The following is a 288,358-nucleotide window of genomic DNA, read 5'->3' as shown; positions in this document are numbered from 1 at the left end:
AGAAGCCTTATAGTGTGTTAGCGTTTATTAACAGGGGGCTTGAGTTTAAGAGCCGTGGGGTTATGCTGCAACTGTACGTGACCCTGGTGAGACACATTTGGAGTATTGTGTGCAGTTCTGGTCACCTCACTATAGGAAGGATGTGGAAGCATTGGAAAGGGTGCAAAGGAGATTTACCAGGATGCTGCCTGGTTTGGAGGATAGGTCTTATGAGGAAAGTTTGAGGGAGCTAGGGCTTTTCTCTTTGGAGCGGAGGAGGATGAGAGGCGACTTAATAGATGTTTATAAGATGCTGAAGGGGATAGATAGAGTGGATGTTCAGAGACTATTTCCTCGGGTGGATGAAGCTGTTACAAAGGGGCATAACTATAAGGTTCGGGGTGGGAGATATAGGAGGGATGTCCGAGGTAGATTCTTTACTCAGAGAATGGTTAGGGTGTGGAATGGACTGCCTGCTGTGATAGTGGAGTCGGACACTTTAGGAACTTACAAGCGGTTATTGGATAGGCACATGGAGCACACCCGAATGACAGGGAGTGGGATAGTTTGATCTTGGTTTCGGACAAGGTTCGGCTCAATATCGAGGACCGAAGGGCCTGTTCTGTGCTGTACGTTCTATGTTCTGTGTTCTTTCTCACAAAGGCATCTCTGCAATCCAGTATCACCAAAAAAAGCTCAATGAGAAGCGCAAGATTAAAATGTCCAAAGTGATACAAAAGGACAACATCTAATCTGTCTTTAGCAGCAAAACTCACACAGGAGAAAACGCACTTTATGCCTGAGTACTACACTGCCCAACAAGGAATAGTCAAAACCAATGTCCTCACAGAACCAGGTTGTGGTTTCCAGTCATAAAAAAAACGAAGGGGGAGGAAGCTACTGAAACATTTCTCAGCTCAGAATGGAGCAGAATGAAATCATTAATACTGGAGGCATGTTCTTTAATTCAATATGATTTAACCAATATGTAACCTGCAGTTTGGTTACTGTACAGGTGTTTGTCTGTATTCCCAGCTGCTTCGCTGCCTCTCTTTTGTCCAGAATAGTGCAATTTCTCTTTTATTTGGCTGCGGAGATATTGAATTCTGCAATTTTTTTGCATCAATGGATTTGTTGCATCATTTCAGTGAAATATTATTTTCCAATCCATTTTGTTTAGTAATGGAAAATGTGAAATGTGACAGTTAACAATTCTTGGGTGTTATTCCTCTCTTCTTTAAATCTGTGGATATCACCCCACTCCTCAAAAAATCTACCCTTAACCCCACTGTTCATAGGAACTACTGCCCATCTCCAACCTTCTTGTTCGTTTCCAAAATTCTTAAAATGTGCTGTCGGCTCCTAAATCAATGCCTAACTATCCCAGAGTGCTATGGCTGAATCACTAACATCAGCTTTCTGCTCATGAAACAGCTCTTATCATTGTCACAAATATCATCCTATGTGACTGAATCAAGTGTAAACTATCCCTCCTCATCCTTCTCAAACTGTATGTAATCGACACCATCCTCTTCCAATGCCTCTCTGTTGTAAACCAGGTGGGCTGAGACTCCTCAAACATGGTTCCATTTCTATCTGACTAATCGTAGCCAGGGAATTACTTGCAATGGTTTCTTTACCTGTTCTTGCGCCATTGCTGCTGGTGTTCCTCAATGATCTACCCTTGATCCCCTCCTATTTCTCACCTATGTGCTACTCCTCAGCAACCTCAACTGAAAGCTCAACATTATATACGAATTAGCAACAGGAGTAGGCCACTCGGCCCCTTGAGCCTCTTTGCCATTCAATAAGGTTGTGGCTGATCTGCTTGTAACTTCAGCCCTACATCCTGCGTACCGTTAGCCTTTCACACCTTGTTAATCAAGAATCTATCGAGCTCTACCTTAAAAACGTTAGTTTATATGTATACTGATATTCAGCTCTACATCACCGCCACCTCTCTCGACTCCTTCATTATTGGTAAATTATCAGACTACTTATCAAGCATTCAGTATGGGATTTATAGCAGTTTTTCCCAATAAAATGTTATGGAAATATGAAGCCATTGTTTTTGGTCCCTGGTCCAAACTCTTTTCTCCAGCTACTGACTCCATCCCTCTCTCTGGAAATATTATGAGGTTAAACCAATCTGTTTGCAATCTTGACATCATAGTTGATCCTGAGCTTTTGACCACATATTCATGCTAATATTAAGGCTGCCTGTTTCAAGCTCTGTAGCATTGTCTAATTCTGTCACTGCCTCAGCTCAGCTCGTGAATCCTTCACTTATGTCTTTATTGTTTCCAGACTTGACTATGACAGTGCAGTCCTGGATGGTCTCCCATATTCTACTTTTCACAAACAAGGGTCATCTAGAGCTCTGCTGCCAGCCTCTTAACTTGTGTCAAGTCCCATTCATCAGTCACCTGTATGTTCACTGACCTTCATTGGCCCTTGGCCAAACAATGTCTTGATTTCAAAATATTCATGCTTGTTTTCAAATCTCCCTATACCCTCACTCATCTCTATCTCTGTAATTTCTTCCAGCCCCACAAACCTCCGTGATATCTGCACCATGGTTTTAATTGCCTCACCATACCTTCAATTGTGCCGGACATAAGCTCTGAAATTCCCTGCTCACATGTCTCTGTCCCTCTGTCTCACTTTTCTCCATTAAGATGCTCCTTAAAACCTGCCTCACTAACCAAGCCTTTAATCTTCAGACCTGATATCTCCTTATGTAGTTCAGCATAATAATTTGTTTTATAACTCTCCCATGAAGCAGCTTGGGGTGTTTTGTTTGGTTAAAAATGCTGTATAAACATAAGTCGTTAAGTTTGTTGTGTTAATTTTGATTTTGATGTTACCAGAAACCTGAGAGTGTTGCAGCCATTATTGTGAGCATGACGACTGTGTAATATCTACTGCAGCATCAATGCATTTCTATCTTCTGACATGACAAAGTTGAAAAGAATGCAAATATAACCCTGTTTACAGGTGCTATTTTAAAACCAGAAAATAAAGTCAAAGATTTACTTAATTTTTAACATGGTGTTACCGTCAGAATTCTAGGAATAATGCAACCGAAAACATTTAAAGCTTGGTGATTTCAAATCACAGTGCCCTTTTAATGATGCAATCCGTCTTAATTACCATCAATCAGCCTTTCTGGCACTTAATATTGGCCTTTATAAGTGTAAAATCACATTCTTTCAGATTTGGGTGGGATTCTCCAACATTTCTTCATTAATTACTTTATCCCTCTCAATCTAATCCTTCATGTCCTCTCTATTTCTCACAAACTAATTTGACATTGAATACACTCAAGACCTAACATTGAAGACCTAACTAATGACTGATGTTGTTAGATGCCCTGCTGCAACAAAACTTGGTCCATTTTAATGTTACATTTGCCAATTTTAGCTCCCAAGATGATCAGCTCATAACAATAATTTGAGACTGTGAATTTTCAAACAAGAATTTATTGTTACAGAAATCTTAGGCCATTTGGATGCCAAGATGAATCCTGTTGTGCTCGGCATAGCCTTGGCCTGGGAGCACCACTACAGTAGCTCCACTGCCTTTATGATGTGCTGTCAGGTTCACAGTCATCTTTCATCTGTCATTGAATGACTTGACTGTCTCAAGAGTATTAACAAAAATAGTCCTTTCACGCCTCACAGAATAGTGCGGCCTGGGCTAGTTCCGATTCATCTACTCAGAGCTTCTAAATTCTGTTGTTTCTGTCCAACCTCAGGGAAACAGAAAAAAACACTTGCAGAATTCATTCCCCTTGAAGGCAAAGTAAAAGGTTTTAATAATTAGAAATGGCCAGTGAAAAAATTGGCATTTTTCTATTTTGTTAACTGCACTGTTACGTTTTATTTATTTGTAGGGATTTTGACCCCTTCCAATAGTCAATGTGACTGAATTTGAATGCTGAAAGGATGTTTCACCTTGCGGGAGAGACTAGAACCAGAGGACACAGTTTAAAAATAAAGGGCGGGATTCTCTGTTTCCAAGACTAAGTGTTGGCGCCAATGCAGAATCCGTGGACATTTACGACAGAAAAACCGGCGTCACACCAGGACCGGTTCCACTACTGTTGAGGGGTGTGGTAGTGACCAATGTTGTATTGTATATATCGTATATAAGGTGTATTACCGTAAGGCCCCTGTATTACAGGTACGGGGGTAGATCGCTGCGTGCTGGCTCCGCCCAGTAGGCGGAGTATAAATGTGTGGGCTCTCCGAGCTGCAGCCATTTCGGCAGCAGCTGCGGGAGGCTACACATCTCTGCGTAATAAAGCTTTGATTACGCTCTACTCTCGTCTCGTTGTAATTGATAGTGCATCAATTTATTATGCAGAGATTTTACAACGATGGATCTCCGCATCAAGTCTGATCGCCTGCAGCTGCACCCTCAAGCAGACAACGCCAAGTCGGCCTTTGCACACTGGCTAACTTGCTTCGAAGCATACATCGGATCTGCGACAGAACCACCCTCAGAGGCACAGAAGCTCCAGATCCTTTATACGCGGCTGAGCTGCGATATCTTTCCCCTCATCCGGGAAGCGCCTACCCACGCTGAGGCCATGGCACTACTGAAGGAAAACTACGCTCAGCAGACCAACAAAATCTACGCACCTCCTGTCCATGGGGCATCAACTCCCCGGTGAGTCTGAGGAAGATTTCTGGTGTGCCCTGCACGCCCTGGCGAGGGACTGCAATTGCCAAGCCGTTTCGGCCATAGAACATTCTGAACTTCTAATTAGCGATGCGTTCGTTACTGTCATGAAATGAAATGAAAATGAAAATCGCTTATTGTCACGAGTAGGCTTCAATGAAGTTACTGTGAAAAGCCCCTAGTCGCCACATTCCGGCGCCTGTCCGGGGAGGCTGGTACGGGAATCGAACCGTGCTGCTGGCCTGCTTGGTCTGCTTTAAAAGCCAGCGATTTAGCCTGGTGAGCTAAACCAGCCCCAGTCATAGGGTCAGCTTACATCCGCCAGCACCTCTTAGAAGGGGCTATCCTCGACTTTGCGGTGACCAAGAAGCAAAGCGATCTCACTCACTCCCGCAATGTACAGGCGTATGCCCATGACTGCACGGCCCACCCCTCCTGGGCATTGTGGACCCCGCCAGCAAACACTCTATCATGGACCCCACCAGCGGCCACCCCCAGCCAACCCCAGGCCTGCGCCGAGCGGCAGCCGACCCCAACCCAGGGAGACCCAAGTACTACTTCTGCGGACAGACAAAACACCCCCCGGCAGCGCTGCCTGGCGCAGAGCGCATTCTGCAAGGCCTGTGCGAAGAAAGGACATTTCGCTGTTGTGTGCCAGGCCTGCTCGATCGCTGCTATTGTCCCTGCACCCCCCATGTGCGACCCGTGGGCACTGCCAACTTCCTCACCTCAGACCACGTGCGGCCCATGGGCACCGCAATCTTGCTTGCCACCTTGCTCGACTCACAACATGTGCGGCCCGTGGGTGCTGTCATCTTGCCTCCCTCAGGACACGTGCGACCCGGTACACTCCTGGGGGGTCAGAGAATTCCGCCACAGGTGTCCATGGAAATCAATATCTGGAGCCTGGCCTTGTGGAAATGATTGATACAGAAAGATTGCACACAAAACATAACTGATGCAGAATGTAATGTCTTTCATATATGCAGGAATTAAAAATTAAATACTTTCATACCAATTATTCTTTCAGTCTAGTTTGGTTCATAAAAAGCCATGAAAGCAAATGGCATTATCTTAAATATTACCATCTGGGTGGTTTAATTTTCTTTCACCGTGTGTGGAGCTACATACAATATTTGCACATTTGTACTTGGAGGTTTGGTCAACATTTACCGTGACAAATATTTATCCTTCAATTGTGACTAATAAAAGACTTTCTGATGGTAATCCACATTGCTGTTTGTCGGATCTTGCTGTGAATGGCTGCTACGTTTCCTAATTGATATCATAGCCTGCTCTTCAAAGGAAAGCCATTCATTTTGAGATGTCCTGAAGTCACAAAAGACTCTGCATAAGTGCAAATCTTTCTTTCATTCTTTAACTGCTTTTTCACAATCCTGAAACTTCCTACTTAACAGCCCTGTGGCTTTGATGGTGCATTAACTGAAACTCTTTGATGAAACTTTTGTTGCTCGTTGTGTCTTTACTTAATTTGCTCTGTTTAATCACCTTGCTCTAGAGTTGCAAGCTATCTTTATGATACCACCACGAGGTTCAAGTTCAAGTGCTGATCAATAACTCAATACACCAGTTAGTAAGGTTCAAATCAAAACACATTTATTATATGCACAGTCAATCACTACTCATGCATAAAATACTACTCACTAGACTATCTCTAACACTAAAAGGCCAATACTTAGCTTTGGAAACTGGCCCACCAGGTCAGGGGAACAAATGTCCTTTTGTTCGATTCTGAGTCTGCAGGCTTCAAGCTTGTATGGACTGGTAGCTAGGAGCGCCTATCTTGTAGCGTGCTTTGACTGGACACTTACTTGGTTGGTGCAGCTGCTAGGTAGGTCACGGTCAAGGGTTGTTTCGAGCTGCTGAGAGACCCTGCCAAGAAGAACGAATTGAACTTGGGGACTTTATTTTATAGTCCCCAGGGGCTTGGCGCCCTTTTGGGCGGACCCCGTACCTGGTTCCAAGTGATTGGACTAAGTTCTGATCACTTGGATCGATTTCTCCAATACTGGAGCTGTTCCCTGATCGCTGGGCGGTTCCTAAGTGTCCGTTGGCCTTCCTTTGTCTTGGCTCCTGCTGGCGCCGAGGAGTCTGGTTTGGTCTTGATTACTCTTAATGTTGCCAATTGTTCCTGGGGATCGCTCATTAATATGCAGATGGTTTTTGGTTTTGGTTCCGTCTGGGTTCTGCAAGTCCTAATATACAGGAAACTTTGCACCTGCTTGTTTCCCTGCACGTGGCCATTTCTCCCTGCATTCTTAGCGGATCTCCATTTTGGGATCGGGAAGTGGCCAACCCAGGTGGCTACACTTTGGGCCCAGACCTTGGGTGCGCAGAGTTGGGAGAATGCCCAGCTCTGTGAAACCGACCGTTAAAACTAGCTGCTTTAACAAAAGATTTTTGGGTTGGGGAGATGGAGACTAGAATAAAAGTCCGGGTTGGTAACCCAGTTAGAGGATGAGGAGGCTGTCAGGTGTGGAGGCAGGCTGGATGGAAGGCCTGTCTTGGGTCTACGGCCAAAAATAAAAATGGAAGGTTTAAACATAATCCATCCCTCACCACCTCAGAATCCCAAACACTCCCCATGCCTCATCAATGCCAACGCCTGTCACCTCATCCCCTATACCCACCCCATGGCTTCCCATGTCCTCCATGTGAACCTATGCCCCTGTACCTACCCCCAGGGATCACCATATCCTCCATGCCAACCTAAGTCCCTCCACACAAACAAACGGCCTTTTATTGCCCCTTGCCAATATAGTGCAACCCATACCAACTTATGCCCCTACTCACCATCTTTTGCCCTTCTATCTACCATGCCAAGTCACCTAGTATCCAACATAAGAACATCTCAAGACCCATGCAGAGATCAATAAAATAAAGTTCTGTCGACTAAAGTTCTAAGAGTCTATTGCAGAGTTCATTATTTATTGAAAAAACACTCATTCATTCTTTCAACTACACAAAACTTTAGAACAACAAAAATGTAATTAAAGTACACAAGTTAATCTAAGAAGCATTGACATTCATATCCCCACATCAAAGAGTCTATAATTAACTCAACTGTGTCAATCAACTGTGAAATGGCAGGCACCGTGTTGTGATAACGGAATGTTGTGAAATCAAGGCAAACAGCATAAACCCAGGAACAGAATGCCTCAGATTTATGTCAACAGACAGACAGAAATAGCAAGCAATCTTTTTTTGTAACACTCCAGACATTTTTTTCAAAGATTTAAATGGCTGGAAGTTTAAACGCCTTGACAGTTCCATTTAACTGTGCTTTGGACAGTTTTGACAAGTCTGTTGGCAGTTCCAGTGACCTTTACAGTAATTAATATATATGCACCTTTTATGTACATTCATGTCTACTTTTAACGTTTCAAAAGGACACCTTACCTACGCTGAAAATGTGTTGAGACCAGATCCAAAAGTGTACCCTATCTCCCTGGCTATTCCTGCAAGTTCAGACTTTCTCTCGCCAGATCTCATATGCACAAGTTGGATTTCACACTCCTGGCCTACCAAAGTACCGCTTCATTGGTGGCAGCTGGCGATTTGAAGAGCCAGCTGCCTCCATAAATTGTGCATGTGGAAAATATGCTCCTCTCTAATTTCTCCTCTGTGATAATGGGAATTGCATGATTGTCATGCTAAAGTCTAGGCCTTGTTTGCTGTGCGAATATCAAGACATGCTTAAAGCAATAACTCTGGTGTGAATATGTTCTTTTAATCTGTTTGTAAATTATTACAGTGCTTTTAATGACTCTGATTAGCAGTATTGTTAGTGCCAAGAACTGAAGTGATAAAGATTTCTAGCTACAGATTTGCATTACGTAATAAAATTATGTTGCAGCGCCTCCAATGAAATCCATAGGATTGGATCTGCTGTGTAACTTTAGCAGGTTAAGCAAATTAAACATAAATATTTATGGTAACTATACCTCATCAATTCGTGAAAGAAATATCCAGCTTGCATCCTAAAGTGTCACGTTACTTGATTAACAGTATATAAACATTACATTTATTCAAAATAATTTAATCCACTTATCTGCACAGTTTTGTGTTGGATAATAATTTTAATCTGAAAATTACAGTGTGTAATATTATCATACAAAATTTAAACTTCCATTTTCTATTTTTTTAAAAATTATGTTTTAAAATGTCCCTTTCACTTCAAGTAAAACAGAGGACGTGATTTTCCCACCTCGTTGTGCCAGGCGCCGATCCCGTTGGAATATTTGGGTGAATGGCGGGAGAGGCCAAAATCAAGCTTCCTGCCAGGCGTGAACATTTTGCAATTCATCCGGCCTGCTCGCGATGGCAAGAACCAGATCTCGTCCAAAAATGGTGAGAAGTCTTTTCAGACTCATTTGCATCCATTTCAATCTCCAAAAAGGAGAACCTGGCACAATGGCTGTCGAGGGGAAGTGAGGAGGTGAGTAGCCCTTTCCATTCACCGCCATGCAGCTCAAAGGCACCGGAGCTGCTCTGAGGGTGTGGGGGCGGGGGGAGGGGAGGGGGAGGAGTTCAGGGAGGATTGGGATTGTTAGAGGGGTTGAAGCATTCAAGAGCAGGGCCTTCCCTGGGAGATGGTGGGAGGGGCTTTGTGTCTGTGAGGCCTTCAACTTTAAAAATTGTGGAGACCCTTAACAGGGGCAACCAAGCTGAAGCCTGTCTGTCCTACCAAACTCCCCTGGACAGAGCCCTGCTGCAGCTTCTCTCATGAAAGCCAATTTCACTCCCTTTGAGAGCAGTCACAGCTGAAGGCTATCCAAAAGGAGAGATTACCCTTGTTAGTTGTGGTAGCACTTCATGAACTCTCAAGTGCCTCCTCGAAGGAACATGTGCCCTGTCTGAGAGGATGATTAGTGGTCTGGGTGTTCTGTAACCTTTGATGCCTGAACAGTATGCCTGAAATCCAGGAGCATCGGCATCGTAGAGGCAGGTGCCAACACTCAGAAACTAAAGAGCAGGGCTTCACCCCTGAGCAGGGGACAGTTGTACATGGCCTCCCTAATGTTGCTGGCAGAGGTTTGGAGTCTCGGGGACCTTGATCTGGCCAGGAGTGAATGTGCAGAGCGAAGTTTGCCAGCACAACTGGTTTGCTGGATGGCACTCTGAGAGAAGGCGGGACAGTCATGGTGAGGGTGGGAGTGGCTTAGGAGATATAGGTCTTGGGATGGAAGACCTTACTGATTGTTGCTCTTTCTTTTTCTTCAGTTCTTTCAAAAAGAATAATGATTGTCGATCCTTTGGTGGCTAGCTTTTTTGTGCCTGATGTGGTCAGACACCGAAGAAGACAGCAAGACCAATGTAGGCTGGAAGCGAGGCCACATGAGCAGGGGACTGCCCGCCGCACACTCTCAAGACCCAGCTGCCCATCAGGTTGAGGAGGGGGCCTGAAGGGAGTTCAGCAACGTGCCAAGGTGTACGGGAGTCATTAATCCTTCAATGAACTGACGGCCAGCATATTTCGCAGAGGATTGCGGCTCAACATTGAGACAGTGCATGACCTTCACGTGGATAAGGAGGACATCCTTGTGGCCATGAAAGTCACTGCAGCCCATCTTTTCTAAGGCACAGGGTTATTTCAGGACTCGAGAAGGAACCTGTGTGGAATTTCACAGCCATCACCCCAGAGGTGCATCTGGGAGGTGGCAGATGCTCTGTATGCCTATGTATAAGACTACATCAACTTCGACCTTCACCAGGTCCACCAGGATGCCCGGCCAGCAGGATTCCCCGCCGTCTCTGGGATACCTCAGGTCCAGGGGGCCATCAATGGCATGCATGGGGCATCCGGGAGTGCTGCGTATTAACAGAGAAAGGGTTCCATTCCCTGAATGTTCAGTTCATGTGCGACTACTGCCTCAGGATCATACAGGTGTGTGGCAGCAATCCTGGGATTGTGCACAACAGATACATCCTGGGGCACTCAGAGATCCCCGGTGTCTTTGAGGACCACTCCGGGATGGTAAATTGGCTTGTGGGGGGACAGGGTACTTGCTGAGGTCATGGGTAATGAAGCCAGTGTGGAGGCCTGAGACCAAGGCAGACACGATACAATAAGGCCCACGCTGCTACCTGTGCTGTCATTGAGCAGTTCATCGGCTGCTCAAAATGCAGTTCCGCTGCCTGGACCGCTCTGCCATGACTCTACAGTATACCCCCCAAAGGGTCTCCCGTATTGTGGTGGTCTCATGTGCCTCCCACAATTTAGCACAGCAGCGGGTGACATCCTGACAAGGAGGAGGCGGAACCCGTGTCAGGCTCAGGAGGAGGAGGACCAGCAGGGCCTGGAGGATGAGCCCGAGGAGGAGCCGTAGGTCGGAGGACAGGCGGCAGATGGCAAAAGTCCGACATGCAGGGAGGACCATGGAGGCTCTCAACTTGAGTAGCTTATGAAACGAGGTTGTGTCCGGCAGCTCCACAACCCAGATCCTCCCCCCTGCACATCGCAGCGCCCTTCCCCAACCACTCTGTTCCCCCCTTCAAAGGTCTGTGTAACATCACTCCTGGGTGATGGGTCTGTGTTGCACAGTCAGCGGGTCATTATACAAGTCTAGGAGAGTGATGACCACTCACTGTGAGGAAAGCTGTGGTGCTCCTCAGGATCTGCTGAAGTCAGACACCTGACTATCTGCTGACAGCACGCTCAGACCGATTCTCATGATGGGGTCAGCATTGCGGGCTTTTGGTCTTGGACCACTGTACCGAGGGATGGAGATGGAACAGGGGGTAGGGGGGCGGGCAGGCCTGCTCTGAAATGACAAATGTTTCACATTTATCAGGTGTGAGATATTTGAATGTTGAACATTTTAATATGACAGATTTCCATTCCGCCTAGCTACTGACAGTGATCTCACCATTGCCCACTCGGTACTCCTCTCTTTTCTTGATCTTCTGGGATCTAATGCTACGTCTAGGTGCACATCCGAGGTGAAGGCAGTCAATGGCGTCAATGCTCTCAGTGATGGTCCTCAGTGACTGGCCCAATCTCTGGAGTGCTTCAGCAAAATCCATCTGTGTCTGGGACATGTCCCTCAGTGACTGGAACATGATGTTGAGGCCCTCAGCCATGGTCATCACAGACTGCACCATGCCTTGGACAACACCACTTAAGGTGTGGACGTCATGTTCCAAATTTTAGCAGTATTGGCCTGGGTGCCATGGATTGCCAGTATCAGCTCCTGTGCTTGAAGACTTTGCGATTCTTCTAATCAAAGAACAAAGAACAAAGAAAGTTACAACACAGGAACAGGCCCTTCAGCCCTCCAATCCTACACCGACCATGCTGCCCGTCTAAACTAAAATCTTCTACACTTCTGGGGTCCGTATCCCTCTATTCCCATCCTATTCATGTATTTGTCAAGATGCCCATTAAACGTCACTGTCGTCCCTGCTTCCACCACCTCCTCTGGCAGTGAGTTCCAGCAACCCATTACCCTCTGTGTAAGAAACTTCCCTCGCACATCTCCTCTAAACCTTGCCCCTCGCACCTTAAAACTTTGCCTCCTAGTAATTGACCCCCATTCCCTGGGAAAATGTCTCTGACGATCCACTCTGTCTATGCCCCTCATAATTTTGTAGACCTCTATCAGGTCGCCGCTCAACCTTCTTTGTTCCAGTGAGAACAAACCAAGTTTATTCAACTTCTCCTCATAGCTAATGCACTCCATACTAGCAACATCCTGGTAAATCTCTTCTGCACCCTTTCTGAAACCTCCACATCCTTCTGGTAGTGTGGCGACCAGAATTGAACACTATACTCCAAGTGTGATATTGCCATTTCAGCCGACGTGAAACACCAAACTAACCCAAAATGACTTTGTCATTTTTGGGTAAATTGCACCCAGAAACCTCTGAAAGGGGGAGCTAGGGAAGGTCAATTCCTGTTAAACACCTCAATTCTAAGAAGTGCTCATATGATGGCACAGTCAGATAAACTCAAACAGAAACCCATGGAAGTGTCGGGTGGCGGTTTTTACACCATTCCCAAAAGCTCACAGAACAGAAGAGAGCCTGTTGCTGAGACGCAGGGACAAAGGTCGCTGCTGTGGAAAAGCAGCAAGAACTGTTAGTGATACAGATCAAGCAAGATGCTCTCAAAAGTTCAGAGTTTCTTTTCCCAAGGGTGTGAACAAAACAAATGGGGCTCTTGAAGATTGAAGGAATGGCGAATTGCTGATGTATGCCTTGCTGGGACAATTAGACCTGAAAAACTCAGATGGAGTGGAACGATTGTCAGAGGGCACTGAAAGTTTGCTCTGCTCTGGTGGGGAGAGGTAAATATATGTTGGAGAACTGGGAATGATTTTGTGACTGTTTCTTGAATGTTACATATCTACCAGAAGCATGAAGCAAAGGCATATTTCAGCTGTTAGTTAATTTGAAACCTGTTTTTCTAAACTTTGATGTATCAGTTTCTTGTTAATTAATGTTTGAACTATGGAGATTTTAGTTTGGTTGTTGCAGTGAAAGTTGTAAACAGTGAAATAATGTCCTTCACTTCTTTTTTCATTGGAAATCTGTAAATATGTTTATTTTAAAATGTAATTCAGTCTCTATGGGGTCGTACTAATTATTTAAAGGTTCAACATCCCTGTTAAAATCGCAGACTGTAGTGAAATCAGTGTTTTACAAATTCCTCACTCATATACTCTGGGCGCAGAGTATCCGTTTGCTGGAATCGGGAAAGGTGTTTGCGTGGAGAATCTGTCGTGAGGCCAGAGTTGTGGCCTGCGCCGGGCGCCCAACAGAATGCCATGCTCCAGTGCCTTGACAGCAGTGACAATGCATTCCAATCCACACGTACAGTAAACGCCGTCTGCATATCATTAACAGCATGACCTGATATTCTCTGGGGCCTTCGCAATTCTCCGCCTCTGCCAGGAGGAATTACCAACGTTGTGTTTGTGGTATTAAAAATCGGGAAACAGACAACATGGCTGATGAGGGAGAGAGAGGAGGTAGGACATGCAGAGGCAGGACCACGGGCTGCCGGACCTGCCACTGGCAGGGATGACTGCAGGGGTGGGAGCCTCTGCCAGACCTGGGGGGGGGGGGGGACAGCGGAGGATGAAGGGACATGACCGGCGGATGGGCCATGGGTTTGGGGTGACCCCCATGAGACTAGGGTGCCGAGGCACTGACTGTCATTGCTGCGGCCTGCAAGGTTGCCATCTTGCTGTGCTCCTCACCGACTGCACACCGTGGCCTGTGGTGATAGAGTGACACCGGTCGTATGGGCGCCAGGGGGAACGGCCGGGGGTGGATAGGAGAGGAGGTTAGGGGGAGGGAGACATGCAGGAGCAGGGGCTGCAGTGTGTACCGGATTACTGTGCAGCCTGTTGGACCTGGTTGGGCAGGGTGGTATGCACCATGCTTTTCCGAGGAGGAGGTGGGAAGGAGGCGCCAAATCAGGCTTTGTATATCCCAGTACTGCATGCCGTTCGAGGATCTGGTGGATCCGGCGTGCCTTTGAAGATTACGGCTGAGCAGGGGACAGTGTGACATATCTGCTAGTTTATGGTGCACTTGGCATCACAGGGGAATGGGGGAGGACACCCACTCTGGGAGGCTGTCAACGTGACGATCGCAGTGGTTACAGAGTCGCGAACACAGCCCAGTCTATCACACGAACCTGCCTCCCGTCCATTGGCTCCATCTACACCTCCCACTGCCTGGGGAAAGTGGGCAGCATAATCAAAGACCCCTCCCACCCGGCTTACTCACTCTTCCAACTTCTTCCATCGGCAGGAGATACAGAAGTCTGAGAACACATACAAACAGACAGGTTCTTCCCCGTGTTACCAGACTCCGAAACAATCCTCTTATGGACTGACCTGATTAACATTACACCCGTGTATGCTTCACCTGATGCCGGTGTTTATGTAGTCACATTGTGTACTTTGTATTATATATTTCATTTCTTTTCATCTACTTAATGATCTGTTGAGCTGCTCGCAGAAAAATACTTTTCACTGTACCTCAGTACAGGTGACAATAAACAAAATCCAATCCCTTGCTGCCTCACGGCGCTGAGGTCCCAGGTTCGATCTCGGCTCTGGGTCACTGTACGTGTGGAGTTTGCACATTCCCCCCGTGTTTGTGTGGGTTTCACCCCCACAACCCAAAGATGTGCAGGGTAGGTGGATTGGCCAAGCTAAATTGCCCCTTAATTGGAAAAAATTAATTGGGTACACTAAATTTAAAAAAAAGTGACGGTCGTTCTGAATTTTTATGCTATGGGTCATTCCAAGTGGCGAGTGGGGACCTGTCTGGGATCTCGCAGAGATCGGTGCACAGGTGCATCCGCTCCGTCACGGAGTTCCTGTATGCCCAGTCAGCTCAACACACCAAATTCAATGTGGACCGAGCCCGCCAGGATACCCGGGCAGCAGGGTCCGGTGTCATCACCGAGCTGCCCCGGGTCCAGGGGATGATCGAAGGTATGCATGTCGCTAACGAAAACCGGCCCATGATGGGCCAGTCTTCACAAAACATGGGCACGATGCCTTCGCCCTGCCACACTCGACAGTTCCTGACCTCTTTGAGGCGAATCCCCGGCTGGCAGGTTGGTTCCTGGGTGACAGGGGTTATCTGCTGCGGTCATGGATGATGACGCATATCTGGAGGCGACAGACTAACGCGAGGTACAACAAAGCCCATGTTGCAACCAGGGGCGTGAATCAAACGGTGCTTCAGCATCCTGAAGATGCAGTTCTGGTGCCTGAACGACTCTGGATGGGTCCTCCAGTATGGCCCAAGGAGAGTCTCCCACATCGTAGTGGCTTACAGCATTCTCCACAACATCGCGCAGCAGTGGGGTGATGCGCTGAAGAGGAGAATGAACTCCAGAACTCATCTGACGAGGAGGACGTGGGGGAGCGCGCGGATGGGAAGGACATGGGGCCGGGCAGGAACAGGAGCCTGTGTCAGCGTGCACAGGATGCTCTACTCGCATCCCGGTTCACCGACTAGGGGGCCTAGCCAGTGGCACGGCCATCTCATCCCATGCCATCCCCCCTCCCATGCCCGGCCAACCACCCACTCGCATGCACACCCTCCCCTTGCAACCCCCTCCGTGATTCCTACCTGTCTCACTACAGGGTGCGGGCCCCGGGTTGGCAGTAACTGTGGGTCTGGTCCATGGGATAGAGGCTGATGATAGCCCGCTGGGTCTGGGCCACATCAGCCAGTGAGTGTGCCACCTCTCTCTGGGTCTGTACCACATCAGCCAGTGACTTTGCCGCCCGCCTCCCTCTCTGCCTGGCTCAGCTCAGCCAGTGCCTGGACATTGTCCTGATGGCCCTGGTACATGGCTGCCTGTGACAGGGCAGCCCTGTCCTGGGTCTCAGCCATCACCCACATGATTGGATCGTGGGTTCGGGTGGTGGGTAGTGGTAATGGAGGGTGGTGGGTGGGAGGGTGTGGTGGAGGTAGAGTATGGGGGGGCGAGAGTGGGGTGGGGTTGGGGTTGTGTTGGAGGTGGTGACACATGTGCCATGGAAAACCGCAACTCAACGGGGTCTCACTTGCTTGGCCAACGCCAACCTCCGTCTCAGTGACTGTCAACTCTCCGGATCCACCAACCAGGTCCAGTGCCAACTACTCCACGCTGTGAGGGGCCGCAAGTCTGGCGGACCCCCTCCAATCTTTTCCCTCCATCGTGGCCAGGTGGCCGATATGGTTGCTGGCATGTGGTGCAGGGTGGGGTGTATGGGCACTGCAGTGGGTCTGGCAGCCCTCCGGGTGGAAGGGGGCGGGGTTACAGCTATGTGGGATGGGGGTTGGTGCCAGGGGCACAATGCTGGATACTCACCCTGGCTGCATTGGAATCGATCGTGTTCCACTTTGTGCCAGTGTGAGCCTATTAACGGTTGTTGAATTGCTCCAGGAGCTGCTCCAATTTTGCTGTCATAGAAGTCCACCAATTCTGTCATGGCATCAACACTCTGAAACGGAGAATCCCGCATTATTTGTTTCAACAGGAAATTTTCTCAGGAGAATTTATTTTTCTGAACAATAGTTCTAACAAAATGCACACTGATTAGTGTACACTGCATTATTGATGTCCTAAATAATATCTATTCACATAAGTATTAATTAACTTGAAATAGACTTCCTCAAATTACAAATTAATATGATTCTATATTATAATAAACGTTCTGTTTGAGCGCACACACGCATCATCATTGGATTTGTTCTGGTCCCATGCTGAACTATAGTAATCAGTCTTTTATTCATTGAAATCAAAATTGTTTCAGATTTCAAGTATTTGCAATACTTTGTTTTCCATTTCATTCATTGGATATAGTTTTTCTGAAAATAACTAGAATTCACAGTAAAGAAGTACTAATAAATCTCTATTAGCTGAAACCTTTCCAAAAAGCTATTTGTTGTTGGAATATGGCCTTCTTCGGCACCGTGGCATCTCAAGTCGATCCCTAGTTTTCCTGAGAGGTTGGTGGTGTGCCTTCTTGTTAAATTTTGTAATTCTATGTAGTGCTTTGTGAGGGCAGTGCAGCGTGAACCAAGCTGGAATCACATAAAGATCAGACCAGGTAAGTTTATTTTCCCTTCAAAGGCTAGAAGCATGTTTTCACGACAATCTAAATGCTTCACAGTGACATTTGTGGATTTCATTTCCTCCAGTTAGCATGCTTTATTATTTAAGAATCGCCAAAAGCACAGCTAAATACCATGGGCGGGATTCTCTATTTCTAAGACACCGGCATGGAAGTGGAGTTCCACCACAGCAAAACTGGCGCCACACCTGGACTGATACAGATAGTGTTAAAAGACTTAAACCGGCGCCACGTGGAACACAATCGATTCCAATGAGAAATGGTGCAAGATTTGCTGGTTTTGTGATTGACACTCAGGAGGCTGACAAGTTGCAGCCACATAAACACTCTATTCCCTACGTGCACCATCCCAGCCAATGAGATGGCAGCAAGACGTGTGGGAATGTGGTGAGATAACCACTGTAGTTATGTGTACTGCAGTAGGGGGATGTATGCCTGTACCTGTAGTACAGGTTCCTCCGGTCAGCCCCTGCCGGCTAGCTCCGCCCACAGGGAGCTTATGTATAAATGTATGAGAGCTGCTCAGACCCTTAGTCTACTGTTGCAGATGGAGGGACAACATCGTACAGCAATAAAGCCTCTATTGTACTAGTCTCTCGGCTTTGAGTATAATTGTTAGCGCCACAGTTTATTGCTGTATGATGTTGTCCCTCCATCTGCAACAGTAGACTAGGGCTCACACTTCACAGATGTGGATGACTCTGCACCCCAGCCCGGGTAGGAGGCTGCCAGCTGCCACCATTTGGCGTGCCTGGGCGCAGGTGACAGAGGCTGTCAGCGCCGAGGGTAACACCGTCTGGACTGGTCAGCCGTGCCGAAAAACACTGCACGACCTCCTCAGGGCGGCCAGAGTGAGTAGGCAGCACTGTGCCCCTGCACCAACTCCTGTCCAACATACCCGTAATCCTACCCCTCCAACACGGAGGGCGGCAGAACTCCCACACTGCACCACATGCCGGTACCCATACCGGACGCCATGGCTGAGTGCCCTGGCCACTGAGGCCAACAGCTACCCAACCCACTGGACCCAACCACCCCACCCCCTGCTCCCCCCACCTGCCCACAACTGCTGGGAACAGGAGTAGACTGGAGGGGACCGCTTGACCATGGCAGAACCGAGGGCACTGGATGTGGTCGGCATCCCGGAGGAAAGGGAGGTCACCGGGGTGGAGTTCGGCTGCAGGCGAGGAAGTGAGACCCTGCTGAGTTGCGGTTACCCATGACATGTGTGTCAACCCCATGAACTCCACCCCCACACCACTCTCACACACACACCTCCCTCACCCCCATACAACCCCCAACACCACCCTCACCATAACCCTCACCCGCTCACCCCCACTCTCACCCCACACCACCTTCACCCTCCCCACACTACCCTCACCCTCAGCCCCACCCTCAGCCCCACACCAATCTCACTCCCACTACCGACACTCCCACCGCCAGCCCGCGCTCTAATCGTGCATCTTGTCTTGTGTCTTACAGGACCTGCTGAAGATGGGGAGGGTCTATCTGGTGTCCCCCGCCCCAACCCAGTGCCACAGCCAGCCGAGCATCTAAGCTGAAAGCAACTGGGACACCAGCCCTCCACCCGAGATGCAGCACCCCGGAGCTCGGGTCTGAGGATGACACTGATTTCCCATCACAGCTGTCTCCAAAACTTCCACCACCCCAGAGACTCTCACCTCGGTTGGGCATGTTAGTGAAGAGGCTCCTGGGACGCTATCTGTTGTGTACCACACAGCTGATCCGATACAGCAGGTGGAGGTAGGAACACCCGAGGATGCGGACGGTCGGAGAGCAGATGGCACAGGAACCAGCTGCCATCCAGATGGGTTTCGGACTTCTGGATGGGTCATTCCCAACGATTGTAGAGATGCAGTCACAGAGCCAGGGCATCCTGGGTGGGTGCCCCCTGTTCCTCTGCTGCACGCTCCGCTGCTACATGTTCCGCTGCAGCACGCTCCGTAGTGGCACGCTCCGCTGCACCTTCCTTCTCCTCGAGCAGCTCCAGCTCGCACAGCCGCAGGGTATTCCCGAGGGCTGCAGCGACTAGCAGGAAGGCCACCATTGCTGGTTGAATTCCAATATCTATTATCTGCAGGAGGTGAAATGCCAACATTTTAGCATGGTGCGTACCATCTTCCCCCGTGCCCAAACAGGCCCAATGGACTACATGGTGGTCCCGGTTGGCACTGTGGGTTCTGCTCACCATGTCCCCCCCCCTCACCTCTGCACCCTTGGTTGGTGACCAGCACCATGGAAACCACTGGCCGTGTCGCCTGTCCTTGCTGCCAGAAGTATTGTCAGCTGGCACTGCCTTCGCCAGTGGTAGGCTCCGCGGCACCCGCCCAGTACGCCCTTAGGAGCAACTATGGACATTGCCCTGGGTGGGCCGGCAGCGGGTGGCGGCCGGGTAGGGGTGGGGGGGGGCTATGGCTGAGAGTTGGGGGTAGGCGGGTGGGGGCATCCATAAGACCAGTGTCACTTTGCAGAACCAGGGGTCAAGGTGGGTGGTCAGTGGGGTGTGCAGTAAGATGGCAGCCTTGCAGGCCGTGGCAATGGCGGTGCGTGCTTGGACATTGCCCCAGTCCCATGGCGGGGGGCTCACCCCAGTGGCTCGGCCTGTTCCCCATCACTCCCCCGGCCCTGGCAGGGTCCCCCCACCCAAGCCAGCCTGGCCAGTGTCTGGTCAGGGAGCCTGCAGTCGCTCTTCTCTGCGTCCTACCTCCTCACTCTCCCTCATCAGCCACGATGCCAGTTTCATGATTTTTAAAAGCACAAGTGAACCACGCCATCGGGAACTTAGCCCATTGGAGGCGGAGAATCGCGGAGACCATGGAGAATACAGGTCGGGCCTGCTAATGACATACAAACGGTGTTTGCTGGAGGTGCATTTTGGATTGCATTGACACCGCTGTCGAGGTGTTGGAGAATTGCGATTTGGCATGAAATCTGCCGCGGTTTTAGCATCGGAACCTATTCAACATCCAATCCCGTTTCGCGATTTCAGCAGCAACCAACGGAGAATCCCACTCCATGATTTTACGACAGGAAATGGCTGGGAAGCCGTAATCAGATCTACACTGCTGGAACGGGGAACGAGCACAATACTGTTGGTGCAATTCTTAACCACGCTCTAACCACCTAGTTAACTGAGTCAGCCTCCATTCCCGGTGTTAGGTTTGTTTTTTACATTTCTAGCTTTCCTTTAAACTGGGTTTAATTTTTCAAATCCTTATGGTAGGATTTGAATTTAGATTTTCTGGATTACTAGTCGAGGCTTCTGGATTAATAGTCTAGGAACATAGCAACTGAAAGAGAGAAAACACTTGTATTTGTATTGTGTCTTTGACAATCTCGTCTGGAAGTACTTTACAGCCAATTAAGAACTTTTGAAAAGTAGCCACTGTTATACGACTGTAAAGAATAATTGAATTATGATGTACATGGATGGTATACATAGATCAGATATTTAGCCACTGCAAATGTCAATGTATTTTAATATGTTCAAGGTTACAAGTAGTACTTGTGGTTTAAATATAGAATAATGGATAGCTGGCAGCAGGTTTCTGGGCAGTAGCACATTCAAGGTACACAAAGGTTTGTAGCATTGGAAGCTCTTGAGAGGTTTATATAGGTCCCCTGAACCCACAAGTGTGTTACAGCCTGTACACGACAGTAAGCTACAAGGTTTTGTAATATAAAAAAGTTATATTTTAATAGCATACATTGAAACTTACCCAAGCAGTACTTTAATTGTCTCAATTATTTATGTTGTGAAACACTAATTGGCATCAGGGAATACATACTACAGCTTTATTGATGCAGCAAATGAATGATAGCATATTTTCCCCGAAAAAAAACACATACAACGCACAACAAAGCACATTTGGTTAAATTTTGGTCTCATGCCAGGCTATAATACATCACAAAATTCTTAAATTGATAGCCAGTCTTTCTTTTCTTGACAAATTGGATTTGACTTTGTTGGAAGTACAACGAAAGTCATGTTAAAGAGTAAGAACTCATTGATTTTGATTAACTGAAACATGTAAGTGGTGAAAAGGCATTCTGATATTATTCTTTTTGAGTGAGACACAAAGACAGTTTGCTGCCTTATTAATGCTAAACAGACTTAAAATAGGATGCCATGAGCAATTCATGATATATCCCACGATCTGAGAGATGGTTCAGCTCCTAATTGGCACAGAACCGGAATGTTCTGATAATCATTGTCGGAGTGAAAGCGACAGGTCTGCACCTCATTAGGGATTTTGGGTTTTCCTAAGTAAATTTGGCTGGAGCTGTCCAGTTATGCACCTACACTTGATGCAGATACCATGTTAAAAGCTGAATCTGGCTCTCCCATCCGGCTTTCATTGTGTTTGACTAGCAAGAGGCCAAAACCACAGGTGCCTTGACAAACCATTGATTGGGCATGCCTCAAGACACCATTTGGACTGGAGAGGTACCCGTGAGCAATCTAAAGGTGCAATGGGCTCAGATAAGTTTATTATTATCTAGCATGACCAATGGACCAATTTCCAGCCAGCAGGAATGCACTGTACTTCTTTGCTAGCTGATGATATAAGCGTACAGTTCTGGTCGCCACAGTACCAAAAGGTGGATGCTTTGGAGAAGGTGCAGAGGAGGTTCACCAGGATGTTGCCTGGTATGGAGGGCGCTAGCTATGAAGAGAGGTTGAGTAGATTCGGATTATTTTCATTAGAAAGACGGAGGTTGAGGGAGGACCTCATTGAGGTCTCCAAAATCATGAGAGGTATAGACAGGGTGGATAGCAAGAAGCTTTTTCCTAGATTGGGGGACTCAATTACTAGGGGTCATGAGTTCAAGGTGAGAGGGGAAAAGTTTAAGGGAGATATGTGTGGAAAATTCTTTACGCAGAGGGTGGTGGGTGCCTGGAACGCTTTGCCAGCGGAGGTGGTAGAGGCGGGAATGATAGCGTCATTTAAGATGTATCTAGACAGATACATGAATGGGCAGGGAGCAGAGGGATACAGAACCTTAGAAAATAGGCAACAGTTTTAGATAGAGGATCTGGATTGGTGCAGGCTTGGAGGGCCAAAGGGCCTGTTCCTGTGCTGTAATTTTTCTTTCTCCTTCTTTCTTCAGAAGGCTATGGGAAAATGTGCTAAAGGCTGGAAGGTCACCTGGGTAAGGAGATTTGCTGGTTTGCTTCCCCACAGAATCCTTAAGTAGGCTGCACACACTTGGGTGTCCAGCAATTGGCCAGAGAGAAAAACCAACCTTATATGTCAAGCTACAGCTGGTTTGAATATTAAATGTTGAACAAGCAATTCATATTTCATACTTTTCTTTCCCTTTATAAATGTGGGCTTTCCGCATCATTTTTATTTCTTCTGATGATAAAATGTCAATGCAAGGGAACAAAAAGCTGGGTAATGAACTGCAGGTGCTTAAGTAATAGAATCATAGAATTCACAGTGTAGAAGGACGCCATTTGGCCCATTGAGTCTACACCGGCCCCTGGAAGAGCACCTTGCCCAAGCCCACACCTCCACCCGATCCCTAAAACCCAGCAACCCCACCTAACTTTTGGACACAAAGGGGCAATTTAGCGTGACCAATCCACCTAACCTGCACATCTTTGGACTGTGGGAGGAAACTGGAACACTGGTTTCCTCCCACAAGCCAAGCCCTTCAAGACAAGCCAAACTCATCTTCTAATAAGGATTCAGATTAGAATTTCAGGCGAAACTAGGCTTCAAACACCAATCGTCCAGTTGCAAGTCCAAGGGGCGAATTTATGAGCAAGTTCCAAAGGCCTGGCGCTGGGCCAAAAGCAGGAATGATTGTTGCTCAGCTGGTGGATTTGCTGGACAATGCAATCCAGTGGTTACAGCTGGGAGGAGGAAGAACCATCCACTCAGGCAGTGCAGTGAGTGTACGTTCACACCACTGGGAGTGCTGACGCCATGTATTTAAAGGGTATTGAGCACTTCGTCAAATCATTCTTCCCAAAAAAGCATCACTTATTGAAGCCCTGACAAAGAAAGCTTTTGGAGGAATGGCAATCCCACCATTCGGTGATGCCTCCCTGCAAGTCTCTTAAAGGTTGCTAGTGTGAGGCAGGCGATTCTCTTCCTGAGGATGGGAGGAGAAGATCAGCCTGGCAGACCAAGGAAACCATAACAGCGATGGCTGAGGACGTCAGCCCTCGCATCTGGTCACAGTGATGTAAGGTGATTAATGACCTCATGAGGTCCTGTAAGGTGACTGAACCACACACTGCTTTCCTGATAACCTTGGATGTGACTGCACGCGAATGTTAATTTAGTCAGATGGCCGCCCATTCACTGGTAATGGCCAGTGTGCTTCTCAGAGACATGTCAGCCTCTTTATTGAAGGGCCCTGTTCTGTAAAAATTGAAGCCTATACTGGCAGTGCGAAGTTACCACTCACAGGAGGCATTGCTATGGTGCCATCGTGGACAGTCAGGCTCCTACGAGTATAAATGGTTTACTTGTCTTTGATGGACAACTAACAATTCGTTTGCTTGTAGCAGAAGCACATAACACAAAGGAAAGGCCAAGACAGAAAATGGCATCGCTTTCTGAGCACTATTGACACAAATGGAGGAAGAGACTCTGAAGCGCAGAAGCCAGTATAGCCAATGGTGAGACAGGAATGGAACCTGTAGCCATCTAAGATGGCCACCTGCAAAGGACCATGCGAATTATGGCCAACCCAGGACTCAGATAGATACAGAGCCCATGTGTATCTGAAACACAGGTAACCAGACCTGATCGAAACCCCCGCTTGTTTGCATTTTAATGGCCCATTTTCCCAGGACAATAGAACTCCAATCAAGCAACTAGTACAGCCACAGACTGACCGCTAAGGACCCGCCAGCTACCAAGGCACCTGCCCCTTTATTGGCCAAAATCGAAGGCAGTGATCAGAGCCCTGTCGAACTACTGGGTCCAAGGTTAAGGCCCGCCCCTAAGAGCGCAAAATTCCAAAGGGATAAATGTGTTCATGTGTTCTGTCTCTTTTGGATCCGATCCGGCCTGTGCCAGCCCAATTGCCAGCTAAGTTCAAGACCAATGATCGCTACCTGACGGATGAGCCCAGCAGAGACTGAGCCACTTTCTTCAAACCAGCCAAATGAAATCCAGATAAAGGCCTTTATCCATTTACACAGTGCCGGTCGCCCTGAAGTTAAGTATAGGTTATTGTAGCTGATAGGTGTAGTTTAACTCATAGCAGGTATTGTGTTTGCATGTTGAGATAACTCTTGTGTATGTAAATAAACCATCTTTTGAACTAATTAACTGGTTGTATGGTCATTTGATCGATATAAGGGAAGGCTTGTGGTTCAGGAAGATAAATAGAAATACCCACAGTATTGCTGACACTGTTGGGTGGGAAAAAACCCAACATTATTGGCGAACTCCGACAGGGCTTGATTAGAAATGACTTTGTCACTCCGAGAGAACCCACAAACTTTGAATCCAATTGTGAGAAAGAGAAAGAACCACAAGTGCAAGTCCCATATCGACCAAATAACCGAATTTTGGAAGTGTGTATGAACCCGCATGTGTACCTAACAGCATGAGTAAGGTAAACGCGTTAGAATTGTGTACAGCTATCGAGGGATTGTGAGCAGAAAATAGCTTAAGCCATACCCACTGTTCAAATCGGCGCCTTATTCCCCTGCCCCAAATTAAAAGTAGAGAAAGAGATGAGAGAAGTAATGGCCGCTAAAGCAATGGAAGGTTGATGAATCCACAGGAACCCGAGGTCGCAGCGACCAACAGAGCAGAGCAATGCCCCATATGGGAGGAAGAGTTAAGGAAATACTTAAAGAGGAAAGGATGGCCCCTTTGGTTGAATTTTGCGCTAATGATGAGTCAGGTCCAGGAACGATAGGACAAACTTGGTGGGAGAACCTAAGCGAGGTCCACAAGAAAAATGTAAAGTCAGAAAGCCAGTGACAATAGTGTCCTGTTTGGCACGGTTGTGAGGCACAGAGGAGGTCGTGAAGACCCTCCATAGGCAGTTAATTGAGAAGGAAGAAAAGAACGAGGAAAACAGTAACGAAAGCGAGAAGATAATTGAGCAACTCCGGGAACAGTTAGCAGCTAAGGATAAGGAAATGGCCAATTTAAAACGTGCACATCAATCTTGTTGAGTTCTACTTAATAGCTTCCAGATCCAGTACGATAAAGCCTACCAAGATACACAGCACGCAGTCCTGGTAAGAGAAGAAACAGAACAGGTTGCCCAGCTAACTAGCAAATGCGCAGATTTAAAAGCAGCTTTGAGAGTGCTCCACAGCTCCACTAAGGAACAGAGGCAGAGTACCGTTGACCATGCTAAATGCCGACAGAAGATAGAAAAGTTACAGTCACTACTCTCGGTACAGAATGGCTTCAGGTACACTTTCGGGCAGGATTTAGATGAGAAAGATGCTCCCGATTGGCAAGAGTTAAACAAAAGCGCCCAAAGATACGTAGAGGACACGGGAAATCAAAATCGAGCCCCCCACGCCCCGAAAAGAAAAGCACCCACAGCACCGACTGCACAGGCAGCACACACTCCCACTCACAATTCGACCCCCATGAATCCGGTCACCACACAACACAAGTCAACGGATCAGGATGAGCCTGATAGCGTTTACACCACCCCGCTATCCATAACCCAAGAGAAGCTTGCACGAAAATTAGTCCATTCCAGCCCACCCCAGACACGCACAGCTTCTTTGAGGAGGTGCACCAACAAAAGGTTATATACGGCCCAGATGAAAGGGAGGAAGTAAAGCGAATAGCTATGAGCCTTAGCCAATCCATAAGGTCAGCTTTGCTCGCACCCCAAAATCTAACAGGAGGAACCCTATAGGACATGAAAACAGCCATATTAGATGCCAACGGGTATAACAAAGGCGATCCAGTCGAGGGTTTAAATCACTGCAGTCAAAAGAAGGGAGAACATCCGACAGCATTTGCTGGTCATCTATGGATTAATTTCATGGCAGTCTATGGACAATTGAACTGCACGCACCTAAATGATGAGGACTAGACCATTCACAGGATGTTTAAGATGTGCGCATACTTGCATGCCATCACCTGGACTCATTGCTGAGTCCTTCGACACCTTGGGTGACGGGGGGGACAAGTGTGCCCTGAAATGGTAGAGGACCAACAGCCCGATAGTGAGTACGGATATTGGCTATTCAGCCCCTACCAGTGACACCGTGCTTCACCTCACCATAATGATATGGGTTGTAATGACATAGGTGGCTTCTGCAGGAAGCTGGGCTCCTTCAGCTGTAGACAAACAGAGGAAGACCCGCAAGGTCAGCCCTGACCAAGGAACAGCATGATCAACAGCCTGTCTCACAGCAGCTGACAGTGCAGGGGAAGCACCATGTGGCATCATACATAACAAGAGCGTCTAACTGGACTTGGAATTCAAGGATCAATACTTTGTTAAAGGACAGTGCAATCATTTTTTTCTAATAAATGTTGAATGCTGCAAAGCAAGAAAAATCCCTCCACTTGTTGTAGGCCACTGGGTCTTCAGCAGTACCCCAAATCCCACAAAGTTTATGATGGGAAGGACCACATTACAAAAGTTGCTATATTTTCCCAATCTATTTAGTCACGTATTGGGTGCAGGCAAGCAGTAAGTGCAGTAAGGAAATGGCTTGTAGAAGTTTGTAACTTTATTAAACTGCATAACGTGGACATTAAGGATCATCTAAAACAAGCTTGTATCAGCGCATCATGAGCTTCACACATGCAAATCTCATTGTGTCGTGCCAGTGGTCCCTAGGGTTATTCATGATGCTTCACCTGATCCACATCCTCCTCCATAGCCTCATTGTCCAGGGAGGCGTCACACTCCACAGCATTCTGATTATTCAAATCCTCTCCCTTCTGCTGTGCCAGGTAGTCCTGCTCACAGCACACTACTACAGTACATGAGAGGTATTGAAGGGTTCCACTGGATCAATTTAGGCACATAAATTTCACCTTCTGAAGGCCTATTGCTTTCTCGATGACCACATGAGTTTTTCTGCAGGTGTGTCTCTGCTCTGAAGCAGTACTTGGGTTTCTCATGGACATCAATGACTACATGTCCCATAGGTAGCATTTGTAACCCAGTATCCATCCTTGACGGCATATGGATACTACGCTGGGGGCAGGGTGGGGGAGAGTGAAGAGATCTCGCACCGCAGACGAGTGTGTAGGCATTGTGGCTGCTTCCCAGTAAATGTGCAAACACCTGCAGGAACCGTTTGTAATGGTCACAGACCAGGGCCGGGATTCTCCCCTAACCGGCGGGGCGGGGGGTCCCGGCGTGTTGGGGTGGCGTGAACCACTCTGGCGTCGGGCTGCCCCAAAGGTGCGGAAGTCTCCGCATCTTTAGGGGCCAAGCCCTAACACTGAGGGGCTAGGCCCGTGCCGGAGTGGCTGGCGCTCCGCCGGCTGGCGTGGATGGCCTTTGGCACCACGCCAGCCGGGGCCGAAGGGACTTAGCCGGCCGGCGGAAGTCCGCGCATGCGCTGGAGTGTTAGCGGCTGCTGACGTCATCCCCACACATGCACAGGGGAGGGGGTCACTTCTGTCTCCGCCATGGTGAAGACCATGGCGAAGGCAGAAGGAAAAGAGTGCCCCTACGGCACAGGCCCGCCCACCGTTTGGTGGGCTCTGATCTCAGGCCAGGCCACGTGGGGACACCCCCCAGGGCCAGATCACCCCACGGCCCCCCAGGACCCCGGAGCCTGCCCGCGCCGACTGATACCGCCAGTCATGTAGGTGGTTTGATCCACGCCGGTGGGAGAGGCCTGTCAACGGTGGGACTTCGGCCCATCGCGGGCCAGAGAATCGCCAGCAGTGGGGGGACCCGCCGACTGGCTCGGCGCGATTCCAGCTCCCTCCGAATCTCTGGTGGCGGAAAATTCAGGACATGGCGGGGGCGGGATTGACGCCGGCCCCCGGCGATTCTCCAACCTGGCGGGGGGTCGGAGAATCCCACCCCAGTTGTATATTGAATTAATAGAAGCCCTTTCTGTTGATGAAGGCTGCATCCTTGTGGACGCATTGATAACCACATGCGTGAAGTTGATACCTCGCACCTGGATGAATCCATTGGTGGCACCTGTGGTGATACGCGTCACTGTATATACACAAAGGGTTCATGTAAATACACTACAACTAAGTAACCACTAGAGGGAGCACCAGAGATGTCATGACATGCAGACATACAGCCAATGGGTCATTACAACAGGACACAACCAATGGGTAATCAGGACACCCAGAGGTGTCATTACCACAAGGGGAACTTCACAACCCATATAAAAGGCCAGGGCACACATGCTCTGCCTCTTTCCACAGACCTTCAACTAGAGAGTACATCAGGGTTGATCAGAAGCATCATACCCAGCAGACTGTCTTAGAGCAGACTGGTTTAGTTAGACTGAGTTACTACAGTTAGATTAACAGGGGAGTCGAACTCATTTAAGAACTGTGTTAATAGTTCAATAAACATATTGAACTCATTACAAAGTCTGGACCTTCCTTTGTCAAAGCATACATCAAGGAAGCAGCTTATGCTACACGAAGAAGCATAACACAACATGGTACCAGTAGTGTCTGTTTAATCTATTTAGTTCAACTCAGCAAGATCCGTGACAACCACCAACAGCACCCAGGCAAGATGATTGAGATTCCGGTTCCTCAGCAACTCAGGTACCACGGCAATCTTAGTGCCAACTGGCGTGCATTAAAGCAGAGATTTTAGCATCACCTGGAAGCATGCTTTAAGGCAGCTGACATATGGCATCAATACTGCAACCACAGACACCAGTCGAGGTCAGACAGGAAAGATGGTATCAAGAATCGCTACCACAAGCATCACAAAAAAGAGTCCAAATCAGACAACGAAGTGATTTGACCACTTGAACACCTCCTGATGACTTCAAGGGGCTGGTTTAGCTCACTCAGCTAAATCGCTATCTTTTAAAGCAGACCAAGCAGGCCAGCAGCACGGTTCGATTCCCGTACCAGCCTCCCCGGACAGGCGCCGGAATGTGGCGGCTAGGGGCTTTTCACAGTAACTTCATTGAAGCCTACTCGTGACAATAAGTGATTTTCATTTCATTTCATTTCATTTCTTGGTTCCTTAAGCACAGGGACACTGCTGGCATTCACAAGGAAATGAGAACATCAACATCGACACTTCAATAACAAAACAAGAAAGCCACTCGACCATATAAATTCATGAACTTTGGACTCATAAATATTATTTGGTATTGTATAATCATCACTGTCATCATGACTTGTACATGTCATCACTTATCTACCTGTATTCTTCAATTTTCATACCAAGTACAGAAAATATGTAACACAAAAAAAGGGGGGATGTGGTGATATGCATCACTGTATACACACATATAAAAGGACAGGGCACACATGCTCTGCCTCTTTCCGCAGACAGACATCTAGAGAGTACATCAGGGTTGATCAACAGCATCACACCCATCACGTGGCTTAGAGCAGACTGTTTTAGTTAGACTGAATTACTACAGTTAGATTAGCAGGAGGGTCGAACTCATTTAAGAACTGTGTTAATAGTTCAATAAACATATTGAACTCATTACTAAGTCTGGACCTTCCTTTGTCAAAACATAGATCAAGGAAGCAGCTTATGCTACACGAAGAAGCATAACACAACTGCACCAAAGCCTCTGACACTCTCAACTTAAATTCCTCATTCAATAAGAAAGTGCATGTATTGGTTGGCCCTCTTGAAGATGACATTGGTGACCGACTTGGTGTAGCCGTGTGCATAGACTGGGAATTTGGCAATCCCAGACAAATCTCCAGATGATTCTTGAAATAATCCTTACGTATAGAAATTAAGCACCACAGTGACTTTCAGCACCATTGGTATTGGTTGGCCACCATTTCCCATAGGGTTCAGCTCATCCTCCATTTGGCACACAACTCTGTAACCCATTCTGGAGAGGTGCAGGTTTCAGTGATACAGCTGCTCTGACATTTGCAGCTGAAGCTCTGATGTTACACCCTCCCTGGAGGGTAGCTGTGGGGGCTCGAGACATACACTGGAGGCTTGCAATAGTAATCAAAGGGGTTATTGATGAAAGGTAAAGACAGATAGATAACAGGCATAGAACACTATGCACAGGGTCTTTACTCTTCAGATCCTTAGTCCACAGTTCCCGAGTCCTGCTCCTAGAACCTCATGCAAACTTCCCATTTGCTAGGGCTAGCGCGCTCCTGTGCAAGCCAGTTACATGGTCCGTGCAACCCGCCTCCTTAAAGCGGCCATGCTGCCACATTGTGTCTTCCTTAACACACTACCCCAAGACTATGCACAAAAATTACAATTGTTAACAGGGACAACCCAAGAAAATAGAGTCTATCAAAACGTCCATCAGTCCAGAGACCTCCTGGACACCCCAGATCTCTGAAGCCCAGCCATAGGCTCAGAATTCTTTTGGCCGATCGAGTGGCCCACAGTTGATGGTACCTCAGGAGAATCGCTTTGATGACATGTAAACTAGATGCAGAAGCTTGAACAGAAACAGGAGTTTCTGGCTCCCTTGCCTGGACTGAGTTACAGGCGTATTCGCGATGCTCACAGGACTTGTCGTCTCCATGTTGAGGGACCCCACCCCTCGATTCCTCAGGTGGCTGAACTGCTTTTTGACGATCTTCCCATTAACATCGACCACATAAGACACTGGTTCCGACTGGGACACAACCCATCCTTCTAACCAAGGCAAACTGGCACTGAAATTTCAGACCAAAACCGGGTCTTCAACCCAGAATGATCTGTCCTCTTTCTGCTCTGACCACTGATTCATCTGGGAGGCCAGACTTGGCTCCACCCTCCTCATCGAATTTGGAAATGCAAGATCCAATTGGGTTCTCAACTGGCGGCCCATGAGTAGCTCAGCTGGTGTGACCCCCATGGTTGACTGAGGGATTGAGTTGTACAAGAACAAGAAATAAACCAACCTCTGAAGTGGTTTATTGCTTTTTCAGGCATTCTTGAAAGGTTCAATGGCCCGCTCAGTCCGACACTGGGTAGTAGGGGGCTGTCCTCGTGTCGTATGCCATTTGCTGACAAAATTCTGCAAACCTTCGCCCGTGAAGGAGATGCCATTGTCCAAAACAATTGAGAAGTCGATGAATGGCAAACACTTTGTGTAAATCATCAAGGTAGTGATCCCTATCTCTTGAACTTATAGTCACTTTGAGTGGGCATCTACCAATACCGAATACACCTTGCCCAGGAACGGGCCTGCAAATTCAATGTAGACACTGGTCCATGGGTGTCCTGGCCATTCCCAGGGGTGACGAGTGGTGGATGGTGGCAAGGATTGCTGCATTTGGTAAGGATGGCACTGTTGTACTAGTATTTTAATTACATTGTCTGACCACCAGATATAGTTGTGCACATACATCGTTATCTTTGTTTGCCCTGGGTGGGTGCTGTGTAACTCTTGAAGGAAGGACCCCCTGGCCTGAGACAGGATGACCACCTGTGGCCCCCAGCAAATCATGCTGTCTTCACACGGAAACTCGTCTTGACAAGTGAAGTAGGGCCTCAGCAGTTCAGACATCTCGTAACACCAGCCAGGCTGTATCACTCATTTGATCTTTGAAAGAATAGGATGTGTTTGGGTCCAGCTACGGATGTGCTCTGCAGACTGTGGAAGACACTGGAAGAGTGTCCCAGGTGTTTAGGGCTAGACTGATGTTCTGGGGTACCGGTGGTGGCAGAATGATCTTAGGGAGGGGCAGACAACTTAATGCATCCACATTAGCAATTTTGTCCCAGGTCGGTGCAGAAAAACATAGTTGTGAGTCACCAATGGCGGGGCCCAATGCCGCACCCTCACTGAGGCATGGGTGACTTGGGCTTATCTTCCCTTAACAAGTTCAGCATTGGTTTGTGCTCACTCACCAGGTTGAACCATCACCCATACACATACTGGTGGAATATCTTCACACTGAAAATTCCCGCTCAGCCCTCCTGCTCAATCTGGGTGTTGTTTCGTTCTGCTTCAGAAAGTTTCCTTGAGGAATAAAATGGCCCCTATACCGTAAGGGGATATGTCACATGTCAGCACGATTTCTGCGATCAAAATGCACTAAGAGGTTTGACGACTGCAATGCATGCTTCAAAATTCATAGGCTTTCTCTTGAGGATCCCTCCATTACCAGTCCACTGGCTGGGGTTTGCACGCTCCCATGTGATTAGCCTGGAGTCAGTCATGTAGTCCCTGTATCTCACCCCCTTAAAGGAGCCATGCTACCACAGTATCCTTTTCTGCATGCAAGAGGCTAGTTGCATGTGTCATAATATACACACAGGTATATGATGGTGCACAGACAGGCAGTGATTGACACACAGGATGACCAGTGAACACACAGAACACAGCAGCCAATCACCAGACAGGACACGACCACTATAAAGCCAGAGGGCACTAGTTTTCCCGCTCTCTTGGGATCCAGCCTCTGAGACAGTAAGAGCTCGTGAGCTGCAACTAGAACAAACACCATGTGGTAGTAAGATAGTCTGGTCAGGCTAGCCTCAGGTCTCCAGTCAAGTCAGCATAGTGTCAACCCACAGTTAAAGTATGTATTATAGTTAAGAGTTCAATAAAATAGAGTTGCATTTATTCAAGTGTTGGAAGCCTGTCTCTCTCACTACTGCAGTAAATGCAGTCCTTGCAGACCCAGCTTATCCAACACATCATGCTACCAGGAGTGGGGTCATGCTCGAGTTTGACGGACCTACCTTGAGATAATCTGCCTTTGACCATCGATCAGCCATCCGGTAACATGGACAGCGTCCGCCCTCCCCCGCCGCTCTGCATCACCGGCAACCTCGGTGCTCACTGGAGGATTTTCAAGCAGAAGTTCCAGCTATATCTTGAAGCCACCGACTTCGAGGCTGCATTGGATGCCAGGAAAATTGCTCCCCTCCTCTCTGCAGCCGGGGACCACGCTATCCACATCTTTAACTCCCTCAGATTTGCTGAGGCGAGGACAAGACAAAGTTTAAAACAGTCCTGCTAAAGTTCGACAGCCACTGTGACATCGAAGTCAATGAGAGCTTTGAACACTATGTGTTCCAGCAGAGGCTTTAGGGTAAGGATGAACCTTTTCAGTCCTTTTTAACCCATTTCCGCATCCTCGCACAGCCCTGCAACTACGGCTCCACTTCCGATTCCATGATCCGGGATCAGATCGATTTCGGGGTCCACTCCGATTCCCTTCGCCAGCAGCTCCTCAAAGTTAAGCAGCTCACCCTTACCATCGCCATCGAAACCTGCATCCTCCACGAGCATGCTAACAACCGGCACTCCCATATCAAGGCGGCAGAGACGGCACGGCAAAGCCTCCACGATGCGGAGCAAGTGCAGGCCGTAAAACACCTCCAGGGCTGGGTCTGGATGAGGGTGGCCATTTCGCACGCTTTTCCCGGGACCTGCGCATATGCGCCACGACCAAGGGGACGGCGAGGTCAAACACCAAACTGCGCAGGTGCGCACATCGTTCGACTGCACTGCGCATGCGCGGTGGCGCATGGAGCGTCCTGACGTCGGCTCCGCCCATTTAAAGCGGTAATGTCCCGTGAAATCTCGACACTGTCTCCAGTGTGGCAAGCTTGGCCACTACGCAGCCCTGTGCAGATCTGCTCAACTGCCCAACACACAGTGATTCCAGCCGCGGCGCAGGAACGTCCGATCAGTACAGCAACCCGTTGCAGACATGGTTCCAGATCCCGACACCGAGGGCCTCACATCCCCATTCTGGGTGGGCATCATCACCAAGCATACGCTGCCTTCAGCAAAGATGGCAAAACAACTCCCAGTGATGAGCATTGATCCGTACGACGAGTGGTGTGCCACCCTTACGGTCAACAAGGCTCGCATACGCTTCAGGCTGGACACCAGTGCTTCAGCGAACCTCATTTCAAAGTCTGACCTTGCCACCATCCGCGTCAAGCCAAGCATTCTTCCACCGGCCTGCCAGCTCTTCGACTACAATGGCAATGCCATTGTTGCCAGTGGTTTATGCCAGCTTGCGGTATTCCATCGTTCTTCAAAAGCGACTGTGCATTTTGAAATTTTAGGAACCAACAGAGCTTCCGTGCTCGGTGCTCGGGCCTGCAAACTCCTGAACCTTGTGCAGCGGGTTCACACCATGTCATCCGCAGTGGCAACGGCCTCGCCAGATGTCCAAGCCCAACTAGATGACATCATAGCACAATAACACAGCGTCTTCGAAGGTATGGGCACACTCCCTTACCGATACAAGATACTGCTGAAGCCGAATGCCACACCTATTGTTCATGCACCGCGTCGGATGCCGGCACCCCTTCAGAACCGCCTCAAATAGCAGCTGCAAGACCTCCAGGACCAGGGCGTCATTTCTGAGGTCATGGAACCTACGGACTGGGTTAGTTCCATGGTTTGTGTCAAAAAACCGTCAGGGGAACTGCGCATTTGCATCGACCCCAAAGATTTGAACCGTAACATCATGAGGGAACACTACCCTAGACCTAAGCGCGAAGAGCTAACCAGCGAAATGGCTCACGTCAAGTTTTTCACGAAGCTGGATGCCTCCGAGTGATTTTGGCAATACAGCTGGACGTGTCCAGTCGCAAGCTGTGCACATTTAACACCCCGTACAGTCGCTACTGTTACAACCGAATGCCCTTTGGCATCATCTCCGCCTCGGAGATGTTCCACCGCATAATGGAGCAAATGATGGAGGGCATTGAGGGGGTGCGAGTGTACGTCGATGATATCATTATCTGGTCCACAACTCCACAGGAGCACATCGATCGTCTCAAGTGAATGTTCGGTCAATCAGAAATCAAGTTCCTTGGCGACCATATTTCGCAGTTTGGTGTGCAGCCAGATGCAGACAAGGTGTCGGCGATCAACGCCATGAAGACCCCGGAGGACAAGAAGGCGGTCCTCCGCTTCCTAGGGATGGTTAACTTCCTTGGGAAGTTTATCCCCAACCTTGCATCTCACACCACAGCTCTCCGCCATCTCGTTAAAAAAACTACTGACTTCCAGTGGCTCCCCGCTCATGAGCAAGAGTGGCGTGAGCTAAGGGTGAAACTCACCAAAGCCCCGGTACTGGCGTTTTCCGACCCCGCCAAGGAGACGAAGATCTCCACCGATGCGAGCCAGGCTGGCATTGGGGCAGTGCTCCTCCAGCGGGACAATTCCTCCTCCTAGGCCCCAGTCGCATTTGCATCTAGAGCCATGACACGTACTGAGCAACGATATGCTCAGATTGAAAAAGAATGCCTGGGTCTCCTCACAGGGATTGAGAAATTCCATGATTATGTGTATGGCCTCCCCAAATTCACGGTCGAGACGGACCACAGGCCATTGGTTCACATCATCCAAAAGGACCTCAATGACATGACGCCACGACTGCAACGTATCCTCCTCAAACTCCGCCGCTACGATTTCGACCTGGTCAACACCCCGGGCAAAGAGCTCATTGTGGCCGACGCACTCTCTAGATCCATCACCACGCCATGTGAGCAGTCGGATTTTGTCTGTCAGATAGACGCTCAGGTGAAGTTTTGTGCCTCCAACTTTCCGGCCACTGATGAAAGGGTCATGCAAATTTGTCAGGAGACAGCCAGGGACCCTTTACTCCAACGGGTTATGCGACATCTCGGATGGTTGGCAAAAGGGGCAGTGCCCCCAGTTTTATAATGTAAAGGGAGACCTAGTGGTAGTGGACGGCATACTAATGAAGCTGGACAGAATTGTGATCCCACAGAGCATGCGAGAGCTGGTCCTTGGCCAAATCCACGATGGTCACCTGGGGATCGAAAAGTGTCACCGTCGAGCCCGAGAGGCAGTATATTGGCCAGGCATCAGCCAGCATATCGCCAACATGGTCCTCAATTGCCCAACGTGTCAAAGGTTCCAGCTGGCTCAGCCCAAAGAGACTCTACAGCCGCATGAACTGGTGTCCTCCACATGGTCCAAAGTTGGTGTTGAACTCTTTCATGCAAAGGGCTGAGACTATGTCCTCCTAGTGGACTATTTGTCCAACTACCCCGAGGTGGTCAGACTGACTGAACTCACATCAGCAACAGTCATCAGGGCATGTAAGGAGTCTTTTGCCCGGCATGGCATTCCACTCACAGTTATGACTGACAACGGCCCCTGCTTCTTCAGCCAGGAGTGGATGGATTTTGCTCGGCTGTACAATTTTTGGCACGTTACTTCAAACCCCCAGTACCCCCAGTCGAATAGGAAGGCTGAAAAGGCGGTCCACATCGTTAAAAAACTGTTGTGCAAAGCTGCTGACTCGGGTTCGGATTTCAACCTGGCGCTGTTAGCCTACAGGGCGGCTCCTTTGTCCGCTGGCCTGTCCCCAGCGCAGCTCCTAATGAACTGCACACTACGGTGCCGACTATTCACATTCTGGACCTTGACAATTTTCCGGTCCTGCAGAGGATGCAACAGTCTCGGGCCCAATGCAAGTCGGGGTACGATGCCCACGCCACAGATCTCCCTGCTCTGGTCCCTGCTGACCGAGTTTGTGTTCAGCTACCTGACGGTGGCTGGTCTGCCACGGCTGTGGTGGTTAAGCAAATGGCCCTGAGATCGTTCCTCGTTCGCATGCCTGATGGCTCCTTTCTTCGGCGTAATAGGCGGGCACTGCGGCTACTTCCACGCCCGCCACCTGAACGTGATGTCCCGCCTCGCATGCTGGTTCCTCAGGACGCCCTTCCATGAGGCCACCGATCTGCCAGTTATTTTATCGACCTCTACGTTGGAGGCAGTTCAGCCCATTCAAGTGCAAGCGGCCCCTGACCCACCCTTGAGGTGGTCAACCAGAATTTGTCGCCCGCCACAGAGACTGAATTTATAGGCTGAATGTTGCATTACCTTGTGATCCGTTTACCCATCTGTACATATTGGGCGCGATTCTCCGCACCCCACGCCGGGGGGGGGGGAGAATCGTGGGAGGGCCGGGCGAATCACGCCACGCCACCCTGGCACCCCCCGCGATTCTGCCACCCCCCCAAAATGGCGTGTCACATTTTGCGACAGGCCGTTCGGAGAATCGGCGCTCGCCGTTTCACACGGCGACTGGCGATTCTCCGGCCCGGATGGGCCGAGCTGCCTGCCGAACCTGACCGGTTCACGCCGGCGCCAACCACACCTGGTCGCTGTCGGCGTGAACAGAGCGCGACCAGTGAGTGTGGGGCCTGTGGGGGGGCGGAGGGAGGATCGAGCACCACGGGCGTGCTCAGTAGATGTCTGGCCCGTGATCAGTGCCCACCGATCGTCGGGCCGGCGTCTCTAAAAGACGCACTCTTTTCCCTCCGCCGCCCCGCAAGATCAAGCCGCCATGTCTTGCGGGGCAGCGGAGGGGAAGATGGCAACCGCGCATGCGCGGGTTGGCGCCGGCCAACCTGCGCATGCGCGGCTGACGTCACTTCGGCGCCGTCGGCCGCGTCATTCCCGGCGCGCCGTTTGACGCAAGCGTCAAGGCCCAGCGCACGGAATTCAAACGCCGCCGCTCCTAGCCCCCCGGGGGGTGGGGGGGGGGGGGGGGAGAGAGAGAGAGAGAGAGGATAGGGGGGCGAGGAGCGGCCTCCGACGCTGGAGTGAAACACTCCGGGTTTCAATCCAGAGTCGGCTGTTTGTCTCCCGATGGGAGAGTTCCGCCCATTGATTTTTTCTTAATTTGTTATCTGCCCTCTATCTGCACTAGACACCTTCCCATGTAAATACATTAAAATGCTTTTACTGCAGTAAACGCAGTCCTCGCAGACCCAGCTTACCAACACATCAGCATGCACTGTTGTACTCTCCATTGGTAACCACCAGACCCTGCACCCCCACTCCCCCATGCCACCCCACCCCCCAACCTTGAGTGAGGCAGAAACCCCTTTCAGCCCTTTGATTGCTGCTGGCCCAGTCTTTGGCTGAATCCTTTGCCTCTCTGAAGGCCTGAGTGAATAAGGCCCATGACAGATAGCTGCTCTCATATTTCAGGACCTAAGATCCTTTATCCTGTTTTATTTATTCAAGTGTCAACCCAAGATGGCATTCTAACAGTATGCCCAACTATGCTAGCAAACTTGTCTCTCATACCATGTTGTTCCAGCTTCCCTGTCAAACCATAACATTCACCAACACTGTCCTCCCTCCAGCTCTTCGCTTCATTATACCTGAAGTTACACCGAAACCCCGTTTTTCCTTTGCACTCTTTGTAACATTTGTAATTTCCAGTAGAATTGTAGTTGAAATGTCTGTTAAACAGGTTTGATTATCTTCCTGCTGTTTTACATTTAACATTTTCTCTTGCGATGTAAAGACTTCGGGCTTTCCACCTGATGATGTCTTTGGCCTGATGGTATGATTCCTCCGGACTTGTTACTACAGGGCTGGAAAAATTCAGCCCTATTATTCTAGTCTTGTAGCTACTGTTCCTTTCTGAATGCAGTTAAGTCCTTGCGCGAGTGCACAATATTTGCTTTGATGAGTTAATAGAAAGTGAAAAGCCCAAACCATTTTCTATTGACTTTCTCAGGAGAAGAGTGTCAAGAACATTAACTTTGCAATCTACAGCTTGCGTATCACAAGATGCCTTGGGGATTGCAAAAACTCAAATCTATCAGTTTCAATTCTGATGAGTTCAATCAGAGCCTTTGTTTTGTCATCTTACATTTTCAGGGGCTGGTTTAGCACAGGGCTAAATCGCTGGTTTAGAAAGCAGACCAAGGCAGGCCAGCAGCACGGTTCAATTCCCGTACCAGCCTCCCCGAACAGGTGCCGGAATGTGGCGACTAGGGGCTTTTCACAGTAACTTAATTTGAAGCCTACTTGTGACAATAAGCGATTTTCATTTCATTTCATTTTTACGTCACAAATGCCCGTGCAGAGCAGGAATTCAATAGACTCATAGATGGAGAATTTAAATCTTTAACTGCCAACAGTAGTAATAATCCAGCACTTTGGACATGCCAGCCATATCTCAGTGATAGCACTCTCACATCTTAGTCAGCAGATCGTGAGTTCAAGTGCTATTCCAGAGACTTGAGGCTGTAATGGCGAATGATTGTTCAGTGGTGTGCTGTATTTCCAGAAGTACTATACTGCAGGAAAGTTAAACAAAATCCTCATCCGCCCTCTCATATTACTATTTGAAGAGTTGCAGAGTTCTCCTGGCTAACCTATCATGGAAAGAATGAATTTCCTTACCATTTCCAGTGCGTGAGCAATGCATGCACCGCATGGGAAATTTTGAAGTCATTATTTATATTGAATAAGGGTGCACTGCTTGGATGAAGTTAAAGCCTGGCGGCGTTGTACCGCTGAAGGAAAAAACTATGAGCACTTTTAACGTGTTAATGATTACACGGTAGCACAGTGGTTAGCACAGTTGCTTCACAGCTCCAGAGTCTCAGGTTCGATTCTCGGCTTGGGTCACTGTCAGTGAGGAGTCTGCATGTTCTCCCCGTGTCTGCGTGGGTTTCCTCCGGGTACTCCAGTTAGGTGGATGGGCCATGATAAATTGCCCTTAGTGTCCAAAAAGGTTGGTCGGGTTACGGTGATAGGGTGGAGGTGTGGGCTTTGGTAGGATGCTCTTTCCAAGAGCCGGTGCAGACTAACGGGCCGAGTGGCCTCCTTCGGCATTGTAAATTCTATGATTTTATGATTCTACAATGAACAGGAAATTCCTGGCTATCATAATACCTCACTTTCTGCAAGCACAGGGATGACTATAGACTTTAAACAACTCTTTTCTTGTCGATTATCTTGACTTGCTTCTGAGTTTCATACATAAGGAGAGCAATTAAGCCTCGGCAACTATGAAGAAAAGTGACACCGGAAATACAGCCAAAAACAATTTAAAAGTAAAATGCGCTGGGGGAAGTCAAAGATCGCTGCATATTTGCCCTGACCAATCCACCTCATGCTTTTTATATTGGTGAAGGTATTGTAAGTGATAAACTGGGAGAAGCACTTTTTCATAGAGATAACTTTATTTTGAATGCAGTCAAATTATTGAAAATAATTTGCACTTAATGGGAATGAAAGAATGTAGCAAACATCTGAAGCCATGACATGAATTTTATTATCACCTTCACTTTTCATCATAATCTTAATGCTTATCATACTGAGATGCTAGACGAAAAAAATGGTTGTGCAAGATAATATTGGCTTAAAATCAATTTAAAGGATATATGGGCGTGGTGGTATGACTAGGAGGTTTACGGTACCTCAGAGTAGTGCTGCCATTGGTGCAGAGAACTCGCTGCCCATTGGCTCAGGCAGGTCATGTGTCTCTCTGCCAATTGGCTGAGGTCAGTCATGTGACAGCTCGCCGATTTGCCGAGAGGCTGGTAGCCCCTCCTACGAGGCGGGGTATAAGAACCCGTAGCGGCCGGCAGTCGGCCTTTCTCTGTAAGTCGACTGCCGGGCACACAACTAGTTCATTAAAGCCTGATATTTGGAACTTCTTCACGACTCGAGTCCAATTGATGGTGCATCAATTTAATGAACTAGAATTTGGAAATGGAGCTTTGGATCAAACCAGACTGCCTCCGCGTTAGCCCGCATGCTACAAACGCGTCAGCAACTTTTAAACATTGGCTGGCGTACTTCAATAGTTACCTCACCACTACAGACAATCAACCAACAAAGGAGCAGAAACTCCACATCCTCCACTCGTGCGTGGGCACCGCCGTTTATTCGATGATAGAGGAAGAACAGGACTATGACGCATCCATGGATCTCCTGAAAGGACATTTTCTCAGGCCTGTAAACCAAGTCTACGCGCGGCACCTCCTGGCAACAATGCAACAGTTCCCCGGTAAGTCCCTTGATGAGTTTTATTGGGCCCTCATTGTCCTGGGGAGAAATTGCGCCTGCCCGCAAGTTACCGCGGCGGAGCACACTGAACTGCTAATCAGGGATGCCTTTGTCGCGGGCATGCAATCCACTCAGATACGCCAGCGGCTCCTAGAGAAGGACACTTTGAGCCTCATTGAGGCACGGACCCTCGCATCCTCCCTGGAGGTTGTCGACTGAAACGCCCGCGCATATGCCCCTGTCCGCTCGGCGACTCCTTGGGCAACTTGGCACGCACCTCCCCTCACCCCCGCCGATTCCGAACCCCCCAGGCCTGCACTGCGGGATGCCCCGATAAGCCCACGGGGCCCCGCTGTTATTTCTGTGGCCAGGCCAAGCACCCCCACCCGCGCTGTCCGGCCCGCTCCACAGTCTGCAAGAGCTGCGGTAAAAAGGGCCACTACTCCGTGGTTTGCCAGTCCAGGTCAGTTGCTGCTGTTCCGCGCAGCGACCACGGATCACCCCCTCCCCCCGCGCCCCCCCCCCCAAGGCCCCGGATGGCCCACAGACCTCTCTGCCCCCGCTCCCAGCCACCATGAGTGACCCATGGGCGCCGCCATTTTGGGGCCCCGACTCCACGTGCGGGCCTCGGGCGCCGCCATTTTTGGACCCCGACTCCACGTGCGGCCGACGGGCGCCGCCATCTTGGGTCGGCACGGAGGACCCCACCAGTGAATACTCCATGGGAGAAGATGACTCAGAGCTGCTGCCACGACTCGCTGCTGTGACACTGGACCAATCGCGGCCCCGCACGCTCTCCACGGTGACTACGCAAATCCTCCTAAACGAACACGAGACGAGCTGCCTACTAGACTCCGGGAGCACAGAGAGTTTTGTCCACCCTGACATGGTAAGACGCTGCGCACTCCCTGTTCACCCGGTTAAGCACAAAATCGCTCTGGCTTCAGGTTCGCACTCCGTCCAAATCACCGGGTGCTGCGTAGCGGACCTCACTGGACCTTCATCAGGTCCGAGGTCCAGAGGCTGCTGAAGGAAGGACTCATTGAGGCCAGCAACAGTCCCTGGTGAGCCCAAGTGCTGGAGGTTAGGACTGGGGAGAAAAACCGGATGGTCATTGACTGTAGTCAGACCATCAACAGATTTACGCAGCTGGACGCGTATCCTCTCCCCCGTATCTCCGACCTGGTTAACAGGATCGCAAAGTACAAAGTCTTCTCAATGGTGGACCTTAAGTCCGCCTATCACCAGCTGTCCATTCGCGTGAGCGACCAAAAGTACACTGCGTTCGAAGCGGATGGGCGCCTCTACCACATTCGAAGAGTTCCATTCGGTGTCACAAATGGGGTCTCGGTCTTCCAACGGGAGATGGACCGAATGGTTGACCAACACGGTTTACAGGCAACATTCCCGTATCTCGACAATGTCACCAATTGCGGCCTCGACCAGCAGGACCATGACACCAACCTCCAAAAATACCTCCGTGCCGCAAAACTCCTTAACCTCACATACAATAAGGATAAGTGCCTGTTTAGCACCGACCGTCTAGCCATTCTCGGCTATGTAATGCGTAACGGAGTGATAGGCCCCGACCCCGAACGCATACGCCCCTAATGGAACTCCCTCTCCCCAATTCCCTCAAAGCCCTCAAACGCTGTCTGGGCTTCTTTTCTTATTATGCCCAGTGGGTCTCGAACTACACCAACAAAGCCCGTCCCCTCATCCAATCCACCACATTTCCACTGTCGATGGAGGTCCGGAGTGCAAGCCGCACTTCAACAGCCCCGAGCAATGCATCTGCTAAAGGCGTCCCGCCCCTTTGAACGTCTCAGCATGGACTTCAAGGGTCCCCACCCCTCCAACAACTGCAACATATACTTTCTAAGTGTGATTGACGAGTAATCCCGCTTTCCTTTTGCCATCCCCACCCCGACATGACCACAACAACCGTCATCAAGGCCCTCCTCTCCATTTTCTCCCTGTTTGGTTACCCCGCATACATCCACAGCAACCTGGGGTCCTCTTTCATGAGTGACGAGCTGCGTCAATTCCTGCTCAGCAGGGGCATCGCCTCTAGCAGGACGACCAGTTATAACCCCCGGGGTAACGGACAGGTCGAGCGGGAGAATGGTACGGTCTGGAAGACCGTCCTACTGGCCCTACGGTCCAGAAATCTTCCTATCTCCCACTGGCAAGAGGTTCTCCCAGACACCCTCCACTCGATTTGGTCTCTCCTCTGTACTGCCACGAACCAAACACCTCATGAACGTCTTCTTGTTTTCCCCAGGAAGTCGTCCTCAGGATCCCCGCACCCGACCTGGCTGGCCACCCCCGGGCCCATCTTGCTCCGGAAGCATGTGCGGGTGCACAAGTCTGACCCGTTGGTTGAACGAGTCCAGTTACTCCACGCTAACCCGCAGTACGCGTACGTGGAGTATCCCGACGGGCGGCAGGACATGGTCTCCCTTCGGGACCTGGCATCCGCCGGCGTGCGGCCACAACCACCCACACAAACACCCCCCCCCTCCAGTCCCAACCCCCCCCCCCCCCACCCCCCCCCCCCCCCCCCCCCGGCTCCCCCAGCGCCCCCGCAACCCCGCGCACAGGAACCCTCTCCCCCGGCCAGAGCTTCGCTAGCACCGACCAGGGGTACGGACACAGGACCACGACCGCCGCTCCCGGAGTCTCGGATGACCACCGCTCCAACGTCAACAGCGCCGCTGCGCAGGTCCAGCAGGACATTGAAGGCACCAGTCAGACTGATCGAGTCGATTTGATGTTCTACTGGACTTTTTGTCGGACTCTTCATGTTGCTCAGCGATCCCTTGTACACTGTTGCATCTTCCGTTTTATTTTTTTTCCTTGTTTGTTCCTCGATTGTTCACAAGTGCATTGTGCGCGGTATTGTTGTTCTTTTGTACAATCGTCGCGGGCCAGTGGGCAGCCACCAGACATCTCGGTACACCTCATTCTCTCTAGTCATACTGCCAGTTCGACGGCCCCCCCCTTTTCTCCTCTCCTCGTCTCCCCCCCCCGGCTTCTTTCTCCACAAGGGGTGAATGTGGTGGTATGACTAGGAGGTTTACGGTACCTCAGAGTAGTGCTGCCATTGGGGCAGAGGACTTGCTGCCCATTGGCTCAGGCATGTCATGTGTCCCTCTGCCAATTGGCTGAGGTCAGTCATGTGACTGCTTGCCGATTGGCCGAGAGGCTGGTAGCCCCTCCTACGAGGCGGGGTATAAGAACCCGTAGCAGCCAGCAGTCGGCCTTTCTCTGTAAGTCGACTGCCGGGCACACAACTAGCTCATTAAAGCCTGATATTTGGAACTTCTTCACGACTCGAGTCCAATTGATGGTGCATCAATGGGCATTAAAATGTGGTTCCATAGTGCTTGTATTTTCAATGCTTACATCCCTTTTAGGGCAACACAGCAGAGTAAGGTTCAGCTGGTCTAGTTGACCAATCTTAGTCATGGCAGTTCTAATAGTGGTGAGTACTGTCTCTAGTGGTTAGATTTTCTGCTTTGGTTCTGTGTCACCCTCCTGCGAGAGAAGGAAGTGTGCCAGTGAGTATGGTGTAATATGTTTGTGTGATGTGGCTGCTATTTCTGAATACCTGACTGTGTACAAGCTGGGAGATGTGGATGTGAGGCTTGCAGCAGTGCTAATATGTGAGAGTGAGATGAGGCTATGAATGTGAAGTATGAGTTTTATTTGATTAAGATTGATAATAGGCGAATGCTGTGATGTGGTATTTTGAGCAATGTCTGAGGCTGGTGGTACAGTTGTACAGGTCAATTCGCTGACATTGACCACTCTTTTGAGGTCACTAAACGTCTTCCTGGCCTGCTTATTGACTACAGCTCTGCCTTCAACACCATAATCCCAGCCAAGCTCATATCAAAACTCCAAAACCTAGGACTTGGCGCTTCACTCTGCAACGGGATCCTCGATTTTCTAACCCACAGGCCACAATCTGGTCTAACATTCTTTGCAAGGTTTGTCTGGAGGATTTCCTTATCCCCTGCGGATAGAAGACCACTCTCAAGCTATCCACCTCATACACCAAACCCTCCAGTGCTGCATCAGAGAATCTCAGAATATATTCTGTGCCACACTCACTCTTTCTGCAGGACAGCCACTCTTTCTCTGTCACATCCAATGTGTGCTGCAGCCAGAAAGCATCTCACCTTTAAGAAGGTGCAGGTTGATTTAAATCATGCTAGCTCGCTTTGAATGGTGCTCGCGTCACATGCAGCTGAGGCACCAGCTGAAGCATACAGCCACTCCTTAGTGCACGTAGTAAGGGTAGCATGTTAGTTTGCAAGATTAAGGGCAATCCAGTTGAAAATGGACAGGGCTTAATCCTGCTGCTCCTGGCTTTTGTCGTGGAACTTGATGTCCAAGTGAGCTATTTGAAACAGCGCATCAGTCACCTGCTTTATTCACGGGTTTTTCAACTTTGGCGTAAACTGAACTGGCTGCCATGTTACAATCCTGTATATTGAGTCAGCTTCTATGTGGGGTTATTCCCTGTGGCTCAGCGCAGTACAGAGAGGAACAAACACAACAACCTGGACAAAGATGGCTTATTCAATCAAGCTTGATACATGTACACGGAGAACAGACTGGGTATCGGCCAAGACTTATGCTGCCCAACAAAGACCCGAACACAGTATTTATACAACGTTCAAAAATCAATAGCTCACCCCAGTTGGACGCAATCCAATCCCTGAAGCTGCTACTTTTAAATTTATCCAATAGAATTGCAAACAGTGTTTAAACTTGTCCCAGTAGAATTGCCCAGCAGCGCATGACTGATCCTCATCCTGACAGCTATGTACAATCCCAGCAGCTTGCTGACTGTGTGTGAGAAGCAGAGCAACAGAACCAGCACCCAGAATTGTTTCACAAAGACAAGATGTCAGAAGTAATGTCCTTTTGGTCAAGTTAGCTATCCTAAATCCCATTTGATTACTTATTACTGCTATGTCCTAAAAATGGCTTACTAAGGCCTGGCCACCCCACCTTCACCATTACTTGTGCAGATTGGAAAAGCCTGCATCTCCTCCCCACATTCTACTTTGTCTTTGCTAGCCCTTCCCCGCTTTGCTAAATCTTGTAGGGGTTTCACAAGGGTTACTCACCCCTCCACTAGATTTTAAATCATGCTGCGCTACTGAAAGTCACTTAGAAATTCTCAAATCCTCGAAGATACTGCAGATCTTGTTCCACTGGCAGTTACCTAGAAAGTAAAACACAAAAGATTCATTCGGACAAGTCAATATTAAAATTCACAATTCATGTTAAAAGAAAACCTCTTCAGCTGTCAATTCAAAGTTAAAATTCTTAATGCCTGTAAAAAACCAGGCAGGGGTTAATTATCTGCTGTAAGAAGAGAGGCGGGGTAAAAGCCTTCAACTGGACGTCATTACATCACCACCCCCTTTTGTTTGATTTAACCAGAAACACGAGGAGCAATTTTTATCAGTCACTAATCTACACCCATATTTGTTCCCTCAAACTTTGTTTCCTTTCTCCCTACTGCATCAATTGTGTCAGGAATAATTATTTTTCAACCCGACCCAAAGATTTTAACACAAAATCAATCCAATACAGGATCAGCCATAATCACTTTAGATATCTCAAACTCCAATCAATCCTATTAAATTACAATGGTCTCATTATTACATGTGCGAATTTATATCCAGATTAAAATTCCCACATGTGGTTCAGAATAATCCTGGAATCATGCCTCTGGCCAGACGTCATGACTTCAGAGGCAAAATTCTCCCCTACCCTCCGGAAAGGTGCAGAATTCTCCACACCTTTAGGGGCTAGGCCTGCGCCAGAGTGGCTCCCGCGCCACGACTGGCGCCAACTGCCTTTGTCGGGGCTGGCCGAAAGGCCTTCGCCGATCCGCGCATACGTCGGAGCGTCAGCGGCCGCTGACGTCACCACTGGTGCATACGCGGTGGAGGGGGTCTCTTCCGCTTCCGCCATGGTGGAGGCCGTGGTGGCTGAAGAAAAAGAGTGCGCCCACGGCACTGGATTGCCCGCCGATCGGTGGGCCCCGATCGCGGGCCAGGCCACCGTGGGGGCACCCCCCGGGTCCGATCACCCCGCGCCCCCCCCCCCAGGACACCGGGGGCCCGCTCGGGCCGCCAATCCCTCGGGCACAGAGGTGGTTTAAACCACGTTGGCGGGATTGGCCTGTCTGGGGCGGGACTTCGACCCATTGCGGGCCGGAGAATCGTTGCGGGGGCACGCCGGTCGGCGGGGCGTGATTCCCGCTCCCGCCGATTCCCGGGTGGCGGAGAATTCCGGCCACGGCGGGGGCGGAATTTACGCCGGCCCCGGGCGATTCCCCGACCCTGGGGGGGGGGTCGGAGAATTCCGCCCCAGGTTTTTGCCAACTGTTTGGACTTGAGCACTTAAATGATTAAACATAAAAAAACACAACTTCAGGCAGCAAGTGTTTTGAAGTGAAAAGAATAATTCCTCAGAAAGATAAATTTTTATAATAACATTACTGTTTAGCACAGGGCTAAATCGCTGGCTTTGAAAGCAAACCAGGGCAGACCAGCAGCACGGTTCGATTCCCGTACCAGCCTCCCCGAACAGGTGCTGGAATGTGGTGACTAGGGGCTTTTCACAGTCACTTCATTTGAAGCCTACTTGTGACAATAAGCGATTTTCATTTCATTTAATTTAATTTCATTTCATACTCCACATATCTCCTCCAAACAAACAAATCACAGTACTGCTGCTCGCAAAGTTCACAGCAGCCTTTGTTCTTGCTGCACCGCAAGCTGACACTCTTTCGGTTAAAGTAATGAAAAAGGCTCACTCCCCTTTTCCATTATAAAACTTAAACTCTTTGTTTGATTTATTTATCTTTCATTTTTCCATTTAATCCAATCCTCAACACCTGATTTCATTGGCATTACCTATCCTTTAGTATATTCAAATCTCAAAGGCATTTATTCAAACACATTATGAGCGACCAAACCTTCGTTCTCTCACATGCTTAGAATTGCATGCTTCGAATTTCTACGTTTAACTGGCGTTATTGAATTTCCATATATCCATAATTTAATTTTGTATCAAGTAATTTACACATATGTTTCGGGGCAATTGAAAAACCAATCAATAGCATGCTAAAACAGTTACCTTTTGTGCTCCAATTCATGTTCCTTTGTCTTTTTTTTAAAACATCCCTTTTCTCCACAGCTGCCCTGAGCCATGGGGTTTCAAATCCTGTTACTCATACAACCTCAGAATAATGACACCAGCTTTGTCTGACTGGTCACTTACTCTGAGCCCCTCTGGGGTCCCTGTTTTGGCCTCCATCGAATCATCGTGGGGCCATACCCTTTCCAACCTTTTAAACGTGCGGCAGTTTATCCTGCTCTGCTCATCAGCATGGCACAGAAGTCCGTCTTTGCCCACCCAACATTAGCGCGTTCTCAGTGTTGCGTGTGTCCACCGCTACCTGTCTCATCTTCCACACAACTTATGGATCCGGCCGCCTGATCCATAACTCCTCTATCTGCTGGGTGGTAAATTAAAATCTACTCACCCGTATTTAGGAGGCAGATCATTCTGCCAGAATCCTGTGTATGCCCGTGCTCGTAGCGCCAAATGATATAGCAGCGGTTTCAAGACCTGTGTATTGAGTCAGCTTCCACATGGCATTATTCTCTGTGGCTCAGCTCAGAGAGGAACAAACACAGCAACCCGGTCAAAGATGGCTTATTTAAACAAGCTTGTTACGTGTACACGGAGAACAGACTGGATATCGGCCAAGACCTCTTCTGCCGAACAAAGACCCGAACATGGTACTTATACAACATTCAAAAATCAATAGCTCACCCCAGTTGGACGCGATCGAATCCCTGAAGCTGCTACTTTTAAACTTATCCAACAGAATTGAAAGCAGTGTTTAAACTTCACCCAATAGAATCACAAGCTGTGTTTACACTTCACCCAGTAGAATTGCCCAGCAGCGCATGATTGATCCTCTTCCTGACAGCTGCGTACAATCCCAGCAGCTTGGTGACTGTTTGTGACCCAGAATTGTTTCACAAAGACAAGATGTCAGAAGTAATGTCCTTTTGGTCAAGTTAGCTATCCTAAATCCCATTTGATTACTTATTACTGCTATGTCCTAAAAGTACATGTTTAGTGGTTAATAATGATTATTCAGTCCTATAATTCATCTCAATCCTTAATAAAATAACTTAAGTAAAACTACTCTAGTGGCATGCTAACGATTCAGTTTTAAGAGGTATCATCACAGGGCCCCCCCCACCCCATCCTCGTACAGCAATCACTGAAGGTAAGCATGCAGGTACAGCAGGCAGTCAAGAAGGCAAATGGTATTCCGGCCTTCACTGCAAGAGGATTTGAATACAGGAGCAGGGATGTCTTGCTGCAAATATACAGGGCTTGGTGAGGTGGCACCTGGAATAAAGTGTGAAGTTTTGGTCTCCTTATCTGAGGAAGAATTGCATCGGCAAGGGTTGTATTCGTTGGAGTTCAGAAGAAGGAGGGGGAATCTCATAGAAAACTATTAAATTCTACAGGATTAGACAGGATAGATGTAGGAAGGATGTTCCCGATGGTGTGTGTGTCCAGAAGCAAGGGTCACAGTCTGAGGATATGGGCTAGACCATTTCGGACCGAGATGAGGAGAAATTTCTTCACCCAGAGAGTGGTAAGCCTGTGGAATTCGTTACTACAGGAAGTAGCTGCGGCCAAAGCATTGTGGCTGGATTCTCCGATTTGAAGACTAAGTGCTGGCGCCGGCGTGGGAACAGTGACGTTTTACGCCTGAAAAAACAGCGCAAAAGCTGCACTGATCCTCTGTCTGGTGGGTGGGGTGGGGTGGGGGGGCTCGCAGGCAGGAAGCGTAAAGCCCCCGGTTTTACCTGCAGGTACAGCCAGAGAATTGCCGGGTCCGTGGCCGTTCTTGCACATGGCGGTGGCTTGCAGCGGCCGCGCCGTGCAACATGACGCCGGCCGCACACGGACCTGGACTGCCACATGCTGTCCCCCATTAACCCCACTCGCAACCCCTGGACCCCCACCCCCCCTACCAGTGTTCCCAGCCCCCGCCAAAGCTCCCCTGCCCACAGAGCGACTCCCTCCCGACTGTGGTGCAGCTGGACACATTCCGCAGCCACCACGCTGGGTTCACAAAACAAAATAGCATGAGTGACCCACTTCCTGAGGCCATCGCGATGCAGTGCGGCGTACTCTTCGAGTCTGCAGTTTTCGAAGGGACGGAGCATCGCAAAAGTGGCGCCGCCTCCAATTTGTCACAAACAGGGATTCTCCGGCCAATCGCCAAATGCAATTTCGGCATCGGTGACCGAAAAATCCTGCCCAGTATGTTTTCAAGAAGCAGTTAGATATAGCACTTGAGGCAAAGGGGACCAAAGGATATGGGGGATCAAAGGGATTAGGCTATTGAGTTGAATGATTCGCCATGATCAGAATGGATGACAGAGCATGATTGAAGGTCTGAATGGCCACCTCCTGCTCCTATTGTGTATGTTTCTATTCCTAAATTCCCTTGAGAAGGTGGTGGTAAGCTGCCTTCTTGAACTGCTGTAGCCATTTAGAATTATCACCTGCAAAGGACCATGGGAATTGTGGTCAACTTGGGGCACAGACAAGCACACAGCCTCTGTCTATTGTGCAAAGAAGCCAGACCTGACAGAAACTTGCACCTATTAAAGGTAAATCACCATTTTCCCCAGGGCAATAGAACTCGAATCGAGGAACTCCAACAGTAGCAGACTAACCGGCGCCACTTCCCCTTATTTGGAAAGGCCGATGTGTCTGGGACAATGATAGCTAGGACCCGCCCAGCCATCGAGGTACCCGCCCTTAATTCACCAGAATCGATTAGGGTGATCAAGATACTGTTGATCCATTGGATCCTGAGATAGCACCGCCCAAAAGGGCGTGAAAGGGGAGCAGGATAAGAAGCCCTGCGCAACTAAGGATCGGCCTCTTTTGAACCAGCCTGTGTGCGACCAATTGCAGCATATCAACCAGCCAAGTTCAAGGACCAGTGATCGCTGCCTGAAACACGAGCCCAGCAGATATGAACCTGATGACTTCCAACCGACTCACGTGGACACAGATAAGGGCCTTATCTCCCGCACAGAGCCAGACACCCCGAAGTTAAGTAAAGGTCATCTTAGTTATTATGTATAATTTAGTGCGTAGCCGCGTGTATCATTGCATATAGAAATAAGTCTTGTGTTTATTAATAAACTGTCTTTTGAACTAATATACTGGTTGTGTGTTCATTTGGTTAATATAAGAAACAGCTTGTGGTTCACATAGAAATAAAGAAGTCAACACTGCTGCATTTCTTGAGGTGTGGTACCCTCACAGTGCTTTTCGGGAGGTTACTCCAGGATTTTGACCCAGCGACAGTGAAGGAACAGCAACATATTTCCATATGGATGGTGACTGACTTGGTGGGAAACTCCAGGTGGTGGTGTCTCCAGACATTTGTTGCCCTTGTCCTTCTAGATGGCGGTGGTCTTTGGTTTGGAAGATGCTGCCTAAGGAACCTTGGTGAGGTAAACAATTTCTATCAATGCCCTGTACCAATGCCCTTTTATTTAGCAAACATTCTGGAGAGAAATAGGTAACTTTTACCACCACAAGGGATTGAATTGAAGCCATATTAACAATCTTTTTTGTCCCATTATCAGGTAACAATTGATATTGCACCCTCAAATATAAAACTCACAGAACTTGTTATGTTCCAATTTATACAGGTTTAGTTTGTTTCTTACAGTAAAAGTCTTAAAACTTGACATCCTGTGCAATTCATTATAGTGGATTGCTGGGAAATCAAATGTCTTTTTAAAAGTTATTAGTCTCTGTGGGGCTTGTAACATAGTAAGAAAATCATTGGAGGCCTTATTAAGGAATTAACATTTGTGAACAGTGGGAAAGATGTGACGAGTCATGAACAATCAATGATTAATTTTAAGTGGCAGTTTAATTATTTGAGGAAATTACAGATTGTAAAATAGAAATCAATTTGATGAATGTACGGCAATGGATTTTCCAATTGGGGGATTATGGGCTGGATTCTCCGATTCTGCGGCTATGTCTGCAGGATCCATCTGGTCTTACGACCAAAAACGGGGCACCGCCCCAGCACCGAAGCTCTGCCCGGTGAGTGGCTAGCAACCGCGCCACGCCCCCGGCATTACCTGCCAATAGGGATGCAGAATGGCCGGGTCTGTGGCCGCGCATGCAACGATAGCGGCCTGCGGCGGTCACGCCGTCCAACATGGCGCCGGCCACCCCTGCGCCAACCCCCAGCAGTGCTCTTAGCCCCCGCTAAAACCTACCCTGCCCACGGAACACCTAGCAGCCACACCACGTAAAGCCCCCAGCTTTACCTGCCAATAGGGACTCAGAACGGCTGGATTTGTGGGATGTGGTGGCCGTGCTGTACAACATGGTGGCAGCTGGGCGCAGACCCGCCCTGCCAAAAACAGCCTCCCTGGAACCCCCTCGCCACCCCCGGACAACCTTCCACCAGTCCCTCAAGCCCCCGACGAAGCGTCCCCTGCCAGTGGAACAGCTCCCCCCCCCCCCCCCCCCCCCAACGGTGGCGGTGCTGCACACAGTGCGCAGCTGCCACACGAGATCCATGAAAAGTGAGAGGACAGACGCCCCATGCTGTCGGGGTTTCGGCCCATTGGGAGTGGAGCGTCGAGGGAGGGCCTCAGGTGACGTTCTGAGGCTGTCCCGATGGTGAGCAGCGTACTAAGTACACTGTTTTTGAGAGGGTGGAGCATCAGAAAAACAGCACCACCCCCCTGCAACAAAATGGATTCTGCAGCCGATCGCTGAACGCGATTTCAGCATCGGTGATCGGAGAATCCCGCCCTATATTCTCCCGCCGGAGCTGAGTGGCACCTGATTTGCACTCACGCTAGAGTGCAAAGCAGGAAGCGAGTCACAATCCTTTGCCATGAAAATTCCGCTATCGGATTCCCATTTTGAGTGGATGGTGCAAGAGGGAGGTCCCCCCATAACGTAATTCAGCCCCCCCAGATATTTTATCGGGCACCCGCCCTCACACTACCAGTGTAACCCAACACCCCATCGACCCCCCCCCATGAGAGACACTCACCAGAGACCCCCTAATTAGAGACCCCTGCCAGGGACCCCCTCATTAGAGAGACTCTGAACAGTGTTATGGGCCAGGGTTTAGAGAACCCCAAAGTGTATCATGTAGTTCACCTGACCCACAACTTTTAATAGATTGTGGTGATGGGGAGCACATGGGCCTACTTTACAGGTGTGATGCAACAGAGATCTACAGTACTTTTAAATTAAAACAATGTTTATTTATGAAAGCAGTTAACACTTTAGAAAGCCACAGTGAACATCTTAACAACTATCAACACCAATAAACCCCCCAAAGAATACAATACTCTATAAGTAACTCTTAATATTTCCTTGCAACATCCATAAGACAAAAAAAAACCCTTTTTACAGAAAGACATCAGGTTTAACATCTCTATTGAAAGCAGTTACCACTTTGAAATCACCAAATTAACATTATTTAGCTTGCAGAGATTCATACACATTTTGCTGTGACTGAAGCTTCTCCAAATCTAAAATGAAACTAAACACACCCTGTAGGAGACACCCTAAAGTGAAATTAAAAGCAGACAGACAGCCCAGCTCCACCCACAGTCTGACATCACTGACCCATTTCTTAAAGGTCCATCCCCTACAGCTATTTTATAAACACCTATTCCTTAAAGGTACTCTCACATGACACCAGAGACCATTTAATTAGAGAGGTTCTCACCAGAGACCTCAGAAGAGATACCCCTGCCTGAAAACCCTCAATAAGAGAGACATTGGCTGGAAGTCTCCCATTAGAGAAACCCCTGCCTTGGATTGGAAGGAGACTGCCAGCTGTCGTCGTTCACTGTGCCTGTACGCAGGTGGCAGAGGCCGTGAGCGTGGTGGGCAACACCACTAGGATCGGCCAGCAGTGCCAAAATAAACTGCTCGACCTCCTCAGGGTGACCAGGGTGAGTAGGCAGCATTGTTCCCCTAGCACCAACAACGTCCCAGACACCGTTAACCCTACCCCGCCAACTAGCTGGAGGGTGACCGAAGCCCCGCCAGTTGCCAAGGCGGAGGTCAGCATCAGGCGAGGAAGTGAGACCTCACTGAGTTGTGGTTCCCCATGACACGTGTCACACCCCTCCACCGACTCCCATGCCCACCACACACCCTCTCCACCACCTCCTCCCCCTACCACCCCACTCAACCCCACCATCCCCACTCCCCCCTGCACCCCCCCCCCCACCCCCCCCACCCCCCATCCAGCAATGCAATTGTACGTCTTATCTTGTGTCTTACGGGAGCTCCTGGTGGTGACGCGGGAACTTCAGGCGTCCCTGCCCCCAACCCCAACCACAAGTGGAGAACAGCGAGGACGAGGACAAGGATAGCATTGGTGGCCTTCAATCCGCATCCTGTGAAACCCCGGAGTTCCGATCCGGGGAAGACCCCGACCTTCCGTCACAGATACACTCACCTGAGTTGGGCATTTTAGTGAAGAGGCTCCTGGGGCACGATCTGGTGAGCTCCACATATGTTCTGTGTTACAACAGGTGGAGGTTCTGGGTGACATGGTAGCACAGTCAGTAGCTCTGTTGCTTCACGGCTCCAGGGTCCCAGTTCAATTCCCACTTGGGTCACTGTCTGTGTGAAGTCTGCACGTTCTCCCTGTGTCTGCGTGCGTTTTCTCCGGGTGCTCTGGTTTCCTCCCACAAGTCCCGAAAGACATGCTGTGAGGTGAATTGGACATTCTGACTTCTCCCTCCGTGAATCCAAACAGGCCCGGAATGTGGTGACTGGGGGATTTTGACAGTAAATTCATTGCAGTATTAATAATCTAAGCCTATATGTGACACAAATGAAGATCATTATTATTATTAGGAACACCCAAGGGGTGGACGGTTGGAGAGCTGCTGTCCAGAGTGGATTTGGGCTTCTGGAACGGGTGGCCCATGAATTGTGGCGATGCAGTTGCAGAGCCAGGGACTGCATGAGGGATTGTCGGTGAGCATCCAGCACCTGCAGGAGGAGTCCAACTGCATGCAGGAACAGGAGGTGGTGCTGACCATACCTGCCACCCACTCCTATGCTGCACAGATGGTATCTGCGGTGCAGGCGTGGGGGGTGAAAGTTTTGGCTGTGGGTCAAGATGTCCAAAGCCTGGGGCAATCTGTGCAGGTGGTAGCCGAAGACCAGGTCAGGACTGCCCTGTCACAGGCAGCCATGTAGCAGAGCCACCTGGACATTGCAGCGGTGCTCCAGAGCCTGGCCCAGTCACAGCGGGCCAGGCCCAGTCACAGCGGGCCAGGCCCAGTCACAGCGGGTCAGGCCCAGTCACAGCAGGTCAGGCTCAGTCACAGCGGGTCAGGCCCAGTCACAGCGGGTCAGGCCCTGTCACAGAGGGCCAGGCCCAGTCACAGAGGGCCAGGCCCAGTCACAGCGGGTCAGGCCCAGTCACAGCGGGTCAGGCCCAGTCACAGCGGGACAGGCCCAGTCACAGCGGGCCAGGCCCAGTCACAGCGGGTCAGGCCCAGTCACAGCGGGCCAGGCCCAGTCACAGCGGGTCAGGCTCAGTCACAGAGGGCCAGGCCCAGTCACAGCGGGTCAGGCCCAGTCACAGCGGGTCAGGCCCAGTCACAGCGGGACAGGCCCAGTCACAGCGGGCCAGGCCCAGTCACAGCGGGTCAGGCCCAGTCACAGCGGGCCAGGCCCAGTCACAGCGGGACAGGCTCAGTCACAGCGGGACAGGCCCAGTCACAGCGGGTCAGGCCCAGTCACAGCGGGACAGGCCCAGTCACAGCGGGACAGGCCCAGTCACAGCGGGCCAGGCCCAGTCACAGCGGGACAGGCTCAGTCACAGCGGGTCAGGCCCAGTCACAGCGGGACAGGCCCAGTCACAGCGGGCCAGGCCCAGTCACAGCGGGACAGGCTCAGTCACAGCGGGTCAGGCCCAGTCACAGCGGGACAGGCCCAGTCACAGCGGGCCAGGCCCAGTCACAGCGGGTCAGGCTCAGTCACAGAGGGCCAGGCCCAGTCACAGCGGGCCAGGCCCAGTCACAGTGGGCCAGGCCCAGTCACAGAGGGCCAGGCTCAGTCACAGAGGGCCAGGCCCAGTCACAGCGGGTCAGGCTCAGTCACAGCGGGTCAGGCTCAGTCACAGCTGGCCAGGCTCAGTCACAGCTGGCCAGGTTCTGGAGTGGTCCCAGCGGATTGGAAATGAGCAAACATGACACCACTGTTTAAAAAAGGAGTTGGGCAAAGAGTGGGTAATTATATGTTGGCCAGTTAGCTTAACTTCGGTAGGAGGGAAGATGCTGGAATCTATCATCAAGGAAGAAATTGCGAGGCATCTTCATGGAAATTTTCCCATTGGACAGACGCAGCATGGGTTCATAAAGGGCAGGTCAGCCTAACTAGTGCAGTAGACAATGCGGAGCCAATGGATGTGGTATATCTGGATTTCCACAAAGCTTTTGACAAGGTGCCACACAAAAGGTTGCTGCATAAGATAAAGATGCATGGCATTAAGGGTAAAGTAGTAGCATGGATAGAGGATTGGTTAATTAATAGAAAGCAAAGAGTGGGGATTAATGGGTGTTTCTCTGGTTGGCAATCAGTAGCTAGTGGCGTCCTTCAGGGATCCGTGTTGGGCCCACAATTGTTCACAATTTACATAAATGATTTGGAGTTGGGGACCAAGTGCAATGTGCCCAAGTTTGCAGACGACACTAAAATGAGTGGTGAAGCAAAAACTGCAGAGGATACTGGAAGTCTGAAGAGGGATTTGGACAGTTTAAGTGAATGGGCTAGGGTCTGGTAGATGGAAGTGACACATGTGAGGTTATCCATTTTGGTAGAAATAACAGCCAAAGGGAATATTATTTAAATAATAAAATATTAAAACATGCTGCTGTGCAGGGGGAGCTGGGTGTCCAAGTGCACCAGTCGCAAAAAGTTGGTTTACAGGTGCAACAGGTGATGAATAAAGCGAACGAAGTTTTATCCCTCATTGCGAGAGGGATGGAGTTTAAGACAAGGGAGGTTATGCTGCAAATGTATAAGGTGTTAGTGAAGCTGCACCTGGAGTATTGTGTTCAGTTTTTGTCTCCTTACCTGAGAAAGGACGTACTGACACTGGAGGGTGTGCAGAGGAGGTTCACTAGGTTAATCCCAGAGCTGAAGGGGTTGGATTACGAGGAGAGGTTGAGTAGACTGTGCCCATTGGAACTTAGAGGGTGCGGGGGGATCTTATAGAAACATATAAAATTATAATGGAAATCAGGGTAGATGCGGGCAGGTTGATTCCACTGGTGGGTGAAAGCAGAATTAGGGGGCAGAGCCTCAAAATAAGGGGAAATAGATTTAGGACTGAGTTTAGGAGGACCTTCTACACCTAAAGGGTTGTGAATCTATGGAATTCCCTGCCCAGCGAAGCAGTTGAGGCTCCTTCATTAAACGTTTTCAAGATAAAGATAGATAGTTTTTTGAAGAATGGAGGAAAGTGTTATGGTGTTTGGGTGGGAAAATTGAGCTGAGTCCACAAAAGGTCAACCATGATCTCATTGAATGGCGGAGCAGGCGCGAAGGGCCAGATGGCCTACTCATGCTCCTAGTTCTTGGCCGGGATTCTCCCCGACCCTGCGGGGCGGGGGGTCCCTGCGGGTCGGAGTGGCGTGAATCACTCCAGCGTTGGGCCTCCCCAAAGGTGCGAAATTCTCCGCACCTTTAGGGGCTAGGCCTGTGCCGGAGTGGCTCCCGCTCCGCCGTCTGGCGTGAACGGCCTATGGCGCCTCGCCAGCCTGGGCCAAAAGGCCTTCGCTGGCCGGTGGAAGTCCGCGCATGCGCCGGTGCGTCAGCGGCTGCTGATGTCATACCGGCACATGCGCAGGGTAGGGGGTCTCTTCCGCCATGGCAGGGTGGAGTAAAAAGAGAGGACCCCGGAGCCCGCCCGCGCTGCCAATCCCGCCGGTACCAGAGGTGGTTTAAACCACGCCGGCATGAAATGCTTGTCAGCGGTGGGACTTCGGCCCATCGCGGGCCGGCGAATTACCTGTGCTCCATGGCCGTGAGCATGCAGATGCTAGTTGAGATGAGAGCAGTGCCAGGTGGTGGGGAAGTTTGAATGGTTAGATCCACTCGCAACCCCGTCCCATGGAATAGCCCAGGGACCATCAATCACCCCGAGGGAGGTAGAGGTGATGGTGCCTGTGTCGGTGACACCCGCAGGGAGGTGCCGAGAACCTCGGACTACTCCCCCCCCCTCCCCCCCTCCTGTCCCTGGTAAGTCACATGGGTTGTGGGCTGATCAGGGCAACACCACGCCACCTGGGACACGGGAGCAGCAGCCGGGCCCATCCAGTCGCTCCAGAGGGAGCCCAGGACACAGGGTGGGAACCACAGCAGGCCGCCTCCACTCCTGATGTACCACCTGGGGATCCACCTAGATAAAGCGTTAGGGCGATAGGGCCAGAAATGTAGACACCAGTTAGGTTGGCACGGGTGCAGCACATAAGATAGGGATAGCGGTTAGGGCACTAACCTGTATACATATGTTCACAAAAAACATATGATCACCACATTGCAATCTGTCTCGCCGTTCTGTCAGACAGGTGTGAGGGAGGGGCTGGGCTGGCAACATAAGTGGCATTGTGGGTGGGTGGGTGCTGGGTGGAGGGTTGGAGCACTACGTGAGCCATGCACCCCAGTTTGATCAGTGCTCATTGCTCCCGTGCTTCCCCCCCCACCACCGCAACCACCCCCCCCCCCCCCCCCCCCCCCCCCCCCTCCTCCCCCCAGCCCTACCTCAGCCACTGCAGGGACTTGGTGGGACTGTGTGAAGGAATGGACAGCTCGCATGCAGGGGTTACCCAGGTATAAAGGTAGAATACGGTGCGGCGCACCATAGCACATTGCAGAGTGCAACGTTATCACCCTCCATCCCATGGACCAGACCTGCTGTTACTATCAAACCAGGGCCCGCACCCCGTAGTGAGGCAGGTAGGAATCATGGAGAGGTTTGCAAGAGCAGTGGGGAAATGGTGCATTGAGTGTTGATGGGAAGGGGTGGTCGGCCATGGTGGTGGGGGGGGGGGGGGGGGGGGGGGGTAGTGGGGGTGTTCTGGCTTGGCAGTGTCACAGGCCAGGAGTCCTAGTCGGGGAACCTTGAGGCATCCTGTGCATATCGGCCCAGGCGCACACATTGTGCGACCTCCCCTGCCTGCCTGGCCCCATGTCCTGCACATCCCAGCCTTCCTCCGCAGCCTCCTCACCCAGCACATCACCTCTCTGCTTTGCAATGTTGTGGAAGATGTAGCAGGCCACCCGGATGAGGGATACCTTCCTGGTGCTATACTGGAGGACCCCTCCAGAGCCGTCCAGGCACCTGAACTGCCTCTTCAGTATTCCAAAGCACTGCTCGATGACGCTCCTGGTCGCAGCATGGGTGCCATTGTAACGGGTCTCTGCGCCAGTCTGTGACTTCCGGAGAGGCATCATCAGCCATGACCATTACGGATAACCCCTGTAGCCCAGGATCCAAGCCTCCAGCAGGTTGCACCTCGAAGAGGCCAAGAACTGTCAAATGTGCCAGGATGAAGGCGTCGTGCACACTGCCCGGGTATCGGGCACAGACCTGCATGATGTGCATTTAATGGACCCACACCAGCTGCACATTCATTGAGTGGAACCCCTTTCGGATTATGAAGAGCTGTCACCTGCAGGTGCTTTTATGAAGACATGCATGCTGTCGACCACCCCCTGGACCTGGGGCATCTCAGTGATGGTGAACACCGCTGTGTCCAGATTGAAATGGACGTATTGTGACCGGGCAGATAGATAATACTCTTTAATTCAATTTCTTAGGTTTCACATTTTGCAAGTGCAAGGTCGGTGATGTCAACTAACTAAAAGGCCCCATTGTATGGTAAAAACTGGGCGGCTGTCCAGCACAAGTAGTCCCGTTTCTATAGTAACTGCCAGTCTAGGGCTGATAATTTCTTAATGAAAACTATGTTTTTCTAATTAAATTGGCAAGCGATGGAATGGGACATTGGCACCAATATATTTAAATACATGTATCTCTTAAATTAATGGATAAACAGTTTGGCCGAATTGAGTGAATTATAAATTAGTTAAAGCCAATCAGAAGTATAAAGAAGGCTAGAACTTAAGATAATAATCTCCTTAAGAATCACTAACCGGGATGGAAAAACTAATTCCGGAATCACCTTATCTATATTTCTGAAACCTATTTCTTTGCTGCCGGCTTTTGCTAATTGCCATCTTTCTTTTGTTTAATTCACTTAGTTATGATATTCTGTGTATTATGATTTGAAGAATTACCATGATCTGTAATTGAATGAAAACTCAACTACTGAACTCGCTAAAGACAATCAATCTGACTAGCTTGCTGCAGGGCTAGTTGGAACTTCCTAAATGTTGTATTGAAAATAAGGTGCGTAATTCTCCCCTACCCGGCGGGGCGGGGAGGGTCCCGGCATAGCGGAGTGGCGCCAACCACTCCGGCGTCGGGCCTCCCCAAAGGTGCGGAATTCTCCGCACCTTTACGGGCCAGGTCCGCGCCGGAGTGGTTTCCGATCCGCCGGCCAGTGCCAAAACTGGCGCAAACGGCCTTTGGCGCTATGCCGTCCGGTGTCGGGGCTGGCCAAAAGGCCTTCGCTGGTCCGCACATGCGCCGGTGCGTCCCTTCCGCCTCTGCCATGGTGGAGGCCGTGGCGACAGCGGAAGAAAAAGAGTGCCACCACGGCACAGGCCCGCCGGCCGATCAGAGGGCCCTGATCGTGGGCCAGGCCACCGTGGGGGCACCCCCCGGGGTCTGATCATCCCGCGCCCCCACCAGGACCCCGGGGACCCGCTCGTGCCGCCAATCCCGCCGGCACAGAGGTGGTTTAAACCATGTCGGCGGGATTGGCCTATCAGCGGCGGGACTTCGGCCCATCACGGGCCGGAGAATCGCCGCGGGGGCAGGCCGATCGGCGGAGCATGATTCCCTCTACCGCTGATTCCCGGGTGGCGGAGAATTCCGGCCACGGCGGGGGCGGGATTTACGCCGGTCCCAGGCAATTCCCCGACCCTGCAGGGGGTCGGAGAATTCCGCCCAATATTACCAGTGGCACAGCTGACAAATAAAGTACAAGTGGACTTTGCCAAAACGGACTTGACCTCTGATATTTGGGAACTGAGAAGGGATAATGGATATCCAGGGTTTCGAATAGACACAGAGATCCATCACCCACGCAGACACATGGAGGACATGCAGACTCCGCACAGACAGTGACCAAGCCGGGACTCGAACCTGGGACCCTGAAGCTGTGAAGCAACTGTGCTAACCACTGTGCTACAGTGCTGGTTACAGGGATAGGGTGGAGGCGTTGACCTAAGTGGGGTGCTCTTTCCAAGGGCTGGTGCAGACTTGATAGGCCAAATGGCCTCCTTCTGCATTGTAAATTCTATGATTCTATGGCTGAGGAGTCTCTGGAAGGATTTTGCAGATTGATTATCAATGTACTGGCCACATTTTGAACATACCTTCCTCGGCCCACCTTTCTGGGGTGGGACTTGAATCTGGAGCTCCACGATCAGAGATAGGGCGCTCTGCCCACTGCTCTACAAGACTTCCTTCAATACATCTGTATGGCAGAGCAAATTATTTGTAGAAAGTCTGGAAGAGATCTGTGCTGATCCAAATTTGTTCTGCTAGTCAGAATGGGTTCTCAAATGTTTTCACTGCAGATACGCAGATGCTGTTTATAAAGTGTAAAAACATTAAAAAACCTGCAAATTTATTTTCCAAAGACCATTAATATTATATTATGCACCTGGTTTTCTCTCTGCCTCTCTGCTCTCTTCTCCTTTAAGGTTGTAAAGCATCGCTCTTTGACCAGGTTTTTGATCACCTTTCCTCATACTTTCTTATGAGGCTGAATGTCAGATATGTTTGCTAACATGCCTGTGAATGCCTTGGGTGATTTAATACAGTCAATGTGCTGTATAAATAAAGTTGTTGTTGTCTGAGTATCATTAATGTCATTATGGGCGCGATACTCCGCTCCCCAGGCCGGGTGGGAGAATCGCAGGAGGGCCGCTCTGGCACCCCCCCGCGATTCTCCCACCCCCCCGACACGCCGCTCGGAGAATCGCCGCTCGCCGTTTTTCACGGCGACCCGTGATTCTCTGATGCGGATGGGCCGAGCGGCCTGACGTTACCGGCCTGTTTACGCTGGCGGCAACCTCACCTGGTCGCTGCCAGCGTGAAGGCACGCAAATTATAAGTTTGGGGCTTGTGGGGGCGGAGAGAGGATCGAGCACCACGGCCGTGCTCGGGAGGGGACTGGCCCGCGATCGTGCCCACTCTAAGAGACGCACTTTTTCCCCTCCGCCACACCACAAGATCAAGCCGCCATGTCTTGCGAGGCAGCGGAGAGTAAGATGGCAACCGCGCACGTGCGGCTGACTTCACTTAGGCGCCGCCGGCCGCGTCATTATCAGCACGTCAAGGCCCGGCAGCCGAGTTTCCCGCAATGCCGCTCCTAGCCCCCTGGGGGGGGGGGGGGGGGGGGGGGGTGAATAGGGGGCGAGGAGCGGCCTCCGACGCCGTTGTGAAACACTCCGGGTTTCACGCTGGCGTCGGCCGTTGTGGAGAATCGCGCCCTATGTTTCTCAGCTTTATTGTTAGTTTTAACAGTTACTGCCACACTAAATGTTCCACATAGCATTGAGTTCAATGATAACAGATTTCCATAAGTTGAGTAGTAAAATTATTACCTGGTGTTTGATATAATTTGAGCGTGATGTGCGATAGAGAGCATCCTATCCGGCTGCATCACAGCCTGCTATGGCAACTGCTCGGTCCAAGATCGCAAGAAACTGAAGTGTGTGGTGAACTCAGCCTAACGCATCACACAAGCTTGCCACCCCCGCATTGATTGTCTACACCTCCTGCTGCCTCAGGAAGGCAGACAGCATGATCAGAGACCCCTTCCACCCAGTCATTGCCTTCTTCCGACCCTTCTATCAGGCAGAAGGTACAGAAGTCTGAAGATCCACACATCCAGACATAAGAACAACTTCTTCCCCACAGCTACAAGACTCGGCAAGATTCCCCCTTGGACTGACCTGTTTCGATAAGAACACTAGTCACGGCTCCCTATGCTGCTCTTGCTCATGTATTTGCTTTGTTTGGCCCCTTGTTCCACACTGTAACCAATCACTGTTTGTCGATGTGCCATTTGTCAATGTTCTCTGTTGATTATTCTTTTGTCTACTATGTATGTACTGTGTACGTTCCCTCAGCTGCAGAAAAATACTTTTCACTGTACTTTGGTACATGTGACAATTAATCAAATCTAATCAAATCAAAGGTATTTCTGTTCTGAAGACATTTGACATTAAACTGTAACTTTCTTTCACAGTTCCAGCATCCACAATATTTTGCCTTTATTAGAGAGATAACGGGCGCGATTCTCCCAAAACGGGAGAAATCGTAAGGCTGGCGTCAAACCCGGGCGGGTTTGACGCCAGCGCGCCCCTTCCCGACCGGGAACCGATTCTGGTCCCCGGTCGGGGCTAGCAGCTCGACGCCGCAAGCTCCGGCATCACGGGCTTAACGAATTTTGTTAAGCCCGCTTGCCGGAGTTAGCGCCGGCTGACGCGTCATATGACGTCAGCCGTGCATGTGCGGATTGGAAGACTCCAACCCGCGCATGCGCGGATAACGCCATCGCGTATTTGCGCGAAACCCGCGCATGCGCGGGCCGGGATGCCCCTCAGCCGCCCCGCGAATGGATACTGCGGGGCGGCGGAAGGACAAATAGTGCGCGGGCATCGGGCCCGCTGCCCGCGATCGGTGCCCACCGATCGCGGGCCCATGGCACCCTTGGCACGGCCGTGGTACAGCCGTGCCAATCGGTGCCATGGTTATAAAAAGCGAGTTGTTCCCGCCGTTTTTACGAACGGCCAGACCAGGTGTGTTTGCCGTTCGTAAAAACAACGTAAAGGGCTGGGACTTCGGCCCATCGAACAGCTGTGAATCGCTGCCGGCCGTAAAAAAACGGCGGCAGCGATTCGTGTCGGGAGTTGGGCGGGGGGGGGGGGGGGGGGGAGAATAGCGGGAGGGCGGGAAAAATGTCGGGAAGGCCCTCCCGCTATTCTCCGACCCGTCGTGGGGGGCGGAGAATCGGGCCCAATATGCTGTGCTCACCCTCCAATCAGCTTGTTAACCTTCCATCTGATTGAACCCACATCCAGGTGGTGCTGTCGGCTGAACTGATCTGTCAGCTTCCTCTATCCAGGCCTGCTTTATGGTAGGTTCATTGCTGCTCATGTACTTGCTTGGAACAGTACCTCCCTTCTTAACCTGACTTTAATAAGTAGGACCTTCAGCAAGACACCAGGAAAGGGGCCTCAGTCATTCAATTCAACTCAGCTACCAAAATTAGTTCTGTTGTGGACACAGGCAAAACTCTACGAGAGACCAGGCTGGGGTACAACTCACTTTATTCCGCAACAGTCACAATAATCTCATCTCTCCCATCCCCTCCCGGGGAACTCTTCCAATTGAGAGGAAGCTCTGCCTCCTAGTCACCTGAGTAGCTCATACTCTTAGGGGCATTTGCAAACAAGAGAGAGAGGCAGGACATTCTGCTGGTAAGGCCTGGCTAAGAAAGAGAGGGAGGGAGGGGCAGGACTTTCTGCTGGTAAGGCCTGGGTGATACACCATCAATAATAATTATTGTATTATTAATACAATAATAGTGTATTAACTGAGACTTTAATATACTAAACAGCAAGCCTCCTGCCTCTGGACCTGAACTGGGCCCGAAGCCGGAGACTTGCCACTTTTATACAGAAGCCCAAGGGGAGGAGCCACAGGTGGAGCCAGCCTGGACCAGCCCAGGCATGTATGATACAGTACAATGCATATAACACAATAACGTGGTTTACCACACTGGGTTCAGCCTGAGGCTGGATTTAACAATTGCCTACCTCCCTTTCTGCTTGTTTGATGGACTCCAGCTGCTGCTGCTATTCAGAGGAAGAGGAGAGAAGGGTGGTGGCTGGTTCATCTGAATGCCTTGTTGCAGGAGAGGGAGGAAATCAGGTGCCCTGCTGTCGGTGTTGCCTGTGCTTCGAGAGGAAGGATGGCTGCCCGAATCAACTGCAACATGCTGGAGGTTTGGAGGACTGATTGACCATCTGATACTGCTTTTGTTTGGACTGCTGACTCTTTACTATTTCAATGTTTGGAAGCCATGTGTTGTCCCTGCCGCTCCTACTTTTGTGGCCTGGACCGGGGGCTGGCAGGAGCAGGTGACTGGATGTTGGGACTGCAGGACAAGGAAGCCGGTGGTGGCTCATCTCAACTGGACACCTTGGAGGCCATAATGACGGGCCCTTGAAGGCTGTTGGTCGCTCCCGTGTGGACTGTTCTTTCTGGACTGAGAGGGGTGGACTGTTCTTTCTTTCTCTCTTACTCTCTCCTCGCCGTGCTTCGTATTGGCGTGGCCTATTCTGGTGGGTTGGGCTGGCGTGCCTTTCCACTGTCAGAGTGTTCTGGGGTGCCATATGTTTGGTGTCCTTGTTGTACTGATTTCTGTATTTTGATAATGTTATTAAACTAAAATAAACACTTCGAAGTGAGAGTGGGAGACTGTGTGATGCATGCTGTGTAGAGTTGGGAGAGTAGTCGATTCATTTTAAAATTAAGTCTGCATTTTAATTATTTCAATGAAAATAAGTACATTCTAATTACCTAAAATCTATACAGAAAGCAAATATTATTAAGGTAATTTACACCAGGGAGTGATTTAAGTATAGCAATTCATTGGTCTTCTAAGGGTATATGATTATTTGATCCCTTTGATTAAACATTTAGGGCGCGATTCTCCCAAAACGGGAGAAATCGTAAAGCTGGCGTAAAACCCGGGCGGGTTTTATGGCAGCGCGCCCCTTCCCGACCGGGGACCGATTCTGGTCCCCGGTCGGGGCTAGCAGCCCGACGTCGTAGGCTCCGGCAAGACGGGCTTAACGAAAATCGTTAAGCCCGCTTGCCGGAGTTAGCGCCGGCTGACGCGTCATATGACGTCAGCCGCGCATGCGCAGTTTGGAAGACTCCAACCCGCGCATGCGCGGGTGACGTCGTCGCGTTTTTGCGCGAAACCCGCGCATGCGCGGGCCGGGTTGCCCCTCAGCCGCCCCGCGAATGGATACTGCGGGGCGGCGGAAGGACAAGTAGTGCGCGGGCATCGGGCCCGCTGCCCGCGATCTGTGCCCACCGATCGCGGGCCCATGGCACCCTTGGTACGGCCGTGGTACGGCCATGCCAATCGGTGCCATGGTTATTAATAGCGAGTTAGTCACGCCGTTTTTACGAACGGCAAGACCAGGTGTGTTTGCCGTTCGTAAAAACGGCGTAAAGGGCTGGGACTTCGGCCCATCTAACAGCTGAGAATCGCTGCCGGCCGTAAAAAAACGGCGGCAGCGATTCGGGTCGGGACTTCGGCGGGGGGGGGGGGGAGAATAGCGGGAGGGCGGCAAAAATGTCGGGAAGGCCCTCCCGCTATTCTCCCACCCGTCGTGGGGGGCGGAGAATTTCGCCCAATGATTCTGGTTTGCTTTTGGTCTGCAATTGAGGTGTTGCAAGTTTCCTGACATTCAACATCAAGTAATTTCTGCTAATATTAAACAGTAATTTATCAATCAAAATATATAACTTCACACTTGCATCATCATCTTCCATTATTCTTTCATCTAATGTTTTGCCTTGATCACACCACTTGTTGCATTGAGCCCTATGCCATTGGTTCAACAAAGATTTATTGGCCAATGTTCCACTCTGCTGTCTCCTATGTTGATCTGCTCAGCACGGCAGGCTCTGAAACATATTCTTCTTCACTACTGATACTTAACCCATTCTTTGGCAAAGGGCACCTTTTGCCATCAAATATGAGAAGCAAGTGCAGGATTTGCTGATGGACTTTACAGAACTTTCTTTGTTCATATGTTCTTTTTGGTGATTTTTGTATGATCAAAATACAGGGCATCTATCAGCTATGTCTTGCTGGAATTTGGATGGGACCTGGTCGGTAGATCTCGGGAGAGGCCTCTCTCGGATTTCTTGACGGCTGTTACACCTTACGAGATCTCACGAGATGTGGAGATCTGGATCAACCCACAATGGGCGGGAACCAGAGTCACATAGTTAAAAGAGCTTATAAGCTCACTTAGTTATGCTGCCGCAGGATCAAACGGTCACCCGAAATCGAGGAGATCCCAGTCGGGCGCCATTTTGGATAGGTCCCCACATTCGAGGGCCAAACGGCATTTGGGGGGGCCTCCCAAGTATTGGGAAACCCCCAAGTGGTTGGCCTCTGACCAGGCTGGAACTCTATCACTGTTGGTACCATACGGGTGCCCTGGCACTGCCAAAATTGCACCCTGACAGTGCCACCTGGGCACCCTGGCAGTGCCAGCCTGGGGCACTGCCCAACTGTTTTAAATCACACCCTGACCTCTTCTTACACTAAGGTACTTCACTCATTGAAGCTCCACAGCACAGGACATGGTGCCGTTAGATAGTGGGGTTGCTCCCGGTATTACAAGTGCCGGCAACGACCTGTCGATTCCCACCCAGAACATTGCGCCCCCACTGAGGCAGGACTGGCTTGAATAGTAAAAAAGGTTTTTGACCAAATAACTGTGTCAGCTCACCAATAACTGAACACAACTATACTTCTTGTGGCACAAATAGAAAACATTTTGAACCGTTAGCTCCTTTCTCTCTCCACAGATGTTGTCAGACTTGCTGAGATTGTCCAGTATTTTCTGTTTTTGTTTCAGATTCCAGTATCCATAGTAATTTGCTTTATATCTCTTGTAGAAAGTGAAACTAGCATCAGTTCACTTAATGTCCTGTTTGACTGATACGCTGGCTGCTGCCATCTTGGGTCAAGTCCTAAGGTAAATAGTCAAAGTGCAAAACTACTCCAGATTGAGAACAACACGTAACATTCTCCATCTATTCGTATCCGGCATTGACTGGTTCAACCAGCAGTCCTTGAGTGGAAGTGACCACTCAGAAATTAGTCCAGAAAATAATATTTTTTTTGGATCAACCAGAAGGAGCAGCATTGTTCCTCCTGAGCCCACATAAAAAAACTTACACGTGCTCAAGCTTTCTGCTAGCTCCAACTGGAGTGCACACACCTGCCCGTGCCCCCTATGCTCAACTTTTGCTACCAAGATTGTATACAATGTTACTCTGTCTTTCAAGGATGTGGATTACCAATTCCGCTTGTGATTATTCTTGCAGGTTGCACCCTATGTCAACAGAATGCCACTACTAATACGAAAATCACACCTTTGACAATGATGGTCACAAACTACCCTCTCCCCTATTGATTACAACATCTCAAATCTTTTTTCTTTTATTCCACATCCTGGGTTTGTTATAGAACAGTTTTGGAATTAGCATTGCCAAGGGATGTGGGTGCCGAGCGAGACATAATGGAAGCACAGCTGTTAGCTTGTAATTGGTGTTTACAGCTTGGCCACAGGAGTTTGACGTTCTGGATAAATACATACCATTGTGTGGTTTGATTGCACCAGTTATCTCTTGGTTATCATATTCAGGAAGTTACATCATTGTGACTGTGACTCTTTTGGAATAATTTTATTTCCATCCCAACTTGTTTTTGTAAAGTTGCTTAAAGTTAGTTCCTTGGATGTGCAACTTCGCCCATTTCTGATAATTGCCCATTTCCGGACTGCTGTAGGGTACCTTTTAATGCGAACTCTTTTAATGTTAAATGTGTTCTTTCTGAAGGATTGGCTACATTGCCCCCTGCTAACAATTTCAAATAATTTTCCCAGTGTTTTCATGATCTCTACAGTTTCCATCTCACTCTGCCAGAATACCAGCTGCTTGAGAAATCATCTCAACCCCCCAGTTGAGCATAGAAGCATTGTGTGCAGCATTCTAATTTCAAACTCCCATGAGTGTTCACAGTCTAAGCAACCCCACAAGAATCAGTTGCACAACATGCTTTATTTGAACTGCCAGTAATTATCCACTAAGATAGTCTGCAACTATTTCTTCTCAGGATTTCAGCACAATAACATTTTAAAAAGTGAACTTAAGGTGACTTGAGATGTACAAGGTGATGAGAGGCTTGGATAGAGAGGATAGCCAGAGACTTTACCCCAAGGCGGAAATGTCTATCACGAGGGGACATAATTTTAAGGTGATTGGAGGAAGGCATGGGGAGATGTCAGGTAGGTTCTTTACACAGAGCATGGAATGCACTGCCAGCAGAGGTGGTGGAGTCAGAGTCATTAGGGACATTTTACTGACTCTTGGACATGCACATGGACAGCAGTAAATTGAAGGGTATAGGTTAGGTTGATCTTAGGTTAGGATAAATGGTTGGTACAGCATCGTGGGCTGAAGAGCCTGTACTATGCTGCACTGTTCTATGTTCTATGAACTCTTTAGATTATGCAGTTGAGCCACAACGTCTCCCAAAAATACAAGAGAATTTTATGATGTTTTGTTCAGAACATCAATGCATTTTTCCAACAGAATAAAAGAGAATTCCGGTCTCCTCTATACCTATTCTGTACAAAAAATTAAAACCAATGAGTTACTCCATCAAATGTTCATACATTTAGCCTCTTAGGTTTTTTTGCTTGCGTGAAATGGGTAGACAAATGATGTTATGTACAATTTGTGATGATCTTGATGATTATATAAACCCAATTAATATTTGAGTCCAAACTTAATTTTTAAAAAAATTGTGAGTCCATACTTTGAGTTTGTTCGGTTGAGTTGATTTCTTCTGTTGTTGAAGCGGTGATGTTGATTTGTTATTTCTTTGTGAGCGTCGTCAGTGTTCCTGTGTTTAAGTAACCAAGAAGTCATCAATGAGGTATTTGAATGGTCGAATCACTTTATTGTCTGATTTATGCTTTTTTCCCTGTGCTTGCGGTAGTGATTCTGTGTTACATCTTTGTTGGCTGACCTGGACTTTTTCCTGTGCTTGTGGTATTGATTCTGTATGTCATCTTTCTTGAAAGCTGGTTTTCTTGTTTGTTGTGGAGCAAATGTGAATTCGAAAGATTTGTTGCCATGCCATGGCATGTTTGTAGTCTTGCCATTGTTTTGCAGTGTGCTGTGGCATTGTCCTTCATGTGCAGAGTTGTACCATGTTGTACAGGTCTTTGTTTCATTGCTGCCATTTCTGTCTTGGTTGTTTTCATTGTCGTTCTTGTTATTGTTGTTCTTTTCGTTGTGCTTGTTGTTTCTGTTTTCATTGTTTTCACTGTTGTCCTTGTTGTTTTCTTGTCATGCTTGTTGTTTCTGTTATGCTTCTTGTTGTTTTTCTTCTTGTTGCGCTGTATGTTGTTTTTGTTGTTGCTGTTGTTATTCTTGTTTCTACTGTGCTTCTTGCGGTTTCTGTTGTTCTTGTTCCGCTCGATGAGTGTTCCGTGTGGATGATTTGAGTCATTGTCACAGTTATTGTCCTTTCTGGTATCTGTTACATTGAGCATTTCTTCTTGAGAATTGTGAGAATGATCTGATGTTGCATTGATTTTGGTGACATCAGTCATTTGTGGTGGATTTGATTCCTCTTCTTTGCCTCCTTGGTACTCCTCTTTTAGAGTAATTTCTGGTTCACTTGAATCATCATTGATTTCTTCATGCTCCTCTTCTGGAGTTATTTATGGTTCATTTGAATCACCTTTGGTTTCTTGGTGCTCCTCTTCTGGAGTCAAAATCTTCATGATTTCATTTTCTTGGTGTTGGTGCTCCTCTTCTGGAGTCAGAACCGTCACTATTTCATTCTCTTGTGGGTCTTGGTGCTCCTTTCTGGAGTCAAAATCTTCAAGATTTCTATCGCCGTGGTCTCTCTAGACTCATGAGTAGCCCTCCTCTGATTGTTAAGTGCTTCTGTGCAGACGAACTGAGATCTGTCGGTCTCGCTGTGATCCTGCACACCCTGTATGGGAATTGTGATTTCTTCGTCACTTGTCTCACATACAGTGAGTAGACATTCAGTGTCTTCGTGTTGGTTAAATGAGCTGGGTAACTTTCATAGTCTTCTTCTGGTGGCTCAAATAAGCTGGGTAGACTGTCTTCTTGTTGGTTAAATGAGCTGGGTTCTGGTGACTCAAATAAGCTGGGTAGACTATCATAGTCTTTTTGTTATGAAAGGGAAAATGCTGGAAAATCTCAGCAAGTCTGCCAGCATTTGTAGGGAGAGAAAAGAGCTAACGTTTCGAGTCCGATGACTCTTTGTCAAAGCTCAAAGCTCAGCTTTGACAAAGAGTCATCAGACTCGAAACGTTAGCTCTTTTCTCTCCCTAAAGATGCTGCCAGACTTGCTGAGATTTTCCAGCATTTTCCCTTTCGTTTCAGATTCCAGCATCTGCAGTAATTTGCTTTTATCCATAGTCTTTTTGTTGTTCAGGTGAGCTTGGTAGACTTTCATAGTCTGCTGCTGGTTGCGCAGATAAGGTGGATAGACCTTCATAGTCTTGTTCATGCATGGCATTCACTATGGAGTGTTTGCTTGCTTCCATTTATGAGTCTGTCAATGAGCTGTCTGTGGAGGCTTGCGTCACTCTCTCTGTGGAGTTCTTCATCGCTCTCTCTGTGGAGTCTTTCATCGCTCTCTGTGTGGAGTCTTTCATCTCTCTCTGTGGAGTCAGTCATTGCTCTCTCTGTGGAGACATGAGGTGTTCTCGCTGTTGAGTCGATCTGTGCTCTCTGAGTGGCGTCGTCTTCTTCTTGGGTATTGCTGTCATCAACGTATCGACGATCTGCCATGGCATCATGGTATTGGATTTGTCTACCATGAGTAGAGTTGTGTTGAGCTTTGCAGCTGTGTTGCCGATGCTGTGATCAGCATATCCAAATAACTCAGCCATGTCTGAGTAGTATTGTGTGTATTGTTCGGTAGACAAATCATCTCTTTTTGTTTCGGAGTTGTTATTGTTCTCTTCATGTTCAATGAACAAATCATCTTCTTGGGTTTCAGATTTGTCATTGTGCTCTTCACTTTGGGTGGTGCAGACTGCTTGTTCCAGGGTGTTGTGAAAGTTATTTTCAACTGCTGGTGTAATTTAGGGCATTGTTCTGTCTTTTGAGGTAAGAAAATTGGGTTTTGCAGCTTTACATTTCTTTTTGTTCATTTCCGTGCATTTCCCTTTTAAGTCGGTGTGGTCCGGATCCAGTTGACATCATGACGCTCGTGGCATCATGCGGAGGAATCGATTGCACATGCGCAATTCGAGTTTCCTTTTACTGTGCACTCTTATCGCAACTGCGCATGCGCGGCTTCTCGAGTGTATTTTGTCATTTTCCTTCTTTTTGAGAAGTGCGCATGTGCGTACTGCCGGAACGCTCTCCCTCAAGATGACTGCCAATAAAAAACTGCTGTTGCATCGAGTGCGATCCTGCCTCTGCCTCGTGGTGAGTGTTCACGCCATTTTTATCGATTTTTGTTTTCTAGATACTGATTCTGTGTTTGTAAAGGCTCACAGTATTGTTTTTGTTCAGAAACAGGCATTTTTGTATCGCCATTTCTCGAGTTAGATACTTATCTTGTGAGTTCTTCCTTCAAATTTTTGTCAGATAGTCCATAAATTAATTGATCCATTATCATAGTGTCTCTGAAGTCAGCATAATCACAGCCTTGTGGCATTAACTTGAGATTTGTAATAAAATCAGTGATGGGCCCTCCATTTCTCTGGCATTTATGATGAGTTAAATCTTTCCAGCATCTCACCAGACTGACTCTTACAGTGTTCATCAAATGTTTTGAGTATTACTTCAAATTTGGTGTTGTCTTCACCTTCTAAGTAATTAAAGCAATTATAGATTTCTCTAGCTTCATGCTCTCTTATTGAGAGTAGTAGTGCTATTTTCGTTGCGTCAGAAACCGTGCTTAAATCATTAACTGCGATAAATATTTGGAATATCTGTTCAAATCTTTTCCAGTCATAACTTAAATTACCGGTTGTTTCCAGCTGCCCTCGAGGTCCAGTGAGTCCCATAGTTATTCGTCAAGGATCCATTTGCTGGAAAGTCTTCCACAGTCGAATGTCCAGTCTGAATTTTCTTCTCTTTTTGTCCCACCTAATCTAACTAGTTCTGTTCAAGCCTGGTACCATGTTTTGTTACCTATGTGGTAGGTAACATGTGCTACTCAAACCTTGGTTAGTGATGAGATCTTCTGAATCTTGATGAAGAAGAGTCAAACTCGTCCAGTAGTAACAAAAGGTTTATTGAGTAACTATAACAATAATTGCATGAGTTCTTTACTTTAACTTTGATACTAGTGATAGGGTTAACAGGATCTAACTATGGTAACTATACGTAACTCCACTAGCCATCTGAACTGGTCTGCTATTGCCCTGGTCACAATGCACCCAAGAAAGCGAGAGAGACCCAATATGGTTGCCTTTTATACCCCTGTTGGTCCGGCTCTCTAGTGATCATGTGGTGCTACTGATTACACATTAACCCCTTGTGTACATGCACATATAGAGATCACTACATGAGGGCTGCCAGGTTGTGTCAAAGTGGATAGTCTGCCTTCCCTAGCAGCTGGCCTGTTTAAGAGTGTGGCCAGGTTTGGCATCTACCAGATCACTCGAGACATTTGGTTGGTTGAATGTACTGCTTTAAACCATTGTCATTCCTAACCCCTTATCTTAATCATCCCACATGGCAGCACTTAGTCCATTTTAATTGTTTACTGAACTGACAATCTTAATCTCTCCCAGACTTTCATCCTCTTTATAATTTGTACTTGTATTGATTTGGGAAGCAAGGTCCAAAGATTTGGATGCAGTTGAATAGATGGCTGGTTTAGCACACCAGGCTAAATCACTGGCTTTTAAAGCTGACCAAGCAGGCCAACAGCATGGTTTGATTCCCATACCAGCCTCCCTGGATAGGTGCTGGAATGTGGCAACTAGGGGCTTTTCACAGTAACTTCATTGAAGCCTACTCGTGACAATAAGCGATTTTCATTTCATTTCATAAATAACTGGATTGTGCTCAAAGGCGGATGTGTGGGAGTGGGAGCACATGAACTAGCCAGTTACTATCAATACATGTGGCACACAATAACCACACTGGCTGGTGACAACAGCAATATGTGCAGATAGCATTGTCTACCTTTTGGCTGCATACCTATTGGGTTGGTGTGGGGTGCACTATGTGGAGTCCAGGGCACTACTTAAAGGGGAGAAACATTCTGGTTACTCAGACTGTTTAACAATTTGATTAAGGAATGGCTGAAGGAAGGAGCAAACAGGCACCAAGGTTTGCTGATGCTGCACTGGATTCCTTGGTGTAAGCAATGGAGAGGAACAATTCCACAGTCTCGAAGGTCAGCATATATCTCTGAGGAGGTGCTGGCTGGCTCCATTTAAGTCATGTCGTGGACACCTACTGTTACCCCGTTCCCTGATTCGGAACACTGTCAATCAAAGCTGTGGGTACTGCTGCCCAGGATTGTCCTGCAGGAATTGATGATTCATCTCCAGGACACTGGGTTGGGGGCAACCCAATAGAAAAATCTTAGAAGATTTAAAAAAATCTGTCAATACTTTTTGTTTATTGGTTATCAAAATATTGGGGATGATGAGAGAGAAAAGGCTGACTGACCATCAAGAGTCATCTATTCATGTCATGAAGATTAAGTTCACTGTTTAATTAGTGCCACAATGATGGCATGAGGAAAGGGAGGTTGGAAGGAGGAGGTCATAATGATGAAATCTTCACCAATACATCCAACCTGTGTTGGTGACGTGAAGCCGAAGTAGTTTTCTCACTTGTCTATCCCTGCATTTGATGTTGTTTCATAAGGCTACCGTCTGGAAGGTGGAGGTAAGCAGTGGGAAGTGCTGGTAATAGTTCAGAGCTAGAGCTTCCCAAGGAGGGAAGAGGACCTTGGTGGAATCCTCTCCCTTAGTCCTGATGGGACATTGGAACAGGAGGAGGCTATTTAACCCATTGTGCCTGTTCCATTTTGATCAGTGCTGTTGGTTTCCAGCTGCTGAATTGAGACTGCTTCAACTCAATGAATAGAATTGGGTCATTATTGAGACTAGTATTGATAATCGGTGCATATGCTCCACGTGCCTAAGGTTAATCTAATTTATGTTTATGAACTCTGTGGAAATCAAAGATTACTTATGGTTCCTTAGATCTATTGAAAACATAAACATTGTGACCAAGATGTAAGGAAACACTCAATCGTATTCAGATTTCATCAGCTGCTCCTTTGACACTATTTTAATCAGCCAAGCCTATTATAAGCTGAACATATATTTATCTTGAGCTGGATGAGACTGATCTAATATTCTGATGAAAAGTCATTGATCTGAAATGTAAATTTTGTTTTTCTCTCTCCACTAATGCTGCCAGACCTTCTGATTCGTTTTTTTCACCTTGCACTGGGTGTGGGCAATATTGGCCAGGCCAGCATTTAGTGGGGAGGCAGTGGTATTGCCACTGGACTGGCAATCCAGAGATCGAGGACACCCAGGTTTGAATCTCACTATGGCAGATGTTGAAATTTGAATTCAATATTAAGACGATGAAATAATTGTTGTATAAGCCCATCTGGTTTACTAATATCCTTTCGGCAAGAAAATCTGCTGTCCTTACCTGGTCTGGCCTACACGTGACTCCAGATCCACAGCAATGTGATTTTCTCTTAACCTGATGTGCATTGGCAACTGTGTGGTGCTCACCAGAATGTGCCCCAGAAGCCTGTCCACTAATGTCGCCCACTGAGGCGTGTGTCTCTGAGCTGGTGGGGTGTGGGGATGACAGCTGTGCCACGAAAATGGTGGCCTCCTCGGAGCTCCCCTCTGATGTGTTCTCTTGTGAGGCGGGGGGTGGGGGTGGGGGGGGGGGGGCTGTGAGGGAGAGCACCCTGGATGCTCTGGCACCGACAGATGAGGATCCTGCAGGAGAATGGACATGTGGCCAGTGGGAGGAATGGGTCATTTTGTATGGCATTAACAACTTATGTGTGACAGGCCATCTGGGTGGGGGCCGGTGGAATCTCCCCTCTGCATCGTGTGCCAACCTCTACGTCAGGTGACAGATCTGCCCTCCGCCACCCCCGCGACCTCCAGGGCCTGTTTCGCGTAGGGGGTGAGGACTCTGATGTCCTGCACCCCGCTGCCCATCTGGGCCGTCTTCCATCTGTTGTGGGCCTGCAGGGGCACAAGAGGGGGCAACGTGAACTGCATGCACCGATCATCATGGGGGTGAAGGGAGTTTTGGTGGGGGAGGGGAAATAGGTCATACGAGAAGATGGGGAATATGGGGCGATGGGGGTTAGTGGGGGGAGGGGAAATAGATCATACGAGAGGATGGGGAAAATGGGGAGATGGGGAGTATGGGAGTTCACCTTCTTATGGCACTGGGTTTCAGTCCTATTGGTGATGCTCCATGAGCTGACAGCCGCTGCCAATTCCTCCCAGGTGGTATTTGCTGCCATGTGACTGGCCCTCCGAGCTGGCTGCCATGTGGCTGACCCACCGACACCCTCCGGGGAACAGGGTATCCCATCTGATTTCGACAGCGTCCAGCAGTCTGGCCATGTCGGCATCCCTGAATCGTGGGGCTGGTCTCCTCGATGGTATTGATGCGAGCTGTGTGGGGTTCGCTGTGCAGGAACGGTTTAAGTGCTGCTCATCTTGTTTGTGGGGGTCTGGCGAACGCAGTCCCTGCAAATCTGATGGCAGGACAGTGATTTACGGCGTGAAGCCCATGGGGGCTGTTCACGTGGTCCAATTAACGCTTTATAATTGTTACGGCCTTGCCGGGCTGAGCGTCGGGAAGGTCATATTTTTCCATTAAATCGCGCCCGAAGTGTCAACCAACACAGGACTACTTGCATGTCAAACGGCATAAACAGCAAGTGATGCACAGACCTGAGTAATTCAACAACCATCGGATCAGAATTAAGCTCTGCGGTCCTGGCACATCCAGTCGTGAATCATGGTGTACAATTAAACAACTCATTGAGGAAAGTGCTCCACAAATATCCCCATCTTCAATGATGGGGAGCCAAGCAAATTTGTACAAAATATATAACTGATGAATTTGCAATGATTTTCAGCCAGAAATGACAAGTGTATGATCCATCTCACCCTCCCCAGCATCACAGATACTGGTCTTCAGCCAACTTACTTCACGCCACATGATAACAAGAAATGACTGAAGGCACTTGGGCACTGTAGAGGCTGTGGTCCCTGTAATAGAACTGAAAACATGTGCTCCAGAATTTGCTGTGCCACTAGCCAGGCTGTTCCAGTACAGCTACACCACTGGCATCTACCCAGCAATGTGGAAAATTGCCCATATATGTTCTGTGCACAGAAAGCAGGACAAATCCAACACGGCTAATAACCACTCCTTCAGTCGACCCTCGATCATCAGGAAAGTGATGGAAGGGGACATCAGGCAGCACCTTCCAAACCCATGATAACTACCATCTAAAAGGAAAGTGGAACAGATAAAATGGAATGCCATCACCTCGTAACCCCCCCCCCCCCCCTCCAAGCCACTCGCCAACCTAAATTGGAAATATATCGCCATTCCTTCACTGTCGCAGGGTCAAAACCCTGAAACTCTGTCCCTCAGAGCACAGTGAGTGTACCTACATCACATGAACTGCAGTGGTTCAAAGAGGCTCCTCACCATCACTTTCCCAAGGGCAATTAAGGATAGGCAACAAATGCTGGCCTAGCCAGCAAAGCCCACATCCCATAAATGAATTAAAACATTTAAAAGAAATTGACTGTTTTTATTTCAGATTTCCATAAGGGATGTATTTTGCTTTAGTAATCTAAAGTTTCACTTGCTTTTATCATCGCCCAATGATCAAAATTTGATTGTGTTGCTTCCATTTTGCCTACTAGTGTTCAGAATCTAACTATCATCAAGAATCTTTTCAATACTCAATTTCCAATCTTCTCAAGTTTATACTTTCTTTATTACTTCAAGTAAATCGGGGATTTGCTTTGAGTAATAGACCGCATCACTGTGTCATTGTGTGGCTGAATGCTTCAGCGAGGGAGCTTGAAGAATTTGGGATATTGCTTTTATTAATTTCATCCATGGTCTGATATTGTGGAAAGATAGTCTGCTGTCATATGTTTTCTGCCTTGTGATGTATCTGTTCTTGCGTTTTGCAGTTATGAGCATTATTATACCTGATTTTATCAATGCTGTTACGCAACTCAAACAGATTACTGCTAACGTGTTCCAAACATCAGGTCATTTTCATTGTACTGAGTCTTAACCCATTGCAACACCTGATCCCTTTTTCCAATATCCACTGTAGTGATAGTTGTAATGCATAGCAAAGCCCATTTTCTATGTCTATTCCAGATGGTGAGAGATCTCTAGTGGTCTTGAGCTGCATGTTTTATTACTTGATTACAGATTTAATGGGATGCAGCACATGATTATGGATACCAGAGTGGTTTACTGACACCTGCAAATGATATAGCAGACAATTCCCTCCCTTCCACAGAAAATGTAATCACAATGGCTAATGGAATGTTGGCCTTTATCTCTGGGAGTAAAATCAAAAGTGAGGAAGTGGCACTTGCATTGTATCCCAGGAAATAAATATTGGGTGCAAAATTCATTTGTGTAGTATCACAGCTGGTACTATGATGAAGAGAACCATCTCCTCAGTAGGGTTCAGAAGATTTAGACATCCTTGTCCCCACTGGGCTGCGCTGATCCCTTCTATTGTGTCCCGAATGAGAGAGGGCAAAACATCAATGGTTGTAAAATGCTTTGGTTAGCTGAATAGTCCGAGGTAATGGGAAACACAGAAATAGCAGAGACACAAAATCAATACATTGGCTCGGTTTTCATGGTGGAGGACACTAGAACCATTTCAATCGTAACAGGTAATGCTGAAGTTGTTGAAAAGGACTAACTGTCACCATCACTCAGGAAAATGTATGAGCCAGCTATTGGGATTAAAGGCAGACAAGTCCCCAGGGCCTGAAAGCCTACATCCTAGAGTCTTAAAGGAAGTGGCAGCAGATAGTTGAGGCATTGATTATAATAATCCAAAATTCCCTAGATTATTGAAAGGTCCCATTGGATTGGAAAAAGGCTGATGCTACACCCCTGTTCAAAAAGGGAGAAAGGCAGAAAGCGGGAAGCAATAAACCACTTGGTTTAACTTGTGTCATTGGGAAACTGTTGGTTCTATGGAAGTAGTAATAGGCCATTTGGAAAGTTGAAACAAAATCCATCAAAGTCAGCATTGTTTTAGGAAAGATAAATCGTGTTTGATTAATTTGCTGGAGTTCTTTGAAGATGTAACAAGCAAAGTGGATAATGGGGATCCTGTGGATGTAGTGTATCTGGACTTCCAGAAGGTACTTGGTAAGGTAGTCCACAAAAACTTAATACACAAGTTAAGAGCCCTCGGGGTTTGGGGTGATATATTAGCTTGCTTAAAGGATTGACTAACCAACAGAAAACAGAGCATGGGGATAAATGGGTCTTTATCTGATTGGCACACTAATGTTGTGCCATAGGGTTCGGTCCTTTGGCCCCGACTATTTACAATCTATATTAATGACTTGGATTGGGGCCGGTTTAGGTCAGTTGGCTGGACAGCTGGCTTGTCATGCAGAGTGAGACCAAAAGGGCGTGTTGAATTCCTGGGCCGGCTGAGGTAATTCATGAAGGTGCCGCCTTCTCAACCTTGCCCCTCACTTGAGGTGTGCTGATCCTCGGGTCAAATCACCACCAGTCAGCTCTCCCTCTCAAAAGGGGAAAACAGCCTATGGTCACCTGGGACAATGACAACTTTTTGACTATTAGATACAGAAGTCAACTATTCATTGATGACTTGGATGCAGGACAGAAGGTACCATAGCCAAATCTGCAGATGACACAAAAATAGCCAGGAGAGAAAGCAAGTTACAATGAGAAAATTAGAAATTTACAAATGGATATAGATAGGTTAGGTGAGTGGGCCATAATTTGGCAGATGGAATTTAACATGGTTAAGTGTGAGGTTATCTGTTTTGGTCATAGAAATAAAAGACAGCTTATTATCTAAATGGAGAGAAACTTCAAAATACTTCATTCAGAGGAATCTGAGTGTCCTGGTGCATGAATCGCAAAAAGTTAGTATGCAGCTGCAGCAGGTAATAAGGAAGGATAATGGAACTTTGGCATTCATTGCTAATGGAATAGAATATAAAAGTAGGAAATGATGTTTGGGCCTTGATGAAACTGCATCTGGACTACTGCACACAGTTTTGGTCTCCTTACTTGAGGAAGGACGTAAATGCTTTAGAGGCGGTTCAGAGGAAGTTCACTCGATTGATTCCAGGGATGAAGGTCTTGTGAAGAGAGCCTGGGCAGTTTGGGCCTATACCCTCTGGAGTTTAGAGATGGAGTTTAGAGAATGAGAAGAAAGGGAAAATGCTGGAAAATCTCAGCAAGTCTGGCTGCATCTGTTGGGAGAGAAAAGAGCTAACGTTTCGAGTCAGATGACTCTTTGTCAAAGCTAACACAGAGCGAGTGGGACATATTTATACTGTGGAGTGAGAGAATGAAATATACATGATGCTGAAGGGGATTAACAGGGTAGACACAACGCAGATATTTCTCTTTGTTGGATATTCTAAAACAAGAAGCCATCGTTTTAGGCTAAGGGATGACAGATTTAAAACAGAAATTAGGAGGAATTCCTTCACTCAAAGGCTCATGAATCTGTGGAATTCTCTACCCCCAGAGTGCAGTGAACACCGCTTCACTAAACAATTAAAGGAGGAGATAGATAAGTTTTTAATTAGTAGCGGGATGAAGGGTTATGGACAACGGGCAAGAAGGTGGATTTGAGGCCGCGATGAGGTCAGCCATGATCATATTGAATGACGGAGCAGTGCTCGAGGTGCTTAATTGGCTACTTTTGCTGCTACAGTTCTTATGCAAGTAGAGGTACTGCGAGGTGGGTGTGAGGCTGGCATCACTGAGGGTGAGGTGGAGTATCCGGGTGTTAGGCATGGGGCCTGAGTGCCAAGGAATGCTTCTGGGTGAGTGATTGGCATGTGGTTCATTAAGTAGTGTGAGATGGGTTGGTGATTAGGAGATGTCTTGAAAAATGCATTTACTGACCTTGACTGTCCATGATAATTCGCAAGAGGTTTCCTTGTCCATTTTTGACCTAATGTCATTGGACTTCATGGGATTCAGTCAATGTTGAGCACTCACAGGGCACCTCTGTCCTGATTTAAAACCACTGTGTCACAACCTCTGATGGATCAGTTCAGACATACCCAGGGGTTATGATGGTGAAACTGATGTAATGTGGAATATTTACAAAAATTTAAGCTTGAAAAACACTTGTGCCACCTTTATGCTCTCAATAAATCTTATAGCAATGGTGTTTGGCGGATAAGTTATTGCCCTGCTGAAGAGCCTCCCTGTTTGTTAGAGCTCACCCAGACCTGCTGCATTGTCAACTGACAGCAGGTTTCACAACTCTAATGCTTCCCCTTGTTGTATAGTCGCACATGTCCCTTGCACACTACTGGCACTTAAAATATTAATTATGATCAGGTGGGAACCTGCAAAAAGCAATTGAGCAGAAGTGGTGTCCACTTACTGTTTTGCCAGCAACAATAATGTGCCAAGGTTAAAATTTCAGAAAATAGCGGTGGGAGGGAGTACAGTTCTGGTGTAACCTTGAAATAGTGTAGCCACTTCAGGGGCACGATTCCCTTTTCAATAAGGTGGCTTGATGGCACAGTAGTTACTACTGCTGCCTCACAGCGCCAGGGACCCGGGTGGGATCCCGGCCTTGGGTGACTGTCTGTGTGGAGTTTGAACGTTCTCCCAGTATCTGCATGGGTTTCCTCTGGGTGCTCCGCTTTCCTTCCACAGTCCAAAGATGTGCAGGTTAGGTGGATTAGCCATGATCAATTCATGGCAGGGTTACGGGGATAGGGCAGCGGAGTAGGCCTAGGTAGAGTGCTCTTTCGGAGGGTTGGTACAGACTCATTGGACCGAATGGCCTCCTTTTGCACTGTAGGGATTCTATGGAATATGGTGACTGCACACAATAAAAACAGAAGTCTCAGGGGAGAGAGGAACTAGAAGGGTCCCAGCTTTATCTAATGCATCAATTGAAGTGCTGTTGGCAGAAGTGAAGGTTCGGATGAATTGTCTCATGAGCATTGAGAGGGCAGAGGCCTCATAAGAATGAGTGGTACAACCTTATCTAGAGGGTGATGACAGAGGCAGAGCAAACTCCATCACCCCAAGGTCTGCCACACAGATGTTCAGTGACCTGTCAAGGTGAATAAACTTTCTGGTACAAATTCAGATGCTTTACCTCTCATACAGCTTCACTCATCCTTTTACCTAACATACCCTGCACTCCCTGAAATTAGTCTTGTGACTCTTCCGAGGGATTTGAAAATTGTATTGATAATACATGTTAGTTTAGGGTCTATTTTTGCTTCTTAGTGCGGTGTGGATGGAACAAAGTATAAAATGACGATTGTGAATCAGTGAAGTGGAATTGCATAGAGCATTACAATACAGAAGCAGACTATTCGGTCCAACAGATCCATGCCAGTTTTTATATTTCAACAAACCATCGAACTTCATCTCACCCTATCAACATATCCTTCTATTCCATTCCAAGTGGTAATAAGTTCCACATTCTCACCACTCTGAATAAATAAATAGACAAGAATCAATTGTTTTCTACTGATGGGCTTCAGCCCAAAAGCTGAATTGTCAAGGACACAAAATTAAGCAAGGTGCGAAAGATATTTTTTTTAAATGCTTTGGTGGTCACGTGTTCAATCCTTCACATTTTAATGATAGTGAAGAGTTGATTACCTCCACTCTTTTCAGCTTTTAAGAACCAGATTGGAAGTGGAAGACCAGTGAGTAGTACTTGACGCAGACAGTTGCCTCCATGTGTGTGTGATGGTCTGCTTGCTCCTGTCACACCAGATGTGAGTAGGCACTGAAAACATTGATTTCAGCTTACATCCCTGTGTAAACAAACTAATTCTACGCATCAGTTTTTTCCATGCCCTTGAAAGGAGAGAAAAAAAAATCCGACTTGCTGATTGAAAGGGGGGATTTTAAAACCGTTGACAAGAAACGTTCCGAAGAAAGACACTCCACCTAAAGGTTTCTCAACTCGGTGGTTATTTCCTGGCCCATTGGTTTCAGCCCCAGTCCATAGACATGCACTGATCGGTATTTAGGGAGTTCCTATCAAATGATTGCATCGGAAACTCGTTCTTTCCCTGCTCACCTACTCCAAGTAGACCTGCATGGTTTCCCAATCTGCGCTCCACTGCAAAATTCAGAATCTTTGCTGCTGGCCACTCAAAAGTGGTGAAATTGCTTCCTGACCACTGTAATTGAGTGCCCCTAAACAATTTGAAATGGATTCAAGAGAGCAAGGGAATTAATGATAAAAATAACACCGTCCACTTCAAAGGATTCCAAATTCTATGTTACAGTATTAAGAATTAAAAAAGTATATATTTTGGAGATGGGGGTTAATACATTTGAAATGTTTCTGATCTACATTTGTGTCATTGAAAGTGTGTATTTGTTGCTTGGTGCTAACTGAATTCTTTAAATTCAGTTGGATGAAACCTTCAGTTAATCTTTAAATGAATGCAAATTGATTTTTAGCTTTTTGTATCTCCGTGTTCTTCGATCAGCATGCTTGGAATGAGCTCTGTATTGTCTGATGCAGATTAAATGGAAATGGGATGTCTGAAACAAGAAAATGGGTGCTAAAATACTACCTTTATGACCCTGAGATTCGTAGTAAGTAACACATTTAGCTTCCATTCCATGCTCTGTAAACAGAATCTCAATGTGCCTTTGAACAAGAGCAGCAGCACGGACATGATCTATAAATCCTTTGTCTTATAATGACTTGCCTTTGATAGCTATCGTCCAAGGACTATAATTAGATGGGAATTTTATTGCACCAGAAGACTGTTTTTCTTTGATTTTTTTTAGCTTCGTCATCAGATGTAATTTATATATTGCTAATGCCTGACTATGAAAATCAGTCACCTATATCATTCAAAGTCTGTGTGGATGAACAACTGGAAAGATATAAAACCTGAACCATTCCAAAAATAGCAACTCAAGTTCTACTGATGGATTAATGTGTCATATCACTGTCCTTCAGTTATCAGCCAATCACATTTCTAAACATGTCTCAAATCAACATGTTTAATGCTGTTAAATATAACAATCCTGCAGCTGTGCATAAAGACGAACATCCCAGAGTTTTGCAGTCTCAGTCGAGCTCCCATTGTCCAAATCGGTATCGAGTCCAGCAGGCTAACCAATGCTTCAAAGCAAAATGACAGCAAATGCTGATGTGAACTGGCTGACATGAGGCAAATAGGTAGATTTTATAACCACTGGGCTGGTACATTAAGCACATCCACAGGCAATAAGGCAGAGGAAAAGGGACATTGCACTTTACTTGGGTTAATGAATTTTAGCAGCTTTCCTGACGGAGTTGTTGAGCATTTGCACATGGCTCATCATTCAGAACACTACTCTATTCCAGTTTCTGCAAGTAGTGCACCACTGGATGAAATCTTTGAATATATGTATTTTGATTGAATGCTTCACAATCCGAATATATTCAAGGTCATATAAATTACAAATCAGGCCTAATACAAATATGTTCCACTTACAAAAATGTTTAATGAGGGAAATATTGTATAACACCCAAAATAGGTATAGGAATCGCATTTCACTATTTACCTGTATGCATTCCTTCTGATGCAGACAGTACGCATACTTTGTGCTGACTGCTAATTTAAATGATAGCAGCCTCCAACTCCCATTGCCACAGGACAAGGAAAATTCTCTTCAGGTGTCTGAAATTGGGGCCCTACTAGCTGTGCACAAAAGGTGCAGTGCACGGGAGTGAAATGTCATCCAAAGCATGCATTTGCACATTTTGGATAAGAATTTGGCTTGTGAGGGTCCTTCCTGTTTTCCATTATTTCCCCTTTCTTTTATCTTTGCCATTTCATTTTTGATCCATGCCTTGTGTAACTCATGGCCGTGTGTCTTTAATTCAACCCAGAAGCAGGAGATATCACAGTGCTAATCTGTGCTGGTTTGAATTGGCATTGTAGACTGACTGGTGCCAGTGAGAAAGATTGGCTGGGACTTGGTTGGATTGATTTGGCTGATACCTAATGAATTGGGTCAAAAGGCTGTGCCCTGCCTGGTAACAGGTGATGATTGGGTCTCATCTCACTGAAATAGTTCTCAGAGATCTGAAAATGTCAGTTTTGATTCCGGCAGCATGGAAGTAAAAGGTCCAGTTAACTCTCTCCAGAAGGCTGCTGTGATGGCTGTCTCTGTGGGTGCTGGATTCCTGAGACTACAGAGGCCTGGAGACAAACCACAAACTGAAAGCAAGGGTTTGGAGAAATGAAGTGCTTCTTCAGGAAAGTTGAGCACTGTATTTCTAAACTTCATAGAAGACCAGCACAGGCTGCAAGAAAGACCTTAATCTGCAAGCTCACTGTGAATAAAGTATGCTTTGAAAAATCATCTGAAAGAAAGTCTCTTTGCCTTTCACTTATGATGTTTATCCCTTTCTATTCTCTGTGTTTGTATGCCTTGTGTGTGTGTGTGTCTGTATGGAAGGTGGGGGACAAGTTAAAGTGGAAGTTATGTATTAGTTAATCATTAACCAATTGTATCAGTTATGTATTTCATTACAGATCTTGTTATAAATAAATAGCAGTTGACTTTATATTTACAAACCTGGTGACTGTAATTAATGGGCAGCCAAGGACCAAAGACTTTGGGACTGTTTATAAGAATTATTGGTTAATTCACTTGCATTGTGACTCCGGGCGAGTGGGGCTAGAATTTCCCAGACATTCGTAACACACTAGACACCATCTTGTTTAGGGTGTTAGTACAACTAACATCTGCTGGAAATATAATCTACTGGAAATATCTGAACAAATAGAACATGTTGTCAGTCTACATTTGATGCTGATTTGATGTCAGTGGTTTCATTGAGGAGCTTAAAGCTCTCACTGACACATATAGCAGTTGATGCATTCAGCAACAGGAAGAACACCCAACTACATCAGTGCAAATTAAATGAATCATCAACTATTTACAGGATAGTTGCTGATTGATTTCTTTGGTTGTTGTTATTAAAATCTGGCAGGCTTTTAGTGCTTTCCAATGTCATTTCAACTTGCAGATGTCGACAGGATGTAGTGCAAGTGCAGGATAACTTTTTCTTGGCTTCAAGGCTTCTAATAGTAATAATAATATTTTATTGTCACAAGTAGGCTTATATTAACACTGCAACGAGGTTACTGTGAAAATCCCCTAGTCGCCACACTCCCGCGCCTGTTTGGGTACACAGAGGGAGATTTTAAAATGTCCACTTCACCTAACAGCACGTCTTTCGGGACTTGTGGGAGGAAACCGGAATGCCCAGCGGAAACCCACGCACACACAGGGAGAACGTGCAGACTCTGCATAGGCAGTGACCCAAGTCAGGAATCGAACCTGGGTCCCTGCCGCTGTGAAGCAACAGTGCTAACCACTGTGCTACCATGCTGACCAGTGCACAAAGCAGTTGCTTCCAGATATGGATGCACTATTAGGAATTTCTATTTGGAGTACAGCATAATTGGGAGAAGGAGCAGATGCCACGAAAAGTGATGAAAGAGGGAGGAGAAGTTCAAAAAAACTCTCACCAGGAAGCCATATCAACCCAGGGTGTTCAGGGGGAAATACACATGATTGGGCCCACAAGTGTGCAAAGAAAGTGTGGAAAATAATAGACTCTTGTTCTGCCACAGATCCCTTTGCCAAGTTGGTGTTGGACTCCACCATGCTTCTTGATATTGAACACAGGCCTTTTGGCAGGTTTTTCATTGCACAAAGCATTGAGTTTTGCATACCTATGAATATTCCTCTGCAGCAGTGTTTGATTTGACCCTCCAGCGAGCTGTATGATGCCCGTTCTACTTTTTCTATTGTCCCAGCTGCAGCCTACTTGCATCACCACAAGCTGATCCCACTTGTAGTTTGTCTTCTGATAGATGGACATTGTCAGAATCTGAGCTGGTGGCTACGAGTGTGACATCAATTGACAGTGCTCTGTCTTCATTATGACTCTCTTTGGTGTTGCTCCACCAGCTGGTGGGGTTGCATCACTTGCGGATCTGAAATAAAAACACAAGGTTAAGCTTGGACGCACAAGTGGTTAGCACAGTTGCCTCATGGCGCCGAGGTCCCAGGTACGATCCAGGCTCTGGGTCACTGTCCGTGTGGAGTTTGCACATTCTCCCCGTTTTTGCGTGGGTTTCGCCCCCGCAACCCAAAAAAGACGTGCAGGATAGGTGGACTGGCCAAGCTAAATTGCCTCTTAATTGGAAAAAATGAATTGGATACTCTAAATTTATAATTAAAATAAAGGTTAAGCTTGGAGTTGTGTTGGAGGGGTCAAGTAAGAGGTGCCTGCTTACACTATCTACAACAAGAGATTGAGAGTGTAAGGGAAAACAGGATTAAGTCATCTTTAATGGTTTCAGCTCTGCTGATAGCCACAGCCTCAGTTGGAGTAGAAGAAAAATACTGCAGATGCTGGAAATGCGAAAAAAAACCCCAGAAAATTCTGGATTAAGTTAAGATATCAGCAGCATCTTTGGAGAGAAACACTGTTAACGTTTCAGATCTAAATGATCCTTCTGCAGATTAATGGTTGTTACGATAATGACCAGCACAGTCTTGTCAATGGGATTAGGCTACATAGATATGTCTGTTTGTCCCTCTTTAGTTAGTTCTGGACACCTCCATTTGTGCACCACTTTGTCCTGCAAAAGAGAGGAATGCATGCCAATAAGTGTGGTGCAATTTGGGTGATATGACTGCAAACTGTGACATGTATATGTGAGGCTTGTAGCTGCCCCAAGCGTATGAGGGAGAGGTGAAGCAATGAATGCTTGGTATAATTAATAGAGATTATTGGTATTAGATCAAGTGATGGGAGTGTGGTGATTTGAGCAGTGCCTGAGACTAGTGCTACATTAGGTAGGTTAAAGATGTATTCACAGATCTTTACCGCTCATGTAAGATAATTAAATTCCATGAGGCATTGTATCCAGGTCCTCAAGACTCTGCTGTTGCCATTGACCTCTATGGCTATCTGCTGCCATTACCTTTAGTCTGTGTGTCTTGAGGGGTCTCCTCTCCTTTTCTCCAGCCCTTCCACCATGACCTTCAGCACCTGAAAGCCTTTGATCCTTTTCTCCCTCATGTGGGGCCATTCCTCACTATTTCCTAGGATTCTTACTGCACAGTTGCCATAGCTACCATGCATCACTCCTTTAAACGGTGCAGGCTAGTTAAGTGTTTCGAGGTGGTCATGATTTTGAACACCCTGTTGATGTGTGCAGCCAATGAACGACATGGATTGCGTTGGTTGTACACAGCAATACATATAATCATCAGGTAGAACAAAGTTGATGTCCTTTCTGTATTTGCATCAACAGGCATGGGTTAATACTTGCACATTGTGCATCACAATCTCTATGCCTGCTTCAGTGGACCTATCCAATTTAGACCCTGCAGAGTCTGAAACAGTAATTATAAGTTAGAAATCTATATGAAGATAGGGAAAGAAAAGGGATATAGAGAGCAAGAGATAAAAAAGGACACAAAGAAAAATGAATTAAAAATAAAATTAATATTTCAAAATCTCCAACAATAATTTAAATCTGAAGGAATGAGGTTTATAGAAGGTAATTTGCAGTTTCAGAGAGGTTGTTCAGCAGTAATTTAAAAAGCTACTATGCTATGAATAATTCAGTTCATTTAAATGGAGTGCCGTAACTATTTTGGCATGTTTAGTTGGTATTTATATAGGTACACCTACCTTATGCCATTGTTTGTTTTTCATTACTAAATCTTAGTGATATATACAGGTGCTGAAGAGCTTCTTGGCGAGCAGCGCAAAGCAGCAACTCCCTGATTTCTGTGTTTCAAACCTTGTGGTTGCTCGCCAATTTACTTCTCATACCCTACCATCATGTTCAGCACAAATGTTCAGTACTTGATCAAATTTTCAAAGCACCCAGTAACATCACAATTTGATGATTTTATGCTATTTAAAGAGACAATGTTGTTTTGAAGTGGGATCTGTTCTAAGTTTTTAATCTTCACAATTAATACTGTCTTTATAATTATTATTTATTTGTCTCAAATGTTTTTCCAGTACTTTGATTGTAGTACAGGAAAGCTGAATCTCTGATTCATTGAGAGATGTAAATTGGTGGAGGAATATCTTTATGCCAACTAAATTTCTCTTTATCTGCTAACTATAATGTTCAATTGTTCAGCATTTGATTGTGTGAGCCTTTTTACTATTGATGTCCACTTTGTTCAATTAGTTAAGCCCGGGTGTGGATTCAGACAAAAGTGAAGAAACTGTAGAAAGAGCTGGAAACTAGAGCAGTAAGCATGGAGTAACTATAAATAAAACCTGTTTTACACATGGAAACTAGTGTCATCTTTGCATAGCTCCAAGATGTAAAATATACAACACGTACTGCTGCATGTTCAACCACTTGTTTTAAATAGACTTGTGCCAGTAAGCAAAGTGTGGTGTTGAGTAAAGAATCTTCATAACTTTCAGAATAGTCTCAAAATCCATTTGCAGTTTAAAGTGTCACTGCACATAAGTAGGCAGTTCCTAATGCATAATAGTGGTTTGTGATAGTGGTTCGTGTATCAATAAACATGCAATGGTGTTTCCAGGAACAAAGACATGCAGTGTGCGTGGGGTGCAAGATCATGTTTATTTTAACGTGCTTTGTTCAATCTGCCTTAAAGACATGCATAAAAGATCATTCCCTGGTGAAAGGGCAACAGAGATTGAACTTTCAACCTTTCATGCAAAAATACACAAACCACATGTTAATTATGGGGATGAGGTGATGAACATAGTCAGAAAAAATGATTGCCCCCGTAAGAATACTTTCAGAGGTGCCTGCCCCATTCTCCCAGTAGTAGTTCAAAGGTCCCAATAACTTCTCTTGTGGACTCTCAGCTGAAGGAAAAGTTAGTAATTTTTATCTTCTGCTCCCAATGTAGCAAAATTCTCTTTTTCCATAATAATTGATTCACTCTGGAACCTGTTAATGTAGTTTCACCACATTCTGGGGACACAGCAAGGGCATGAGCACAACTCACCACAACCATTATGATCCATTTTGCCCTACAGGCATGAGTTCAAATCCCAGAGTAGGCCAAGAACTCCTCCAGAGATGCCTTAAGGCATGGACTGCGGGTTGGGCTGCAAGAAGAGTCTTTGTCATATTTTTCCTCAGGTGGATCAGAATGACAACTGCCCCCAAATGCTGGCCCTTTGTGGTGTGCCTACTGCCTACTGTCTCCAACCTTTGGAATTTTGGGATCATGGTCTTTGATTCATGTGGGACCTGTGTATTTTCACAAATAATAGCGCAATCCGAACCACAGTTACAGGCTTGAATGTAACCAGTGCAAATGTGACCGTCTCTGGCAAGACGCAGCATTTGTTGCACAACCGAATTGCACTGGAATTAAGTGGCTTGCTCGGCTATTTCAGAAACAGTAAGGGTCAACCACCTTTCTGTGGGTTGATACACATCTAAGGCAGACCGGGCAAGGTCAGTCGATTTCCTTGCCTGAGGGACGTTAGTGTACCAGATAGGTTTTACAACAATTGATGATCTTTGAGATTAGTTTTTAATTCCAGATTTATTCATTTCAGAAGGCTTCAAATGGAGACGACCCGCTGTCTACATCGGCAGTGCCCACCTCTCCAAATTTTGCTGACAACCAGCCACAGCCTCCGGAACTCCAATTGGCACCCCTGCCAGTGCAACCTGCCTGCCATCTCTAATTGAATGAAATTTAATTAGCTTCCTCTGCGAGGATCACACACACCATTGGTTTCAACACCCACAGATGATCCCGTTGTCAGGATCTCAACACCAGTTTGGAAATTCTGCCCTATAAAACATTACCAGAGTACATTCACTTGTTTTAATTTGCATGAATTTGGTGCCAATGTTTCATCATACCAAGACTGGTGCGTAGCCAACATTACTGACAGAAAATGCTGGATAAACTCAAGTCTGGCTGCATCTGTGGCGAGGGAAAAAGTTAGCATTTCAAGTCTATATGACTCTTCTGAAGAACTAGCAGGACAGTAGAGATTCAGCAGAACCAGCTCTGATATGGGCAGCCAGAATATATTGAAGGGAGTTGTGTTGTGACTACAGACAGCCAAAGAAAATTCAGAGGGCTTAATGGCTGCAAAATAGGGCTAAATGACTCAGATAGGGTACCTGGATTCTCAGAGGCAGTTTTGGATGCCTTGGTGCAGGCATCCAGCATGAGGAGGGAGATTATGCTCTTCCCTAGAGGACACACCTCCCTCCAGATAGAACCTCAGGAGATTCTGAAAAGTGATGTTTAAGATGATGATTGCTTGGATTATAGCTTCATGGTACAACTGACGAAAAAGTCATTAAACTCATTACAGTTAATCCTGGCTCCCATCATGCGTTCTCATACTTGCTTCATCTGCTGCCAGCACTACGATTCACAAAACTCCTCACTCCAGCTTCCTGTCACTCTTCAACAATCACTGCACCACACTTTATTCACCTCCTTCTCCTCCAAGCCATACACTATGCACCTCCCGTATGAACCACAATTGCAAGCCTCCCATCTGGGCACCTCACACAAGATGCAAAAACTGTTTATTTGGCAGGCACAATTAAATTGCTGCTATTAATTATTGTAGGACTGTACATGCCTGCAAAATAAAAACTGCTTGTGACAAAGGTGAAACATTCCAACTTAAATTTAAGCTCCATTTAAGTCAATGGGGTGTAACAATAGCGAGGGTACAAATTGCACATAGCAGTCCCAATTTGGGTTAACTGTGGCGTTTTACGATGTCAAAATCGGAGCCGAACCCTCACCAATTCCAGGACCGGTGAGGGGCTAGCAGTGGCGCCGGGTAAAGCTCCCGACTCCTGCGCCAAAAAGGGCTGGAGAATGGCCAGGTCCATGGCCGCGCATGCGCACGGTGATGACATCATACAACATGGCACCGGTCGTGCGCGGATCCGACCTTCCAAATACTGCCTCTGGCCACCCCTTGCCCACCCCCTACCAGTCCCCCCAGCCCTCATGGATGCCCCCTGCCCCCGGCCAGCAGCACGGATCCCGGCCGACTGTGGCGGCGCTGGATACAGTCCGCTGCCACCAGGCAGGGCTCTCGGCCACTCAGACGACAAGTCAACCACGCGGTCGGGAACTCAGCCCATCTGGGTGGAGCATCGGGGGAGGGCTTTCCGATGATGCGCCAACGCGTGCGGTGCGTGATGCGATGACGCCATTTCGGAGGGGCGGAGAATCGGAAACGGGTGTCAAATCGGCGGCGCCCCCGATTTGTTCATCAGAAAGGATTCTCCACCCGATCACCAATTACGATATTGCTGTTGGGCAACGGAGAATCCCACCCTGGATCTCCACCACCTAGATGTTCCTGAAAATACCACCACCTGCACATTCACTGCCAAGCCTCATAGCACCCTGAGTTGAAAGAATGCCATTCCTTTAACCTCGCTGGGTCAGAATCCTGGAACTTCCTGCCTCACAACACTGTGGGTGTCCTGATACCACATGGACAGCAGCATTTCAAGGTGGCAACTCACCACCACCTCCTGAAAAGCAATAAATGCCTGCCTATCCAGTAATGCTCACATCCTGTGAATGATTAAAACAGCAGCTTCATGAATTCCACCTTGGTACGTAAGGAGTTAAAAATTATCATCAAAGAACAATGCCACTTCTCATTTCTGACTGTTGTTGAAACAAATAGTTTAGTGGCAAGGTCAAGAAATCAAATTGATATGCAAGCTTTCTACCCGATTCATTCAAATAGTTGCTTATTGACAGCTATTTTTGAATTTCAGTTATATAAATTCTGCATGGTCTATGTGATAGATTTGAAGGTACTTTTAAACATGTCTTTGTGATTCGAAGGTATTTCGGGTATTTGCTCAGGGATGCATTTCATGGACTGGTTATTCGAGCAGAAATTCTATTTACCAGGACACTCAGAACCTCCTCTGAAATCTGGGGCATAAAGTCACCCTTATACCATTTGCTTTTCCCATCGTGGTTTAATAAATTTGCTTTCTATCTAAGATGTTTTTTTTAGAACAGTACAGCACAGAACAGGCCCTTCGGCCCTCGATGTTGTGCCGAGCAATGATCACCCTACTCAAGCCCACGTATCCACCCTATACCAGTAACCCAACAACCCCCATTAACCTTATTTTTTAGGACACTAAGGGCAATTTAGCCTGGCCAATCCACCTAACCTGCACATCTTTGGACTGTGGGAGGAAACCGGAGCACCCGGAGGAAACCCACGCACACACGGGGAGGACGTGCAGACTCCACACAGACAGTGATCCAGCCGTGAATCGAACCTGGGACCCTGGAGCTGTGAAGCATTGATGCTAACCACCATGCTACCGTGCTCCCCACACGTGTATTGTGTAATGTGTATTTTATTACATAGGAAATAGGAGCAGGAATAGGGGGAAGGATTCTCCCTTCTGACGGCAGAGTGCTGACGGCGTCGTAAATACCGACGAAACATGGCGTAGGGCGAGAGGGACCAGCGCGGAGTTAAAGAGGCCCCCACCAGGAGAGGCCGGTCCGCCAATTGGTAGGCCCCGATTGCAGGCCAGGCCACGGTGGAGGCCCCTCCCGGGGTCGGATTTGCACTTGCGATGCCGAGAAACACATGGCTATTCAACGCGACTCACATTGAATAAGGAGCCTGAATGAGGAATGCATGGCTGAAGCCACACATTGCTACGTTTTGCACAGTGGGGAGCTCTGCTCGCCAGAATCCCCCATCATAGCGAAATATCGGGATGCCGTTTTTCGAATATGGCATGCAGCTGGGGCCCCGATCCCCTTGGAGACCCCCACGAGTGCTGACCTGTTTGGTTCACGTTTGTGGGGACCAGTGCTGAATGGCGCTTTCCTGAGGTCTCTGAGGTGAAGGGGTTGAATCCCAAAGCCTCAGGTACCTCGAGAATCTGCAAATTAGAGTGACACTAGCCGTCTTGCTCTAATATGCAGATTTGCAAAAAAAGTGATCCCTCCCATAGTGGTTTAATAAAACGTCTTCAACGCAACGCCTCACGAGATTGCGTTGACGCTTGCGAGGCATTGCGAGTCAGGTAGATCCCGGGAGTGTGGTCTCCTGGCTTTCAAAGCCACTCTGCGCTGAGGCGAGCAGTTTTTCGGGTGCAGCGTGGATCGCACTTTACATGGCCCAATTAGATCACCTCTCAACCTTTCAAACTCCAGGGAATACAGACCAAATCTACTCAATCACTCCTCAGAGATTCGCGTTAGGATCACAAGGAGGGAGTGTAGCCACCGAAGTTGGCCACTTCCCGACTCAAAATGGCGATTTACAAAGCACGCAGGGAAAAGTGGACACTTTAAGAAAGACAAGCAGGTTGCAGAATCTCCCTGTGTATTCTGTCTGCAAAGAAAGCAGACAGCACCGAAACCAGCAGTTTGCATATTAATGAAGCGATCCCCAGGAACAATGGATACAATGATTAGCTACATTTGGGACATTCTATAGCAGGTCAGACTTCCCGGCGCCAATGGGAGTCTGAAACAAAGGAGACAAATCAGTTAGGAAGAACCGCCCCGTGATCGAGGGACAGCCTCAGTATTGGTATGGGATCCAATCGATTGACAGTAAGCTCGGGGTCCGCCCAAAAGGGCGCGAAGCCCCTGGGACATATAAAAGTCAGGTCCCAAGTCCAGTTCGCTCTCTTAGCCGGCCCCCTCAGCATAACATCTCAGCAGCTCTCGACAAACTTGACCGTGAGAAGGAGAGGCCTGGCCAATTGCTGCACCACCAAGTAAGTGTCATACAACGCACGCTACGAGATAGACACTCCTGACCCCTTAGTCCATACCAGCTGGAAGCCTGCAGATCCAGTACAGAGCAAGAGGCCACTGTTCCCTGATTCGGCGGGTTCCCTTATCCAGATAAGTATTGGCCTATTAGTGGTAGGAATAGTTTAGTCTTTTAGTATTATATGCATGAGTATCGAATAACTGTAATAATAAACGTGTCTTATTTTGAACCTTACTAATTGGTGTATTGAGTCATTGATCTGAACTTGAACTTGAACCTCTTGGTGGTATCATAAAGATACCTGGCGACTCTAGAGCTAAGGAATAAAACAGAGCCAATTGAGTGTAAAGCACACTCACCAGAACGAGCAACACTTACAAACTTTCATACATCTATTGACTCTACTTCATCATAAAATGATTTTCAAAGCTCCCTGTGACTAGGCGCTAATAATAGATTCTAGAACTTTACTGAGTTGGATGTTATGCTAACTTGCTCACAGTTTCTCGGTTTCTCTCTTCCTTCTTTCTTAAATAAAATGGTTAGGTTTGTTACTTCTAAACTTTGGGAACTGTTCTGGAATCTGAATTGCTTGAGAATCGAAGGAATCCCAGAAGATCAAAGTTAATGCACTCGGGTGTGATCTACCGGCCACACCAAGGCCGGTGAATGGGGTGCGGCATAGCCAATCGATGCTAGGAGATCCCTCTTCTGGGATTTACCCGCTTGCTGCACGTCACAAGATCTAACGGGATCTTGCAAGATGTCGTGAGCTGAATCCTGTCTATTATGGGTGGGTCAGCGTATGAAAAATCTGCATATTAGAGTGGGACAGCTAGTTTCATTCTAATATGCACTTCCCTGATCTACCAAAGCCCTGGGATCTAATCCCTTCACCTTGGAGACATCGGTCGAGCGCCGTTCAGCACTGGTCACCACAAATGGGAACCAGACTGAATGACACTTTGGGGGGGGGGGGTCTCCCAGGTGTTTGGGGGCAGCCAGGTGGTATCCCTCTGGCTAGGGCGGTACCCTGGCACTGCTGGTGCCACCTGGGCAACTAGGCACTGCCAGATTGGCAGCACCATCTGGGTGACAGTGAGGCACTGCCAAGATGTCCAGGTAACACTGGCAGGGGGCTTGGCAGAGCCAGGCTGGCATTCCTCTCATGCCTGGGCTTGGACATGGGGGTGCCCTGCCCATGTGGGGTAGGGGGGTGGCCTCAGGACCCCCTTATAAAGAGTTGGGCTTTGTGTGGCTGGTTTGGGGGTCGAGGGGGGGGGGGGGGAGAGCGAGAGATTGGGTCACCTGTTTTAAATGGATTTTGTTTTCTAATCTTCACCAGATACAACTTAGTCACTGAGATAAAAAGTAACCTTTGCTACGAGAAAGACGTTCTCCATCGTGGCAAAAACCTGGAAATGTTCTGAATTTCTTAGTCCTATCCTGAATGCAGCATTTCTTCGATTTACAGTGTGGGACTAGTCAAGGAGGGGTAAAACACCCTTGAGATTGTTCAAAGTGAAGAGTATGCATAAAACGTATATAAACTCATTGGCACCATTGAGGGGTACATGTTAACATGGAGGGGGCAAGGGTAGTAGGTGGAGGCATGGGCTGGCACTAAGTTGGCATCGGGCTGTGAAGTGCCATCGGTGATGGGTAAGGCAGCATGGTTTGACATGGGGGTATGAGAAGCCATTGTATGGTTGGAGGCATAAAGTGGTACAGTGAAAGTGTGTGGGAGATAAGAGGTGTGGGCTTGTTTTTGTTTTAATCTTTTCAACAGAAAGTGAGAGCACAGAATGGTCACTGTTTAAAAATAATGGGTCATCTATTTAAGACAGAAATGAGGAGAAATATTTTCCTCAGATGGCAATGAGTCTTTGGAACTCTCTTCCTGAAAAGGCAGGGGAAGAGGATTCTTTGAATTTTTAAAAAATAAATTTAGAGGAGCCAATTATTTTCTTTTCCAATTAAGGGGCAATTTAGCGTGGCCAATCCACTTAACCAGCACATCTTTGGGTTGTGGGGGTGAAACCCACGCAGACATGGGGAGAATGTGCAAACTCCACATGGATAGTGACCCAGGGCCGAGATTCAAACCCAGGTCCTCAGCAGCGCAGTCCCAGTGCTAACCACTGTGCCACATGTTGCCCCTGTCTTTGAATATTTTTAAGACACGTCTAGATAGATTTCAAGAGACAAAGGGGTGAAAGGTTATTAGTAGTGTTGCTAATTGGCACCGGAGTCGCCAATAATGTAGCCAATTAATAGTGATGCTCTTTAGAGTCGCCAGGTATCAAAGGATACCACCACAAAGGTTTACCGGATATCGATCAAAGGACCACACAACCAGTTAGTCAGTTCAAGTTCAAAGATGGTTTATTTACACACAAGGATTACTTTGACATGCAACACAAAACACTACAAGTTAAACCATACCTAACAACTACAATAACCGATACTTAGGGCAGCACGGTAGCATTGTGGACAGCACAATCGCTTCACAGCTCCAGGGTCCCAGGTTCGATTCCGGCTTGGGTCACTGTCTGTGCGGAGTCTGCACATCCTCCCCGTGTGTGTGTGGGTTTCCTCCAGGTGCTCCGGTTTCCTCCCACAATCCAAAGATGTGCAGGTTAGGTGGATTGGCCATGATAAATTGCCCTTAGTGTCCAAAATTGCCCTTAGTGTTGGGTGGGGTTACTGGGTTATGGGGATAGGGGGAGGTGTTGACCTTGGGTAGTGTGCTCTTTCCAAGAGCCGGTGCAGACTCGATGGGCTGAATGGCCTCCTTCTGCACTGTAAATTCTATTAACTTCAGGGCAAACTTCAGAGCAACCAGCTCTATGTAGATGGGCAAGGCCTTTGTCCGGATCTTGTGTGGCTCTGTGGAAGAAGTGGCTCTGTTTCTGCTGGGCTCATCCGTCTGGTAGCGATTGTTGGTCTTGAACTTGTCTGTCTGGTCGCTATGCTGCACTTGGATTGGCATAGGCCGGATCCATGAGAGACCGAGCGCATGGCTGTATCTCTTCTTATCTCTCTGGGATTTTGCGCTCTTTGGGGCGGTCCTTAACTTGGACCCAATAATTCGACAGGCTTCAATCACTGCCTTCGATTTTGGCCAATAAAGGGGTGGGTGCCTTGGTGGTTGGGTGTGTCCTTAGCAGTCATCGGCCTTGGCTGTTTGGGCTCCCTGAGTAAAGTGAGTGGCGCTGATTAGTCTGCATCTGTATCGGTTACCTGAGTACAGTTCTTTTGTTCTGGGGAAATGGGCCATTAGAATGCAAACGAGCGGGGGTTTCGATCGCGTCGAGCTATCTGGGTTGCAAATACACACACAAGCTCTGAATCTGTCTGAGTCCTGGGTTGGCCATAATTCCCATGGTTCTTTGCAGTTGGCCATCTGAGATGGCTAGCATAGTAGGCAGGATCAGCCATGATATTATTGAATTGTGGAGCAGGCTCAAGGTGGCTGAGTGGCCCACTCCTGCTCCTATTTCATATATTCATAGAAACCTCCACCACTGACAGACAGGGGCAGCAGTGTTTAAAAGCTAAAAGATGGACTGCAGGAACTCGCCAAGGATCCTCAAGCAGTACCTTCCAAACCCACAACTGCAGCTATCCAGAAGGACAAGGGCAGCAGACACATGGAAACACCACTATCTGGAAGATAAAAGCAAATTATTGCAGATGCTGGAATCTGAAACAAAAACAGAAAATACTGGATAATCTCAGCAGGTCTGTGGGGAGAGAAAGGAGCTAACATTTAGAGTCTGGATGACTTGAGTCTTTGACAAATTAACCATCACTTTCTCAAGGACAATTAGGAATGGGCAATAAATGCTGGTCTTGTAGTGACACTCACATCCCGTGAATGCTTTTTAAAAACGCTCCTGGAACAAAAACCCTCCGAGACAAAGTGTCGAAGTAATTCTCCACCTCCCAGATGCCTTGCATTACCTACAGCAGACTGAAGCTCAATAGCACAAACAATAACATATTTCAACCTGCAGACAATTACAACAAATATATGCTCCCCACAAGCTGTAGCTACAACACACTACCTACTCCATCATGTCTGTTTAACCTTTATTATTTGCTTAGGTTTTTTCTTGCTGAATTTATTTCAATTATTTGATTTATTTAGGTGAAGTTATTAATCAGGTAATGTAAAATAATAACAATCTCGAGGTTTCTATCTTGCAAAGTAAAAATGCTCACCAGCTACTGGAGGGAAAAATTAACCTCCTTCCCACTCTACTCACCCGAAAATTCTAACTTTAGCACTCTGTTAGCAAAGCGCTCAGTTCTGCAATCACTTGGTGTTCTCAGCAAATATTATCTATTTATATTGAGCTTCTGACTTACATCCAATTTACAACTGCTCATTCAGCTTCCTGCAACAATGATGCGATTGAAAAATATTCAGGCAACCGCTTTCAGTAAATTAATAGTTAACTGCCACTGACAGGTAGCTTTGTCCACTGGGCCCCTTAACCGGCTTGCAGTTTCTTTTATAGTTTTAAAATTCCAAGTGTAGTTCTAAATGTTGTCTCTAATTTTTTCTCCCAATTAAGGAGCAATTTAGCATGGTCAATCCACCTACCCTGCACATGTTTGGGTTGCGGGGGTGAGACCCATGCAGACACGAGGAGAATGTACAAACTCCACACGGATAGTGACTCGGGTCCCGGATCGAGCCTGGATCCTCGGTGCTGTGAAGCAGCAGTGCTAACCATTGCATCACCGTGCCACCCCAGTTCTAAGTGTTCAACTAAATTTCAGCTTGGGTCATACTTACCGGCAAAAATTTAAATCACAGCACATTACAAAAACAAAGAGCACCCTGGAAGACATCAAATATAACTAATATTGAAATAATGGACACCAATAGCAGGTTGACCACCGATTGGATATTATGCATTGAATAGAATGGAAAATAACGACCAATCTGCTGCTGGCCATTTTACAATTCAAAGTTTGCTCATAATCTGAAAATCACTTTGATTTATTTTAGTCGTAGTGTAAACTATTGATTGGTCTCCGGTGGATTATAATCCTCGTCCCATTTTGGGATAAAACCAGATAACACAAATTAATGAAAAGTTAGAGCGTAGGTCATGCTGGACAATTTGCATATATTTCCTAACAGACATTAATAATGCAAAATTGTTTGAGACCCACAGAAGTAAGTTGCCTGCTTTTAAGCTTCCCTAGCTAGAAAAGAAAGGACTTGGAGAGTAGTTGAAGAGAAGGGAGGCAAATATGAGGATGGCAGAGAGATATCAACAAATGAGTTATTCCCAAAAACACAAATTGGAGGAATATAAAGATTTCTTTATTATAACTTCGCTCTTGAAAAAAGTTAAAAGTCCTTCTTGTAGGTGGTGTAATGAACCTTGAACTATAGCGACTAGAAATATCTCCGGTTCAATCCCCAAACTGTGCAGAGTTAGGTAAGCACAGTGAAGAATGCCATGCTGGAATTGCATCAGATACCTTGGTCGGTGAGGAAATAATCCGGCGGGTCTTCGCCATGACCACTATCTAGTCATTATTGCTGGAAATGTTCAAACATTGGACTCGGGCGAGGTTGGCTTTTCCCCCAAGATAGGCAGCCAAGTTGAGTAGCTGATCAGACTCAGACATCATTGGTGCCTGAATGAGCAACGAGAGAAATGGTTGTCTGCAGAACATTAGTCAAATGCAATTCACTTGTCTTACAGAGACGAGATAGAGAAAGAAAGTTGGAACAGAAAAATAAATGAGAAAGTAAATAAATTAAAGCCCATAAAGTGTGTGCGTGTGGAAAAATCCAGAGTATATAAGACTCCATCTTTCATTTGACAGCAAATCTCAAGCACAGCATGAAATGTACTGAGTAGCAGCACTTCATAATATATAAGGTAAGGGCTTTGATGTAGGCCAATTACTAACAAAGAAGTAGATGCATTAAATATTTTACAAAGGGCACAAATTATTCAACACTTCCAACATTCCGAATGATCTGAACTTGTACTATTACAGAAGATTTTGGGAAGAAAATTCCTCATGGCCATATTATGCTATTTATCTCCTCACTCTTAAAATTATGGTAAACCAGAATACCTGTAATTGGGAAATCATTAAAAAAAAATTCCAACAGCGTAAAATCGATTCGAATCTTGATTTGAATTTGTTAGTACAGGTTGAGCATCCCATATCCGAAATTCCGAAAAATGAAAAATTCCAAATCCATTCTGTTTCAAGCGCCGACGTGATGTCACGAATAGTAAATATCACAAGGCTCCTGGGCAATGCACATATTTAACATGCATCACACAGGCGCAGTTCCTAACGTGCAGTTTTGAACATGCAGCGCAGATGCGCAGTTCCCAAAGTTCCGCACATGCGCAGTTTTGAACGTGCAGCGCAGATGCACAGTTCCCAATGTTCCGTACATGCGCAGTTCCCATCACGCACCGCACATGCACAGATTCCAACGTGTACCGCACCTGCGCAGTATATGCCAAAATCCGAAAAGTTCCTAAACTCGATACACACTCGGACCTAGCATTTTGTAAAAGGGATTTTCAACTTCTATTTAATTTTAAGAAATTTGCAAGCATCGGCAATAATTTGTGTTCAAGTCATCAGACCAAAGAGAATTCAAAGTTTTACAGAATGATTCATCTTTAATTCTGTATGATATTATAGAATCATAGAATTTACAGTGCAGATGGAGTCCATTCATTCCATCTAATCTGTACCGGCCCTTGGAATGAGCACCCTAATCCCACGCCTCCACCCTATCCCGTACTCAGTAACCCCACCTAATATTTTGGACACTAAGGGGCCATTTTGTCACCAACAATCCATCTAACCTGCTCATCTTTGGACTGTGGGAGGAAACCGGAGCACCCAAAGGAAACCCATGTAGACATGGGGAGAATGTGCAGACGCCACACAGACATTCACCTGAGGCCGGAATTGAACCCAGGCCCCTGGAGCTGTGAAATAGCTGTGATAACCACTGTGCTACCATACAGCTTCAACCAACAAGATTACAGTTAGTGTTGTATTGCGATGCGATCAACGATGCTGTGTTGAAACACAAAAGAGGTTCTACTGAACAAAGGCGAAGTATATACACTGGACAGCACAACTAATAGGATGGACAGGCAAAAAGGAAAAGGCAGTGGAGTTGCAGCACTGGAGTTGCAACACGAGGGAATTAACGCAATACTTGGGAAAGATATTAGCTCCGACAATATGGAATCTGTGTGGGTAAAGCTGAGAAACACCAAGGGGCAAAACCCATTAGTAGACATTGCATCTAGACCCCCAAACTGCAGTTGTGATATTTGGAATGGCATTAAACAGGAAATTACAGAAACATGAGATGAAGGGAAATTTGTAATTATGGACGATTTTAATCTGCATATAGATTGGGCAAATCAAATTAGCCAAAATATTGTAGAGGAGGAATACCTGGAGTGTAAATGGAATGGTTTTCTGGACCAATATATTGAGGAACCAACTAGAGAGCAGGCCATCCTAAACTGGGTACTGTGGAATGAGAACAAAATCATTTGCAGTCTAGTTGTCCGTGATCCCTTGGGATGAGTGACCATAATATGATAGAATTTTTCATCAAGATGGAGAGTGAAATAGTTGATTCTAAGACTAAGGTACTGTATCTTAATAAAGGAAACTATGATGGAATGAGGCTATGATAGATTGGGAACCATTACTTCAAGGGGTGACAGTGGATAGGCAAAGGCAAACATTCAAGGAGTGTATGGGGAAACTGCAACAAAAGAAATTAGAGATAGTATTCAATCCAAGGAAGATGTATACAAATTGCCGAAAAAAAGCAACAGGTCTGAAGATTGGGAGCAGTTTAGAATTCGGCAAATAAGGACCAAGGGATTGATTAAGAAGGAGAAAATAGAATACAAGAGTAAGCTTGCAGGAAACATAAAAACTGACTGTAAAAGTTTCTATAGGTACATGAATAATAATAATATAATAATGGACTTCGGGTGGCGGCCATGGAGGAGTAGGTCGCACATTCGATAGCTCCCGCCTATAATGGACTTTCAGACCTTTTTCCCTATTTATTTCTTGGATTTTTTGGGATAATTCGGCGAACTGTGCTACAGAAAGGAGGATTCCCTCTCTGGTGTATGGAGAATTGGACCAGAAGTGGCCGTGTGAAATGACTCAGTCTTGTTAGCGAGAAGCAAGCGGAGCTGGTATCGCAGGGCAGCATGGCGGAGGGCAAGGGCCGAGGAGAGACGGCACAGTGGTCGACGGAGCAGCTGGTGAAGTTTTTTGAGGATTGCTTCGCCAAGCTGAAAAAGGATACGCTGGACCTGATCAAGGCTTCGATTGATCAAGTAGTCTTGAATCAGGAGACCCAGGGAGATCGAACAAAAGTTATCCGACCAGGAGGACTATATGCTGGAGAACAAGGTTGAGGTGCTGGATGATCGCCAGAAGAGAACGCAGGAGAAGCTGGAGGACCTGGAGAATAGGTCCAGGAGGCAGAATCTCAGAATCGTTGGCCTCCCTGAAGGCAGTGAAGGATCGGATGCGAGGGCATATGTGACGGACATGCTGGAGAAGTTGATGGGGGCTGGGGCATTCTCTCGGCCCCTGGAGGTGGATAGAGTGCATAGAGGCCTCATGAGGAAGCCCAGGGCGAATGACCCGCTGAGGGCCATGGTGGTACATTTTCATCTGTTTACAGATAAGGAGCACGTCCTGCGGTGGGCCAAGAAAGAACGGAGCAGCAAATGGGAGAACTGGGAGTTGTGTGTTGATCAGGACCTTGGAGCCGAGCTGGCCAAGAGACTGGCTGGGTTCAATCGGACAAAGGCGACCCTCTTCAAGAAGGTGGTGAAGTTCAGGATGTTGTACCCAGTGCGGCTGTGGGTTACGCACGAGGAGCGAGACTTTTATTTTGAGACGACGAACGATGTATGGGCATTCATTAAAGAAGAGAAGCTGGAGACGAGTTAAAGGACAGTTAAGTTCGGAGACGTTTAGTGGCGGTGGCTTGTATTACTATACTAGTTCTTCAAAAGCAAAGAGATTTCATGTTGTTCTGGGGGAAATTGTGGGCTACGGTGATGTGGGGGGAGGGCGTCTTCAAGATAGAGCTTTTCTTTGGGAGATGGGATTTTGCATTAAGGGACTGTCTCTTCACTGGTTTCTATTAATTGCATATTTTTGTTTGTTTGTTTTTGCTGTTGTTTACTTAGTGTGGAATGTGGTGCTGTTAAAAGGTTTATTTATGTGGGGGGAGAGGTTTGAACAATAGGGAGACAGACTGTTTGGCACCAGGGGTGGGCGTTATCGGGGTCAGCATGTTACAGTTGACTTTCAGAAGCACAGTGGGGGGTGAACAAGTGTTAAACTGGTGCTTAGCCTGGGGGATGATGTTTCTGGTGCTGTTGGGGGGAGGAAGGTGGGGGGACACTGCTTTGCTGACAGGGGAGGAACTATTGTCGGGGAATAAATGGGATATCGGGAGCGGCTGCTGTTCATGGGGGTGCTCGGAGAAGTGGGGGGCGTGGGCCCGGGGCTGGCCTAAAAAGCATGAAGGCTAGTCGGCAGGGGTGTGGGGGGGGGGGGGGGGCGGAAGCCCCCCTGTTCAGGCTTATTATGTGGAACATGAGAGGACTGAATGGGGCGGTCAAGAGGGCTCGCGTGTTCGTGCATCTAGGGGAACTGAAGGCAGATGTGGCTATACTGCAGGAGACAAATCTTAAGGTCATAGATCAGACGAGATTGAGGAAGGTTTGGGTTAACCAGGTGTTTCACTCAGGGCTGGACACAAAGACCAGGGTGGGGAGCAATTTTGATTAGTAAGCGAGTGCATTTGAGGCTGGGAGAATCGTGTTAGATAAGGGGGATAGGTACATAATGGTGAGTGGAAGGTTGGAGGGTGTACGATTGGTGCTCATGAACATATATGCTCCAAATTGGGACGATGTGGAGTTTATGAGGCAGGTGTTAGGTAAGATCCCAGACTTAGAGCCGCATAGCCTGATCATGGGGGGGGGGGGGGGGAGAGGAGCATCGGGTCTCGCTCTATGCGGACAATTTGCTTTTGTACATTTCGAACACGCTGGAGGGGATGGGAGAGGTCATACGGATCTTGGGGGAATTTGGCAGTTTTTGGGGTATAAATTGAACATGGGGAAGAGCAAAATGTTTGTGATTCAGGCTGGATGGCAGGAGGAGAGACTGGGGGAGCTGTTGCTTAGAATGGTAGGTAAGAGCTTTTGCTATCTGGGAATCCAGGTGGCTCGGAAATGGGAGGTACTGCATAAGCTTAATCAATCCTTGTTGGTAGAGCAAATGGAAGAGGACTTTAAGAGATTGGACATGCTCCCGCTGTCACTGGCAAGGAGGGTTCAGACCATGAAAATGATGGTCCTCCCCAGATTTCTGTTTGTCTTTTAGTGCCTCCCCATCTTCATCCCTTAAGGCCTTTTTCAAGCAGGTGAACAAGATCATTTCGGGCTTTGTATGGGCGAATAAAACCCCGCGGGTAAAGAGAATGTGGTTAGAGCGTAGTCGGGGGGGGAGGGTGGGTTGGCGCTGCCGAATGTATGCAACTACTACTGGGTGGCTAACATTGCCATGATTCTGAAGTGGGTTATGGGGGAGGAGTCGGCATGGGAGCGATTGGAGGCGGTGTCTTGTAAAGCCACCAGTCTGGGGGCATTGATAACGGCACCTCTACCGTTCTCGCCAGCCCGGTACTCCACAAGTCTGGTGGTAGTGGCGGCTCTGAGGATCTGCGGGGCAATGGAGGAGGCATAAGTAGGTGGAAGGTGCGTCGGTCTGGACCCCGATTCGCAACAACCATAGGTTTGCACCGGGCAGGCTGGATGGCGGGTTCCAGGGCTGGCAGAGGGCAGGAATTAGAAGGATGGGGGAATCGATTTATAGACGGGAGCTTTCCCAGCTTGAAGGCGTTGAAGGATAAATTTAAACTGTCGCCAGGGAATGGTTTTAGATATTTGCAAGTTCGAGACTTCCTGAGAAAACAGGTGCCGGCCTTTCCGTTGCTGCCGCCACGGGGGATACAGGATAGAGTAGTGTCCGGTAGGTACCTGGGTGGGAGAGGGGAAAGTATCGGATATCTACCAGGAGCTGATGGAGGCAGAGGAAACCCTGGTGGAGGAGCTTAAGGGCAAGTGGGAGGACGGGCTAGGTGGAGAGTTAGAGGCAGGTCTATGGGCGGACACCCGAAGCAGGGTCAATTCCTCCTCTTCATGTGCCAGGCTTAGCCTAATACAATTTAAGGTTCTCCACCGGGCACATATGATGGCGGTGAGGATGAGCAAGTTTTTTGGGGTAGAAGATAGATGTGTGAGGTGTGCTGGAACCCCAGCAAACCATGAGAAAATAAAGTTTGCCTTAAGAAATGAAATGAAAATGAAAATCGCTTATTGTCATGAGTAGGCTTCAATGAAGTTACTGTGAAAAGCCCCTAGTCGCCACATTCCGGCGCCTGTCCGGGGAGGCTGGTACGGGAATCGAACCGTGCTGCTGGCCTGCTTGGTCTGCTTTAAAAGCCAGAGGGTCAATGTTGGGGTTTTCTCGGGGAAAATTAAAATGTCAGCAGAAGCAGTATTCCAAAGGGGGGCGGGTGAATAAGTGTTACTTGGTTGTGGTGTGTGAAGATTGGGTCGGGTGGGGAAATGTTTATTCTACCATGTCAATGTCATGGTTATTGTTTTTGTTATTGTTATAAAAATTTGCAAATACTTAAAAATATTAAAGAAAAATAATAGTATAAAAATAATAATAAAAAAATAATACCCTTCTATTGTCACAAGTATGAAGTTACTGTGACAAGCCCCTAGTCGCCACATTCTGGTGCCTGTTCGGGTAAGCTGGTAGGGGAATTGAACCCGCGCTGCTGGCCTTGTTCTGCATCTCAAACCAGCTGTCTAGCCCACTGAGCTAAACCAGCCCATGAAGAGAAAAAGATTGGCGAAGACAAATGTAGGTCCCTGGCAGTCAGAAACAGGGAATGCATAATAGGGACAAATAAATCGCTGAGCAACTAAATGCATAATTTGGTTCTGCCTTCACAAATGAGTTCACAAATCAGAGACCAGAAATGTCAGGGAGCACAGGGTTGAGTGAGAAGAAGGAACTGAAGGAGATCAATATTAGTAGAGAAATGGAAATTGATGGGATTGAAGGCTGATAAATCCCCAGGGCCTGATAATCTACATCCAAGAGTACTTAAGGAAGTGGCTCTGGAAATAATGGATGCATTAGTGGTCATCTTCCATTATATAGACTCTGGAACAGTTCCTGCAGATTGGAGGGTAGCTAATGTAACTCCACTATTTAAAAAGAGAAGTAGTGAGAAAACAGGGAATTATAGACCAGCAAACCAGACAGCAGTAGTGGGAAAAATTCTAGAATCCATTATCAAAGATTTTATAGCAGAGCACTCAGAAAATAATGGCAGCATTGTACAGAGTCAGCATGGATTTCTGAAGGGGAAATCATGCTTGACAAATCTACTGGAATTCTTCAATGACGTAACTGGTAGAGTTGATGAGCCAATGGATGTGGTATATTTGGACTTTCAGAGGCTTTCGACAACGTCCCGCATAAGAGATTTGGGATAGTGTATTGAGATGGATAGAAAACTGATTGGCAGATAGGAAGCAAAGAGTAGGAATCAATGGGTCTGTTGCAAATTGGCAGGCAGTGACTAACGGGGTAACACAGGGATTGGTGCTAGGACCCCAGCTATTCACCTGCTATCTTAGTGATTTAGATGAGGGAACAAAATGATGTATCTCCAAATTTGCAGATGACTCCAAGTTGGGTAAGAGGGTGAGCTGTGAGGAAGATGCGGAGATTCTTCAGTGTGATTTAGACAAATTGAGTGTGTGGGCAAATGAATGGCAGATACAGTAAAATGTGGGGAAATTCTAGGTTATCTAAAACGAGAAGGCAAACTATTATCTGAATAGCCATAAATTAGCAGAGGGGAATGTGCAAAGGGCCGGGATTCTCCAATCTCGTGACCAAATTCTGACGGCGGCGTGAAAAGCGGCGTGAACCACTCCGGCGTCAACGGTCCTCACTTGTCCAGTATGACCCCCTTCCCAGGGGGCTAGGTCGGCGCCAGAGTGGCCCTCGCAGCTCCAGCTGGCGCAGCATGGCCGGCGCGAGTTCGCACATGTGCGCCAAGGCCAGCGCGTGTTTGCGCATGCGCGCTAAGGCCGGCATGATTCTGCGCATGCACGAGTTCCCGTCTCCATGCCGGCCCCCGGGCCATACGGCGGGACCCTACAGGGGCCTGGCGCAGAGGACCATAGGCCGTCCGCCGATCGGTAGGTTCTGATCGTGGGCCAGGCCACTGTGGAGGCCCCACCGGGTCGGATCTCCCCCCCCCCCCCCCCTCCCCAGGATGGCCCCCGCAGACACACCTTCCAGATCCCGCCGTGTGGGACCTGAGTAACCCACGCTGGCGGAACTTGGCTGAACCTGGCCCGTTGAGGCCCAGAGAATCTCTAGGGGGCCGCTTTCAACGGCCCCCGACCAGCACAGCGGTGATCCCACGGGCGCCCGAGAATCGGCGCCCGAGAATCGGCAAGCTGGCACGGGGCAGCGTGACGCGATTCTCACGCCCCCTGGGGAATTTCCGACCCTGTGCGGGGTCGGAGAATCCCAGCCAAGAGACCTGGGTACCCTGGTACACCAGTCACTGAAGGTAAGCATGCAGGTACAGCTGGCAGGTACAGCTGGCGGGAAAGAAGGTAAATGGTATGCTGGCCTTCATAGCGAGAGGATTGGAATAAGGAGCAGGGATGTCTTGCTGCATTTATATAGGGCCTCGATGAGGCCACACCTTGAATATTGTGCAGTTATGGCCTCCTTATCTGAGAAAGGATGTTCTTGCTCTAGAGGGAATGCAGCAAAAGTGGTGGAAATCGGAGTTGGGTGAGGAAGTGAGACCTCGCTGAGTTGCGATGCCTCGCCACATGTGTGTCACACCCCTCAACACAACCCCACACCACCCTCACCCCCACACCCTCACACCACCCTCACATCACTTCCACCCCCACACTGCCGTCACCCCACACCGCACTCACACCACCCCCACACCCAGACCACCACCTCACACACACCACCACCCGCACTCCTCCCCCTTCCCCCCATCCCGCCCGGCCCGCAATCTAATCAGGCATCCTGCCTTGTCTTGCAGGAGCTGCTTGTGATGGTGTGGGTCATTCTGGTGTCTTTCAGCCACAGCTAGAGCCCCAGATCGGGAATATCGACGAGGACACGGATGAGAGCCATCAAACCCTGGAGTTTGAGTCCGATGATGACACTGATTTCCCATCAGAGCTGTCTCCCAACACTTTCCACCATTCCAGAGATACTCACCTCGGTTGGGCATGTTAGTGAAGAGGCTCCATGGTCACTATCTGGGGCACACCACACACATGCTCTGGTACAGCAGGCGGAGGTGGGAACCGCCGAGGTGGTGGATGGTTGGAAAGTGGGCCAACCCCAGGGACCAGCTGCTGTCCAGGTGGGTTTCCAGCTTCTGTAATGGACAGTCCTATCTATTGTGGAGATGCAGTCGCAGAGCCAGGGACTGCATGTGGGATTGTCAGCAAGCACCCAGCACCTGTAGGCGCATGTGGAGGACGCCAACAATGTTCAGGAGTAGGGGGTGGTGCTGTCCATGCATGACACCTAGGCCAACACTGCACGGTGGCATCTGCGGTGGAGGCCTTGGGCGCGAGGTTTCTGCTATGGATCAGCATGTCCAAGGTCTGTGCAATCTGTGCAGGCAATGGCTGAGGCCCAGGACAGTGCTGCCCTCTCACAGGCAGCCGTGTGCCAGAGCCACCTGGTCATTGCAGTGGCATTCTTGAGCATGGCCCAGTCAAAGCAGACCACGGCTGAGAGCGCTGGCAGTCAATGTGGTGCAGACACAGATGGAGATGGCCCAGTCGCAGAGGAAAGTGGCGCAGTCACTGGCTGATGTGCCACAGACCCAGAAGGTGGTGGCATAATAATTGGGTGATGTGGCACAATGCCAGATGGAGTGGTCCACTCCCTTTCTTCCATGGCCGTGAATGTGCAGAGCTTGGCTGAGATAAGAGCGGGCCTCCAGGACTGGCAGCGCCTGGTGGCAGAGGAGCCTCAAGGGATAAATCCACTCACACCTCCATCCCATGGATGAGCCTGAGGGCCAATGGGGGCCCCGAGTGAGGAGGAGGTGCTGGGGCCCACAACGGTGACTCCTGCAGGAAAGGGTCAGGAACACCGCAGCACCTCACCCCCCCCCCCTCCCACAACCCACACTATTGTCCCTGGTGCATTTGGTGGGCAGCGGGTAGAATAGGGCAGCACCACACCACCTGGACATATAGGCAGCCTCCAGGCCCGGTCACCGCAGAAGATGCCCGCCAAAGTGGACCCAGGCCGTAGGACTGAAATCACAACAGGCCACCTCTACTCTTGGATCTGGGGATCCACGTAGATGTAGCGCCAAGCCCGTAAGGCAAGGAAATTAGACACAAGTTAATTTGGCACAGGTTCAGGACACAGTTGAGTGATAGGTGCTAGGGCACATATCTGTACACATGTTTTCACATTAAACACCTGTGCACAATGTTACAACCTGCTGCGGTGCTCTGTCAGAAAGGTGTGATGTATGGGCTGGTCTGGGCTGGCTGCAGAGGGAGAGGGGTGCAAGTGGGGGATGGGAATAGGGGGACATTTAGGGTGGGCTTGACTCAGGGACCACAGTTCAGCCAGCGTTCACAGCTCTGGTGTTCCCCCCCACCACTGTCCACACCACTGCTGCCCCAGGAGATTCTATGGACTGTGTGATGGAATGGCTAGTTTGAATGCAAGGATAACCCAGGTGGATGGAGGAAAGTGCTCCTGTGGGCAGGAGTCAGACATTGTCGAACGATGCGGAGCACCGGAGCTCATCACAGGGCAGGTTGTCATCATCCTCCATCCCATGGACCAGACCCGCTGTTACTGCCAACATAGGGCCCTCCCCTATACCCTCCTCATTGGACAAGGCATGGTGTTCATCCTCCTCCTCCAGCAAGTTGCCCCTCTGCTGCGCGATGTTGGATTGGATTGGATTTGTTTATTGTCACGTGTACCAAGGTACAGTGAAAAGTATTTTTCTGCGAGCAGCTCAACAGATCATTAAGTACATGGGAAGAAAAGGGAATAAAAGAAAATAAATAATAGGGCAACACAAGATATACAATGTAACTACATAAGCACCGGCATCGGATGAAGCATACAGGGTGTAGTGTTAATGAGGTCAGTCCATAAGAGGGTCATTTAGGAGTCTGGTGACAGTAGGGAAGAAACTGTTTTTGAGTCTGTTCGTGCGTGTTCTCAGACTTCTGTATCTCCTGCCCAATGTAAGAAGTTGGAAGAGTGAGTAAGCCGGGTGGGAGGGATCTTTGATTATGCTGCCCACTTTCCCCAGGCAGCGGGAGGTGTAGCTGGAGTCAATGGATGGGAGGCAGGTTCGTGTGCTGGACTGGGCGGTGTTCACGACTCTCTGAAGTTTCTTGCGGTCCTGGGCCGAGCAGTTGCCATACCAGGCTGTGATGCAGCCCGATAGGATGCTTTCTCTGGTGCATCTGTAAAAGTTAGTAAGGGTTAATGTGGACATGCTGAATTTCCTTAGTTTCCTGAGGAAGTATAGGCGCTGTTGTGCTTTCTTGGTGGTAGCGTCGACATGGGTGGACCAGGACAGATTTTTGGAGATGTGTACCCCGAGGAATTTGAAACTGCTAACCATCTCCACTCGGCCCCGTTGATGCTGACAGGGGTGTGTACAGTACTTTGCTTCCTGAAGTCAATAACCAGCTCTTTAGTTTTGCTGGCATTGAGGGAGAGATTGTTTTCACTACACCACTCCACTAGGTTCTCTATCTCCCTCCTGTATTCTGACTCGTTATCGGAAGACACAGCAGGCTGTGACCCTCTCAGTATCATACTGGAGGCCCCTCCAGAGTGGACCAGGCACTTGAACCGCATCTTCAGGATGTCAAAGCACAGCTCGATCACCCTCCTGGTTGCTACATGGGCGCTGTCATAGTGGGTTTCTGCATTGGCCTGTGGCCTCTGGGTAGGCATCATCAGCCACAACCACAGCAGATAACCCGTCACCCAGGAGTCAAATTCCAGCTGGATGTGTGCCTTGAAGAGGCAGTGAATTGTCAGGATGAAGGTGTCGTGCACACTGCCCAGGCATCGAGCTCAGGCGTGCATGATGCACATCTGACGGTCACACACCAGCTGCACATTCAGCGAGTGGAACCGCTTTCGTTTATGTAGAGAATCTGTCATCTGCAGGTGCTCATGGGGCGACATGCATCCCATCAATCACCCCTTGGAACAGAGGCATCTGGGTGCTGGTGGCAAACCCCGCTGCCCGGGCATCCTGGTGTGCTCGGTCCACATTGAAGTGGATGTATTGTGCCGAAAGGGCCTGCAGGGCATCTGTAATTGCACAGGTGCACCTGTGCACCGAGCTCTGTGGGATCCCCGACAGGTCCCCACTCGGCACCTGGAAGGATCCCATGGCGTAGAAGTTTTGGGCGACCGATTCGGAGGAAGGCCCCCATTGCTAGTTGTATTCCAATATCCATTGTCTGCAAGAGGTGAAAGGCCGACATGTTAGCACGGTGCGTACCCCTGTGCCCGACCAGGTCCATGGACTGCATGGTGGTATCGGTTGACACTGCGCACCCTGCTCCCGCATGTCCTCCCTCCTCCACCCCCATACCTAAGGCCCGCAGTGCCCCGCACCGTAGCCCTGGTGCCCATCCCTGCTGCCAGGGATACTAATGATTGGCATTGCCCTTTCCAGTGGTACCCTCTGCAGCCCCCGTCCGGAGCCCACCGTCTTTCCTCTGGTCACCGCCCCCCCTCCCCCAACCCGATCAGTGTCAAGCCCGGTAGCCCAAGTTCGTGCCTCTCCATGTCCTACCTCCTCTCTCTCCCTCACCAGCCACGGGGCCTGTGCCTCGATTTTTAAAAGCACAAGTGAAAATTGCCATCGGGAATTCGCCTTGGTGCAGGCGGAGATTCGCAGAGTCTCCGGGGAATGCCATATGATATGCCAATGGCGTTTACTGTATGTGTGCAGTGGAATGCATTGATGCTGCTGTCGAGGAATCGGAGAATTGCAATTTGGCATGAACCCAGTGCCCGCCACAATTTCAACTTCAAAAACCAATTCTCCACCCAATCCCTTTTTCTGATTCCGGCGTTGGCCGATGAAGAATCCCACACTGTATATTTTCGAGAAGCAGTAAGATATAATCTGGAGATGCTGGCGTTGGACCAGGGTGAGCACAGTTATAAGTTTTACAACACCAGTTTAAAGTCCAACAGGTTTGTTTTGAATCACTAGTTTTCGGAGCACTACTCCTTGCTCAGGTGAATGAAGAGGTGGGTTCCAAAAACATATATATAGACAAAGTCAATGATGCAAGACGATACTTTGAATGCAAATCTGTGCAGGTAATTAAGTCTTTACAGGTCCAGATGGAGCAACCGGAGGGAGGGATAATCACAGGTTAAAGAGGTGTGAATTGTCTCAAGTTTGATATAGCACTTGGGGCAAAGGGGATCAAAGCCTCTTGGGGGAAAGCTGAATTAGGCTTTTTAGTTGGATGATCAGCTATGATCATAATGAATGGTGGAGTAGGACTTCCTGAGGAGGCCAGTGGTCTCACACGTGGCAGCTCCTGCTTGAAGGCGTTGGAAATAACTCTATTTACCTAAAATTGGGTGCAACTGCAATGGGAAGGTGTAATAAAGGTCGGAGGAGAAGTTCCTCCTCGGAGTGGTATGTCTGCTGGTTACCAAACCTGGCAGAAGAAGGTGAAAGACCTGGTCAAGGACTTGGAAGAGACCTGTGGCGCATCAGCCACTGGAAAGATGGCAGAGGGGGAAGGGTCATTGCAAGTAGCAAAGCCCCATATGGAACAGTTGATGGCCTTCATCAAAGAAGAGTCTGCCAGCAGAGAAAGGAGATGCAGGAGGATCGCTCCAAGGCCATCGAAGGAGCTGTGGCACCCCTGAAGGGATCGATGGAGAGGGTGGAGAAATGCTTGGAGGCACAGGGATCGCAGATCTGAGAGACTGAGTGGGTGATGTTGGACCACAGCGATCGGGTGGTGGCATCGGAGGCGGAGGAAGAGATCTTGGGAGATCTTTGCAAGACATTGAGAGCACAGCTGGAGGAGCAGGAAAATCGATTGAGAAGGCAGAATCTACAGATAGTGGGCCTGCCTGATGGAGTGGAAGGCACAAGTGCCATGAGATACGTTTTGAGGATGCTGGCAGGGCCCTTCAGGTGGACAGGGCACACAGGTCTCTGAGGCAGAAACCGAGAGCAGGGGAGACACCACGGGAGGTGATCATGAGGCTCCACAAGTTCGTGGAGAAGGAGAAGATTCTGCAGTGGGCCAGGGAGAAGCACAACTGCAAATGGGAGGGGAACAAGGTCCGACTATACCAGCACATTGGCAATAGGGCGAACTGGATTCAACAGAGCCAAGGCAATGGTATATCGGCGGCAGAGCAGGTTTGGGGTGCTCTACCCGGCGAAGCTTTGGGTGACGTATGAAGGTCGAGAAAACTATTTTGAGACACAAGAAGCGGCCAATGACTTTATCAAGGAGCAGAAACTAGGGGAGAACTGAACTGAACAATTTTGGGAGACTGATGTGCTGGCACTTTGATGTTATTGGGGGGATAGGCAGAGTGGGGTTGGAGGGAGGTTTTTTTAATTTCCTCTGATGTGGAGTTTTTTTTCTTCTTTTTACTGTTGGGTTGACTAACGGTAGCAGGGGTGAAAAATTTGTAAGGGGACAGCTGTCTCCACCCCCTCCAGCTGCCTGGGGCTGTGTTTTTCTTTTTGTTTGTTCTTGCGGAAGGTTACCTGTGGTTCGATTATGAGTCTTTGTTCGGGTGGGGGAAGGGGAGGTCAACTGAAAGACCTCTTCACAGGACAGAGAGGTAAGGGCAGGGGAGGAGTGGGGTCAGTAGGAGGAGCCTTTGGGCAGGAGTTGCCATGCTGACAGGTAATGCTGGTGAACGGAAGTGAGGTGGGGGGAAAGGCCGAGAGAGGCGGCCATGGGGGGGAGGGGGGAGGATGTAGGGTGGAGGATGTAGGGTGGGGGGACGGGAGGGTGATGCATTGAGATGAGGTTGGAGAAGAAACATGGTCAGGGGCGGAGAAAGAGATCATCTTGGATGGGCCAGGTATAGGGTGAAATTAATGGGGGTAGAGTCAAAAGGGGAGGATGGCGGGCGGTAGAAGGGACTGGATACGGAAACCCATGGTAAAGCTATTAACATGGAATGTATGAGGGCTTAATGGACTGGTCAAAAGACCTCAAGTCTTTGCGCATCTTAGGATCTTGAAAGCGGTGGTCTTTCTGCAGGAGATGCACTTCCGCGTGAAGGACCAGGTCAGGCGAAGGAGAGGGTGGGTGGTTCAGGTTTTCCACTCAGGGTTTGATTCAAAGTCGTGGGGAGTTGCAATTTTGATGAGTGAGAAAACGGGGTTTGTGAGCGCGAAGGAAGTGAGGGACCCGGGTGGGAGATATGTGATGGTGATGGGGTATTAGAAGGGATGACAGTGGTGTTGGTGAATGTGTATGCACCAAATTGGGATGATGTAGGTTTTATGAGGGGATTGCTGGCAGTAATCCCGGATATGTACATGCACCAGCTGATTATTGGGAGGAGATTTTAATTGTGTCCTAGAGGTGAGGGTTGATAGATCAAGCCCCAGTTCAATGGGCAGGATACGGATGGCAAAGGAGCTGGGTGGGTTTATGAAAAATATGGATATGGTGGATCTGTGGTGCTTCAGGAACCCAGGGGGAAGGGAATATTCCTTTTTTTTTAATGTGTACAGGGTGTATTCCAGAATTGACATTTTTTGTGGTGAGCCGGGAGGTTTTGGTCAGGGTGGAGGGGACAGAGCATGCGGGGATATAATCTCGGATCATGCACCCCATTGGCTGGAGATTCTGCTTAGATCGGACGGGAGCAGAGGCCGGGGGGGAGGATCGATTTGGGGTTGTTGGCAGATAGAGAGTTTTACGACAATGTGCGGGCTGTGATTAAAGATTATGTAGATTTGTACCAAAACGGGGAGGTGTCGGCGATCACTTTTTGGGAAGAGTTAAACGCGGTGGTCCAAGGGGAGATTAGCTTATTTAAGGCACATGTGGATAGGGAAATGAGGGAGGAATATGTATGGCTAATGAGCGAGATAGTGGAGGTAGGGAGTACTCAAGGGTGCCCACTAAGGAGGAATGTGTAGGGCAAGAGGGGTACAGTACGAATACAGGAGAAGGTGAATCGAATGTTAGCACATCCGCTACGGAGGCTAGTTACATTCAGGGAAATATTGAAGATACATGCTGGGGATGTGGTGTCAGAGCCAGGGAGGAGAAACAAGGTGGTTAGGGATTATTATAAGGAGCTGTACAGGGCGGGCCCCGGGGGATGAAGAAGGGGACATGGACGGTTCTTAAATCAACTGGAGTTTCCACAATTCGAGGAAGAGAAGAGGCAGGCGCTAGAGGAATCCCTGGGGTGAGGGAGATATTGGATAGTATAAGGGGTGTGAAGTCGGGGAAGGCCCCGGGGACTGATGGCTACCCAACGGAATTTTATAAGGTGTTTGCGACGGACCTGGCACCACATCTCTTGGGGGTGTTTAATAAGGCATTGGAGAAGGGGGAGCTGCAGGAGACAATAACGCAGGCAATGATCACATCAATACCAAAAAAGGGGAAGGATCCATTAGAAAGTGAGCCATATAGGCCCGTATTGTTGGAAGGGTGTGCCCCAAGGGTGGTTGTGAAGGACAAAACAGGCCTCGCAAAGGGCAGGCACTTTCTAGCAATATAAGGAGTCTGTTAAATGTGATCATGACTCCGGTGAGAGCTTAGGTACCGGAGGTAGTGGTGTCCATGGATGTGGAGAAGGCATTCGACCGGGTGGAGTGGCGGTACCTGTTTGGGGTACTGGGAAGGTTTGGGTTTGGGCCGAAGTTTGTGGCATGGGTATGCCTGTTATATGTGGGACTGAGGGCATGTTTACGGACAAATGACATGAGTTCACGGAACTTTGAACTACATAGGGGAACAACACAGGGTGCCTGTTATCGCTGTTCCTGTTTGCACTGGCTATAGAGCCTCTCTTAGGCGTTCGGCAGAGTGGCAAGGGACTATGAGGGGACGAGGGGAGCATCGGGTGTCACTATATGCTGACGACCTATTGTATGTTTCATACCCGTTGGAGAGCACGGAGAGGATCATGGGCTTGTTGGGGAAGTTTGGGGCATTCTCGGGATACAAGGTAAATGTAGGGAAAAGCGAAGTTTCCCCAGTGAATGAGTTGAGTCGCCAATTTAGGGGAGATGCTATTTAAGGTAACCAGAGACAGGTTTAGATACCTGGGAATTCAGGTAGCGAGGAAATGGGCGATGCTCTGCAAATGGAATTTAACAATGCTAGTGAAGGATCTCAAGAGGTGGGACACGCTGCACTTGACTTTGGCACGGAGGGTCCAAGTGGTGAAGATGAACATTTTGCTGAAGTTCTTGTTCCTATCAAGACACTCCCAATCGCTATACCAAAGGCCTTCTTTCGAAAACTAGACATGATTATTTCAAACTTTGTATGGGCAGGGAAGGTGCCAAGGGTTAAGAGGATCTAGTTACAGAGGCAGAGGCAGCAGGGAGGGTTGGTGTTGCCAAATCTGTCACATGGGCGGCGAACATGGAGAAGATGAGGTGATGGTGGGAAGGAGAAGGGACAGAATGGGTCAGGATGGAGGAGGAATCCTGTTGGGGGTCCAGCTTAAGAGCTATGGTGACAGCGGTGTTGCCTATGGCTCAAATCAGATACTCAGACAGCCCTATGATGCAGTCCATGGTGAAGATATGGAAGCAGCTGAGGAGGCACTTTAGGATTATGGAGATGTCGGTGTTAATGCCATTGAGTGAAAACCATGGTTTTGAGCCTGAGGAAATAGATGGCATGTATAGGAAATGGAGAGACATGGGGCTGGTTAATGTGAGGGTTTTTTATCTGGAAGAAGGGTTTGCTAGTATAGATGAATTGACGGGGAGGGTAGAGCACCCAAGAGGAAATTTGTTTAGGTATCTGCAGGTAAGCAATTTTTCATGGAAAGTTTGGAAAGATTTCTCTAGGTTGCCGATGTACACCCTGCCGGAGCGACTGTTGCTTCTGGATGTGGAAGGGGAGGGAAGGATCGGATTGGTGAAGATTAAGGAGAAGTGGGAAGGGGAGCTGCGAGGGGAGATAAACTGGGGAGTATGAAGTTAGGCGCTATGAAGAGAAAATGCGACCTCCTCGTGCGCAAGGATGAGCCTGATACAATTCAAGGTGGTACACAAGGTGCATATGACTCGGGCAAGAATGAGTGGGTTTTTTCAGGGTGTGGCAAACGAGTGTGAGAAGTGATGGCGGGGGACAGCGAATCACGCTCACATGTTCTGGGCCTGCGGAAAGTTGGAGAGATTCTGAGCAGGAATGTTCGCGGCGCTAGCAAGGATAGTGTGGGAGAAGGTTGAGCCGGGCCTTTTGGTGGCGATATTTAAGCTTTGGAGAAGCTGGAGATGATGGAGGGGAGGAAGGCCGATGTTGTGGCCTGGCCTTTCTCATTGGCTGGCTATGAATTTTATTGGAGTGGAGGTCGGTAATGCCACCAGTGGTAGTGGCGTGGCTGGATGACTTATATGACTTTCTTCGGATGGAAAAGATCAAATACGGTTTAAGGTGTTCAGTGGAGGGTTTTGAGGCAAGGTGGGGGATGTTGGTGACTGTGTTTGAGGAGTTGTTCATCGTGGGGGGTGGGGGGGGTGAAGGGGGGAGAGCAGGCGAAAAAGGGGGGAAATTTGCACAAAGTGTATAGTTGCGTGTTGGGATGTTTGTTACCCGAATTGCTTATGTGTCGTAAGGTTTTATATGAAATGAAATGAAAATCACTTATTGTCACGAGTATGCTTCAATGAAGTTACTGTGAAAAGCCCCTAGTCGCCACATTCCGGCACCTGTCCAGGGAGGCTGGTACGGGAATCGAACCATGCTGCTAGCCTGCTTGGTCTGCTTTAAAAGCCAGCGATTTAGCCGAGGGAGCTAAACCAGCCCGTTTGGAATGAAATACGTTTGGAATGAAATACATGGTTAGAAAAATGAATGGGGGAGCAGGCTCGAAATGCTTAATGGTCTCCTCCTGCTCCTATTTTTATATGTTTCTATGTCTTGTTCCCACATCTCCCAAGCCAACTCTGACCAAGCCCCAATGGTGAAAACCACGTCTAAACTCCTGATAGCTTACATTTGCGTGCTGTGTCCCCAAAGGCTCTAGGCCCGTTACGTGGCCCGAGAGGTATCGCCCCTTAAAGGGGCCACGCTACTACATTCCTCCCCCTTAAGTTCCCTCTGAGTCTCCAGAAAAGGCAGGCAGATTTAGACGTCTCATGTGGCCCACAAAGTATTGCCCCTTAAAGCGGTCATGCTACCAATGTTAGGAACTAGAATATCATCCAAACATATAGATATAAAGTTTGTAACTGCGGATTGGATTGCACTGATTAGTTCGATATGGAGGAATACAAGTGTAGGGCTGACTCACTTTTGGCAAGATTGATAAACTGGTGATTGTGACCAGTGACCATTCTGCACTCTGCCTAATTTCTACTTCCATTAAATTCAATGGAGAGGAAAATCAATATGGCAAATAGTGGGCAGCTGTTCAAAAACTGTCAGTTTACTGTTTGTGCCACAAGTGAAAATTACACAAGAATGTGTTGCAGCACAAAGGAATTAAATTAAAATGGAATGAAACTAATTGAAAGTATGGCTTGTTGAAAATCAACAACGGTGCTTAATTTATTCTTGACTTTGAAGATTACGGTAGACCTTGATGTAATGTTCAGAGATTTATGAATATGCTTCCAATGCTGTTTTTTGGAATGTTACTAATCCCATATTTTGAGTTTATTAATGCTGCAACATTTCCAAGTGAAAATATCTTGCAAGATATTTGCAGCAAGATTCCTATAGCAATCATTTCCCTTTTTGTGGTAATAGCTAACGCTGGAAAGTTGCCCAATCCTGATTGACCTCTATCATGACAGATTTACACTTCTCAAGTGGCTTAACATCCACTTAGCTCAGGAAAAGCAATGCCGAAGGGTGTTAGGCTAGCTGTTGTCTGAAAGAGCAAATGAGTGTATAGCTGGCTGAAATGAATGTAAAAATCCAGTGAACCAGTATTTTGATGTCCTCAGGGACTCCATTATTTGAAATGAAGATGAACTTGATGGACTGAGTGCATGGCCTACCAGATTTCACAGTAGTGGCCAATTTCAAGGATGTGTGATGTTTCTTTATCACACACTTTGCTCTGCCACTTTACCCTATTACAGCACCGAACATTTCTCTTCTGCAAACTGCTAATATTACCTCCTAATAGTCACTGACATTGTCCTGTCAACCACTGATGTTGTTCCCAGGCAACAATTGACACTGACAACCTGACCCAGCCTGACAACTGAAGATGAAGGCCATTGCCTGAGCTGTAGCAACATTGTTCAATCAGCTCATAGCAGCCACGTTATTTATAAATGCAAGAAGTTTAAATTGTCATCTCAATCTGCTAATTTTTGCTATTCTCTCCACATTTAGTCAGTTGGCATTTTATGAGGTATCTTTTGAAAATCCTTAAAGTTGTGTATCAAGGGCATCCTCCTTTAATTATTTTCACCATGACATTGAAGGTGTCCTTATTAAGCAGGGAATTTTGCCTAATTTAATTTCCTCCTGGCATTTTAAAATTTGAATGTTCCAGCAAGCAGAAATAGTTTTTGTTAAACAAAGAGTTGCCCCAATGCCACATTTACCATCCATAGTTCACCAAGCCTCTGAATTGGCTCCTTTCCCTCTTTTCTCACATACAATGGCCTCTCAGAATCTGTCTGTCTGTAGTGGTGATAGGGTTTTTACAGGGTGAGGGTGTGAGCCCCACGCGTAACCCTCCTTTTTCACCAGGCTTGAGCCTGGCTTTGGGGGCGAACAGCAAAGGTGCCGCCTAAGTTATGATGTACCAGCGCTACCGACATAAGATCCTGGGCATCACATGGAGAGACAGCATTGCTGATGAAGAAGTGCGACAGAGGACTGGTCAGAGCCACCTGCAGGATATTGTTTAAGAGAGATGATTGAGGCTGGCAGGACATGTATTTCGTCTGCTAGACATATGTCCCACCAGAGTGGCAGTTGAATGAATGGCACCAGGTAGAAAAAGAAGTCAGGGTCAGCCAAAGAGAACAGAAATACATTTCACGAGGACCTCCAAGAGCACGCCACCGCATAGGCTGGAGTGCAAGAGATTGCAATGGACTGATGGTGGAGTCTTGCTACATATTGCCCATACGGAACCGAGGAAGTCTCAGTAAGTAATTAAGTCAAAATCTGGTGAGATCAGAAACTGCACAATGTGCACAAGGTCACTCAGATTGCTGCTAACACTACTTCAACTTAATCACAAAATGAGGGTGCATGTTCTCTCACTAATACTTTACAGGATGTCAATGCTATTTATAGTTATATTTAAATAGATTTATTTGAACATTTCAACAGGAGTGTGTAATTGTTGCCCTTTGTTTTCAACGTTTAATCTATTTTACACTTGGTTCTTTTAGTTTAATACCTAATTTGTTGGTTACTTTCCATTCTGAAAATATATTTGGTAGGATTAGTAAAACCATACATGAACTTATGTTTCTCCACTTTAAATTTAATTTCAACATACCTGGCTGGTTGCTCAGACCAAGTTGAATTTTTAACTTTTCCAAGATTTTCCCTTTTGTCACGGAACCCGTGGTTGCCAAGCTTGTGTCTTTTTAAGGCAGACTCGAGCTGAAATGGAAACTAAAAAAACAGAAACAGAGAAGGGAAACCAAAAAAAAAGAAACTATCTTTTTTCTCCATCACTTTTCTTTCACTTGATCTCTTTCATTGAGTTCTCCATCACTGTTCTCGTCGCCATGTTTTCTTTTTTAAAAATAAATTTAGAGTCCCAAATAAATTTTTTCCAATTAAGGGGCAATTTAGCATGGCCAATCCACCAAGCTTGCACATCTTTAGGTTGTGGGGGCGAAACCCATGCAAACACGGGGAGAATGTGCAAACTCCACATGGACAGTGACCCAGAGCCGGGATCGAACCTGGGATCTTGGCACCATGAGGCAACAAGGCTAACCCACTGAGCCACCGTGCTGCAATCGCCATGTTTTCTATCGGTGAAAGAAAACTGATCTGCCAAATTTCTAAGGAGACAAAAACTGATACTGAGGTTTGGAAATCAAAACTGATGGGCAGACTGAAACTGGTTGAGGCTATACAATGGGTCACAGCCATCATGGCTCAGTGGTAAGCTGTTGATTAGTCCTGTTGTGCAGAACAGGCAAGCTGAAGAAGGCACAAGTCCAGATCCGGAAGCTGAAAATAAGTTGCAGCTGTTCCTGTTACTTGAAGAGAATACTGGCGGATCTGTGCCATCCAGACTGAGTTGAGGATGTCCTGAAGATGTGTGCCATTTGTGGTGAAGACCATACCTGTGGAACTCTGGTTAGCTGTTCGCTGCTGTCACCTGTCATCTAGAAGGAGGGACGCTGAAATTCTTCATGACAAAGGCTTTGTTTATAAGGACTATGTGAATGAGTTTGATGATCTCTCTGCTGTGTGGACTGCAGAGCCAATTCATAAGATCTGTTTTAGTCGTATCGTTTAATGAGTAATTTATAATTCATAGTTAAATAGAACTTGCCTGTTAAGTCATGTTTAACTTCTGCTGATTCTGGATGTGAAAATACAGAAGGTTTTTTAAGATAATATTTAGCGTTTGCTTTTCTTGATTCCTATACAGTAATTGTTTTCCTATTTTGCATGGTGGAAGCTTGAGTTTTAATCATTTAGTCAATAACTGGGAATTTGGATTTCTATTTCGTAAAATAAGTTATTGTGGTCTCCACTGAGTTCAAGTTATTGGTCTCTTCTGAGATCGTAAAACTTTCAAACACAAAACTTTCACTAAGCCTACCAAGATGATGTATAAACATTAGCCCTAAAAGTTCTTGGTGTAAGTATTGGGATAAGTTGGTTTGTGACCTCGATTCTTCAAAGAATGCAGGACATGTATTTCGCAGAATAGGCATAGTGGTGGTGATGAGAGTGGGAGTGGGAGTAGCGGGGGGTGAAGTTGGGGGTGTGGGGGGTGGGCGGTGAAAATGGATGGGTAGACAGTTTTGGAAATCACCAAATTAAAATGTTGGCACTAGGTGCCCATGCTTTAACAATGCATCTCAGATGCATGGCTGCCAAAGGAAGCTGTAAATGGGACTGTTGCCAATTCTGGAGAGTGCTATGACAATCCTTACAGAAATACTTTAATGCTGCCAATGGACTCCCTCTATAATAAGGAAAAATAAAATGCAAGGGGCGGGTTCTCCGTTTCTGAGACTAAGTGTTGATGCCAACGCAGAATTCATGGACTTTCACGACAGCAAAACCGGCGCCGCACCTGGGCCGATTCCATTACTGTTAAGGGGCTAGCATCAGCGACGCATGGATCACAATCGATTCCAATGATGGGATTCGCCAGGTCTCTGATCGACACTCGGGATGCTGACAAACTAGCCACACGTCCACATTACAGTCCCTACACACACACTCATCCCAGCCAACAAGATAGCACAGGTCGTGCTGGGGCACGTCCATGAAGCTGATGGGTCGACTGGGGCCAGAGGGCACCTAGGGGAGTGGCCTGGGGGGACAGCCATACGACCCGTGGCCCTAAGTTCACAGTGGACTGTCAGCGGCATGCACAGCTGCATGGCTGCCTTGCCGGCTGCGGCAATGGTGTTCCATGTCCATCCATCCCGACCCCACAGCCCACCTCCTGGCCACCCCTTGCTACTACCCTGCCCTGGCAGAAGCCCCCTGGCAAGCGGCACAACTGTCAGCAAACTATGGTGATATTGGAAATTTTCTGTACCCCCACTCGCTCCTTCAGCAGGCCACCTCGCCGATTTCATGATTTTTAAATGCACAAATGAACTGTGCCATCGGGAACTTGGCCCATCGGAGGGGAAGCGCGGAGGCCCTGGAGAATACCGGGTCAGGCTCGCTAATGATATGCAAACTGTTTATTGTACATGCGTTCTGAAATGCATTGGTGCCGCTGTCGAGGTGACGGCGAATCATGATTTGATGTCAAATCGGCTCCCGCCTCGATTTCGGTGTTGGAACCGATTCTCCGCCAATTGTGTTTCGCGGTTTTGGCGTCTGCTAATGGAGAATCCAGCCCAAAATCTTCCTATCAACAAAAGTCCAGGCCATGACCAAGGCCTGAACACAGTTTGGTCCCAATTACATCAGCAGCAAGCGAGTACACCTTGAGGTACTTGGTGTAAAAATCCACACCCACTTATCTGTGAGGCCCCTTTCCCCACCACATTCCCTCTGACCCATGCCCCAAGCAAGGTACTGCCAAATCTTCCAGGGATGACCTGGAGATGATGTAACTAGGTGTCAGTTTAATCTGTGAACCTTTCACCACATTTCCCCAGGATCCATGGTACATTGGCTTTGAATTTTGCACTTCATTGTGAAGTACTGTAGGCGGGATTCTCTGATCCTGAGGCTAAGTGTTGACACCATCGTAAACGTCGCGTTTCTTGATGGTGTCAACGTGGCCTCAAGATCAACAATTCTGGTCCCTACAGGGGGCCAGCATGGCACTGGAGCAACCCATGCCGCTCCAGCTGCTGATCCCGGCGTCAGATGGGCACCTCGGGGTCCACGCATGCGCAATGGCACCCACGCCAACATGCGCACACGCAGTGGGACCGGTGCGATTTCCACGCATGCGTGGTGTCTCCCTTCTCCGTGACGGCCCCGATGCAACATGGCGTAAGGCTACAAGGGCCAGTGCAGAACAAAGGAGGCCCCTAGACCGAAAGGCCGGCCCGCTGATCAATGGGCCCCGTTCCAGGCCAGGCCACAGCGGTGCCCCCCCCCCCCCCCCAGGTCGGACCTCCCCTCCCCCCAACAGGCCGCCCCTGGACCCTTCCATGTCGATGTCCCGCCGGGTAAGACCAGGTTAGAACAGCACCGGTGGGACTCGGGATTTTGGTATGGCTACTTGGGCGGAGATTCGCCGGGGTGGATCCCGTAGAGCGGGCCTCAGCCGGCGCCGCGCTGGCTGCGTCCCGGCGTCAGGCGGCGTGGCGTGATTCGCGCCGGTCGTGGCGATTCTCCGGGTCCGCCCTGAGGTGAGAGAATCCCGCAAGTGTTCCTAAACAGATCCCAATATATATCCCACTTGCAAAAGCTGCCCAATTAATATCATTACCACAGTCCCGTACATTTGTTTTCTATTATTTAATCTCTTTAGTATAATTTTATATATCTTCTTATCTTTTATTTCTAAAGCGTTTAAGTTCTTCTGCAAGGAGCCTTGTCTTTCAATATCATGATATACATTAACAATAGGACTGGAATCTGCCACACATATTACATTATCAAAGAATTTCAATAATATTGTTAGATGCGCTGCTGTTTCAAAAAATGACAAGATGTTGGAGTTACTGCTCAAATTGCTTATTTTATTGTAGATTCCAAAATTTTCTCACAATAGATGACAAATTAATATCTTTTGATTCAGCTGATTGATTATCTGATTGTTTTGATAATTGGAATAACATTAGCTATTTGCCAATCTTCTGGTACATCCCTTCAATTAAAAGTGAAGCTCCGCCACCTTGTCCACTTCAACCCTCATTTGCTTCTTTGATACATTCTCTTTGGTCTTGGCTTTATGAACCTCCAAGCACTACTGATTTTTTTAATGAGCATTTAATCAGCAATCTCTGCACTCAGATGCATACCACATCCTTTCAACTAATGGAAAGTTCATGAGGTTATTTCATGAGGAGAAAACTTGCAAAATATTTAATTCAAACCTCTTTTCATACTATTTCCCTCTCTTATCCCAACTCCAATTTATCACAGAATCATGGAATGGATACAGCACAGAAGAAGGCCATCAAGCCTGTTATGTCTGTGCTGGTGCCCCTCTGCATGAGCAATTCACCCAGTGCCATTCCCCTGACTTATCCACGTAGCCCTGTACATTCGTCCCTTTCAGATAATGATCCAATTTCTTTTTGAATGCCGCATTGAATCTCCTTCCACCACAACCTCAGGCAATGCATTCCAGATACTAACCAATCAAAGCTTAAAAAGGTTTTTTCTCATGTTGCCATTGCCTCTGTTGTCAATTACCTTAAAAATTACCTTAAATCTGTGCCCTTTGACTCTCAATCCGTTCCCCAATCAGAACATTTTCTTCCTATTGACACTGTCTGGGCCCTTCATATTTTGCGTACCCCTATCAAATCTCCTCTTAACCGTCTCTTTTTCAAGGTGAACGGTCCCAACTTTTCCAATATTTCGATCTAACTGTAGTTCCTCATCCCTGGAATCATTCTCGTCAATCCTTTTTGAATCCTCGCTGACATCCTTAATTAAGTGAGGTGCCCAGAACTGGATGCATTACTCCATTTGAAGCTGAGCAAGTGTTTTATACAGGTTTCATAAACATCCTTGCTTTTGGCACTCTATTCTCCAATTCATAAAGCCAGGCTGTTCTTTGCTTTATTAATGGTGCTCTTAATCCATCCTCAATGGTTTGTATACATATACACCCAGTTGCCTCTGCCTCTGCACCCCTTTAGAACTTTATCCTCAATTTTATATTATCTCTGTGTCCTTCTTAACAAAATGAATTACTTCACACTTCTCTGCATTAAATTTCCCCTGCTGCCTGTCCGCCTATTCCACCAAACTGTCTATGTCCTTTTGACATTTTACACAATTCACAATGTTTCTGACGCTTGTATCATCTGCACATTTTGAAATTGTGCTCTGTACACCAAGGCCCAGGTCATTTGAAGAAACAATGAGGTGGGAGGTTATGCTGCAATTGTACAAGGTGTTAGTGAGGCCACACCTGGAGTATTGTGTTCAGTTTTGGTCTCTTTACTTGAGAAAGGACGTACTGGCACTGGAGGGTGTGCAGAGGAGATTCACTAGGTTAATCCCAGAGCTGAAGGGGTTGGATTACGAGGAGAGGTTGAGTAGACTGGGACTGTATTAGTTGGAATTTAGAAGGATGAGGGGGGATCTTATAGAAACACATAAAATTATGAAGCGAATAGATAGAATAGATGCGGGCAGGTTATTTCCACTGGCGGGTGAAAGCAGAACTAATGTGCATAGCCTCAAAATAAGGGGAAGTAGATTTAGGACTGAGTTTAGGAGGAACTTCTTCACCCAAAGGGTTGTGAATCTATGGAATTCCTTGCCCAGTGAAGCAGTAGAGGCTCCTTCAATAAATGTTTTTAAGATAAAGATAGATAGTTTTTTGAAGAATAAAGGGATTAAGGGTTATGGTGTTCGGGCTGGAAAGTGGAGCTGAGTCCACAAAAGATCAGCCATGATCTCATTGAATGGCAGAGCAAGCTCCAGGGGCCAGATGGTCTACTCCTGCTCCTAGTTCTTATGTTTTGTATCCCATGGTTTGGAGTTCAATTGATAGTCATAACAATCTCTAAAAGTTTTCACTGGATAGCCAATGAAGCCCCATCGAGAAAGTAAATGGCTGGGATTCTCCAAAACCCCGGCCAAGTGTTGATTCCAGCGTCAAAACTGGCACGAGTGATGCCGGCGGCAACGGGCCTCCAGGCCCAGTCATTCTCCCCATCCTTGGCGGCTGGAATGGCGCCGAAGTGCTGTGTGCTGCTCCGGTGCCGATAGCAGGCCTTACACGGCCGGCGCGGTCCGCGCATGCACGTCACAGCCGTCTTCGAGCCGGCCTCCGGGCAACATGGCGGAGCCCTACAGGGGCCCGGCGTGGAGGAACATAGGTCCCAGCCCCCGGAAATAGCGTGCCCGCCGATCATTGGCCACCGTTTACGGGCCTGGCCACCATGGAGGGCGCCCTGAAGTCGGCCCCCCCCCGCCCCTCTGCCCCCCCACCAGGACGGCCCCCACAGTCGGAACGGCGAGGTCCCACCGGGTAGGACCATACGCGAGCGATGCCGCCGGGACTCGGCGGAACTCGACGGACACTAGTCCTGTTGAGCACGGAGAATCACTGCAAGGGCTGATTTGAACGTCCCCTGATCGCGCCGGCGCAATTGCCGCCGATTCACCGGTTGTCGCAGAATCGGCAGCCCGGTGTCGGAGCAGCCTGGCGGGATTTGCATCCCCCCCCCCCCCCCCCCCCCCCCCCGCCGCCGATTCTCTGACTCGGCGCGGGTTCGGAGAATCCCGCCCGATATGTCCCTGTGGAGATCCTTCCATAGATAAAACAAAACTCAAAGATCTGAAACTCACACTCCTCCTGGGAGAACCACCTTCTTGACCATGGTCTGCCCCGTCACGTGTGTTAATATCCTATTGTCATTTTCTTATTACCATTCAACCTGACATTTGTTTTCTTTTTTATTATCAAATATTTGTTCGAATTTTGCAAGACGTTTCATGGCCTCTGGCTTTGATGAGAACAGCAGTGAGCAAATACTGCAGGAAATGGGATAGGAGACATGATCAGACTTCTTCATAATGCCCACAAGCTGATCTAGACTGTGGGCTGAAAACCATGGCAGCAGGTGGCTAATGCTATTAATGGCAGCAATATTGTCCAGGGGAACTGGCTGCGGTGGAGGGAGAAAATCAGCGAAGGTACCAGCAGGGGCAAAGTAGGCCACAGATAACTCACTATTTATGTGCTGACGTAATGTTTGATGCAAAGGTTTGTCACAGCCAAACCACACATTCTTAGCTTTATCTATGACTAGGCATGGTTACCTATCAGAACCACACGAACAAAAGGCTTATTTTCTAATCTTTCCCCATAGGTGGTAGCACATTGCATTCAGGCAATGCCAGTTAATTAATGTCTGTTTCTATCCTGCAGAAGTAGGCAGTGTGCAACAGGAAACAAATACCTGCCAATTTAAATGTATGAGGTGACCCCATTTGAAGAAATTGAGAGATGGGAGATTGGGCGTGATTCAGCGGACTCTAGTTAAAATCCGGTTTTAGTTGAATTTGGAGGGGTGTTGTGGGACGGTCGTGTTGGAGAGATTGCGGCTCAAATTCACTGCCAAAAATGAGCCCCTGCGAGATTCTCGACAGTACTTGCTCCCTCATCTGCTTCGCCTGATTTGTGCCTCAGCAGCTCACTAAAGATACTCCTGACCCATCAAATGTGTTGTTCATAATCCTCTCTTTGTCCCCGCAGGAGAAGATAGCCCATAATAAGCAGAAAAGGGTCAAGATGGGGGAGAATCCTAGAGATTTGTATCCTCAGCCCCTATGAGTACCGGGCCCTTGAAATTGCGGGGTTGCCCGAGGAGAGAGCAGTCACAAGGTTCACCTAGAGCTGATGCAGATGATAGGACACAGCCGTGAGATTCAGGAGGGGGTGTCAGTGGCATTCCAGTGACTACAAGGCTGATTAAAGGATTTTCAAAGGTGTTGCCCGCAATGTGTGGCACCGAGGTCAATACTATCAGGGTGGTGACCAGAGTGGAAAACCTGTATTACAACATCCACATCTTGAGTGGTGCCTGTGACAAGCATGGTTGAGGGACTTGACATCATGTCCCAGTTGATGAGGGACATGTCCCAGACGTTAATGGACATTGCCGAGGCACTGCAGAGCATGGCCTAGTCACTTAGGACCATCGCAGAGATGTTGATACCATAGCGCAGCCAATGGGGATCCTCCAGGACTGGCAGAGCCAGATGTCTCAGTGGCCTCGAGCTCATTCCAGCTGCCCCTCCATCCCATGGAGTTTCCGGGCTGTAAGGGCACTGTCAGGGAGGAGGAAGCATTGGAGGCTAACCTGGGGCCTGCCACCAAGGAGACTATGGTGGACTCCATTTCCTCCGAATTCCTCCCCCTCCTCACTGACCCTGATACTAGTGCATCTCAAGGGCAGCGGGAAGAAAAAATGGCACAACAATGCCAGTGACATTGGGTAAGTTGGCCCCCCAACTCCAGGCCCTCAAGAGATTCCCCACCAAGGACAACAAGACCACAGGGCATAAAAAGCAGCAGGCTACTTCCACCTCTTATGTGTATCCGAGGGACACACCTAGACGTAGCAGTGGACCACGTAAGATCAAGAAGAGTGGGAACCATTTAGGTGGAAGGGGTCACTATCTGTAGCTAGGAAAATGGAAATCTGGCACTGCCTGGGAGTGCTCCTGCTGGCTTTGAGGTACTGCCTGCGCACCTTGGCACCCTGCCCTATCCCTGACCACCCACAGGTCTCCGATGGCCCGGTAGACGCCCAGGTGCCATTCCTCCTGGTCCATGTTTCTGTGGACAAGAACTGAACGGCGCCCTGTTGAAACCTCCCTGGGGCTGCCAGTAGATCCCGGGAGGCTGGTAGATCGTGGGTAACAATGCTTAAGGAGGCTTAAGTGTCCCATTGTGGGCGTGATTCTGGTTGCACGGCCTCATGGGACTTGGGTAGATTCTGTGAGGCTTTGTGGCTGCTGGGAAGCCTGCGGAGGCCTCACTCACCATCTGTCTACCACATCACGCTCACGGTTGTATGCGATGTGGCCAGTATATCATGCCCACGGGTATGCTCCAGGCCAGGGAAAGCAATACCGAAATCGGCCAGTAGAGCGATCACAATAATAATACTCTTTGTTAGTGTCACAAGTAGGCTTACATTAACACTACATTGAGGTTACTGTGAAAATTCCCTCGTTACCACACTCAGGCGCCTGTTTGGGTACACGGAGGGAGAATTCAGAATGTCCAATTCACCTGACAAGCACGTCGTTCGGGACTTGTGGTAGGAGACTGGAGCACCTGGAGGAAACCCACGCAGACATGGAGAGAACGTGCAGATTCCGCACAGACAGTGACCCAAGCCGAGAATCGAACCTGGGTCCCTGGCGCTGTAAAGCAACAGTGCTAACCACTGTGCTACCATGCCACCCATCATGCCGATGCTGCGGAGCAATGCACCCCAATAGCGTGATGAATGCCCTGTAATTTCATCCAGTGTTTTCAGTGCAACAGTATTGGACACTATGGAAAACTGCAAGACAAAACCTCCGAAATGCACGGAAAGTCCAAAGATTATCCACGAGGTCTATTCAGGGAGCAGCCAGGGATCTGTCCAGCACTTCACTGTCAGCAACACATTGGTGCATTCAGGAGGTGACTCAATGCCCTTCACAGGAGGATCCATCATTATGTGAACTTTGCTCTGGACGAGAATAGCCAGGCGGAGTTTAATAGGTTCTGCAGGTATCTCAAGCTTTCCAAGAGTGCAGGGAGCAATAATCTGCATGTGGTTGGACGGGTTCCCTGACAACAGCCCTTGATGTTCACCAACTGCAAGGACTTCCATTCTGTCAGTCTGCAGTTCGTGTGTGAGCATCAAAGCACATCCTGGGGACCACATGATGCAGGTTCGGCAGTAGCAGCTTTTCCGCGGGCTCTGATGTCACTCACTTTATAATCAACTTTTATCCTGTTTGGTCGTCACAAGCTCATCTAATCCAGAAGTTAATATTTAGTAGCATGTACCTGGAAGACTTTTGGATAATTATTGGGGAGAAAATTGTGAAAAACATGAAGAAATCCAGTGATAAAAAGGAACAGTCATATCGGGCGGGAGTGGATCCTCGAGCAGTCTGTCAGCCCAGTGCTTGTTGAGGCGCTGTAAATGATATCTGCAAATATTCTCCAAGTCGTCTCGGCTTGTTGACAGGAAATGTGAGTGTTCATGAGGCTGAGCTGCAGAGTACCAATAAGAGACTCGGTGAAATGGAGGAAACACTCCTGAATGTTGAAATTGTTGCATCTTCAGTTAAAACTCATTATCATTGGAAAACCAGTTCGAAATCCTGGAAGATTTGGAGAACGGAGGTCGGAGAAAGAATATCCAGGTCGTCGGTCTGTTTGAGGGAGTGGAGGGTAAGGCTCCTGTTAAGTTCTTTGAGAACCGACTGCCACGTTTCTCAAGCTGGATGGGAAGGCTCGGCATTTCAAATTGAAAAGGGTGCACCGTATCCTGTCTTTAAGGCCAAAGGACAATCAATGTCCCAGGCTGAGGCACTCTCAATTACGACACGAAAGTTAGGTCAGTAATCAAAGGCTTTAATAAGCAGTGAACAATGGCAGCCTCCATGAGAAGTGTGCTCGCAAAATGGAGTCTCATCTTAAGTACTGTTTCCCAGGGGGCGTAGCCAGAGGCGGAATCCCCCAGGGTTCCAAGCCTCTTAAAGGGGCAATGTATTCCGATCATCACAAGCCTCTTAAAGGGGCAAGGTATTCCGATCATCACACAGGCCAATAATCATTTGCTTCCACAATTTTAAAGATCGCCGGAGAGTCCTGGAAATGGTGAGGTGGGGTGGAAACTGGCTCCATGAGGGGATGAGAAGTTCCTGTTTTCCAGGACTTTTCGGCCGGGATGCAGCTGAAGCATCGAGGCCTCAATAAAGTTCAAAGGCAGCTTAAGGCAGCTGGAATGAATTATGCCGTTCATTATCCTGCAAAAGTGATATCCGGCAACTCCATTAAGTCTTTCGATGATCCGACTAGCCCCTTGAAGACCTGCACCCTCCACCCACCTCCTGGCAATAGCGCCACTCGGTTCTGACATGATTCAATAGAGGAAAAATTGAGCCTCATGAACACTCACAATTCCTGTCAGCAAAACAAGACTACTTGGACAATATTTGCAGATATCATTTTAAGCGCCTCAATTCCACTCCCGCCCAATCCGACTTGGCCTTCGTTAGGCACATAAAGGGCAGACAGCTACACTGATGTTCTGTGGCTCAGAAAATTCAAAATCAAGACTTGCTCTCTGTCATAAAATCATAGAAATTACAGTGCAGAAGGAGGCCATTTGGCCCATCAAGTATGCACCGGCCCTTGGAAAGAACACCCTGCCTAAGCCTAACCCTAACCCTCCACCCTATAACCCAGTAACCCCACCCAAACCTTTTGGACACTAAGAGCAATTTTTCATGGCCAGTCCACCTAACCTGCACATCTTTGGACAGTGGGAGGAAACCGGAGCACCTGGAGGAAACCCACGCAGACACGGGGAGAAAGTGCAAACTCCACACAGTGACCCAAGCCATAATCATGTTGTTAGTTATCTGATTTAATTCTCATATACCATGTTTAATTGGAGGTGCTAACATTTGAGCACTACAATTAATTTATTTTTCTTGTCCTTGTTCCAGGGGCTTTATTATCATTAGTGGTAGCTCTGCCACATGCTAATTATTCGTCGTTTTTCTTATTTTTTCCTCAATTGAGTCATGTCAGAGCCGAGTGGCGCTATTTCCAGGAGGTGGGTGGAGGGTGCAGGTCTTCATGGGTCGGTTCAAAATGCAGGAGGGGCATTTGGCTCCCATTCTATTTTTAGTTGTTTTGTTCTTCTCCTTGTTGAGCAGGTTGTCGCCTGATAGTATGGCCTTTGGTTAGCTCTGTGGGTCCCCATCTTTATTGAGGAATGATCCCTTAGAACTATTGTGGTCGTGAATCTTTTGCTCTTTTATCATGTTGGGTTTCTATATTATTAACAATATTCTGCATGTGTACAGACAGGTTTTTTTGTCCGAGAAAATAATATATTAGGTACATTCTGGTGTCTTTGCTTGAGATTGGGGTGGGCAGTTATGATGCACGCCTGAATGTGGAGCGAAAATCATCTACCTTTTTTCTGGTGGTCCGCGAAATGGCAGTAACTAATTTTCAACTTCTTCTTGGGAAGAAGGGAATTCAACATCCTATCAAAAGGGGAAAGACCTTGGACGGGATTTTCCGTTGGCTGACGCCAGAATTGGAAACGCAATTGGGCGGAGAATTGATTCTATCTGTGTTTATGTTAACACATTAAACACCTGTGCTCAATGTTGCAACCGCTGAGGATGGAGATAGGGCAGCACGGTAGCATGGTGGTTAGCATAAATGCTTCACAGCTCCAGGGTACCAGGTTCGATTCCCGGCTGGGTCACTGTCTGTGTGGAGTCTGCACGTCCTCCCCGTGTGTGCGTGGGTTTCCTCCGGGTGCTCCGGTTTCCTCCCACAGTCCAAAGATGTGCGGGTTAGGTGGATTGGCCATGCTAAATTGCCCGTAGTGTCCTAAAAAGTAAGGTTGGGGGGGGGGTTGTTGGGTTACGGGTATAGGGTGGATACGTGGGTTTGAGTAGGGTGATCATTGCTCGGCACAACATCGAGGGCCGAAGGGCCTGTTCTGTGCTGTACTGTTCTATGCTTCTATGCTAACTGGCCGGATTCTGCAAATTCTGCCCCACCCCATGTCCCCCTCGTCTCCTCACTCCTGGCCCCATTGGCACCCATCCCTGCTTCCAGGAGTACCGTCAGCTGGAGCTGCCCATGCCAGCGGTACGCTCACCAGACGCTCCCCTATAAGGCTACTGTGGGCATTGCCCTTGGGCGACCGCGCGATGCCCCGTCGGTTCTGACACCGAAACGATGGCAGGCACCAGTTTCATGCAAAATCACAATTCTCCGGTGCCTTGACAGTGGAGTCAATGCTTTCCAGAACATACATACAGTAAACAACACCCTTGGCATCAGCGAACCTGACCCGGTATTCTCCGCGGCCTTCGCAGTTTTCCTCCTCCACTAGGGTGAATTCATGACCGCGAGGTTCACTTGTGCTTTTAAAAATCGGGAAACTGGCGTCAAAGCTGATGAATGAGAGAGAGGAAGTCAGACATGGACAGGCGCGACCGTGGGATGCCTGTCCTGACATTGGCCGTGCTTGCAGGGGTTGGGTGGAGGCCCTACCACAGTCGGTGTGGGGGAGGGGTTGATGGGGGGAAGGGCCATGGGGCTGGGGTGAACCCCCCATGGGACTGGGGCGGTGTCCAGGCATGGACCACCATTGCCGTGGCCATCTTGCTGTGCACCCCATTGACCACCCACCTTGGCCCCTGGTTCTGCCGAGTGTCATTGGCAGTATGGATTCCCTTACCCCTGCACCCAGCCCCGACTCTCTCATCCCTCTATACCCACCCAGGCCCCACCCTCCATCGCACCACCCCCGACTGGCCAGCACCCACTGGAGGGCATCACACGGTCGCCTAACGGCAAAGCCCACAGTAGCCCGATAGGGAAGCACCTGTTGGGGGGCCGGGGAGCATACCGCTAGCAAGGGCAGCTCCAGCTGATGGTACTCCTGGAAGCAGGATGGGTGCCGATGGGGCCAGGGATAAGGAGATGAGTGGACATGGGGGGGGTGAAGAATCCGCAGAATCCGGCCTGCTCTCCATCCTTCGCGTTTGCAACATTGAGCACAGGTGTTTAATGTGTTAACATATACACAGATACGTGCCCGTGACCCTATCACGAAACTGTGCCTTGCACCCGTGCCAACTTAACTGGTGTCTATGTTTCTGGCTTGATGGGCCCTAACGCTAAATCTACATGATACGTCAGGAGCGGAGGTGGCAAGCTGTGCTTCCCACCCTGCAACCTGGATCCCCTTGGCGGGCATCTCTGGGGCGACTGGGTCTGGATGCGCGTGGCTGCTGCTTGGGTGTCGCAGGTGGCATGGTGCTGCCTTGTTCTGCCTGCTGCCCACCAGATGCGTCAGGGACGGCGGTGGGGAGGTGGGTCCGAGGTTCTTGCAGTGTTCCGCCATCTCCCCTGTGGTGAATGTAATATGATAATTCACACTATGTCTTTGTAAGCACAGTAGCGTTATCCGACCACTAGGGGGAGTAGCTCTGGGAATGCTCAGGAGCTTGTACAGGGCTCCACCCTTGGCTCCACCCATGACTCCTCCCCTAGTACTGCTGTATAAATACCCTTGTCCAGAGTCAGCCTGCAGTTCACTGAGAGTTCATCAACGGGTAACAGGCTGGCTCTGTAGTAAGTCGATTAAAGCCTAGATTCATATCGGAAACACGTGTCTGGTGAATTGATGGTTCCATCACCCTGCTGGCACGTGATGCAGAGTGAGGGTTCAAACGCCATCCGGATGGGGACGGGCTGGGTTGGGATCACGAGTGTGTGGGATGGGGGGTTGGTGGCAGGGGCACAGTGCTGTCTACTCACCCTGGTCACCCTGAGGAGGTCGTGCAGTTTCTCATGGCACTGCTGGCCGGTCCAGACAGTGTTGCTGATGGCACTGACAGCCCCTGCCACCTGCACCCAGGTTGCCCGCCTCTCCACCCATAGCGTTCAGCAGGGTCTCGAGCTCGGTGTCTGTAAAACTGGGTGCCGCTCTCCTCACTGCCATCTTGTTGGCTGGGATGGTGTGTGTGGAGAGTGAAGTGTGTCTATGTGGCTGCAGCTTGTCGGCCTCCTGAGTGTCAATCCCAAATCCAGCGCATCCTGCTCCATTTCCCATTGGAATTGATTGTCTTCCACGTGGCGACAGTGCTAACACCTTAACGGTCGTTGAATTGGTTCAGGTGCAGCGCCAGTTTTGCAGTCATAGAGCTCCACGAATCCTGCCCTTGCGTCAGCACTTAGTCTCAGGAACAGAGAATTCCACCACCTAACTTATGCAACTCGGAAAAATATCCTCTGCTCCTGGGTCAGTAACAAGTATCCTTGATTCAAAATTGGCATAAATTAGCCATGGAAAGTATTCCGATGGAATTCCTGTGGTGTGATTCTCCGTCCTGCCAGACCCATTTTCTGGTGCGGCGTGCCCTTGCCGGCAGCAGGATCCTCCAACCCAGCAGCCGACTAATGGGGTTTTCCATTGGGGCCACCCCCACGCCGTCGGGTAATCCGCGGCCGTGAGTGCGGCGAAGCGGAAGATCCTGGCCCTGATGTGTGTCATCCATTCTGAATTTGATGCATTGCACAAAGTGCAGGATCCCTATCTCAAATTTATAGACTCTGCCTTGTCTGACCTACTCCTGTTAGATTTCCCTTGAGCCATATCATAAGTCTTGTTTGAGCAGTGCATAAAGGTGTGTAGCCTGAGATGTCATCCGATCTTATTTATATGACCTGATGCTTTTCTTCTACTAATTGCCTCTGATTGATGTGATATTGAAGCTGAAGGCACTGGCTCATAAAATCTGTTAATCTAAAGTCATCCTGCCTTGTTCATTCTTATATCAGCAATTTATCTTCTTCTGTCCTGTAACTTTTTTGCAGTGCAAATATTTTTTGTTGTGTTATTTGTAAAAAATTAAATAAATATAATAAAAATATATTCAAAGACTTCCAGTGGCAGCCATGCTGTGAGTGGTTGCACATTTGGTGGTTCTGCTTGAGGCTGAATTGTTTGGTCGTTGTTACCCATTCAAGGGGGTGTTTGCTGGTACAAAGTATAGGAACAAACAGAGGTAAGGATTTTCCTTCGGGTGAGTATGTCCCAGCCCTATCAAACAAGGTGTAGAAAACTGTAAAGGGACAACAGTCAGACCAGGTGTCGCGAGGTGCGACTGAGGGGAAGATGGAGGGGAGATCTGTGGACCCGTTGCCCGCTCAGTGGTCCACAAAACAGTTGGTGGAGTTTTTGACGGTCAGATTTCGGCAGCAAACGCAGGAGGCCTCAGATGGCCTGGCTAAGATGGCAGCCCCGGTACATAACCCACAACCAGGCTGAGTACAGCACACAAAACTTCACTCCTTCCTTGAACAGGGCGGCCTTGATCCTGTTAAACCCTGCTCGTGCTTCACCTTCTCCGCACCCAAATCCTGGTGCATCCAGATCACATTCCCTTCTCAGGTGTATTTCATTGTGTCCTTCGCCCACTGCAGAATCTTCTCCTTGTCTAGATATCTGGACAGATGTATCACCATCGCTCTCGGCTGCTCACCCACCTTCGGCAATCACTTTGAAATCACCAAATGAAGATTCTTTGGCTTGCAGAGTTCATACACATCTTGCTGTGACTGCAGGTTCTCCAAATCGAAAACAAAACTAAACACATCCTGTAGCTGCGAGCCCAATGTGAAAGTAAAAGCAGACAGACAGACCAGCTCCACCCACACTCTGGCATCACTGAAAAACACCCATTTTCTAAAGGTGCATCCACTACAGCTATTTTATAAACTCCATTTGTTAAAGGTACTCTCACATGACAATTCCCACAGCTTTCAACTCCAGCGTTACAGGACAAGCTTCTGTCTGAGGATGAGATAGGCGAGGGCAAGGTCTTCATATATATATGGGGAGCTGATGAAGAAGGAAGGCGTTCCAGTGGAGGAGGTCCGGCGCAATTGTGAGGAGGAGTTGGGAGGGGCGATGTAAGCCTGGATTTGGAGTGAAGCACCACAGATGATAAAATCATCTTCATCATGTGTAAGACTGAGCCTCATACAGTTTAAGGTTGTGCATAGGGCTCATATGATGGGGCCTAGGATGAGATTTTTTTTCCAGGGGTGGAGCATACTTGTGGCCGGAGTGCAGGGAGCCCAGTGAACCATGTTCATATGTTGTGGGCATGTCTGAAGTTGTAGGGGTTCTGGAAAGAGTTTGTGAGCATAACGCCAACGATCTTGGGAGTGGAGGTGGCACTAAGCCCGTGGGTGGTGATATCTGGGGTTTTGGAGGACCCAGGAGTGTAGGTGAGGAGGCAGGCTGATGTTGTAGCCTTTGCCTTCCTGATAGCCTGGAGGCGGATCTTGAGCAGGCTGGACTTGAAGCTGCCAAAAGCAGGAGCATGGGTGAGCGATTTGGCAGAACTCCTCCACCTCGAAAACATCAAGTTCGCCATAAGAGAATCCTCCACAAGGTGGAGGTTTCTTTAAGGGACAATGACACAGCAGCATCGGGAAGGGGGAGCAGGGTTTTTTGTGTTCTGTTTGGGTTGGAGGGACTTGGTGTAAAAGGAGAGGGTAGAGGGGTGGTACCGTGGAACAGAGAAATTGTGCATGGTTAACTGTTGCTGCCGTTGTTACCCGTTTCTGTTCTGTATATATTTGAAAATACCTCCATTAAAATATTTTTTTAAAATAAAAATATTTTTTCAAAAAGCACATTCTGCGCATTTGTGCACAGTTTCTGGGAGTTGCCATGACACCTACACCCTAAGTCACTCCCAGATGCCTGGGATCTTCGTGGGGCTAGACATTCTGCATGGATGGTTGCTGGGGGCTAAGGGCCATCCACTTAAACACTGGCTCTGACTCTGGTGTGTCCGTCTTGGACTACAAACGAGGAATGGTACAACACTGCTCACGCCACACCACACTCCTTTGTAGAGCAGACCATTTGACTGCTGAAGATGCGATTCACATGCCTGGACTGCTCAGGTGGCTCTCTGCAAAATGCACCAGAGACGGGCTGCCAAATCATTGCAGTGTCCTTCACATCTGCCAATGCAGAGAGTTGAGGCTCTGCCAGAGGGTGAACTAGAGGAGGAAGAACCCTCCTCGGAAGTGAAGATGAGGAGATGCAGGAAACCCAGGGGGATGCTGAGGGACAACATGATCACCCTGATACCATGGAGGAGTGGAGACATTGCAGGCGTGCCCTCGATACCCTCAACCGGAAAGGTTCCAAAACGAGAAAAATCAAGGTAAATAATCAGGAAACATCGCCTATAGTCCTCCAAACCATTTTGTCACTACTGAGGGAATAGCCGGACCATCGCTGAGAGGACACTCAGCGTTCACACTTGGGCCTTATGAGATCATGATTCACTGAGATCAGAAGTAGCTGTGGTCATTGGTATCCTGCTACTGCACTCACTCTATCAAATTAAAGTTCAACAAAGAAGAACAGTGATGTGAGGCGAGGCTGGATGCTTCTTGTGCCATGTAAGGATGCAACCACTGACGGGAAGTAAGTGCGGACCAGGGTAGGGCTGTCATTCTAAAGTGCATATCTTGGTCTGGGACAGTATCAGTAACAAAACACAGATGCGCAGAGTCACATTGCTGATGAGCCATCCTCAGACGTTGCTATCCTTTGAGGACTAATGATTCAGAGCTGACCCATCATACACTCCAAATAAAGGATTAAGCCCATCTCCCCCTCAACACACAAGGGTATTTTAAAAAGAGGTTGACATCTCATGACTGCCGATCTTTAAAAGGGACAGTCTGGGTGTGAGAAAGGCTGAATTTTGGAATAAGAGGACTGCAAAGATCCAAAACAAAATGCTTTTATCTGACCATTACATCCACATACTCATTGAATACCTTTCAAAAAATGTAATTTATTCACAGTGACGCAGTACCCGTGGCCATGAGGTGGCATCAAAACTTTTTAACATTCCTAATCCTACCACTACACTGTGGTGCTACCCTGACATCCACAGCAGGGGTGGAGGCCGCCTGCTGACTTCTATGTCCTGATGCCTGTGATGACCTTGGTGGATGTCCCCTGGTGGCCAGAGCCCTATAGGGGCACAGCCACATAAGTGTATCTTGCTCAGGGGCAGAAGCTCCCTCAGCAGCTTGCGCTGCTGGAGTTGGTGTAGCAAAGACAGAGGGGCTCTGAATGGCTGCACACCCTTGGCCTGTCCTGAGTGGAGGTCTCTGAGGTGACCGACTGATGTGCATCCTCCCTGCAGCCTAAATCCTGCAGGAGATGGAGTACCTGCAAAAAATCAAGATGCCTTGTCCCCAAGTAGCCTCCATCCTGATTGTGCCCACCAGGGTGTGTGGCCATGAAGTGCAGGGCTGAGTGCAAACTTGGCAGGACCTGCAGGACTCCATGGTGGTTGCCAACCTTCCCATGGTGACCTCAAGGCGCTCGCAGGTCAGGGACACAACATTAGACAGACTCCTCCATTGAACACTCTAGTCTGCTGAGAGACTATCCAATCTCTGCCTGATGTTCCACTGCCTCTCTTTGCCTCTACAGCAATCAGCTGACAGCCTCTTCAAGAGGCTCATCATCTGACTGGTATTGAGAGGGTGGCTGGTCTCCAGAAACCCTCCAAGTGCCGGAGACCTGGCTGTCCCGATCTCTGACTGCTGTGGGGACGTGTCAGCATTCTCCAGGGGTTGGTGCTGGGCTCAGTCACACATTAGCCACATATGTGCCAGAGCCTTAGAGAGCCTTATAGAACACTATCCCTCCCCCCAATTGTTTATCTTTTGTCTAACCTTGTTATTACTATCATACATTTCTGTTATCATTAATACATTATCATTACCCAATCTTACACATTCCAGACTTTGAATTCAAAGGTTTTAGTGGCCGAGAGGCCTTATAAACCTTCCATATCTCAATTGCACTGCTGTCAGAGGAGTGGTAGACTCAGTTGCCACTGATTCTTCCTGTAGGTTTTGAGGTTGTTCTGGGATCTGAGAACGCTTTCATCCTTTTCTGCCATTCTTTTATGTTGAGCCTGTTACGACCGAGATGGGAGGAGTGCACTGGCTGTTTCTAGTTTCATTACTCCACGGGTCACAAAATATATTTAAATAAATTTTCCAGTCAGTTATACGTCCAAATATGCACTTTATCTATTAACCTCAGAATGAGCACTCAATGCCCAGGTTTCTTCAATAAACAGCAAAATTATTAATTTATTACAAAATAGTCTTGTCAAGTAGGCAGGCAAAGCTTATTAACATACCTTATGAAACATGAACGTGTAATAATTACTCTTTCGAAATACTCTAAAGAAGGCTTTTCAAACTCAGGGTCGTGACCCACAGGTGAGTCACGGCCAGGTGTCAGGAGGGTCACGGAGTGATCGGGTGTGGCGCTCCCGATCGTAAGAGAAGCGCCCAACGGCCGCAACTGGCTTATAGGCTGAGAATGCCGCCCGCATCTGCCAGCAGCCACAGCATTTTGCCTTGCTCCATTCAATTGGCACCCAGATTATCCAATGGGTGATTAGCTTTCCTAATGTCACATCTGACATCTAATTATTCCATTGACCAATAGGAGGAGGAGGGGGGTCGGTACATCCGGCAGTGGACGTTTGAAGCTCGGGGCCTGTGAAGGACACGGAGAGCGGCCAAATGAAGTTTGTGTGAGGGGTGAGAATGGCGGGTCACGATGCTGGAAGTCAGCACCAGCTCACCGGCTTCCACAACTACTTCAATGCCAACACAATCACAGGGAAGGGGAATTGAGGAATTACGTGATCATAAACAGGGATTGCAGCAATGTGTTTGTTCTTCAAACTGAGATCCAAGAAGAAGGCACCAGCGGCAATCATAGAAAATAAATGATGTGTGGTTCTCCATTGAGAACCATTCTCCATTCTCCAACATGTGGAGGGCAGCACGGTAGCATTGTGGATAGCACAATCGCTTCACAGCTCCAGGGTCCCAGGTTCGATTCCGGCTTGGGTCACTGTCTGTGCGGAGTCTGCACATCCTCCCCGTGTGTGCGTGGGTTTCCTCCGGGTGCTCCGGTTTCCTCCCACAGTCCAAAGATGTGCAGGTTAGGTGGATTGGCCTTGATAAATTGTCCTTAGTGTCCCTTAGTGTTGGGTGGGGTTACTGGGTTATGGGGATAGGGTGGAGGTGTTAACCTTGGGTAGGGTGCTCTTTCCGGGAGCCGGTGCAGACTCGATGGGCCGAATGGCCTCCTTCTGCACTGTAAATTCTATGATCTATGATTCTCTGGGGCAGGGCTAGTGGAATTTAAGCACCAGCATGTGAAATCTGTGTGAATGTTTGAAACCTCTGTAATCATGTTGCTATAATGGTGTATTTTATCAGTCTTCAAAAATAAAGCTCATGTGCTGTGTTTAAAGAAAGAATGCCGTACGCATGCATGCCCGCTCAGGCAGATCCGATAGTGCGCAGGCCCGGTTACCGGCCCAGCATTGCAGACTGCCACGCCCTGACTTCAGCACCCTATCCCAGTACCATCTTGTCCTGACGTCAGCGCACTGTCGCTGTCCTATCTCCTCTCCTCCTGCTGTCCCCGGACCAAATATCTTTTAAAAAATTGTAGAGTCTTTGCACCAGAAGTGGTGAGAGAGAGCAGGTTATATGCCCAGCATGCACACTGACGTCACGCGATCCGTGCTTTAACCGCAAAATCCTGGAGAAGTGATTCCTCCATTTTGTAGCTGCCAGCAAGAAAGCAAATGAAAATGGTCAGCTTGTAATAAGGAAGAGAGGGCCAGAGACACAAACAGGCCAGGATCTCAGAACTGAATCTACCGGAGAGAGCTTCTCTAATGAGCTTTATTGGTTGGTTGGTCAATTGGAGTATGAGCTCCCTCAATGATAGCTCATTGAGGGGGCCCATATAAGCACCTGTGTAGGCTTTGTGAGCCAGTCTTAAGTTGACTGGACTGCTAGCAGCACTGTTTGTAGCTGCTCCTGTAATATCGTTATTATAAATAAATATTGGTGTGGTGACGGAACTCCTGCCTCCCGTGGATTACTACAGCTTCTCAGGAGACTCCATGGTAAGACAAAACAATGCTGGTGTGTGCTCCAGGGCCTCTGATGAACAACCCATTAAGAAGAAGCTGAAATCAGAAACCAAGCAGTACAAAGATGACTTCTTGAGTTACGACTTTATTAATTGTGCCAATGCAAATCAGGATGCAAAGCCCATATGCGTTATGTGCAGGGACGTACTGGCAAATGAAAGATTAAACCTTCAAAACTTCAAAAGTATTTGAAGACTAAGCATAGAGAGTTTGAGGACAAACACCTTGATTTTTTTCAAAGGATGCAGCGAGAACTCAAATGATCAGCTGAAGTCCTTAGCAGAAATGTAGCATTGAATGACAAAGCAAGTGAGATCGTGAGGACCAGGCAGGCTCACCTGGCACATTAAATGTAAGCAAAAAAAGTCAGTCGCAATGTTCGGGCAGCTTGAGTCATGAAGGTCGGCCGACATGGGTCACGAAGGTCAGCTGGCGTGTGTCGCGAAGGTTGGCTGGCTGACATGGGTCTCGAAGGATGGCCAGTTGGTAAAAATGGGTCCCGGGTAAAAAAGTTTGAAAATCATTGCTCTAACATACACACACACACATACAATAAAATACAGAAATTCTGCCAAAAGGTTAAAAACCAATGGTTCAAGGAAAACGGCGAGATTGTGGAGTCCTTGAAATGGCTTCTGGGTTATATGGTTGATTCTCAGTACGAGTTGGTGAAACAGTCGATTCTCGCGCTTTCTTTTAGGTGCAGCTTGTCAGCCTTGAGTGTCAATCCTGATCCCGGTGAATCGGACACTGTTTTTCATTGGAATCGCTCTTCTTCCGTGTGGCGCCGGTGCGAGCACGTTAATGGTTGGTGAATTGGTCCAGGACTGCTGCCAATTTTGTTGTCATGGAAATCCACTGATTCAGTCTCAGCGTCAACATCTGAAACGGAGAATCCTGCCTGTGATGCTTTAGCTTCAGCCCTCGCTGCTAAAGATGGAGAAGAAATCTAGAGGATAAATAATCTCAGGCCATATTACAACAATGTTACCAGCTAAGATGAAGCAGAGCACAGAAAATTAAGAATTGAGGTTTGTAACAAAATTAAAATGAAGTTGTGATGCTCCAGGAAGCGGTTTGATAGGGACTGAATAAATTATGAAAATAAACCTTGTGAAAAAGACACGGCAATGCAGCATAATACATCAGCACGTAGTGCTGCAGAATGAAAGGGTTCTGCTGGATCGGTTTCCACTCGGTCAATTCTTCATCTCAGACAATCCATCAGAATAGAGAACAAGACCCTTGCTGATAACAATGGAGAAAAATCTGCAGGATAAATCAACTTAGGCCACATTACAACAACATAACTAATTAAGATCATGAAAGTTATAAAAAAAAAATTGAGAACTGCAGCAAAATTAAAATAAAGTTAATGATATTTATTTCTGTGGCTAATGGTTTTATAACAAGATTACCTTGCAACAGATATAAACCACCAATGATTTGTTGCGTGCATAATATAGAGGAGACATACTCACATTACCATGCAAATTATTTTAATGACACTGAATTGCCTGCTATTTGTAAATTGTCGGAAATTTAGGAGTACAACATCAGGATTAAAACAGTAGCTTTTTTTCAAGGTCAGTTTATTTATTTTGTCGAGCAAGGAACCATCTCTGTTAGTAGTTAGCAAGTTTGAAGGATTTTGAAGACAAGCTGATGTATGAAGGGTTAATCTTTTCTAATTGAATGAATGAAAGAAGTAATTAAGACCGGCATTTACACATCTCTGAATAACTCAAAACCCAAGTTCATTACATAGAATTTGGGGATTTATCTTCTGCAATTCAATCCTTTTACATCTGCTGCTTGGTTTAAGCTCACTGATTAAATGCCAGGATTCTTTTTTCAGATTCCAGGATATTCACTGTTGTTTTGCAGAAATGCTAGGATATTTCTGTGGCCTAACATATTTTTGCTGGTGTTTGTCCATCACACAAGCCTCCTCCCACTTTACTTCATCTCACACTATCAGTGAAGCTCAAGGCTTAGCCTGAATTGGACCTCTGGCCATATCAGCATAGTCAAGGTGAGCTGCCGGAACCAGCATTCGGCCCCAATGGTTCTGGCTGCTCACCTTGACTATGCTGCTGTGATGTGGAAATGCCGGCGTTGGACTGGGGTGAGCACAGTAAGAAGTCTTACAACACCAGGTTAAAGTCCAACAGGTTTGTTTCAAACAATGTTTATTTGTGTCAAACAAATGTGTGTTTGAAACAAACCTGTTGGACTTTAACCTGGTGTTGTAAGACTTCTTACTATGCTGCTGTGGCCAGAGGTCCAATTCAGGCTAAGCCGTGGGCTTCTCTGATAGGGTGAGATGAAGTAAAGTGGAGCAGGCTTGTGTTAATCACAAACACTATTATACATCTGTTAGGCTGTATCCCAGAAGGAAAAACAGTTTGGACCAGTATTCTTATATCCCCGGTTTGCTTCTCAGGATCTCTTTATAAAGTTAATTAGAGATGAGTAGAGCAAGTGTCGACCCAGCATTTCCCAGAAAGTAGCCGTCAAACAATTATGAATGTTTGGTACTTCTTAAAAAATAGTTTGGGGGAGACAAGAAGAGCAGAATTATTCTCTGTGCGCCGAAAGGCCTGGAAATCAACTCCTGGTCTGCTGAAACTGTCTCCCATGCAACTTACCTGAAATCCTTTGCTGGCAGTAACAAATTCCTGTTCCTCACAGGGCAAGCTGCCTCGCATGTGCAGTTGGTGTCGGCCGCTCACTTCAAATATGTAGATGATACCTAAGGCCTGATTTTGGGTTAGCCATGGGTTTCTCTCACAGCATATGTCTGTTAGGCCAAATTGCCTGTTTCTGTGATATAAACTTTCTACAGTTTTTGGAGGTTCTTTTTGATGCCCATGCATATTGGAGGCAATAATGTCTCATGCTATTGGCTCCACATCACATTTCCTTCAGAGTCATACAAATGTTGTACTGATAAGTCTGATTTCAAATATGTTCTTTTCAGAATAGTACATTTGCTGCATTTGAAATGTGGTTTTAAAACTGCTGCTCAAACAAATAAGGGGTTGTCCGTTTCTAATGTGTTGATGCCGGACAGGATTCGTGGACTTTCACAATAGCAAAACTAGCGCCGCACCTGGACCGATTCAGTGACCGTTGAGGAGCTAGCACCAGCGCCATGTGGATCACAATCGATTCCAATGAGAAACGGTGTGGGATTTGTCGGATCCGCAATTGATACTCAAGAGCCTGACAAGCTGTAGCTGCACATACACACTTCACTCCATGCACACACCATCCCAGCCAACAAGATGGCACTGGTTGTGCTTGAGCGTGCCCAACCCGGTGATGGGTTGGCTGAGCCCAGAGGGCACCTAGGGGGGTGTTCTGGGAGGGGGGGGGGCACCCATACGACCCGTTTCCTAAGTTTACAATGGGCAGTTAGTGGCATGCATAGCTGCATAGCTGCCTTGCAGGCTGCGGCAATGGTGTTCCGTGCCTGTTCACCCCAATCCCATGGCCAGCCCCTGCTACACTCTCCCACTAGCAGAAGCCCCCTGGCCAGCGACAGAACTGTCAGAAAACTATGGCAATGTTGGACACTTTGTGTACCCCACTTTCCTCAGCAGTCACGGTGCCTGTTTCACGATATTTAAAAGCACAAGTGAAACTCACCACTGGGAATTCCTGCCAGTGGAGGCAGAGAATAGGGAGGTCCCAGAGAATACCGGATCAGGCTGGCTAATGATCCGCCAATGGCATTTATTGTATGCATATTCTGGAATGCATTGATGCTGCTGTCAAGGCATCGGAGAATTGCGATTTGGCGTGAAACCGGCGGCAACCATGATTTGAGCATCAAAAACGGTTCTCCAGCCAATCATATTTCCCGATTCCAATGTCAGCCGATGGAGAATCCTGCCCAAGATGAACTATTTTATTGACTTATCTCTTTGAGTAATCAAAACTCCTGAAATCTACGATATTTGACATGGAAGAATTTATTAATATTAACAGTGTCTTAAACGTCAATTAAAATTTTTTTAAATACTTGATTTAAATGGAGAAAGAAATGGGTTTAAGAGTCTCTCCTTGAACCAAAAGGACCAGAAAGGTCATAGCTTTGATTCTTGGACTGTGCTATGCAAGGTAATCATGACTGAGATTGCAAGGCAGTCCATTAGCATCTCCGGATTGGAAAGGATACAATTGGCCAGATTCCGTTACCTGTCCCCGACTAAAAGTGAAGCTTAACATTGGATGAGGATATGATAAGGCTTAACTGTGAAGTCCTTACAGATGATGATGGACAGTGTAATGAGTAGTTTTCGGCAGAACCACTTTGGGAGTGGTGAAGAGGAAAATGATTTGATCGAGAAACCTGACTGATCAGTGACATTGTCTCTCCTCATCTTTCTCGACTTCTGCATAGCTTCTTCCATCTTCAAACATGCCATTCTTCTCCAACACCTCTCTTCAATTGTTCAGATGAATGCTACTATCCTCGCCTGGTTCTATTTTTACCTATCCACCCAGAAAATCTCATGTAATAGCTTCTGTTCTAGCTCGTAACCGAAGGATTAAGCTGTGAACCATCCTCTTATTTCTCATCAGTATGTTCCCTTTTGTGAAATCATGCAAAGGCAGGGCATTAGGCCCCGATGTGTGATGATGACACACAGCACCACATCGCACCACCTGTCATGGCCCTTATGATGCCTCTCTATTATCAGCTGCTTGTCCGACACACAGGACTGGATGAATTGCAATTTCTCAGATTAAACAGCAGGATGACTGAAACCATTATATTCAACCTCCACCACAAACTCAATGCACTTGGCACCAATTCCATGTCCCTTCCCAACCACTGGCACATGTTACCTAATCACAAACATGGAAAGCAAATTGTCTTGTGAAGAAGGCAGATGCACATGGGATGCACGGTAACTTTATGAGTTGGATTCAAAATTGGCTTAGCTGTAGGAGTCAGAGGGCGATGACAGACGTCTGCTCTAGTGACTGGAAGCCAGTGTCCAGTGCCATATTACGGGGATCTGTGCAGGGACCTCATTGTTTGTAATTTATATAAATTACATAGATGACTATGTGGTGGGTAAGTTCAGTAAATTTGCGGATGACACAAAGATTGGCCGGGTGGTTAGCAGTGAGGTTGAGTGTCTTGGGTTACAGGAAGATATAGACGGGATGGTCAAATGGACCGATAAGTGGCTGATGGAATTTAATGCTGAAATGTGTGAGGTGATACACTTTGGAAGGAGTAATGTGATAAAGAACATATTTAATGAATGGCTTGACACTGGGAAGTTCCAAGGAACAAAGCGACCTTGGCGTGTTTGTCGATAGATCTCTGAAGCCAGAAGAGCAGGTTAGTAGGATGTGTGAAAAAAGCATATGGTACATTTGCCTTCATAAATCAAGGCATAGATTACAAAAGCAGGGAGGTCATGTTGGAGTTGTATTGAACTCTGGTGAGGCTGCAGCTGGAGTACTGTGTGCAATTCTGGTCGCCACATTACAGGAAGGATGTGATTATACTGGAGGGGGTACAGAGGCAATTCACCAGGATGTTGCCTGGGATGGAACATTTAAGTTATGAAGAGAGGTTGGATAAGCTTGGGTTATTTTTGCTGGAGCAGAGAAAACTGAGGGGTGACCTGATCGATGTGTGCAAGATTATGAGGGGCATGGACAAGGTGGATAGGGAGCAGCTGTTCCCCTTAGTTGAAGGGTCAGTTATATGGAGACACAAGTTCAAGGCGAGGGGTGGGAGGTTTAAGGGGGATTTGAGGGAAAACATTTTTACCCAGAGAGTGGTGATGTCTGGAATGTATTGCCTGGGAGGGTGGTAGAGGCGTTTGCCTCACTTCTTTTAAACGTACCTGGATGAGCACTTGGCATGGCATAACATTCAAGGCTACGGGCCAAGTGCTGGCAAATGGGATTAGATAGGCAAGTCAGGTGCTTTTCATGTGTCGGTGTTGACTAGATGGGTCGATGGGCATCTTCTGCCCTATATTATTCTGTGATTTTGTGGCTTCATGAAAATCTAAGTGACATTCAGTGCTTTTCTATCAGTAAAGTGAATTAATTATACCTTTATTAAAGCATATAAATTTATATATTTCCATTATTTTGGAAATGCAACTCTTTGGAATTTGAGCCGTCGTTTTCCACAGGCGAAAATGCAAATGCTGGTGGAAAATCCAGTGAGAGTGTGGGAACGAGACTCTCCGCAGTGAGATCTTACTTTGAGACTATCTGCGCCCATCACCAGTGACCAATGCATTTAAAGGGCTTCCCCGCCATATGATCTCTCCGGTAAGGAATTCCCTCTCACAGATGTGACTTCATGTCAGCGAGGTGTACAACAGCTTTAACAAAATGGAAGCTGTCGAGGGAAACCCGCCAGGGACATGCAAGACACTGCCTTCTGGAAGTCTGGCACTGCCCCTGACAGGCAGTGCCACCCTGACAGTGCTAACCTTGCAGTACAAGGGCGGCTGTGCCAGGGTGGGCCTTCTGTGGAGACCCATTGGTGGGGGGGGGGGGTTCCTTTATGTGTGTGTGGGGAATGTGGCATTGTTGCTTGTGTGTTGGGTGGGGTGATGGTGGGGGTTGTCTCGATGCTTGCGGGGTCCGGGTTTCCCTGATGCTTGTGGTAGGATCATTGACCTGATGCTTGTGTATGTGTGTGTGTGGGAGGTGGGGGGGTGGGGGGGTTAGTTGCTCAGATGATTGTAGGGCTTGTTGCCCAAATGCTTGTGTGGAGGGTGATTGGGCGGGAGGGGGTGCCTCAATGCTTGTGTAGGGGAGTTGCTCTGATGCTTGTGGAGGGGTCCCCCATGTCTGTGAGGAGCTGGGGTAGTTCTTATTTTTAACTCAGATCTCCCTGATCTCTGTGGAGGCAGAGTTGTCTGCTCTGTCAGGTCTCGCCCTGACAATGTGATGGCGGAAACAACGCCTCTAAATTCTCTCTGTGCAAAACGGCAGAGAATCTGGTGAGAAAACCTGGCTGTGCACCGAGAAAGGTACACACTGGCTTTCTCGTTTTACTCACTGGAACTGACATTGATCGTTTTTGAAAGAGTCCATCCTTTAGGTGTACTCTTGTTAGTCTGGATTAAATGTTTCCCATTTTTCAGAACAGAAGAAATCCAGCAATAATCTATAAAATATTTTGAAATAAATAGTTTCAGTTTTGCATTCATATAACACTACTGTGCATAATGATGAACATTTCTCTATTTACCAAATGAATTTGTATTGCTTTAATGGTTATAATGCAAGCGGCAGATAAAAAATGATTTATAATTACAAGCCATTCTAAATACAAATGGTGTGTGATTATAAAGGAGATTGTTTCAGGAAAATGAATGACAAATGGAGGAAAATTCAATCTGAACTGCAAATTATTCATGTTAGTTTTACATGTTTTGCCGCTGATGACAACATTGAATGTTTGAATGAAGAAATCACTCACAAGAGATCATTTGAATGTCATTATTTATGGAAAGGGCAACATTAGGCCTAACAGTGGAGAGCAGGAGTTACCATGCATGGCAAAACCTTGAAAGGGCAATCTAAACTAAATAAGCTGAAGAGCTAACAGGCTGAGGCTATTGCTTTCGACCCATCTTCGTGCAAGTCCAAATTAAGTGTAATTGCTGGCCTCATCTTTACTAGGTAAGGGCATGATGTATGTCCATAAAAAATAGACAGACATGAAAGATGCTTCCGGAAAACCAAGAAACCATATGCATCCATGTGAATGTTAATTATCATATAATATGGCAGAATTTGCTTTCATGGATTGATTGGAAAAGTACCGTGCAAATAAAGTGCAAATCAACTTCCTATTATTTATCATATGCACCATCCTACTGTTGATCTTGGCATCCATATAAGATTTATTCACCAATGTGGCAATTACATTAAGAAGAACTCTTTTCTCCTTCTGGAAATTTAAATAAGACAAACCAGCAAGTAAGAAACGCAATTGAACTGGGTTTTGTGGCTTTGTATGTGCAAGCATGAATACCGCAGGTGGCTGATGGATCATAGCTTGGACTCTGTTCCAGTCCCAGCAGAGACAAAAAAAACTAAAATCGGCATAATTCAAATGTTAACTAGTAGGCTAATGGTACATCAATCAAAAAAGTCAAATGCCTCGCTTCTTGCAGTTATGTTGCATTAAAGGGGCACTCTCAACACTCAGACTTCGAGCTCTCTAACAGTAGTTCACCACTCCCTGCCATGCCAGGTCTAAACCTCCAGTGTCCTTTGACAACCTTTCTGTTCTGTCCGTGTTTTATTGGATACGGTTATTACCAGTATGGCACACCGTGAGCAATCCTCCTCTCCCTCAGTTCGTGCCAGTCCTGACAACTCATAATTCCATCAGTTCATGTACCTGACCCCTTTAAATGATTTAGTTGGCTCTGGTAAAACAATTTTTTTTTTCTGTAGGGCATTTTACTTCTTCTTTCTGTGGTGATGTGCATCACTGTAAATACAGAAGGGGTTAATGTAAATACATGTAGACTAGCTAGACACTAGAGGGAGCACCAGAGACATGACACACTGACACTCAACCAATAAATCAGTTAGATAGGACACGACCATTGGGCATTCACGATACACACAGAGGTGACACGACCACAGGTGGGCATACACCAACCCATATATAAAGGACACCACACACATGATCTGCCTCTTTCCAGTGGAGACAGTCAGTGAGTAGAGACACAGGGTTGATTCAATATCACTCCCACCACGTGGATTGTAGCAGACTGGTTAGTCAGTCTGAGTAGCTATAGAAGGATTAACAGTAGTGTCGAACCCGAGTAATAGAAGTGTAAATAGTTTAATAATCGTGTTGAAGTTATCTCCACGTCTGAATCTTCCTTTGTCAAGCGCACAACAAGGAAGCCGCTTATGCTACGCTTAGAGCATAACAAGACACTTTCTATCATTTTCTACGGACAGAGAGGACTTATTTCTCGGTGAACTCCAATTTTCTTCTGCCTGCTTCTCAGCAGCAATATTTTCCTGTGAGATGTGTTTCAACCTGCAACTGCACACCTCAAAGGTTTCTAATTGAGTTTGTCTCTTTTCTGAAATATCACCCAATAGCAATCTGAAGTCACACGGACATTTCTCCAAAATGAGGGGCGGGATTCTCCACCATTGGTGCTGGCGTGGTTGGCGCGGCGTCGGTCGGGGGCCGTTCTAGGGCCCCCCCCTCGGTGATTCTCGGCCCAGATTTCTGGGCGCGATCTACCGGCCGTGTTGTGCCCGAATGGGAGCACGATGCAGCCAGTAAATGTAAGGAGAAGCCGCCCACGGGCTTCCTGGCAGCCAGTACACCTCACAAGATCTACCCGGGTACTGCAAAGCCAGTGGTTTGGTGACAGGTTATCAGTGCCTGGGGTGCCAGGGTGGCACTGCAAAGGGTTAGGGCCATGACAGAACGGTAAAGGAGATTATGAAGGGTGGGGGAGGGGGGGTTGCAGGGTGGGTATAAAGGAGCCTCTGGAAAGTTGGGGGGTGAAGGGTGGGGGTCTTGAGGGAAGGAGTTGCAAGGGCCTGAGAATGGGGGCCATCAGTGACCCTATAACGGGGAGTCATTACTTGAGGGGTATGCCCATATGTGAGGGGATGTCATAACCCATGGGTAGGGCTGCAAGCTCACTTAGAGATAGGGACACCCTTTCAAAATGACGGCTGGTTCTGTGGAACTCTTTGCCGCAGAAGGCTGTGGAGGACAAATCACTCAGTGTCTTTAAGCCTGAGATAGATAGGTTCTTGATTAATAAGGGGATCAGGGGTTATGGGGAGAAGGTAGGAGAATGGCTTTGAGAAAATATCAGCCATGATTGAATGGTGGAGCAGACTCGATGGGCCGAGTGGCCTAATTCTGCTCCTATGTCTTATGGTCTTATCAAATGCTTTCTGGAAATCCAAGTACAGTATATTTACAGTCGCTCCTCTGTGCACAGCATGTTACTCCTTCAAAGAACTTCAGTAAATTGGTTAAACATGATTTCCCTTTCATTTTTTTTCTTTAAATTTAGATTACCCAATTATTTTTTCCAATTAAGGGGCAATTTAGCGTAGCCAATACACCTACTCTGCACATTTTTTTGGGTTATGGGGGCGAAACCCACGCAGACACGGGGAGAATGCTGACTATACCCAATTACCTTGAGCCTATATAAGAAGCCAGCTATAACCTCTTTAATGATTGATTCTTACAGCTTCCCCATGACAGACATCAAGCTAACTGGCCTATATTTTTTGTTTTCTGCCTCCGTCCCTTCTTGAAAAGAGGGATTATATTGCTACTTTCCAGTCTGACGGAACCTTTCCAGAATCTAACGAATTTTGGAAAATTAATATAAACGCATCCATTACCTAATTTGCCACCTCTTTTAAGACCCTAGGATTAAGTCCATCAGGACCAGAGAAATGTCAACCTGCAGCTCTATCGGTTTGCTCAGTACAGCTTCTCAGTAATTGTAATTTCACCAAATTCCTCTCTGTCTTCCACCTTCCAATTCACAACTACTAGGGGCTGGTTTAGCACACTGGGCTAAATTGCTGGCTTTTAAAGTAGACCAAGTAGACCAAGCAGGCCAGCAGCACGGTTCAATTCCCGCACCAGCCTCCCCGAACAGGTGCCGGAATGTGGCGACTAGGGGCTTTTCACAGTAGCTTCACTGAAGCCTACTTGTGACAATAAGCGATTTTCATTTTCATACTACTGGAATGTTTCTTTCATTCTCTGCAGTGAATACAGAAGCAAAATGTCTGTTCATTTCACCTGCCATTTCCTTATTATCTACCATTAACTCTCCATTCTCACTTGCTAAAGGACTAACATTCACTTAATTGGTCAGCCAGCATGAAATTTTGCTCCGGGACCAGGGTCTCATTTCATGCCCCTTCCAGGCCCATCAAGTGCATGTGCCCGAATGGCGGAAAATTCAGGCCGTGATTCATCGAAACATATCAGGCTCTGAGAGGCTTTTGCAGTGTAGATGCTCAGAAAATGTTTCCGCTCAAGGGGGAATCTAGAATTTAGGGACATAGTTTAAAAATAAGGGGCTGGATTCTATTTTCAGACTATGTGTTGATGCTGGGACTGAATCGGTGAACTTCTAAGACAACTAAAATGGCGCCACTCCCAGAGCAATTCATGATCTGTGAATGGGCTAGCACCAGCGCCATGTATAGCTCGAGCAATTCCAAAGAAAAATGATGTCTGATTCGCCGGGGTCGGGATTGCCACTCGAGAGGCTGACAAGCTGCAGCCGTATATTAGCACTTCACTCCCTACATACACTCACCCAGCCAACAAAAAGACAGCATGAAGCGAGGCACATCTGTTCACAGTTGCAGAGCTTGAGACCCCGCTGGGCGCCGTGGAAGAGAGGCAGGCCACCCTGTTTCCCAGAGTGGGAAAGAGGCTGCGATCTGCCACAGTACAGCAGGCCTGGGTGCAGGTTTCAGAGGCCATGAGTGCCGTGGACCCCACCGCCAGGATCGGACAGCAGTGCAGGAAGAAGCTGCACAACCTCCTCAGGGTAGCCAGGTGAGTAGGCAGCACCATTGCCCTGGTACCAACCCCCGTCCCACACAGCTGTAACTCCCCCTTGCCCCCCCATCCGGTGGGCGACTGAACCCCACCCGCCGGCAGTCTGCTTGCACCCACCACTCACATCGATTGGACATGTCAGTGAAGAGGCTCCTATCTGAGGGCACTATCTGATGCACATCATATACATGCAGTGGTACATTTGGGCAGCATGGTTGCATTGTGGATAGCACAATTGCTTCACAGCTCCAGGGTCCCAGGTTCGATTCTGCCTTGGGTCACTGTCTGTGCGGAGTCTGCACATCCTCCCCATGTATGCATGGGTTTCCTCCGGGTGCTCCGGTTTCCTCCCACAGTCCAAAGATGTGCAGGTTAGTTGGATTGGCCATGATAAATTGCCCTTAATGTCCAAAATTGCCCTTAGTGTTGGGTAGGGTTACTGGGCTAGGGTGGAGATGTTGACCTTGGGTCGGGTGCTCTTTCCAAGAGCCGGTACAGACTCGATGGGTCGAATGACCTCTTTCTGCACTGTAAATTCTATGATAATCTATGACATCAGGTGGAGGTAGGAACCTACAAAGGGGCGGACAGTTAGAGGGTGGTCCGACCCCAGGGACTAGCTGCTGTCCAGATGGGTCTCGGGCGTCTGGAAAGGGCGGTCCCATCGATAATGGAGATGCAGACATGGAGCGAGGGTCTACATGAGGGGCTGTCTGCAACCATCCAGTGCCTGCAGATGCAGTTGGAGGCCACAGAGGCCTCCACTGAATGGATGTTGTCTGCAGTGGAGGCCTTGGGGTCGAAGGTATCAGCCATGGTTCAGAATGTCCAAGGCCTGGCACAATCTGTGTGGGCACTAGCCGAGGCACAGGACAGGGCTGCCTGTCACAGGCAGCTACATACCAAGGCCACCTGTAAATTTTAGCGGCACCTCAGATCTTGGCCTAGTTACAACGGGTAATGGTTGAGCGTGTCAACGGCATTGCCTGGGCGCTGATGACAGGAGCCACTCCCAGAGGGACGTGGCACAGTTACTGGGTGATGTAGCCCCTCTGCTGTCCAATGTTGTGGAGGGCGCAGCAGTTCAGCACAATGTGGGAGATGCTCCTAACGCTATACTGGAGGGCCCCTCAAGAGTGGTCCAGGCACCTGAACCGGATCTTCAGATGCCAATGCACCACTCGATCACGCCTCCAGTCGCAGCATGGGCATCGTTGTCGCGGCTCTCCGTGTCACTCTGAGGCCTCCTGATAGGCGTCACAGACATGAATGTAGCGGATAACCCATCTCACCCAGAAGCAAACCCCTCACCTGGGGGTGTGCCTTGAAGGTGTCAGGAACCTTTGAGTTTGCCAGGATGAAGGCGCCGTGCACATTTCCCAGATATCGGGGGCAGACCTGTATGATGTGCAGCTCCTGGTCACACACCGACTGCATGATCGTCGAATGGAACCCCTTTTGGTTTGTTAAGACTGGTCCGTCATGAGCCAGTGTGGCTAGAAGGACATGCATCCTGTCAATCAACACTGGGCCTGGGCACCCAGTGATGGCAGAGAGCCCCCTGCCTGGGCACCCTGGTGGGCTCGGCCCGCACTGAGTTTGATTTATTGTGCTGACCGGGCATATGGGGCCTCCATGATGGTGCGGATGCACCTGTGCACCGAGGTCTGTGAGATTCCTGACAGATCCCTACCCAGCGACTGGAAGGACCCCATGGCGTAACGGTTCAGAGCAACTGTCATTTTGATGGCCAATGGAAGCAGGTGCCCCCCCCCCCCCCCCCCCATACGCGCCGCCCCCCCCCCCCCCCCCACCCCCCCCCAGGTTCCAGGTGCACCACGTTCCTGCAGATATGCTGTACAGAACCTGCTCAGCCGGAGACACAGTCGGTCTATCACTTCCTTGAAGGACAGGCACTACTGATAAACACAAGATCTAATGCAGTGCCTCATTCCCACCTCCTCCGCAACCTGTTGGACGACCAGCTCTCTGTGCTCACAGCCTGGTTCCTGTTCTTCTGGGACAAGCTCCAGTTCTGCAGGGTCCTCCCCAAGCAGATCCTACTTGTACAGCCTCAGTGTGTTCCTCGGGGCTCCAGCAGCTAGGATGAGGGCCACCATTCCTGGTTGGATTCCTAAGTCCATTGTCTGTAGGGGGTGAAATCCCGACATGGTAGAACAAGGTCCAATGGGCTACATGGTGGCCCCGGCCTACACTGTAGCCACTGCCCCGCAAGTACCCGCCCCTTGTTTCTCATCCCTGCACCGCATCCCTGGCCCCCTTCGGTGCCCGGCACCATCAGGGCCTCTGCCACCAGCATCCATCATTGTCAGCAGGGGTACCGATGGCTGGTGCTACCCATGCCAGAGGTACGCTTTGCAGTCCCTTTCCGGAATCCTTTTGTAGGTATTACTGTGGGCATCCCTCTTGGGTGGATCATGTGATGCCTAGCCGGCTGGTGGCACCCGGTTGTGGGGGGGGGGGGGGGGGGGGGGGGGGTGTGTGAGGTTTGTGGGGTGGTGGGGTGGGTGCTACCATATGGCTAGTGCCACTCTGCACAACTATGGGCCACGGTGGGTGGTCAGTGGGATGTGCAGTAAAATGGCCACCTTGCAGGCCATGACAATTGCTGTACATGCTGAGACACCACAGTCCTGATTCCACAGCTCATCCCTGGTCGCCCTCCGCTACTTCCCCCCCCCCCCCCCCCCCCCACCCCCACCTCCCCCAGACAGATGCCCCAATCCAGCGGCAGGACCAGCAGTCCACGGTCACGCCTCTGGGATCATGTCCTACATCCTCTCTTTCCCTCAGCAGCCACTACGCCTAGTTATCAATTTTTGGAACTACAAGTAACATTCGTTGTTGGCAGTTCCGCCTGGTTGAAGTGGAGCATTGTGGAGACCCGGAGAATACTGAGTCGGGCCCGTTAATGATGCCAATGCCATTCATTGTACATGCAGAGTAAAATTCATTGTCGCCGCTGCCAAAGCACCAGAAAATGGCATTCCGTTGGGCGCCCGGCGCGGCCATGATTTTCGACTGACAGGCGATTCTCCACCCAATCGCATTTCACGATTTTTGGCATCACTGGACGGAGAATCCCACCCAAGACTGAGGTGAGGAGGAACTTATTTTGTCAGAATACTGCTAATCTTTGGAATTCTTTTGTTTTATGGTCTTCTGGTAAAGACAAACTTCAGCACCTTGACACCTGAAACAAGCATTCTTCCCTTTGCATATGCAAATAAGGGACCGATTTTCTGTTTGCAGCCTTCACTGCAATATGTTTTTCGCTGAGACGCCCATGGCTGCATTCGGAAAAGCCAGGTGTACACCCGGTTTTATTGAGACCACCACAGGCCCTCATTAAAAGGGAAACTTGCTAAATATCCTCCAACAGATCCCACCCACATTAAGCATGTGGGTTATATCCCAACCCCAATTGCCCCTATCCTGCTGATTGTAATGTCCACCCCACTTCACTCTCCCCATTCACAACCTTGACCACTCCTCAATCACTGCCGGCCCACCACCATTCTTCCTGATTCCAACTACCGTTATCCACCCTCTCTTCCAGTGGTTTCCCTCTGCTGATCCTCTTTAAAGATTACTCGAAGACCACTCTTGGCATCTCAGCTGTAACCTGATGGCCAAGGCCTGTTCCTCGGAGAACTGCTTGGGGGTGCCCATTAGCTGTCTCTATTTGCCAGTTTGATGAACAAAGGTTCTGAAGCTCAATATTCTGTGTGCCTCCAGCCTATCCATTCAGACACATGGGTGGATTCCCTTCACCCTCTTTTGCAAAGAGCAAATACTTCCTCCCAAATTGGGGAAAAAATTAAAGGAGACAATTAAGTTAAGGTAAGAATATTGTTTGATGCAATGTATCTCATTATCTTTCCATATTTTCATATAATATAGGTGAAAGATGCATGCGCTACAACACTGATGTCCAATATATTAGCCACTATCCACATGTGGCTAATTAGAAATCCTGATGTGTCTAATTGCTGTTTTAATTATTAAATTAAAAGATGAGTAATAGATATCACAGTTGTGCATTTGATCTGAATACTCATTTGCATAGTGCATGCATGTGTAGTTTAAACTTCCTGTACCTTTGTTGATAAAATGATAAGATGAGAAGCAGTCTGTGCTTGTGCCTTTTTGACTGTCTGAGCTTTACTTCCTTGGTCACTGCTTATTGGTTATCTATTAAAATAGTGCACAACATGGGTAAAGGTGATTCAGCATAATGAAAACACAAACGTACATTGGACACTATTTTCCTACAGACTTTAGAATCCCCATGGAGGGACCAAATGGGGATTCTAAGCCTGCATTTAGCAGCAGCGAGACACTTGGAATATTCCTGGTGGCAGGAGTCTGTAAGGAGCAGGATTGATGTGGCTGCATGCTATTTTCAGGACCTTCCATCATGGAGACTGAAAAATTCTGCCCATTGTGTGGAGCTGTCGCCATAGTCACCTTGACCAATAGGAATAAACACTAAAGGCCAACAGACAAATGCAATCAGGATGAATACTGAACAGGGCCTGCGCTTGTCATGGCAAACAAACAATCTTAACTGTGATATACATGTAAAAAATTACAAACTTTACCAATGAATGACAGAACTACAGTTAGTGCTAAAGATATTTACGTAATGTTTGTCATAATATACACACAAGTATATGATGGTGCACAGACAGACATTGATTGACACACTGAACACAGCAGCCAATCACCAGACAGGACACGGCCACTATAAAGGCAGAGGGCACTAGTTTTCCTGCTCTCTTGGGATGCAGCCTCTGAGAGAGTCTGAGCCCGTGAGCAACAACTAGAACATCCACCTTATGGTAGTAAGATAGTCTGGTCAGGTTAGCCTCAGGTTTCCAGTCAACTCAGCATAGTGTCAACCCACAGTTAAAGCATGTTTAATAGTTAAGAGTTAATAAAATAGAGTTGCATTTCTCCAAATGTTGGAAGCCTGTCTCTCTCACTGCTATGGTAAACGCAGACCCAGCATACCCAACGCATCATGGTACCAGTGCGTGATGTTAGAGATTGACGGACCTACCTTGAGATAGTCTGCCTTTGACCAGCGATCAACCATCCAGTAGCATGGACAGCATCCACCCTCCCCCGCCGCTCCGCATTGCCGGCAACCTCGGTGCCAACTGGAAGATTTTTAATCAGAAGTTTCAGCTGTATCTTGAAGCCACCGACCTCGAAGCCGCATCGGATGCCAGAAAGATTGCTCTCTTCCTCTCTACAGCCGGGGACGCCATCCACATTTTCAACTCCCTCACCTTTGCTGAAGGTGAGGACAAGACAAAGTTTAAAACAGTCCTGCTGAAGTTTGACAGCCACTGTGACATCGAAGTCAACGAGAGCTTTGAACACTACGTGTTCCAGCAGAGGCTTCAGGGTAAGGATGAAACTTTTCAGTCCTTCTTAACCCATCTCCGTATCCTCGCGCAATCCTGTAACTACGGCCCCACTTCCGACTCCATGATCAGCGGCCAGATCGTTTTCGGAGTCAACTCCGACCCCCTTCGCCAGCAGCTCCTTAAAGTGAAGCCATCGCCATCGAGACCTGCGTCCTACATGAGCACGCTACTAACCGGTATTCCCATATCAAGGCGACAGGGACGGCGCGGCCAGGCCCCCATGATGCGGAGCGGGTACAGGCCTTAAAACAGCTCCAGGGCCTGAGTCTGGAGGAGGGCAGCCATTTTGCACGCTTTTCCCGGGCTCCTTCGCATGCATGCAACGACCGAGGGGACGGCAAAGCCAAGGACCAAACTGTGCAGGTGCGCACATCGTTCGACCGCACTACGCATGCGCGGTGGCGCACGGAGCGTCCTGACGTCGGCACCATGACGTGCAACAACTGTGGTTCCTCCCACTTAAAGCGGCAATGTCCCGCAAAATCTCTCCAGTGTGGCAAACTTAGACACTACGCAGCCCTGTGCAGATCTGCTTAACTGCCCACCACATATCGATCCCAGCAGCAGCGCAGGAATGTCCGGTCAGTGCAGCAACCCGGTGCAGACTCCGACTCCGACATGGTTCCAGATCCTGACAACGAGGATCTCACATCCCCATTTCGGGTGGGCATCATCACCAAGCATACGATGCTTTCCTCAAAAAAGGCCAAGCCCCTCGCAGTGATGAGCATTGATCCAGACGACGAGTGGTGTGCCACCCTTATAGTCAACAAATCTCGTATATGCTTAAGGCTGGACACCGGCGCTTCAGCTAACCTCATTACGCAGTCTGACCTGGATAACATCCACATCAAGCCGAACATCCTTCCATCGGCCTGCCAGCTTCTCGAGACATTGCTGCCAGTGGCTCATGCCAGCTTGTGGTATCGCACCGTTCTTTAAGAGCCACCCTGCGTTTCGAAATTGGAAGGTCCAACAAAGCTTCCTTGCTCGGTGCTCAGGCCTGCAAGATCCTGAATCTCGTACAGCGGGTTCACTCCATGTTGCCCGCTGAGGCATCAGCCTCGCCAGATGCCAAAGTCCAAATCCAATTAAATGGATCATCATTGCACGATACCACAGCTTCTTCGAGGGTATGGCACACTCCCCTACACGTACAAGATTCTTTTGTGACCAAATGCCACACCTGCGAAGAGCACAGCTGCGAAATGGCTCGCACCAAGTTTTTTACGAAGCTGGATGCCTCCAAGGGGTTTTGGCAGATACAACTGGACGCATCCAGTCGAAAGCTCTGCACTTTTCACACCCCGTTTGGCCAGTATTGTTACAACCGGATGCCCTTTGGTATCATCTCCGCCTCGGAGGTGTTCCGCCGAATAATGGAGCAAATGATGGAGGGCATCGAGGGGGTGCGAGTGTACGTCGATCATATCATTGTCTGGTCCATGTCTCTGCAGGAACACATCGATTGCCTCAAGTGAGTGTTCCAGCGGATCCACGAGCATGGCCTCCAACTCAACAGAGCCAAATGCTCGTTCGGTCAAGCAGAAATAAAGTTCCTCGGCGACCATATTTTGCAGTTCGGTGTGCAGCCAGATGCAGATAAGGTGTCGGCGATCAATGCTATGAAGACACCAGAAGGTGGTCCTCCGCTTCTTGGGGATGGTCAACTTCCTTGGGAAGTTTATCACCAACCTTGCATCTCACACCAAAGCTCTCCGCAATCTTGTAAAGAAAACTACCGACTTCCTGTGGCTCCCCGCTCATGAGCGAGAGTGACGTGAGCTCAGGGCGAAACTCACTAAGCCACGGTACTGGCATTCTTCGACCCTGCCAATGAGACGAAGATCTTCACTTATGCGAGCTAGTCTAGCATTGGGGCAGTACTCCTCCAGCGCGATGAATCCTCCTCCTGGGCCCCAGTCGCATATGCATCTAGAGCCATGACACCTACTGAGCAGCGCTATGCTCAAATCAAGAAAGAGTGCCTGGGCCTCCTCACGAGGATTGATAAATTCCATGATTACGTGTATGGACTCCCCAAATTTACGGTCGAAATGGACCACAGGCCACTGGTTCACATCATACAGAAGGACCTCAACGATATGACGCCACGCCTACAACGTATCCTCCTCAAACTCCGACGTTATGATTTCGACCTGGTCTACACCCCGGGCAAGGAGCTCATTGTGGTCGATGCACTTTCTCACTCCATCACCACGCTGTGCGAGCAGTCGGGCTTCGTCTGCCAGATCGATGCCCATGTTGAGTTCTGTGCATCCAACTTTCCGGCCACTGACGAAAGGGTTGTGCAGATTCGTCATGAAATGGCCAGGGATCCTCTACTCCAATGGGTCATGCGCCATCTCACAGACGGGGGGCAAAAGGGTCAGTGCCCACAGTTCTACAATATAAAAGACGATCTCGCAGTGGTCGATGGCATACTGATGAAATTGGACAGGATAGTAATACCACAGAGTATGCGGAAGCTCGTCCTCGGCCAGCTCCACGAGGGTCACCTGGGGGGGGGGGGGGGGTGTCGTCGACGAGCCCGAGAGGCAGTATACTGGCCTGGCATCAATCAGGACATCACAAACACTGTCCTAAATTGCCCAACGTGCCAACTGTTCCAGCCGGCTCAGCCAAAAGAGACTTTGCAGCCGCATGACCGGGTGTCGTCCCCATGGACCAAGGTTGGCATTGATCTCTTCCACGCAAAAGGCCAGGACTACGTCCTCATTGTGGATTATTTCTCTAACTACCCCGAGGTGGTCAGACTGCATGACCTCACATCAGCGACAGTCATCAGGGCGTGCAAAGAGACCTTTGCCCATCATGGCATTCCACTCACGGTCATGAGTGATCATGGCCCGTTGGAGTAGAGGGTCCCTGGCCATTTCATGATGAATCTGCACAACCCTTTCGTCAGTGGCCGGAAAGTTGGATGCGCAAAACTCAACTTGGGCATCGATCTGGCAGACGAAGTCCGACTGCTCGCATGGCGTGGTGATGGAGTGAGAGAGTGCATCGACCACAATGAGCTCCTTGCCCGGGGTGTAGACCAGGTCGAAACCTTAGCGTCTGAGTTTGAGGGGGATGTGTTGTAGGTGTGGCGTCATATCGTTGAGGTCCTTCTGTATGATGTGAACCAGTGGCCTGTGGTCTGTTTCGACCATAAAACATTGTCAAACGACTGTTGTGTAAAGCGGCTGATTCGGGTTCAGAGTTTAACCTGGCACTGTTAGCCTACAGGGCGACTCCCTTGTCCGCTGGCCTGTCCCCAGCACAGCTGCTAATGAACCGCACACTACGGACGGCGGTGCCAGCAATCCACATCCCGGACCGTGACAATTTTCCGGTCCTACAAAGAATGCAACTGTCTCGGGCCCAATGCAAGTCGGCGTATGACGCCCATGCCACGGATCTCCCTGCCCTCGTCCCTGCTGACTGAGTTCGTGTTCAGCTACCTGACGGTGGCTAGTCTGCCACAGCTGTGGTGGTCAAGCACGTGACCCCCAGATCACTTCTATTTCGCATGCATGGTGGCTCTTTTCTTCGGCGTAATAGGCGGGCACTGCGGCTGCTTCCACGCTCCACAGGCTTCCAACACTTGGAGAAATGCGACTCCATTTTAGCTGCCTGAACGTGATGTCCCGCCTCACCTGCTGATTCCTCAGGACGCACCCTTCCAAAAGGTCACCGATCTGCTGCTTCTTTTGCCACCCTCTACATTGGATGTAGCTCTTACCATTCCAGTGCAGGCGGCCCCGACCCTCCCTTGAGGCGGTCAACCAGAATTCGTCGCCCGCCACAGAGACTGAATTTATAGACTGAATGTTTCATTGCCTTGTTCTTTGTTTACTGCACATATTGTTCTTCCTAATTTGTTGTATGCACTCTATCTGCACTAGACACCTTCCCATGTAAATACGCTCACATACTTTATACATAGTCAGGCACATTCGCATACTCCCTATTTATTGACATATACACATTTTTTAAAAGGGGGGAGATGTCATAATATACACACAAGTATATGATGGTGCACAGACAGACATTGATTGACACACAGGATGACCAAATGAACACACAAAACACAGCAGCCAATCACCAGACAGGACACGGCCACTATAAAGCCAGAGGGCACTAGTTTTCCCGCTCTCTTGGGATGCAGCCTCTGAGACAGCCAGAGCCTGTGAGCAAACACTTGAACATCCACCATGTGGTAGTAAGATAGTCTGATCAGTTTAGCCTCAGGTCTCCAGTCAACTCAGCATAGTGTCAACCCACAGTTAAAGTATGTTTAATAGTTAAGAGTTCAATAAAATAGAGTTGCATTTCTCCAAGTGTTGGAAGCCTGTCTCTCTCACTGCTATGGTAAACGCAGTCCTCGCAGACCCAGCTTACCCAACACATCAATATTGAGTAACAAACTGAGGCAATAATAATTCATGAATCAGTCTTACAATAATAATCAAAAACTAAAATTTACTGTTGAGATGTTATTATGTGATTGCTCAATGTATTTCTATCAAATTCCTCTGCCCACTATTTTAATAGAGGTGTCATATTTAAAATAAAAATTCAATTTTCCACGAGAAAATAGAAATGAAATGAACATATTAAACTCTCATGCGGTATTATCATCAGCAGTAGTTTTTACCCTTATTCCACCTCTAATTCATGGCCAAGTTACTTATGTAGGCCATCAATTTTGACAATGGGCACACCTGGTTAATACATTCTTCTTGTTAATTTTCAACTGCCACTTCCACAATGGTTGCATGCATCGAAAACTTTTAGTTTCATGATAAATCATGTGGTTATATCCACATGAAGGATTGTTACATCCTGCCTATTTTGTGTGACACAGCTTGTAACGTCTTTAAATGATTACAGCCTGTTCATGTGCTATTAATAGAAAATCAAAGCTTCATTTCCTTGCAGATTTGCAACTGACCTCGTTTTATTTCCTGTACTTTAAGAGAGATGTTTTTCTGCAAAACCTAAGAAATCCTACAGACATCGGAATTAGGAAAAGTCTCCAATTGAAGTTTATAATCTTAATTCTGATTGGTCATACCCTGGCCTCCAGTGAACATGCACGTGAACAAACAAACTTGCCAAAATTATGCCTCCAATTTTTTTAATATTAAATTGCAACCTCCCGGGCTGAGAGGTCACATTATAACTGCTACAATATGGGGACATCTGAGTGAATTTGGAGATTTCAGATTAACCCTTTGATATGGCTATCCTGAGGTGCTGCTGCAAATGCTGAAGGAAACACCATCAATCTTATTTAATCACTGCTCCCGAAAGACGGTTGTTTTAATGGTGGTGAGTAGCAAGCAATGCTGATTACAAGGAGCAATGCCAAAATCTTTGTCCATTAACTGATTTCACCAGTTTAATCACTGACAACTCGTGGACTTTTAATGCAGCTTATATTATCGCAATGATGGACCTTAAAGAAGGAAATTTCATGTTGAAACATTTCTTGAGTGAAAGGTGGCAATGAAATCACCCTTCTATGACCTCACTTTAAATCTGGTCCAAAATGGCAGAAATCTCTCCCTTTTTCCACTAATTAGGAGCGTGCAAAGTTACATGAGTCTGTCATCTCAGTGCAATTCCTGGTGATCTGGCACCAGGTTTTCTGAACTGGTTGACTGCACTCAAACGGATGTAAGTCAGGATTTACAACCATGCAACCAGACGACTGTTGCCACCAGTAGACCTTTCTGAGTCAGCTGACTATTCTTGTTGTTGCTGGGCTCACAGTGGTATTTACATTCATGTTCGTATTTATATACGAGACTGCAAGCCACGCGTTGGATTCCTCGGTCACCTGAGAACTCATTTTTAGTGCAGCAGCAAGTCATCCTTGGCTAAGGCAGGCTGACAAGGGGCGTATTTTTTTTAAAAATGGCGAAGTGTCATTTTCGGTGTGAAAATTGAGGTGAATTCAAAATGGCACCAGCAGCATGATCCGGAGGGCAATCTTTACGCAGTTTGTGAAAAGATTTTCCTCACATGAAAAATGCCATGCCGAAGGCACAAAGAGACTGATTCATCTGCCCGGCCATCATTCGAGCACTTCAATCGAAGGCTACACAGCACCCACTTTCATTCAAGCTAGGAGGATGGCCGTGAGAAGACTAGCTCCCAGTTTCTCAGAGGGGATCTCACTCAATTGCTGGATGCCATGGAGGAGAGGCAGGTCGTAATTTACCCATATTTTGGCAGGAGATCCTCCAGAAAAGTCACCAGTCCCACCTAGGTGATGGTAGCAGCCATCTATTTCTAGGGCTTACGAACCAGCCACTGTTAGAAATAGCGTGATTTTGTGCAGGTCACCGGCCACTTCTAGGTTCAAGGCAGAGATATACAATTCAAACTGCTGCTTGAAATGGCACCAATTGACACCTACTTTACCCAAAATATGAAATTGGCATGGAGTTTGCAGACCTTCCATCTCTCTTCGACTGTCGATGCAGTCAATGTCTGGTAGAATTTTTTTTAAAGTTTTGCTTCACGGAGAATTTTTTCAAATTGCTCTTCTCTGGCTGAACCTCTCTATTTACTTTAGCAAGGACGCCTGGTACCATGTGAGAACTACTCCTGGTACTATGTGAGAACCCCACCCCCAGTACTATGTGATGTTCTTTGATTTCTGGATGAGGATGGCTTCGAAGTGTAGTGTCTCACAAAGAACATCAAGCTATGTTTTAAACAAAGCTTAATTATTAATACTACAACTAAATAGATTTGAATTTCATACTAACATACAACAGATGATAAATAAGCTAAACTATGATTCTGTCTACCTGAAAACCTAACTACTCTTGACCCACCAAATCACCTACTCCCAGAATCAAGGTATCACGTGATTCTCTTGAATCACCATCTAGTGGTTGGAAGCACTCACAGTCAATTGTTTACCCTTCATTTACCATACAATATACATATTGTCACAGAAAGCACCATGGAGTAGATCTCTGAGGAGTCCACATATGACACGTCACAGCTATCACCTGCACAGTCCATCAGCACAAGGACACACACCTCGGTGGACGAACTTAACAGAGAGGCTTCGGGGCCATGTTATGTTGAGCACCACACTGTTTTCAGCAGCTCTGTAGATAGTTATGTTTTCAGCAGCTCTGTAGCTTATTTATCATCTGTTGTATGCTAGTATGAAATTCAAATCTATTTAGTTGTAGTATTAATAATTAAGCTTTGTTTAAAACATAGCTTGATGTTCTTTGTGAGACACTACAGTTTGAAGCCATCCTCATGACTTCGGGGGCATGTTCTGTTGAGCACCACACTGTTTCTGATGCTCACCAGGACGAGACAGGAATGTCCCAGGGATCAGACAGTCAGAAGTCTACTGGATCCCAGGAGTCAGCTGTTCCCCAGTCATGAGCTGTGTCTCTGGATATGTTCATCCCTCAGCTGCTATAGATGCAAAGGTAGAGCTGGAAATACCAGGAGGGGTTGTCAGCGACATTCCTGCGACTGCGATGCCAAATGGAGAAGCCAAAAACCTTCAGTCGCAGAAGATGTTGTTGGCATTGCGTAGTACCCAGGCCCTTGATCCTCGCCAATACTCCCTGGCCTCCTGGTACTGGGTTCTGCATGGGTACAGCCTGTCGTATCTGCTGTAGTCTGTGCTCCTCCAGCATTCTGATGAGTAGAATCATCAACTCCACTGACGACTCCAATCTGATATCTCTTGGAACTCTGCGAGGGGTGGAGAGAGAGCCAGTCAGGTAGGTGTACCAGCTGGTTGCTTTCAGACCCTCCTAACAACCCCTGTCCTCCTGGTGCTGGAACCTATTATTCCTTCACCTCTATGGCAGCCAGCACTCACTCACATGTCTAATGCCCTTTAAACATCATCACGTGACTGGCCCCAGTCAATGCCCTTTAGAAAATTCTAAGAGAAGAAGCTTGTGGCTGCTCATTTGATTGTTCCCTCCCTTAATATTTACATCTCAGGAGCTTCTGCTTGGCTGTTTCAATGGTTGACCATCCCTCATGGGTGAAATCAGCTAGACATCTTTGTATACATTGAGGGCGATAGCTTCCTCTATGCCAGGCCGTGGGTTCTGCACTTATGCACTCACATCCCCTTTTGATCTTTGCACCCGCACTATAAATTTGAAAAATATATTTGCACCACTCTCCTTGACTTTGAACTCTTTTGGAAGTTCAACCAATTCAACTAAATTAACAAATTGAGGGACAAATTAAAAGGGATGGCTCCTTAAAGGGACACTGCCCAAAACAAAAACAAAAAGCTACTGAAACTTAAAAACATCAAATCAAAAGGTGATTAAAAGGGTCAATAAAGCGCCCCAGACCCTGCAGTGCCCACCAGGCATGAAAATCTCCTTATCTTTGAAAATGTGAGCAGCTAACATTGTCCGCGTGGATAACCCCGTAACTGCGCAGGTTTCCTCCGGGTGCTCCGGTTTCCTCCCACATGCCCCGAATGATGACTGGTAGGTAAACTGGTCATTCTGAGTTCTCCATCGGTGTACCCGAATAGACTCCACAGTGTGGCGACTAGGGGATTTCGCAGTAACTTCCTTGCAATGTGAATATAAGCCTACTTGTGACACTAATAAAGATTATTATTATTATTATTATTAAAACATTATTTAAAAATTATTATTATCTCATTGCTGTGATGCCTTTGCACTTAAGACTCCTGGGTAGCCGCTGCAATGCTGGGTTGGGGAGGGAGACTGAAAATTGGGCAATTTTAATTCATTGAAACTATCATTGATTGTTGTAAAAACCCATCTGGTTCAATAATGTCCTTTAAGGAAGTAACCAACCACCTTTACCTGCTCTGGCCTACATGTGAAACCAGACCCGCAGCAATATGTTGACTCTTAACTGTCCTCTGAAATATTGCAGCAAGGCATTTACTTCAAGGACAGGTAGGAATGGGCAACAAAAACTTTGCTTGCCAGTGATGTCCACATCCCATGAAAGAATAAATAAATAGCAAGTCTGGTAGTTTCACATTACAACTCTTTGTAGGTTTAACAATTGCTTGGCAGGGTTTCCAGGCCTTAGGAAACCTGGCAGTTGAAAGAGACACGGAGAGCTTTGGGGCGAAGATAAATGCCTTTACAGGGCTGCTTATGGGCCAAGAGAAACAGGAGTGTCTCACCCTGGCTTCCCAACATTACCATTTTCCCTTGGATTACTCCTTCCACCTCTCTGCTATCGTGTAGAGGCACACCTCAGTATTCTGAGCTCTTCCATGGGTGTTCAGATATCCCATCCCATGCTTTGAGTAGCAGGTACAGACTGGCTATGGCCTTCTCTGGAGTTCTTTTTGCTTGAATGCAAGCATGCTAATCATGTAGGGATCTTGACAAAGTAAATGGACAAATGTTGTGGAGTTCAAATTTTACTTAATGTCAGGAAACCTGGGTTTACCATCCAAAACTCTGTGCCCCACCTGTGCAACCTGCCCCACTTGTGCAACTTCCCCCATCTGAACAAACTGCCCCATCGTGCAATCTGCCCCACCTGTGCAACCACCCCCATCTGTGCAACCTGCCTCACATGCAATCTGCCCCACCTGTGCAACCTGCCCCACTGTGCAACCTGCCAAACCTGCGAGACCTATCCACCTATGCAACCTGCCCCACCTGTGCAACCGGACCTGTCAAGTTTGAGTAATGGGCAGGAATTTTCCAAGGCTGTTTGAAGGTGATGGGACAAGAAAAGTCAGGAACAAAGCCAATGAGCTATTATCCTGAGATCTTCCATCTCCTTCCCTCTTTCTCAAGGATAGGTTGGGAGTCCAGTCGGTGACTCTTGAGGCTGTAGCTCAAAAGTAATTGAGAGGAATTGTGCACCTGCAATAGTTTTTCACCAGCAGAAGAAGAGCTATCTGCTCTAAGCTGGCAGTTTAGACCAGGTGAGGGTAGAGTGAGTGATCATTGAGGCATACAACTGGCTTGCACTCAGCACTATAAGGGAGGAAAGCAGCAAGTCTTGAGTTCAACCACAGGCAGAGATAGTGATAACAGGATCAGTCCATTTTGGCTGATACTAATTATAGTGATCTCGGTAAGGAAATTGCTGGCACTTCCTGCAGGAGACTTTTACAACTCTGCTGCACAACCACACCTTTCACAACTTCACTCCATTCCACTACCGGGGATGGCTCCAATCATTTTCTTCTGAAGCAGCTCCTCCAAGTCACAATCACACAAATCTTCATGCATCCGTTCTGAAGGCTGCTGGGGACTCTTTAAATCCTGCCTGCTTAATCGTGATCCAGACTCATCACCCAGCACACTATCCCCAAAACGTCACATCCAGATTCCTGACCTAGAAATTACCCCACCATTCATGCAAAGCTGAGGCATTAAGATTCCGCCCAAGGAGTCTTCCAGAAGACGGCTGACCTGGCAGAAAATATAAAATGTTATAATTGTTAAATCTCCAGTTTTGCCTCATGGAATGAAATTGCTCTGTGATGATTGCACCCTGCAAGGTTCCCCTTAAGTTTGAAAAATAACACCCATATTGTTGCATGAATTCTTAATACCATGGTATTCCTTCAGGGATGCCCACATTTTGCTAACAGGCAGTACTGCTGGGCCACCATTGATAGGAAAACATAGGCCAGTAGGTAACATATCACAGAATCATAGAATCCCTACAGTGCGAAAGGAGACCATTAGATCCATCGAGTCTGCACCAACTCTCTGAAAGAACATTATCCCTACAACCCCGTTACCTACCTACCTTTGGACACAAAGGGGCAATTTAGCATAACCAATCCACATAAGCTGCACATCTTTGGACTGTGGGAGGAAACCGGAGTGCTCGGAGGAAACCCACACAGATAAGGGGAGAATGCCGCACATGCAGTCACCCAAATCCGGAATTGAGCCCGGGTCCCTGGTACTGTGAGGCAGCAATGCTAACCACCGTGCCACCATGTTGCCTGATATGAATCAAATTTACTTGCCCACATCTCCAGTCATGGTAGACATCAGTGCCCTGCCCTCCAATGCCCAGATTTGCTTAATATATGTTCGTAGAGTTGCAGAAAATTCAACACAGGAGCCCATAATGGAAAATTTGTGATCAGTGTATGTTAATTTGGTAAGTCTCATTCAACTAGATTGGATGTCTATGATGAAAAATAAAATGTCATACTGGTGTATTAAAAGTGCTAATTCAAGTTCAGGTATGTTTTAGAGCAGTTATTTGCTGTATCTAATCCACATTGTACTCAATGTGGGAGTTTTTAAACTCCCTGTGGGGAAAGTTTCAAATTCTTATTGCTCATCATGGTGATTTTAGAGGTATGATTCTGTCAGTGAACAAATAGTGAAGACATGGAGATTTCACACAGCACATTATTCATTTAGTATGACCAAGTACAAAACTTTTCCTTGAGTTGTGCTGAGTGCTTGAGTGCTGAGTATAGAGGGCGTGAAAATCAGCCTCTTCCCTGCTGGGCACAATGGTGAGCTTTCACGCCATATTGTCGGATGCCCACCTCATTAATTATGCAAGTAAAGTAAACACGGCGCCTCGTTGCTGGGTGGCCTCTGATTTGCCAGCCCGGCCATTACCTCACTGTTTCCTCACTCAGGCACCATATGTAAACTGCAGCTACGCTGACAGATCTCAATGCTTGCAATCCAGGATTGCTCCAGTGAAAACAGGGCTCCAAAAACCAAGAAGAGTGCAGCCCACAGTGATGCGTTTCTGAGATGGCTTTTGGACGCCAAGGAGTCCCACCGTGATGCCCTCTACCCCTGAGCTGGCACATGAGGGACTGCATCATCACCAGTCTGTCTTGGAAGGGGGGCAGTGGTCATCAGTGCCAATACTGTACACAAGAGCTCAGCCAACCAGTGCAGAAAGAGGTTGAATGACCTCATCCGTGTTGCCAGGGTAAGGCAACTATCTCATCACTCTCAACTCAAATACTCAAAAGCCTATCATATATTAACTGGCATCTCACTGGTCAGCTCCATGGGCATCAACACCAATTCTCTCACACACACAGCTCCATTTCACCCCAGGTCATCTATCCCGCCCATGGCTCCACTCAGCATGCAAACCTAGCATGCTTCCCATTTGATCTGGCATCTACTTTGCTCACACGCTCCATCTATCCTAATTCAGGAAAATATAATGCACAATAAGAGGGAGAGGTCCTAGACAGGAGTGGAGTGCTGGACATGAAGGTCCTCAATCCCTTTGAAAACTGTGAATTGCAACTGGCTAGAGAGGACATGGACCCTTCATGAGGTGACGGTGAGGTTGGTACCAAACACCCAAGTGAAGATCCTGCAACAGATCATCCATCTGGCAACTCAACTGTGAGTCCATTGTTCAGTGTGCCACAGCAACCATGTACTAATAATCTACACTTTGTCTCCAAGGCACACCTGTCATATTGTCCTCAGTCAGGCTTGACACGCAATCGAGCATTAATACACCTCAAATGATGACTCTGAGGACAACACCCTTGAATACCCATCACAGTGGGTCACATAACTTGGCGGGACCTAAGTAGAGCAGGCTTGGCAGCACTACGTGGTGAACACAGCACAAAATCTGTTTCCCAGCAGGAGGAGGCAGGGATGTCCAAGGTCACTGGCACTCAGAGAATTGCTGAAGGCCACGGTTCTCTGAGTCTGAGTCAGATGATGAGTCTCTGGCCATGGTCTTCAATCAGAGGCTGTAGGTACAGCGGCAGCCAAGGGAACATTAGTAAATGAAGACAACTGCACTCCTCAGATGGTAGTCACCATGAAGACCTTGGTCTAGGACATTGGTCCTGCACTGCTGTAGGAGCTGCACTCCATGGCCGATGTCATGGCCTCCGTCAATGTCAACTGAGATGGGTGCAGAGCAGCCTGCTCTCTCTCCAGCTTCCCCTTCACCTCAAGGACTAAGACAGGAGCCTTTGGGCACCCAGGGCATGCAGGACCAGCAGCTCAACACCCTGAGCCATCCATAGAGTTGATTCTGGGAATGTCCAGGTGATCTCACTCCCCTCTTCCTGTGACCCAGAGCTCCACATGCTGAGGATGGTGCACCTGCCCCATCAGCAACAGGAGAACCAAAGCAGGCTGGGGCCCTCCATGCTTTGGCCCTCCAGAGGATGCCCACCAATGTAATAACAGACAAAGCATTGCCATCGTTAGGCTCCCTCCAGCTCTGCCGTGGATGTTGGGAGAGCACCAAGATGTTGAGATAGGTTAAAAAGATTGAGAAACTGTAGCTGCAAAACATGGGCATGGATCAGAATCACTTGTACATAATGTGAGCCAGTGTTAATAAACTCCCAACAATATCACCCTTCGATGGGTCCTTCTTGTGATAAGCATTATTTCTGCCAGTCTGGAGTGAAAGCTTGATAACTGCACAAGATAAAGGCAGATATCTCATTCCTGGGCCTCCTCCCTGTGAACCTTAGTAGAACATTGATGATGAGCCTTCACAGACAAGACTCGCGAAACGAGTGCTCTGTTCTTAGCTCTGCAATGGCAAGTGATCACGAGGAGGGCAGAGGGAATGCTACAAGGACACTCTGAAAGCCTCCCTAAATAAATGCAATGTCCCCATCGGCACGTGGGAATCAAAACAGAGACAATGCATCCGCAGGGGTGCTAATCACTCCGAGGGTCGCAGAGTGGTGCACGCGGAGGCCAAGGATAAATATCGGAAGGAGAGCGCAGAATCCACAGTGTCCCTCCCACCCATCTTATCAACTATCACCTGCCAAACCTGTGGCAGAGTCTGCGGATCCAGGATTGGACTATTCAGTCACCGCAGAACCCACCTCCCCGGAATGGAAGAAAGTCATCCTCAATGCTGAGGTGCTGCCAAAGAAGAAGAAAGCCATGCCTGTATCTCTCTGGGAATCATCATTGCTGCCAGAATGCCCTGGGCTGGCATCACATAGTTTTGTCATTCTCCCTGTGCTCTCAGCACTTTTGAGATGTGGCTGCCCCACCCTATCTCATCAGCTTCTGCCTCTGGTAGGGTCATGAAGGATTCAGCTCATGAAGGACGCCATAGGATCAGGAGAAGTTAATGATTTCCTGCTGCATCTCCATGATATTCCCCTGTTCACCCAGTGCAAGTGAGCTGCTATCAGCCAGATTGGAGTCGGACATTGACATAATACATTGAGGTTCTATGGAGTGTCCCCACTGCATGATATCATCATCCTCCTGTAATGAAGGAACAATGGGCATTCGCTGCTCCTCCATGACAGGAGCTTTATTGCAGAGAGTATGTGCGCTGTCACCAGTCACACATGAGTCAAACGCTCACAGATGCAATGTGAGGATGTATGGAGTGTGCCCACTGCATGTCGTCATCATCCTCCACAAATCTAGTGGCTATGAGGGCCTCGCAAGTGCACCTGACTGATCTGGACATCATGATGGCCACAGCGTTTTTATCCTTGCCTTTGTGGAACTCCTCACCCCCATGCCCGATGATGTTTTCCTCATCAGAGGAGATGTGCCACTCTTCCATCTCCTCCTGAGGAAGTTCCTCCCCCCATTGCAGCACCAGGTACTGTAGGGTGCAGCAGGTGATGATGATGTGTGATGCCACTGTGGATTATATTTCAGGGCTCGAACAGTTCGGTCCAGGCATCCAAAACATATTTTCAGCATTTCAAAGATCTGCTCCACCAAAGTAAGAGTTGCAGCATGAACCTCATTATAATCTTGCCTCCTCTGTTTTCTTGATGCCTCTGCACAAAGGGCTGGTTTAGCAGAAGGATAAATCGCTGGCTTTTAAAGCAGACCAAGGCAGGCCAGCAGCATGGTTCAATTCCCGTACCAGCCTCCCCGAACAGGTGCCAGAATGTGGCGACTAGGGGCTTTTCACAGTAACTTCATTTGAAGCCTACCTGTGACAATAAGCAATTTTCATTTCATTTTTTTTTCACAAGCGTCATCAGCAATGTTTTCAGTGTGTACCCGGGTCTCCGAGGAGCCACCCTGCAGCCTTTGTGGACCCTGGAAGACATCAGGGACCTGAGACTGGTTGAGAATGTAGGAGTCATGGACACTCACTGGGACTCGTATGCAGGATGCATTTGGTATGGTTGCAGATCAGCTGAACATTCAGCAAATGGCATCTCTTGTGATTCACATACTGCACTGCTTGTTGCCATGGAGATCTGAGCTCTACGTGAGTGCAGTGGATAACACCCTGCACCTGTTGAAACCCAGAGATCAATGCAAATTCCATTGCTCTTGCTTTCTGGCTTGCTTGATCCCAGTCAAAACTCAAAAATGCTGTGTGCCTTGGCGAAGTGTGTGGAGGTTGTGAGATACTGCAGAGTTCACCTGTGGATCCCTGGAAGGAGCCACTGGCGTAAAAAATGTGCACTGCTGTAACTTTTACAGATATTGTCAGTGGATTCCCTTCATGTCCTTGTGGTGGCAAATCCTGCAGAAGGAGCAGATGGGACCAACCAGTTTCCAGGATATGCGCAGTCTTCAGCGACACTGGTTCTTGGTCAGCTGCAGGGATGACAAGCGTCTAGTGTAGACCCTGGGTCTAGCTAGGCACCGGCCCACGACTGCTCACTGTAGCTCTTTAGCAGTGTGTGCAGGAGCCCTAGCCATTCATTTTCTTGAGGGTGCAGCAGCTCTGTCTGCTCAGCTCCTCCATCTCTCTTTTCTCATAGGTCTCCACTCCCTACAAGCCATGAAGCATACAGCTAGGCCACCAGGCTCCATGGGCGCAATTCTCCGCACTCACGACGGTGCAGAGAATAGCGTGGCTCGTAAAATTTTACGGCCACGCTAGTCCGACGCCCTCCCGCTATTCTCCCCCCCCCCCCCCACGCCCGACTCCCAATACGAATCGCTGCCGCCGTTTTTTTACGGCCAGCAGCGATTCTCAGCTGTCCGATGGGCCGAGTTCCCAGCCCTTTACGGCTGTTTTTACGAACGGCAAACACACCTGGTCTGGCCGTTCGTAAAAACGGCCGTAAAGTCCCGATTTTTAAAACCATGGCACCGATTGGCATGGCAGTACCACGGCAGCGGGTCCGATGCCCGCGCACTCTTTGTCCCTCCGCCGCCCCGCTGTATCACTTCGCGGGGCGGCTGAGGGGCATCCTGGCCCGCGCATGCGCGGGTTTCGCGCAAATGCGCGATGACGTCATCCGCGCAAGCGCGGGTTGGAGTCTTCCAATCCGCGCATGCGCGGCTGACGTCATATGACGCGTCAGCCGGCGCAAACTCTGGCAAGCGGGCTTAACGAAATTCGTTAAGCCCGCGATGCCGGAGTTTACGGCGGCGGCATGCTAGCCCCGACCGGGGACCAGAATCGGTTCCCGGTCGGGGAGGGGTGGGCTGGCGTCAAGCCCGCCCGGATTTGACGACAGCCTTACGATTTCTCCCCCTCTGGGAGAATCGCGCCCCATATTCCTGATGTACTCCTCCTGCAGGATGAAAGAGAGAGACCTCTCATGGTTACTTGTGCTGCTCTGTCTCAAGACCCCTTAACACATGCCAGAGAATGTTAGCCATCACTTGAATGGCCAGTGTGTCGTGTGCTGCATGGCTGCCCGAAACCCCACCTACCTCTGTCCTCCTTCGTCTGACTGATAGGCAGAAACGTCACCCACTGGATTGTACGCTTTGCTGTCAGCTTAGGCACAGGCATTCTGCAAACCAACACTGCAAGACTGTTAACTTGAATCATGGGATGGGGAATACTTGTCCAAACCTGAATTAAGACATTCCAAGTGTCTCCATCAGTGACGGCTCCATGGCCAGTTTTCGCAAGGAGATTGTACCACTTGCCCAGTCATCCAATTGTTCTGTACCCCCTAAAATGCTCATTACTTTGCCATCTGTGCCTGAGAGGTGAAAAGTTCAGCTGCATTTGGTGACACTTTCATGCCTCGGCATTGCTTGAATGGGCAGTTAAACTAGAAGCCCCCCTCCAATCGTGTTCACGTTGCTGTGCCTGAACTGTCTCAGCTGTGGAAGAACGCTCGCTCTAAGCTCTCCCTAGTCATAATAATAATAATCATCATCATCTTTATTGTCACAAATAGGCTCACATGAACATTGCAAAGAAGTTACTGTGAAAAGCCTCCAGTTGCCACGTTCCATGTGACCCCCTTCCCATCCCATCCCCCCAGATGTGTTTGTGCACTACCATTATAATGCTGCCTTGCTCCCACCCCACTCCTTTCCCCCAACTGCAGCACAGTCCTTGCCCCAGAACTGCTCTAACAGCCAACCAGGAAACGGTGACTTGTCTGTGCCCCCACCTGAATGCGTGGCCCCTGTTCCTTGAAGTCTAATGGGGCGACCCTCATGAGCACTGCACAAGGTTGTGTGCACTCAACCCTGAATTACCATCGAAGTTCAGCCTGCCAAGTGCATGGTTTTTATTGGCCGTTGTGAATCACGTTGTTCTGCAGTCGTGTGGACAAAATACCACTTGGGGGAAGGGGGGGGTGGGGTGATTCTGGTTGGTAAGCAAGATGATGAGATGCGAATGTATTCAAATTGCGTTCTTGACGTTGGGTTGCGGGAAAGGCGACCCGCCATTAAAGGGCTTCGCAAATGGCCGCTATTAGTTTCACGTTAGCTTGTTCTGATTTTTGACCATCCCGCCATATTGTCCACTCACACTGCCAAGCACACCCGCTACCAATGGGGTTGGAAAGCTCCCCATATTATTCCAAAGATGTGAAATTCTCCCAAAAATGACTGAAGTTTGGGTGGATTTCGCAGGGTGGTACTCATCAGGTGTTTGGGCGTGATCCAGATCTGCAGTCAACCAGACATTGTCATTTTTTGGAGCTTGGGGAGTTTCTCACTGAAAAATCCCACAATTTATTTTCTGCAGTAGGAACTAAATACGCCACAAGACAAATTTCTCAGAGTTTAGGTTGCCATTTTTGAAGAATGTCAACCCAAAGGGGCAATCTTCCCACCATCACTACAGGTCCATATGACCCACCAACCCCACAGCGCCCAGGCATGAGGATGACCCAACCCAACACCCATCCATCCTTGTCAGCATGGCCCCACCATCCCTCCCCGCAAGTGAGTGTAATATGCTATGGGGTTGCTGAAGGCTCCCCCACCTTTAAGGCCACCGTATTCTCAAGCTCACCCCCTTTCAGAACCCCAATGTTTTCAGGCTATCCCTCACCCTCCCCACCCTTCATAACCACCTATTCTTACTCCCTTTTGCTATCCCACCCTTCATTCCTCCCCTTCAACTCCACCTTTCATGGGCATGGCACAACACAAGCCCTGCCCCATGGAACTCGGGCAGTGCCAACCTGGCACCCAGATACTGTCCCGGTATCTGGGCAGTGTCAAACTGGCACTGTCTTGCCCTGTCCCCGACCAACCGGGCCTCTCAGCCCCCGGCTTGACCATCACCTGTGGTCTCCATTTTTTGGAGAGCAGTCCTAATTCGCACCGGCACCATGCCTCGCTGCGGGGCCGGTGAATACCGGAAGCTGGGAGACTGTGGCCTTGAATGGACTGTGCATATTTAAATTAGTTTAATGACTCATTTAAACATGCTGAACTCAATTATGCCCAGTAAAAGCGTGATCCAGATCGCGTCTTGCATAATGCGTCGGATGCATTGTGTGTAGCTCAGTGTCTGTCACAAAACACCGTTTTGGCCGCTCCCACTATGCACCTAGTGTAACAGGATTAGCATTGGGCGCAACGCGTTGGAAATATCATGTCTATTTCGTTTTTTTCATATACATTTTTTATACATATTGAAAAATGTCTAAAATGACTTCACAGAGAATTTCTGGAATTAATATATCGCAAAATATTTTTCAAAGTTAAAAACCGATAAATATTTATTTTTTTCAACACAGGAGTAAGGAGTTTGGTTGTTATCTGCGCTCTTAAGCTGCCTGTATTTTAGGATTTTCCTCACATAGTCACCTCATTATCCTAACAAAAGGGTTTCACTAGGACACGCCATGGGTTTGACAAAAACTTCATCATAATTCTCTCAGAGGATGGGTTCAGCGCCTCTCTGACACACATAATAGCCCCATGAATAAAACATAGGGCTGCCAGCACAGCATTATTTACAGAACAAAAGAGAATGAATACAAAAATAACATTCCTATTTAAAAATCATCTGCATAAACTTCTGTTTTAGAAACTGTTTTAGCTTTGTGGCTGTTTTCATTGCATTGGATGAGAGACTCTTTGATTTAGAATATTTATTAGCTACGAAGGTCTGATTTTCTCAAATAACCAATATACCATTAGCTTTCAACTCAGTCACGGAATTAAGAAGGTATAATTTGAATGTTTTTGAAACATTGCTCTTGTTTCATTTGGATACAAAATATACTGTTCAGTCGGTCTTGTAAGTAATTGGAAACATTTGGTCATTTTTACTGTTATAGGCATTTTGCTTGACTAAATAATTTTTAAACTGCGTGCAACTTTAATTGGTGGAGTGTAAATTTCAGATTAATCACATGTAAAATGTAATAGGACAAAGTATTCATTTGATGATACAGGTTTGAGCCACCAAAAACGGCTGGAAAAATGTCAGTTTAAAATTTCTCTACCTGAAATCTCAGGTTTAACCCTGCTTTTTTGTGCTTTGATCCAAATATTCAAGTCATAGTTAAAAGTAAGTGTAAGAATAGAACCAAAGCATAATTCTAATTTCAATACCAATGGGATAGATGTCCTACACAAGTTAAATGGCTGAAAACAAACATTTCCCCAGGGTTCAGTGTTTATATATCCCAGGATATTGAGAGAAAAACTGGGAGATCTGCAAGGTGCTGATAATCATTATGAGGGAGTCAGTGGACACTTGGGGATGGGCCAGAAGCTGGAAGCAGGCTGACATGGTACAGATATTTCAAAAAGTTGATAAAGCAGACACAGAGAACCATTGCAGCCTTTTGTCTCATGAATCAATGGGATTGATAATCAGCAGGAAATTGTGGGTTATCTGCAAACCAACAAACCAGTAAATAACAGTCAAACACAACATGGAGACGATCCTCCCTGACTCATCACCTCGATTTCTTTTTAAAATGACAACCCTATTTAGCTTGGGAATGATTGAGAAACTAGCTGAACAGTTGAAAACAATGGGAGTTAATTGGATAAGTCATCCCAGTTTGGGGAAAGGCTCTGAGTGGGTTGCCACAAGGTTCACCATTAGACTACTCCAGTTCCAGATTGATACCAATGAATTGGATTCTAAAATTTTAAATGGATGGTGAGGAATGTGGAAGGTGGCTGCCCCAGAAGTTACAGAATGAGTTGAACAAAAGTGTGGTGTTCTTTGTGTTGCTTATTTAGTATGGTTGGTATGGTGTTCCACAAAGACCACAGTATAGCTTTTACTTAAACAACGCTATGACTTTATTTACACTACTAAACTGGGTTTCAACACTCAGTCCTTCAGAATGCAGAATTGATCAATAACATCTCACTACTGGTATAAACTATAATCTAACCTTCTCACACTAACTGCTCTTATGACCTTCACTAGCTGTCTCCTGCATACACACCTCACCTAAGTCTGCTTTATACAGTTGTATCTGGTGGCTACTCATGATATTACATTAACCCTTGCAATGCTGATACTTATGACAACACCACATCCCCCTTTCTTTGCAAAATAAAATACACCTTACAGGTGTATTTCTGTCTACATAACTAGTAACTATCTATCTTATTATCTTACAATACAGTAATTTGTAATGACAGTTACATCACTTAGATGAGTATATGTTAAGTTTACAACCACAGGTTCAATCTCTCTCGAGGTCGTCTTCCTCTGGTAGAACGTCTCAGTGGAATGTGTTGGATTGCTCTTCCACATCTACTAGCTGTGTCTGTGCTAAACATGGATCTTGAAAGGCGATGTCCTTGAATATGTCATCACATGGTGCAACTTTTTCAAGTTGAGATTGAAACTTGTGCTTGACATGTAATAATGCTTGTCTGTTTCTCCTGAACAGCGACCCCTGTTCTGTTTGCACTAGTAAGACCTAGGTGCTACCTGTTTCAGAACCTGCACAAGATTTTGCCAGCCACCTTCTGGATTCTGAATTCTCACAAAAGCAGCTTCATGAAGCTCAGCTAGAGGCTTGGTATGTCTATCGTAGAACTCTTGTTGCTTCTTTTTTGTGTTTGTGCTTCTTTCACGTATCTTCTCATTATCAGTTTCTGGATTGATGATTTGTGGTAAAGTGGTTCACAGTCTTCTCCCATCAACATTTGTGCAGGTGAGACATCTGTCAAAAATAGTGTTGCTCGGGCTGCATGTGGCACAATGGTTAGTACTGCTGCCTACAGCACTGAGGATCTGGGTTTGAATCGCTGCCCTGGGTCACTGTCCATGTGGAGTTTGTACATTCTCCCCATGTCTGCGTGGGTTTCACCCCCACAACCCAAAGATGTGCAGGTTAGGTGGTTTGGCCACGCTAAATTGCCCCTTAATTGGAAAAAAAATTGGGTACTCTAAATTAAAAATAAAAATAAATAAATAATGGGTGTTGGTCGGTATGCTAACAATTCTACTGACACGTCTTGACCATCTTCACTCATTTTGCGGAATAACATCTTAATTATCCCTACTCCTTTCTCTGCTTTCTCATTAGACTGAGGATAACATTGGCTATGCGCCACATGATTGAAATTGGATTGCTCTGCAAACTGTGTCCACTCCCAATTTGAGAAACACGGACCATTGTCACAGACAACGTTAAGAGGTGTTCCATGGCATGCACAAATCAATTTTGTTTCCTTTATCACTGATCTAACAGTCAAATGTTTCAACAACTTTAAATCTGGAAAGTTGGTGTAATAGTCTATGACTATCAAGTCGTCATGACCCTGGAAATGAAATAGATCCATGCCCACTTTGTTCCATGGTCTGGCCATAATCTCCATCTGGTTTCTTTGCTCTGGCTGATGCATCTGACAAATAGGACATGCTTGAACATACTGATCGATATCTCTGTTTATCCCCAGCCAATACACTGATTGTCTGGTTCACGTACGATACTTTTCAAATCCTTGATGGCCCTCGTGAATCTGCTGCAGAATCCCTAAACGTAAAGTGGCAGGTATCACTATCCTGTCTCCCTTTAGCAGGACACCATAAACTGTAGTCAGATCATCTTTTATGTCTTGAAAGGGTGATTTGCATCCAGCAGACCATCCTTCTCTGAGGTATTGTTTCACCTTCTGGAGTGTCAAGTCCTTTTCAGTTTCAGCTTTTATGGTCTGTAGTTTGTGATTAGATAGTGGTAGTATCTCAGAAATTAAGCAAACTTGAGGTTTCACTCTTCAGACTGACTCAGGTTGTGATGTTTAAGTATCAGTGGTTGCCCTGGTTAGGGTATCCGCCACAACTAGTTCCTTGACAGAAGTATACACCAGGTCAAATCATATCTCCTGAGCTTCATCATCATGTGCTGCAACCATGATGACACCTCATTCAGGTCCTTTCTGATGATGTTCACCATTGGCATGTGGTTCGTCTCAACAGTAAAATGCAGTAGACCATTGACTTAGTTGGAGAATTTCATAATGTCAATGACGAGGCCATGACACTCTTTCTCAATCTGCGCATATCTCTGCTCCATATCTCTGCTCTATGGGAGTCATGTAGTGGGACGCATACCCAATTGGTTGCCACCTCTCATGGTTGTCCTTTTGTATGCCCTGCTTGTTAGCATCAGTGGAGATCTTTATCTCCCTTTTGGGATCATAGAATGCCAACAGCGGAGCAGTTGTCAGGACTCCCTTCATGTCCTGTCACTCTGCCGCACGAACAGACTTCCATTCGAATGCAGCATTTTTCTCAATGAGTTTCCGAAGAGCCTGTGTTCGGCTTGAGAGATCAGGAATGAACTTTCTCATGAAGTTCACCACTCCAAGCATTCGCGTAATCGCCTTTTTGTCTTCCGGTTTTGTCATGTCCCTAATGGCCTTTCCTTTATCCGGGTCTGGTTGAACACATTCTTGTGCAATAATGTCACCCAAGAATTTCAACCCATGTATACTGAACTGGCATTTGTCCCGATTGAGTATGGGACCGTAGCGATGAACCCTGTCAAACATGTCTGAGCCTGTTAATGTGCTGTTCTGGGGTGCTGGACTAGGTGCTGATATCATCCACATAGACTCTCACCTCTGGAATCCCCTCTATGACAGTCTCCATGGCTCAATGGAATATCTTTGAGGCCGATGTGATGCCAAATGGAAGGCGATTGAAACAATATCACCCAAAAGGCGTGTTAAATTACAGAGCATGCTACTTGGACCATCATGCTTGAACCACCAAAAGTCTTTGGATGCATCCAGCTTTGTGAACAGCATAGCATCCATCATTTCCGCTGTAATCTCATCCCTCTTGGGGATCTGGTACTGCTCTCTCATTGTGTTGGCATTAAGGGCCTTCGGGTCAATGCATATCCGAAGGACTCCATTGGTCTTTCATACACAGACCAGTGAACTGGCCCAGTCCGTCGGCTGCGTGACCTTGGAGATTACATCCTGTTTCTGCATGCGCTCAAGCTCAGTATTTAACCTCTCTCATAACGGAGCCGGAACTCGCTGTGACACATGTATTACTGGCCTGGCATTCTTCTTTACCTTAATCGAATAGGTGAACGGTAAGGTATCCATTCCCGAAAAGACATGATCACACTCATCCAAGAGTTGTTCTATGTCACCCTGTAGCGCCTCTGGTACACTGTCAGCCGTGTGAATGCACGTCACCAGGTTCAGCTTCTCACAAGCAACAACTCCATGATGATTTCTCACCCTCTACACCTCAAAGTCGATGGATATTTCAATTTTCCCATTCTTCATGACAAGGCAGCATGGCCCCTTTGTAGCTATTGTGTTACCATTGTAATCTGTGAGTTGACAGGTGGACTGCTTTATCAGAGGCTTTCTAATTGCTTGCTTTAAAGATCGGTACGTGATAATATTTGCGTGTGCTGCTGTGTCAACCGTGAATGGGATTAATTCTTCATTTACTTCAAGTGAGACAGTCCACTCCTTTATTATCTTTGAGAGTGTCTTTACTGGTCTTTCTTCTCGATCCAGTAAATCAATCCTAATAATAGCTTCTATCCTGAAGGTATCCGTTAGTGAATATGGTAAGCAATCCTCTCTCTCTGCTATGATTTTGGATTTTTTTCTCAACACTTTACACACTTTGGATCCACCTGCCATCATTATAACTGTTTAAATTTGGTTACTGGGACAGTTGCTGATAAACGCACTATGCTGCGCAATGGTTCAGTCTGCCACAATTGGAACAATGTTTCCTTCTCGCCGGGCAATGTTTTTTACTGTGGGTGTGTCCACAGTATGTGTACGTCATCACGCTCGTGATGTCACATTCAAAATGGCCTCCGGCTGTTCTACGCAGTTTTCTTTGCTGCGACACAGCATTAATGGCGTCAGCTATGTTTATCAACTTTGCACTCTTTTCCTTACCCTTAAGGGGCTGGTTTAGCATGGGGCTGGTTTAGCTCACTGGGTTAATCGCCAGCTTTTAAAGCAGACCAAGCAGGGCAGCAGCACACTCCGATTCCCGTACCAGCCTCCCCGGACAGGCGCCGGAATGTGGTGACTAGGGACTTTTCACAGTAACTTCATTGAAGCCTACTCGTGACAATAAGCAATTTTCTATTTCTATTTCTTTTCTAACCACAAATTCGGCTTATTTGCTTGATGCCGTTTCGCTGGCCTTACACATATTTATAGTGTCTTCAATTAACAACACCGGTCTTCTTAATTTTTTCTCACGCAGTGTTCACCATTTATTCCAAACACAACTTTATCTCGCAGCATAGACTCGGAGCCTGAGGACAGATTACCGGACTGCGCTCGGAGCTTAAGATCTGTGATGTCTGAATCTACAAACTCTCCTCTTTAACATTTCTTTAACATGCAGTGCTCATAGAATTTTTTAACAGTCGGACATCTCTGTGACACCATGCTATATTTATTTTTATCCTCATCTGTACTGAATTCAAACAAATTGAATAGCTCCAATGCTTGCGGTCCAGCCAAATTAGTAGGATAACTATTTTACGTTGGTCTAATGCATTTTCTAGCATGGAGGATGAAATAAAGACTTCCAACTGTTGCTTCTTCAATCTCTAATGCTATTCTAATCTAATTACTGTTTATTTCACAGAATAGAATCCTGGTACCATGTGATGTTCTTTGTGATGCTTATTTAGGATGGTTGGTGTAATGTTCCACAGAGACCACAGTATAGCATTTACTTAAACAAAGCTATGGTTTTATTTACACTACTAAACTGGGTTTCAAAACTTAGTCCTTCAGATTACAGAATTGATCAATAACATCTAACTACACTCATCTGCTGCGAATCGCACTACTGGTATAAACTATAATGTAACCTTCTCACACTAACTGCTCTTATGACCTTCACTAGCTGTCTCCTGCATACACTCCTCGCCTAAGGTCTGCTTTATACAGTTGTATCTGCAGCTCCCTCTAGTGGCTACTCATGATACTACATTAACCATTGTAGTGCTGATAGTTATGATAATACCACAAAAAGAGTAGGAACAACAACGGTAGGTGACAAATGTGTAGGATTTCCTACCAGAAGGAAAAATGGATGATATGCGGAATTTTCCAATAATGTTGAAACAGCTCAAAATCCTGGAACTCTTTCCCTAACAGTAATGTGGGTGTATATACACCACATGGGACTATAGTGGTTCAAGAAGACAGCTCACCACCACATTTTCAAGGGCAATTAGGAATGGACAATGAGTGCTGACCTAGCCAGTGATATCCACATCCCATGATGAATAAAAAGAAAAAAGGATGAAGTTGCAAGATACCCAGGAGTTTTAGTAAACTCAATGCTCAGCACATCATTTTGACTTTTGGTGATCATGGAAACAGGCAATATCAACTCAGCAGCCCACTGTAATGAACTTAAATGGATCTTCTGCAGGTATGAATGATAGTAAATAGTATATGGAAACAATCTCAAATACTAAATTAAATTCTAAATTAAAATGTGGGAGTAGGAAAAGGAAGCAGAGATTAAACTAATTAAATGTAACATTGGTAACATTCATGCAGAGTATTTAGCAGTTGAATGGGCCACCAAACAAAGTGGTGGAGGTGAAAGAAGCTGAAATCTTTAAAGAAATAACAAGAGAGAGTGATGCAAGTGTAAAATTGATCTTGCTGGGTAAATAAGAGGGTCATGTAATCTTACTGATGCAAAAATATTATGTCATTTCCAAGGTAGCACAGTAGTTAGCACTGTTGCTTCAGTGCCAGGGTCCCAGGTTCGATTCCCAGCTTGGGTCACTGTCTGTACGGAGTCTGCACGTTCTTCCCCGTGTCTGTGTGGGTTTCCTTCGGGTGATCCAGTTTCTTCCCACAAATCCCGAAAGGCGCGCTGTTAGGTAACTTGGACACTCAAATTCTCCCTCTCTGTACCCGAACAGATGCCGGAATGTAGCGACTAGGACTTTTTCACAGTAACTTCATTGCAGTGTTAATGTAAGCCTATTTGTGACAATAAAGATTATTGTTAATATACCTTGTTTGAATATTACATCACAGGGTATTACATCAATCAGAGGTTCACAAAGTGGCCCCAGTGGTTCCTTAAATAGTTGCCTTGTTTAGCATGGCACTGTACCTTTCAGACTAGTTAATCAATTTGGCTACATTGATCATACATTACTCATTGATCTGCTAAGTGTTGGTCCCAGAATCTCCAGTTAAGCGGGGAATAATAAAGCTGAATTCCCACTTGATCAGTATCCAGTGACCTTCACTGGAAGTGAACATGATTGTGGATATCACATGAGCACCAGCTTGACCTTGACATGTAGCCATTAATAGCCATTAATTCTCCCGTTTCTTACATGAAAATGGCATTTCAGGGGATATGTCCTCACAAGAAAAAACACAAGGCAGCACTGCTGATTTGCCATTGAATGTCAAGGTGAAAATGTAGGAGTGTATATGCAAGTTTCCGGAATCCAGTCATCTGGAGTACATAGGCTGATGGATCTATTCTAAAAGTGGCAATATACATAAAGAATGAAGAAAAATTGTAACTGCTTCCCCCATAATACACTTCGTGTTCTAAGCACAGTTGGCGAGTGATTCCCGTCAACTGGTAAATGGTTATGACAACAAAGATATGTTGCATAAATAAAAGCAAAATACTGTAGATGCTGGAAATCTGAAATAAAACAGAAAATATTTGACAAATTGAGCAGGTTTGACAGCATCTCTGGCAGGAAACAGAGAGGCGCAATTTAACGGCCTTGTTGCGCAGGATTTGGTGTCAACATGAGGCTGTTGAATTTTACGATAGGCTTCTGCCAAGATTTGTGATGCTTGAAACGCCTCCCTAGAATTAACAGAGTCTCACAAGACGCCACAATCTGGATCTCGCACTCACTGGACGTGATTCAGATCAACATATTTAAATAAGCCATTCGGCTTATCCTGACACCTGGGACCTAATGGCCGCGCCTGGAAGACCTCGTCTGGAAGTCCTCTCCGTATAGCACCCGGGCACCTTGGCACCCCCAGCCAGACATCATGGAAGTGCCACCCAAGCACTGCCTGCCCACCAAGTAGCACTGTCAGGGGAACTGCCAGGGTGTCAGGATCACAGTACAAGGGTGCCCGGTTGTCACGGGGCCTTACCAGGTGGAAGGAGAGCGAGAACCCGGCCTTCCCACTGTTAGGGAGGAAAGATGATGGGGGGAGGTTGAAAATGGTCTTGGAGGGGGGGGGGGGGGGGGAGGTGCTGAGGTGGGTGGGGGAGATCGGGGCAGTCAGACACAATGGGGCTCCAATCTGTGTGGAATCATTATACTCACCATCAGGAGCTGACTCTTGGTGTGGCCTCTGTGGACAGAAACTCCCCAAGGCCAAATAAAAGTGCTGTTAGACAGCAAGATATTTTTTGCCTCTGCTGCCGCCGACTAATACCCTGCTAAAGGCGCCCAAACCTGAACCAGGGCTGGATTCTTCAGCCATGCCTACCACAAGATCACCACAAATGGAACGGGGACCATGTAAAGGTCTGTTGACCTCGGCAACAAATTTCTAGTCCCCAAGCAGGCGCTGCCAAAGAATCCCGTCCATCGTCTTTTTCTGGTTAAATCGCACCCGGAGTTAAAGTTTCTAAACCGCATGACTTTTTGGGATATTAACACTGTTTATCTCTCCACAGATGTTGTCAGACCTGCTGTAGCTATGTTGCAGTTGTATTTTAGAAGACTATAAACAATGTTATGCTTGAGTAAAATCAATCAAGTTTAATGAGTAAAGGGGAGTGTGAGCAACTGATGAAATGTCATCAACGTGAAACATTGGGCAGGATTTTGGGTTTTGTGTTGGAACCCTGACATTGGGGTCAAATGTGGGGTCAAATGGGAGTTCCAATTCTGCATCATATTGCAAGCTAATTACTGGCCAATGGGTGAGCTCACTGTCCAATTAAGGATAATGTTTGGGGTCTCAAAGCTGGAGGTCCAATAAGGGCACAGATGATGCATGAAGGCGGCCATTGCAGTTAAGGGAGAGAGTGAGCACTTCCATCTTGAGGTGCGCTCTTAGCAACTTAAAAACATATTGAATAAAATAAATGACCACAGGACGATATTGTGTTGGGAAGCCAGGGAGACAAAAAGGGCCTAAAAGACTACCTGAAGTGCTGACCCCGTCTGCCACCGAAGCCCGCCATCAAACATCACATCACCTACTTCTGATACCTTGGCAGGCTCTCTGGCAGACTGGGAAATTCTGGTCAGTGCGTGATAATTGGCCTTGTGTTTGCCTGAAATTCTTACCCATCATTTGGCTGTGAGCCCTTTCATCCCCAATCCTTTCTCTGGCAAAACGGCTCTGGCCAAGATGGTGGCAGCAAACTGTCAGGTTGGCTGGCGGCATAAAATTACCCACCTGCCTCCTTTCTCAGCCCGAAATATGGGTAAAACCATTGCCCACTGACTCCGTTTCCCTCTTCACAGATGCTGTGAAGCTGGCCATTTCTAACATTTCCAATTTTCGTCCAGATTTCCATCAACCACCATATCTTGCATTTATTTTAAAGAATGGCGTTGATTTGCTTAAACTACTAAATTATTAATCAGTTTGTAGGGTATTGCTCGTTATGCTTTCCCTTAATTTGCTCTGTTTTAATTACCTTTGCTCAAGAGTCGCCAGGTATCTTTCTGATACCACCACAGGGTTCAAAGCCAAGTACTGATCAATGACTCAATACACCAGTTAGTAAGTTTGAAATCAATACACATTTATTTACACACACAGTCAATTATTACTCATGCATAAACTCTACTCGCTAAACTACAACTACTACTAAAAGCCTACACGTAGCTTCGAGTGGCCCACCCAGTCAGAGGAACAATGGCCGTTGTCCGGTTCTGATACTGCTGGCTTCGAACTGTTACGGAATAGGAGCTAGGAGTGTCTATCTCGTAGCGTGCGTTGACCTTAGACTTACTTGGTTGGTGCAGCTGCTAGGCAGGTCTCTCCTCACTGAGAGCCAAGGTCGAGAGAGCGAACTGAACTTGGGGACTCTGCTTTATAATCCCCAGGGGTTTTGTACCCTTCTCGGCGGACCCAGGACTTGGTCCCAATTAATTGGACAATGTCCTAATCGTTCCTATTGATTTTCTCCAATACCGGAGTTGTTCCCTGATCGTTGGGCGGGCCCTATGTGGCCGTTGGCCTGCCTTTGTTTTAGCTCCCACTGGCGCCGGGGAGTCTGCCCTGGTCTCGATTGTTTCAATGTTTCCTTTTTTCTCCGGAGATAGCTCATTAATATGTTAATGGCTATTGGTTTCAGTTCTGTCTGGGTTCTGCAAATCTTAATACGGAGGAAACCTTGCACCTGCTTGTTTTCCCTAGTCCTGTCCAGTTTTCCCTGCACTCTTTGCTGGTATCCATTTTGGAATCGGGACATGGCCACCCCAGGTGGCTACAAGGGACTCTCTGTTTAACTTCTTGTTTTACATTTCAAGACGTTGATATGCAATGCACAAAAAGGTCAGTCGAAGAGTGTAACTGTTTACCTTGAATATTGCTGACAAAATATTAACGAGGGAAGAAGAAAATGCTGCACGAAATATGCAATTAAAATCCTATCTTTTTCTGCTGATTTCTATTCCCCTCGCACTTGTAAACTATTAGTGTTACCCAAGTCCTGATTAATCATAATATAAAATCAACGGTGTTTCCAGCTACTGTGTGACGATGACTGCAGCTCAAATAATTTTGAGAAAGATTTCTGTTCTTTGAATATATTTTGGTATCTCATTTAAATGCTGTTATCGTACAAATTAGTTTTTTTTTATCATCTGCAGAGCATTTTCTTTCACCAATTGTCTCCCGTTTATCTCTTCCCTTTTCAAACAGTATTGGCTGCTGTTAAACTATAGTTCTATGGGCAGTGGTTGCCCTCTAGCACTTTGCCTATGTCTGATTTGCAAACTTGAACAGTGAGCCTCGATTTTAACCCTCCTTTGCCAGCGAGAATGGTATGCGGAAGAGAATAAGAAAAGTTTACTTACTGACCTAAAGTTGCCTCATTCATTCAAGTGCTGTTTCACCTTAGGTGACTTTCAGGGCAGCCCCCACCACTTTTCCCATGCCATGCCAAGGTCTTTTGGCATTCCCAGTGCAGCTTCCCACAACTGCCATGTATGTATCAGTCCCGATTGCATGTACAAAACCTCCCATCGACTTTACAAGACCCCACTCATCCCTGATTGCATCAGTAAGGCTCCCTCATTCCCGATTGCACTTAACAGCCCCTCCATTCACAATTATATTGGAACGCCCCCTCACCAATTGTTTCCGGAACCCACACCCACTTCCTACTAGCGTCTGTTCCCAGGTATCTACAGCCATGGTCTCCTGCTGACAGATTTTCACTCCAGCCCACTGAGGTGTCCATGCATATGTCACTTATTCTGGGCATCACATGAACTGTGCCATCACCCCATCCCCCTAGTAAAACTTATACCTGAATGTCAGTGATTAGGGGGCATTACAACTGAAATGTTCACATCTGCAAACTTCGAATAGGGGTCCCTGAATGTTGATTGCGACTGCTTGCTGATTAAAGAATATTGGGCGAATTGTGGTATTTGCACTACTACTATGACTTTGATCAATAGGATGATTGAGTCTCGATGGCACCTTCCTGGTCTTTAAGACTAGTATATCATTTCTGTAACCAATCAAGTAATCAAAATGCATTGGGGGCCCTATCAGTTTCTCTTTTAATGGATAAAATTAACTGTCAGAGCATTAGCTTTTGCTGAGCATCACAGCATTTAAGGGAAAAATACCATTCCTTTGTTTGTTTTAGTCTGATTCACTTTATAGTCATATCATCTATTTATGTGTGGGAAACCTTGTGGTGCAATGGGTAGCATCCCTGCTTCTGAGGTAGAAGCGTCGGATTTGAGTCCCACCCCATGACTTGATGCGCATTCATGATGTGGGCCAACAGGTTGTGTGTCAACCTGTAAACTCTTTCCAACACACACCGGTGGCTGGCAGGAAGAGTGAGAGAGACTCCTGGTCAGTTACACTTGATGCCAAGGGGTAGCCCTCAAGCTATAAGCCTCTGGCAACAGACTAGTTACCTCGTTCCAGGATAAAACTAGGTCTGGAAACAGATGAAAGTCTGCCTTGTGTGTGTGAAGAGAAACACCAACAACATCTATTTCTGTGAACACAACGTAATCAGTTTACATTTCAGTTATCTTCTCCCCTTAGCATTTAAAAATAAGACAGAAGTATTTCCTAACCCCCCCCCCCCCAGCGATGTATTTTCAGGCAACAGAGGTGGGTCCCTTTGGCCTGCGGCTTCGCCAAGTGTGCAACAAATGGCCATTGACCTTTGGCGAGACTGGAAGCTCCTGCTGGCGCCCAATAGCGAGCCGTCTCCACTGACGGTAACAGACCATGGTGGTGATGGTAGGTCACGGAAAACCCCGGGCATTGTATCTCCACTCAATTCTCTGGTCCCCATTGAAAACAAATTTAATACTGGCAGTTTCCGTTCAGACCAGAGTGTCACTGTAAGAGGTTTTCCCATATGGAGAACAGAAAAGGCGTGAAGAGACAACCATAAAGCAATACTTGTTAATCCAGGGATCCAGCTTGGTTCATTTCTCTGCTAGAGTATTTTGCTCTATCCAATTCTTACCCCAATTCTACTTCATTCCCATTCCTCTGCCATCTTCAGAAACTTGATTCCACCTTGAATAAGCCCATAACTTATCTCCGTTGGAACTTTAAGAAGAATTCTTCTCTGGGATATCATCATCACTGCAACCAGTGAAAACCTCTTGAAAAGGTGGTCCTCTGGCACTGGTGGTCTTGCCTTCAGCATTCTCAAACCTATGCCTTGGAATTAACTTCATCAGTCTCTCTGTATGTTTCTTAAAATCTATCCCTTTGATCAAGCTTCTAATTATCCCGATTACTATTTATTTGGTACAGTGTCAACTTTTGTCAGTTTCTTTCCTCTGTTAAAACGGCTATATAAATGCAAGCTGTTGCTGCATTGTAACTTAAACCCCAAATTCCCTGTGCCTTCCTTTTCGCTTTTAATTGAACTCTCTCTGATGAATCTGCTGCAACCAATCAGGTCCTCAATGCCTCCCAGTTGTCAGGAAAAAGTCCAATTCTGTTTTGTTCCACATCCTTGATTTATTTTACTTCATTTTTGATGGTTGCATTTAGTTGCCTAGGTCTTAAGCTTGGGAATTTCCTCCCTAAACCAATCCACTTCTCTCTTTCTCTTTCCCCTCCTTACAACATGCCTCTTTGACCAAGATTTTGATCACCTGTCCTAATATCGCTTTATGCGGCTTGGCATCAGAGATGGATTTTAAATGAAACACACTGCATCCATAATTGTTCTTGAGAAGGTGGTCCTGTGGCACGAGTAGTCTCGTCTTCTGCCTTCTCAAACTGTGGCATTTCCAATGGTGGGTGGGGGGGGGGATGCACCGGCCAGTGCAGATGACCCAACCCAAGGCTGAGAGCAGGCCAACAACAGTGAGGCGGTGAAATCAAGCCACCATGAGGTGAGGTCAGCTGCTAAGCAGCCGAGACAAGCAGGTTTGCTTTGAAAGTGCGCCTTCACAAGATTTTACCTACAATGATGTAATTGCTGATTTTGTAAAGAAAAGTGTAGGAAAATCTATCTAAATTACCATGCTGACAAGGTATAGAAAAGAGAATCTTAAAGATCTATCTATCTTCCGTATTCTCTTGTTTATATTCTGTTTTTCAAAATGGACTACTGAAGGTCTGATATAATGGCTGCTGCTGGTCATGTGCTGGTCATTCTAACCTTCGTCGCTCTCAAGACTGACCTTCAGAAAGTCTCCTCCAGGACAAAGAACAGGGGTGGGATTCTCCATTGGCTTACGGCGAAAAAAGGAAATGCGATTGGGTAGACAATAGGTTCCAAAGCCAAAATTACGGCTGCCGCCGATTTGACGCCAAAGCGCAATTCTTCGTCACCTTGACACCGGCATCAATGTGGTCCGGAACGCACATACAGTAAACACCATTTGCATGTCATTAGCGGCCTGACACCGTATTCTCTGGGGACTCTGCGATTCCCTGCCTCCGATGGGCCGAGTTCCCAATGGCGCATTCACTTGTGTTTTTAAAAATCATGAAACCGGCGTCGTCGCTGCTGAGGGAGAGAGAGGGGGTACGGAAAGTGCCCAACATTGTCATAGTTTTCTGACTGTTGTAAATTGCTGTAGAATTGTAGAATGCTGGCCATGGGGCTCTGCCAGGGCCGGGGGTGTAGCGGGGGGTGGCCAGGTGTGGGATGTGGGGTCGGGGTGCACGGGCATGGAACACCATTGCCGCAGCCGGAAAGACAGCCATGCAGCTGCGCAAACCACTGACTGCCCACTGCGAACTTAGGGCCCTGGATCATATGGATGTCACCCCAGGCCAACCCCCGAGATGCATTCTGACCCCAGCTGATCCATCAGCGGGATGGGCGCACTCCAGCATGACCAGTGCCCTCTTGTTGGCTGGGATGAGTGTGTGGGGAGTGTAATGTGTATATGCGGTTGCAACTTGTCAGCCTCCCGAGTATCAATCATGGACCCGGTGAATCACGCACTGTTTTTCATTGGAAACCGATTGTGTTCCACGTGGCGCTGGTGTTAGCCCCGCCACAGTCACTGAATCGGTCCAGTTTTGCTGTCGTGAAGGTCCATGAATCCTGCCCCGGCATCAATACTTAGTCTCAGAAACAGAGAATCCCGTCCCAGAATCCTGCCAGACAAAGCCACTGATATTGGACTTGGACTCACTGGACACTCCACTCATGTGAATTTACAGCAATAACGTCTTTGATTTTGTGAGCGGAAGTAAGGAAGTCAACTTGAATTTTTGAAACTGAATGAGACTCTGTGAAATATACTGAATGGCAGCGTGTGCATCTTGTTGATTGAAGTATTTGCTTCTGTCCTGCACTGGCCTGTGCTGCAGAGATGTCATCGGCTTATTTTTCCATTTTGTTGCTAATCAGCAAGTTCCGTGTTTGCTCGTCTCAAGACTTACACATCGCAATTTTGACCATCTTTACTGTCATTCTGACAAGAGGTAAGCTTGGATTTCAATACAGCAGTTATTCATACAGACATGTTTTTACAAATTAAAAAGCAACAAACAATTTCTATATTTTTGTGGCTTCCTCCTTTGTGCTCCGTGGGGCGAGGATGGTTGGGGGCGGGAGGGGTGTGATGTTTGCGGGGGTAGAAATGAAGTTGAGTGCAAAGCCCGAATAACTGTAAATCCACCTCTGCTTGACATCAAATTCTGAATGAAATGGTTCTTCTGAAGCACCTTGCGACTTTTAATACTTTAAAGGTACTATATAATTATAGGAACTATAATTTTAGATATATGAACGGGCGGGGAACAGAGGAAAGTAGATGCTTGGAAAATAGGCAACAGGTTTAGATAAAGGATCTGGACCGGCGCAGGCTGGGAGGGCCGAAGGGCCTGTTCCTGTGCTGTAATTTTATTTGTTCTTTGTTCTTTGTATATAATTGTAAATTGTTTCTTGTTGAAGGGGATGTACTTGGCAAAAGATCAATAATTACCCTTTTAACAAATTGAAATGAAAATCACTTTTTGTCACAAGTAGGCTTCAAATGAAGTTACTGTGAAAAGCCCCTAGTTGCCACATTCCGGCGACTGTTCGGGGAGGCTGGTACAGGAATTGAACCATGCTGCTGGCCTGCCTTGGTCTGCTTTAAAAGCCAGCTATTTAGCCCTGTGCTAACTAGATCAGAACAAATTGTTGATAAGTACTTTTGAACTATCTAATAAATGGAAAACAATCTGTTGTTCATGTGAAAACTAACAATCAAATAATTTACAACTATTACAAATATGCACTTGCAAATTGAACACTGCAGAATAATTGGCAAGATAAATGTTTAACTTACATAATGCTTTATACTGTCTTGGGAACAATCAGTGCTCAAAATCTTGACTCTTTTCCAGAATTCTTTAGTTGAAACTAACACTTCTGTTCCCATGGAGTGTTTTCTCACCTCCACAATGTGGGGAGAAAACTGACACAAACCTGGGAATGACAGAATGGGAAAAGCTAACAGTGTGTAAACTTTCCTGCTATGCTTTTGGCACTCCAGATTCAAAGGACTTTTTAATATTTGGCAAAAAAAGACGTTTTAAATGCATTTTAGTTTTCAGGAAGCTCGAAGTTGAACTACATCCTCTAAGAATTTAGAAGGATCTTGTTGTGCCCTAACATTTGGCTAAAATGTCAATATCTTGGTCTTGAGGACGATTCTGAGTGATTTTTGTGAAGCTGCAAGATTTCCTTACAACCAAAGTTGAAGCAATCTAACCAGTTTGCGCCAGGAGATCAACTTAAGTTGCGTCACAAAAAATATCTGAGAGAACTGTCTATTGTTTTAACTTACAATCCACCATGATTTTTTAAAACATCCTTTAAGAAAGCAAAACGGTCTATTGACCCATACAAATTTTTACATTTTAATGTAAAATGAAACTCTATCCTATGCCTTTTCATCCAGAGTGCTCAAAGTTCCACACAATATTCTAAAGGATAAATCCATTGATCCCATACTGCCTGTTGGAAGCCATACTTAAAAGGAGCTTGACAAGTGACTGAATTCCCCAATCTTCAATGGGCTTGTCTTTGTCGGGGGTGCTTTTAGCATGTAAATTAAAAGTATTCTCATCCCCCCACCTTCGAGTCCAGGCGACTCTGTCAGCAAAATACTCCAAACACAGAAATCAATGGGGAAACCAATGAAAACATTCAATAGAATTTAATAAGTGAAGGTGAAAAAGACAATAAAGTGCCATCCTAGGAAGAAATTACAGGATCTAATGGGAACTATTACTTTTTTGAAAATTCTTTTTATTGGCTTTTCTCAAATTTATAAACAGTTGTTCAATATATACATTACACTTTTCTTTCCCGTGCTAATTTACTTTATTGTTCTTCATTTAACTAATTCTATATACATTTTGTTGCCCTATGGATGGGTCTCCGATTCCCCCCACCCCCATCCCCCATTGGCTTCAGCACCCTTCCCCTTCCTCGTCTCTTGTGTTTTCCCCACCTTCCTTCACCCCCCACCCCAGGTTGCGCAGTCCTCATTTTTTTTTTCCTGGCTTACTCCTCGTTGCTGGCCTCAAACAGGTTTTGAAATAGGCCGTCGAACTGCCCCCAAATATCCAGTAAGCCTTCCTCTGACCCTCGGACGGTGTACTTAATCTGAGATGTCAATGAGCCAGTCTGCAGCTTTAGGCAGTGCTGCTGATCGCCAGCCGAGCAGGATTCTCTGGCACATGATTAGGGAAGCGAAAGCGACGGCGTTGGCCCCCTTCCCCATGTGTAACTCTGGCTGCTCCGATACCCCAAAGAATGCCACTATTGGGCATGGCTCCACCCTCACCCCCACAACCTTGGACATTGCCTCGGAGAAGGCTGTCCAGAACCCAGCAAGCTTGGGGCAAGCTCAGAACATGTGGGTGTGGTTGGCCGGGCCCTCTGGCATTGTTCACATTTATCCTCCACCTCCGGGAAGAACCGGCCCCATTAGGGTCCTGGTCAGGTGTGCCCTGTGCACCACTTTGAGCTGCATTAGGCTTAGCCTTGCGCAGGAGGAGGTGGAGTTGGCCCTGCTCAGTGTTTCGCTCCAGAGTCCCCATCTCACCTCTATCCCCAGGTCGTCCTCCCTTTTTTGTCTGGTCACGTCCAGTGGTGTTCGAGTGTTGTCCAGTAGCTGTCCGTATATTTTCCCGCATAGCCCCCACTTCAGATCCTCTAGTAGTATGTTTTATGGGGCCCCAGGGTACCCTAGTATCTCTTTGCGTAGGAAGTGCTTTATTTGGAGGTGTCTCAATTCCAGTCTTTTTGTTAGTTTCCACTTCCTCATCAGTTCGTCCAATGTCACCAGTCTGCAACCTATGTAGAAGCCCCCGATCATCAGTGTGCCCCCATCCTGCCTCCATCTTTTGAAGGTGGTATCTAGTCTGGCTGGGGGCAATCTGTGATTGCCGCAATTGGGGGCAATGGGGGGCATTTTGGTTATCCCGAAGTGCTGTCTCAACTGGGTCCACGTTCTCAGCGTGGCCGCTACCACTGGGCTCGTTGTGTACCTTTTTGAAGAGTATGGAAGTGCTGCTGTAGCCAGGGCCCAGAGGGTTGTTCCTTTACAGGATGCCTCCTCCATTTGTACCCAATCTGTGTCGGGTTCTTGTACCCATCCACTCACTTTTTCTGCCGTTGCTGGTAGAGCCAGGCCCCCTCTGACTTTCCCTCTTTGCAGTGTCGGTTTGGGAATTTTCGGGTTCTTATCCCCCCCCAACAAACGCCATGATTAGACTGTCTACGTTTTAGAAAAAGGCTTTACTCAATTACAGAGCTACTCCTCTTGCAAGTGGTTTATCTCCTGCTCAACTATTGATGAACAGAGCATTAAGAACAAATTTTCCATGCATTAGACTTTGTGATCCAGATCTTCAGCCAGTCATCAAGAAAATGCAACATTAACAAAGCATTCAGGAGAAATATTACAATCAAAATGCGACACCACTGGCACCACTGAATCCAGCTGATCAAGTGAGGATTTGTTTTCCTGCTGGAGGATGGTCTTCTATTGCTAAGGTAAATCGGCAAGCAGCACCATGTTCAAATATCATTCACACGAGTAAGGTTCGATTGTTCGAAGAAATCTAAGAGCACTTTTAAAAATTCAATCTTCGAACAAGATATTTCCTGATCTTCAAATGAATGAAAGTCTATTTCATAATACATTGATATTTTCCAAGATACCAGAAGACTTACAGAAGACATTCAAAACTTCTGACACTCCTCTTACTGGATTGAGAAGATCACCCAGGATAAGAAGAAAACCGCACAGACTTCACTTGTGAATCATCACAAATGAACTGTTTGATTATTTTTTTTCCCTTTCACCTGTACGTTTATTATACATTTCATGTATTCTGTAACAACGTTGTACATTTTTTCCTTTTAGTCACATAGAAAAGAAATGTCTAAAAAAGGGGGGATGTAATGATATGTATAATGTCAGTTTTGTAAAGGGTTAATATCTGAATCTATGTGTAAATGAAACACTAGATGGCGTCACTAATTCACTGTATATAAGACAGCATCTCTAGGAATTCTGGGAGAAGCTGAAGAGAACATGAGGAGAGCAGAGTGAAAGTTGAATGTAGAAATATAGCATGAGGTCAAGTTATTGTGTAGTTTAATAGTTAGATAGAATATTGAATACTGTACTACAAATTCAGTATCATTAGTTTATTATCTGTAACTCAGTAGAGTGTGCGAACTTCATTTAGTTTAGTAGTGTAAAATAAATTTGTTTTGATTCAAACTTCTTATTTGTATATTCTTTGTCAACACTACACATCTGGCTAACTTGGAGGAAAAGGCAAGGAATATCAACACTACATATCTGCATATCTTGGAGGAAAAGGCAAGAAATATAATATCATGCATGCTGTGTAGCCTCTTGTGCCTGCCCGGGCCCCATGTCCTGTCCATGCTAATCCTCCCCGCATCATCTTCAGCGGACGAGGCCTGGTGTTTATCCTCTTCTTCCAGCACGTGGCCCCTCTACTGCGTGATGTTGTGAAGGATGCAGCAGGCCACCACAACGTGGGAGACCCTCCTAGCACAATACAGGACTGGCCCTCCAGAGTAGTCTAGGTCACGACTGCCGCAGAAAACCGCTGTTGCGCAGAAGCCAACCCCTCAACCGGAGGCGCCTTGAAGATGTCAGGTACCGTCGAGTGTGCCAGGATGAATACGTTGTGCACTGCCCGGATATTGGGTGCAGACGTGCCTAATGTGCAGCTCATGGTCACATACCAGCTGCATATTCATCGAGTGGAGCCTCCTTGGCCTATGGGTGGCCGGCACTCCATCCTCACCGGCTGCCTCCATTTCTGCTGTTGCTGGGTCCCCCTTGAGCAGCTCCTGCTCGTCGACCCTCAGTTGATCCTTCTGGGCTGTGGCAGCCAGGATGAAGACCACCATTCCTGGTTGGATTCCTATAGCCATTGTCTGCAGAGAGTGAAAGGCCGATATGTTAGCATGGTGTGTACCCCATGTGCCCAACCAGGTCCAATGAGCTGCATGGTGGCCTTAGCCGACACTGCACCCTCTATCTCCGCATGTCCCCCTCCCCACCTCCTCATCCCACACCCACACACGGCCAGTTCCCCGGGCATTCTGCCCTCCACATCACACCCCTGGCCCCATCACTGCCCGTCACTGCCCAGCACCACAGGGGCCATCTTTGCTGACAGGGGTATTGGTGACTGGTGCTACCCATGCCAGTGGTACACTCTGTGGCCCCTGTCAGTTTGCATCAAGAAAGAAATAAATGGACAAACTTGAGCAAGGAAACAACAAACAGCAGATGCATTTTCATGTATTCCTGTTGAAAAGCCTGAAGAAGAGGACATAGATCTCATTGGTGATGTAGAGTCCTTTAGCTCATTGACCACAACATTTCTGACCACAACATTTCTGTCAGCAAAAACACAGAGGCCAAAAGACATGAAAAACAGATGAAGAAAGTACTAAAATTCAGGAATACTGCATTAATTGGTGTTCCAAATAATCTAATTCTGAAATAGCACTTTGAGTAACAAAGATATCTCAATATCGTGGATGACTGGCTGGTTTATTATGAATTTTGAGTCATACCAAGATATCCTCAGACTCGGGATCCTTTGGGGAGTACACCAGAGACACGGAGGCATTGCAAAATGACATGCTTGAGCACAAAATTCAGTTTGGTGACAAGGGATCTGAAAATCATTAGAGTAAATGATTTATAGTTTCAGCTCCTATGCAGTTTATCGCCAGGAGCATATGGAATGATTGGTAATATCCCCATTTCCATCCAGATCATGGGGATGTCTCAACTGGATTTATTTCAAGCTCAAGGGGAAGACATTCCTCATAGTTATTGACTGTTACTCAGATGAATTGAGGTCAAATGTCTTCATGGTCAAACCTCTAGGGGCAGCACGGTAGCATAGTGGTTAGCACTATGGCTTCACAGCACCAGGTTCCCAGGTTCGATTTCTGCTTGAGTCACTGTCTGTGCGGAGTCTGCACGTTCTCCCCATGTCTGCGTGGGTTTCCTCCGGGGGGCTCTGGTTTCCTCCCACAGTCCAACGATGTGCAGGTTAGGCGGATGGGCCATGCTAAATTGCCCTTAGGTTAGATGGGGTGGCTGGGTTACGGGGATAGGGTGGAGTTGTAGGCTTAAATAGGGTGCTCTTTCCAAGAGCCGGTGCAGACTCGATGGGCCGAATGGCCTCCTTCTGCACTGTAAATTCTATGATTCTCTGAAGCAATCATTAAAATACTCTCATTTTAAAGTCATTGAAAATAACTTTTTGTCATGCATGGAATTTCAGATCTAAAGATTGCACATAATAGCCGGAATTCTCTGGCTGTTGGGATTCTGCTGGCAGCGTACCCCCTTCCATGGGTTTCTTGGCGATGTCCGATGGCTTCAATGGGAAATCGCATTGATAAGCGGCGGGAAGATAGAATCCCTCCATCAACGAATGGTGCACTGCTGAGAAACACATGGCTGGGGGATGGGCAAATCCAGCCCAAAGTCCCACAGTTTGCAAACTGATGTTTTAAGCAGTTCACAGAAGCCTATGGATTTGTCCACATGATGAATTCACCTGTGTACCCTCAAGCCAATAGAGAAGCCGAAAGGGGAGTAAGGACGGAAAAGGTTTGTTGACGGAAAATGACAATATCGAATTGGAACTGTTGAGTTACTGTCCCACAGCACTTCAGAATGATCTGACTCTGTTTGAACTTTGAATGGGAATCCAACTACAGACTCAGCTTCCTGCTCTTCCACACACACATATGTCATGTCTCAAAGCAATGATAATACAGAGAATACGAGAGAAGGAGGATGAGTATAGTCCACATCAAAGCAGGAACTATAATCAATGCCAATGATTTACAAGAACTCCAAGCTGTGGATCAATTTGGATTCAAGACCGGAATTTGGTCCGCCAAATTTTTGACAAGGAACTACATACACAATCTTATCTTGTAGAGACTAAAAGCGGAATAATAATCAGAAACAGATGTGCACTTTGATCTATAACAAGAAGGCCATCAAGCTAAGGGACTCACCATCCAGACGATCAGGAAGACAACCTAAACAAGCAGCCAGTAATTACTGATGACTCACATATTGCTTTACAGATTTTGAGAGAGAGCTTGGAGACTTTGAATCCTATATGTTCTGAGAGAGCCGAGAACAAGATCATGGACATTGGAAAACCACTTCAACACCAATCTCTGTGAACCAGGCATGGAAGAAGAGACTTTGGGGAGTGGCAAAGGACAATGTAAATGATATTTATTTGCATCAGAGACTTGGAGGGTGATGTAGTATAAAGGGTAAATGTTAAAAATGTAGTAGAACGGTCTATATAATCATTGATGTAAGATCATGTGGTAATAGAGCATGTTGAGAGATAGTTCTATATAAAGCTTCGTGTTAAGCCTTGTTCTGTACATAATTTGTAGAATGTTCACTAGAATTTACATAGAATTTACAGTGCAGAGGAGGCCATTCAACCATCGAGTCTGCACCGGCCCTTGAAGAGTACCCTACTTAAGACCACACCTCCACCCTAACCCCGTAACTCCACCTAACCATTTTGGACATTAAGGGCAGTTTAGAATGTCCAATCCACCTAACTTACAGATCTTTGAACTGTCAGAGGAAACCGGAGCACCTGGAGGAAACCCACGCAGACACGGGGAGAACATGTAGACTCCGCACAGACAGTGAACCAAGTCAGGAATCAGACTTGGGACCCTGGCACTATGAAGCAACAATGCTAACCACTGTGCTACCATGCCACCCCCTAGTGTAGTGTAATGTTCACCAACCACTTTGCCACCAGCAGTATCTATCAACCCTGACCAAGGGAAACCCCATATAAGGATCCACAACAATGCTAACAGATAACCCTTCCAAAGAGGTGACAAAGGGGGATGGGTTGAATGGCCTCATTTTTGTACTGTGCCATATGTTATTTCATGACCTTATTGAAAACTGCCCTTTAATCTTTAAAATTGTGTCAAGTTACTCAGTACTGAGTTTGGGAATCTCCACATTGGAATTTTTTCTCATATTCATTGTCAATAAGGTTGAGGCCATTCATTCCGCTGCCTCTGCTGCTTTCCACACTGCCCCTTGCTCACCAAGCTGAAACTTCCCAACATACACACATGGACGGCACGGTAGCACAGTGGTTAGCACTGTAGCTTCACAGCGCCAGGGTGCCAGGTTCGATTGCCAGTTGTGTTACTGTCTGTTCGGACTCTGCGCATTCTCCATGTGTCTGCGTGGGTTTCCTCCGGCTACTCCCACAAGTCCCGAAAGACTTGCTTGTTAGGTGAATTGTACATTCTGAATTTTCCCTCTGTGTACCCGAACAGGTGACTGAGTGTGGTGACTAGGGGCTTTTCATAGTAACTTCATTGCAGTGTTAATGCAAGCCTACTTGTGACAATAATAAAGGTTACTATTACTTCATACCTCTCCAAACTTGTCTTCCCTTAACTCTATTCTCTCCACGTTTATGATGACACAAATCTCTTTCCTGGACTCCTTACTAATTGACATTGTGAAATAGTTCTCTCTCATGACACACTGCCCTACCTCCTTTACATAGCATCCCTCTGTCCTCACAAAACTACAGCTTTTTCTCCAATTTGGTTTTCATATTAAAATCCTTGAATATGTTGTCATTTCCCAACATATACATCTCCTTTCTGCAGCTCCTTTTGGGAAGCAGTGAAATGGTTCCAATGAAAGTCACAAATGACATCCTTTGGAAGCGTGACCAGAGCGCATGATCATGCTTATCCTTTTCAACCCTACTCATCTGGCAGATACTGCACAGGAGGTCAGTTAACTTATCCTGGGAAACCTAACTGCCAACATCCCGTTCCCACCAACTTTTATTTTTATGTTCACAAATGCAAATGAATACAAAACCATGTAACCAAAAAAACTTAAAGTCATGTCATTGCTCATATGAAGTGACTTGAAGGTGGTGGGATATTTTATTACGTTTGCTGACATCATGATACCATCATGGCATAAGTGGGGGAGCTTGATTTAGCACGGTGTGCCAGGTGATAAAAGTGTGAGTGACTGGAAGATGCTCAGATGTGTCAGTCTTTATGCTTTTATTTACTTTTCTTATAGAGCTGATGCATTTATTGGGAAGTTAGCCAGGTCTATTGAGCTAAGATGAAAATATTTTTTTTTTGTGCAGTCAACTGGGGCTGAGCAAGAAAGGTCCAGGTAGGCTTCCTTTGCTGTGCTGCCTGATTTCACCTGCTGATTTCACCAGGTGCCAAATAAAGCTGAAGCACTGATCAGTGAGATTCAACAGAAGCCCCGCAGCTAAGATCTCCAAGGTCTCTGACTCACACTGTTGTATGGCATCAGCATTCATATGGATTTGGATTTTTTTATTGTCACGTGTACCGAGGTACAGTGAGAAGTATTTTTCTGCGAGCAGCTCAACAGATCATGAAGTACATGGGAAGAAAAGGGAATAAAAGAAAATACATAGTAGGGCAACATTCACTCCCATTGGCTTCCCATCTAGTGTGATAATTGGCCCTCATATCTGTCATACTCATAACATGCAAAAGACGTTGTTTTATCAATAATGTACCCATGAAAGGTAAAGTCGCCATAGCCCCAGATGACCATAGGCTACTTCCCCCTTTGAGGGGGAGAGCTGACTGGTGGTGATTTAACCTGAGGATCACCACACCTCAGGCAAGGGGCATGGTTGAGAAGATGGGCCTTGATGAATAACCTCAGCCGGTACGGGAATTGAACCCACGATGTTGGCGCTGCTCTGCATCACAGGGGCTAGATAGCTGGCTTGTGATGCAGAACAAGGCCAGCAGAGAGGGTTCATTTCCTGTATCGGCTGCGGTTATGCATGAAGACCTTCATTTGTGGTGTGGTGATCTTCGGGTTAAATCACCACCAGTCAGCTCTCCCCCTCAAAGTGGGAAGTAGCCTGTGGTCATCTGGGGCTATGGCAACTTTATTTTACCTACCTGTGAGAAAATGATAATGAAGATCAAAAGAAATAACACATTTTCCTGTTGGTGGCTGCCTCCTCCTTTAAGTTGACTACATGCATAATATAGGAAAATGAGATGTTATGCATTATGGTAGGAAGAATAAAAGAGCTGAATATTATTCAAATGCAGAAATCTGCAACACAGGGGAATTTTGGTGGACGTCTATAAATCACAAAAAGCTAGCATTCAAGGGCAGCAGGTAATTGAGAGGCAAGTGGAATGTTGGTCTTATGTCAAAGGTAGGAAAGTATAACAGTAGTGAAGTCCTGCTAAAACTATACAAGGCATTAATTAGGCCATACCCGGAATACTGTGAATAGTTTTGGTCCCCTTATCTAAGGAAAGATATACTGGAGGCAGTCTGGAGAAGATTCACTAGGTTGATCCTGGGTATGGAGGGATTTTCTTGCAAGAAGAGGTTAAGTAGGTTGGGTTTGTTTCCTCTTGTGAGCGATCCTAGGACCAGAGGGCATAATCTCAGAGTAATGGGTCACCCAATTAAAACAGAGTTGAGAAGGAATTTCTTTGTCAGAGGGGAGTGAATCTGTGGAATTCTTTACCACAGAGAGCAGTAGAGGCTGGGTTGTTGAACATATTCAAGGCTGAGATAAATCGATTCTTAATCAGTAAGGGAATCAAGCACTATGGGGATAAGGCGGAGTTGAGGATTATGTCAGATCAGCCATGATCTCATTGAATAGCGAAACAGATCGATGGGCTGAATGGTCTACTTCTGATCCTACGTCTTACGGATTCCTGCAGTCACACTGAGCTACTGTATAGTTTGTAGGTATTCTTGGTTATGTGGTTTGATATTGATTTGTATTTGAGAATGTAGTGCAAAAGTTTAAATCTTTCTTCAGCATTAAAAAAAACACATGCTGTGAATATACAGGAGGTAGAATTGAACAAAAAATATGTTTGCATATTTTACACTTCTCTGGTGCCAACTCAAGAGGAAACTAATACGATTAGACAGTGAAGGATTTGACATCCATAATAAAGGTGGCAAAAATACCACCTACAAACAATCAACATGAAAATCTATTCGTGAATGACAGATCAATCTATGTACTAATTTCAAGTGCATTAATCATTTGGGAATAATTATTTTCTCCTAAATTCCAAAGCCTTGTACTTGGTAAGTGTTTTTTAACAAACTGTTTTTATAACATTGCTGGCTGCAAATACAAATGATTCCCAGATATCATTCCTAGTTTTAAGTGTATGAAAAAAACGTGGTTGCATCAAATTCATGAGTAATAGCCATTTATTATTTGACAACTAGTCAGAATGATACACACAACGTGTCTCAATATTTGAGTAACAACAAATATCCATATAGGTCATTGCATTGGTTGGAATTTTAGTGTAGTAGACAGGATGGTACAAATCGCACAGTGGTACTGAATTAGATTGCAGGCATCACTGAAACGAATATTCAGGCACAATTTCCATAGCGTAAACCTACCTGATGCACCATCAAGTAAGAATGTGAAATTCAGGTTTAAGCAGAAAGATATGAGTTACTAGCTACAGAAAAATATGGTAGGAATTTCTTTGGTGTTGCTCCTGCTCTCCTTAGGAAACCAGTTCATGCACTCTAATTTGCTGCATATCCCTCAAAGTTATATGAAGTGAGAGAGACCTGGAGGAAAATCCTGGAGTAAATAGTTATTCCTTCAGCTACATCTGAAGTCTCGCTGAATACTAATAATAATCTTTATTATTGTCACACGTCAGCTTACATTAACACTGCAATGAAGTTATTGTGAAAATCCCCTCGTTGTCACACTCCGGCGCCTGTTCGTGTATGTGGTGATATGCATCACTGCAGATACACAAGGGAAGTGCACCTAGACTAGCTAGACACAAGAGGGAGCACCAGAGACATGACACACAGACACTCAACCTATAGGTCAGTAAGATAGGACACGACCAATGAGCATTCACGATACACACAGAGGTGACACTACCACAGGGGGGCATTACACCAACTCATATATAAAGGACACAGCACACATGATCTTCCTCTTTCCAGTGGAGACACTCAGTGAGTACAGACACAGGGTTGATTGAACATCACACCCACCACGTGGATTGTAGCAGACTAGTTCGTCAGTCTGAGTAGCTATCGAAGGATTAACAGTAGAGGCGAATCCAAGTAGGAGAATTGTTAATAGTTTAATAAACGTGTTGAAGTTATCTCCACGTCTGAACCTTCCTTTGTCAGAGTGAACATCAAGGAAGCAGCTTATGATATGCCAAGAGCATAACAAGACATGGTACCAGCGAGTGACTGTTTCAATCCATATAGTTGCAACTCAGCAAACAGTGACAACCAGCAACAACACCCAGGCAAGATGATCGAGATCCCGGAGCAGAGAACGACAATTTTGACCGGCGGCCTTCTTGAAAAAGGTACCGTGCATGCGCAGTTGAGAGAAATGCGCAAAGTAAAGGAGCAGCGATCTGCGCATGCGCAAACACTTCCTACCCACTACGTCACATGCTTTGTGACGTCAGAGGCGCCAGACCACACCCACTTAAAGGGGAAATGTCCAAAAACACCAAAAAAAAAATTTAAAGCTGTAAAACCTGATTCTTTCACCTGGAACGACAGCACAATGCCTGAAATTCAACTAGTAGCTGAAAGTAACCTCCGCAGAACACTGCAACTAGCAGTTAGCACCAAAGAGATGATACAGTCCTTGAATACTACGATTCCGACATTTATTTTTTCTTTGGACGTCACGAGCCCAATGCCAGCTCCGACACAAAAAGTGATGATATGGTCCTAGAAGACTACGACTCAGACGGAGGTTTCATCATTCGAGATGGCGACCCCAGTACCAAATCCGAACCGCAACGAGATGTGTTCTACAGTGAACAATCCAACACAGACGTGGATGTGTTCTTCGGATTTAAGGATCTTCAGCCCAACATATATTTTCATCCCGACTCGTGATTGCAGGATTATGCTGCGGCCTGACACCAAGAGACAGAGAGCAGTACAAGCCCACAGAGAGTGGCCTGCTGCCACACGGAGAGTGGTCCATGCACCGCAAAGGGTTCCCGACTCCACACAGAGAGTGGTCCACTCACCACAAAGGGTCCCATCCTCTACACAGAAAGCGGTGAAAGACTCCACAGTGAGACAACTAACTGCAAGTCTCCACACAGAACGTGACTCCAGTGTCACAAGCCTTCACAGCGAGCTCATGGACAGACTCCACGATAGAAGTAATGCAAGACTCCACACCGCAGTCCTTGCATGAACAAGAAGTGACTCGAGTGACACAAGCCTCCACAGCGAGCTCGTGGACAGCCTCCACGATAGAAGCAACGCAAGACTCCAAAGCGCAGTCTTTGCATGAACAAGACCATGAGGGTCTAGCAACCTCCTCTGAGCAACTAGCAGCAGACTTTTGACAGTCTGCTATGCTCAAGTGCACAGTAAGAAGACTATGACAGTCTACCACGCTCCAGTGAACAACAAAGCGACTATGACAGTCCACCCACATTGTTTGAGCCACCAGAAGAAGACTCTGACAGTCTACCCAGCCCAAGTGAATGACAAGAAGCTACTGAGGCTCTATCCACTGTATGTGAGACAAGTGACGACATCATCCCACTTCCCATACAAGATGTGCAATGTGACAGACCTCAGCTAGTGTGTACAGAGGCACTCGACAACCACAGTGAGATCACTGGTGACTCCGCTGACACCACGTTACTTCAAATCTCATTCACTCGAGCCTCTCCATAAGCAAATGCATCCCTGAATGTTTTGACTCCAGACGTGGAGCATCAAGAAATCTCAGCTGACTCCAGTGAACCTGCTGTGACTCCAGACGGGGAGCATCGACAAACCAAAACTGACTCAGGTGACACAGACCAGACTCCAGACGGGGAGCATCGACAAACCAACACTGACTCAGGTGAAACAGACCAGACTACAGATGGGGAGCAACCACAAGCCAAAGCTGATTCAAGTAATCCGGACTTGACTTCAGACGGGGAGTGCCGCAAACTCAGTGATGGCATGCTCAAGGTGACAGCAGATGCCACAAAGCACGCTGACACGAGTAACTGTGTGAAGGACTCGTATTATCCACAGACTGTGGTCCTTGAGTGCAGCAAACACAACAGGACCATCCAACACAACATCACAACCTATGAAAACCATATCAAAGACAACGACACAACGCGTACCAAAAACAACATCGTCGACAGCAAGCACGACAAAGATTACACCAATGGAACTACGTCTGGTACGACATGGTACAACTCTGCCCATGAGGGACGCTGTTACTGCTCAGATCAGTACAATGACATACCATGGAAGGATGATGCATCTTGCCACTTCACGTGTGCTGCACTACCAACAGGCAACCTGGCTTTCAGGACAGATGCCATCCAACATCGCTACCACAAGCATCGGAAGAAAAAAAAGACTCCAAATCAGACAATTAAATGATTTGACCACTTTTTGGTTCCTTATGCACAGGGACACTGATGGCGTTCACAAGGACATGCCACCATCAAAATCACCAACTCACCAACCCAACAAGAAAGACATTCGACCATGATAACTGATGGGTTTTGGACTCATACCAATGAGTTGGACTTATTGTTTAATGACTGTTATTATACCTTGTACACTACCACAGGGGGGCATTACACCAACCCATATATAAAGGACACAGCACACATGATCTTCCTCTTTCCAGTGGAGACACTCAGTGAGTACAGACACAGGATTGATTGACCATTACACCCACCACGTGGATTGTAGCAGACTGGTTCGTCAGTCTGAATAGCTATCGAAGGATTAACAGTAGTGGTGAATCCGAGTAGGAGAATTGTTAATAGTTTAAGAAACGTGTTAAGGTTATCGCCACGTCTGAACCTTCCTTTGTCAGAGTGAACATCAAGGAAGCAGCTTATGCTACGCCAAGAGAGTACACAAGACAGTGTACACGGAGGGAGAATTCAGAATGTCCAATTCACCTGACAAGCATATCTTTTTGGACTTGTGGGAGGAAACTGGAGTGCCCGGAGGAAACCCTCGGAGACAACATGTGGACACTGCACAGACAGTTACACAAGCCGGGAATCAAACTTGGGACCCTGGCGCTGTGAAGCAGCAATGCAAACCACTGTGCTACAATAAATAGTAAATTTCAACAAAATAAGTCACATCAAAATATTATTGTTGGGAAACCTATACATACATTCAGAAGTCTGGCCATGCACTGGCTGGGAAATGGCCGCACATGCACAATTTAGTTGTTTTGTGTTCTTTAGGTCAGACCTGCATGCATGCGCAGAAAGGGAAAGAAATTAGCACCAAGAATCATAGAATCCCTGCAGTGCAGGAGGCCATTTGGCCCATCATGTCTGCAATGACCCTCTAATAGTGCACTCTACCTAGGCCCAGTCCCCACCCTATCCCCATAACACAACCTGCACATCTTTGAACACTAAGGGGCAATTTAAAAATGGCCAATCCACCCAATATGCACATCTTTAGACTGCGATGAAGCCGCAGCACCCGGAGGAAGCCCATGCAAACCCATGCAAATTCCACACAAGTCACCCATGGCCGGAATTTAACTCAGGTCCCTGGTGCTGTGAGGGAGCAGTGCCAACCACTATGCCACCATGCCACTCGAAGTTGGATCAGATGACCTTTAAGGGAATGGCAACATGGTAAGTGTGGCCTAGGGAGCTATACACAGCAGGGGCACGGAGAAACACCCAAAACAGGGTGGGGGGGCATGAAGAGATCTCTAAAGGGTACCCCAGGCAAAGGATAGAGGCCAGAGGACAGATTGAGGGCCTTTAAGTGAAGTTAAAGAAAGGAGCAGACTAATAGGTTTCAAATTCAGGAAATAGCTCCAGGGAACAGTGGTGTTCTGCTTGGCATGGCTGAAGATTTGAAATTGTACTTGGAAGGTGAAGCTTGAGTGTGCTCAGAGATCCAGGGGAAAGAAATTGCGGATGGCGAGATTGAAATCCTGCGAGGTGCACCATTGTTGAAGCCTTCTGAATGGGAATGACTTTTGGGGAGAATTCCAAGGTGAGATTCGGAAAAGATGGAGATTGTGAGAGGACAACGTTTCCGTGAGATTGGTTGGTGCACAAGGTGACAAAGGTCGAATTAGGTTGTTGAGAAATCAATGGATTCTGTTTTGGTCACATAAATCATCTCTTGCGTGGTGTGAAGTATCTGACCACAGATCACCTATTAATTCACATGGAATTCATACTTATCTTGAATGTTAGGCCTGAATTTTGCACTTGTCACACATGCATATGTGGCAGGCCCAGAAGTGGCCGTGGTGTCCTCTTCCACCTGCAAACAATGGAATAACCCGATATCCTGCTGGTTGGCCCATTAAGGGACTACTGCACAAGACACGGCCAGACACTGGTGCAGTGCTATGACTGGGGGCAGGAGTGTGGCAGGCACTGGGTCCAATGGTGAGCCAGAAAAGGTTGGAGGGGGCAAAAATGAACCCAGGTAGCTCCCTGAAGGCTATTTAGAGTTGTGGAGGAGAAATTTCACAATTTTGCAGATGTGATGGCCTAAGAATTCAATGGGAATAGCAGGTAGGAGGGCAGAGCCACTGGGCACTTTGCCCCATGATTCCCTGATGACTGTTTGCACACTCTGGTGGAGGCAGTGGTTGCCTGGCATGAAGTACTCATGCTGCGGGATGGCAAGAGAAGGGCACCCACCAGACAAAGAAGGCCTGCATGAAGATGGCTGTCCAGGTGAGTGGTCATGATGTGGTGCACCAAACTTGGTTCCAGTGCATCTCTCAGCAGCTTCCCTTTGGGTGTCAAGGGGGCTACTGTACTCAGCAAAGGTGAGTACCAACCTGGCATGGAATTGAGTATAGATATCTTGGAGGTTGAGCATATGCTTTGGCATTCAGAGGTGAGACAAGCATAGTGCCATATCCCTGAGCATGCCAAGGGTGGGAGATTTGGCTGTTCATCTTGGATGTATAGAAATGTGAGGAATTCCACTCTGTGGGCACTTGAACTTGGCCGTTATTGGGAGGCTTGCGAGGCTGAAACGGTGTAGCAGGCAAAGTCTGGACTAATGAATGCACTCTTTCACGTTCAAGAGAAAAGACACCATAAATGGTTCAGCGTGCACAAACATGTGGTCGGTTGCCAAACTTCCTTATCCTGTCCACGTTTGAGATGGACGGCCTAGCCTTGGAAAGTGAGTGAGGAGCAAGGTCCTCAGGTGTCGGAGAGGCACAGGTGTTGGAGGACGGTAAGTGTTCAGGGGTCAGATGAGAGATTGGGGGAGTGTGCAAGAAGGGATGGGTTGTGGCACCTTCAGTGAGAAGGGCATATCCAGAGTCCCGTAGCTTGGCCCCTCACAGTGCCTCAGTGAGGCTCGTGCCTGTTTAGGCAAGTGACGATTATGCTGACACAGACACATAGTGAGGATGCTCTCAATGACATTATCTGTGCTTCACGGCGGATGCCGCTCATGCATCCCGGACCACTCCACCACAGTGCCCCCAGCCCGAATAATGTCCCCCCTATCTGTGGATCGGCCCTCCCCCGACTGTGGCGGCACTAGACTGAGTCCGCAGCCGCAGCACTGAGTTCCCGACGGTGAGACCATGAGAGACACATGGCGCCGGGAACTCGACCGGTTGGGGGCGGAGCACTTGGGGGTGGGCCTCAGGCAATGGCCTGAGGCTGTGGACAAGTGGCATGGCGTACTCTGCGATTTCGGCGTCGGTGACTGGAGAATACAGCCAAAGATCTTTCAACAACTCACTGCTGAAGGAGAGGCAGTGGCGTAGTGGTATTGTCGCTGGACTTAGTAAGCCAGAGACTGGGAGCTCGGGACCTAGGTTTAAACCCCCCCAGTTTAGAGAGTGGAATTTGCATTCAGTAAGAAATCTGGAATTAAAAGTCTAATGATTGCCATAAAAACCCATCTGGCTCACTGATGTCCTTTAGAGAAGGAAATCTGCTGCCCTTACCTGGTCTGGCCCACATGTGGCTCCAGACCCACATCAATGCCCTCAGGGATGGACAATAAATGCTGGCCCAGCCACCGACGCCCACAAAACATGAAAGAATAAAAAAAACCCTATCTGTGTGGGAGGGGAGTGAGCTCCAGAACCATCCACGCTGCTGGATCACCTGTAACGTGTTGTCAAATTTAAATGCCCACAGGAGTGAGTACGATTGAAGTCGGGCCATCAATTTGCAGGAGGCCATTTTTATATTGGTTGCCAAAAGAAATTTTTGCTGTTGCCTGCCTCGTTTCAGCTTACTACATACCTACAGTCACTATTTCACCCTCACCCATCCACCTACCGCTGCACAGATGAGTACTCAGATGCAGGTAGGTGCCCACTGAAAAAATGTCAATGAGGCTGACCCCGGGAAATGGTCTGAGGCCAACAAGAGCCACATGGCAATTTGAAGTTCATCTGCCGCACTGGCAAGGAAAATTATGGCTTACTGCTGTTCAGTAGCACAGCGCGAATAATTACTCTGATAAAAATACGTTAAAGCTTTAACATGACTGCCCTATGCAAATGGTAATCCATTTTCAAATGCTGTTACTTCCATCAATAATGTTTTAAAATGTAACTGTCTGGATGCACTAGTTCATTCACTCAATCACTGATACAAGCACAATGAAACTTAGGAGAAATGTACTTTGGGGCATAAATCAGCCTTTCAGAGAAAAAATAAAGACTAAGATCTTGAAACACAACTAAAATCTCTTTCTGTCTGTATTTATGATTCAAATTTGAATTTAATGATAATGGTAACATACTATATTCCTAATACCACCATTTTATTACAATTATCTTTTATCGCTTTAAAGGAACAATTTGTAAAATAAATTCACTCATTCTACTCCAAGCTTTCAGAAGACATGAAATAGTTAGAAAAAGGAATGCATAGAAGTACTTAGGAAATCAAAAGAATGAAATATTTGATAAAAACCAAAATTATTTTATTTGTCAAAACTGCCTAAAACATAATGGGACCAAGAGCAGCATATGACCTCACACATCTGTTCCATCATTTGCTAAAATGATGACACTCTGCTTCAGCTCCACTTTCACCCTCTGTCTCCATTTCACAAGTGATGCACAAATAGCACATATAATACATTAAAGAGCAAGAAAAAGAGACATGCATTTCTATATAGTGCTTTTCGTGACAATCAGACATCACAAAACACTTTAGAGCCAATGAAGTACTTTTAAAAGTGTAGTCACTGCTGTAATGTCGGAAATGTGGCAGCCAATTTGCACACAGTAAACTCTCACAAACGGCAATGTTATATTGACCGTATTATATATTTTTGTGATGTTGATTGAGAGATAAATATTGACCAGCACAAAAGAGACAGCAGCATTGCTCTTCCTTGAAACAGTGCCCTGGGACCTTTAACATCCACTTAGTTTAATATCTCATCTGTAAAACAGTCCCCCCAAAGCACAACACTGCTGCTGTACTGCACTAGATTGATTTGTGTGGTCAATGTCTGAGGTGGGCCTTGAACCTGGGGCCTTCAGGCTCAGAGCAAGAGTACAACAAACTGAACCAAGGCAAAGGAAGAAATTAAATGCAAGGAACTTCACTCAACTACTAATATCCTCTATTAATCACCATGACTCATACTGCACATTCATAGCTTCACCTCACACTCACACACTGATCTGCTGTAAGTCACCTACCCATATCCCACAGCTTGCACACAACGATGACAGGCAAATCACCCAAGCACATTGCCCCACACTCACTGGCACATTTCTCTCCCTCTTACAGGACTAGTTGATGCATGACCAAAGCTAGCAGGAGCAAACCACCAGGGAACAGGCAAGTCTGCGTGTCCTCACTGGATGGAGGAGCTGGTGTTCACCAGTATGGAATGGCCCTGAAATGTTGGGAATTTGAAGTGAAAGCTTCCTGTCTCTGTCAGGGAGCATGGAGAATTCTGGCTGCAACTTGACACAGGACTTTGTGCACAGCTTGGAGATGTTGCTCTTCAGTGTAGAAGTGGCCAGCTCCTTGAGAACACTTCCAAATGAGCTTGAGTAACTAATTAACTGTCATTAACAACCTTCATTCTGCCTTTGCCATAATAATATGTGTGGCTGGGGAAGGTGGGGGAAAGCTGAGATGCCTGGCAGGTTATACTGCCCAGGATCCTTTGAGAGAGATGCCCTGCACCCATTAGGGTCCCCCTCTCTTAGATAACACCTCCCATTTTTGACTCCCCACCCCCACCTCCAGTCCCCAGGCCTCTAAAACCTGATTCCCCACCATATCCGCTCTCACTGCAGTCACACAAATCTCCCCAATCAAAATGTGCAGACTTACATGAAGTCTGTTATCCATCTCCAGTTTTCTTCAGACTCCATGTAAATCCAACTGTGGCCACCACTGTATCCTGGCACTGCTGTGACTGCAGAGCTGCTGGCCAATCAAATCGGCTGACAGTCCTCGAGAGCGGAGCCTCCAAACTTTGAGGAGCAGAAGACACACTTTTAAATTAAGACTGCCCGCATTATTGCTGCCGAGCAGCCAGATTTAAAACTGGTGGTAACTCTTCAACCGGGGGAGGGTTGGGGGTGGAGGACTGTGAACAAGAAATGCACTCTGCGCCCCATAAAATTCAAGCCTTGCAGACACGACCATGATGCAGCATTTAATGGTTGATGTCTGAACTTCTTTCGCAGCATAAGCAAAAGCCACTTTACATCTCATCCTTTCAGTATTAGCTTAGACTGAACCGATACAGTCTTGACTTCTTTTCATCATATCTGTGGAGTTCAGTGTTCAAAGGACTTGCAGGCTCTGGCAGCAGTCCAGCAATATGTCGTTCAACAGATCACTGAGATTGCTCAAGCAGCTCCCCCAGGGAGGGACAGCTAGTGGATTTATGAAGCATAAACCTGCTGGCCGCTTTCAAGGTGACAGCACCTGTCCTTCTGCCAACAGCCTTGCTCTTGCTTGTCAACCAGCCAGCCCAGGTTGCTGATGCTCGCCAAGGCTGTGGAGTCCAAAGTTCTGTTTTCTAGTTTTATCTTTAGTTTTTTTCATGGGGAAGTGAGCATCACTGGCAAGGCAGCATTTGTTGTGCATCCCTAATTGCTCATGAGAATACGATGGTGAGAAACTTTCTTGGAGCCCTGCATCCACCTGAGCTTGTTAAAGCTGCTTGAAGTTGTTCTGCAACACCATCTGGAATCGCCCCCATTCAAACTCAGCCATTCTGCAGCCACTATGCCAGCACTGTGCAGGAGGACGAGAGCAGGCAAGGGAAAATGAAAGGTGAACATTAAGTGAGTGCACGAGGGAGAATAGTTTTGTGTGATTTGTTCGATAAAATAATTCTTGAGACAATGTGATGGGCTGTGGCAGAAGAAAGGTATTGTGAATGATTTAGGATTTCTGACCTGGATGATTAATCTTAATAGCCTGCTTCTGACTAAGCCACCAAAGGAAGGTGGCTCCTAGACAGAACAGGCACAGCTCTCACTGCAGGGAGATTACTCTTTCAGCTTTTAAATAGTTAAACAACTTTCAGTTACATTCTGGTGGGGGATCCTCCATGTCAGTCACTCAAAACTATACTTTCGGCATGTGCGCCCCCATGTGTTTCCGGAGCAGGATGGGCCCGGGGGCAGCCAGCCAGGTCGGAAGACAAGAAGGCGTTCATGAGGCGTTTGATTGGTAGACGTGCAAAGTAGCGACCGGATGGAGTGGAGGGCGTCTGGGAGGACCTCCTACCAGTGGGGGACTGGGAGATTTCCGGACCATAGGGCCAGTAGGACGGTCTTCCAGACCGTGCCGTTTTCCCTCTCGACCTGTCCGTTACCCCGGGGGTTATAACTGGTCGTCCTGCTTGAGGCAATGCCCCTGCTGAGCAGGAATTGACGCAGTTCGTCACTCATAAAGGAGGACCCCCTTTCGCTGTGTATGTAAGCGGGGAATCAGAACAGGGAGAAAATGCTGTGGAGGGCTTTTATGATAGTGGGTGTGGTCATGTCGGGGCAGGGGATGGCGGACGGGAAGCGGGAGTACTCGTCAATCATGTTGAGGAAGTATGTGTTGCGGTTGGTAGAGGGGAGGGGACCTTTGAAATCCATGCTGAGGTGTTCAAAGGGACGGGAAGCCTTTATCAGATACGCTTTTTCGGGGCGGCTTGTACTCCGCGCAGATGTGGCAGTTCCTCGTGACTGTCCTGACCTCCTCGATGGAGTAGGGCAGGTTGCGGATCTTTACAAAATGAAAGAAGCGGGTGACCCCCGGGTGGCAGAGGTCCACGTGGAGGGCTCGGAGGCGGTCCATTTGTGCATTGACACAGGTGCCGCGGGACAGGGCATCGGGAGGCTCGTTCAGCTTCCCAGAACGATACAAGATGTCGTAGTTGTAGGTGGATAACTCGATCCTCCACCACAAGATCTTGTCGTTTTTTTTATCTTGCCCCTCTGTGCATTGTCAAACATGAAAGCCACCGACCATTGGTCTGTGAGGAGGGTGAACTTTTTGCCGGCCAGATAATGCCTCCAGTGTCGCACAGCTTCTACTATGGCCTGTGCTTCCTTCTCAACCGAGGAGTGGAGGATTTCGGAAGCATGGAGGGTACGGGAGAAGAAGGCCACGGGTCTGCCTGCTTGGTTGAGGGTGGCTGCCAGAGCTACGTCAGACACGTCGCTCTCGACCTGGAAGGGGAGGGACTCATCGATAGCGCGCATCGTGGCCTTTGCGATATCCGCTTTGATGCGGCTGAAGGCCTGGCGGACCTCCATCGACGGGGGAACGTGGCTGTTTGGATGCGGGGACGGGCTTTGTCGGCGTAGTTGGGGACCCACTGGGCGTAATACGCGAAGAAGCCGAGGCAGCGCTGCAGGGCCTTGGAGCAGTGGGGGAGAGGGAGCTCTATCAGGGGGCGCATGCGTTCCGGGTCGGGGCCTATCACTCCATTTCGCACCAAATAGCCGAGGATGGCTAGACGGTCGGTGCTATAAGTCAAATTCAGGAGTTTTGCGGTTTGGAGGAATTTGCGGAGATTGGTGTCATGGTCCTGCTGATCGTGGCCGCAGGTGGTGACATTATCGAGATACGGGAAAGTTGCCCGTAAACCATATCGGTCGACCATTCGGTCCATCTCTCTTCGGAAGACCGAGACCCCGTTTGTGACAGCGAAAGGAACCCTTAAAAAGTGGTAGAGCCACACGTCCGCTTCGAACGCAGTGTACTTGCGATCGCTTGCGCGGATGGGGAGCTGGTGGTATGCGGACTTGAGGTCCACCGTGGAGAAGACCTTGTACTGTGCGATCCTGTTGACCAGGTCGGATATACGGGGGAGAGGGTACACGTCCAGCTGCGTAAACCTGTTGATGGTCTGACTGTAGTCTATGACCATCCTATTCTTCTCCCCGGTCTTAACGACCAGAACTTGTGCTCGCCAGGGGCTGTTACTAGCCTCGATGACCCCTTCCTTAATAAGCTGTTGGACCTCGGACCTGATGAAGACCCGGTCCTGGGCACTGTACCGTCTGCTCCTGGTGGCGACAGGTTTGCAATCCGGGGTGAGGTTTTCAAACAAGGACGGGGGATCGACCTTGAGGGTCGCGAAGCTGCAGACAGTGAGGGGAGGCATAGGGCCGCCAAATTTAAATATTAGGCTCTGGAGGTTACACTGAAAGCCTAACTCCAGGAGTGCGGCCGCGCAGAGGTGGGGGAGGACGTAGAGTCTGTAGTTTTTAAACTCCCTCCCCTGCACCGTGAGGTCCGCTAAACAAAACCCTGTGATCTCCACTGAATGGGAGCCAGAGGCCAGGGCGATTATTTGCTTGACCGGATAGACAGGGAGAGCGCAGCATCTTACCGTGGTAGGGTGCACGAAACTCTCCGTGCTCCCGGAGTCCAGTAGGCAAGTTGTTTTGCGCCCATTGAGCAGGACCTTCGTTGTTGCCTTGGAGAGGGTGCGGGGTCGAGACTGGTCCAGAGTGACTGAAACGAGTCGTGGCAGATAGTCAGAGTCGTCATCGGGCGGTGCGTAGTCACCCGCGGGGTCCTCGGAGCCGATCCAAGGTGGCGGCGCCCATCGGTTGCACATGGTGGGGGGTGGACAAAATGGCAGCGCCCGTCCCCCGCACGTGGCGTCGGAAGCACAAAATGGCAGCGCCCAGAGGCCGCACGTGGCATTGGGGGATGGGGGCAGCAAGGTTCGCGGGCCGCACGGGGCCCTAGGAGAGAGAGGAGGGGGTGTACCGCGGTCGCTGCCCGGGACCGCAGCGATCGCCTTGGCCTGGCAGACGGACAAAAAGTGGCCTTTCTTCCCGCAGCCCTTGCAAGTTGCCGATCGGGCTGGGCAACGTTGTCGGGGGTGTTTCGCCTGGCCGCAAATAGAGCAACGGGGCCCTGTGGGTTTTTCGGGGCGTCCTGCGGCACAGGTCTGGGGGGAGTCCAAGTCTGTGGGGGAGAGAGAGGCTGAATTCCATGCTGCCTAGGGGGCCACCGCGCGGTCGGGGGCGTATGAGCGGGCGTTTCTGTTCGCGACATCTAGGAAGGTAGCGACGGTCTACGCCTCCGTGAGGCTCAAGGTTTCCCTTTCTAACAGTCTCTGGCAGATCTGTGGGGACTGCATGCCCGCAACAAAAGCGTCTCGGATGAGGAGTTCAGTGTGCTCACTAGCCGACACTTGTGGGCAGCCGCATATCCTCCCCAGCACGAGGAGGGCACGGTAAAAATCGTCCAACGACTCACCAGGGATCTGCTGCCTTGTGGACAGTAAGTACCGAGGGTAAACTTGATTTACCGGCCAGATGAAGTGTCCTTTGAGCAGTTCCATGGCCGCGTTGTAGTCGGTCGTGTCTTCGATGAACGTGTAGATGGCGGTGCTGACGCACAAGTGGAGGATGTGCAGTTTCTGCTCCCTCGTCAGTACGTTTTCCGCCGTACTGAGGTAGCTGTCGAAACAAGCCAGCCAGTGCTTGAATGTGGCTGCTGCATTAGCTGCATGGGGGCTGAGGCGTAGACACTCCGGCTGGATGAGGAGCTCCATCCTTTAAAATCTTGTAGATTAAATTGATGCACGATCAATAACCACAGAAACGAAGGAGTAGTCCGAATTGAAGGGTTTAATCTACAAGATGTTTCCCCAGCAGCTTGAGTACAGAAAGAACGATGGCTGCTGGGAAACACAGGTTCTTATACTCCACCTCGTGGGCGGAGCTATCTTCATCTTGACCAATGAGAAAGCAACACTTGGGCCAATGAGCAGCGAGCCTTCTCCACCAATAGCAGCTCACACTCCCAGGTACCGTAGTACCTCTAGTCATACTACCACAAGGTGGTAAATACTGAATAGCCTTCAATTACTGGAGGATATAGATGGGCTGGTCAGATGGGATGACCAGTGACAAATGGAATTCAGTCTGGATAAGTGTAAGGTGAAGAACTTGGGTGGGACAAACAAGGCAAGGGATTACATGATAAATGGCAGGACCCTGGGAAACACCGAGGATAGGAGGGACCTTGGTGTGCATGTAAACCTGTCACTTAAGAGAGCAGAGCAGGTAGATACAGTGAAGGCATGTGGCATACTTGCCTTTATTAGATGAGCATAGAGTTTAAGAGCATGGAGGTTATGCTGGAACTGTACAAAACTTTGCTCGACCACAGCTAAGAGTATTGTGTACATTTCTGGAATCCACATTATAGGAGGGGTGTGATTGCACTTGAAAGTGTCCAGAGGAGATTTACCAGGATGTTGCCTTGGCTGGAAAGATTTAGTTATGAAGAGAGATTGGATAGACTTGGATTGTTTTACTTGGAGCGGAGGAGACTGAGGTGGTGACATGATTGAGATGTACAAATTTATGAGGGGCATAGATGAAGTAGACAGTAAAAAGCCTTTCCCCTTGGTGGAGGGATCAAATATCAGGGGGCGTTGATTTGAGGTAAGGGGTAGGCGGTTTAGAGGAGATGAGAGGGGAACCTTTTTTGCCCAGAGGTTGGTGGGAGTATGGAACTCACTGACTGACAGGGTGGTGGAGGGTGAGATCCTCATACCATTTAAGAAGTATTTAGATGTGTAATTGCGATCTCAAGGCATACAAGTCTATGGGCCAAGTGCTGGGAAATGGGATTAGAATAGTAATGTGGTTGTTTTTGACCGGCACAGACTCGATGGCCGAAGGGCTTTTTCTGGATGGAAATCTGAAAGTATCTCTAACTAAAACATTTCTAATAGAGTATTAAACACATACTCACAAAAGTCTTAAGGGACTTGTTTGATGAAAGAGACAGGAAACAGAATTTTGATCCTCACTCGGCCCTTCTGGTAGAGCTGCAGAAAAGCATATCATGTTGTTCCAAATCTGTCCCTTAGCAATGTTGTGCAGGAGACAGCAGACTGCACCAAATTATGACATACACTCCACCTAGTACTGCAGGACTCCTTCAATATGATTCAGGCAGCAGATGCATTGCTCAGGCATCCCAATGATCTGTTTGATGACATGCTGTATGGTAACGTACCTCATTATAAGCGTGGTTAGGTTGCGCACCAGAGCTAAGAACCGCGTGTTTATCAGTTTACCCTTATCATCAAACAGCCAGGCTCTGGTTTGGTATTATGGTTCAAATACTGATAGGATAGTCGAATAAAAGGCATCATGACTGCTGGACATTGACTTCATGATGTGCTGGAAAACATACCAATTTCCCATTCAGGAAGTGGAACCTTTTGTACATGGTACATTTCCGAAATGCTCCATCTAAGGCATGTGCGAAGCCAATGGCACCTTTAACCAAGAACACACCTGCTATCTTCGTTCTATCCTAATGAAATCATGTGCACACTCTTCCTGCTTCTCTTTGGCCACCCACAGTAATGTGGCATATTTGTGATGTCACAGATACATGGGCCATCCTTTGAATTAAGGTAAAACTAGATAATTAATTGAAACAGAGAAAATACAAGGTAATGGTTGAGAACAGAAGCAGTTGTGATTAATTACGGATTTTTTAGCAATTGGATGACATTGATGTAATGGGCTGAATGATTTGTTCTAAACCTCGGTAGTTTCATGATTTCTAATTCCAACTTGTACTCCATGCTGTTTCTTCATTTTAACACACTCATCAGTTGAATTTGTCTCCTGCGGTGCCATGAGAAGCAAGATGGAATTCCTGATCTTGTAATAGATTTTGCAGATCTGGGAAACCTGCCTAGAGTATGGAAAGGGTAACCAATTCTTATTGCTGTATCCCCTAAGAGTTCATCATGAGACCTCTCAACTCCCCAAACACCCTTAATTTCAAATTCAACATTTTATTAACTAAAATGTACAAACTAAATGAATGATTTTCGTAGGATTTGTGACCTGGGTTTCACATTCAGGTATCTTGGAGGACAACATGGAGGGTTAGCAACATTAATATAGACAGTTGGATGGGATTCTCCGATCCCACGCTGGGTTGGAAAATCGACGGGGTGGGGGGGGGGGGGGGGGGGAGGGCGCGCGTATCCCACCATGCCACTCTGATGTCGGGCAGTCGATTCCGTGCTCGACAGGCCGAGTGCCCGCCGAGTCCTGCCACCGCCATTTAAGGTATGGTCCTACCCGGCAGGACCTCGGCGTTCTGGCTGTGGGGGCCGTCCTGGTGATGGGGGGGGGGGGGGGGGGGGGGGGGGGGTGGGCGACTCCAGGGGGGGCCTCCACGGTGGCCAGGCCCACGATCGGGGGCAACCGATCGGCGGGCGGGCTCATCCTGGGGGGGGGCCTATGTTCCTCCGCGCCGGGCCCCTGTACGGTTCCGCCATGTTTCCTGCGGGCCAGCGCTGAGACGGCCGTGGCACACATGCGCGGAACCATGGCAGCTGTGGTGCACATGTGCGGACCCGCGGCGGCCTTGGCGGGCCGGCTTTCGCCGTCGGAGCAGCGCACAGCACTCCAATGCCGTTCCAGCTCCCTAGGAAGGGGTGAATGCCTGGGCCTAGAGGCCCATTGATGCCGGCATTGTGCACGCCTGTTTTGATGCCGGCGCCAACACTTGCCCGGGATTTCGAAGAAATCCCGGTCAGTGCTTTTGAGAATGGAGGGGGCAGTGAAGAATACCTCATGTTAACTGGAAATGTGGCCTGGGGAGTGGGTCCGGATCGAGAAAGAGAGTAAATATTGCCTTAGTAATTTAGGGCGAAGTTAAGATGGAAGAGTATATCTGTGACTGGGTGTGGAATTTGCTGATGACGAATGTTCCTGTAATGGACGCATAAAGTCACCCTTCAATTAATGTTGGAGAAGTGGTTCTCTGGTTGGTCTGAAGAAAATAGTCATACTAAAATATCATTTATTTTTGTTTTCTATACTTTTTAGGTTAATCATTTTATCAATTGCAAAGTCAAGGAATGTAAAATTAAACCAAATTGTTTTATTTTTCATGTTTAAGTTCAAAGATTTACAGAGTTGCATGTCCCTAAAATCTCAGGTAATGCACAGGAAGAATGAGACAGCATTTGAAAGGGGAGTATATAACTTTACATTCTCCATGTGTACCCCTGAGGTCAAAAGGTCTTATTTTAAAATTAAAATAATAATAATTGCTTATTGTCACAAGTAGGCTTCAATGAAGTTCCTGTGAAAAGCCCCTAGTCGCCACATTCTGACATTCTGTTCGGGGAGGCCAGTACGGGAATTGAACCCGCGCTGCTGGGTCCTGTTCTGCATTACAAGCCAGCTGTTTAGCCCACTGTGAATGTCAAAATCAAAATGATTTTTCTTTGATCAAAGGCTCCTCACAACTAATCAAATTTTACTTAATTGTAGAATCTTGATAGACAGTGAAGCAGTTGTTAACTTTGGAGTCACAGGCACATGGTAAAACATATATACAGTGGGGCTATCATTTGAATTCATTAGTTTTGACACTGCGGTTTCAAAAATGTAGCATCACAGTAAAATGGAAAATTAAATCATTTTCATTGCCCTCCCAGCACTACACTGAATGAAAGGAGAGATTGTAAGACAAAATTGGTTTTAAAATAAATTAAAGAAACAATTTATGATTTGCAAGCACTTCAGTAAAGATAAACAGATGTAAATATTAAGTAAAAGTTCAATATGTTACTAAAACACTCTTACCTCGCTTAAAATTATGTTTGCAGAATTTTAAAAGCTTTTTGTTCTGAAAGAAGAGACTATTGCTCAGCACCTAACAAGATGGCTGCCATACCTAGTACCAGCATAAGGGATATGGTGACTGCATGGAGAAGAACTTGGAAAGGGAGGGGGTAAATGCAATGAAAGGGAAAATGCTGGAAAATCTCAGCAAGTCTGGCAGCATCTGTAGGGAGAGAAAAGAGCTAACGTTTCGAGTCCGATGACTCTTTGTCAAAGTAAATGTAGTTATTGTTGGAACAAATTGCATAGGTAGGAGCAGGGAGGTGATCTTGCAGAAGAAGAATCATGAGTTAGGCTCTAAATTTTAAAAAGCAGGACTTTTACATTCAGAATCTCTATATTATTGTCCCAACCACATGCATGTTAGCAGAGGAGCAGACAAATCATAGCTAAAGGGTTGGTGTGGGAAGGAGAGGGGATGCTTTCCATGCAACACTGACATGTGTTCCGGGTCATGGAGGAGCTGTACTGATGGGATGGGCTCCACGTGAATGAGGATGGGACCCTTACCTTAGCGGTAAGGGTAAATGGGAAGATAGCATAGGCTTTAAATTAGTTAGATGGCGGAAAACCTGTACAAGAAACATAAGCACCCTAAATGTTAACAAACAAGGCAGGTAGGAAAGAACAAAATAAGGCAGGATATTGTTGGCAAGGGAATACATTGTCAGATTGATAGGAAGTTTTAAAAATGATTAAACATAATGTAAGAGAAAATCTGATTAAAATGGATTAATTTGTTGGCAAAGAGCAATGCACAGTGTATGTGCACAGGGAAACTGTAATTAATTATGCGTTGGAAATAAACAGATATTGCCGCAGTTACTGAGACATGTTAGCAATTACTGAGGCATGGTAGTAGTTACGGAGACATGGCAGTAGTTACTGAGACATGGTAGGCATTACTGAGATATGATAGGGGTTACTGAGACATGCTAGGGGTTACTGAGACAGAAAGAACAGGGGACCAGGAATTAAACATTGCCGGGTAAAATAGATTTAGAAAAGATAAAGAGGGAAAACAATGAGCTAGAGTAGCTGTAATTATTAGGGCAATACAATGGCAGTGGAAAAAGTGGATTGAGAATGGATGGTGCCAGGTTCCTGTTGAAGGGAGGTAGCCGGTCCGTGGCAAGGAGCCTGCCCAAGGGAGGCAGAGACACAAGCTCACGGCAGGAACACTGTCGTGCACAGGCAGGGAAAGTGCAGTGTGAACCTCAGTGTTGTAGCTAACCGTCAGGGGTGTTAGACAGGGATGGACGAAGAGGGTGTGGCTGTTTGGTTGGTAGAAAAAAAAAATTAAAAATTGCTTATTGTCACGAGTAGGCTTCAATGAAGTTACTGTGAAAAGGCCCTAGTCGCATCTTGGGGATGGAAGGCAGACAACAAGAAGCAGGGATGGGGGAAAGGGGATCAAGGAAATATGGGAGTTGCATGTTAACACAAGAGAAATTAATGTTCTCATGAGGTGAGCTTCTTAGGCGATAAGAGCAGGTGAAATGGTTAAGGGGCAGTGTGGCAATTAGGCTGGGCATGGAGAGGCGAATGGGCAAGGACTCAGGTGAAAGAGTGGGAATATCCAAGATAAGGGTGAATGCACCTAAATGACTGGGGGAAATTGAAGGTTGACAGAAGGGAGGGTAAAATAAAATATAGGACCATCTATGGCAGTGTTTTTAAAAATATTTCCTGGAACCCACTTTTACCAACCAACGGAACTTCGGGACCAATGTCTGCCGACGTTCGCGACCGAGCAGGCTCACCTGCCACATTAAAGGTAAGCAATAATGGTGTGTGCGAAGGTCGGCCAGCATGGTCCTCATGATCTCACTTGTTTTCTCATTCAATGTTACATTTCTACTAAGGACTTCAGTTGACGATCCAAGTTCCCGCTGCATCCTTTGAAAAAATCAAAAGGTTTGTCCTCGAACTTGCCACGCTTATTCTTCAAATGCCTTTGAAGATTTGAGGGTCTTATACTTCCATTTGCCAGTATTTCCCAACATATAACACACATGCGGCTGGATTCTCTGATTCTGAGGCTATGTCCTCACACCGGCGTGGGAACGGTGGCATTTTATGCCAAAAAAAGGCGTAAAACAGCCACCGATCCGTCGTTTGGCTGGGGACTAGCATGCCGGCAGCACAGAGCACCCGGCTCTACCTGCCGATATGGCCCGGAGAATTGCCGGGTCCGTGGCCGTGCATGCTCATGGTGGTGGCCTGCAGCGGCCGCGCCGTGCTGCATGATGGAGGCCGCTCGCGGACCCTGCCCACAAAATAGTGTCCCTCCTTTGGCCGGTTTGTGCGTTCTGTACCACCTACCACGGTGTCCCCAGACCCTGATAAAGTCTCCCATGCCCATGGATCAGCCCTCTCATGACTGTGACGCCACTGGATTGAGTCCGCAGCCGCCACACCAAGTTCCCGATGGATGAGACCACACGCGGCCGATGCCGTAGGGAACTCGGCCTGTCAGAGGCGGAGCATCGGGGACCAGCCTCAGGCAATGTCCGCTTTGGAGGGGGCGGAGCATCACGAAAGCGGCACCATCCCGATTTGGTCAGGAACTTTAATTCTCCGGCTAGTCGCCGAACGCGATTTCGGTGTCACCAACCAGAGAATCCAGTCCATGGGCTTTGCATCCTGATTTGCATTGCCAGAATTAAAGCCATATCCCAAGAAATCACCTTTGTACTTCTTTGTTCTGACTTTACAAACTATGACTTTAGAGGAGATGAAGTAACTTGCCAAACACAGATAATGTCACAATGTTTCTTACTGGTTCCACAGCATTGCACTGGTTTCCAGAGAGTGGCAACACAAAGTTGTGACTGTGTAGGTTTCTTCCAATGTTGACGTGTCAGCCCTCCTGACTGGCCTCGCTTTATTGGTATTCCTCGCCGACCAACCTGGCCTGGCTTCCCTCTCACTGTCCAGTAGCTGCACCACTCCAGTCACAGACTGCTGACAACTTCCCGACCAGTACTTCACATTCTGGGAATGCAAGTGGACGTGCTGCTGGCCATTGAACAGTTTGACCACGGAGCCACAGGTCGCACACTGCCGATTGGTGGCAGAGGATGAACTGAGCAGCATGCAGAGGACGGGCACCGGAACTCCAAACTGGAGCCACCACTGTGAGCATCGCACGCCTATGTGGATGCCCATCAGTCCCTGACCCCACCCCCACGCACGGTGACCAGCACACAGCCCTGCCTCGCGCCGCTCCTCCCCCTCAAACACGCAACCAATCAGGGACTGCCCGCAGCCGGAATTCTTAAAAGCTGGTTGCTGTCTTAGGGGTCTTCTTCCCGAAATCGGAACGCCACAACCGATCACTCAGCGACCCTCCCAACACCTGCCCGCAACCCACCCGCGGGTCGCAATCCTGAGTTTGAAAAACCCTGAGCTATGGTGATGGGGCGAAGTTTATATGACACAGTGGGAGGATTGAGCGTGAAGGAAACAAAAAAGAAAATAAAGGTGCATCTCACAGGTTCACTCTGCAGCACCTCACTGATACTGCACAGCAGAAAGAGAAGGAACCTCAGCTCTAATTCTGTATGGTTCTATAATGCTCAGATAAATGTGAAGCCCAAGAGAAACCAATAAAACCAATAAAAACCATTACACTTGCACTCCGAGGGAGAGGGCAGTCTGGGCCGCCTGATCCCTGGAATTACCTGTGGTTCAGGCAGGTATCGTGCTTCTGGAAACTTTGATCCCATTACAGATGGAGATGCAGAGCCAGGGTCTACAGGAAGGAATGCCAGCAATTTTCCAGCACCTGCAGGTACAGTTGGAGTACACACACCACTTTCAGGAGCAGGAGATCGTGTGAACTATGCATGGTCCCCAAACCAACACTGAATGGGCGGCATTCACAGTGGAAGCACTGGGTGAGGTGGTCACAGCCATGGGTCAAGATGCCCAAAGTTTGGGGCACACTGTGCTGTCGATGGCTGAGGCTCAGGACAGGAGAGCCCAGTCACAGGCAGCCATGTACCAGGCCCACATGAACATTAGTGCTCCAGAGTCTGGCCCAGTCACAAAGGGTCATGACTGAGAGCATTGAGAGTATTGGCTGGACGCTGGCTGACATGGCCCAGTCCCAGAGAGACATGACTGAGCCACTGAGGTGTATGACCAAGATGCAGAGGGGCATGTTGCACTCGCTAAGGGACGTACGCCAGTTTCTATGCTCCATGGTTGAGGCATCGCACCATGGCTGACATGAGAGCAGACCTCCGGGACTGGTAGCACCAGGTGAAGGTGGAGCCTCCGGAGCTCACTCCGGCCCCACCTCCATGCCATGGAGTAGTCTGCAGACCATCGAGCACCCCAAGGGAGGAAGAAGTGATGGGGTCATTGGGGCCTCCCGTAGGGAAGGTGCTGGAACACCCTCGCGCTTCTGAATCCCCCCCCCCCCCCCCCCCCACCTGTCACTGGCGCATATGATGGACAGTGGGCAGAACAGGGTGACACCTCATCACCTGTGACACCCAAAAGTCAACCATGGGACTGCCGGCAATGGCACCTCAGGTTCTAGGGCGAGATATGCAGCAGGCCGCCTCCACATTTGATGTGCTGTCTGGGATAATACGTAGAAGGAGTGGTATAGCACGCAAGTTTAAGAAGTTACACACCGGTTAAGTTGGCACGGATGCAGCACATAGGTTAGAGTTTGGGGTCAGGGCAGAATAATGTACATAGACACACTAAAATACATTGACGCCAAAATTGCGATCTGCCTCAATCCTCTGTCTGAAGGGCGTGAGGGATGGGCTGTGCTGACAGGGGAGGATGTGAGCAGCTATGGGAGAGTATGGAGGGGTGACACATCATGGGTCAGCTGTTGGTGGACAGGCTCCCCAGTCAGCCTACCTGGAGTTGATAACGTTGACCAGTGTGAACCGGGCCTGGCACATATAAAGGTTGGCCTCCTGTGCCTGCTCTGGTCCCATGCCCTAGTCCTCCTGGCCATCATCCCCATCCTCCTCGTTGGATGAGACCTAGTGGGCGCGATTCTCCGCTGCCCACGACGGGTTGGAGAATAGCGGGAGGGCCTTCCCGACATTTTTCCCGACCTCCTGCTATTCCCCCCCCCCCCCCCCCCCCCCCCACAGCCGCCCCACGACACGAATCGCTGCTCGCCGTTTTTTACGGCGAACAGCGATTCTCCCCTGGCCGATGGGCCGAGTTCCCAGGCCTTTACGGCCGTTTTCACGAACGCAAACACACCTGCTCTCACCGTTCATGAAAACGGCTGCAAAGTGCCATTCCGGACAACCATGGCACCGATTGGCACGGCTGCACCACGGCCGTGCCAAGGGTGGCATGGGCCCGCGATCGGTGCCCACCGATCGCGGGCAGCGGGTCCGATACCCGCGCACTCTTTGTTCCTCCGCCGCCCCACAGGAACAGTCCGCGGGGCGGCTGAGGGGCATGACGGCCCGCGCATGTGTGGGTTTGACGCATATGCGTGATGACGTCATCCGCGCATGCGTGAGTTGGAGCCGTCCAATCCGTGCATGCGCGGCTGGCATCATCGTGCGCGTCAGCCGCCGTGACGCTTGGCGCGCGGGCTTAGCGACGGTCGCTAAGCCCGCGATGCCGTGCTTCACGGGGCCGCGCTGCTAGGCCCGCCCGGGGGGGAGAATCGGGTCCCAGGAGGGGGCGCGGAGGCTGCCGTGAAACACGGCCAGTTTCACGGCATTTGCGGAGAATCGTGCCCAGTATTCTTCCTCCTCCTCCAGCATGTCCCCCCTCTGCTGCATGATGTTGTGCAGGACGTAACAGGCCACCACGATGTGCGAGACCCTCCAAGGGCTATATTGGAGAGTCCCACTGGAGCGCTCCAGGGATCTGAACTGCATTTTCAGGATGCCGATGCATGCTCAATGATGCTCCTGGTTGTTGCATAGGCGTCCATGTAGCGATTCTCTACCTCGGCCCAGGGCATCCAGAAAGGCGCCATTAGCCAGAACCTCGGCGGATAGCCCTCATCACCCAGGAGTCAATCCCTCACCTGAGGGAGGGCCTTAAAAGTGCCGGGAACCTTCGAGTTCGCAAGGGTGTAGTGGCTGTGCGCACTTCCCGAGTATTGGGTGCAGATATGCACGATGTGCAGCTGGTGGACACACACCAAATGCATGTTCAGGGAGTGGAAGCCCTTCCTGATCGTAGAATCATGGAATCATAGAATTTACAGTGCAGATGGAGGCCATTCGGTTCATTGACTCTGCACAAGTCCTTGGAAAGAGCACCCTACTTTTGTTTTAATAAACAATTTTATTGAGGTATTTTTGACATATAAAACAATGACATTGTATAGTACTGCACAAAAAGAAAAGCAAATAATGCATAGTACAAACCACAACTCCATTCTCGCAAGAACCTGCCTAAACCACCCCTGACTCTACTCTACCCCCCCCTCCCCCCTCACCCCCCCCCCCTCCCCCCCGGTCCTCCCACCACCCCTCCCCCCTGTTGACGATTAATTCTCCGCGAAAAAATTGATGAATAGCTGCCACCTCTGGGCGAACCCTGATAGTGAACCTCTCAAGGCAAACTTAACTTTCTCGAGACCGAGAAAGCTCACCATGTCCGATAGCCATACTTCGGTCTTCAGAGGCCTTGAGTCCCTCCATGCCAACAGTATTCGTCGCCGGGCTACCAGGGAAACAAAGGCCAAGATGTCGGCCTCCTTCTCCTCCTGGACTCCCGGGTCCACCGACACCGCAAAGATTTCCACCTCAGGACTCATTACCACCCCAGTTTTCAAAATCCGGGACACGATGTCCGCGAATCCCTGCCAGTACCCGCTGAGTTTAGGGCACAACCAGAACATGTGCATGTGATTAGCCGGCCCACGGGTGTATCTGGCACACTTGTCCTCCAGCCCAAAGAATTTACTCATCCGGGCCACCGTCATGTGGGCCCGGTGCACGACCTTAAACTGGATCAGACTGAGCCTGGCGCATGTTGGGGTCGTGTATACTCTGCTCAGAGCTTCTGCCCAAATACCGTCCTCCATCTCCCCCTGAGCTCCTCTTCCCACTTAAGCTTCAGGCCCTCTATCTGCGTATCCTCCGCTCCCATTAGTTCTTTGTAAATATCTGAGACTCTACCCTCACCTACCTCTCCCCTCGATACCACCCTGCCCTTCCTCCCCTTTGGCGGGAGGCGTGGGAAGGATGGCACCAGCCTGCGCACGAAATCCCGCATCTGTAAGTATCTAAAGTTATTCCCTCCCGCCAGCCCAAACTTCTCCTCCAACACCCCCATGCTCAGGAAGCTCCCTTCCAAGAACAGATCACCCACCCTCGCAATCCCCGCCCTCCGCACAGTCGATACCCACTGTCCGTGTTCCCTGGGGAAAATCGGTGGTTGCCGCAGATTGGTGTCCAAACTGATCCTCTCACTTCCCCTATATGCCTCCTCCACTGGCCCCAGATCCGAAGAGCCGCTACTACTATAGGGCTGGTGGAGTACCGCGCTGGCGGGAGCTGCAGAGGCACCGTAACCAGGGCTGCCAAACTGGTGCCCCTGCACAAAGCAGTCTCCATGCACTCCCAAACCAACCCTGTACCCATCATCCATTTCCTTATCATCGCTATGTTGGCCGCCAGGTAGTAGTTGCTGAAGTTCGGCAATGCCAGCCCCCACCCCCCTTCCCCTCTGTTCCTTTCGAGCATTACCTTCCTCACCCGCGGGGACTTCCACGCCCAGACAAATCCCAGGATAATTTTATTCAGCCTCTCAAAGAAGGACCTCGGGATGAAAACGGGGAAACACTGAAATATGAACAAGAATCTCAGGAGAATCGTCATCTTAACAGTCTGCACCCTCCCCGCTAGTGACAGCGGGAGCGCATCCCAACTCCGAACCTCCTCCCTCACTCGTTGCACCAGTCGGAACAGGTTGAGTTTATATGTTCCACTCTCCCCCCCCCACCGGACCAGCCCTTTCCAGCCCCTTGAAGCTCTCAGAGCAATTGTCAGGGGCTCGATGGCCAGCGCGAACAGCAGTGGGGAGAGAGGGCAACCCTGTCTTGTCCCGCGGTGCAGTCTGAAGTAATCTGATGTCGTCCTGTTCGTCCTTACACTAGCCTCTGGGGCCTGATATAACAGCCTAACCCAGTCAATGAACCCCTCCCCAAACCCAAACTGTCCCAGCACCTCCCACAGATAGTCCTACTCGACCTGGTCAAAAGCCTTTTCAACATCCATGGCTACCACTATCTCTGCCTCCCTGCTCTCCAGGGGCATCATAATCACATTAAGCAGCCTTCTTAGATTGGCCACCAGCTGCCTCCCCTTTATAAATCCGGTTTGGTCCTCCGCAATCCCGGCCGGTACACAGTCCTCAATTCTAGTCGCCAAGATCTTGGCCAGTAACTTAGCGTCTACGTTGATCAAAGAGATCAGCCTGTAAGACCCACATGCCTCCGGGTCTTTATCCCGTTTCAGAATGAGCAAAATAGTGGCCTGCGACATCGTTGGGGGTAAAACCCCTCTGTCTCTTGCCTCGTTGAAAACCCTGACCAGCACCACCCTACTATCTCGGCAAACCCTTTATAAAACTCCACCCGATATCCATCCGGCCCGGGGCTTTACCCGACTGCATGACCTTCAGGCCCCCCAATACCTATTCGATCCTGACCAGGGCTCCCAGTCTGTCTACCAAGCCCCTACCCACTCTTGGGAAGGTCAGTCCGTCCAGGAATCGCCTCATCCCCTCTGGTCCCCTGGAGGAGGGGGAGGGTTCCGAAGTATACAGCTTACTAGAAAAGTTCCTAAACACCTTGTTCAGCCCTGCCGGGTCCCCCACCAGATTTCCCTCCCCATTCGCTATCCTTCCTATCTCCCTAGCCGCTTCTCTCTTCCTTAGTTGTTGCGCAAGCATTCTGCTGGCCTTCTCTCCATGCTCATATATTGCGCCTTTTGCCTTTCTAAGCTGCTCTACGGTCTTGCCTGTGGTCAGCAACCCGAACTCGGCCTGCAGCCTGTCGTTTTCTGAGTAACTCTGGCCTCGGGGACCCCGCATAGCTCCTGTCTGTCCGTACAATTTCCTTAACCAGTCGGTCCGTTTCTGTCCTATCTGTCCTGTCCCGATGAGCCCAGATTGAAATCAGCTCCCCCCGCACCACTGACTTCAGTGCCTCCCAGAGCACCGCTGCTCAGACTTCTCCGGTATCATTTACCTGCAGGTAATTCTGCATGCATTTCCTCAGTCTCCCACACACACCGCCTCGTCCGCAAGCAATCCAACTTCCAGCCTCCATTGTGGGTGCTGAAAGCTATCCTTACAAATATGTAGATCTACCCAGTGCGGAGCAGGGTCCGATATGGCAATTGCCGAATATTCTGCCCCCACCATCCCGGCCAGCAAGTCCCTTCGGGAATACACCTTGTATACGTGGAAGTAATACGAAAACTCCCTCGTTGACGGCTGGCTAAATCTCCACGGATCAGCTCCCCACATTTGCTCCATGAACCCTCTCAGTTCCTTTGCCATCGCTGGCAACCTGTCCATTTTTGAACACGCCCAATCCAGGCTCAGGTCCAGGACTGTGTTAAAGTCCCCACCCATGATCAGTTTGCGCGAGTCCAAGTCGGGGATCTACCCGAGCAACCTCCTGATAAAATCCACATTGTCCCAATTAAGGGCATACACACTAACCAAGACTACTCTCACCCCTTTGAGCTTACCCCTAACCATAACAAATCTGCCGCCCCCATCCGCAACTGTACCCTCCGCCTCAAATTGAACCTTTTTATTAATCAGGATCGCGACCCCCCTAGTCTTAGTGTCGAGCCCCGAATGAAAGACTTGACTAACCCAGCCCTTCCTTAGCCTAACCTGATCTGCCACTTTCAGGTGTGTCTCCTGCAGCATAACTACGTCCGCCTTCAGAACCCGCAAATGCGCGAACTCATGCGCCCTCTTCACTGGCCCATTTAGCCCTCTAACATTCCACGTGATCAGCCTGGTTGGGGGGCACTTCCCCCCCCCCCCCCCCCCCCCCCCCGCTTTGCCGATCAGCCATCCTCTTTCCTTGGCCAGCCCCCCAGCCATGTGTCGCGCATCCTCTGGCCCGCCTCCTGGCCGGCTCCACCCATGAGCTCCTCACTGTTGCTATGTCCAATTTCCATCCTCATCAGCAGATCAACCCCCCCCCCCCCATCAACACCATCCTACCACCTAACCCCTGCTCTAATCTAACTATGTTGACTAGCCCACCCAGCTAGCCTGGTGGCTCCCAGCTTCGGCGCCAGCGCTTCTCTCACCCATTGTTCCCTGGCTCTCCTCCCCCCAGCCCATCCATACCACTTCCCCAAACCAGTCCTGCTTAAACAAAAACTCTATACAAGTCAGAAACATCCCCAACAATAGTGCAATTTAAATTAACCAAATAGAGATAAGAAGTACCACGCACTCTCAGCCCTTCCCCTCCAAACACAGAAAAAGATTGCAAAAAATTTCCCCAAAACCCCCATTGTAGAACCCGCTCCTTGTCCAGGTACCTGTGGAACCGGACCACCATCGCTCGTGCGGGACCCCCTCGTCGCGGCTGCCTCACCTGCACTCTGTGTGCCCTGCCCACCACCAGCGGGCAAGGGAACACCTCGTTCCCCAGCAGCTTCTGAAACATACCCTCCACATATGCGGCAGCATCCAGCGCCTCAGCCCCCTCCAGGAGGCCAACGATTCTTAAATTTTGCCGGCGAGATCTGTTGTCCAGGTCCTCCAGCCTTTCCAGGAGCATTTCCTGCTGATCACTCAACCTCTGAATCTCCACGTCTGCCACCGTTTGAAAGTCGGCATGCTCCTCCACCGTCTTCTCCAACTTCTGGAGCTTCTCAGCCTGATCATCCAGCATTTTTTCCAATCGGTCAATCGACTTCTGGAGCGGCTTCAAATTCTCGCGCTTCAGAGCTAAAAAGCCCTCCTGCTGGGCCTGCAGCAGCTGCTGCATTGTAGGCTGGGCTGTCGGCGCCTTGCTATGAACATCGGCCATATTGGTCTCTCTCACAGCCTCCACCATGCCCTTGCTTGACCACTTCTTCTGCTGGTTATGGTCCCTCTGGCTCCTTAAGTCCATACAACTCTGTATGGGTTCAGCGCCTGAGTACTATTGTTTTCCAGTTCCGCGCTCTAAAGTGCAAAAAAGTCGGGGGAAAAGGTCCAAAAGTCCGACCAAAACGGGAGCCACCAAATGTGCGACCTACTCCCTCATAGCCGGCACCGGAAGTCCAAGAGCACCCTACCTAAGCCCACACTCCACCCTATCCCCGTAACCCAGTTAGTTACTGTTGATGGAGGGCAATCCCTCATCAGCCGATGCTCGTAGGGGGATGTGTGTCCCAAATATCTTCCCCTGGACCTGGGGCATGCCAACAATGGTGGCGCAACCTGCTGTCCGGGCATCCTGGTGGGCTTGGTACAGACTGAAATTTATGCAGTCCACTGTGCGGGCATATAGGCCATCCATAACAGCATGGATGCGCCTGTGTGCCGATGTCTGAGATATTCTAGACAAGACACTGCTCGGCACCTGAAAAGACCCCGTAGCAAAAAGGGTTCTCCTTTTACGACCATCGAGAGAAGATGTCACCCTCTGTCCACCTGCAATTCCAGGTGCATCATCATCTGGCACAGATGTTGCACAGTCTCCCTGGTTAGCCGGTGTCTTCGGCGACATGCTTTGTCCATCAGGTCTTCGATGGACAGGCACCGACAGTATAACTGTGACCTGATGCGGCACCTGTTTCACGCCTCCCCCTTGGCCTTTTGGACAGCTGGCTCTTCAGCTTCACCAGGCCCCAGCTCTTCTGGGGAAGATCCTCTTCTGCAGGAACTTTCCGAGCAGTGCCTGTGCCTCCAGCCTTCATGTGTCTGCAAGGGCAGCAGCGACTAGGTAGATTGCAAGCAATCCTGGCTGTACGCCAAAGTTCATTCTCTGCAGGGCGGTGGGGGGTGGGGGGGGGGGGGGGGCGCGCGGGAGAGATGACATGTTCGCAAGATGAGTATACTCTTGCACACCCAATTCCAACAGGCCAAACGCCGAATCTGAGTGGCCCTTCAGCTCCACCCTCCACGGGGGGGGGGGGGGGGGGGGGTGCGCAAGCCCACCCCCATCCCTCAGCCATCCCCCCACAATTTGTTGCCTACCACACTGCACTCCTGACGCCATCAGTGAGTGTTACTCAGGATCCTCTATCCTCACCCCCCGTCCCCTTCGACAGGGGTACCAGTGGCTGCCACAAGCCGTATCAGCGATAGGTCTACTGTGTGTATCCTGACTGGGTGGGCCGTCTGTCATCCCACCAGCAGGGTGGCACAGGGTTGTGCATGGAGAGGGCCACGGTGTGCTACCAATCACACACATGCTTATAGGCTTGTGTGTGGGAGTCCTACAGATTGGGTTAAGCAAGGGGGGTGAGCGTTTGCTGAGGACCTCGCTGCAGTGTGATGTGGGTCCTGCGTGTGACACACAGGTTGTGACAACCTGTCAAGAGGCAGGATGGATGGGAGCAGCGGCACAGTGGGCAAACAGGTCTTGGAGACAGCTGGTGATCCTGCGGAGTGTGCTGGCTGATAGTGTGACTGTTGAGGTCTCTGCCCTGAGAGGGGCAGTATGCCAGGGAGGGTGCCAAAGGCCACAGTGCATGTGTCTTTTGTTTGGGCTGAGCTCTGGTATTCCCCTGCTTTCCACTTGCTGTGGGGCTGCGCTTTTGATGAGTGTACTGAGGGGTGGCAGCACCTGGTGGGCTACTGATTGAGCTTGGCCACGCCCATCCTGTTGATGGGTCAGCTGTAGTCTTGGTGGGGTCCCAAATGACCAGAGGTGATGTGGACATTTATAGGACACAGTGAACAGTCAGCAGATTGAACAGCCAGGGGCCTGTAACGTGAACCGCATGGTTACTTTGAAAACAACACTGCAGCAATGGCGGTCAGTGCCCATCCACCCCGAACCCGACCTGGACACCCTGAACCCACTGATATTTCAGTAACTTGCTTCCCGCTACTCCTCCCCTGTCCTGGCAGCTACCCCCAGCAAGCACTACAGTTTTTAACATTTGACAAACTTTTCTTACCTTCTCCCTCTCCGTCAGCAGCGATGGCGCCCAGTCCCTGATTGTAAATACCTGTAGTAAACCACGCCCGTGTCACTTCCACCTGACAGGGAGGAGCATCATGGAGCATACTAGATCAAACCTGTAATGATATGTTAAAGCATGAAAATGCCGGTTTTACATGCCGGCGCAGGGTGCGAATCGTGTTGTCGCCGCAAGTGGGACCTCGGAGCATGGCCTTCAGTTCGATGCCAGGCACAAACCTCGATTTACGGCGTACGGCCGTTCTCTGCCCGATTGTGATTCGTATTACCGGCATCATGGGGCGGAGAACCCAGGTCAGTATAACTGGATCAACTTCTGAAATGAAAAGGGGGTAGAGCTGTGGGGTGAAATAAAGAGGAAGGAACACGAGTCATGAATCTCGACAAGAACAGTACATCAGAGCAACATTAGGTTCTCCCTTCCCTTCTGTCTACCATCAGGACCGAGGGAATTTGAATACTCCAAGGAATGGATAGAACTCTGGGGACTTTGACCAGAGAGGACATGATGGAATGAATATTTCATCTGTAGCTTGAAAAATACTCAGCCCAATGTTGTGTGATGAGTCACCTCTCATCTCCCGATCAAAACTTAGGCAATTTTGGAGGTTTAACAATCATAAGTAAGGGAACCCGGAGGGGCTTAGCTCATTGATTTATAGAATCATAGAATCCCTATCGTGCATAAGAAGGCCATTGTGGTGATATGCATCACTGTAAATACACAAGGGGTTAAGGTAAATACACGTAGACTAGATAGATACTATAGGGCGCACCGGAGACATGACACACAGACATTCAACCAATTGGTCAGTAAAATAGGACACGACAAATGGGCATTTACGATACACACAGAGGTGACACTACCACAGGGGGGCATTACACCAACCCATATAAAAGGACACAGCACACATGATCTTCCTCTTTCCAGTGGAGATACTCAGTGAGTACACAGGGTTGATTTGAAACACATCACACCCATCATGTGGATTGTAGCAGACTGGTTTGTCAGTCTGAGTAGCTATCGCAGGATTAACAGGAGAGTTGAATCCAAGTAGGAGAATTGTTAACAGTTTAATAAATGTGTTAAAGCGAACTCCAAGTCTGAACCTTCCTTTGTCAGAGTGCACATCAAGGAAGCAGCTTATGCGACGTCAAGAGCATAACAAAACATGGTACCCAGGAGTGACATGTTTCAATCCATATAGTTACAACTCAGCAAACAGTGACAACCACCAACAGCACCCAGGCAAGATAATGTTTAAGATTCCGGTTCCACAGCAGCTCAGGTACCAAAGCAATCTCAGTGAAAACTGGCGTTGGTTCAAGCAGAGATTCGAGATCTTCCTGGTAGCTTCTGACCTAGATGACGTGGCAGATGCAGAAAAAGTAAAGCTTCTCCTTACCATTGCGTGTCCAGAAGCAGCTGAAATCTTCCAGACCTTAAAATACTCAAAGGAGCAAAACAAGAGTGATTTCCAGACAGTCCTGGACAAATTCCAAGAATTCTGCGAGGAACATACAAGAATAAACAGTAAAAGGTGGCAAAACTCACCACAAGGCGAAGGTAGGCTTTCCATTGAAGATATCTGCAGTTTTGATTGGTGGCCATCTTGGAAAAGGTGCCGCACATGCGCAGTTGCGCGAAGAGCGCACAGAACGGGAAGGTCCATTTGCACATGCGCGAGAAGCCGCGCATGCGCAATTGCGAAAAAGGTCCCAAGTAAAGAGCGATATGCACATGCGCAATCGCTTCCTACGCACTATGTCACACGTCTGTGATGTCAGAGGCCCCGGACCATGCCCACTTAAAGGGGAAGTGTCCCAAAACGCGGGAAAAAAAGTTTTAAAGCCGTAAAGCCCGATTCTTTCACCTGGAACGACAGCACAATGCCTGAAATTCGACCAGTAGCTGAAAGTAACCCCCGCAGAACCCTGCAACAAGCAGTGAGCACTGCCCAAAGTGATGATATGGTCCCAGAAGACAACAACTCAGATGAAGATTTCACCTTGGCAGGTGGCTACCCCAGTACCAAATCCGAACCACAACTGGACATGTTGTACATTGGTGACCCCGATGACGAGTTCTTCAGATTGGGGAATCTTCAACCCAGCATATATGACATCCCGACTCGTGAATGCAGCATATGCTGCGGCCTGATGCCAAGAGACAGAGAGCGGTACAAGCCCACAGAGAGCGGCCTGCTGCCACACAGAGAGTGGCCCATGCGCCGCGAAGAGTCCCCGACTCCACAGAGAGTGGTCCACGCACCATGAAGGGTCCCAGCCTCCACACAGAAAGCGATGAAAGACTCCACAGCGAGCTCGTGGACAGGCTCCATGATAGAAGCAACACAAGACTCCAAAGCGCAGTCCTTGCATGAACAAGACCATGAGGGTCTGGCAACTTCCTCTGAGCAACCAGCAGCGACGATGCAAGTCACCCATGCTCAAGGGAACAACAGAAAGATGATGACAGCCTGCCATGCTCAAGTGCACAGCAAGAAGACTCTGACAGTCTACCACGCTCCAGTGAACGACGAGAAGTGACTGAGGCTCTACCCACTGTATGTGCGACAAGTGACGACGGCATCCCACTTCCCATACAAGATGTGCAACGTGACAGACCTCAGCTAGAATGTACAGAGGCACTCGACAATCACAGTGAGACTACTGGTGACTCCGGTGACACCACGTTACTTCAAACCTCATTCGCTCAAGCCTCTCCACAAGCAAATGCATTCCTGAAAGTTTTGACTCCGGACATGGAGCATCAAGAAATCTCAGAAGATGCAAGTGAACCTGAAATGACTCAGGACGGGGAGCATCAAGAAACCTCAGAAGATGCAAGTAAACCGGAAATGACTCCGGACGGGGAGCATCGACAAGCCAAACCTGACTCAGGTGAAACAGACCAGACTCCAGACAGGCAGCATCGACAAGCCAAAGCTGATTCACGTAAGCCGGACATGACTCCAGAGGGGGAGCGCCGCAAACTCAGTGACGGCACGCTCAAGGAAATAGCAGATGCCACAAAGCACGCTGACACGAGTAACTGTGTGAAAGACTAGTATTATCCACAGAGTGTGGTCCTTGAGCGCAACAAACACGACAACAAAACCAACCAACACAACAACACCATCAAAGACAATAACAAGAAGCATACCAAAGGCAACAGCGTAGACAACAAGCACAATAAACACAATGCAACTGGAACTATCACTGGTACGACATAGTACAACTCTGCCCAAGAGGGACATTGTTACTGCTCAGCTCAGTACAATGATATACCATGGCGGGACGACACAGATTGCATACATCGCTAGCACAAGCATCGGAAGAAAAAAAGACTCCAAATCAGACAACAAAGTGATGTGACCACTTCTTGGTTCCTTACGCACAGGGACACTGACGGCGTTTACAAAGCAATGCCACCATCAACGTCACCACCTCACCAACCAAACAAGCAAAACACGTAGACCATAATAATTAATGAATTTCGGACTCATACATATGATTTGGACTTATTGTTTAATGATCACTGTTATCATAACTTGTACATGGCATCACTTATCTACCTGTTTTTGTTCAATTTTCTTTAACACTGTACAGAAAATATGTAACACGAAAAAAAAGGGAGATGGGGTGATATGCATTACTGTAAATACACAAGGGGTTAATGTAAATACACGTCGACTAGATGGATACTAGAGGGAGCACCAGAGACATGACACACAGGCATTCAACCAATAGGTCAGTAAGATAGGACACGACCAATGGGCATTCACGACACACACAGAGGTGACACTACCACAGGAGGGCATTACACCAACCCATATAAAAGGACACTGCACAAGTATATTCCTCTTTCCAGTGGAGACACTCAGTGAGTGCACAGGGTTGATTTGAAACACATCACACCCACCACCTGGATTGTAGCAGACTGGTTCGTCAGTCTGAGTAGCTATAGCAGGATTAACAGGAGAGTCGAATCCAAATAGGAGAATCGTTAACAGTTTAATAAATGTTTCAAAGCTATCCCCAAGTCTGAACCTTCCTTTGTCAGAGTGCACATCAAGGAAGCAGCTTATGCTACGTCAAGAGCATAACAAAACAGCTATTTGGCCCATTGAGTATGCATCTGCCCTCTGAAAGCGCATCCCATCTAGGCCCAAACCCCACACTATCCCCGTAACCCCACCGAGGGCCAATCCACCTAACCTGCACATCTTTGGACTGTGGGAGTAAATTCGAGCACCCAAAGGAAACCCACGCTGACACGGGGAGAAAGTGCAAACTCCACACAATCACTCGAGTCTGGAATTGAACCCACATCCCTTGTGCTGTGAGGGAGCAGTGCTAACCACTGTCCCACCCAGTGAAGTCCAAGGAGAGGTTATTCATTTTGGTATCAACCACAAAAGAATGGCTAGAATCATATGTGCCATATTAAGATTTGCTGTAAATAATAGAGACTCTAATTATTCAGAACTTGAAACCTGTGTCAACTGCATTATTCATCATCCATTCAGCATTTGTTCAGAAATGTAAGTCCAGACCTTCCACTGTAAATGAATGTGTTTGGTCGTGACCAGTAAGGCTGAATGATCCTCACACTGGCCATAAACACTCTTTCTCCTTGGTATCTGTGGCCATTTGCACCCGGTTTCCCTGGGTTTCTGTGGCTATGACTCATCTTTCATTCTCATTCCACAGTATAAATATTTCCCACTTTCTCTGTCTGTTAGCTCTGACAAAGAGTCATCAGACTCAAAATGTTAGCTCTTTTCTCTCCCTACAGATGCTGCCAGACTTGCTGAGATTTTCCAGCATTTCCCTTTTGTTTCAGATTCCAGCATCCGCAGTAATTTGCTTTTCTCCAGTCTGTGCACTTTGTGCTTTTTGTGTGGACAGAGAGGAGATTGAGAGACATGGGCATGGATACATGAACAGTTGCACAGCATTCATAGCTACATATTCTCCTATGCCCCCACAGCTGCCAATGTGTGTTGGCCTTACTGGTGAGAAGAATCTGCTATGGGGCACCTGAACAGTTAAAGCTGTGGAATACAGCTGGTCTTGTTTTGGCAAAGAGTTAAATTACTTGGAAAAATCACAAGCATTATGTCATCTGTGTAACTGCGATATTTCTGTCCTGTTCAAAAGCAAGCCATCTTTTTCACTTTTGTCCTTGTCCCACCCACCCTTTGCCCAAAACCTATTACATCTGTAGGGCACTGGCCACAGACACAAAATGTTAACTTTGTTTCTCTCCACTGATGGTGCCACCTGTTGAGCTTTTTCCAGCAGTTTCTGTTTTTATTTTAAACCCTAGCACAGGTGTGAGAGCCACTAACAATTTTGTGCAAAATTTAGATCATTAATTGACTCACACACAGTCAGCCCACATGGTGCGCCTAATGGGGATGTCTACCACCCAAGCTCCTGTGCGGTAACCTTCTCCAGTTGCAAACTTAGAATGTTTCATACCCCTGTGAGTGTAACTTTGTACTGAGTGGGCAATGGCACTTTCTCTTGCTGAACTGGAACCAGGTTCTCCTTGGGCTCCACAGCTGCTGACCGGTGCTCCTCCCTCCATCCAGGCCACCTTAGTTTGGCAGGATAGCACCATCCTTAGGAAAGAGGACATTCCTCCTTGCCCAGATGGCCTGGAGGAGAACCTGCAATGAGACGTTGCTAAAACGTGAGCCACTCATTGTCTGGACACATTTCCGCAGTGAAGGGTGGTGGGAGGAGGGGGGCGGTGTGGAGTTGGTGGTGTGTGTGGAGGTCAACCTCCAGAGGTCGTACTTGGCAATGAAGAAAGTTGTTATTGGTTTGCAGTGATGAATAGTGCTTCGGTTCCCTTTAATTATGACATTCAGACCTTTGAAGCAGTGCGATAGGGAGGGGTCATATCCACTCTGCTTCAAGATTCACTACATTGTACGTAGATGAATAAGTAATGAACTGAGAGATGCATATGGCAGAAGTTCACCTTACCCACAATAGAGCAAGTTCAAATCTAGTCCCGTCTCCACACTTAGGGTGATAAACAGAAGATTCCACACAGAGAGAGTGTTTCCCACAAAATGGTAGGTTTGAATTCTTTACAGAAAACTGGCATCACTGAAGAAGGCGATGTTGGAGAGGAACCGCAGCGAGGGAGGGCTGGCTTTGCCGAGTCTGATTAATTATTACTGGGCAGCCAACATCGCTATGATAAGGAAGTGGATGGTGGGTACGGGGTCTATTTGGGAGCGGGTGGAGGCGGCTTTGTGCAGGGGCTCCAGCTTGGCAGCCCTGGTCACGGCTCCTCTACCGCTGCCGCCGGCCAAATACACCACCAGCCCGGTAGTGGTGGCGACCCTGCGGATATGGGGCCAGTGGAGGAGGCATGTAGGGGAGATGGGGGCGTCTGTCTGGGCGCCAATCTGCGACAACCATCGGTTTGCCCCCGGGAGTATGGACGGGGGGCTCCGAGTATGGTGGCGGGCGGGGGCGGGAAGGGTGGGTGATATGTTCCTGGAAGGGAGCTTTGCGAGTTTGAGGAGCTTGGAGGAGAAATTTGGGTTGGTAAGGGGAAATGACTTTAGATACCTACAGTTGCGGGACTTTGTTCGTAGACAGGTCCTATCTTTCCCACGCCTCCCGCCAATGGGGATCCTAGACAGAATAGTCTCTAGGAGGGAAGAAGGGGAGGGTAGAGTCTCGGGTATTTATAAGGTGCTCATGAGGGAGGAAGGGTCCCAGACAGAGGAACTGAAACTTAAATGGGAGGAGGAGCTAGGCGGGGAAATGGAGGATGGGCTGTGGGCAGAGGCCCTGAGTAGGGTAAATTCGACTGCGACATGTGCTAGGCTCGGGCTGATTCAATTTAAGGTCGTTCACCGGGCCCATATGACGGTGGCTCGGATGAGCAAATTCTTCGGGATAGAGGACAAATGCGCTAGGTGCGCGGGAGGACCAGCAAATCACGTTCACATGTTTTGGGCATGCCCTAAGCTGAGGGGGTACTGGGAGGATTTTGCGGGGGTCATGTCCCGGATGCTAAAAACAAGGGTGGTGATGAGTCCAGGGGTGGCAATTTTTGGGGTTTCGGAAGACCCGGGGGTCCAGGGAGAGAAAGAGGCCGATGTTTTGGCCTTTGCTTCCCTGATAGCCCGGCAACGAATACTATTGGCGTGGAGGGACTCAAAGCCCCCGAAGACTGAGTGGCGGCTTGCGGACATGTCGAGTTTCCTGGGTATGGAAAAAATTAAGTTCGCCTTGAGGGGATCTGTGCAGGGTTTGCCCGGAGGTGGCAACCATTTATTGACTTCTTTGCGGGAGAGTGAGTGTCAGCAGGGGGTGGGGGGGAGGGGGGAGGGGGGGTAGAGTAGAGTAGGAGGGAAAATATGGCGGGTAGTACCGGTGGGAGAGTAGCGGGCTTGTGCAATATGTTACGATGGAAGTATTGAAAGTACGTGGATGTTTGCACATTTTTGCCTTTTTTGCTTTCTTTCTGATGATGTCTGTAACTGTTTATAAAGCCAAAAACTACCTCAATAAAATTGTTTATTAAAAAAAAAAACTGGCATAACTTTTAAATTATCAAGTGATCTGGACACCTTTTAACAAATAGAGAGAGAGACCAAAATAATCCTTCTTTGTTTGAATGCAGCTCCCAATTGTCTAAACCAAAAGTAAAACACAGAGCCACAAACAGCTTCCAGCTCAAAATGAAATAAAGGACAGCCCAGCTCCACCCACACAGTGACATCACTGAAGCAATTTGACAAACACACATTTCTTAAAGGGACATTTCCATGACAGAAAGCAATATATGTCAAAAACGATTGAACTAATTTCAATGCAACTTAGTGCACAGATAGAGAATGGCTTAAGGAAGAGCTGATTAGCTTTTGCTGAAGAAGTAGATCTGGATCTGGAGTCTAGCATTTTTTAAAGGATCCATTAACATTGGGAGGTATTGCAAAGTGACTTTGTTTTGGAATGTTGTGTGGTTATTATACTTTGAATGCTGTTGATTGTTTTAGAATGATGTTGGATTGTCTCAGTTGCTGTAGTGGAATTTGTCAGAGCTGTCAAAATGTGAGCAGAATTTTCAGAGCAGGTTGTTGGGTGTGGGTTGGCTTGAACCCTTCTCAGTGAGATGGAAGTTCTTAATGAAAATAATTCTTTTTTGAGCTTTGCAGTTATAGAGCATCAGCCAGGCAAGGAAAACCTCAAGGAACAGCTGAGTATGTGCAGTAAAGTTGAGTTAATGCAGCATGGCAGAGGTATGCCCTCTACTTTTTTATGATTTATTTATTTATTTCAATTTAGAGTACCCAATTATTGTTTTTTCCAATTAAGGGGCAATTTAGCATGGCTAGTCCACCTACCCTGCACATCTTTGGGTTGTGGGGGTGAAACCCACGCAAACATGGGGAGAATGCGCATACTCCACAAGGACAGGGACCCAGGGCAGAGATTGAACCTGGGTCCTCAGTGTCGTGAGGCAGCGGTGCTAACCACTGCCCCACCGTGCTGCCCAGGTACACCCTCGACTGATTGCCCTCTTCACTTGTTTATATTTCTATCAGAGAGAAATCTGAAGTGCTGTTTCCTTCAAAATATTAAATTCAATCCAAAGCAAAATTATTTCATTTGCAGCAAGTACAATGAACTGCCTAAGCACTTTAATGATGTAGTTTTGCACCAGACTGGAGTTTTATTACATGCAGGGAAAGTTTAAATTTATAAGACTGCCATCTTATGATGGCTTGACACTCTGTAGTTTAGTCAGATTGAGCTGACTCCTGAGTTATATTGGCACTTTTACATTAATCTGCAATCTAAATTATGTTACAGTGAAATGAAAGTGATAATACAATGTCAGCCTTCATAGAAAGTAAATGTCAAGATTATAAAAACACATAATGCTACAAAATGCCAAAGTTTTCATAATGTTCAAATTAACCTTTACCCTGTTAATTATGGATTCCTATTGCGTATTGTGAGTGATTTTCAGATTTCTATTGGCTCAGGTAGAGTGAAGGTTAATTTCTACCTCAGGCTAAATATCTATCCTCAAAGGCAACTCAGCCATTACACGTGATAGTACTTGAGAGTAGATAGATTCAAAGCAAAAAAGAATCAATACAAAGAATAAATGAACGAAATTCCTTCTATTGTCTTCAGGAGAGTCCTCATAGATTTCATAGAGCTGATCTGGATTTCTTGGAATCCCCTTGGGGATGAGAATTTTAAACAGCTTCTTTGGTAACTTATGATAGTGAATACCCTAACTTCACCTTTATCTTAAAGACTCTCCAGTTCTCCTCTCATAAAAGAATTTTCCCCTCAGGGTGCATCCGAAGTTGACGCGGCTGGACGTGGATGTAAAACCCAGACCCGGCTGAGATCGTATTGTTAACACAATATTACACTTGTTGGCCAATTAAGGCCCGTTGAGCGTGCAATGCCACTGTCAGTTTCCAGTACACAGGTTTGGGAACGTGTCAGGCGCTGAGTCCAATGCGGATTTGGCGGGGGTTTAATATGGAAGCGGCAGCTCCTAGGAGTTGTGGGGTAGGCTGAGGGAAATGTTTGGAAGAAATCCTTTGAATAACTTCCTGGTGTTTTGCCATGGCCTCTGCACGTAATAGTCATGGGAGGTTGGAGGAAGCATCAGGCGGGCACTCTGCACCCCCCTGCCCCCATTTCTTCAATAAGTGCCTGGAAGTCCTGGTGGAGGAGGTCAGTACCAGACAGTATATTCTGATGCCCAGAGAGAGCAAGAGAAGGCCATCCCATCAGATGAAAAAGACCTGAACAAGGTTGCTTCCCATGTAGGTGGGCATGACGTGGTGCGCCACATGTGACTGCAGTGCCGCAAAAGGTTCAATGATCTTTTGAGGTAATTGAGGGTAAGTGCAGAGATGGCATGGAACAGTGTGCAGAGAAGTGTCGTTGGGTGGCCATTCCTCAGTGTGTTCAGGGGTTTAAGGGGGTGTCTGCCAACTGGCACTGATGCCTGCTCTGCCAAGGCTGTGATGTCAACACTATTGACCTCAGCGCATTGAAGGTTGAGTAGTGCCACAGTGACATGGCCTACTTAATTGAAAATGGGAGCAGGTGTAGACCATTTGGCCCTTCAAACCTGGGGGGAGTTGTTAGGTGTTGTGCAGGGTTGCTGAAATGGGTCTTTTTAAAAAATCTTTTTATTCTACTCATTTTCAACATGTTCATCAATAAACAACCAAAGAAAAAACAAACAAAAACAAATGCAATAACAATCCCCCACACACAAACCGCCCCCCGCTCAATATACAGACCAAAACATTCACCCATATATTCCAGGTATAAAAAAAAACACAAATTAACAAGCAATCCGTAAACAGTGCAACCAAAGACAACAATACCGCCAACCCCCCCCCACCCCCACCAATGTTCGATGGCAACTAATTCTCGGAAGTGCACAATAAAGAGCCCCCATGAATTGTGATTCCTGTGGCCCTGGAGGTTTGTCTACCTGTTAGTCTGCCAGACCACTCAGAATCTCCTCTCCGTCTATGTTGATTTCTTTAATTTTATCAAATTCCTTCTCCCTGAATTCTATACCCACATTGGTCCTCTCACTGGTGAACACCGACTCAAAGTATTCATTTAGAACCCTACCTACATCCTTCGGCTCCACACACAAATTCCCACTGTGGTCCTGTATTCCATGAGTAATGCACAGTGGTGAAGGCACTTCACACTCACATGAGGACCTGGCAGAGGCAGAGAGGTGCCAGAGCATGACCGTAAGTATGCTGCTGGAGACCAGGACAATGCTGCGTGTGAGGCAGATAATGAGCCTCTGGAATCGTCCCTTCGGTGGCAGATGCTGGTTGTCCAGCGGGATGCACAGGGAGATCTGGCGGAGCTACATAAGGTCTGCGTGTAATGGCCTCCGTCATGTAGGAGTCTATATGGAGTATAACCCTTAACACAGAGTGCACAGCCTCCTACATTGAAAGCATGGCAAACATCATGGAGAGACCGTTTCAGAAACAGAGGTCCTGGAGTTGGGCTTGGGCCTGCTATCATACACGCCGGCTGTCAGTGTGAGAGATGGATGACGTAGTCTCTCAGCTAGCTGTATTTTATTGGTGAGGAGAGAGGTGCAGACGAGCTGCCTGTCGTCTCTGTGAATTCCTCTCATGTCACTCCGGATGAGGGCATTAGATTCTCTGCCTTTCTGCCAATGAAAATGAAAATGAAATGAAAATCGCTTATTGTCACGAGTAGGCTTCAAATGAAGTTACTGTGAAAAGCCCCTAGTCGCCACATTCCGGCACCTGTTCGGGGAGGCTGTTACGGGAATCGAACCGTGCTGCTGGCCTGCTTGGTCTGCTTTCAAAGCCAGCAATTTAGCGTTGTGCTAAACAGCCCCAATGGCTGCTGCATCTGATGATGCTGCAACAACTGAGAAGTGCCCAGCCATGTGGCTAGATGCACCCTCCCGGGTGGATGCAGCACAGGCTCTGAAAGCCAGAGGATGACTTCCAAGGTCATGACAACACAGTGGTACAGTGGTTAGCACTGCTGCCTCACACTGCCAGTGACCCGGGTTTGATTCCGGCCTTGCGTGACTGTCCGTGTGAAGTTTGCACGTTCTCCCTGTGCCTGCGTGGGTTTCCTCTGGGTACTCCAGTTTCCTCCCACAGTCAAACAATGTGCAGCTTAGATGGCTTGACAATGCTAAATTTCCCTTTGGTGTCCAAAAGGTTAGGTTTGAACCCCGGATAGGGCGGGGGCGTAGGCGTGTGCCTAGGTAGGGTGCTCTTTCTTGGAAAATTAATCTGGGGTGATAGTTTCGGGGAACAAGGAAATAGTAGGGGAGTTAAACAGATATTTTGCATTGGCTTTGCAGTGGAAGATACTTTGAATATCCCATTAATACTAAAGAATATGGAGGAGGAATTAAATGCCATCACTGGAGAAGTAGTATTAGACAAACTAATGGGGTGACAGGGAGGCAAAGTGGTTAGCATTGCTGCCTCAAGCGCCAGAAACCTGGGTTCTATTCTTACCTTGTGTGACTGTGTCGACTTTCACACTCACACTGTGTCTGCATGGGTTCTCTCCGGGTGCTCCGGTTTCCTGCCTCTGTCCAAAGATGTGCAAGTTAGGTGGATTGGCCATGCTAAATTGCCCGTTAGTATCCAAAGTTAGGTGGGGTTACAAGAATAGGGTAGGAGAGTGGGCCTATGCAGAGTGCTCTTTTGGAGGGTCAGTGCAGACTCAATGGGCTAAATGGCCTATTTCCGCACTGTAGGGATTCTATGATTCTGAAGGCAGATAGCTCCATTGGCCCTGATGGTTTGCATCCTGAGATCCTAAAAGAAGTAGATACAGAGATAGTGGATGCATTGGTAGTAATGAGAAGTACCAGAGGATTGGAAAACTGCCAATGTGATGCCCCTATTCAAGAAGGGAGGAGGCAAAAGGTGGGTAGCTATAGGTCAAATAGCCTGACATCTATTGTTGGAAAAATGTTAAAATTAATTATCAATAGTAGTACATTTGGGCAATCATATTCTGATAATCATATTCTTATCAAGAGTCAGCGTGATTTCATGAATGGGTAATCGTGTCTGACTAACTTATTTGAGTTTTTCAAGGAAGTCTCAAGCAGAGTGGATAGAGGGGAACCAGTAAATGTGTTGTATTGGACTTCCAGAAAGTGTTCAAGAACCTCACGAAAGGTTACATCATAAGATGGTATCGGAGGTAGTATATTGGCATGGATAGAAAATTATCTAATGGGCAGGTTCTTTTTCAGGTTTGTGACTTGTAGCCGGTGGAGTTCCACAGGGATCCGTGCTATATATTTTAATGATTTGGAGGAAGGAAACTGATGTACGGAAGCCAAATTTGCAGATGACACAAAAAATAGATGGAAAGGCAAGTTATGAGAAGGATACAGTCTGCAGAGATATTGATAGATTAAGTAAGTGGGCAGAAACTTTGCAAACAAAGTATTATGTGGAAAAATGTGAGCTTGATCATTTTGAAAGGGAGAACAAAAGAACACAGTCTAATTTAAATGCAGAAAAATTGTAGAAATCTGCAGCACAAAGGGATTGGGGGTACTTGTGAATGAAACACAGAATGCTAGCATACAGGTGCAGGCAATCAGGAAGGCTAATGGAATGTTGGTCTTTATTTCAAGGGGGTTGGAATATAAGAGCAACTGTACAAGGTACTGGTGAGACCACATCTGGAGTAATGTGAGCAGTTTTGGTCCCCTTATTTAAGAAAAGATATTGGGATGTATTTTCCACCTTCCCAGCTGTGTGTTCCTTGGTGACGCACCCTTGTTGGCTGCGGGATTCTCCCACCGTCGGTCAATGGGATTTCCCATTGTGGCCACCACATGCCATGGGGAAACCCGTGGGTGGAGGTGCACTGCCGGCGGAATGGAGAATCCTGCCGGCGGGAGAATTCATCTTATTTCATTGGCGGTGGTTCAGAGAAGGTTCATTCGGATGATCCCCAGTATGGAGGAATTGTCTGAAGAGCAAAGGTTGGGACTCTACTTCTTGAAATTTAGAAGAATAAGGGGTGAGTTCATTGAAACATACAGGATTCTTAAGGTGCTTGACAGGGTAAATGCTGAAAGGATTCTTCCCCTCATGGGAGGGTCTAGGGCCAGAGGGCTCAGAATAAAGGGGTGCCAATTTAAGATGGAGATGAGGAGAAATTTCTTCTCTCAGAGGGTTGTGAGTATTTGGAAGTCCTTTCCACAGAGAGCTGAGGGGACAAAGTTGTTGTGTATATTTAAGGCTGAGAGAGATAGATTCTTGATCAATAAGGAGATCAAGGGTTATGGGGATAGGGCAGGAAAGTGGATGTGAGGAATGTTGGATGAGCCACAATCCTATTGAATGCTGGAGCAGGCTGGAGGGTCCAAATGGTCATTGACCGTGGGCGCAAATCCCATAATGGCCACTAAATCATGCAAGCGGCTTGAAGTGAGATTTGTGCCATGAAAATCTCAGAAAGAGATCTTCCTCTCCCCCAACCCCCCACCCCCGCCTTCCATGGTGACATAGTTAGGTAGTAAGGTTTACACTCATGAAGGGCATGCGTCTGACCTGTATGAATCAGCATTGCTGTGTTCTGCTTCTTCATGTAGCATAAGCTGCTTCCCTGATGTATACTCTGACAAAGGAAGGTTCAGACTTGGAAATAGGTTTAACACATTTATTGAACAGTTAACAATTTTCCAACTTGAGTTTGACTCTCCTGCTAATCTTACTATAGTAACTCAATCTAACTAACCAGTCTGTTCTAGTCCATACGGTGGGTGTGATGCTTCCTGATCTGCCCCTGTCTCTCTGAGTGTCGACTATGTGGTAGTGTTACCTCTGGATGTGCCTTGACTGCCCATTGGTCGTGTCCTATCTTACTGACCTATTGGTTGACTGTCTGTGTGTTATGATGTCTACGGTGCTCCCACTAGTGTTTATTCAGTCCTAGTGTATCTACATTAACCCCTTGTGTATCTACAGTGATGCATATCACCACATCCTCCCTTTTTTGTGTTACATATTTTCTGTACAGTGTTAAAGAAAATTGAACAAAATAGGTAGACAAGTGATGACATGTACAAGTCATGATAGCAGTGATGATTATACAATACCAAATAATATGCATGAGTCCAAAGTTCATGAATTAATATGGTCGAGTGGCTTTCTTGTGTTGATATGGAAGTGGTGATGTTGATGCTGTCATGGCTTTGTGAAGGCCATCAGTGTCCCTGTGCTTAAGGAATCAAGAAATCATCAGGATGTGTGCAACTGGTCAAATTACTTCGTTGTCTGATTTGGACTCTCTTTTTTTTATGCTTGTGGTAGCAATGCTGTATGTAATCTGTGTCGTCCCACCTGGACTGTTTCTTGTGATTGCGATATTGATGCAGTATGTCATATGCCTCGAAAGCTGGTCTGCTGGTTCGTAGTGGAGCAAACTCATCTGCCTTGGATCGGTGAGATTTGCTGTCATGCCATGGTATGGCTGTACTCTTGCCAGTGTTAGGAGCTGTGCTGTTACATTGTCCTGCATTTGCAGAGTTGTACCATGTCGTACCAGCCGTTGTTCCATTGTTGGTGGTTTTGTCATGCTTGTTGTTGACGTTGATGCTTTTGGTACGCTTCTTGTTGTTGTTTTCGTAGGTTTTGTTATTGTGTTTGTTGCGCTCAATGACCACACCGAGTGGAGAATTCGAGTCCTTCACAAAGTTATTTGTGTCAGTGTCCTTTGTGGCATCTGCTGTTTCAATGAGCGTGCCATCTCTGATTCCTCGGCGCTCCCCGTCTGGAGTCATGTCCGGTTCACTGGAATCATCTTTGGTTTGTCGTTGCTCCCCATCTGGGGATTCACCTGAATCAGCTTTGGTTTCTTGACATTCCCCATCCGGAGTCATTTCAGGTTCACTTGAATCACCTGAGGTGTCATTTGAATCATCTGAGGTGTCTTGATGCTCCCCGTCCGGAGTCAAAATGTTCAGGAATGCATTTTCTTGTGGAGAGGCTCAAGTGGGTGAGCTTTGAATTAACGTGGTGTCACTGGAGTCGCTAGTAATCTCACTTTGATTGCCGAGTGCCTCTGTACATACTAGCGGAGAACAGTTAGTCTCGCTGTCATGTTGCACATCCTGTATGGGAATTGCAATGCCTTCGTCACTTGTCGCACATACAGTGGGATGATGTACTGTGTCTTCCTGACGGTTAATTCAGCTGGGTAGACTGTCAGAGTCTTCATCTGGTGGCTCAAATAATCTGTCATACTCTTTTTGTTGTTCACGTGAGCGTGGTAGACTGTCATCGTCGTTTTGTTGTTCACTTGAGCGTGATAGGCTGTCATAGTCTTCTTGCTGCTCACTTGAGCATGGCAGACTTGCATCGACTGCTGCTGGTTGCTCAGATGAGGTTGCTAGACCTTCATGGTCTTGTTCATGCAAGGACTGTTCTCTGGAGTCTTGTGTTGCTTCCATCGTGGAGTCTGTCAATGAGCTCGCTGTGGAGGCTTGTACCGCTCTCTCTGTGGAGTCTGGCATCGTTCCCTGTGTGGAGTCATGCAGTGGTCTTGCTGTGGAGTTGATCTGTGCGCTCTCTACGGAGTCATGCAGTGGTCTCACTGTGGAGTCTTTATGTGTTCTCTGTGTGGAGACGTGCAGTGGTCTCACTGTGGAGTCTGTCATCGCTTTCTGTGTGGAGTCGGGGACTCTTCGTGGTGCGTGGAACACTCTCTGTGTTGAGTTGGGGACTCTTTGCGGTGCATGGAGCACTGTTTGCGGTGCGTGGAGCACTGTTTGTGGTGCGTGGAGCACTGTTCGTGGTGCGTGGACCACTGGTATGGCATCAGGCCGCTCTCTGTGGGCTTGTACCTCTCTCTGTCTCTTGGCATCAGGCCGCTCTTTGTGGGCTTGTACCGCTCTCTGTCTCTTGGTGTCAGGCCGCAGCAGAATCCTGTACTGCTGGGTTAGGATGTCATCTGTGCTGGGCTGAAGATCCTCAAATCCGAAGAACTCATCCATGTCTGTGTCGGATTCTTCACTGTACAACACATCTCGTTGCAGTTTGGATCTGGTACTGAGGTCGCCACGTCCAATGATGAAATCATTGTCTGAGTCGTAGTCTTCAAGGACCGTATCATCACTTTTTGCGTCGGAGCTGTCATTGTGCTCGCGATGTCCAAAGAAGAAATCAACTGAATTGCAGTCTTCAAGGACTAAATCATTTCTTTGGGCGATGCTAACTGCTTGTTGCAGGGTTCTGCGGACGTTACTTTCAGCTACTGGTCGAAGTTCAGGCATTGTGCTGTCGTTCCAGGTGCAAGAATTGTGTTTTCCGGCATTACATTTTTTTTCACTATTTTGGGACATTTCCCCTTTAAGTAGGGCCTCTGACGTCATGACGCTTGTGACATAGATCGTAGGAATGGATTGCGCATGTACAGATCGCTGTTCCTTTACTTTGCGTCGTTTTCACAACTGCTCATGTGTGGCTTTTTGCGCATGTGCAAAACACTGTTTTGCCGGTAAGCCTCTTTTGGGGAACTGCACATGTGCGGCTCCTTTTCCAAGCTGGCTGCCAATCAAAACTGCCGTTTTCTGCATTTGCAGGCCTACCTCTACCTCGTGGTCAGTATTGGTGCCTCTTTCACCGTTCTCTCTTTTGTTTTACTCGCAGTAGTCATGAAACTTGTCCAGGACTGCCTGGAAGTCTCTATTGTCTTGCGCTTTGGAGTACTTGAAGGTCTTGAAGATTACTGCTGTACTTGCACCTGCGATGGTGAGCAGAAGCTTTATTTTCTGTGCATCCGCCACGCCATCTAGGTCGGACACTACAAGGTAGATCTCGAATCTCTGCCTGAACACACACCAGTTTGCATTGAGATTGCCGTGGTACCTGAGCTGCTGTGGAACCAGAATCTTGAACATCTTGCCTGGGTGCTGTTGCTGGTAGTCACGGATTTGCTGAGTTGAACTATGTAGATTTAACAAGCACCAACTGGTACCAAGTTGTGTTCTGCTTCTTTATGTAGCATAAGTTGCTTCCTTGATGTATGCTCTAACAAAGGAAGGTTCAGACTTGGAGATAGGTTCAACACAGTTATTGAACAGTTAACAATTCTCCTACTTGAGTTTGACTCTCCTGCTAATATTACTATAGTAACTCAATCTAACTAACCAGTCTGCTATAATCCATAAGGTGGGTGTGATGCTTCCTGATCTGCCCCTGTCTCTCTAAGTGTCGCCTATGGAAATGTGTAATGCTATCCTTTTATATGGGTAGCCCCCTTCTGGTAGTGTCACCTCTGGGTGTGTCCTGACTGCCCATTGGTCGTGTCCTATCTTACTGACCTATTGGTTGAATACCTGTGTGTCATGATGTCTCTGGTGCTCCCTCTGGGTTTATTCAGTCCTCGTGTATCTACATTAACCCCTTGTGTATCTACTGTGATGCATATCACCACAAGCATCACATTAGTGCGCTTGGTGCTGCTACTTCCACTGTCATCCTAACTTCCCACCCAGTTGGCACAATGTCATGTTGGTGTGACTCACAACTTGGTTTACAAAAACCAGTCAGGATAATCATGCCAGAGGTGTACCTGTAAATATAGCCCCTGGGTGGTTGGTGACATGCCTGGGCACTACCTTCTGGTGCTGCCTCTGGCACTGCCCACGGCATTACCAGGGGCTTCCAGGAAGTCCTCTCGGGAGCTCCTTTGCAAGTGTTCCCCTTCAACCATCGGGGCTTTGCCCTTCAGCCTGTGGGGGTGGGGGGAGTGTTCCCCTTATCCATTGGGGGGGTGGGGGGACACTAAAATCCCCCAAAGGTACGGGGAACACCCCCACCCATGGAGAAGGGCCATAGATGTAAAGAGGTCTGACTAAAATTTTACAACTATTGTTTTCAAAAGAATATAAAAAGATCAATCACTCATAAAGGTGTTATGGTCCAGGGTTTAGAGAACCCCAAAGGGTATCATGGAGTTCACCTGACCCACAACGTTTAATAGACTGTGGTTATGGAGAACGCACGGGCTTACTCTGCAGGTATGATACAAACATAAATCTACAGTACTTTTAAATTAAAACAATGTTTATTTATGAAACCAGTTAACACTTTTTAAAACCACAGTAAACCTCTTAACAACCATCAACACCAATAAATCCCCAAATAATATAGTACTCGACAGATAACCATTAATAAATTCCCAAACAACATCCCGAAAACAAAAGACCCTTTTTAACACAAAGTTCAGGCACGGTATTTTCCGACCTCCCGCCGAGCAGGAGAATCACCGGGGGCCGCCGTTAATCTCCCTCCCACCGTCTCCCAAAGTTTCCAGCACCAGAGATTAGGCGGGGGCGGGAATCACGCCGCGCCTGTCGGCGGGCCCACCCGGGCTATTCTCCGGCCCGCGATGGGCTGAAGTCCCGCCTCTGTCATGCCTCTGTCATGCTGGTCCCGTCGGCGGGAATCAAACCACCTACCTTACCGGCGGGACCAGGCGGCGCGGGCGGGCTCCGGGGTCCTGGGGGGGATGCTGGGCAATCTGGCCCCAGGGGGGTGCCCCCAAGGTGGCCTGGCCCACGATCGGGGCCCACCGATCGGTGGGCAGGCCTGTGCCGTGGGGGCACTCTTTTCCTTCCACGTTCGCTATAGTCTTCACGATGGTGGATGCAGAAGTGACCCCCTCCCCTGCGCATGGGCGGGGATGACATCAGCCGCTGACGCTCCGGCCCATACATGGACTTCTGCCAGCAGGCGAAGTCCCTTCGGCCCCGGCTGACGTGGTGCCAAAGGCCATTCCCGCCGGCCGGCGGGGCGCCAACCACTCTGGCGCGGGACTAGCCCCTCAAGGTTAGGGCTTAGCTCCTAAAGGTGCGGAGAATTCCCCACCTTTGGGGCGGCCCGACGCCGGAGTGGTTCTCATAGAATTTACAGTGCAGAAGGAGGCCATTCGGCCCATTGAGTCTGCACCGGCTCTTGGAAAGAGCACCCTACCCCCTACCCAAGGTCAACACCTCCACCTTATCCCCATAACTCAGTAACCCCACCCAACACTAAGGGCAATTTTGGACACTAAGGGCAATTTTATCATAGCCAATCCACCTAACCCGCACATCTTTGGACTGTGGGAGGAAACCGGAGCACCCGGAGGAAACCCACGCACACACGGAGAGGATGTGCAGACTCCAGACAGACAGTGACCCAAGCCGGAATCGAACCTGGGACCCTGGAGCTGTGAAGCAATTGTGCTATCCACAATGCTACCGTGCTGCCCTAACCACTGGAGTGGTTCACGCCACTCCATCCCGCCGGGTCATGGAGAATCCCGGCCCAGGTTTCAATTCACTATTGAGAGCAGTCAGCACTTTGAAATCACCCAATTGATTTGGAGACAGTCTTTAGTTTACAGAGAGATCCATGAACATCTGTTGGCTTTCACTGCAGCTCTTCTCTCTGAAAACAAAACTAAAAACTCACTCTATAGCAGCCTGCTCAGAAACGAAAGTAAAGCAGACAGACAGCCAGCTCCACCAACTCTCTGACATCACTGCAGCTCTCTGATAAACACCCATTTCTTAAAGGTACATCCAGCACAGCGAATCAATAAACCCGCATTTCATAAAAGGTACTCTCACATGACAGCTCCCCTCAAGAAAAGAAAATAAACCATCAACTTCAAGATGGTTTCATTTTTCACCTTTTCACTTTCCTTTAAGAAATATGGACAGTGAATATACATTTCTTTTTTTTAACAAAACACAACACGCAAACATTTATAATAATAGTCCATTTTAGTTCTTCTTCCTCCAACAGGAATTCTTCTCAATTGACAGTCTCTTTGAACAAGAAGATCTATGCATGATCCATCCATTACTCTATACCTCAGCATTTCTCTTTAAAGTCAGATATTTTAGTTCAATCTGATCACAGAGTCCCCTGGAATTCTCCAACACAGGAGCATTGGTTATCGCAGCTTTCAGGCTATCAAATGCCTGTTGAAACTCTGCTGTCCACTGGCATTTGTTACGCTTCTTCAGCAAATCCATCAGTGTTGAGGGTATCGGAAACTCTCCAATAACTTTTGGTTTCACATCCCTTGGGACCATTCGAACCTGTCCAATTGTATGGCCAAGGAAAGTGACTTGAGCTTTTCCAAATTCACTTTTGGCTAGGTTTACCACCAAACCCGCCTCCCGAAGTCGATCGAATAACTCCATCAGATGTTTCAAATGTTCTTTCCATGTCTGGCTGAAAATTACCAGATCGTTGATGTGTACCGCACAATTGGGTAATCCTGAAACGACTTTGTGAATTAACCGTTGAAATGTAGCTGGGGCGTTTTTCATGCCAAATGGCATAACTTTGAATTGGTATATACCATCTGGAGTCACAAAAGCTGAAATCTCCTTTGTCCTTTTCGGATAAAGGTATCTGCCAGTAACCTTTAAGTAAAGCAGTTTGGAAATAAAAGCTGATTGTCCCACTTTCTCAATGCAATCCTCCAAACGTGGAATAGGATAAGAGTCCGTTCTTGTAACTGAATTGACCTTTCTATAGTCCACAAACAACCGTTGGGTATCGTCCAGTTTTGGTACCATCATAATGGGTGAGCTCCATTGGCTGCAACCCCTTTCAATTATGCCATTTTTAAGAATACTCTCAATCTCTTTGTTAACCTGTGCCAATTTTAAAGGGTTAACTATATGGATGTTGTTTGATTGAAACAACATTTCCCACATCTGCATCATGTATAGCCATTTTAGTACTTTCCAATTTATCTCCACAAACTTGCTCATGTGATATCTTTCAGGTCAGTCCGTTTTTCCTCTGGAAGGTAACTCAACAATTTATCCCAACTTTTAAGAACATCCTCGTATTCCAATTTAATTTGAGGTATGTCAAATTCACAGTCATCTGGATTTGGTTCGTCACTTTGAATTAGAATCATTAAAACCTCCTCCGTTTTCTCTCCTCCCCTCTCAAAGTACCTTTGAAGCATAGTCACATGACACACTCGGTGTGTTTTCCTTCTATCTGGTGTTCTTACCACCTAATTCACCTCACTTAATTTCCTTTCAATCTGATAAGGCTCACAAAACCTTGCTTTTAAAGGTTCACCTACCACTGGTAACAATACTAAAACTTTATCTCCACTGGCAAAACGATGAACTTTGGATTTCTTGTCCACTACTCGTTTCATCACATATCGTGCAATTTTTAAATGCTGTCCAGCCAATTCACCTGCTCTATTTAATCGTTCCCTAAATTTGACACGTAATCCAATAATGTAAGTTCCGACTGCTCACTCATCAATTTTTCCTTCGTCAATTTAAGTGGTCCTCTTACCCCATGACCAAAAATTAGTTCAAAAGGACTGAATTTGGTTGATTCATTAGGTACATCCCTAATTGCAAACCGTACGAATGGAATTCCTTTATCCCAATCCTCTGAATAATCTTGACAATAAGCCCTCAACATTGTCTTTAATGTCTGATGCCACCTTTCTAACGCTCCCTGAGATTCTGGATGGTACGCAGTTGATTTAAAGTGTTTTATTCCTCAGCTATCCATAACGCCTTTGAATAACTTTGAGGTAAAACTTGATCCTTGATCCGATTGTATTTCTGTGGGTCATCCATATCGAGTAAAGAATTTAAGTAACTCCGCCACAATCGTTTTAGTTGTAATATTACATACTGGAATGTCCTCTGGAAACCTAGTAGACACCCATTATCGTCAAAAGATATTGATTCCCACTTTTTGTTTTAGGAAGCGGTCCTACGCAATCAATTAAGACTCTTGTAAAAGGTTCCTCAAATGCTGGAATGGGTATTAAGGGCGCTGTTTTCACTTGACATGTGTGACATGATCGATAAAATGTAACTACATCTTCATGTAGTCCAGGCCAATAAAAATGTTTCTGGATATAAGCTTGAGTTTTCCTTATTCCCAAATGACTTCCCACTGGTACCTCATCTGCAACTCGTAACGCCTCCTTTCTATACCCTACCGGCAATACTACTTGATGAACTTCTGCCCACTTTTCATCCGTCTGCATATGTAAAGGTATCCATTTTCTCATCAAGACATCACTTTTACAGTAATAACACTCTGGTATACACGTAGATTCCTCTTCCATGTATGCTTTCTGATACATCTGGTTTATTTCTACATCTTTCTGTTGTAACTCCACCAATTTTCCTGAACTAAAAATATCCTCCTCGTGCTCCACCTGTTCTTTTCCTTTTGCAACCATCTGATCAAAAATCATTTCTGATAATTGTACTTCACCTTTATCTTAACCCACTGATTTCTCCTCTATCTTAACCTGTGACTTTGCAACCTTGTTACTACATAATCCAGAAAAATCCCAGAATATTCGTCCTTCAACACTTCAGTTGTCTGATTTTCCGCTGGCTTATCAACCACAGTAGGCATCACTCCCATTTGTGAACCAGCTATATCATTACCCAGGATTAACTGTATTCCTGGACACGTTAGTTTCTCTATTACACCTACGACCACTTCACCACTCTTCATTGGACTTCCCAACCTTACCTTATATAATGGAACACTACTCTTCTCACCCTGAATTCCACATATTACCACCTTTTCTGTCAACATTCTTCCCAAACTACATAACTCCTCATCTCTTACCATTAAATATTGACTATGACTATTGGGGGTCTGTCTGTGTGTTTAAATTAGTTATACATAAATTGGAAGAGGTTTTATTTCTTATAACTCTCTCAGAGTAACTATTAGCATAATCCTGGTAAAAACGCCTGAAGTTAGTGATTTAAGTCACGTTGTCAGATGGCTCCCAGTGCAGTGCAATTGTCCAGAGGAAGTTAGTCCTCCTGGATGATTGCCATGCAAATGTTTACTTTTGGAAGTCCCGAGAGGTATTCCCCAGCGTAAATTTGATTTACCCACCCCCTTCCGCCCAAGTCCACCACTGGGGAGTCTGAAACTATTGGCCCTCTATCTGCAGGTCTCTACTGCTGGTGGCCTAATTATTCTTCACCAAGTTCGAGACGGGATTATCCGAGCCCACGGAGGGTCAGGGAATCGCCGGGGAGGCAGGAAATTCCCATCACGCCGCTCTGACGCCTGGCAACCGGAGAATCGGCAGAAATCGCGCCCACGCTGTTGCCACGGCGCTGGTCGAGGGCCGTTGAAAGAGGCCCCCGCGGTGATTCTCCGTGGGTGACCGGCCGAACTCCCGCCGAGTCCTGCCAGCGTGATTGCAAACTGGTGCCAGCCGGTGGGAGGTTGGACCCGCGGCTGTGATGGACGTCCTGGCGAAGGGGATCTGACTCCGGGGGGAGGGGCCTCCACGGTGTCCAGACCCGCGATCGGGGGCTACCGATCGGTGGGCGCTCGCGATCTGTAGGGGGCCTACCTCCTTCTGCGCGGGCCCGCTGTAGGTCTCCTCCATGTTGCTCCGCGCCGCCATGGAGACGGCAACCACGCGCATGCGCCGGCATGGAGACGGCAACAATGCGCATGCGCCAGTGCGGAGACGACCGTCACGTGCATGCGTGGACCCATGGCGGACGTGCAGGGCTGCCTTTCGGCGCCGGAGCAGCGCGCCCACTCTGGCGCCATGCTAGCCCCCTGAAGATCTGTGAATTGCTGGGCCAGGAGGCCCATTGATGCCGGCTTACAACACTCCGGTGTTTCCACCGGCATCAACATTTGGCCGGTATTTCGGAGAATACCAGCCCAGATCTCAGGCAACCCTAGCATCATCCGCCTTTCTCTGGTTATCACTATGCCTGAAGTCTGTCTGAGTCATCTCTTTCCTGGTGACGGGCAGGAAATTAGCTGTGAGCTTTGAGGATTTATTACTATATTGCCTGATTTTTATTGGACCCCCATGAATTTTTGTTGTGTTCTTGGCTTAGGTTTAATAGCGAGTTTCAGGAAGCTCTGGAAACTTGAAAATATGTCATTAAATTTTATGTTGGTTAATCTATGACTCCAATTGAGTGATTAACGTGTTTAAATTGCTAATCCACATCTCTGGAGGGATTTACATGCAATCAGCCAAACAGGCCTGAATTAAACCTAGAATTTGTCATGTTGCAGACAGCTTCTGGACTAATCATCATATTCAGCAACTTTAAACTCCATCTGACCTAAAGCCACACACATTTCAGTGTTCTCCTTTCAGAACTCCATACTCTTCTTCACACTGTGGCACCAAATGCCGCAATTCTCTGGCCACGTTGTGCTCAAGCGAGAGCACAAAGCAGCCGGATTATCCCGGGTGAAGTCTCCTGTGGGCTTCCCAGGCAGCCTCCGCACCTCATGAGATTTGCCCAAGTCTCACGAGGCATCAGAATCGAAACTCCGCACAAATGGGCGAGACCAAACGGCGCTCGCAGGAATAGGTGGTAAACCTATTTAAGGCCTACATATCCAGGATACGCCAGCCTCCCTCAATTCTCCGGCCTCCTCAGTGAGGCAGCAGCCAAGTGCCAATCTGTACTGGGGTCCACAAGAACATGGACCAGGCGGGACGGCACCAAGAGTGTCTCCCGGGCCATTGTAGACCCTTACGTGGTCAGGGTCAGGCAGGGTGGTTCCCTGGTTCTCGCCCTGGAACATGGGCTCTTTGGCACTGCCCAGTTGGCACCTTGGCACTGCCATTGGTTGCCATGGTGCAGTGGATGGGTGACTGGATGCCAGGGTGGAACGGTGACGATCAGGGCCCTCGAGTGCCATGCCCATTAAAGGAGGGTGGAGGGGGATTTGAGAGGTGGGGGTGTGTAGGGGCAGGTAAGTAGGGGCCTCTGGGAAGTTGGGAGGTGATAGGTTGAAGGGAGGCCTGGGTGGTACCTGAAGAGGGGTGACCCCCAAGGAGCCTATAGCAGGGTATCCTCACTTGTGGGGGGTGTGGGGTAATGCCCATGTGTGGGAGGCAACATTGCCCATGGGTGGGGGGACCCCCAACCTCACTTAGATCAGGGCACCCTTTCAAAATGGCAGCCCAATCCCTGAGTTCAGCTCACAGTGTATAAAAAATTTGAAGTGTGGGCTAAAGTGTTAAACTCCTCAGGACCCAAAAAAGTGACTAAATGTCATTGAGTAGCCGTGGGGAACTCACCGGCAGAGCCGACTGGAAACTGCCTGAAAAACCCGTCACAAATGAACTGAGAAATGTTTTAGGAAGAATCGTGCCCTTAATGTCAACCTAAACCATTTGAACCAGCCGTGAAGTCTCAGATAAGCATTTCATTTGAAGGATGATGCCTCTACTTGACATCAACCTGGATTAAAGTTATAATCTTGTCATCCTACATTCATGTTGGCAGTGCTCAGCCGTTCATGACCATTCCGTATGAGAAACCTTGTTAAAATTCTTGAAATTGGCATGTCCCAATTGAGCAGAAGTTACTCAATTGCATGTTATGGATACGAGGACTTTTTTACCATGATTATGTTTTGGGGCTGCCTTTTTAGTTCAAGCTAAAATGGGGTAGTAAAAAGAGTCAATGATGTGTGCCGAATTCTGGCCACATCAAATCTGGGTGGCTTGTTTTCAATGGAGTTAGGGAGGCCCTTACAGGGAGTAAAGTGTAAAAGTTCACACTTGAAAACAAAAGCAAAAGTAGCTGGGCTGACTGTGGATAAACTTTCAGTCTCCAGGATTTCAGATAGGAAGAGAGAGAAGGTGGTCTCACAGAGAGCGAGGCAAAGGACAGCAGCTGGCATGGTCACCAAAAAGAAGGTTAGTTTGGATTGGATTGGATTTTGTTTATTGTCATGTGCACCAAGGTACAGTGAAAATTATTTTTCTGCAAGCAGCTCAACAGATCATTAAGTACATGAAAAGAAAAGGAAATAAAAGAAAATACATAACAGGGTAACACAAGGTACACAATGTAACTACAAAACACCGCCATTGGGTGAAGCATACAGGGGTGTAGTGTTAATGAGGTCAGTCCATAAGAGGGGTGTTTAGGAGTCTGGCAACAGTGGGGAAGAAGCTGTGTTTGAGTCTGTTTGTGCGAGTTCTCAGACTTTTGTATCTCCTGCCCGATGGAAGAAGTTGGAAGAGTGAGTAAACCGGGTGGGAGGGATCTTTGGTTATGCTGCCCGCTTTCCCCAGGCAGTGGGAGGTGTAGACGGAGTCAATGGATAGGAGGCAGGTTTGTGTGATGGACTGGGCTGTGTTCACGACTCTCTGAAGTTTCTTGCGATCTTGGGCCGAGCAGTTGCCATACCAGGCTGTGATGCAGCTGGATAGGATGCTTTATATGGTGCATCTGTAAAAGTTGGCAAGGGTTAATGCGGACATGCTGAATTTCCTTAGTTTCCTGAGGAAGTATAGGCGCTGTTGTGCTTTCTTGGTGGAGCATCGACGTGGGTGAATCAGGACAGATTTTTGGAGATGTGCATCCTGAGGAATTTGAAACTGCTAACCATCTCCACCTCAGCCCCGTTGATGCTGTCAGGGGGTGTGTACAGTACTTTGCTTTCTGAAGTCAATGACCAGCTCTTTAGTTTTGCTGGCATTGCGGGATAGATTGTTGTCATTGCACCACTCCACTAGGTTCTCTGTCTCCTCCCTGTATTCTGACTTGTCGTTATTTGAGATCCAGTCCACTGTAGTCATATCATCAGGAAACTAGTCAGCAAACAGCAAAGATGGAGTTGGAACCAAATTTTGCCACGCAGTCGTGTGTATAAAGGGAATATAGTAGGAGGCTGAATATGCAGCCTCGAATTTCATTGTGAATTAAAAGGCAGGATTAGGGATGAAGGATGGTCTCTGGTTGAAGAGATGCATCTCGTGGTAATCTAAAACACTGAAAGATTTGCCCGAGCAAGGCTGGGAGGAGAAATTGCTGGAGTGGATCTTACGACTGGTCGTCGATTTGGAAATACTCCAAAATACTCCAAAAACTTGGGGAAGCAACGTCCAATGGTCACTTGGCATTACAACTCCGTAAAACAGAGTGATCTGAACCTGCTGGGAGTGCTATTTTCTATAAAGACTGCAATCCAATTGAAAACATGTTTTAATGTACATGTGTGTGGTGTGGGGTTATTAATTGCATTAGTAAGGGTTAACTTTTCTATAATTTAGAGTATTAATTGCTCACTATTGTTTAGTCAATGTTACTTTTAGTTGGTTTGTCACAGCAAAAGTCTTCAAGCTTGAAATCTTGAAATCTCCAGCTCCAGTTCCCTAACGCGGTTTCTGAGGAGCTGGAGATGGGTGCACTTCCCACAGGTGAAATCAGCAGGGTCACTGACAGTGTCCCTCAACTCAAACATTCTGCAGGAGGAACATTGCACTGCCTGCACTGATGCAAATTTTCCCCGCAACAGCCAATCAGCAGCTCCGATCTACTGCCCTCTGCTGGATCAGAATAAAGCCACAAGATATCATGAGTTTTGAACAAACAAACTTTATTATACCAGGTCAAAAAGATAAAACAATTTACAATTTCTACCATATACCATTGTCTTGATATGAGGTACATGTGAATTAACAAATTGTGGTTGAACACACCACACTTGTACAATACAGAAAAGATGCAACCACGACAGATGCAATTTCTCAGCAACCCACCCAGATGACAGTAAATACTCAGAGTCAGCAATCCCATTGAAACTCTGTCTCCTCCAAAAGGGACCCCAAACCTCTCACTTTCAAAGATGGGGAGCAGGATTCATGTGATGCTGCTCCGACGCCGGCCGGAGAATCGGTGCCATTGGTGCCGGTGGGGCGCTGGTTGGGGGCCGCTCTAGACGGCCCCCCCCCCCAGCAATTCTCCGCACGCGATGGGCTGAGTGCCCGCCGAGTTAGGCCGGGTCCTGCCGGTGCCGTTCATGTGTGGTCCTACCAGACGGGACCTCAGTGTTCTTGTTGCGAGGGGGCGGCCTGGTTGTGGGGGAGGGGGGAATCTGATCCCGGAGGGGGGGGCCTCCACGGTGGCTTGGCCCACGATTGGGGCTTACCGATCGACGGGCGGGCTTATCCTGGTGGGGGCCTATGTTCCTACGCGCTGGGTCCCTGCAGCTCTCCGCCATGTTGCGTCGGGGCCGGCGTGAAGAAGGCAACCCATGCGCACACGCGAACTCGCGTGGTCGTAGCGCCCATGCACGAACTAGCGCCGGCCGGAGCGCGAATGCGCAGACCCACGGCGTCCTCTCTGACACCAGTATCGGCAGCTGGAGCAGTGTGAGTCTCTCCAGTACTGTGCTGGCCCCCTGTGCGGCACAGGATCGCTTATCCTCGGGGCCTGTTGATACCGGCGTAAAACGCTCCGGCATTTACGATGGCGTCAATACTTAGCCCCAGGATCAGAGAATCCCACCCCAACCTCAAAATTCCCTCAAAACCATTTCAATTTAAACTGCTTCAATGACTACAAACCTCCCAGGGTTTCAATCTCATCTCCTGAGACTCAATTACCCTGCATTTCTGAATCTCCAATCGAGCCTCTATTCACGAGCAGAACCTCAGTCCTTTAATGGCTGACTAGCTTCACTGGGCTGACACTGCATCTGGATTTCACCGAGCTCCGATCTTTCTTGCTAAACCAAGGTATAAATGACTCCCAAGGCTTTTTCTGAACCCTAACCTCCAGCATGGAGCCAGTGACCTTCTGTCATCTTCTCAGCTCCCTAGAACTTTGCCTGAGCCCTAACTTCACAGAGCTATCAAATAGCTCTTTGACCTTCTCCTGAGCCCCAACTGCACAACGCCAGCTAACAGCAATATTTGGCTACCTGGAGCCTGCTAATAACTTTACCCACTTTACCTCTCTGAGCAAACACACAGTTAAATTGAAACCCTAGAACTTTCATAAGCTCCACCTGTCTCCATGACAACCTAGCCTTTCAGGGCTCATTGAATGCTCTTAAATTAATTGTAGCTTTAATTCCAAAACAAAACAAGTGTCAAAGAGGATGAGACACCTCTTCTGCAATTCTCCAGCTAAGTAAGCCCACCCGCTGTTTTATGATTTTCCCTTTCCAGCTGTTAACCCCTCAGGTCAACATGACCCCAACCTTTTAAGTGCAATGGTTCTCAAGCTGCTATGGTTGCATGTATCCCATTTTCTACAATTAAACGCTAATCTTCTCAGGACTAAAAAAGTTACTTCCAAAATATTATGACATACCATGAACTAGGTATTTATAATAAAGTACAGCTTTAAAATGTGTATATTGTGGGTTTATTTAAATTACAAATTGTGCAATGTTCAGAAGATAATAATAATAATCTTCTTTGTTGTCACAAGTAGGCTTACATTAACTCTGCAATTAAGTTACTGTGAAAAATCCCTAGTCACCATATTCCCTGTTTGGGTACACTGAGGGAGAATTCAGAGTGTTCAATTTACCTGACAAGCACGTCTTTCATGTCTTGTGGGAGGAAACCCACGCAGACACAGGGAGAACATGCAGACTCCACACAGACAATGACCCAAGCCGGGAATCAAACCTGGGACCCTGGAGCTGTGAAGCAACAGTGCTAACCACTGTGCTACCGTGCTGCCAGGGGGTGGAGGGGCTGGGATTGGGGCAGTTGTTGGTGTTTTTGATGTCAATTATGAGATGAGGTGGATTGGTGCAATATCCCTTGTCCTTGTTTGCATCTTCATTTTTCAAACAGCATTTATAAATTGGCTGCACATATCTCATCTCTTATCATATCTTTCCTCCTTTGTATGCATTGCATCCATACTGAGATTATTTTTCACTCTCCGTACTACAGCAACTCATCAAATGATAGACTAGCAGCACATTGCCTGGCAGTTCTTTCAAGTCTGAAATATTCTAATTTGGGAGGGACAGAATGAGATAAATATTTCCCTAATTGCTGGTATCTTTTATCAGTGCACGATACCTTGGCTGCTCCTGAGCACAAATTACTCATCAACTCTGAAAAATAGGCAGGCTAGAAATGGCTATGTTATAAGTAATTAGCAAGAATTTTCTACAGTAATAGCATCACCAATTTAAGTTCAACAAGATGTTTCCTACTGACCCCACACATATATTAAAAATAGTAAAACCATTCGTTCATTCCATCGAGCTGCTACACATGCCGGAATGTTCTAATATTCAATGTCTGCTCTTTGAACAAAGAATTGTTCAGTATAGATGCTCCCAGGTTTTATGGGAAGAACCTCTTAAATTGGTATCAATATTTCAAACTTGAAAGAACTGGCAGGCAATATCCTACGAGTCTATCATTTAATGATATGTTCTGGCATAGAGAGTGAAAAAAAGATTCAGTATTGGTTTGAAAGTCAAAGGATAAAGATATGAGAAGAGATTAACGTTAATATTTGTGCCACTTACCTATTAATGCTACAGACTAAAATTTAACCAAGCTGTCCAGTTCTAAGTATTCCATCACTATGTAAGAAATCACCTTATAATAAAGTTAAAAATCCTAAGAAATGTATTAAGTATTATAGGAATAGCTCTCTCTCTCTCCCCTTATGGGTGAGAATTGACCTCATGAGCCGTACATGAATCAACTTTCTGAAGTTTAAGCAGGGCATGCTTGGAAGTGATGAGTCACAGTTGACTTAAGTGACTTGCGACATAATAGGAGGAATTAACTTGAATATCTGTCCTTACCTTTCCTTTACCAATGGACAAACAGTACAAACCTCCCAGAATCTTTGATTCATGAACTCTTGAGATAAAAAAACACACTTTCGGACAGCAGAGAACTTTTTGAAGTGGGCGATGTTGGCTCCATAACATCTTGGTTAGCTCAAGATGACTGAAGACAACAGAAGAAAGTGCCAGTTCCAACCCTCGTCCAGGAGGTGGTGAAGATCTTCCTGATATCTCGACTGACACAAGGAGGCAAAGAACGAAGAGAGAAGACTGTTTTTGTAAACATACAAGAGGCTGTCACTTCCAGCAATGGACATCTACTTCATTTCTCCGACCCAGGATCAGTAAACAGTTCTGAGGAGATTGTCACCATCAACCATGGAGATCAGAAACTCTATTTTCCCCTTTCATCATTCTGAGGTAGGACCAGCGAACTGTTCTTACCTGTTACAGGTTGTATACCTTTTTGTCTATTTAGATTATGTATCATGCTTTCCCTATCCATTTAACTCATGCATCATTTTTAAACCATTGCTTCTTAGTAAACATAATAAACTACCTTAAAAATCACTTAAGAGTTCTTGACCGCCTGTCCCAGGTAATCTCTGACTTTTAACGTTAAAATGTTCCGAATGGGAAAGATGGATAATGACAGGTTAAGATGCAAACATGGGTAAGGAACACTGCACTAATCCACCTTCTCTTGTGAAATACTAGCAGTAAACTATTTCCATGAAAACTGTTTTTTATCCTCAAGTTATCTTATGTCCCAGTCATACCTGTGACTAACTATACAGATCAGTGTAATACTGTATGTATTGGCTGGCCCTCCTGAAGAGGACATCAATTACTATCTTGATGCAATAATGTATGGTTGATTAAGAGATCCACATATACCTCTCGTGGGTACCAGGATTAAAGTTGAAGAATAGAAATTAAGGGTCAAGGTGACCTTCACTGGCACTGGCATAGGGTGACCACCAATGTAACTGGAGCTCAGCTCATCTGTCATCATGTCACTGAGATGGCCTCTCGGGAAAGGCTCAGTCTGCAACAATACTGCTGGTCTGATATCTGGGCACTCTCTTCTCTGCATTGGTGCCTGTTCGAAGTCCTCTAAGCACAGATCTGCTGCTTCCCCTGAAGATGTTCATGAGGTTGCTGCTGTACACACCTCCCTCCTGCTCAGGTTTTCATTTCGCTGACGAAACTCCCTCCTCATTGGATGATGCCTATGGAAGTGGGCGCTGTCTGTCTGAAGGCATGTTGCTTCCTTCAGTCACCTCACCCACCCCTGGCTCCCTCTATTTCCCCTACAAATTGATCTATATCCCACCAGCTGAATGGCATGCTGGAGGCGTGACCCCAGAACTTCTGACATCTCCATCCTTGATGCAAATCACTCCGAACCTGCTGGCCCAGCCTTCCAGTGATGGCCCGATGCCTGACCCCATGGCTGCCAAATGCATCAATGCCATTCCGTTGCCACTCTGATATCCCTGTGTGGACTCTGACGTTCTATGGCCCTATACACCTTCCGGAAAATTCCAACAGATTCATAAAATACCGTTTAATTGAGTGTTTGGTACATAACTAATTTTCTAACTGCAGTTTGTCCAAAAGGGCACACTGCACATTTCATTTGCTGTGCACCATTAGAAAATGCAGATCAGTTGTGATGATATTGTAAGTCAGTGCTGACACTAACCATGTGGGATTATGCCCTCTCCCTGCCTCCAATGCTATCCTCACTGAGGTTGGAAAATCCTGGCCAATTTCATAGGTGCGAGGTGAATACATGTCTACTCCTTCTTGGTAGAGTTAGACATTCTGGAACTTGTCTACTCAAGCTCTTCGGAGTGTTCTCATTCCCTCCAGTAGATAGTATTTGCTGGGTAATTACCCCAGTACCTGACACTATAGATATGGGAAAGCCCTCAGAAACTGCGCCTGGTCCCTGTTATGAAGTATCACTCTTTAGATTTTCTAAAGGAAGAACCACTTGAAAATTTTCAACGAATTCATTTTGTGAAGCAAGCAGCTGATCAGCATCACATCACCAAACTCTTTCAGCAGCCACCTGTACGGTGTATGATATTGGACCTGTCTTTGCTAGGATCACAGCTATTTTACATTGGTGGTGTAGCTCCTGGCTAACACTTTCTCCGCCTGGTTGAATACATGCATTTTAAATCTTGGTTCCCTCCTAGAAAGTAGTGCTTGTTGCTGTCATTTGACAATCACTGTAGTAGCACGTGGAGTTTACAAATCAAACAGTGTTCATGGTTTCATTTTGAACAATAGAGTTTCCGATGAACTCTGCGTTGTAGCACGAACAGTGCTCCTGTAAGACATTTGGAATTTGTTTACTCTTCTTGCCAATGTCCCCTGGTCCTTCAACACTTTGATAGAATGTTTTAATAATTGTACAAAATGGTAATCCATTAGTTGCAGGATAATACGAAGTTGCCTTGATACGGCGTGTACCTTTTCCCTTCAAGCAGTCCTCAAACCACTTCAAAGCCAACTGCGAAAGTACAATTGGCACTAACATGCTCTGGTGTTTCATATTTTGTGTGGTTTCTCAATGGTCATCATGGACTTCATGATCAAGACTTCCAGCCATTTGGAGTGTGCGTCCACAGGCACTAAGAATATACGGCCCTCCAGTGAACCAGCAGAATCGGTGTATTCTCTGCCATGGTGATGTCAGATAAACCCACGGATGTAATGGTTGTAATGATGGAGTGTTCCTTAGTTTTGCACAGGATTGACCTTGCCCTACTTTCTCTTCAATTTGAGCATCTAATCCTGGCCACCAAAAATCACTTCATGCCAGTTCCATCATCCTCACCACGCTAGAATGTCCCCTGTAGTTGGTCAAGGACTTTATTACATAAGCACAGTGGAATAATTACATATATTCCCCATAATAGAACTCCATTCTGCACTGTCAACTCAAGTCTTATTATGAGGTAGAGCTTGAGGTCTGGATTTTTCCTATGAACGTCTAACAACATTCATTTTTGGACCATATCCATCACCTTCCCCATCACTGGATCAACTCTTGTGTATCTTTGAAATTGAGAAGAAGTCACAGGTACATTATCCATAAGTGAAGAATCCAGGATGTTGACAAAATGTTCTTGAGGTTCATGCTTGGCTTGTAACGGTAATCATTACAAAGCATCAGCATTTACATGCTGTTCTGACTTGCAACATTGGAGATCGTAAGTGTGTGCCGACAATATCAATGACCATCTTTGTAATCTACCAGCTGTGAAAGAAGGCCCAAAGATTGTGGTCAAGGGTCGATGATCCATCAGAAGAGTGAAAAGATGCCCACAAAGGTCATTGTGGAACATTCTCAAAGCTTCTTATTCTAGCTGAGTGTGCTTTTTTCTGTGCCAGCAAACTTTCATTTTTTTTTTAAATTTAGAGTACCCAATTCATTTTTCCAATTAAGGGGCAATTTAGCGTGGCCAATCCACCTAGCCTGCACATTTTTGGGTTGTGGGGGCGAAACCCACGCAAACACGGGGTGGATGTGCAAACGCCACATGGACAGTGACCCAGAGCCAGGATCGAACCTGGGAGCTTGGTGCCGTGAGGCAACAGGGCTAACCCACTGCGCCACCGTGCTGCCAGCAAACTATCCGTCATTCCTCTCCTGAAGGCATTATGTGCGAGCCAACTGCACCAACCCCATCGGGGGAGGCATCACAAGAAAGCTGCAACTTCATCTTGGGATTATATTGAACCAACAGCTCTGACTTCTGTAAAGCTTCTTTTACCTCATTGTATGCATTTTCACATTCTTCATTCCAGTGCCATGGTGTGTGTCACGTAGCAACACATGTGAATGCTTCAATCATATTGCTAAATTTACCATAATAATTGCTCAATCCTAAAAACAACCTTAACTGTGTCACATTTTGAGGACATGGTGTTCCTAAGATTATTGACATTTTCTTTGGCTCATTATATGAGCCATCTTTGTTCAAGATATGACCAAGATAATGTATGGATGACTTGGAAAAAGACTCAATTTTCCATTTTCGCTCTCAGATTGTGGCTCTGTAATTGCTTTCAATGTCTCCAAGTATTCCTGTTCACTCAAACTGGTAATGAATATGTCATCGAAATAACATTGCAATCCATTTAGCCCAGTTAGTATTTGATTCATGAATCTTTGAAAAAGAGGAGCAGATTTTATTCCATAAGGAAGTCTTCTGCAATGAAACAGGTCTTTGTCCGTCACGATGGTGAGTAGCGGCTGCGATTCAACAGCCACATTCATTTGCAGATATGCCTGTCAAAGATCAATTATACTCAATTTCTGTCTCCCAGAACGTCCAGTGAACTGGTCTTCAATCGGCAGCAATGGACAGTGATTTTTGCACAATACTGGGCTATCAGAGGCAGGAATCTCTGCGAACCGGCGGGGTGGGCCACTCCGGCGCCAAGGAGTGGAGTGAACCACTCCTGTGTTGGGCTGCCCCAAAGGTGCGGAATCCTCCACACCTTCAGGGGCTAGGCCGGCGCCGGAGTGTTTGGCGCTATTCCATCCGGCCCGGAAGGGCTTGGCGCCACGCCAACCGGCGCCAAAAGGCCTCCACCGGCTGGCGGAAGCTGGCGCATGCGCAGGAGTGCCAGCGTGTGCTGGCGCCATCCCAGCATGCGCAGGGGGGTTCTTTTCTGCACTCTTTTCCGCACCAGCCATGGCGGAGGTTGATAGCAGCTGGTGCGGAGGGAAAGAGTGCCATCACGGCACAGGCCCGCCTGCAGATCAGTGGGCCCCGATCGTGGGCCAGGCCACCGTGGGGACACCCCCCAGGCCAGATCCCCTTGCGCCCACCCCCGAGGACTCTGCAGGCCACCCATGGAGCCAGGACCCGCCGGTAAGGACCTTTTGTGATTTACGCCGGCGGAACCGGCCAAAAACGGGCAGCTACGCGGCCCATTGCGGGCCAGAGAATCACCGGGGGGGCCGCTGCCAACGGTCCCCGACCAGCGCGGCACGATTCCCACCTCCGCCAAAACCCTGGCGCCGTAGAATTCGTTAGCTGGCGGGAACGGGATTCACACCGGCGATTCTCCGACCCGTCGGCGGGGGGGGTGGGGGGGCGGAGAATCCCGCCCCAGTTGTTTTAAAATCGTCACAAATTCTCAATGAATCATCACATTTCAATACAGGAACTATTGGTGTTGCCCAATCACTTGTAGCAACAGATTTTGACTTGTGTTCAAATACAATTTTCTAGTTATTCTTCAACTTTTGGCCTGATCGCATATGAAATGGCTCCAGGTTTGAGACATTTTGGTGTGCTGTCTGGTTTGATTTTTAGATGTACCTCAGCTCCAGTCAAAGAACCAAGTGAATCTCTAACACCATCTCATACTTCATCAGAAGTTGTTGCATGTTGCTCTTTGAATCCACTAGTTGATTTGATGCTTCCCAGTTTAGCCTAATGATTCCCAACCGTGCTCTTCCAAATGGAGTAGGACAATTTCCACGGACAACATGAAGAGGTGACTTCCCCATTTGTCCATTTGCTTCTACTCTCACCATAATGCATTCTTTTAATGGTACAACTTCTTCATTGGTGTGCCTTTATGGTTTTAAAGGCAAATGCTTCATCTTTTGATGATAAGTTGTCTCAGATGTTAATGTGAATGTTGCGCTCATATCAACTTCCATTTTACTTTCACGATCGAGTTTTGGTTATGCCCAAATGCATTGATGATCACCCCGCATTGACGAGACGCCTAGATGCAGTCGCTCAGTTACATTGTTTTTTGAGTGATATACCAGTTGATAGACACGGCTAGTCTGTTCAAATGTGTTTTTTTTTCTTGTACATTCTTGCTGTAGGAGACGTTTTCTGAGCCCAACCTCTCTTGGCGATATGGCCCTTCTTGCCAAAGTTCTTGCATTTATTTGGTTTCACTCGAGCACTCCCCGCTGAGTATTCAACCTGTGTACATCAGTGACATTGTTGCACTCTTGCAGCCTTGTTTGTTGCAGTATCCATTTCGTTCTTCTTTATTCCAGCCCTAATTTGTGAATCTTCTCTAGTTGCAATCGCTATTGATGTTCCAAAGCAGCTTTTAGAGTTAAATCACTTACAGTAAGATCTTCCTCTGAATAGTTTCATTGTGAAGTCCACAAATCAGCCTCTCACGAAGAGTGTCATTAAATGTTGCACAAAACTCGCAAAACTTTGCTCACCTCCTGAAAGTCTCTACGAATTGTAAAATGCTTTCACCATCTTCCTGCCAATGGCAGTGGAAAGAAAATATTTCTGTATTCAATATTTCTGGGAAATGAATTCAATATAGGTCTAATCTCATTTTTTTGCCAGGTGAATTAAATTTTGTAGCAGCATATAAGTTTTACATCCTACTGAGCTGAGAAATGTTTTGACCTTTAGATCCTCCTGTGTGATTTTGTTATGATTTATAATTAAAATCAATCCTCACATGAGTTCCAAGTCTCACAGTCTTCATCAAATGTATCCATGGCACCCCTTTTCCTTCCATTCGTGATCGTGGCTGTTTGGGTCTATCTTCAATCAACTTCCTCCCTTCCGATTTTATTTTTAATGGAAAGTGTGGACAAATGACCTGGTTCATTACAAATAGAACGTTTTTCCATTTTGCCTGACTGTTCAACATTTGTTCCTGAGTAGTGGCCTGTGCAGTGTCGGCAGACTTCAAAATCCCCATTCCCTGCAGCCCATTTAATTTTGCAACTTGCGTGGTCCCTGCAGCCCACGCCCTATTCATTTCAATGGCAAGCATGTTTCCCCGACTGTCACTCTTCTTACTTACAGCTGCAGTCCAAATTGTTTTTTAAACCCAACGTGTATGAGTCCGGTCCCAAGAATCTTCCTTTGCTCCCTGTTTCGTCGGCGAATGTCTTCTTCCAGAGATTTTTCCAGCCTCAGTCGTCATCTTCAGTTTTCTTTCCTGTTACATTTCTTTATTGCAGCGAAAAGAGAAAAATTATTGAGGTGCCCACACTCTGGATTCTTTCAAGTACGATGAGAGGTTTATTAAGAGGTATTGTTCATACAATCTAAGATGGAGAACTACTAAGCCCATACAGACACTCTGCTGATGTCACCACACATCATATAATGCTTTATCAGCAGGAATGTATTCTCTGATACATAATGGGGGGCAAGTTCATAATCGGTTGTCACCGATCCAGATAAGAATAGGGTTGTTGTACAGCATAAAAAAAGGGAAACATGCAAGAGACTGAAAGCATCCTGTCATTGTTGGAAGGCTAAAGACTGAACGAGACAGAAGTTGAAAGAAGAATATAAGAACATAAGAACATAAGAACTAGGAGCAGGAGTAGGCCATCTGGCCCCTCGAGCCTGCTCCGCCATTCAATTTAATCATGGCTGATCTTTTGTGGACTCAGCTCCACTTTCTGGCCCGAACACCATAACCCTTAATCCCTTTATTCTTCAAAAAACTATCTATCTTTACCTTAAAAACATGTAATGAAGGAGCCTCAACTGCTTTACTGGGCAAGGAATTCCATAGATTCACAACCCTTTGGGTGAAGAAGTTCCTCCTAAACTCAGTCCTAAATCTACTTCCCCTTATTTTGAGGCTATGTCCCCTAGTTCTGCTGTCACCCGCCAGTGGAAACAACCTGCCCGCATCTATCCTATCTATTCCCTTCATAATTTTAAATGTTTCTATAAGATCCCCCCTCATCCTTCTAAATTCCAACGAGTACAGTCCCAGTCTACTCAACCTCTCCTCATAATCCAACCCCTTCAGCTCTGGGATTAACCTAGTGAATCTCCTCTGCACACCCTCCAGCGCCAGTACGTCCTTTCTCAAGTAAGGAGACCAAAACTGAACACAATACTCCAGGTGTGGCCGCACTAACACCTTATACAATTGCAACATAACCTCCCTAGTCTTAAACTCCATCCCTCTAGCAATGAAGGACAAAATTCCATTTGCCTTCTTAATCACCTGTTGCACTTGTAAACCAACCTTCTGTGACTCATGCACTAGCACACCCAAGTCTAGTGCAGGTCAAGATCATGCTTGATCAGTGTGACCTGCGGAGGAGTAGGCAGAGATTGAGAGAGAGGGAGAGGGCTAAAGGAGCACAAATTGTGGATTGTTTCAAAGCCATCGCAACCCAATGCCTTTATAGTCTGGTATGTCCAGTTCCTCAAGCTTTTCACTGCCATCCCCCCCTCCCGTCCCCAGTTCCCAATGCCTTCAAGGTTGAGTTCTTGCCCACACAGGATACCCATTAAAGAGATGGCTCTTGACTCCAGTGAGGAATGCAAGGGTGGAGGCTAGAAATACAACACCTGAGATACCATGAAGCAGACAATATGTCTCCTGAAGATGAGATTCTGTTGCCTGAATCATTCCATTCAGCCATTTCAATATACTCTCTTGTTATGGTCTTGGTGTAGCATAAGTGGCTTCCTTGATGTGTACTCTGACAAAGGAAGGTTCAGACGTGGCGATAGCTTCAACACGTTTATTGAACTATTTACAATTCTCCTACACGGATTCACCACTACTGTTAATCCTTCTATAGCTACTCAGACTGACGAACCAGTCTGCTACAATCCACGTGGTGGGTATGATGTGTTGAATCAACCCTGTGTACACACTGAGTGTCTCCACTGGAAAGAGGAAGATCATATGTGCTGTGTCCTTTATATATGGTTGGTGTAATGCCCCCCTGTGGTAGTGTCACCTCTGTGTGTATTGTGAATGCCCAATGGTCGTGTCCTATCTTACTGACCTATAGGTTGAGTGTCTGTGTGTCATGTCTCTGGTGCTCCCTCTAGTGTCTAGCTAGTCTACGTGTACTTACATTAACCCCTTGTGCATCTACAGTGATGCATATCACCATATACTCCATTGAGGGCTTCCTGGGTTGTGATGGTCTGCTGTGCTCTGTACAACCTCCCATTTCAGAGGGGTGAGGTCCTGACCAATGACTTTCTGGCAGAGAATGAGATATAATTTAAGGAAGTGGATGATGAAGAAGCTGATGGCCAACTGCAACATCTGGAGAGTCATGTGGGGTCAAATAATAGCTGACTAGATATAGGAATAAGGGAGATTTGAGATGCATTCGTAAGATATGATTCAGCTCCTTCGGGTCAAATGAAGGTCCACCTCCACGCTGCACTATTACCATTCACCTTGGTTTCAAGCCAAGGCTCCTTTGCCCAGTTCCAGTTTCTGCATGGTCCAAAGGACAATCAACATGTCACAGTCCCTCACAAACATTCCATGGGGTAAACCAGGATACTGCTACACATCCACAGGGCCTCCAGCAATATATCGAAATGTGGAGAAAACATAATCAGACACAAGCAGTAACACTTTAATTATTTATTCGCCGTGAAGCCTAGGTGCATCTATTGTGTTTCCTTGCCTCTTTTATGAGATTTCCTACATATTGTTTGCTGTCAGCTGCAGTGGAGTCAGGCTGCTGATCTGTGGCTGCCTAAGGACTGCAGGACCTTGGCATGCTGAGGAACTCTGACAACGATACACAAGCCTCCTCTGTCGTCATGACAACATGGCAACTCCAAAGATTTGACAGCACTATGGAGCTCTGTAAGGGTCTGGCCTCTCACAAACCTCTGACTGATACAGACTCACAGCTGGTGCATGTGGTGATCGATCAAACCAGGTTGTGATCACGAATCTTCTTGTGAATGCATACCCACTGACATGAAAATATCTATGCTGCTGGAGGATGTAATAGGTTCATCACCTCAGTGGTGGTGAATGTTCCCTGGAGATGACAGCCCTCTGTTCTTGTGGATGATCTGCTTGAGTGAACAGAAGGATCAAAGGGTTTAACCCTTCCAAACAGAAGCCTCCTGAATCAACTGATGTTCAGATGGAGCCATGTATAGTGGTGAACACGTTGGCACCCTAATGCTAAATCTGGAGCTTATTCACCCTTTTGTGATCAAGTTCCAGCCGCACCATCCATGTGATGCAATGGCCACCATGATTTCCTGCCAGTTCTAGAGCATCAGAATGGCTAGAAGTGGGATATTGCTTTCAGTTTGGGCTGTTCCTTCAGCACTGTGGACCTTCTACCCTTGCAAGATAGTTGGTCACCACACAAGAATATGCATAACACCTAAGCATCTGGCATCACTGACTTTGAGGCATTGGGTTACTCTGCAGTATCTTGTTGGAGTTGGCAGCACCAGCCCCATGGCCCATGACATTGCTGCATCCATTCCTTTCAAAGAAGATGCTTTAGCCTCAACATATTGCCTCAAACATAGTGGTCACCCCACCCTCACACTTACCCAGTTGGTGACATCTATGGGAACCAAGATTTGTCACTCCCCCTTGTGGTGGGGAGAAGATTGTTGCCGCACTTGCAGCACTGTGGACAGCTTCCCCAGACCACCCCACAGCTGCTGGCCTCCTCTGTGATATCCTCACAGGCTGGCTTGGTTTGGTGAGCAAGTCTCCTCTTCTTGTCCATGGGGAAGAGGACTTTGTGCCTTGACAGAATAGCCTGGAGGACAACATGCAGGGAGTCATCAGTGAACTAAAAGGCCATCCATATCCCCACAAGTAGCTTGTTCCTCAGACCTCCACTATACCTGCTTCACTAACATCTTGATCTTTCCCAAAGGCAGGGCTGCAATGCTAGCTAGGGATTGTGCATGGGATGGTTGAAACAGGTCTAGAGGCAGGTGTGGAAGGAGATCTGAAGCAGCATTTTGGAACTGGTGGCCACTTAAACACAGCGTTAGCGCATCTGACTGTCAGCTGGCGATATAACCGCAGTACAGTCACTGCCTCTGGCCGCTGAATAGTCAGCCCTCTACTCCTGTCGGCCGGAATTGGCCAATTGTTATGAGATTCTGATGAGATCAGTAATTGGAATGTCACCTTTTTCCAGTAATGCCTTCCCCTCCTTGCTGACTCATAGTAGGGAATCTGCTTAGATACTCAAATCTGCCATGTTAAAAAATAAATGTGGTGTCTTATGCTAGGCACCAAGACAAATATGAAAAACATCAATAGTCCAAATGGCTAGATATTTTCAGGAAGTAAATTCTGGAGATTGCTGTCCTCCATTGCTCTGTTGCCAGAACTGAGAATCTTTTGGGTCTGTTGACTGAAACTTGGACAGAACTTTGAATCAATGACCTGTCAGGATCATCATATTTTACAAATGGGAATGTGCTACAGCTGTTCAGGGTGTTGGTGAGACCACATTTAGAATACTGGCCGGAACTCTCCCCTACCTGGCGGGGCGGGAGGTCCCGGCCTGTTGGAGTGGCATGAACCACTCCTGTGTTGGGCCGCCCCAAAGATGCGGACGTCTCCGCACCTTTAGGGGCCAAGCCCTCACATTGAGGGGCTAGGCCTGCGCTGGAGTGGTTACCGCTCCGCCGGCTGCCGTGAACGGCCTTTGGCGCCACACCAGCCAGGGCCGAAAGGACTTTGCCAGCCGGCGTAAGTCCGCGCATGCGCCGGAGCGTCAGCGGCTGCTGACATCATCCCGGTGCTTGCGCAGGGGAGGGTGTCTCTTCCACCTCCACCATGGTAAAGACCATGCGAAGGTGGAAGAAAAAGATTGCCCCCATGGCACAGGCCCGCCTGCCGATCGGTGGGCCCCGATCGCGGGCCAGGCCACCATGGGGGCATCCCCCGGGGTCAGATGCCCCCCCCCGCAGGACCCCGGCGCCCCCCCACGCTGCCTGCTCTCGCCGGTCAGGTAGGTGGTTTAATCCACGCCGGCGGGAGAGGCTTGTCAGCGGCGGGACTTCGGCACATCGCGGGCTGGAGAATCGCCGTGGGGGGCCTGCCGACCGGCGCGGCACGATTCCCACCCCCGCCGAATCTCAGGTGGCGGAGAATTCGGGACACGGCGGGGGCGAGATTGGCGCCGGCCCCAGGTGATTCTCGGACCCTGCGGGGGGTCGGAGAATCCTGCCCACTGTGTCCAATTTGATCTCCCTTTATAAGAACAAATATATAGTTGTGTTAGAAGCAGTTCATAGAAGCTTCACTGGACTGATACCTGGAATGGAAAGGTTACCTTATGTGTGCTCACTCTCTCTCATACAAACTGGTTGTTAAAGGGCAGCCACATTTTGGTAGGAGTAATAGAAATGAATATAAGAACATAAGAATTAAGAGCACGAGTAGGCCAACTGGCCCTTCCAGCCTGCTCCACCATTCAATGAGATCATGGCTGATCTTTTGTGAACTCAGCGCCACTTTCCTGCTGAACAGCATAACCCTTTATTCCTTGATTCTTCAAAAAACTATCTATCTTTACCTTGAAAACATTTAATGAAGTAGCCTCAACTGCTTCACTGGGCAGGGAATTCCATAGATTCACAACCCTTTGGGTGAAGAAGTTCCTTCAAAGCTCAGTCCTAAATCTACTTCCCCTTATTTGGAGGCTATGCCCCCTAGTGGAAACAACCTCCCCGCATCTGTCCTATCTATTCCCTTCATAATTTTATGTGTTTCTATAAGATCCCCCCACATTCCAATATTAAGAAGCTTCAAACTCGATTTTGCTCTGCAGAGCTTTTGCAGATTGAAAGGAGATGAGTCGATGAAAGTGAGACAGGCTCACTTGTCCAAGAGATGTACTTCGCTCATACCATTTTGGCAATGTCTGAAGCAAACGTTACAGACTTCCCTTCACTAGGGATGCAGTGATAGAGTCGTTCCACCTGTTGGACCAATCTGAAGGCAACAGGAAAGGTGTTGTTAATAGCTGTGAAGGTGACTATAGAATTCTAAAGTCTATGCCTTCAGCACCTTGTGTGGCATCTCAAGGGATTACACATTAGTCAGTTGGCAGTATGCGAATACACCAGGCAAAGTCACCAATGCATTGTTCACCAGGGAAAACAGCTTTGTTCCTTCCACTATGAAGAAACAGCAAACAGTGAGAAGTCACTGCAAATCTGTATCACAAAGTTCCCCAAAGCTTTATTAATGACACTCGTGTGACCATGCAGATATTCATACACTGCAAGTGGGTTCCACTCCATCAATGTTCAAGTGGTCCGTGACCAGCAGCAAAGGATCATGAGGTTGTATTTCTATTTCCCAAGCAGCTGTTATGATTTCTTTTAAAGCAATTCCTAGAATCTGAGATTATTTGAAGAAGGTGGAGCGAAAGGCTATAGGAGAGACCCTCTTCAGTCCTGGTGGATAGCATGGTTGAGTCAATTACAGGGTCATGAATATTGAAGTAGGTGGCTGTAGTGATCTCTGTGTGTGCATGTACATAAGGGGTTAGTGTGTAATCAGAAGATCACTAGAGGGCAGCACAAACAGGTATAAAAGCCAGACTCAGGCTGTTCCTCTCTCTCTTTTGGTTGTACTGTAACAAGAGCAGGAGCATTGATTTAGCTCAGAGTGATTAGTGTAGTCAAACATAGCTACTGTATTTAGAACTTGTAACCTTACTACTAGTTTTAGTCTTAAAGTAAAGAACTCACAAAATTATTGTTTTAGTTACTCAATAAATGTTTCATTACTACGATTTTGAGTCTTTTTCACCAAGGTTCAGAAAACCTCATCAGCAACTAGATTGAGTAACGTTTATCACATTCAGTGGTATAAACCAAACATACTACGGAAGTGTAACAAAAGATGCACTTTTCTATCGCGGTTTTTAGAGTTAAATCATTTTGTTGTATTAGTGATTCCCTTAAACGTTCATCATACATCCATAGATTAATTGCTTTCGGATGATAGAGTGTTAAATCAGTATAATTACAGCCTTATGCTATAAACCTGAGCACCGTAACAAAATTAGAGATTGTCTCGCCGTTTCTCTGGAACCTGTTACGTAAGTTAAATCTTTCTAGGATTTAATTAGACTGCATTTTACAGTGTTCTACAAATTTTGTGAGTATCACTTTAAATTTAGTTTTGTCTTCATCTTCCAAGTAATTGAAGGAGTTATAGATCTCTACAGCTTGCTGACCTGCTATTGTTAGTAGCAGTGCAATGCTTCTTTCTTCAGAGGCTGTGTTCAAATCTCTAGCTGCCTTATATATTTGGAACTGTTGTTTAAAAATTTTCCAATTATTATTTAAATTACCGGTAGTTTTCAGCTGCCGTGGAGCTTGAACGTGGTCCATCGAAACGGTTGGTCGTCGAGGATCCAAATGCTGCAAAGTCTTCAACAGTCGAGGAGGGTACCAGCTCCTTTGCGTGAAAGGCTAAAATCAGAGTTGCAACGCCTACAATTGCAAGGCATAATCTCAAAAGTTACACGACTAACTGACTGGATCAGCTCGTTGGTTTGTGTCAAGAAGCCATCAGGTGATCTCAGAATCCGTTTAGATCCCAAAGATTTGAACAAGAATATTCGCAGGGAACACTACCCTATCCCCAAGCGAGAGGAGATAACGTGTGAAAAGGCAAACGCTTGTACCTTTACCAAGCTAGATGCTTCTCAAGGCTTTTGGCAGATGCAGCTTGAGGATTCCAGTAGATTGCTGTGTATGTTCAACACGCCCTTTGGACGATACTGCTATACCACACGTCTTTCGGGATCATCTCCACCTCCAAAATCTTTCACAGAGTCATGGAGAAGATGATTGAAGCTATTGAAAGTGTTCGCGTATATGTCAATGACATTGTCACTGGTCAACAACAGAAGGAGACCACATTGCTCGACGAAGAAATGTTTTTAAAAGAATTCACCAATTTGGATTAAATCTCAACCAATCCAAGTGCACCTTTGCACGCTCACCTTTGACTTTCTTGGGTGATACAATCTCAGCTCAAGGTTTAAGGCCAGATAATGTAAAGATTTCTGCAATCCAGAAAATGCAGCAGCCAAAAGACAAGAAAGCTGTGCTCAGATTTCTTATAGAATTTTCATAGAATTTACAGTGCAGAAGGAGGCCATTTGGCCCATCGAGTCTGCACTGGCTCTTGACCTATCCCCATAACCTAATAACCCCACCCAACACTAAGGGCAATTTTGGACACTCAGGGCAATTTATCATGGCCAATCCACCTAACCTGCACAGCTTTGGACTGTGGAAGGAAACCGGAGCACCCGGAGGAAACCCATGCACACACGGGGAGGATGTGCAGACTCCGCACAGACAGTAACCCAAGCCAGAATCGAACCTGGGACCCTGGAGCTGTGAAGTAATTGTGCTATCCACAATGCTACCATGCTGCCTTCGATACAGCGACTTCTTAGGCAAGTTTCTATCTAACTTGTCGAGAAGGACGTCAGCACTACGAAACGTGATACGGAAGAACACAGAGTTTGAATGGACTCCACACAATCAAGAAGAATGAGTGGATCTCAAGCATCAATTGATGACAGCTCCAACTCTGACTTTCTTCGACCCAACTTAACCTACAAAGATCTCCACTGATGCCAGTCAAGAGGGAATTGGTACGGTGCTTCTTCAATAAGATCATTAATCAGACTGGGTTCCACTTGCATACGGGTCGAAAGCGATGACCACCACAGAGTGCAGGTATGCACAGATAGAAAAGGAGTGTCTTGGACTGATCACAGGCATAACAAAATTTCACCACTATGTGTATGGGTTTCCCACGTTCAACCTCAATGACATGACTCCTCACCTACAGCACATGATGATGAAGTTGAGGAGGTTTGACTTCACACTGGTCTACACCCCTGGAAAAGACCTCATCATAGCCAACACACTATCCAGATTCATTGATACTCACAGCTCACCTCCTGCGTCTATTAACAACGTTGAAGCTCAAGTGTAGTTGTGCAAGGAAACTCTCCCGGCATCTGACGAGAAGCTGCAGCAAATTCGCCTGGCGACACAAAAGGATGCGACCTTGCTCCAGGTAATTCATAATCTTCAGCATGGCTGGCCAAAAGGACTGTTTTCGCAGTTTCAAAATATTCAAACTGAATTGGCAGTAGTGGATGGACTAATACTGAGAAATGACAGAATCGTCATCCCGCAAACTCTCAGGTCTGATATGTTCAGCAGGATTCATGAGGGTCTCGGGATCGAAAAATGCAAAGAAAGAGCAAGGCAATCTGTGTATTGGCCTGGGATCAATGATGACATCACAGACATGATACTGAAGTGTGCCACATGTCAAAAGCATCAACCGGTACAATGTAAGGAGCCACTTCAGCAGCATGAGGTAACTACGTCACCGTGGACTAAAGTTGGCATAGATTTGTTTCATTCTACGGATCAAGACTATGTACTCATCATAGATTATTACTCAAACTTTCCTGAAGTGACGAAACTTTTGGATCTCACTTCTGCATCAGCAATCAAGCCTTATGTGGAAACATTCTCGAGGCATGGTATTCCACAAACCGTCATGCCGATAATAGTTCGTGTGACAGAATTCTCCAATCAGTACATTTTTAACCACGTAACATCAAGTCCACACTTTCCCCAATCAAATGGCAAACTTGAGAAAGGTGTGCACATTGTTAAACAGCTCATAAGCAAGGCCACTGACTTGCATTCCAACATTCACTCGGCTCTATTATCATATAGATCCTCACTGTTAAGTTCATGGCTATCACCAGCTCAAATGCTTTTCACCCAAGATGTGAGAGCAACACTGCCAGCATTGCAGTTCAGCAATCCGGATCACTCATAAGTGCTTGACAAGTTAAGACACCAACGTCTTAAACAAAAGCAGCAAAACGATCAGCATGCAAAACCACTGCAACCATTTGAAGTTAATGACATGGTTTGACTGTGAAACCCGGATGGAGGATGGTCGAGCTCGACAACAGTAATGCGACAAGCAGCGACATGGTCCTACATTGTAAAGTCCGATGAGGGTGTGCTGTTTAGATGCAATCGGCGAGACTTGCTAAAGTTTCAACCTCCTAAACCTGTCTTTCCAATGTTGAACTACATGATTCACTCACTCGACAACGCTTTAAACCATCCTTTGGCAAACAGTAGGACATTAAAACTTCAGTCTCTCCATGTCCACTTAGGAGATCAACTCGAAGAAGATGCAAACCCAATTGTTTGAACTTGTGACCGTTGGACTGATTAATTCATTGATTTTATGTCATGAATTTGCAAACTGCATCAACGATGTTCGTTCAATTTTCTTTGCAACATACAGAAAGTATTCAACACACAAAAAAATAGGTGGGATGTAGTGATCTCTATATGTGCTTGTACATAAGGGGTTAATGTTTAATCAGAAGATCACTAGAGGGCAGCACTAATGTATATAAAAGCCAGACTCAGGCTGTTCCTCTCTCTCTTTTGGTTCTACTGTAACAAGAGCAAGAGCATAGATTTAGCTCAGAGTCAAACCTAGCTACCGTATTTAGATCTTGTAACCTTACTGCTAGTATTAATCTTAAAGTAAAGAACTCACAAAATTATTGTTTTAGTTACTCAATAAACCTTTCATTACTACTGGACGACTTCAGGTCTTTTCCATCAGGATGCAGAAAACCTCATCAGCAACTGGATTGAGTAACGTATATTACATTCAGTAACATAATCAAACATACTACAGAATTCTTGAATTCAACTGGTTTCCACTGAAACCATGGGTGGATTTAGGCTACCAAGGTGGGTAGCTTGAGTTGGTAAATTTCCCAACTGGGCAGACCCGGCTCAATACAAAGATCCCAATATACATTCAGGCATATGAACATATAAAGTAGGAGCAGGAGTGGATCTTAAGGCCTCTTCATCCTGCCCTGTCATTCAAAAAAATCATGGCTGACCTGATTGTAGCCTCAACTCTACATTCCGCGACTACTCATAACCTTTGACTCCCTTGTTCGGCAAGAATCTATTTACCTCTGCCATAAAAATACCCATTGACCATGGCTCTAGTATTCCCTGTGGAAAAATTCACAGTGCTCTGAGAAAATAATTCTTCTCATTTCTGTCTTAAATGGGAGACCCAATGGCCGGGATTCTCCGTCCCGCTACTGGCGCATCCCCGGGATTCCCCGTCCCGCTGCCGGCCCACCCCCAGGATTCTCCGTCACGCTGCTGGCACACCCCCGGGATTCTACGTCTCGTCAGCCGGCCAAAGGGGTTTCCCATTGTGGGCAGCCCTACGCCGTCAGGAAACCCCCGGGCTGCCGGCGCAATGGAGTATCCCGACAGCGGAGAATCCAGCCCATTGTTGTTATACTGTGTTTGCTGGTTCCAGTTTCTCCGATAAGTGGACACATATTTCAGGATCCACCCTGTCTAAGATCTTCAGGTATCTTCTGCTTCTATAAGCTAACCGCTCATTTTTCTGAACTCCAATGGAAACAGGCGCAGTCTACTCTTCCTCATAAGGTAACCTTCCCATTCCAGGTATCAGTCCAGTCTAACACAACTACATATTTGTTCTTATACAAGGAGGCCAAATTGGACACCGTATTCTAAATGTGGTCTCTCCAACACTCTGACCAGCTGTAGCACAATATCCCTATTGTCTTATCCCCTTGCGATAAATGGCAACATTCCATTTGCCTTGCTAATAACTTCCTAATTACAAGCAATATTTTCTCCAGGGAGTCGGGTGCATGATCAGTTTAGGCCAGCCACCTCCAAAGGCAGTTTAGAAGTGGCCATTAAGGCAGGTGAGTACTGGGGCAAGCAGGTTAGAAAGCATGCCTCAGTTATCTGAGACTTCAGCCCATTTTTATAAAAGGCTGTTATGCCCTTAGATATTCACCCCTCACACCCTACCTAACTCCATGCCCTCTCCATGCTACCTCACAATTCCATGTGCCCTCTATATCACCTGATACCACCATGACATCTCATGCACCACATATCCTCATGCTACCATCAAAGGCATTCACCCAGTTTGAACAATGGGCAGATCTTAGAAGCTGTGTGGTGATGAAAACAATTTCTAACAATCTAATAAAATGCTCACTCATACA

The 288,358-nt window shown here is 47.5% G+C and overlaps 1 protein-coding gene across 3 annotated transcripts; it reads right to left on the bottom strand.

Moving 5' to 3' along the window:
• Positions 1-87,003: 87,003 nt before the first annotated feature.
• On the bottom strand, positions 87,004-228,278 carry LOC119969049 (stromal cell-derived factor 2-like). Of its 3 annotated transcripts, none has more exons than XM_038802222.1 (2): positions 227,912-228,278; positions 87,004-87,621 (listed from the first exon to the last, which is right to left on the bottom strand). In XM_038802222.1, the coding sequence occupies exons 1-2, from the start codon at positions 228,226-228,228 to the stop codon at positions 87,528-87,530; spliced, it is 411 nt and encodes a 136-aa protein (XP_038658150.1). In that variant the 5' UTR covers positions 228,229-228,278; the 3' UTR covers positions 87,004-87,527. The 3 variants fall into 3 exon arrangements, 1 of the variants encoding a protein (XP_038658150.1); XR_005461289.1 differs by lacking the exon at positions 87,004-87,621 and adding an exon at positions 144,279-144,928; XR_005461290.1 differs by lacking the exon at positions 87,004-87,621 and adding an exon at positions 196,707-196,795.
• Positions 228,279-288,358: the final 60,080 nt, after the last annotated feature.

The sequence above is a fragment of the Scyliorhinus canicula genome, chromosome 7 (genome assembly GCF_902713615.1).
Source record: "Scyliorhinus canicula chromosome 7, sScyCan1.1, whole genome shotgun sequence".
NCBI lineage: Eukaryota > Metazoa > Chordata > Chondrichthyes > Carcharhiniformes > Scyliorhinidae > Scyliorhinus > Scyliorhinus canicula.
This window is presented reverse-complemented; position numbering and strand designations above follow the sequence as displayed.

Excerpts from the sequence above, each read along its gene's own strand:
- LOC119969049 (XM_038802222.1), bottom strand. The coding sequence starts at position 228,228 with ATGCTGCTCAGTTCATCCTCTGCCACCAATCGGCAGTGTGCGACCTGT. Across the intron at positions 87,622-227,911 it reads AGTGCAATGCTGTGGAACCA|ATCCGCAAGTGATGCAACCC; the intron begins GTAAGAAACATT and ends TTTTTATTTCAG.